The 288,358-nt window shown below is 40.2% G+C and overlaps 1 long non-coding RNA gene across 1 annotated transcript; it reads left to right on the plus strand.

The window, feature by feature from the left end:
- The first annotated feature begins 9,326 nt into the window (after positions 1 to 9,326).
- Positions 9,327 to 233,267, plus strand: LOC143649353 (uncharacterized). Its single transcript, XR_013158953.1, has 3 exons — positions 9,327 to 9,490; positions 172,927 to 173,081; positions 233,079 to 233,267. It is a non-coding gene; the product is annotated as an uncharacterized LOC143649353 (long non-coding RNA).
- Positions 233,268 to 288,358: the final 55,091 nt, after the last annotated feature.

Consider the following 288,358-nt stretch of genomic DNA (forward strand, 5'->3'; position numbering starts at 1 on the left):
GAAAGCCCTGAAGCAAATGGCTTGGAAGATATTTCTAATTCTTTTCATGACCCACCCCCACCACCCCTCATTTCTTCTAGACCTATAACTAGACTAAAGTCCCAACAGGCCCCTAAAGGTGAGGTACAAAGTATCACACATGAGGAGGTACGTTATACTCCAAAAGAACTGTGTGAGTTTTCCAATTTATACAGACAGAAATCAGGGGAATATGTGTGGCAATGGATTTTAAGAGTGTGGGATAATGGTGGGAGGAATATAAGGCTGGATCAGGCTGAATTTATTGATATGGGCCCACTAAACAGAGATTCTGCATTCAATGTTATAGCTAGAGCAGTTAGAAAAGGTGTTAACAGCTTGTTTGGGTGGTTGGTTGAAACATGGATCAAAAGGTGGCCAACATTACCTGAGGTTGAAATGCCAGAACTGCCCTGGTATAATGTAGATGAGGGGATCCAGAGGCTTAGAGAGATTGGGATGTTAGAGTGGATTTATCATGCAAAGCCTGCTCTTACACCCCAGGAATGTCCAGAGGATGCACCTTTTACCAGAACAGTGAGAAATAAGTTTGTGAGACTAGCACCATCATCCCTCAAGAGCTCTGTGGTTGCACTTCTCTGTAGGTCAGATATTACTGTAGGAACTGCTGTCACTGAGCTGGAATCCTTAAACACAATGGGGATGACAGGATCCCAAGTTGGCAGAAGCCAGGTGGCAGCACTTAATCACCAAAGACAGGGTAGACGTGGGTATTATAATAGACAACAAACTCAAAGGAGGCATCAAAATTATATGACACGCAGAGATTTGTGGCATTGGCTATTAAATCATGGGGTGCCTAGAAATACAATAGAAGGGCAGCCTACTAAATTCTTGTTGGAGCTGTATAAACAAAAGAGTTCTAGGTCAAGGGAACAGAAGTCTAACCTGAATTACAAAAACACAGAGTTCCGGCCCCTTAACCAATTTCCAGACTTGAAACAGTTTACAGACCCTGAGCCCCTTGAATGAAGGGGAGGCCAGGTCCTTATGGGGGAGAAACCTGTTACACTGCCACAGATTTATACTGTTAACCTTCCTCTAAGTCTTCCCCAAGGAGACCGACAGCCTTTTACCAGGGTAACTGTGCACTGGGGAAAAGGAAATGATCAGATATTTCAGGGATTATTAGACACTGGTTCAGAAGTGACATTAATTCCAGGGGACCCAAAACGTCACTCTGGACCACCAGTCAGAGTGGGGGCTTATGGAGGCCAGGTGATCAATGGAGTTTTAGCTCAGGTCCGTCTCACAGTGGGTCCAGTGGGCCCCCGGACCCATCCTGTAGTTATTTCCCCAGTTCCGGAATGTATAATTGGCATAGACATACTGAGCAACTGGCAGAATCCCCACATTGGTTCTCTAACTCGTGCAGTGAGGGCTATTATGGTGGGAAAGGCCAAGTGGAAGCCACTAGAACTGCCCCTACCAAGCAAAATAGTAAATCAAAAGCAATACCGTATTCCTGGAGGAATTGCAGAGATTACTGCCACTCTTAAGGACTTGAAAGATGCAGGGGTGGTGATTCCCACCACATCCCCATTCAACTCTCCTATTTGGCCTGTGCAGAAAACAGATGGGTCTTGGAGAATGACAGTGGATTATCGTAAACTCAACCAGGTGGTAACTCCAATTGCAGCTGCTGTTCCAGATGTAGTATCATTGCTTGAGCAAATCAATACATCCCCTGGTACCTGGTATGCAGCTATTGATCTGGCAAATGCTTTTTTCTCAATAGCTATTAGTAAGGACCACCAGAAACAGTTTGCTTTCAGCTGGCAAGGTCAGCAATATACTTTCACTGTCCTACCTCAGGGGTATATCAACTCTCCAGCCCTATGTCATAATCTTGTTCGCAGAGACCTTGATCGTTTCTCCCTCCCACAAGACATCACACTGGTCCATTATATTGATGATATCATGTTGATTGGACCTAGTGAGCAAGAAGTAGCAACTACTCTAGATTTACTGGTAAGGCATTTGCGTGTCAGAGGATGGGAGATAAATCCAACAAAAACACAGGGGCCTTCCACCTCAGTAAAATTTTTAGGTGTCCAGTGGTGTGGGGCATGTCGAGATATCCCTTCTAAGGTGAAGGATAAATTGCTGCATCTGGCCCCTCCCACATCCAAAAAAGAGGCACAACGCCTAGTTGGTCTTTTTGGATTTTGGCGACAACATATTCCTCATTTGGGTGTGCTACTCCGGCCCATTTATCGAGTGACCAGAAAAGCTGCTAATTTTGAGTGGGGACCTGAACAAGAGGAGGCTCTGCGACAGGTCCAGGCTGCTGTGCAAGCTGCTCTGCCACTTGGGCCATATGATCCAGCAGATCCAATGGTGCTGGAAGTGTCAGTGGCAAATAGAGATGCTGTCTGGAGCCTTTGGCAGGCCCCTATAGGAGAATCACAACGCAGACCCTTAGGATTTTGGAGCAAAGCCTTACCATCTGCTGCAGATAACTACTCTCCTTTTGAGAAACAGCTTTTGGCCTGCTACTGGGCCTTAGTAGAGACTGAACGCTTAACCATGGGCCACCAAGTTACCATGAGACCTGAGTTGCCTATCATGAATTGGGTGTTGTCTGACCCACCAAGCCATAAAGTTGGGTGTGCACAGCAGCACTCTATTGTAAAGTGGAAATGGTATATACGAGATAGAGCCAGAGCAGGTCCTGAAGGCACAAGTAAGTTACATGAAGAAGTGGCACAAATGCCCGTGGTTTCCACTCCTGCTGCCACATTACCTTCTCTTTCCCAGACCAGAGCTATGGCCTCTTGGGGTGTTCCTTACAGTGAATTGACTGAGGAAGAGAAAACTCGGGCCTGGTTTACAGATGGTTCAGCACGATATGCAGGTACCACCCGAAAGTGGACAGCTGCAGCATTACAACCCCTTTCTGGGGTGTCCTTGAAGGACAGTGGTGAGGGGAAATCCTCCCAGTGGGCAGAACTTCGAGCAGTGCACCTGGTTGTTCATTTTGCTTGGAAGGAAAACTGGCCAGAGGTGCGTTTGTATACTGACTCATGGGCTGTTGCTAATGGCTTGGCTGGATGGTCAGGGATTTGAAAAGACCATAATTGGAAAATTGGTGACAAAGAGGTCTGGGGAAGAAGTATGTGGATAGACCTTTCTGAGAGGGCTAAAAACATGAAGATATTTGTGTCCCATGTGAATGCACACCAGAGGGTGAATTCAGCAGAGGAAGATTTTAATAATCAAGTGGATAAGATGACCCATTCTATGGATACCAGTCAGCCTCTTTCCCCAGCAACTCCTGTTATTGCCCAATGGGCTCATGAACAAAGTGGTCATGGTGGTAGGGATGGAGGTTATGCATGGGCTCAGCAACATGGACTTCCACTCACCAAGGCTGACCTGGCTACAGCCACTGCTGAGTGCCCAATCTGCCAGCAGCATAGACTCAGCCCCCGATATGGCACCATTCCCCGAGGTGACCAGCCAGCTACATGGTGGCAGGTTGATTACATTGGACCACTCCCTTCATGGAAGGGGCAGTGATTTGTTCTAACTGGAATAGACACATACTCTGGATATGGGTTTGCTTTCCCTGCACGCAATGCTTCTGCCAAAACTACTATCCGTGGGCTTACAGAATGCCTTATCCATCGTCATGGTATTCCACATAGCATTGCTTCGGATCAAGGAACACACTTCACAGCAAATGAAGTGCGGGAATGGGCACATACTCATGGAATTCTCTGGTCTTACCATGTTCCCCATCATCCAGAAGCAGCTGGATTGATAGAACGGTGGGATGGCCTTTTGAAAACTCAATTATGGTGCCACCTAGGTGGCAAAAACTTGAAAGGCTGGGGTAATGTTCTCCAGGAAGCTGTGTATGCTCTGAATCAGCGTCCACTGTATGGTGCTGTTTCTCCCATAGCCAGGATCCATGGGTCCAGGAACCAAGGGGTGGAAATGGGTGTGGTGCCACTCACTATTACTCCTAGTGATCCACTAGGAAAATTTTTGCTTCCTGTCCCTGCTACCCTGAGTTCTGCTGGTCTACAGGTTTTAGTTCCAAAACAGGGTGTGCTTTCTCCAGGAGAAACAACAGTGATACCACTGAACTGGAAGTTAAGATTGCCACCTGGCCACTTTGGGCTACTTATGCCTCTGGATCAACACACCAAGAAGGGGATTACATTATTGTCTGGGGTAATTGACCCTGACTATCAGAAGGAAGTAGGACTGCAACTACATAATGGAGGTAAAGAAGAGTTTTCTTGGAATATAGGAGATCCCCTGGGGTGTCTATTAGTACTACCATGCCCTGTGATCAAAATCAATGGACAACTGCAACAGCACAATCCAGGCAGGAGCACTAATGGCTCTGAGACTTCAGGAATGAAGGTTTGGGTCACCCCACCAGGCAAAGAACCACGGCCAGCTGAAGTGCTTGCTGAGGGGAAAGGGAACATGGAATGGGTAGTGGAAGAAGGTAGTGATAAATATGAACTTCGACCACGCGATCAGTTACAGAAACGAGGACTGTAATGCTGTTTTGTTTGTGTTATACTATTTAAGTTGTAAGATTTCAAATTTAAGAATGAATGTTGCCCAAGGATTTGCACGCTATTCTGGAGAGATTTAATGTGTTTCCAGTTATATGCAGGACAGTTGAGTATTGTCAGGTAAAAGAAAAAATGTGTGCTTATTTGTTTTCATTTGGAAATTAAGTATGGTCTAAGGTGATATATATATATATATATAATATATATATATATATATATATATGTGCCAAGTTGACAAGGGGTCGACTGTCATGGTTAGGGACAGGTGTCAACTTGGCCAAGTTGTGGTACCTGTTCATCTGATTGGGCAAGTGCTGGCCTGTCTGTTGCAATGAGGACATTTCATAGGATAGGTCATGATCACGTCAGCTACATCCACAGCTGATTCCATTTGTAATCAGCCAAAGGGAAGTGTCTTCTGCAATTAGTGATGCTAAATCCAATCATGGGAAGCCTTTTAAGGAGGACTCAGAGAAGACAGATTCCATTCCTGCTTTGGCTGGTGAGCCTCTCCTATGGATTTCATCCAGGCCATCCATTGGAGTCATCAGCTTCGTAGCCTGCCCTGTGGATTTTGGACTCTGCATTCCTATGGTCACGTGAGACGCTTTCATAAATTTTATATTTGCAAGTGTTCCCTGTTGATTCTGTTTCTCTAGAGAACCCTAACTAATACACCATGTCTGTTTGTATATTCTGAATTAATTGTTTCAGCTCCTGTATGTCATTTGAATTGTTGGTTTGTTCCTTTGACTGGGCCATATCTTCAATTTTCCTAGTGTGAGTTGTTATTTTTTGCTGGCATCTAGGCATTTAATTACCTTTACTTAGTTTATTCTGGAGATTGCTTTCACTTCTTTTTTCTAGGGTTTTCTTGCTGGATGAATTTGTTGTCTATCTGTTCTTTGACATTCAGTTCAGCTTTATCTGGACCTCTAGCTTAGGTTTTCTTTAACAGAGGAGAATTTTTCAATTCTTGTTTTCTTGTTTCTTGCCCTGCTTGTATGGTGCCTTTTTTCCCCCACCCTTAGGAGGGTCTACTTAGGTATTATAGACCACAGCCGGATTTTCCCAGACCAAACTGGCCTCCTATCAGGAGGAAAGGGTCACCTGCATCAGTTTTCCCTGAGGGTAAGACTCAGCAGGTTGAAAGACTTTCCTGTGAAGTCTCTGGACTCTGTTTTTCTTATCCTGCCCAGTATGTGGCACTTGTCTGCCTGTGGGTCCCACCAGCGTAAGATGATGTGGTACCTTTAACTTTTGCAGACTCTCCCTGCTGGGGGCGTGGTGGAGACAGAGGAGAGGTTGTAGGCTGGTTTTAATGGCTTCAAATCACCAAGACCTGGTGTCTGAATTCCTTGATGGAGGGATTCCACCTGAGTTGGCCTTCACCTCTCCCCTGGGGAAGGCACACTCTCCAGACAAGCCCCCAAATGAGCTTGCTTCTGTCTAAGTCTGGGGCAGTTGCAGCATGAGAAGTCCTGCCACTATATCCAAAGGCAGTCAAGCCTTTGTAGAAACACAGCCACAAAAACCTCTGTTTCCTTTTTTTTTTCCTTCCCCCTTTTCCCATCAGCCCTTCCCCCTTGGCACTGGGGCAAAAATGAGCAACCTTCACTTTGACCAGGTTCACCTAAGCTGGGGGCCTATTTTTAGTAGTCAGAGTTTGTTAATGAAAACCACCATTAGCGTCTGATTGTGCTCAGTCCCTGCTGCTGGTAAAGTCTCTTTCTTTTCCCCTCTGGGAGGCAGCCTGTTGGGGAGGGACTCCGGCCACCACAGCTTGGGGAACTCACGGGTTCTGGGGGGGCTCGCAGCCGGTCCAGCTGGTCCAGACTGGGGTACGCTGTGTGTCCGGTCACTGACATGGCCCCAGGAGCTGTTCTGTACTGTTTCTGGTTATTTAGTAGCTGTTCTGGAGGACGAACTAAAATGTGCACATTTTTAAGCCACCGTCATGACCCCAAAAGTCCCCAGTTTTGATTATGCTTTAGATTTCAGTGACCCTGGTCATTATCTATTAAAATTTATTTTTACCCATATAAGGTTTTGGCATCAATTCAAGGCTTGTGCCAGAGGCCCTCTCCTTTCCCTGCCTCCGAGATCAGCTAAACTGTCTTGCAGCCCTTTGTTTAGTTTGTTCCATTTCTCTCATCTTGCACCACTTTCAGTGAAAGCTAAACTTAATTTTATTCTTAAAATACCTGACTCTGAAATCTCTTCTATAAGTAATCATTGTGGTGTGCTTTAGAATTTGCTGCTTTTTTGTGTATGTGTTATTCTTCACAATAAAAGAAAATGAAAAAAAAATCCTAAGGGGAAATAAATCAGAAAAGAATTAGGTTCAAGTCTTGATTCTATTACTAATTTGTGATGTGGTCTTGGGTATATCACTGAACCCCTCTGGGTCCCAGATCCTTCTAATTCACCTATGTGTCTGTCCTCTATACTCTAGTACAGCTCATCCTACAAAGCCAGACCATTATAGTGTTTTTTTTTAATTAAAGCAAAAGAATTATAAGGCCATTAAGTCATCCACATCAAGACCTCTCTCCACCTCCAGAGACCAGGACCCAGGCATTCTTCCTTCACTTAAAAGCCCAAAGATCATAAAACAAAAATAGGTCTTAGTCCATTTGATTCACTCTGATTGGGGCTGACTTGGGGCCGACTGGAATGCGCGGGCTCACTCACAGCACAGGTGTGAGAAAAGAAGTAGAGGCCTGCGCCAGACTGGATGCACTGTCGTAGTGTCCCAGTCCTGGCCTTTTTTATTTCCTGTCACCTCTTCTCTCACCACAGCACAATGGATACATTTCTGATGGCTGAGAAGCGCCAACAGGTGTGAAGAAACATCCCCATAGAAAGAAGTGAAATATAATGATTCTGAGTGCTGAAACAATCATTATTTTGATAAAATATGAAGAAATTTGTTTTTAGCTCTGGCAAGTTCAGAGAACCCAGCAGAAATGTGAACTCAGAGTATACTGTCAGGAATCTTCTTTGGGACTGTCTTTTGGAATAGCGTTGATAACCAAGCACTAATTTCAGCTACTAATCTTCATACTTATGCTGTCATTCAGAAACACAGCATTATTTTTTTGGCAAACATATTGACAATAAACTCTCTGAGCACAGAATTCATGTCTTACTTATCTTTGTATCACCCAAAATGCTTGCCACATAAGTGTTCAACAGATGTGTGTGGGACAAATGAATAAATGAATGGTGGATGGGTGAATGAATGCTCAGTGACCACTTTCATGTCTCTATGGGCAAGAGTTGAATGTCTCAGGGAAAAACATAAACAGACTCAACATCCCCCCCTTTAATAAACAGGGTTCTTTGCTGCATTAGCATGGGGGACGGTGTATGGCTAAGGCGTAGTGAGAGCCTGTGGTTGCAATTCTTGCAAAATTCAATTTGAGTAGGATTAAGAGCTTTATCTAGTGTCAGAGTACAGGGGGCAGAGCCATGCAGATATGATGCAAATGATAGGTCAAACTGATTATTATCATTGATCACTGTTGCTGTGATCGAAGTCTTGAGTAGTTTCTTTGTACAACAAAGCGCTATTCTCTTCACTTCAAAGCCTGGAATCAAGGCTTCTTGTCAGAATTGATTGACTGAAGCCTTGGGGATGTTCAGTTTAGCTCTTGTGAAAGTACTCTATGATGACGCAATCTACCCAAGATTCGGGATTGTTCTGATGCTTTGTATTCCTTTGGATTTAATTATCTGAAGGCCCTCACATTTTCTCTAACCTTGTATTGGCAACATTTTATCAAAATAATGATTGTTTCAGCACTCAGGATCATTCTATTTCATTTCCTTCTATAGGGATGTTTCTTCATGCCTGTTGGCGCTTCTCAGCCATCAGAAATGTATCCATTGTGCTGTGGTGAGAGAAGAGGTGACAGGAAATAGAAAAGGCCAGGACTGGGACACTACGACAGTGCATCCAGTCTGGCGCAGGCCTCTACTTCTTTTCTCACACCTGTGCTGTGAGTGAGCCCACGCATTCCAGTCGGCCCCAAGTCAGCCCCAATCAGAGTGAATCAAATGGACTAAGACCTATTTTTGTTTTATGATCTTTGGGCTTTTAAGTGAAGGAAGAATGCCTGGGTCCTGGTCTCTGGAGGTGGAGAGAGGTCTTGATGTGGATGACTTAATGGCCTTATAATTCTTTTGCTTTAATTAAAAAAAACACTATAATGGTCTGGCTTTGTAGGATGAGCTGTACTAGAGTATAGAGGACAGACACATAGGTGAATAAGACACAGGCTTTACCCTAGAAGAGTTGATAAAATATTTACTATATTGGTTTGTTAAATGCTGCCAGAATACAATATACCAGAAATGAAATGGCTTTTAAAAAGGGAATTTATAAAGTTACAGGTTTACAGTTCTAAGGCCATAAAAATGTCCATAAAATATCCATAAAAATGCCAGCACTCCAAGCATCTCCAAATGTCTGCATCTCTGTGAGCTCTGAAGGAGCTGTTCTCCAAGCATCTCTGTCAGCTGTCACAGCTCCAAAATGTTTCCCTTTTTAAAGGACTCCAATAAACTAATCAAGACCCACCATGAATGGGCAGAGTCACATCTCTGTTTTAATCAAAAGGTCACACCCACAACTGGGGGTGCCACATCTTCATGGAAGTAATCTAATTAAAAAGGTTACACCCACCATTGAGTGGGTCCATTTCCATGGGAACAATGGAATCAAAGGTTCTACCCTATAGCATTGTATCAGGATTAAAAACCTGGCTTTTCAACACTTTCAAACCAGCATAAGTACAGAAAACAGGTATGAAGATTTAACTTCAATATGAACCACTGTGGGCTGACACTAATTCAAGCCAAGACCAGCTGGGACCATCTACCCCAGGGACTGAGTACAGCATTGGTTGGTAAGTCAAATTCTTCTCCTGGTCCTCCTTTACTCATCTTCAACTTTCTTTTCCTCTGTCTTCTTTTGTTTGTTTGTGTGCTGTACGGTGGGGGTCACATTTCATTATTTTTCCATGAGACTATCCCATTATTGCAACACCATTTGTTGAATTTTTTTTTTTGAAAGCACGTGGCCAGGAATCAGACCTAAGTCTCCCGCATGGCTGGCAAAAATTCTACCACTGAACTACCCTTGCACCCCCCAACTCCTTCTTCTTTTAAAAAATGCTTTTGAAAAATGTTCTATGTAAAGCATATATTATTTATTATAAATAATTTAGAAACTAAAGAAATATATACAGAAGACAAATTAAAAAATCACACCCAGAGATGACAATTGTTGAAATGTAGTGTGTTTCCATCTCTTCTTCCTGCTTGTGTCATTTTATGTGCTTGTGTGTATGTGTGTGTGTGTGTGTGTGTCTGTATGTGTATTGCATTAGGAGCAATAAATAGTTAGGTCTAGTAGATATAGTTTTATATTCTTGGCACTTGGCCATATTTAAAAGCATTCTCCCATGTCATTAATATTCTTTGAAAACATTATGCTTATGTGCTATTCTATCATACAAATATACTATAAATCACTTAATTGTTTCCTCATCAGGGAGGATTTATGTGATTTCCTAATTTTTCACTACCATAAATAATCTTGAGCTCAGCCTCATAAGCGATCAAGAGAGAGCAAATAAAATCCAAAGTGATATCACTTCATGTCAATCTACTAGTTCTTGAACTCTAATGTTAAAAAGCAAGCAAGCTGGGGTAGGCCATGGTGGCTCAGCAGGCAGAGTTCTCACCTGCCATGCCAGAGACCTGGGTTCGATTCCCAGTACCTGCCCAAGTAAAGAAAAAATAAATAAATAAAGCAAGCAAGCTGGATTGCCATATCTGCCAGTTGACCGCCTTCTCTTCTTGAGGATTTCTCTTGAGTTACTTACAAATAATAACTAGCCCTTCACTGAACCTGATTTGAAAACCACAACTACCTTAGCAAATATTAGAATAACTAAAGTTACTAACTATTGGTGAAGATGTGTAAAGACAGGCATGCTATTTGTGGAAATGTAAATTAATGCAAATTTTCTGGTGAGCATTTGACAAATATCTGAATATTTTAAATCTTTACACATTTTTCCCAGCAATTCCACTTCTTGGAATTTATTTTAAGGAATGATTAGATAAGAGAAGAAAGTAAATGTATGGTGGCAGGGATGTATATCCTGGTTCTTTAATATTAAAGGTATATGTACGATAAATTCACAGTAGGTTCAGATGAAGTCTCAATTAAAATACTGTTATGTCCTGTAACCATTGAATGAATAATGCCTTATGGTTGGCGATGTTGATTACTAACGTTCAATTAAAGTCCAGCTATAATTCAATTGACTGCGATGGGGGCTCCTATAGACCATAGCTGAGTTGGTGCAAAATCCCCCACTTAAAAATTAAAAATTACGAAACGGATGTCATCATGTGTGATCAGGGGCTGATCAGACATTAGTCCATTGTGATGTTTTATTTAAAGGGACCATGTGTGTGATGCCAACTTAATGGTCCTGAAGAAAGAACCAAATGCCAGTTGTAGTTTCAGTATAGAAACCCTCACAGCTGATGGGCCCAGAGCAAGAGGAGGGACACAACCTGAGTGGGTTGCTAGTTTCTCCAAGTTTGGTGATTAAGGAAAGATATGGGTGGTGATACGCATGGTGATGAGATGAGTTATAAAGAGTGTGCTACCTACGATCAAGGACTAAATGTACTGTGCAATATTAATAATAATGGGTATTTAAAGAATATTCATGGGAAATATAAATGTATGCACGATAAAGTGTAGCATAAAATACTCTATTTATTAGTTGTGTATTGATTGGCTGCAATACTAATACTGGGTTGTTATGTGAGTTGCTAGTTTGATTGTAAACAGGAAATAGTTTAAGTTAGAACTTCAGCTTTGGGAGTTGATGGTGAAGTTATGTATTTCTTCCCTGAATGTCCCAGTGGGGAATTGCTTTATTTCTGGTTACAAGGCCAGTGTAATATTTATAATCAGTAAACACTTTTACTCCATTAGGGATAGCGATGATCATGGTTGCGGATGTAAAATATGCTCATGTATCTATACCTATATCAACTGTAAATGTATGATGCGCTCATACAATAAATCCTAGGAAGCCAATGGATATTACAGCTCATACCATGTCCATATATCCAAATGGTTCCTTTCTCCCTGAGTAGTATGCAGCGATGTGTGAGATTGTACCAACGCCAGGTAAAATTAAAATGTAGACTTCTAGGTGCCCCCAAAATCAGAATAAGTGTTGACACAGAATTGGATCACCTCTGCCAGCTGGGTGAAGGCGTTGTATTTAGACTACGGTCTGTGAGGAGTACAGTATTCTGGCTGCTAGGGCTGGAAGTGATAACAGAAGAGGTGTCCGATATTGGGTTATGGCTGGAGGTTTTATGTTAATAATGGTTGTACTAAAATTAATGGCACCTAAGATTGGTGATATACCTGCTAGATGTAAACAGAAGATGGTAAGATAGACAGAAGCTTCTGCATGGGCTAAATGTCCTGCTAGGGGTGGTAATGTAGTTTAAGCCTGTTCCTGCTTCTGCTTCAACCACGGATGATGTGAGCAGAAAGAGGAAGGATGGAGGTAGGAGTCAGAAACTTACTCATTTATTTGAGGAAAAGCCATCTCAGGGGCTCCAATTATTAGTGGTACAAGTCAGTTTCCAAATCCTCCAGTTATAATAGGTATAACCATGAAGAAAATGATAACAAATACATGTACAGTTACAATTATGTTGTAAGTCTGGTGATCTCCTGGTAAAGTGCCTGGCTGTCCAAGCTCTGCTCGAATGAGAAGACTTGGGGTGGAACCAGCTATTCCAGCTCAGGCACCAAATAATAAGTATAAAGTACCAATATCTTGGTGATATGTTGAGAATAATCAATGTGAAATGAACATAGGTAAAATGGCTGAGTAAGCATTAGACTGTAAATCTTAAGACAAGGGCAAGAGCCCTTTCTTACCACTGGATCTGTGGTGAATCATTCATACTGAATTGCAAATTCAGAGAAGCAGTTTTAGTTTTGTTGGGGCTTCTCCCGCCTTTTTCTTCTTCACAGCGGAAGAAGTAGATCGAAGCCAACCCTTTACATGGTGTTGGCTTTAGCAACCAGGAAACTAAAATACTTAATAATAAGCATCTTCAAATATACAAAATATTTATCTGTTAGACTAAGCCTCATAAAGACTATAAACTGCCTGTTTTTACCTGCCGTTTGAGGTGGATTGAATTGTGTTCCCCCAAAAGATATGTAGAATTCCTAATCCCTGGGAGTTGTGAGAGTGACCTTACTCAGAAATAAGGGTCTTTGCAGACGCAATGAAGTTACAGTGAGGTCACAGCAGATTAGAAAGCCCCTAAGTCTGTGGTCTCCACAAGGAGAGAGAGATTTGGAGACAGACACAGAGGGAAGAAGGTTGTGTGATGATGGATGTAGAGATTGAAGTGACGTAGCTACCAGCCGTGAAACACCAAAGATTGCTGGCAACCACCAGAAGCTAGGAAGAAGCAAGGAAGGACTCTTTCCTAGAGCCTTCAGAGGCGCATGTCTCTGCTGACACCTTGATTTTGGAGTCCTAATGCACAGAACTGTGAGACAATAAAATTCTATTGCTTTAAGCCACTTAGTTTGTGGTAATCTGTTACAATAGCCCTAGGAAAGTAACACACAGTTGTATCATCAGCATCTCGAGTATTGCTTGGCGCACAGCAGGCTCTCCATCAACAGTGGTTGAATAATTCAATGAACACAATGTTTTTATTTCTTAATGATAAATTCTCAGAAGTAGATTTATTGGGTAAACTAGAGTGTGAACACACACAGCGCACACACACACACACACACACACACACACACACACACACACTGCCGAACTACTTTCTAGAGAATTGTTTCCAGGTACACTACACCAATAGGGTATGGCCGTGCTGGTTTCATGATTAAATTCTGTTTATCATCATTTACCTCTGACAATTAGCAGCTGAAGAAAGAACCCCATCCTCGGATCTTGTTCAGCATCCCTCCTGTCTCCCTACACAAAAGTCTCTGTGCTAACTATGGCCTAGACCCCTAATCACCCACCACTGGGAAGAGGTTGGGTCAAGAGGTCTTATGGGACATCCCCTTGCACATAGGAAGCTCTGTGGTTGAATCCCAATGATTTTTACTATCAATTGAGGCATTCACAATTTGTCAAGTGCTTTATATATATCATTTATTTTTAACAATGGCAATCCAGGAAATTTGTATCATTATTTAATAGAGGAGGACAAAGATATTTTGAGTCTTGTCATAGACCTCGAGAACAGTGGAGCCAAACCTGAGTCAAGCAGCACGCCCCCAGCATGGGTCCCACGCGGACCCTGTGTGTCATAAGTTAGCATTTATCTTTTAGATACCTAGTGTTCTGTTTAACCACTGAAAACTTTCCAGTGGAGAAGATTTCTTTGCCTTCTTTAAGCATGCATTCCAATGTAGAACATTTTTAGGGTCAAGAAGTTCTCTCTGAGGTTTAATCTGAATCTCTTGAGGTCACTGTGGGATTTCTCTCTGCCCATACTTCTGTGGCAATGGAGAACGAGCCGTTTGCACTATCATTATAATATCCTTGATCATTTCCTTCAGAGTCTTGGGTCTAGCCCTCTGAGCCCAGAAGGAAAAGCAACTTATAAAATGACACACACATGTGTCCAAGAGCCAAAAAGAGCACAGTTATTGCCAAGATAGATGTATATAGGCAGAACTTATACTAAATTTCCTTATTAACAAAGTTAACTCCATTGCCTGCATAACAAATTGCTTAAATGCTGTATATTGTGATTTGTTTCACTCTTACCCCAAACAAATCTAGAATGACTCAACTAAATCTCCAGCAGGTTGGAAATTTCTGGCCTGAAGAAATAACCTGGCCATCATATTTACCTAGAAATGTGGGGGCAGTTTTACAGCATGTTCACCAGCCAGTAAGATAACCAGAGTATGAAAAAAATTCTGATTTATGAGATTACTGTAGGGTGGCTAGAAGGGTGCATGTTATCATTCCACTGTTTTCTCTTGTTTCAAACCTTATAGTCAAGGCTGGTTATTTGTGTTTTTATACCACAAAAGACAACTTGGCACTGAAATACTCTTATCTTAATTTCTAACTCTAAGAGACTGAGACCAAAGCTGACTGAAATGGGAGCAATGATGCAGACATTGTGCATTTGTAGAAGTCAGGCAGTGAGACAGTGTCCCAATAATATCCTGGTTTCTTTAATTTCAATTAACTGGGAATTTTTTAGAAATTATCTGGTTCAACACCCTCATGTTAGGAGATGGGAAACCAAGAGGCCTAAATCTGAAATGTGATATGCCCAGAGTCAAACAGTTCTTACTCCTAGTCATTACATGTCCTTTTCATCAAACAAGATTTATATAGTGCAGTGAGTCAACAGGTGCAAAATACTCACTGCTCATTAATGGCAACTCCAGTGGTATACTTTTTGCTTTAATCTGGAGATACAGCAATTGCTCTAATGAAATGTGTAAAAAAAAAAGGTAATAAATACGTAAATGGGTATGGGCAATAGGGGTGATGAAGTGGTTAATTTTGGGGTGTAATAAATTCTTTCAGAGCATGAGCATTCCTGGGGCACTTTGTTTCCCTAACTCTTTTCATTTAAAAGATAAGGACAGGGTGGGCCACGGTGGCTCAGCAGACAGAATTCTCACCTGCCATGCCAGAGACCTGGGTTTGATTCCCGGTGCCTGTCCATGCCAAAAAAAACCCAACCAAACAAACGAAATTCCAAAAAATGGTGCTGCAATAACAAGATACTCACAGGGAGAAAGAATGAAATGTGACCCCACCATACAGCATAAAAAAAAAATCAAAACAAAACAAAAAGCCAGCCCATAATGGATCCTAAATGGAAGAATTAAAAATTTTAAACTTCTAAAATATAGCATAGGAAAAATTCTTAGAGATCTTGGGTTTGGCAAAATTTTCCTACATAAGACCCCAAAAAGCATAAACTATAAAAGAAAAAAAAATGTGGTGCAACTGGCCCTCTCATCCACTGTTTATAGGCGCTATAGTAAAGAATTTGGCCTTGTTCAATAAGAAGTTCTAGCCTTTGCCCTTGGCTTCAGGGAGGTACTTTCTGATCCCTTAGAATGTTACCTCTAATAGGAGTGCCTCTGTTTTAGGGCAGTCTTGGGTGGAGACTGTGTATTCTAATTGTTAGTTAGCCTAAACTCTTCGTAGTGGGGTCAGAAGAAGTGGGATTCTCTAGAACTACCCTGACGTGCTGAAACAGGTGTACTGAGAAGGATGAGAGAGCGGGTGTGATGAACCACAGTGGCCCCAGGGTTTTCCCCTGGTATGGAATTGCGGCTGTACTCTGATTAGTGACTGGAGATAAAAGTTACCAGTGGAATTTAGAAATGGTCGATTTAATTTCCTGGGAGTTGGTTCACTGAATGCATACAGGAATGCAAAGTAACAAGAAAAAAAAGATAAATATGTGATTTCTTGGTTAATATTGTCTGTAATAGCTAAAATTAAAGTAAAAAAGTGTTGGGGCAGACCTAAGGCTGGACCGACCTTGGATTCTGTCCCATCAGAATTACAGATGCTAGCCTCGGGGTCACTTCCAATGAGAAAATTGTGCTGAAACAATAAATAGCAAAGAAAGTTAGGCTGATTCACACAAGAATGAGGAAAAACAAAGGGTCAAAATCTTAAAACAATTATTAAGAAATAGGATTAATATGGCAGACATGGATGGATTCAAAACAATGGCTTTGGAAGCTGGGTGGACCACTGGGACCCCCAGCTGGTCTCCAGACATTGAAGACCTTTAAGCAAGACTATTTTATTCACCCTACTTTGGAAGAATTAAAAAAAAAAACTGGAAGGCAAAGTTGACAATAAGAAACCTGACCTTGAATCACCTGAAGCAATGGCCTTGCAATCTCATCCACTTAAGGACTGACAAAGGGCCAGATCCCATGGCCCAGCCTTGGGCTGAGGACTCGGGGATGCATGCACATGTGTGGGCAAAGTGGTTGAGGTGGAGAATGGACTTTCTGGTACTCCGTGACATGTGAGCCCCACGCATCGTGTCCCAACCCTGTTGAGGAAATCCTAATTGGGCTACAGTTCCATTGAAAAGACACGGGAATTTAAGGGTTGATGGAATAAAGATGAACATTTGGATGAAAATTAGAATGTTTGAACAGGCATTATGCAAAATGGTTGTGTCTCCTACACCTGAATGTATTAAGGTACGGATATTATGCCTGACTGGAGAACATTTCCCCTACCTAGTAGGGGAGCATTTTCCTTCTTCCTCTCTAGAGGTCTCTGGCTGTGTGGGCTCTGGAGCTTTTTCTAGAATGGTTCCCTCTTAAAGGGCTCCAGTAAACAACCCCACCTTGAATGGGAGGAGACACAGCTCCATGGAAACCATCTAATCAAAAGTTACCACCCACAGTTGAGTGGGTCACATCTTCATGGAAGCAATAAAAAAGACCCCTCCCAGCAATACTGAATAAGGATTAAAGAACTTGGCTTTTCCGGGGTACACGACAGATTCAAACTGACCAGAAGGCCTCCATTCTGATTGAAGAATGTTATAAACAAATCAGCTTGGTGGGCTGAACTGCATGCTGTTTGCCTGGCCATGTGGTCAGGCAGATGGGCAATGGACACTGGTTTATTAAAGGTATGCATGTTTGGGGCACAGCCCTATGGAAATCATTATGGGAATTGAAGAGTTACATGAGAGTAGGACTGCCAGTGTCTCTTAGAAGAATCCCCTTCTGGGATTGGAATGTGGTCAGAACCAGCAAATGAGTATCCTGGAGTACTTACTGGAGGTGGCCACCTGAAGCAAATGAAATAAACGGACATGGAGGGGAGGGAGGATTGTTAAATCTAGAAAAATTCCTCTTGCACCTTCTAAGGCAGAAAATGCCAACAAGAACTGTTCCTTCTGCCAAACAGTGGCTATGGGGCCAACTCCATGAGAAGAAGGCCTTGCACATAGCTGGTGGCTGGACTGATGCTGTTAGTCCCAGAAGGGTAAAAACAGCTGGTAAAAATGGGTCCTGACGGGAATAGACACTTACTCTGGACGGGACCCCTCTTCCCTGATGCAAATGCTCCTGGCACTTTGAAAGGACCGAAACAGAAGATCTTGCACCAGTTTGGACCCCGTGCCACATTTCTTCAGACCAAGAAACACACTTTACAGCCCGTAATGTCCAACCATAGGCAAAAGCACGTCATCCTTAGAGTGATGGTTTGATAGAATTAGAATGGGCAATTGAAATAATTGTCTAAAAGTAGGGGGTGGGGGGAGAGAGATGAAGGCACGAAGGGCTGGCTTCCACACTTCCCTGTGTGTGTTTCACACCCCACAGGAGGGATGCTGAGCTGGTTTGAAGCTATCATGTACCCTGAAAAGCCATGTTTTAATCCTGATGCGATCTTGTAGGAGCAGCCGTTTCTTTTAGTCTTAACTTAATAATGTAGGTTGGAATCTTTTGATTAGATTATCTTCATGGAGATGTGACACACCCAATGGTGGATATTAATTTTGATTAGCTGGAGATGTGACTCCACCCATTCCAGGTGGGTCTTGATTAGCTTACTGGAATCCTTTAAAAGAGGAAAACATCTTGGAGAGAGCTCAGAGCAGACAGAGCTGACAGAAATGATGCCTAGAGAAACAACAGAAGCCTCAGAGCCAAAAGCAACTTCGTAGCAGAACTGACAGAGATGTGGGCACGTGGAAAACAGAGACACGGATGCTTGGAGATGTTTGGAGCCCAGCAGATGTTGTCATGAGATGTTAAGCAAGCCCAAACCTGGAGAGGCAGATGCCAGCCATGTGACTACCCAGCTGACAAGGGTGCTCCTAACCCAGAGACCTTCCTTGAATTAAGGTAACCGCTTGTTGGTGCCTTAATGTGGACATTTTCATGGCCTTAGAACTGTAAACTTGTAACTTATTAAATTCCCCTTTATAAAAGCCATTTCAGTTCTGGTGTATCAATTAGCAAACTAGGAACCTAACACAGAGGCCAAAAGAGTCTGTGGTAGATAGATTCCTTCACTTTTCTGGGGAATCCGGAGAAGGGGAGAGAATGCTGGTATGGTTAGACAATTCTTCCCACAGGGGAAGATACTTATAAGACTATATTCCCCCCCCCCAATACTCATCAGTTCAAATTTCTTTTTAACTACTTTTTACAGTGATCTCAAGACCAGGGCTGCAATTGTGGATACCAGTAGCAGAGATGATCCCTAAGCAAGAAATTGTAACTATGCCTTTTGTTTTAGTTTGCTAAAGCTGCAATGCAATATACCAAAAATGGACTGACTTTTAACAACAGTTATTTATTAATTTACAAACTACAGTTCTGAGGGTATAAAAAAGTCCCAATCTAGGGCATCATCAAGACAATACCGTCTTCTTGAAGACAGGCTGCCAGCGATCCCAGACTCTTCTGTCACGCGGCAATGGACACGACAGCCTCTGCTGGGCTCTCCCTTCTCTTCCTGGTTTCGTTGCTTCCGGCTTCTGGCTTCAGTGGCTTCCTCTGTTTCTATAGCGTCTGCAGTGTTGCTCTGTATTTCATCCTCTTATAAAAGACTCCAGGAAGAGGGTTAAGATCTACCTGGGCATGCCTCCACTGAAATAACCTGCCAAAAGGGTCCTCCTACAATAGTTATGAACCCACAGGGGGATTAACTTTAAGAACATGATCTTCTGAGGGTACTTTTGCATCAGAATTCCTAGGGGTCTGATGTGCCTGCGCCTCCTCTGGCACAGTAGGAGCTGCCTGTGACTGCTGCTGTATTGCTTAGTGATAGAGAGAGCTCGCCAGTCCTGTACTTATGAACCTCTACCCCACACGAGTGTGTGTGAACTGAGGGGGAGACACATAGAAGAGAGTAGACTAGCATTGCTGCCAGCAACTGAACCAGTGCCGTGGCTGAACCTAACGTCATTCATGAGGGTAGGAAAGGTTGGGTACACATGAAGAGAAGGAAGAATGGTAATTGAGGGTAAAGGAGCAAGTTTAATGGGTATGTAATGAGGGAAACCCAATATTGCATTGCTGTCTTGAAAGAGGCTCAGAGCGAGAGCTGATATGGTCCCTTAGCTCAATTATGCAAGGTGCCTTAAGGGTGTAACCTTATGTTGCTGAGATCATCTTTGCTTTTGGAACCTGACAAGATTGAATGGGAACCCTGGGAGATATTTTGGTCACACAATATGATGATGGACTAGACTAGCTTTTTTTCTTTTTTGCATTGGCAGGCACCAGGAATCGAACCCGGGTCTCCGGCATGGCTGGCGAGAACTCTGCCAGCAGAGCCACTGTGGCCCACCGTGGACTAGTTTTTATGACTGAGTGGGACTCTAGTAATGTGCCAGGATCTTTTTACTCTTCTTTTCCAGGTTTCGTCTACTGCCATACTGCAATACAGTGTAGCACTAGCATTGTTGGTAAGGCTATCATACTGCTGTTAGTGGTCAAATATATTGCGAAATTGAATCAGAGCTTCCTTAAGCTGTAGTAAAATAATTGACCTGAAGGGGAACTGGAATTAGTTTACACTAGCTAATCTCTATGCCGGGTACTCTTCACAAGTTTATCATAACATACAAATGGTGGTAGATCAAGGGGGAGGAGAATAATTAAGTTAGTACATAGATTTGAGTGTGTATATAATGCCTTTCTAGGCTACCCCTATCCCATACTGGCTCCTCAACATTTGGCATATGATCATTTTATTGTAAGAGAGCCTTGGCCAACAGCCAGGGAGTGGCCTGTTTAGGAAAGAACTTAAGGAGTTCTGACTTTTGCCTTGGCTTCTGGGAGATAATTTGAGTCCTTGGAATATTATTCCTAACAGGAGCATCTTGTTTGCCTGGAAGACTTGGGTCAGACTGGATAGCTTTAATATGTGACTTAGTGTGAAGTCTACCCATGCCGATTTAGACTTATTGCTGGGACTGGCCATATGAGAAGGACCTGCAACGTGATTTAGGGTGGGACTTAGGGTCATGCAGTGTCCATGGACCTAGAGGCTGAGATTAACCACTTGAGCAATCAATCAAGCAATCAACCAGTCAATCCTGCTTACATACTGTATACAATCATACATATGATTTCATCTATATAAAATTCTGCAAAATGAAAATTAATCTGTCGTGTCAGAAAGCAGTCAATAGTTGTTTGAGACAGTAAGAGTAGACTATGAGATCACCAAGGGACATAAAGAGACTTTTGGGGGTGATGGAATTATTATCTTGATTATGGTGCTAGCTTCACAGGTATATGCATTTGTCATAGCTCATCGAAACATGCATGTCTAAGCCTTTTTAATTTTGAAATAATTTCAATTAAATTTCACAAGAAGTTGCAAAAATAGTGCCAATCACTTAGCTTTTACCAAAGGTGACATCTTTCATAACTACAGAGCATTACCAGGCACAATATAGTACATTAATGGATATTGTAGTAAGTGCTAGGAGAGAAAAATAAAAGGGTACTGTGACAAAACAACTACATCTAGATAGGGTGCTCAGGGAAATGTCACCTTTTTGGGGAGGCAGCATTTAAGCTGAGATCTCAGTGTTAAGAAAGAGCCAGCTGTGGGAATAAGATAGGGAAGGGCATTTTTAAGTAGAAGTAAGGCAGGCTGGAACAGAAAAGATTCCTTAAAGGAGCAGGGATGGTTAATTAAAGACAGGCGGGCTTGTCCTGGACAGACAAGTTGCCTGGGGCTACTCACCTAAGCAAAAGACCCAGCGGCTGCCAACCTACCCAAATGCACTACTACTAGGCACCACCCCGGGGAGAAGGAAGGGTGAAAGGAAAAGCCCTGAGCAAGGAAGAGGGAGGGGGACTAAGTAAAGTTAAGCAATAAAAGCAGATAGCCCCAACATTGTGGGGCCTCTTGCCCCCTCACCTCACTTTTTTTGTGTGGGTGTCTGTATGTTCCTCTTACATAGTTCTTCATAAATTTTCTAGCTGCTTTCTCTATGCTGAGCTGTGCCCTTGAATTCTTTCTCATGACATGACCAAGAACTAATGGATCAATACTGGTTCATCAATTGTAATAAATATTCTGCATTACACTAATGCAAGATGTTAATAATAAGGGAACTATGAGCTGGGGAGACAGGGGGCATTCTGGAACTCTCTGTACTATCTGCTCAATTTGTTGTAAAGATAAAACTGCTCTAAACAAAATAAAGTCTGTTAATTTGAAGAAACTGCTTGGAAATAAAGAATTAGCTCCAACATCCATATCCATATACTATAGATTATGGTATGAAGTATTTTTTCTTTCTATCATGTATGTGAAGCTAGTATAATATTTAGTTCATTATTTTTATTAGAAGTTCAGTGTAAGGCTGACAGTTGAAGAGAAAGCTAACTTGTTCAAGCTTTTCATATGTGTATGAGGGAAGACTTGGCACCATATGTTTTCTTGTTTGTTTGGTGCATGGTCTGGTCACCATATGTTTTTGTATATTCAATTTAATTGATGTCAAATTTGAAGTTACCAGACATTAAAGTGTGGATTCAAATTTTCTAGTGGTTTTCTTGTGTTCCCCTTTTATTTCATTTCCACTCAGAAAATTTTCCTCCTCTGCCTCAACTACCTAAGAGGAAGAAAAAGAGGAGAAAAGAATAAAAGTTTCTGGTGGTACCAATACTGTTCTAGAAATTTAGCACATTTAATCTATTTAGACTTTTTGTTTTTAAGTGAAAAATGGTGATGCAAGATTAGGTACCAGTGACAAAGAAGCTAGCATCTGAAGCAACGACATTCCCCTGATGCCTGTTGCTAACAATGTGACATTCAAGCTCTTCCCTGCCTTGGGGAAGGTCGATGGACACGGACTGGAGCAGGCAGACATTTTGAGGCAGACCTCGCCTTCTTCAGTGCCGTAGTTTGAGCCTGTCCAGTTAGGCTGGGTAATAGACAATCTCCTTTTGAAGATTTCAGTGGGTTCCCATGACTCAAATCCATGGCACTTTATGAACTCTGAATTATCAGACTTTCTATTTGCATAACGACCTCCTAGGCATTCTGTAAGAAATCACAGGGCTGCGTCCACAGGGCAGGCCACTGCAGCCCAGCGGGAGGAACAAAGACTGCCTGTGCTGACACTCTCAAGGTGAATATGCTTGGTGTTGTCAGGAACTCATGCCAGGCTTCCCGAAGGATTGGTAGAGATAATATCAAGGCTACATGTGGGGGGCCCTGACTGAGAGATTAAAGTGCTCAAGGTTGGGTAAAAATGTTTGAATCACTGTATGCGGGAGTGGTGCTTGCCTAGCCTCAAGGACAGTGGCTGCAAAGGGGAATAGCCATCCCCATGCAACAGGCAGCGGAGAGCCTGCAGTTGAAGAGGCCTGGTGTTGGAGGGGCTCGTCAAAGAAGGGGCAGGGGTCTTGGGGCTGCAGGGCCCATACTGGAGTGAACGCGAGTGGAGACAGTAATATCAGGGCCAGGGAAGGCATGAGTCAATGAAATGGAAAATGCCCCCTGATTAATTTAAGACTGGTGGGCTCCCTAGGGAGTCCCAGAGGTGGGAGGAAAGGGCAGCAGAAAAGGATCTCGTTTGCATGGGAGTGAGAACATGGCGGGGGGGGGGAGGGTCCAGCATGGTCTGACAGGCAGCTCAGTTGGAGGATGCAAGAATTGATTCCTGGGTTCCATAAACCAGGATCGGTTCTGGCCTCTTGCCTAAGACCTCGCTCAGCATTGTGAATCGAGGTCTCAGGATTGCTTCCAGGCTACCAGGATCATTTTGGGGGGCTGTGTTGTTGAGTATAATGATAATCTCTATCTTCAGTCCACACCCTTCGACCACTCTCAGAAGCCTGTTTTCCTTCCCAGTAGATAAAATTCCCACTTGTGACATGTAAACATGTTTTACGATGCGGATCATGATGTTTGTAATGAAACATCCGGGCAGTAATGAAAGAAGAGTGACTCACATCTTTGTGTTGCTGTAGGAGCCTTGTCTTTTTTTTTTTCTTCTTCAAACTTTCTAAAATTTTGAAACACTGTGTAACCTCCTAGCAACAACTCCCCCTCCTCCCTCCCTGCAGCCCCTAGTATTCTCTAATTTACTTTCTCTATATATGAACTTGCTATTTCTAGATATTTCATTTAAGTGTAAACATACAGTATTTGTCCTTCTGTGCTTTGCTTATTTCACTCAGCATAATTTTTTCAAGGTTCATCCATCTTGTGGCATGAATTGAAGCTTCATTCCTTTTTACAGCGGAAAAGTTCTCCATTGCATGTATATGGAGTTGTGCTCAGTTCATGTGGTGCGAAATTAAATAATAAACCAGTTCGCCTGCCTCAGTGCCCAGTGTGCTTTATGGAATACTACGTGACTCTTGCAATTGCTTCTGGCAATGTAACCTAGAGTTAGCTTCTCTTTACTTGATGTCAACACACACCAAAAGTTTCCACAGGCTCAACTCATCTCCACTGGATCTCCTCATTCCAACTCCTCTTTGATTTCCACTGACCCTGGCTAAACAATGTTGCCCAAACCAGCTGCTCTTGAAGTCACAATTGGAGGAAGCATTGGAGATGCTTCCTCCAATCTGCGGGCAAGTGTTTACTCGAGACTGAGCCTGCTGCAGGGGTGGAGGCTGCTGCAGCCTCTGCTTTACCTGGGAATACAGGCAAGCCACGCCTCCCCCCTAGACCTCCGGTCCTTCATTTGGAAAACAAGGTGATTGGGCTGAAGTGGCTTCAGGTTCTCACATTTTGTGCTTTGCTTGCCCTTAAATAGTGAGGTCACATTGGCATGGCGGTTTAGCATCGACTTTGTGGCAGTAAAGTACAGAACAGGGACCCAGCCCTCACTTCAGTCTTAGCTCCTAACGCCAAGTAGCTGGGAACTCACAGCCTCGGCCACCACTTCCAACGCTCCCGGCCATCGACTTGTCAAGCCGTTCTGGCTCGATGGCGCCACCTATTGGGCTTCAGGGGAACTGTCTGAGCAGTGACAGGCGTGCAGGTTTTCTCACCGCTCTTTCACCCTCCTGGCAGACCAGCAATTCTGTTTTCTCTTTATGCGTGCTGTATAGAATCCTCTTCCTCCTGCCCTGATTTCTCCAAACTATTGGCTGGTTTTCTCAGGGAAAGCTTTCTTCTTCTTTCCTTTCCCCAATCTCTCCCACTTCCTTCCCTGTTCTATTTGCAAACCAAAGAAATAACTCTGTCATGGCAGATGAGATGAGTATTATAGAGTCCCTTGTGCCAAGAACAAAAAAGTCAGAAAGGTTTAAAGTCATAATAAATCTAGTAAAGGACCTCAGAGCCTTTGAAATTACTTCAGTGTGCTGGTTTGAAAAGAGGTAGGCCCCTAGAAAAGCCGTGTTTTAATCAAAATCCCATTTCATAAAGGTAGAATAATCCGTATTCAATACTGTATGTTTGAAACTGTAATCAGATCATCTCCCTGGAGATGGGATTTAGTCAAGAGTGGTGGTTAAACTGGATTAGGTGATGATGTGTCTCCACCCATTTGGGTGGGTCTTGATTAGTTTCTAAAGTCCTATAAAAGAGGAAACATTTTGGAGAATAGAAGAGCTTCAGAAAGAGCAGAGAATGCTGCAGCACCACAAAGCAGAGAGTCCATGAGCCAGCGACCTTTGGAGATGAAGAAGGAAAACGCCTCCCGGAGAGCTTCATGAAACCAGAAGCCAGGAGAGAAAGCTAGCAGATGACGTAGTGCTTACCGTGTGCCCTTCCAGCCAAGAGAGAAATCGTTACTGTGTTCACCATGTGCCTTCTCACTTGAGAGAGAAACCCTGAACTTCATCAGCCTTCTTGAACCAAGGTATCTTTCTCTGGATGCCTTTGATTGGACATTTCTATAGACTCATTGTAATTGGGACATTTTCTGGGCCTTAGAACTGTAAACTAGCAACTTATTAAATTCCCCTCTTTAAAAACCATTCCCTTCCTGGTATATTGCATTCTGGCAGCTGGCGAACTAGAACATTCAGTGTACCTTAAGATTCCACTAAACTCTCCTCTCTTGTTCTTAAACTTGCGTTTCCTCCTGTCAATATTCACAAGAAATAAAAGAAGCCATTTATTAGAGTTTTCTCAGTTTGGGGTGTTGATTCACGACTAGCAATATGATAGAACCAATCTATATTCATTTGCATTGCAAATACACACATTTTTTCTACTTTGTGGCTCAAGCAGTTATTTTTGGCCACTCTGGGAATTCAACCACTAGTTTAATCAAATTCTTTCCTTGGGAAACTATGGCGCACAACCAGATGGTAAGCTGGGCACCAACTACAGGGTGTTGAAGACACGTTAGGGCATCTTGGGGGGGAAGCACCGAGCCAAGTTCTCAGGTTGCATTTTGAAAGGTTAGTTATTTTTTAGTTCTACTAAGCAGTGGAATTACTTGATTATACAAAAAATCTTGGAGACTGGGTAATGGCTCCTTAATAATAAAAATAATACTGGAAATAACATTTCAACTATTAACTGAGTGCTTCATGATGTGCCATGCACTGTGTAAAATGTTTTATGCACATTAATGTGATCCTCGTTAGAATCCCAAAACATAAGTATTACTATCCCCATTTCACAGATGAGGAACTTGAACTTTAGTGAAGTTAAAAGACTTTGCTTGTGGTCACACGGCTACTCAGGTGTTCTGATTCCAATGACCTAACTGATAAACACTATAGAAAAATGAAGATGTGTGCAGCCGAGTGTGGTTTATATGATGACAGAACTGGCAAGGACCTCAGAGGTTTAAATGTCATGGGAATATACAGTCTTGTTCCGTAGCCTCAATGAAATCATAACTCAATTAGAAAGTAAAAAGTCTTCGTTATTTCGCTGCTTGTAAAAATAGCCTCTGACATTAAAATCAATTGTAAGTCTACAAAGCATTCTTCCTTACATTATTCCATTTGATGCTTATAATAACCCAGTGAGATAAAGGTGGTCAGAGAGTGGATACACAAAGTGCCATTTTATAGATGAATCCAAGTGAATTATCCAAGCTGACATGGCCAGAATGGCAAAGTCTGACCTGGGGTCCTTCTCACTTGCTTGTGATGTACTTGAATCTTCCGAAGTATTAGTGGCAACGGGGACATACGAATTCTGTATGCAGTCCTGATCCTACAGAATCAAGGGACCTAGGTCAATTCCCACATAATCCAAGCCATTAGAAGAGGCACCCTCTCTGCCGATCATTGCACCTGCCTCTTTATCTGCTAAAAAATTATGGAATGTGCAAAACAAAGGTCAGAAGCTGCACAAAGTTTTAGAACAGGCTGTGAACTCTATTCTTCTCACTACTGATTTTAGGTCTAGTAGGTGAAGCTGTATCTAATAGAGGTGGTAATAGGGGAGAGAGAAAGGACAGAACAATTGGGGTTGAAGGAAGCCAACTATTAAGTAGAGCTCTGTCTCTCTCTGCCTTCCTCCTAGCACCTCTCACTCTGGCAACTACTCCAATTGCATTCGAACTGTTAGCAATGGTTCATCAGGTAGCAATGGCTGAGGGAAAGAAGGGTGTAGAAAATAGACTGTCTCCTAAGCATGGGAAGCAAAACTGGGCTCAAATCCTAGCTCCGTTACTTGCTCACTGGTCTCATGAAAAATTTATTTATGAAAGAAGAATGTTAACATGATACCCCATAGAGCCTTTATGAAGACTAAACACTACAGCCCCTAAAAAGTTTCTAGAGCAGTGCCTTGAATAGATGAAGTGGTCAATAAATGGTAGATGCATTTTCATTATTCTTCCTGCTTCTGATACGAGCATTTCTAGCTAAGGCTCTGGAAGTTGAAAGCTTCTGCAAGATTAGAATAATTCTGTGATGCTATGATTTAGAGCCTTGTGTCAGATTTACCCATTACTTCATCTAACAAAGTTTATCAGGTACCTGCAGTCATCCAGGTTTGCAGAGGCATTTACTGCCCACCATGTGCTCCCTGGCATTTCCCAGTTCTTTAAAAATAGGCAGGATTATAGACTAGTTCTGGCCAGTGGGCTGATTTAGCAACTTAGAGGCAATCTGGAGGCTCCATACTGCAGAAGCTGTAGCTATGAGATCATGGGGCCTTGGATCCTTGAGTCACCATTTGCAAAGGAGTGGTCCTAGAGAGCAGCTGCTTCTCTATGAACAGGAAATAAACATTTGTTCGTTACAACACTAAGATTTAAGAGTGTATTCTTTATTACAGCACAGCCTAACCTACCCTAACTAATATAGTTAGGCGCTGCGGTAAACACTGGAGGTAAAAGACTTGCTCTCAAGAAGCAGAAGGTGGACTTCAACAGCTCGTTCTCTCTTAGTGCATATGACTTAAGGAGTAACAGAAGCTGATTTTCTGGGGAGAATTACTCAGAAATTTGTGACTATTCTCATCACTCTTCATATGGCATCCCAGAGATGATGTTCTATGCCATCTGTTATAGATAAGCCCCAATTCTCATCTATAAAATTAGGATATTACTATCTATGTCATAAGGGATCCTGTAAAACGCAGTGAAGCATGGTGATTAAAGGCTTTTGGAATTCTTGCCAAGGGAGTAGATCACTAATGCCATTTCTCCAGTAATAACAAGAATAAATCTGGGCCCATGCACTTCACAAAGTAAACAAACAAGCAAAGAAAGTAAGGAAAACAAACAAAAAATTCAACAAATGGTGCTGCAATAACGGGATATTCACATGGAAAAAGAATGAAATGTGACCCCCACCATAGCATACCAAAATAACCCACAAAAAATAAAATAGCAGATATATTAAAAATAAAATTTAAAGTAGTATTCCACTGTACATTCACCAGCTGAAAGCTATGTGGGTTGTATTCAATTTTTGGCTTTATAAATAAAACATTTCTGAATATTTACACACACACAAAATAAAAAAATTAAATTAAAAAGAATTAAAAATAAAATACGTTTTTAAAAGCTATCAAAGTACATGATTTCAAAGAGGTAAAACTATGTAAATTTCAAAGAGGGACAAGCCCTTCCAGGGTGAGGAGAACCTGAAGGCCACTTTCATCTCTAGGGTAATGTTTTGAGTCTGAGGGCAAATGAAGGTAGAGGAGTCAGTTTAATATAGGTTCATGGACTTTGCTGGAGAAAGGAGACAGCCAAACATAGGGGCTGGTGTAACAGATTAAAACTGGAAGATCCCTAAATGCAGAACATCCCTTTCTGTCCACCCATTTTCACCGACAGAACCTTTTCTGAGTGGAACCGAGGCTGGAAAGCAAGAAATCAGCCTCGTGATACTTATATCCCCGAGCCCAAAACTATTTGCAAACTAGAAGTTAACTGAAATGAACCAAACAACAACATCGCTCTAACCCAGCTCAACTACTGACAAGTCAAAGAAAAGAGTTCTTTGTCCTAGCAGCTGGCTGAGGAAGGGCATGCCTCCTTTGGGGAAAGCTATTGACTATTTCAGTTCCTACTACACAGAATGCCTAACGTACAATCCAAAGTTATAAAACATGGGAAGAAGCAGGAAAGGGTGACCTCTTACCAAGAGGGGAAAAATAATCAATAGAATTGGAACCAAAAATGACCAAGCTATTGGAAAAGACAGAAAAGGACTTTAAAATAAATGCTACAACTATGTTAAATAATTTAGAGGAAATATGGCAAAACATAGATAAAAAGATAATTTACTCAGAGAAATGAAAACTCTAAAAAGAGGTGAAGGGAAATTCAAGAACTGAAAACAATTAAGGAAATAAGAAATTCATTGAATGGGCTTAACGGAAGACTGGACACAAGGAGAGGAAAGAATCAGCTAACTCAAAGACTATAGCGACTGTTTTAATAGTATTCTAAATCTATGATAGCACTTAAAACACATTTATAATACATGGAGAAGTAAACCATCTGATAAGCATAGCACAAAGGACAAAGAGGTAAATGGATTAAATTGTTCATGAAATGATATGACATTAAAGGTATATCATCATAAGTTAGGGATGAATATCACGACCTCAAGAAAAACCACTAAAATATATAAAAATAAATAACATAACAATGTAATAATATGTAAAATAATAGAAATAATTTAAGAATTTAAAACTAAGAAGCAGAAAGTGGAGATAAAAAGGGATAATATATATCCTTGACTGATTCAAGAAGAGATAAGAAAAGAGCTATAAAGAAACAAATAATACAGGGGCCAATAGGAAATAAATAGCAATATGGTAGACTAAAACTCCAAAAGATCAGTAATTGCACTAAATGTAAACACATTAAACATTCACAAGATGGAATTTGTCACACATGGTTTAAACAAACGAAAAAGACCCAACTATATGCTCTCAACAAGAGAGACTGTCTAAGGAAACAAATAGGTTAAAAATAGAAGGGCTAAAAATGATATGCCAGAAAACGCTAATCTAAGAATGCGTTGGTGGCTAAAGTAATATCAGACTAGTTGAAGTTGAAGCAAGAATGTGACCAGAAAAACAATTACCATAAAAAGGTCAATTTCTGAGAAAGATATAACCATCTTAAATGTATGTACACCTAACAAGATATATGTAGGGGAAACTGGCAGAACAAAAAACAGTAACAGAAAAATCAACAATCACAGGTGGAGTTTTCAATATAACTCTCTCAGCAATTTGTTTTTTTATTTTGCATGGGCAGACACCAGGAAATGAACCCAGGTCTCCGGCAAGGCAGGTGAGAACTCTGCCTGCTGAGCCACCACAGCCAGCCCTCTCAGCAATTTTAAGGTTTTATTGAGGTGTAATTAGCATTCATGATCTGCCCGTATTTAAACTGTACAATTTCATAAGTTTTGTCTTATGTGTAAACCATGAAACTATCCCCAAGTCATGGGAGTGAATGTGTCCATTACTTCCCACAGTTATCTCCTGACCCTTTGTAATTCCTTCCTCCATTCCTCCTTGCATTCCCCTCTCTACTCAGGCAATCACTTAGCTGCTTTCTGTCAACATAGATTAGTTCGCATTTTCTAGAGATTTATATAAAATGCATAATAATATAATATGTACTTTCTTGGGTCTGGCTTCTTTCATTCAGCATAACTATTCTGAGATTCGCCCATGTTATTGTATGTTCGGGTAGTTTATCATTTTCTATTGAGGAGTAAAATTCCATTGTGTGAGTATGCCACTTTTGCTTGTTCATTCACCTTTTTGATGGACAGCTGGGTTTTTCAGGACCTGGATTTACAAATACAGCTGCTGTGAACATTCGTGTACAACTCTTTGTATAGAAATAAGCTTCCTTTTTTTCTTGGGTTGGAAATGGCTAGATGAAATGCTAGCTGTGTGTTTAACTTTTTAAAAAACAAACTGTTTTTCAATGTGTTTGTCCCATTTTACATCCCCACTAGTGGATATTAGAGTTCCAGTTTCTCCACATCTTCAAAAACACTTGGTATGGTCAGTCTTTTTAGTTTTAGCTGATCTGATGGATGTGTGGTGATATCTTATTATGCTTTTAATGTGCATTTCCGTAATAAGTAATGATGTTGAAGCATCTTTTAGCATACTTACTTGCCATCTGAGTATCTTCTTCAGTGAAAAGACTTTTCAAAGTGTTTGCCAGTTTTTAGATTGGGTTGCCTGTTTTATTATTGGATTGTGACAGTTCTTTATGTGTTCTTGGTACAGGGTCTAGATTTGCTTTGCAAATATTTTTTCCCAGTCTGTGGCTTGCCTTTACATTCTCTTATCAGTGTCTTTTGAAAAGCAAAATTTTAAAGTTTTGATAAAGTCCAGTTCATCAATTTGTTCTTTTATGGACAATGCTTTTGATATCATATTGAAGAAATCTGGACTAACTCAAGGCCACAAAAGCTCAAAATGTTTTTTAACTATGCTTTGTAGTTTTTATTTTTTATTTTTTGACTCATGGGGGTATTTAGAAGCGTTACTTAGTTCTCAAATATTTGGGGAGTTTTTAGAGATCTCTCATTGACTTCTAAACTAGAAATCCACTGTGGTCAGAGGACACATTTTGTAGGATTTGAATCTTTTAAATTTATGGAGATTTGTTTTACGGATGTGAATATCGTTGATCTTGGGAAATGTTCTGTCTGCGCTTGGAAAAAATGTGTATTCGGCTGTGTTCTATAATTGTAAATTAAGATTGTTGTGTTTGAGTCTATTATATCTTTCCTTATTTTCTGTGTTTCTGTTATGTCAGTTATTGAGGGCAGGATATTGTAATTCCTATAATTGTGCTTTTGTCTAATTCTGTTTTGCAGTTCTATTTTGGTTGCATGTATTTTGAAGCTCAGTTTTTAGGAGTACAGATATTTAGGATTGTAAAAGAAACAAGTAAGATTGCCTGTAGTTGACATGAAAGTGTATGTAGTATATCTAAAAAGGTCTTAAATACTACCAGAATAAGTGATTTTAGTAATGTGTAAGATTTAGTAATCCTATAGGATGCAAGGTCCATATATAAAAATTGTGTGTGTGCATAGCCAACAACATTTGAAAAATGAAATTTAATGCATACCTTTTATAATAGCATCAAAATATTAACTAAGTTAAAATTTAAAATTGAAGTTTAAATTCAAATTAAAAATTAAATTTAAATTAAAAATATTAAATTTACTGTCTAAACTATTTAAGTTAGCTATCTGTTTAAAATTATCTGTAATACATTTGAAAGAAATAATTAAATATTTGAAAATAAATTAATAAAAATTTCTTGAGAGAAATTAAGAAAGACTCGAATAAATGGAGATAAACCCCATGTTCATGGATTGGAAACCTCAGTATTTTAAAGGTGGCAGTTCTCCACAAACTGATCATAGGTCCAACTTTATCCCAGTCACAATCCCAGAAAGCTCTTCATTGGAGGGAATTCACACGTAATTCCAGACAAGCTTATTCCTTCAAAGTAACTACACTAATCTAATTTTTTTTTTTTTTTAGAAATATTGACTTGTTTCCTCTTTTAGAAGCAGTAGCCGCATCACTGTTTTCTTCTGCTTGTGGATCAGGAAAAGCAGTGGTCCAAGTACGTCTGGAAGGGCAGCCATCATACTTTTCAGATTTTTCTGGAGCCCTTCATGGTGAACACATCTTACCCATTTCCCTCACACGGACACATCTACATTCCACCTTGTAGTTCTCAGACATAACCATGCAAACTTAACCTTCTCTGCCTGTAGTCCCTCTGAAGCAAAGGCTTTCTTAGCCAGTCACTTATTGTCCTCTATTACTTGTCTCTACAGGACCCCTCTTTGCAAGGGGCAAGGAAATCACAGCTAGCTCCCGAGATGCGCCAGGCAGTCTCTAGCCTCTGCTCTTGCCCGGCAGCTACCTCCCCTCCACCCCCACATCTGAGCATACATAAGGCACTCAACAGGAAACCTGATTCTGGCATCTTCCAGTCCTCAAAAAGGGTGGCGTCTAGAGGTAGCTGTTCACAGCCTGGCTCACTGCTTGGTATTGTAGAAGACAGTTGGTCACTACCTACAGCTTCAAGGGTAAAGAAGGCAGAAAGGTGATAGTTTAACAGAGAATGGCAACTAGGTTGGAAGTAAATGAGCAGCCAGGCCTAAGGAAGGCTTGCTTCCTTCATTGCCTTGAAATGAACTTTGCTTTGCAAACCTGCCTCAAATTTCAGTAAAGTTTATGACATAATTAAATTTCAGAATAAACTAGCTGTTTATTTATTCCCAAATCATGGCTCGTTCCCTGTTTGTCAAAGATGGATAGAGAAAGAGAGAGAGAGTGATTTCAGGTGACAGAACGATGAGCGTCCCTGGGTGGGAACAGGAAGGGTTTGTTTGGGCAGATGGTGAGGGCTTGGGGGAAGGAGCAACCACAGCTTGGAGAGTCCACCCTGTCTCCTTCCTGAGGACAGGAGAGCTGCATGTACCAAACCAAGAGGCGTGCACTGGGCACAGTCTTCCATGTCCCACTAGGAAATCTACCTTACGGGAGGCAAGGAGAACCACTGATATTTTGGAATGGAGAAATGTAGATGGTAATGCAGGCCGAGGTTTGGAAAAAAAACATAAAAGATTGCTCCAAAAGGGAACAAAGGTCATGAATTAATTTCTAATTTGTCCACGTCCTTTTCTCTCTGCCCCTATCCCAGCTCTTGTCTTGCAACAGCTAACATTTGTTAAGTGCTTAGGATGTGGCAGACACATCACACGCCTTATTTCATTTAATCCTCGCAGCGACCGGATAGGTCAATATCATTTTCCCTATTTTTCAGACAAGGAAATGCGGACCCATGGCTTGCCCAAAGCCGTTCAACAGGAATGGGCCGAGTTGGGGTTTTATGGGCCCAGTTGGGGTTTGAATCCAGAGTGTAACCATGACACAGCATGTGGAAGTCAGAGGCTAGTCACCTTCCTGTTCCGACAATAATGGAGTGGGATTTGCCTATCCTTTAGGATCTGTAGCTCAAGCAAAAATCAAAAACGGTCCTGCTGATTTGTCCGAGCTGCTTCACTCAAGGCTCTTTCTACATCTGCTTGGAGGGTAGTTTCCACCTGTCGTCGTCCCGCTAGGTGGCAGCAGGACCTCAGAAATGTTTTCCAACCGCCCACACTCCAGGTCTGCAGACTCCGGTTTTTTCCTTGTGATTTTTACCCCTCTACAAACCACTCCCAGACCTACGCCCACAGTCAGCTCCCATGGCACTTGACTCCCATGCTCTCTGCCCCCTGCTCCAGAACTCTCGTTTTAATTTTCCAGTCCGAGACCACATTCCCTCCTCCATGAGGCGGTACAGGGTGAGGGACCCTGCAGCACAGTGTCTGAGTTCAAATCTCTAACTTCCACGTGTGGCTTAAGTACTCTGAGCTTCCATTTCCTCATCACCTCTACCGCAGAGTGTCATAACGTGAATTAAATGGGTTACTGCTTCTAAGGCGTATTGGACAGAACGGTGCCAGGCACCAGGAGAGTCTCAAAAGTCTGAACTATTACCACCCTGGGGCACCTTTTGAACCTGATGCCTGCACTGAGCTAAGCAATATCCTCCCTTCCAAAGTGGCCCACCTTGACCTTGGCTTTCAATACTTCGGACTAAGTGAATTAACTTGAAATGGAGACATATGGGGTTGCAGGAAGAGCTATTTGGAGTGGGGGCATTTTGGAGCGGCTCTTAAATTCCAGAGGAGGGTTCATGTGTCCGACAGTGAGTTCGACAGTGCAGCAACAGAAGACTCCAGGATGTGGAGAGATGTTTCTCTCGTTCAGGCACAAGTTATTGACCGATGCACCTGCTTGATTTGGATGACCAGTGGGAAATGACAGGACAGCCACTGAGCCTCTGATAGGCTTCACACCCCTCAGTGGTGGCTGCACTGTGGCTGGGGACCTGGTTCAGCCCTCTGAAGAGAGCAGAGGTCTTCTACGTGCAGAACGGAGCATGCCAGGTGCTGTGATGGAGGACAGGGAGGGCACTCTAGGACCTTCTGTTCCCTGCTGCCCAGCCCAGTGAGGCAACTCACCTGAGCTGTCTCCAGAAGTCAGGAGGAGCCCTGGACTATGAGTGTCTGTGCTCACGCCTCTCAGGGCGAAAGATGCACCTGACCCTCCTGAGCCGTGGTCAAGTTTCAAATTAACCTTGAGTTGTTGAAACCAAAAGCCCCTTCTTTCTGCACCACTGAGCCGCTGATAGGTTTCCGGTCCCTCAGTCGTGGCTGCACTGTGGCCGAGGCCTTCCACCGAACAGTGCTCCATAAATAGTAGATAGCATCATCCTCGTTAATTATACTTATTAACATTCATGGGCATTTACTATGCACCAGAGAGTGTTATAAGAGCTTTATGTATATTAACTCATGAGGCAGGGGTTATCGTTACCCCATTTTACTGATAAGGTAACTGAGGTACACAGAGAAAAAAGTAAGCCAGCAAGCCTAGCTAATAAGCATCAGAGGCAGAATTCAAAATCAGGCCATCTGGCCTCAGAGTGCACACTTTCACCTATTATGCTATTTGTTACTAATACACAGAGGGGCCTAGAGGAGAACAGAGAAGGGAGACATCACTTCAGGCTGGGGTGGCCAGTGAAGGCCGTCTGGATGAGAAGGCATTGCAGCTGGTCCTTTCACATAAATTGCACTTTATTTTCTCTTTCCCTCCCAACCCCAATCCTTGGGTTTAAAACAGCCCACAGACCTTCCTCCTACAGGAGCCAGAGAATGGTGCCCAGCTGAGGTCTCTGATATCCTGAACTCAGTGCCTTCTGGAGAATGGGGGACCAGCAGACGATCAGGGAGGAGCTTTCAGAGACTCAGTGGCTTCAGGAAAAGTCTAACAACTTACTGGCCGACATTCGCCTCTGCTTGCACCAAAGCACCTTGTTTTCACCTTGTGCTAGCACTGTTCCCTCGCTCTGAAATATCACCACTCCTACCTGTCCTTAAGATGCAGCAAATGTATGTCCCCTTCCATGAAGCCTCCCTGATATGCTTGGCTGAGGAGGTGTGTGTGTGTGAAGCTCACGACTCCATATTCAGAGGAGGTGTGTGTGTGTGAAGCTCACGACTCCATATTCAGAGGAGGTGTGTGTGTGTGAAGCTCACGACTCCATATTCAGAGGAGGTGTGTGTGTGTGAAGCTCACGACTCCATATTCAGAGGAGGTGTGTGTGTGTGAAGCTCACGACTCCATATTCAGAGGAGGTGTGTGTGTGTGAAGCTCACGACTCCATATTCAGAGGAGGTGTGTGTGTGTGAAGCTCACGACTCCATATTCAGAGGAGGTGTGTGTGTGTGAAGCTCACGACTCCATATTCAGAGGAGGTGTGTGTGTGTGAAGCTCACGACTCCATATTCAGAGGAGGTGTGTGTGTGTGAAGCTCACGACTCCATATTCAGAGGAGGTGTGTGTGTGTGAAGCTCACGACTCCATATTCAGAGGGGGTGTGTGTGTGTGAAGCTCACGACTCCATATTCAGAGGGGGTGTGTGTGTGTGAAGCTCACGACTCCATATTCAGAGGGGGTGTGTGTGTGTGAAGCTCACGACTCCATATTCAGAGGAGGTGTGTGTGTGTGAAGCTCACGACTCCATATTCAGAGGAGGTGTGTGTGTGTGAAGCTCACGACTCCATATTCAGAGGAGGTGTGTGTGTGTGAAGCTCACGACTCCATATTCAGAGGAGGTGTGTGTGTGTGAAGCTCACGACTCCATATTCAGAGGAGGTGTGTGTGTGTGAAGCTCACGACTCCATATTCAGAGGAGGTGTGTGTGTGTGAAGCTCACGACTCCATATTCAGAGGAGGTGTGTGTGTGTGAAGCTCGTGACTCCATATTCAGAGGAGGTGTGTGTGTGTGAAGCTCACGACTCCATATTCAGAGGAGGTGTGTGTGTGTGAAGCTCACGACTCCATATTCAGAGGAGGTGTGTGTGTGTGAAGCTCATGACTCCATATTCCAGTTGGTGCATGATGGCGGCAGCTTTTGCAGAGCTCCAGGTTCCTTGAGGCCAGGAGCCATGCTGTGTTCATTCTTGAATTGCACTGGCCTGAGCACACCTAGTAGGTGCAGGACAACTGTGTGGATTAGAGAACATATTAAAACCTGAGTTCTAAGAAAAAGGAGCAGGCATAGGCTGGCAGGCAGCATCATTCCTTCTCAGCCCTACTCAGCTTCTCCCTTTTCTTCCTCCTTTCCACCAGAGGTCTCACAGGAAGGCTGGGGAGGATTTAATGCCAAGGTCAGGATACTTTTTATTCCTGGGCTGTTGATTGATGTTGAAATTTCTGAACCTGAAAGGATGTCAGCAGATCCATGGGTCAAATTTCAGGTGAGCATACCAGCTTCATAGCTGTATGATATCCTCAACTTCTGGTCAGGTCCCCAGCCCCTTACCCGTAGATGACACCACTGACTCCCAGTTAGAGCCTCTGGCTCTGAATGCTGAATGACCAGCATTAGGTCCAAATGGACCAATGTATTAGTTAGGGTTCTCTAGAGAAACAGAATCAACAGGGAACACTTGCAAATATAAAATTTATGAAAGTGTCTCACGTGACCGCAGGAATGCAGAGTCCAAAATCCACAGGGCAGGCTGTGAAGCTGATGACTCCAATGGGTGGCCTGGATGAACTCCACAGGAGAGGCTCACCAGCCAAAGCAGGAATGGAACCTGTCTCCTCTGAGTCCTCCTTAAAAGGCTTCCCATGATTGGATTTAGCATCACTAATTGCAGAAGACACTCCCCTTTGGCTGATTACAAATGGAATCAGCTGTGGATGTAGCTGACGTGATCATGACCTAATCCTATGAAATGTCCTCATTGCAACAGACAGGCCAGCACTTGCCCAATCAGATGAACAGGTACCACAACTTGGCCAAGTTGACACCTGTCCCTAACCATGACAGTCCACTCCTTGTCAACTTGGCACATATATATATATATATATATCACCTTAGACCATACTTAATTTCCAAATGAAAACAAATAAGCACACATTTTTTCTTTTACCTGACAATACTCAACTGTCCTGCATATAACTGGAAACACATTAAATCTCTCCAGAATAGCGTGCAAATCCTTGGGCAACATTCATTCTTAAACTTGATATCTTACAACTTAAATAGTATAACACAAACAAAACAGCATTACAGTCCTCGTTTCTGTAACTAATCACGTGGTCGAAGTTCATATTTATCACTACCTTCTTCCACTACCCATTCCATGTTCCCTTTCCCCTCAGCAAGTACTTCAGCTGGCCGTGGTTCTTTGCCTGGTGGGGTGACCCAAACCTTCATTCCTGAAGTCTCAGAGCCATTAGTGGTCCTGCCTGGATTGTGTTGTTGCAGTTTTCCATTGATTTTAATCACAGGGCATGGTAGTACTAATAGACGCCCCAGGGGATCTTCTATATTCCAAGAAAACTCTTCTTTACCTCCATTATGTAGTTGCAGTCCTACTTCCTTCTGATAGTCAGGGTCAATTACCCCAGACAATAATGTAATCCCCTTCTTGGTGTGTTGATCCAGAGGCATAAGTAGCCCAAAGTGGCCAGGTGGCAATCTTAACTTCCAGTTCAGTGGTATCACTGTTGTTTCTCCTGGAGAAAGCACACCCCGTTTTGGAACTAAAACCTGTAGACCAGCAGAACTCAGGGTAGCAGGGACAGGAAGCAAAAATTTTCCTAGTGGATCACTAGGAGTAATAGTGAGTGGCACCACACCCATTTCCACCCCTTGGTTCCTGGACCCATGGATCCTGGCTATGGGAGAAACAGCACCATACAGTGGATGCTGATTCAGAGCATACACAGCTTCCTGGAGAACGTTACCCCATCCTTTCAAGTTTTTGCCACCTAGTTGGCACCGTAATTGAGTTTTCAAAAGGCCATTCCACCGTTCTATCAATCCAGCAGCTTCTGGATGATGGGGAACATGGTAAGACCAGAGAATTCCATGAGCATGTGCCCATTCCCGCACTTCATTTGCTGTGAAGTGTGTTCCTTGATCCGAAGCAATGCTATGTGGAATACCATGACGATGGATAAGGCATTCTGTAAGCCCACGGATAGTAGTTTTGGCAGAAGCATTGCGTGCAGGGAAAGCAAACCCATATCCAGAGTATGTGTCTATTCCAGTTAGAACAAATCGCTGCCCCTTCCATGAAGGGAGTGGTCCAATGTAATCAACCTGCCACCATGTAGCTGGCTGGTCACCTCGGGGAATGGTGCCATATTGGGGGCTAAGTGTGGGTCTCTGCTGCTGGCAGATTGGGCATTCAGCAGTGGCTGTAGCCAGGTCAGCCTTGGTGAGTGGAAGTCCATGTTGCTGAGCCCATGCATAACCTCCATCCCTACCACCATGACCACTTTGTTCATGAGCCCATTGGGCAATAACAGGAGTTGCTGGGGAAAGAGGCTGACTGGTATCCATAGAATGGGTCATCTTATCCACTTGATTATTAAAATCTTCCTCTGCTGAATTCACCCTCTGGTGTGCATTCACATGGGACACAAATATCTTCATGTTTTTAGCCCACTCAGAAAGGTCTATCCACATACTTCTTCCCCAGACCTGTTTGTCACCAATTTTCCAATTATGGTCTTTCCAAGTCCCTGACCATCCAGCCAAACCATTAGCAACAGCCCATGAGTCAGTATACAAATGCACCTCTGGCCAGTTTTCCTTCCAAGCAAAATGAACAACCAGGTGCACTGCTCGAAGTTCTGCCCACTGGGAGAATTTCCTCTCACCACTATCCTTCAAGGACACCCCAGAAAGGGGTTGTAATGCTGCAGCTCTCCACTTTCGGGTGGTACCTGCATATCGTGCTGAACCATCTGTAAACCAGGCCCGAGTTTTCTCTTCCTCAGTCAATTCACTGTAAGGAACACCCCAAGAGGCCATAGCTCTGGTCTGGGAAAGAGAAGGTAATGTGGCAGCAGGAGTGGAAACCATGGGCATTTGTGCCACTTCTTCATGTAACTTACTTGTGCCTTCAGGACCTGCTCTGGCTCTATCTCGTATATACCATTTCCACTTTACAATAGAGTGCTGCTGTGCACGCCCAACTTTATGGCTTGGTGGGTCAGACAACACCCAACTCATGATAGGCAACTCAGGTCTCATGGTAACTTGGTGGCCCATGGTTAAGCGTTCAGTCTCTACTAAGGCCCAGTAGCAGGCCAAAAGCTATTTCTCAAAAGGAGAGTAGTTATCTGCAGCAGATGGTAAGGCTTTGCTCCAAAATCCTAAGGGTCTGCATTGTGATTCTCCTATAGGGGCCTGCCAAAGGCTCCAGAGAGCATCTCTATTTGCCACTGACACTTCCAGCACCATTGGATCTGCTGGATCATATGGCCCAAGTGGCAGAGCAGCTTGCACAGCAGCCTGGACCTGTCGCAGAGCCTCCTCTTGTTCAGGTCCCCACTCAAAATTAGCAGCTTTTCTGGTCACTCGATAAATGGGCCGGAGTAGCACACCCAAATGAGGAATATGTTGTCACCAAAATCCAAAAAGACCCACTAGGCGTTGTGCCTCTTTTTTGGTTGTGGGTGGGGCCAGATGCAGCAACTTATCCTTTATCTTAGAAGGGATATCTCGACATGCCCCACACCACTGGACACCTAAAAATTTTACTGAGGTGGAAGGCCCCTGTGTTTTTGTTGGATTTATCTCCCATCCTCTGACATGCAAATGCCTTACCAGTAAATCTAGAGTAGTTGCTACTTCTTGCTCACTAGGTCCAATCAACATGATATCATCAATATAATGGACCAGTGTGATGTCTTGTGGGAGGGAGAAACGATCAAGGTCTCTGCGAACAAGATTATGACATAGGGCTGGAGAGTTGATATACCCCTGAGGTAGGACAGTGAAAGTATATTGCTGACCTTGCCAGCTGAAAGCAAACTGTTTCTGGTGGTCCTTACTAATAGCTATTGAGAAAAAAGCATTTGCCAGATCAATAGCTGCATACCAGGTACCAGGGGATGTATTGATTTGCTCAAGCAATGATACTACATCTGGAACAGCAGCTGCAATTGGAGTTACCACCTGGTTGAGTTTACGATAATCCACTGTCATTCTCCAAGACCCATCTGTTTTCTGTACAGGCCAAATAGGAGAGTTGAATGGGGATGTGGCGGGAATCACCACCCCTGCATCTTTCAAGTCCCTAAGAGTGGCAGTAATCTCTGCAATCCCTCCAGGAATACGATATTGCTTTTGATTTACTATTTTGCTTGGTAGGGGCAGTTCTAGTGGCTTCCACTTGGCCTTTCCCACCATAATAGCCCTCACTGCACGAGTTAGAGAACCAACGTGGGGATTCTGCCAGTTGCTCAGTATGTCTATGCCAATTATACATTCCGGAACTGGGGAAATATCTACAGGATGGGTCCGGGGACCCACTGGACCCACTGTGAGATGGACCTGAGCTAAAACTCCATTGATCACCTGGCCTCCATAAGCCCCCACTCTGACTGGTGGTCCAGAGTGACGTTTTGGGTCCCCTGGAATTAATGTCACTTCTGAACCAGTGTCTAATAATCCCCGAAATATCTGATCATTTCCTTTTCCCCAGTGCACAGTTACCCTGGTAAAAGGCCGTCAGTCTCCTTGGGGAAGACTTAGAGGAAGGTTAACAGTATAAATCTGTGGCAGTGTAACAGGTTTCTTCCCCATAGGGACCTGGCCTCCCCTTCATTCAAGGGGCTCAGGGTCTGTAAACTGTTTCAAGTCTGGAAATTGGTTAAGGGGCCGGGACTCTGTGTTTTTGTAATTCAGGTTAGACTTCTGTTCCCTTGACCTAGAACTCTTTTGTTTATACAGCTCCAACAAGAATTTAGTAGACTGCCCTTCTATTGTATTTCTAGGCACCCCATGATTTACTAGCCAATGCCACAAATCTCTGCGTGTCATATAATTTTGATGCCTCCTTTGAGTTTGTTGTCTATTATAATACCCACGTCTACCCTGTCTTTGGTGATTAAGTGCTGCCACCTGGCTTCTGCCAACTCGGGATCCTGTCATCCCCATTGTGTTTAAGGATTCCAGCTCAGTGACAGCAGTTCCTACAGTAATATCTGACCTACAGAGAAGTGCAACCACAGAGCTCTTGAGGGATGATGGTGCTAGTCTCACAAACTTATTTCTCACTGTTCTGGTAAAAGGTGCATCCTCTGGACATTCCTGGGGTGTAAGAGTAGGCTTTGCATGATAAATCCACTCTAACATTCAATCTCTCTAAGCCTCTGGATCCCCTCATCTACATTATACCAGGGCAGTTCTGGCATTTCAACCTCAGGTAATGTCGGCCACCTTTTGATCCATGTTTCAACCAACCACCCAAACAAGCTGTTAACACCTTTTCTAACTGCTCTAGGTATAACATTGAATGCAGAATCTCTGCTTAGTGGGCCCATATCAATAAATTCAGCCTGATCCAGCCTTATATTCCTCCCACCATTATCCCACACTCTTAAAATCCATTGCCACACATATTCCCCTGATTTCTGTCTATATAAATTGGAAAACTCACACAGTTCTTTTGGAGTATAACGTACCTCCTCATGTGTGATACTTTGTACCTCACCTTTAGGGGCCTGTTGGGACTTTAGTCTAGTTATAGGTCTAGAAGAAATGAGGGGTGGTGGGGGTGGGTCATGAAAAGAATTAGAAATATCTTCCAAGCCATTTGCTTCAGGGCTTTCATTTTCATTTCTCTAGAGAACCCTAACTAATACAGCACATGAAAAGATGCTCAACATTATTAGCCACGAGGGAAGTGCAGATCAAAACCAAAATGAGATCCATTTCACACCCAGGAGAATGGGTGCTATTAAAAAATGGAAAATAGCAGTTGTTGCAAAGGATGCAGAGAAATAGGAACACTCATTCATTGCTTATGGAGGTGTAAAATGGTGCATCTCTTGTGGAACACAGTTTGGCAATTCCTCAGAAAACTAAGTATAGAAGTACTGCATGACCAGACAATTCCACTACTTGGGATATACCCCACTCCCGGTACCAAGATGTACTAGTTAGGGTTCTCTAGAGAAACAGAATCAACAGGGAACACTTGCAAATATAAAATTTATGAAAGTGTCTCACGTGACCGCAGGAATGCGGAGTCCAAAATCCACAGGGCAGGCTGCGAAGCTGATGACTCCAATGGATGGCCTGGATGAACTCCACAGGAGAGGCTCACCAGCCAAAGCAGGAATGGAACCTGTCTCCTCTGAGTCCTCCTTAAAAGGCTTCCCATGATTGGATTTAGCATCACTAATTGCACAAGACACTCCCCTTTGGCTAATTACAAATGGAATCAGCTGTGGATGTAGCTGATGTGATCATGACCTAATCCTATGAAATGTCCTCATTGCAACAGACAGGCCAGTGCTTGCCCAATCAGATGAACAGGTACCACAACTTGGCCAAGTTGACACCTGTCCCTAACCATGACAACCAACAAACTTCTGCGCCCCTGTGGGTAAGGGGATCTTTCTAAGCCTCTGAAAAGTAGGTTAAGTGAGGTCTGAAACTGTCCATCTCCCCCTTACTATGCTGAATTTGCAAGTTTTCCTTCCCTGAAAGTCTTCTGTGAATGTTCTGAGTTCTTCCTCAAACCAGGGATATTCAGATTCCATGGAAATTCTACATAGCTTCTCTGCTTTAAGTTTGGTGGAGGGTGGCAGCAAGCATTTGATCCACACACTGCTTAATCTACCTTGTAGCATCATAGGTTGACAATTTTTAAAAACATTAAATGATGGTTGAAACAGATGCCTCAATCCCCCACCCGAATTACTTCTTCTGAAGGTTGACTGTGAGTTGCTTGTTCATTTTTTATTTGAAGCATGGAAAAAAGAAGTGGAAGAGAAGGTAGGAGAGGAAATAAGACACCTCACTGGGGCCTTAGACCCACTGTGCAAATTTAGGAAGTATGCTCAAGGAGCATAAAGGAGGAAGGCAATGCACCTCAGCCCACCATAACGGATCAAATCCAACAACCAATTTGGTGACAGATGTTCAAGCCAGATCACCCTTATAGTGAATTTGTAAAAAGTCACTATCTTATCCCTGAGAGTAGTCAGAGAATTTATTTGCAATCTCCCAGTAACAGAAACAGCCTCGTGTTTCATTTTTTTTAAAAATTGGGATAAAATTTATACACAAAAACACACCCATGGTAAGTGTACACTTTGATGAGTTTTGAAAAAACTGGTGTAACTACTGCTACATCCTGATATTGAACATTTTCATCACCACCAAAAATTTCCTTGACCCTTTTCAGCCAATGCCTTCCCATCTCCAGAGGTAATCACTGTTCAGATTTCTATCACCATAGCTTCATTTTGCCTGTTCTAGAACTTAAGATCAATGGAATCAATTAAATAATTATAGATGTGTGGCTGCTTTCACTCAGCTAAATGCTTTTAAAATTCATCTATGTTGATGGTTGTATGTGTAGTTGATTCTCTTTCTTATTGCTGAGTACTGTTTTGTCGCATGAACATAGTACAATTTGCTTATCCATTTGCCAGTTGGTGGGGATTTGGGTTGTTTCCAGTCTGAGGGGCAATTGTGAATAAAAATGCTATGAAAATTCTTATACAATTCTATTTGTGAGCCTGATTTCATTTCTCTTGGATAAACGCTTAGGAGTAAAGTTGCTGAGTAACACAGTTGGTGTATTTTGAACATTGGGAGGGACAGTTCTCCTGAGTGCCTAACCATTTACCGTTGCCGCCAACAGAGTGTGAGAGCTCCAGTTATGCCAATCCCTTTATGCGTCATTCTAACAGCTCATAGTCATGAATAAAAGAGAACAGCTTTAAAACCATAGCATTACTCCTCACAAACAGATTTCACAGAGCTCTGTCTGTGAGAGACACTTTTTACTTGGGCACCTTGGTGGGACCTGGCTTGGACCTTGGACCGACTGTGCAGATTTAGAGAGTACCCTCCAGGAGTAATGAGGGAGAAACTCAGGACACCTCAGCCCACCAGGAAGGATCAACTCCAACAACCAGTTTGGTGACAGACGTTCAAGCGAGATCACCCTCATATCTGAGAGGGGCTTTGTAAAAAGTCACTATCCCATCCCTGAGAATAATCAGATAATTTATGTGCAGTCTGCTCGCTAATTGCTCCCATACCTAGCCCAGATCTTAACTAAATGCAGTGACACTTATATTTCTGGTCTGTATTATGAAACAGTTGATAAATTACCGTACTCATATCCTGCCGGTAGAGTTTAATTTGATTTACTTACGACTGCAGTTGCTATCTGAGATGCCTAAGACCTACTCACAAGATGTGATGGGAATGCTGGAGGAGATATGGACTTTGCAGTCTGGAGAGGGAAGGCACACATCAGTTGCATAGCATCCAGCAAGTCACATGACTTCTCTTGGCGTCAGGTCACTCATAACCAAAGTGGGATCCATGGTTCCTGTTTACACCTGCCTATGAGGACGGGTGTGAGATTCAAATCTGATGCAGCTGCACTGGAATCCCGGCTTCGCCACATCCTACCCAGAGCTTGACCACGTGACTCATTTAACTTTCCACATCTACCTCTGGGTCTTCATCTCTGTGAAGTGAAGAAATACTATGTACCTGAGGGTTGTTATGAGAATTAGACAAGGTATAGAAAGCACCTATCGCAGTGGATGCTTAATAAATAAGAGCCTCAATACTGAGGGAGCTGTTTTTCTAAGGTATACAAGAGCTCCAATGAATGGGTTTACAACCAAATGGCAGATACACTCACTTGACAGCCAACCTTTGTTGAGAACCAGATGCAGAATCCTGCTGAGAAAGCTCACACAGCGACGGCCACATGCCCTGCACTGTGCACTATAACACAAATTTTATCCTTCGCGTGTCCCAGTCCTCTTCATATGAACTAACCAGCAGCTGACGAGTCCCCTCTCACAAACAGTGGCAGCTTCCCATGCCTCCCCCACCCTACCTCCACACCCTCAGAAGACCTTAATATTTTTTAGGTACTTCGTGAGTTCCTGCTTCTCCTGCGTTCCACATCTGCATTTGCGTCTTGCTTCTTGTAGCCATTTTCTTTTTTCCCATTTTCCATTGACCCAAATGCAGAAAACACCTTTTCTCTTCAATTAGTTATTTCCTTGTATCTCTTATCCACATACAAATGATACAGTTGGTCTCTTATTATAAACCTTGAATACAAGTTTTATTCTAGTGTCCTGTATTTCTGCTCTTTTATTTTCCTGCACTCCTGGTACAGAGTGACTTCTGATATTCTTTCTTCTCATAACAAACAACCGTTTTATGTAGGTTCAAATAGATGATGCAGTTGTGTTCTAGTCGGCTCATGTTTGAATATATATACATCAAAATACATTTTTATCATATATTACTATGTATTCACCTTTCTATTACAGTTAGGACATTGTATTGATTTTTTTAATTTGTTGTTTTTTTTTAATTTAAGAAAACAAACAATACACTTACAACCGCCAAAAATGTTTATCTTAGTTAGCTTAACCACAGGCATATTTAAATGAAGTATCCATAAAATCATTGTAAAGCTTGTGTTTGCACAGTAAGTTTCATAAACCAATTTAAAATGAAGGCAACAAGGAAAAAATCTACATATTCAGATAGCAAAGTTCTTAAATTCTAAGTATTAAAAACTAACAGAGGGTGGGTCACGGTGGCTCTGTGGCAGAGTTCTCACCTGCCACTCCTGAGTCCCAGGTTCGATTCTCTGTGCCTGCCCATGCAAAAAAAAAACACCAAAAAACAAAACCTAACAGATACCATTTGATCATGTATTTATTTTTATTTTTATTTTTTCATGGGCAGGCACCAGGAATCGAACCTGGGTCTCCGGCATGGCAGGCAAGAACTCTGCCACTGAGCCACCACCACGCTGCCCATGTATTGACTTTTATAATTATGTTCACAGGCAGGTTAGATTTTCTATGAGTCTAAGTTCAGTATGGCAATAGTGAAATAGTCATATAAAAAGAGGGCATTGGTTCTGATAGCCTTGAGAACCAGTGTTGCAGGCACTGAATGGATATATTGAGAAGCAGAGAAATCATTCCTTTGGTTTCTCTTTTTGCTGGGCTCCACTCTTGTCAGAACAGGGTGTCAAATCCAAACCCTGCCGCACAGAGGGAGGGCTCCTTCAGACCCTCTCTGGGAGCTTCCCCAACTCCCCGCTAGATGCCAGCAGTGCCCCAAGAGACTGCCAGCATGGGTCTTCTGCGCCTCTCCGGGGTTTTGAGAAACATCGGGAGGAAAACTGCTTGAGCTCTAAGAACACTGATATCTCCCGGAGGTAGGATGCTACTGATGGCCTCTTGACCTCCCAGTTCTCCATCTGCTGTGGCTTCAGAGCAGCAGGATGAAGTTTAGGCACACAGCAAACCCTCCGGTGAGAGCAGAGCCATGGAATTCCAGCTCCTGAAGCTGATGGCGTCGCTGACCCACCCACTCACCCACCCACCCACAGAGTACATCTGCTGGACACTGACCATAAATTTCACCTTTCATTAAACAAGTCATTGCTGTCATTCACTCAGCGTCTCCAGGGCACCTGCACAAAAGCCGGGGGCTGGAGCTTTGGCAGTAGAGAAGCAGCGGACCTGTGATTCCTTCCAACTGGAAATCAGTACTCTCCAATCCTGCCCCATCCAGAACCCAGGAGAAGGCTCTGTCTGTGTTGAGACAGAAAGAGGAAGAATGAGCACTTTCTGGAAGTAAAAAGTCACCTCTAGGCTTCCAACGTTCTGATAATATGGCGAGATGTAGAAAACCACTGACAAATGACCCAGAGCGGTGCCGTCCGATGGAACTTTAGTGATGTTCATATAGAATGCAGCAGCCACTAGCCACGTGTATTGAGCGCTTAAAGTGTGCATAGCTTGGCTGAGGAACTGAATATTGAATTTAATTTTCATTAATCAAAATTTAAATTAAAAAAAGCCACTTGTGGCTAGTGGCGACCTGTTTTGGACAGGGCAGATAAACAGTGTGACAGAGTTATTCATCGAAATCCTCCGGAGTTTGGCGCTGTGTGCTGCTCTCCGTCCTGTGAATGAGCAGCAGAGCCTCGGAGAGGGGCTGGAGTCGGATCTAGAACAGGAAGCTATGCTGTGAGGAGTGGACGGGTGGAGAGAAAGGGGAGGAGAATTTCCCATAAGAGATTAAAATGCATCAGCTGAGCAGGGCTAGGGGTTTTCCAAAACACAGGCGTCTCTTCTCACCAAAGAGAGAGACGTCAAGATGTAAGTGCCAGAGCAGGAAGAAAAGAAAGATGACAAAAGAGAAATGACCTCGGTTGTCAAGGCCTTTCTCCTACGTGAGGACAGTGGACTTCAGGGTAAAGGGGAGGGGCAAATGCAGGAAAAAGAGCTGGTGGCAGCCCAGGAAAGGATGGAGAAAGAGGCTCTACACCTTGGTGGAAAGGTGGATGAAGTGGGAGTACGTGGAGGGCTTGGCTGGCTGGACAGACAGCAGGGGACCGCAGATGCCCAGCCGTTTGGACCATGAGTGAGAGGATGGATTTCTAGAAGACTGACACATGGGTGTCAAGAGGAATTTTCAAAGACCATTACAATTGGGTGATTTAATGTTTATCACGTGTGATTTCTTTTAAATTATACTTAGTTTATAATTATTATTATTAAGAGAGTAAGTAAGGCAGTTGGACCATACCTACTCCAAATATTACAAGGTTCACTGGGAGAGAATCTATCGATGTGGACAGGGTTGAAGAGCCTCTTTCAAATGTCACATGCATGGTGGCATTCGAGCTCCAGAATTTTGGGGTAGGTATTATGGATGTTATAACTGTGACCAGAAAGGATAAGCAGCTTGAGCAAGGTGATGCAGCTAACAGGGGGCAGACCTAAGCTTTAAGAGGAGAGCTTAGCTCTGTATGACCAGTGTTCAAATTCAGTAGAATTAAGCACACATTGAAACTCTCATACTTGTGTTTATAATAACCCAATAGTCAAATAATTGGGACAGAATTCAAATCGAAGTCTTATACACATTGTTTTCTATAACCCCTTGAATACCATCACTTTTATATACCAAAGTTTTTTTTCACTCTAGGTAATGTTTGTAGCAAAGGATCATTTGGAAGCATCAATCTCTAAATTACAGGCCCAGCACCTTCCATATCCCATTCTGCAGGATGGTTACTTATCAAATGGTGATGATAATGATTGCAATAATAATCAATAACACTATAACAGTACCAGACGGTCCTGCATCTTAAGAAAAAAGAAGCAGCCATGGTTCCCACTTAGCTGGTACAGAATGGCTGTCCACATCACTGACCTTAAAAAGGAGGTTGCTTGTAGCCTTGCTGCTTAGGTAGAAACAAAGGAACACGGGTGTGTTTTTAAGCCGGGGTATGCATTCAATAGGCATTTATTTGGTACCTCTTGTATCCAGGCACTGTTGCAGGGATCATCTGAATTCTTTTCGTCCCAGTACTCAGTGATTCCTCAGTGCCTCTTGGGAATTTCAAGCTCACTAACTTGGCACTGGAGGGGCACCACGTTTGCCCCTCCCTGCGCGGTCTTGACTTGGCATTGCTGGCTGGACCTGGCCACCTCTTATTGCTTTGTAGGCATCCCTTCGGAAGCTGTGCTCTCAAACATCCCAGAAAGCAGGGGCCACTCACTTATTAAGGATATACAGAAAGCTCTCTCGTATGCAGTATTCTCCTATGATATTCTTCTCCGGGCCCATCTCTGGGCTCGCTGCCTGGGACAGGGCGTCAGTGTGGGCCCTGGGCCCATGTTCAGCCTGGACACAGCTGAAGCTCGGGCTTTAGTTCTCCTTGGTCACTACACTGTCAAATATTCATCATCACTGGCAACCACCATGCTGATGGTGTACCATATTTTTAAAGAGCGAACCCTTAATGCTGGTAAAGGAACACTGTTTGCAAAAGTTTTGTACATTCTGTTCCTATTTAACTATACGTTCCTGAGAGCAACCCCCATATCTATGTTTTTCAAGGTTGCATCTCCGGATCTGGTACCCAGGGGTCTAGTGGTTCAATTTGAAATAATGTAACCCTGAATTCAAAGCCAGCTAGATGAATGGCATTGGGTGATCCCCTCGACCTCTTGGGGGAGGGTACCTGAAGGGCTTTGAATAGAGCTTGGTGCACAGCCCTCAATAAATGCTAACTATTAGTGTTGAATGAATGAAGGAGAAAGTTGGTTTGATCTTCACAACAGACCTGCAAAGTCAGCATCATTATTCCCAGGTAACCCCTTCATCACTTGGGCCTCCCTAGCCTTTGGGGATTTAAAGAAAACATGACTCACACCTCAATTCCAGGACTGGAGAGACTTGATGACACCACAGGCCTTCCTTACCTTTTGTCCCTGTGCTCTACTACTGGGTTTTTCCCTTGAACCTCTTGGTTCCACTCCCATATCAGATTCAGATTTCCACAAGGAATCCAAACAGGAATTCATGATTTTAAGTTTTGTAGCTGAAAATTTTACATCAGGCCAATAGCAATGCCCCCTCTCCTTCGGGCTTCCCAGACTTTTGAAATGCCAATGTTTTTCATACTTGACTTTTCTCCCAATGCCATGACCGCTCGAAAGTGCAGTCCAGCTCTCCTCTTCGGATGAGTCATTTCTCATGGGGGGAAGCCCTGCCAGGTCGATCTGCTATTCCCCAGCACCCCCCGCCCCGAAAGTCTGGTGAAAAATATCCTTCATGTCAGTACATTTTGTTTTGAGAGAAATATTTTTAGCTTGTTCCAAATTTTGCTAGCAAATTTCTTGCCCAGCGTTTAGTGAGAAGAGGACAGACGTGTGTTTACGTGTGGCCCTTCACCCCCTCCCCCCAGAAGCTGGCCTGGTGGCTTGGCTAAAGCCCATTTCAGGGTCCTTGAGGCCTTGGTCCCTTACCTGGACACCCTTGGTTGGAAAACTGGATCAAACGTGGCGCCATTGAGGGTTAAAGGTGACCTGGAAGGCAGACTGCTCAGCTGGTGTCCTTCCTGCACCCTACCAGGAGAAGGCACAGCTGCGTGGGTGAGATGGTGGCTCTCCTCCTCCCGCTAGTGACTTGTAACAAGTAAAAGGAGAGAAAATGCAGATTTATCGAGCATATTTGCTCTCTGCACTGGGTCAGCTCCTTATTCTGCCTCCTTCCTTATTTTTCTATGATAATTTCTGAAAGGCTTGTGAACTCAGGCTTTCACACACATGCGAAATACCTTTCTCACTGGAACCAAAATGAAAGGGTAGGTATGGGCATCTCAGAGTTTGGGCAGTTTGTTATTTTCTGGAATCCACCTACCTATGCTGAGGCCTGCTAGGAAGGTAGGGTGGCGTCAGGTAGTCATCCTCTAGTGGTGTGGTCTCCACAGACATGCTGCGGGTCCTCTTGACAGAGTCAGGCAGCCTGATTCCCACAATGGGTCTCCTTGCCAAGGGCCCCGGGGACCCAGGGCCACCCTTGCATCCTTCCCTCAACAGCCTGGCCTTGCCTCAGGCCTCCTCTGCCTTTTCTCACTTTGCCTACCACCACCATTTCACCTTTTGACGAATCTCAGATGGCGGTAGCTATATGGTCTGGGATGTTTAATGAGAGAAATCAGACAGCGGAAGACCACTGTTGAGAGTTCATAAGAGTGCCAAGAACAGAGAGAATTGAGGTTTGGGGCTCTGCTGAGATTCCTAATTCCTCTGCCCCCCTATTACTGCAGTAACAAGACTTGAATGGTGTCCAACAGGAAAACCATTGGAGGAAAGAGCTACCAACTTTCAAAAGTTGGTACTACAAAAGAACCAGCTCATGGACAGGGTGACATATAGATGAGAACTTGGGCTACAGCACCCACTGAATTTGGGTTCTGCCTTCATCTCTTAATATCTATTTTATCTTGGCCAAATTACTGAGCATCTCTATATTTCAGTTTCCTCATCTGTAGGATGGGGTTAATAATAATAATTACTGTAAAGTGTTGTTATGAAGATTAAGTAAATGAAAAATTGCATGTAAAGTGTTTTCGAGAGTTTCCAGTACTAAAACAGAATTCGATCAACCGTAGCCATTATTGTTCTAGAAAACAGAAACCCTGCAAGGCTAGAGGAGATGGTCACTCTGGAGCACCAACATGATTAGGTATCTTGTGAGTTTAACATTTTATACACTCAAAATATTCCTTCAATTTTTTTCAAAAGAAATATTTAAAATCATTGTCTCCTCTTCTTCTGCTCTTTGGAACCCACTTCAATCAGGCATTTTTTCCCTGGGCTTGCAGGCCAAGGTCACCTGAAAACTCAACTCTGTTCTCATCTTGAGCTGTCAGCAGCAGCACTGTCTTCTTGAAACTGCTTTTCTGATCAGCCTTTAAGACATAATTTTCTCTTGGTTCTCCTTACCCCTCATTTACCGCTCTTTCTCCACCTCATTTTCCTGACTGCGAAACATTCTAGTGCCTCAGGCCTCATCCCTGCAAGCTTCCTCATTTCAGCAGATGGACAGTCTATGTTTCCAGTTGCTCAGACCACTTTCTTCAGGTCCATCCCCTGCGCCCAGCCTGGACAGGAGAGACAGGCCACTGACCTGGGCGTGCTCTAAAGGTGTATGTATGGGACCTTTTTATGGCTGTTCACCATAACTGTGTACCCGCGACATGGCTACGGTGCTAGCGGAAAAGTAATTTAGAATTGCTATGACATCTGAAGAAAGAGTTCGCTGCACAAATGAACAGTGAGATCATGTCCTAAGGGCATATTTAATCTCCTTTCCTCCTCATACCTGTCCTATACCATTTCTTTCTACTTCTCCTTTTTCAGTCCCGTACCTGTCCTATACCACTGTCCCTCATATATGACTGGAGGATTCATCTCAGAATCCCTAGAACAAGTATACTACTGTATCGAACAGAATAGTGCCTGTTGAATAAATAGAGAACTTATTTTTAGGTCCTCTTCTTACTTACAGAACCTTAGTCTGAAAGTTTTATTTTGGTTGAAATGTCAGAAAAGGGCTGGGTGAAATGGCTGAGCTGTATCGGTTTTCTTTCCAGAGGGTATAAATGTGAAAAGGAAAAGAGACTTTGAGGGGACGGACATATGTCTTCCTGTCATGTATCTCCTCTTCCACATTGGGGAAAATCACCCCAAAGTTTTCTGCCTTTATTTCTGTTTTTCATAAAAATTGAGACTGAGTTTGAGGTAGATGAAGACTTCACACATCAAATAAACAAAGACCACCTGAACTAGAAAGGTTGGTATTGGGGTGAGGATGGGGGGATGGGGGATCTAGTGCTTGCCTTTTTGGTTTTTCCTAATTACAGTATTAAAAAATCAAATAAAGAAGCCCTGCTCTGGTCATCTTCCTGAAGAAGATTTTTGAGATAATCCTAGTGGTTGCTTGCTAGAGCTCTGTGAAGCAAAATGTTGGTTTTGAAAACTGATAAGGTGTCCGTAATTCCATAAGAAAATGAATTTATGGGCCACCAAACTGGGATGGACCCCAAAGATCCATGGAGCCCTGATGAATGGATAGAACCACATTATGAGGTTCTCCAGAGATGGGGGCAAAAGGAACCAATTTCTTCTTGAAATATGTCAGCAAGAATGCAGGCCTTAATTAGTGAAGCCCAAGGTTGATTTTTCTTGCTGCCTTTTTCTCTGAAAGACAAATAATAAGAAATGAATGAGGTTGAAAGCAAATGAGAACCATATTGGGAAAGCAAAATATAGTCAAGCTTTTGGCTGAGCTGGTTGCAAAGAGCAAAAGTTCTTTAATCATCTCACTGAAGATATAGCCAAAAAAATGCAATTTGAAACACACACACTCACACACACATCTCCACACCCACACCCTCCCTCTTTTTCACTGTAGATGAATCAAGATGGTGGAGACAGGATATGATGAGAACCATCCCTGCTCTCCTCGCACTTTATAAAGAGCCTTGGCACCAGCGATCTTTGCTGCCTTGGCTTGGCGAATCCATCTATCACTGCTTTAAATGTTCAGAGTTGTATCGGCTGCAAGAAGCTAATAAACAGCTGGACTTGGTAATGGATTAAGAATATGCTGAGTTGGCGACTTATTTAAGATCCAGATTCTTCTAACAGAGGACTTTTCTAGAAGAAGATGAATCAATTTGGGCCTGAAAGAACTCTGCTCTATCTGAAGGTGGGGGTAGTAGGGTCGGGAATGACAACTTTATTAGAATTAAGATCGTCAGCTAACAAATCGATGAAATGGAGAGTTTTTCCTTGTGTCAGGGTCAACCAGGTCTGCCTCTTATTCAGAAGCAGAGCTGAGGGTTGGAGAAGGTGGTGTGATTTTGGGGGTCCTAGGATGGTTCCGTGTACCCCCCATCCCACTTCAGGTTATAGTAGTGTCTCTAAGTATGTTTAAGGTTTGAAAAATTGCTGTTGTCTTTGTTAACATGGAGAGAAAAGACTTATCTCTCTGGCTTTATGGAAGTGGAGTGGGTTAGATAGAGACTTTTCTAATGAATCCTAACTTTGATATTAAATAAATCTGATATATTATGGGAACATTTCTACCTTTTAGTATAACTTCTGGCCTCTTCTATGCCATTACTCACACTTCCCCAGGGGAGGATGGAGTATCTTAGCTGATTGATACATCTGGGCATGCTCAGCTTCTCTCTTCCTTTCTTCCCCTTGGCAATGAGTTTCCCACAGAGAGAAGACATATATTTACTCTTTTAGGAGAGGGCTTTTTTTCTTAATTGGAGAAAGAGATCCACTTGGCTAACAGACAGCCACATCCTCCAACCTGGCCTCTACTGCAAAAAAAAGGGAGATATTCTTGTTTCTTCATCTGCCGATCTTTTGTTTTATTTGTCAGTTTGTACAAAACATGAGCAGGAAAGAGGGATATTATTTATTGGGCTCACTCATAGACCCCAACATGATTTAAATGTCAAGAGAAGCTTAATGGAGATTCAAAAATCTTAGTTCTGAGCCTAGCTCTGTCTTCCCTTAGGTGTTTGAATTTGTGGTGACACATAGCATTGCTGTGCTTCAATTTTCTTGAATGCAAAATTATCTTGTAAGATCACTTCCCTAAAACTATATGTTGTAATAGGGTGCTACAGCAAGACTTAAATTTATATAATATAGTAAACATCAGAGACATTTCTCAAGCCAGAGAAGCTTCCAAGTCTCTGTGAAGGCAGATTTTGAGGAAACCCTGTTAGTTATGTAAAAGTTGGCTGATAGGACTATAATTTTCCAGGTGAAGGATTTACTTGGACTTTCTGTGCATTTTCAGAATTCATAAAGCTGCCTCTCTCCTTAAGAAAGGAAGTTTGTGTAAAGGGCTATGAGTTATTTGCTAAAGGATCCAAAGGGACTTATGGAAAAACAGAAACTGAGAGCTCAACTCTGTTTCCCAAGGATCAAACTGATCATGATGCATTGCAAGTGGGTCAGGAAAGCCCCTGACCAAGTCCAGGGATAAGGAAGAGCTATGAAGCCCCTGAAAATTAAATTATCTTCGGAAAAGGGGGGGGGGGGCTTCAGGTGATTACCTGAGTTCAAAACAGTTTATGGCTTTCCCAGAAACTTTGGGTACTTATGTGACACCTGCGACTCAGAGTTGGAGCTCTGAGGCTATGAAAGTCAGCAGTAGCTCATACAGGAACTGTTGAAAAAGTGATTAGACATCAACAGAGATATGAATGAAGCTGATCTGGATAGGACTAAGGTATATCAGAGACGAGGTAAAGGATGATATCATCCAAATTTTAAAACTTCAACTTCTATGTGAGACTAAATGGAGAAACTTTATTTGGTGCAAAATTTATATTTTGGGTAGTGCATTTCCTAATTTAACTTGAGTGGTTAGTTTAGTTGAATACCATAAGTACATGGAATCTTGAATAGGGCATGAGATTTTGTTGGTTGGTCCAGGTTACTGTGATGCTCCGATAAATCCCAGAGTGATTTGGACAGTGAATAAAGAAGTATTTGCAAGTGCCCTTGGGGGAATGGGGAGAAAGGGGAAATATTCAACTTGCCTATTGGAGAATTTCTGATATTTTCACAAGCAGTGGGGACAACCAAATCAATATGCGCAGCCCTTGACCTTGGGGTTCACCCTTATGAAACTTATTCCTGCAAAGGATAGGCTAAGCTTACTTAAAATTAGGCCCAAGGGTCACCCCCAGAGAACTTCTTTTTTTGCTCAGATGTAGCCTCTCTCTCAAGGCAATGCAGAAAATTCAACTCACTGCCCTCCCCTGCTATGTGGGACATGACTTCCAAGTGTGTAAACCACCCTGGTAACGTGGGACAGAAATCTTGGGATGAGTCCGGACCTGGCATCAAGGAATTGAGAAAAACTCCTTGACCAAAAGGGAGAAGAGAAAAATGAGAAAAAATAAAGTGTCAGTAGTTGAGAGATTTCAGAGTCCAGAGGTTATCTTAGAGGTTATTCTTACACATTATATAGAGATCCCTTTTTAGTTTATTGTGCATTGGAATGGCTAGAGGGAAGTACCTGAAACTGTAGAGCTGTGTTCCAGTAGCCTTGTTTCTAGAAGATGATTGTATAATGATATAGCTTTTACATGTCTGATGCTCCTTTTATCTATGGTATGGACAGATGAGTAAAATCTATGGATAAAAAAATAAATAATAGGGGGAGCAAAGGTTAAAATATATTAAGTACATGGACAAATTAGTGGTCAAGAGAGGGAAGGATAAGGGGTATGGTATATATGAATTTTTTCTTTTTTATTTCTTTTTCTGGAGTGATGCAGATGTTCAAAACAAAATGATCATGGTGATGAATACACAACTATGTGATGATATTGTGAGCCACTGATTATACACCAAGTATGGAATGTTTGTATGTTAAGAATGTTTGTATGGCTGTATGTTAAGTTTTATCAATAAAAATATTAAAAACACACAAAAAAACAGCTTGTGCTCCATGGGTGAGTGAACAATATCCATAATAAGGCTGTGTAACAACCCACCACAAAGTGTCAGTGATAAACAATAAGTTCTTAGCTCAGGATTTTGCTAGGTGACTGGTGGTTGGCTCTCTATGCTGTGCTTGGCTGTGTGGCTCTGGGACCCTCTCATAGGCCTGTTCAAGTATGTGGGTCTGCTGGAGTTCAACTGGTCTAAGCTGGCCTTGTTTGGAATGGCTCAGGTCAGTACCACATGCAAAACTGCATGCGACCTCTTAAGGCTTGGACCTGCACACTGTCTCTTACTCTTTGTTCTTTTCGCGAAGGCACGTCACATGGCCAAACCCAAAGTTAAGGAACATAGAAATGTACTCCTCCCCTTCAATGAGGGAATTGCAAAGATACACGGCAAATGGCTTAGATAGAAGGAGAGGTGAAGATTTGGGACCGTTGATGAAATCTGTCATATTGGGAGATGGTGGGTTTGAGCACATTGTAGTGAGTGAGTCTCATGCTGGCAGCTCTTCCAGATACAAGCAGTTAGACGTCAGTGTTTTTGCTCTGAAGAATGATGGTTGGGCAAGGAAACGTCGGCTCAGAAGAGCTGCAGTCTTTGCACAGAGGAACACAGTGACCTGGGCAAGGTCCGGGTCAGCCAGGCCACCATGACATCAGAGCCTCAGAAGGCAGCAGTGATTGCTACTGCAGGCACCGCCAGCGGGGACAGCGATGGGTGCTTGGTCCTCCCCTTTGAAGATAATTATAAGCCTCCCCGAGATTGCATAAGGCCTGGGACTCGACGACAATCTAAGGGTGTGGTGAGATGCTGGGGAGGAGGACTTAGAAATGAGATTGTGGACTCCCTGATAATAAAACATGAATGAGGCTAGGGATTAACTGGAAAACTAATAGATCCAAAGCCATATATGTACCCTAAATTGGTGACACAAATAATTTCACGTGTAAATGAAAGCTGCTCACAAATGAATCTGCTTCACCTATCTCTTCTACTCTCATATTCTTCCCTTCATTCTCCTTTGTCTTTTTCTTCTGACTTTTCCAGAGTCTATAGTTACAGATATTGAAGAAAGTATCATGATTCCTATTGGCGAAATGGGTGGTTGTGGATCAGAGAGATGAGAATTATCACTCTGTTTCCTCCCTTTCCTAAGATGAGCTTTTCTTTTCTTTTCTGTTTTTAATTCTGTTACATTTTCCTTAAAATCTGTTTTTGAATAATTTTTTCTCCTTCGCTTCCAGCCATTAGGTATGTGATGAAACTCTAACCCCCGAGGCTTCATGCAATCAGAGTAATGACTTTCTGTTTCCCGTTCTTTGTTCAGATGGAGGAATCCCTTCTTCCTGTAATGATTCGGCAATCTGATAGGAAAATTTGAGTGTCAGCTGTCCATATATCTAGACCAAATATCTGATAGCAAAGGATGCTCATCTCCATTCACTGCCTGCCCTTCTCCAGTTCCTGGGGTCTTCCAGGAAACCTCTCCGTGTCCCCACACTATCCAAATTCTAGGGTCACATAGATAATGAGCAAATATTTTTAATGAGCAAAGAAAGAAATGCACTGCAGGTCTTTCAGCTCCTTTTAAAGGGCCCGAACTTCTCAAATTTAATAGCCTTAATTGCTCACCAGGGCAGGAGGCCATCTCAGCCTATACTGCTTGCTCATCCCTATCAAAGGAAATGACAGCTGTTGTCCAGCTGAAGTCTGGTTCTCACTGGGGTCAATGCTCTGTGGACACCTGTAAAAAGGATATTGGAAAGGAATACAACTGTTTGTGAATATCAGTGTGTTTTGTATAGAGAGAACCACAAAGACTAGGGTGATGCTTTGTGAAAAAAACTTCTTTATTTTTAGTATTTTAATTATATTTACTGCTAGGTAGGTAAAAATATAGTCACACAGTTTAAAACTCAAATGTACAGATGGTCTACTGGGTAAAATTTTCCCTTCAGCCCCAAGAATATGTGTGTGTGATGGTTAAGCTCATGTGTCAATTTGGCCAGGTTATGGTGTCCAGTGGTTTCGTCAAGCAAGCACTGGCCTGATCGTTATTATGACGATATGTCAGACATTTAAATTATCAGTAAATTGATTGCATCTGTGACTGATTACATCTACAGTCAATGGAAGAGATCGCCTTCAACAATGAGCAGTCTCACCTAACCAGTTGAAGGCTTTAGAAGGAGAAGTGATGGTTTCAGCAGTCAGAATGGAGAATTTCCATCTCTACTTCAGCCAGCCAGTTTCTCCTGGGAAATTCATCAAAAATCTCCATTGGAGTTCCCACTCTCAGGCTGCCCTATACAATTTGGACTTGACCATCCCCACAGTTGCATGAGCCAATTCCTGTTAAAAAAACTCACAATATTTTATGTAATATATATATATATATATATACACACATATATATCTTCGGTCGGTTTGGTTTCCCTAAAGAACTCTTACTAATGCAGTGTGTTTTACAGCCATATAAATATAGATGCAGATTGAGACTTTACTGATGATTAGTTACTTTGAGCAGGTAATGATCTCTCTGGTCTTAGTGGGAAAGTAATACACACATAAATCATAAAACTGCTATGATTAAGTGAGATGACATGTATAAAACAATTGACATAAAGTTGGCATCTTATAAATAATAGCTAATGTAATAAGTATTAATTGTACACAAAAAAAGATGTAGCTGGGCAAGAAATAGTACCTTTTTAATTTTTCCTACTTCCAACTTGAGTCATTTGAATGAATGTAGAAAACTTAGTGAAGTTACTTTGGGATAACCCCAGTAAAATTCAGTGATTCCCAAGTTCTCTTGATGTATGATAGAGTCACTGTAAACATTTCCTTTTCCCTCTTTCTCTCTATCCCCAAGGACGACAGCAATGTCTAAATGTTCTCACACCTGCCGATATGGTGTTGAGGGCTGGGGGTTGGGGGTTGCCAGGAGGTGGGCACCTACTTCTCAGTCTTAATTTGCAATGGTGCTCTATTGACCTCCTGCTTCAGATATACTCCATCCTATACCCATCCAATGTACCCTGCCACTCACCAGCAATCCTCCGAGATGCAGCCGGGCCCTTCTGGGTAGCCTGTAGATCTCTCTGTGGGCTGCATCCTTCTGATGTGTAATTCCTCACACTGGTTACAAGGCCCCATGCACTTGCACTTCCCCAGGTATCTTTTGTTTTTCAGGAAACTTGGATGTTTTCAGGTCACCATCCATGGCCCTTCAGAGATACAGGAAATTCAGGATAGCCTCTGGCCCATATGTCATGCCACCTTTCTAATCCACTATTGATTCACAACAATGGATCATGCTTAGCATCTCTCTGGACTTCATCCAGGAAGCAAGACACAGGTCCTTCTCATTTCCAGATCCCTCAATTTAAATAGAGCTCCTTTATGTACCCATAAAGACACACCCAGACCTGAGATTTGGCTAGTGTGGGGGAGTGGAAGGATACACCATGTCCATATTGTATCCAATATTCTTATTTCTTCTCCAACTCTCTTCTCTCTTCCTAGCTTAGAGGGCTTCATCTGTTGGCTTTGAAGTGGATCTAGATGGATGGAGAGCAAGAAGAAATGGTTTCTACCTGCTCACACCTTTCACCTTTTTTTTGTCTCTTACCCTGATAATTAACAGCTTCTGAGGTCGAGGAGGCTGGTGTCTTTGCTCTCTGTGGTCTGTTGTGTTTGGATTTTAGGAAGCTGCTGCGGGAACACATGAATGATGTGTGTGAGGCTATATACATGGGAACATATCCATGACAGCACACATGCCACCCCATCCCCCAGCATGGCTCTTGCTGCCTGTGCATTTGGTCAGTTTTTGTCCCAGTAGGAGCACAGTGTACAGTATTGCTGAAGAGGGGTTTTGTTTGTCCTGAAAAGACATTTGTGGATTAAGGAGAAGAGCATCAGTCTTGATGGCCAATGACCTGGGTGGAATCCAGACACTTGATTAAAAATGACCTTGAAGGCTTAATCCTATGTACCTCAGTTTTCTCATCTTTAACTAGGGGTAAGGATATAATATTACCTTTCTCTCAAGGATGTTATGAAGATTAATAAGGTAATGTTTCTGAAAGCAGTTTAATGTCTGCAATGGGAGTTTAAGTCTCAAGTATCATTTTCCCAAATTCTCTACATCTCTCAAATATCTTACTTTTGAAGGTCATGTAAATAAAGTAAAAAGAGGAAAGTTAATTGTCTTCTGAGATATTGTGGCAAGGTTAATGGAGTGATTATAAATGGGAAACTTGTGAAGCAAAAGCTGGTAAAGATACCAACAAATAAACAGGTTACTTATAAGGGTAATAGTCCTATGGATTCTGAAATTTAAAGCCTTCTCAAATCGGATTTCAATAATAATAAACCTTTATGTAGTCCATACTATGGACCCACCATTGTTCTAAACAATTGACATGTCTTAGTTTATTTAATTCCAGGCTAATAAATACCATCTCAGAGCAACGTAGCCTTGATCTAATATTTGACAAAATAACTTTATATGTCCTTATAAATCTTCTATTTCTCTATGGTTGGTTCCCTCCCATCTCCCTCGGGTAAAATCTATTTATAAAAGTTTTCTGTCTTCTACATTAAAAAGACAATTAAATATTTACCAACTTCTGTAAGCATTTCACTCCATCCACCATGAAGCTAAAATCCATCAAATGTTATCACCTTTTTACCTTCTTTTACACCCACCTTTAAACAATGCAGTTAGTCAAAAAATATTTTTATTGAGAAATCTTCACACTCATATAGTCCATCTACCATATGCAATCAATGGCTCACAATGTCATCAAATAGTTGTGTATTCACACCATAATCATTTTTAGAACATTTGCCTCACTCCAGAAAAAAAGAAAAAGAAAAAAGAAAAAACTCATGTATCCCATATCCTTTACCCCTCCCTCTCATTGACCACTAGTATTTCAATTTACTCATCTTTTTTTTTTTACCCCTTATCCCCATATTATTTATTTATTTAACTTTCCTTACTTTTTTTTTTTTACTCATCTGTCTATACCTTGGATAAAAGGAGCATCAGAAACAAAATTTTCACAATCACCCAGTCACATTGTAAACTTATATATGACTTTATACAATCATCTTCAAGAATCAAGGTTACTGGAACACAGTTAAACAGTTTCAGGTACTTCCCTATAGCCACTCCAATGCACCATAAACTAAAAAGAGATACCTATATAATGCATAAGAATAACCTCCAGAATAGCCTCCCGACTGCTTGAAATCTCTCAGCCACTGAAATATTATTTTGTATCATTTCTCTCTTCCCCCCTTCTGGTCAAGTAGACTTTCTCAATCACATAATGCCAGATCCTGGCTCATCCTGGAGTCCTGTCCCACGTTGCTAGGGAGATTTACACCCCTGGGAGTCATGTCCTGCATAGGGAGTGGTCAGTGAATTCACCTGCTGAGTTGGCTTAGAGAGAGAGACCACATCTGAGCAACAAAAGAGGTTCTCTGGGGTGACTCTTAGGCATAATCATGAGTAGGCTTAATGCAGGTATTTGTAGATAGAATTTGGGCAAATTTCAGCCAATTTTCAAATACACTTAGGGATAAAATGATTTCCCTTCAGTGTTTCAGAGAAACTTAACTCGTTCTTCTCTCTTTCTATCTATCACTTTGCAAGGTCTTTGAAAACAGCTACAGGATCATTCTTATCTATGAATGATCTCTAAATCTTAGCAAAATTTTGTACTTGTTTGACACTCAACATACAGCTGTTGAACTGTAGTGACTTTTAAGAAAGGTGCTGGCGGGGGTAGCCTTAAGATCAGTGTAAGAATAGAAAGAATAGAGGAATTTTTTTCTTCACCCTACTTCCTAAGAACCCTTTCTGACCCAAAAATCCTGGTTTAAGAAGCATAAAGGACAAAGGTTTAACACTTCTGATGAAAAAATGCTAACACAGTAACAGTCAGACGGTTGTTGACTCTGGTTCCAGGTATATTGGGCCTAGGAACACCAATTTCAGTAATTTGTAATGTTTGCCTTTGAAAAATGCATTGTGGTATATATCACAAAAATGAAAGGATTTAGGTAACATATATGCATATAGAATTATCAGTATTGTTTTCTAATGTTGCAGTAGATAAACTTTATAATGACACCAACTATTTGCATTCATAGCTTATTTGACAGTTTTCATAAATGAATCTCATTTTAATTAATTAATTGTTTTAAACTGAGAAAGCTTCACACACATACATTCTGTAGATGGTGTACAATCACTGGTTACAATATCATCACACAGCTGCATATTCATCACCATGATCATTTTTTAGAACATTTGCATCAGTCCAGAAAAAAATAAAAAGAAAAAAGAAAAAACTCATACACACCATACACCTAACTCCTCCCTCTCATTGACCGCTAGTTTCCATCTACCCAACTTATTTCACCCTTTGTCCCCCTATCATTTATTTACTTTATCCATATGGAGGTTTTCATAAATGAATTTTTAAAAGAACAAAGCAACATTTTCTATTACGGGCATATATTGATTGCATTCTATCGCAAGTTTTAACAAAACAAACAAACAAAGCAATTCAGAAGTCTCTGTGAGATACCGATAACTGGCGGTCACTGACATACAAACTTCTATCCTGAGACCTGCAATTAGTATTCTGATACCCTGGACTCACCATGTGGGCAGTATTTCTAAGTCGAGTTTGTGCGCATTTCCCTAGACTGAGGGTCAGCAAACCACGGCCTGCAGCCCATTTAATGACCTACACACTAGGTGTGATTTGAACATTTTTAAAAATGATTAAAACAAAGAACACACATGTCAGAAGAATCTGAAACAGGGACTGCCTGTGCCCCACAAGGCCCGCCTGGTCCTTTACAGAGACGGTCTGCCAATCCTTGCAACAGAACAGGTTCTAGATAAGTGCTGCTCTTCTACTGATCTTTGCCAATATAGCATGGGCTCTGGAAACAGACGGATCTGAGTTGTTATTCTAGTCTTAAAGTTTTCATCAGGCTTTTAATAGCTGCAATGACTTGGGTTTTTTACAGAACCTCCCTGAGCTGCCCGTTTCTTTTTTCATCCATAAAATAGGGGATGTGCATACCCCACAGGGTAGGGGTATTAAAGAGAGTGCAGTAAAATACTTAGGGTATTGCAACCACATAAGGAAGGTATGTTATCCTAAATTTACCCAAAAGAAAGTCATGCCCTGAGAAACGCTCTGTCTCAGACTGTGGTTGGTGAAAGTGAGGAACTGGACTCTCTGGGTCTGGGAGGTCCAGAACCTGTGCAGACACAGATCTGGGTATGCCAGGATGACAGCCACTCCAAAGGGGAGCTCAAGGGATGCCTCAAGGACTAAAGACAGCTTTAGCCGTGGACATAACAAGGGGTTATGAGGGCATTGCATAGGTTACTAGGCTTTCTCAATTCAAGGTCCCACACTCTTGAGCTTGAGAGCTCCTTTCCTGGTGCGTACATGCCCTGTGCTCCAGTTCTGAGACCCAGACGAGTGACTCAGTGCTGGGGATCCGGTCATGAGGGAGGAAAATTAAGTAGGAAATCCTGGGGGTAGTGGGCCAGAGGGGTGAGTCCAGACCCAAAGCCTTGAGTGCAAAATGCAAGGGAAACCAAAGTGCAAACACCAAAGCCACAGCCCAGGGCAGAAGAAGCAGTTTGAAATGAGGAGGGGAGGGTGTGGCAGCAGCTCTGGAATGAAAAGAGGGTCCCCAGGCAGCTGCTGGAAGTAGCAGTGTCATTCTTAGACTTCCTTCTGGGTTGACTGGGGCATGGGGCACACGCCCAGGGCTGGTTCATACACAGGTTGAGAGAGCCAAGATGTCATCCCTGTACCCATCCTCATGCCTTTGCTTCAAGGCAAATTCCTTCTTCTCCTCTTGCTTCCTTTACAAAACTTCCACCGGAGCAGTGCACTGCACATTGCAGGGGCGAAATCATCACGGAAGTGAATCAAAAGTCATTGTCTGTGGGGCTGAGGGTGGGGGGTGAGATTAGTCTGGGGTCTCTGTGGGAAGATCTGCTTCACCTTAAATTACATTCGGAACAGTCAGTAATTCTTACAATATGTTTCTCAAGAGCAGGACACTCATTTTAGTGCCTTGGACATGTTCCAGGGGATTGTAGTCTAGATTCTCCATCTCGTATGCTCTTGACTCTGACATTACCAGAAGGGTCATTCCTGGGTTGCATGAAACCTGTCCTTGTTCCCAGCACCATCGCCTTCGGGCCAGTGAGCGGCCTGTCTCCTGCCTCTGTTCTCAGTCACTCCACCTGGGAAACGGGAATAACAACTCCCTCTTGAAAACAGGAAGATAAATTAAAGACCATAGTTTTAAAGTGATTTCCCAGCCAGCTGAGAGAATGCTGCATGTTTAATGGTTGCTCTCAGGGACTAAAGTCACACAGATGCAAAAGTCATCTTCATTCTTCTGGAAGTGAAAAGAAATATGAGAACTTAAAATGGGAAGCCCACGGTCCTAATGTTCGAGAGGGTGTGGTCGGTGGTTTAAAAGTGCAGCCATTCACAGCAGACACCAAGAGGGAAATAAACGGGAGGGAAATCCTCTGGCTTTAGATGGAGGCAGTAAACCCCCCATAAAACAGCTCACTAAACTCTAGCCTTGGCTCTGGCTCAAATCCCCACCTTAAGGTCTAAAATTCTGACGGGGAGCTTCTGCTCTTGTACCTGGCACCAGCTCCTCCGTGAGGTCCTGCTGGGCTTATGAAAGTCTGTCACCAGTGCACAAGGCTGCTCCTGCTCACCAGGGAGGGAGGAGTCCCAGTGTGTGCTTTTCCAGTCTCAGCCAAGCTGAACGTCCATATGCTGTCTCCTCCTCACAGCACAGCAAAGGGCCTGGTGCATTGTAGGCACTCAGTGATATCTGTTGGATGAATGAATGAACGAACATGCCTGTTCTGTGCACCCGAAGACCTGCGCAGATGTATTTGATCTCCCCTGAGAAAAGACCTTTGAAGAGGTCACGGGGAGGCATTTGAGCTTGGAAGGAGCCCTCAGTAATAACAGCTAGCACGTATTTAGCCCTTCATGAAAATGCCAGGCACAGTCAGAAGCATTTTATCCATTTTCACTAGTTGAATCGTCACAACAATCCTGTGAGGTATGTTCTGTGATTGTTATCCCATTTCACAGACAAGGAAAATGAAGCTCAGAGGAAGAATGTAACTTGCCTAACAGGAGGGAGGAGGAGGTGATTTGAAGGCAGAGTGATTCCAGATCCAGCCCACGCCCATGTGAGCACAGAATTACAGTTGAGGTCGACGACCTATGGCTCTTACAAGGGGAGCGGGTCCCCAGAGAACAGGCAGCTCCGTGCTCCGTGCCACTGCCCTCTTCAACCACCTGGCATCAGAGCAGAGCAGAATGCCATTGCCCGGTTTCATGACACCCCAGGAGTAGGTTGGGCGTGGAATTTCTGTTTTTTAACGGGGAAACTGAAGTGCAGAACACTTAAAGTTTTTAGGCTGATCGTGATAAGGCAGGCATAAGAAATCAGATCTGCTGACCCCTGCCCTGCTGCCTGGGTCTCCACAGTTCAGCCACCCACGCCAGAGGTCCTCACCGAAGGACTGAGCCTCACCACCACCCAGCCCCACTGCCCGAGACTGACCATTGTTACCAAACTAGCACCCGATTGGTAAAACACCTGGGATGTGTACGGGGTCTCAGGCATCATAATGAAAAGTCAGAAATGGAGGAGACTTCAAGGAATATTTATGCCAACCCCTCATCGTACATATGCATAAACTGAAACAGCTTGGACAAAATCCCAAGCTATTTGGAGGCCGGGTGGAGAGCAGACACCTCGTGTGCTTTTGTTACTCTGCCATGCTGTGCTGGACACTGGCAGCCGTGCTCAGAGCCCCTCCTTCCTGCCCACTCCCCTCGCAGCCTCACCCTGTGACCCAGCAATGGTTGTGGCTGTCAGGGCAGGGAAGGCAGGCTCAGCCATGTGGGGTAAAATAGGGACCCAGCCTTAGGGAGTCTCCCCAGCCCTGTGTATAAAAACGATCTTTAGTGAGGCTGGCCATCCCCTCCCATTCCCGGCCTGAAACTTAATTAATCATGTTTGCATCTGGATCCAGACAAGACAATAGCAGGGATGTGTTTTTAGTTAGGAACTGAAGCTGCATTCACAAAGGAATGTTGATTAGTTAGTGGTCGGTATCATTTTTCATGCCTTTTTAAGTTACAAAAAATTTTAATATCAAAGCATTTCTCCCTGCACCACGCGTATCTATTTCTCGTAAGTGCATTCTGCTGGCATAATTTTCTTTTCCTTCCTGCGGGCTCTGTTTATGAGATGATCCATCAGGTTGTCTCAGAGTCTCCGTCCAGCCCTTTGGCGACCGGAGGCGTTCCAGGTGAGGCCTGAGCTGCAGCCCACAGCTCTCCCCATGTGGAAAGGGAAGGAGTGAAGCAGTCTTGGGCCAGGGTCATGGACTGCAGAGACCGCAAGCTCATCCTCTGGCATATCCTGGACCAGATGAAGTTCCCATTTTAAAGACTGCTGTTCTGTAGAGCAGGGGCAGATCCTAAAGGGAAGGAAAGGCCCCAAACTTCCTCCAGACTCATGTACATTGAGGTTGATCTGAAAGCCTCAATTTACTCTTTCATTCTGAACCAGGAAAATGCCCTCAATCTGGGGAAATCTAACGCAGGAAGCATGTCTTAATGTGTACAACATGCCCATGTGTATAGAACATGTCAAGTCACAGATGATAAGTCACAGCAGATAAGTAATGTTGGAAATATGTGGCAGAGCCAGAAATCTGTCTGCTGCATTGGCCCTCAGGTTAGACTTCTCTTTCAGACAAAAGTGCTCCAGGAGCCGTAGAAGACGAGGAGGTGCCTCTTCCTTCTGTTCAGTTGCCCTCTCTGCTCAGTTCTGAACCTAACTTAGGCATTAAGGGTAGGGCTGCGCAGGACTGGCCAGTAGAGGCAAGAAGAACCAGAGGTTCTAAGATGCTGAGATGCCGGCTGACCTTTCAGACATCTTAGAAATCGTAAGCGGCACATGGCCACTGATTGCACCAAAGGTACAAGGTGGGGGCTGAGGGCTTGTTACGAGAATGGGCCACCGGGTGGCAAATCGGGGAATTCAGAACATGCTTAGGTCACTTTGGCCCTCCCCAGAACATTGAGACTTGCCAAGGCGATATTCGAGTCGATCAGAGGCACAGCCCTGGGCACCTGGGTCACTAAGGACAGTGGATGAAGGATGGCCAACCTGGCGGTTAGCCTGGGGAACAAGAGACAAAGAAGCAGCGAACTCGCATCCCCAGAAACCAATCAGTCAATCAAAGAGTTATTTATTTAAAAAATAAGGTACTGATTACATGCCCGGGGCTGTCTGGAGATGCACTACGTTGGCTGCATCTACCCCCGGACCCCGAGATGGGGGCTTGAGCTGACTTGTTCTCATTATACGCCCCCACCCCGCCCCAAGTCCCTTCCTTAGACATGACCTTGAGGTCAGGCAGGGACAAAGGTGGGCAGTTAGTTGTAGCCAGCCCCAGACTCATGGAAAACTTTTAGTATATCCATCTTTATACTCAGAGGCATAGATGGCGTGAAGCACGGGTGAGCAAACCATCACCCATGGATAAAAAACACCAGCCCTTTGCCTCTTCTTATAAATAAAGAGTGATTGGAAAAGTCACACCCGCTCATTTACATGTTGCCGGTAGCTGTTTTTATCTTCGATTGGCAGAATTGCAGAGTTGAGACAGGCTCACGGCCCACGGAGCCTAAAATACTTACTGTCTTGCTCTTTTCAGAAGCAGCTTGCCTTGGAATAAAAGATTTGCCCATTATCCCATAGAGAATCAATTACCAAATAAGAAGTAGACTCAGACTTCCTGGTTTCCCCTCCAAGATCCAAAATAGAGTAGCCTTCTCATTAGAAAGTTCTTCTGTTTGGCTTCAGTATTTTTAATCTTTGTGATTCCTGCCACCTGGTGGAAAATGGCTAAAATGTCAAATGGCCACGAGAGAAAGCTGAAGACATAATATCTTGAAAATTTTAGTCCTTGGCACTTTGTAAACCAGGGAAAGACTGCAGGCTCTCAATCTTCATGGGACCTGACCTGAATTCAGACCGTGACCCTCCTCAGTCATTAACTTAAGGCAAAGAGTCTGTCCTCTGCCTTAAATCCTCTGTGATAGGAACCTCTGTGATAGGTTCGTGCTGACTCTGAGTGGCTGGACCACACAGAAAAGCAGGCAACTTACACTCATTTATTTTTTAATTTAGAAGTATTTCTGTGTTTATTCATTTATTTTACCATAGTTATAGGTCTAGAAAGGATGCACAAATAAAACAAACCTTTAGGAAACTGTGATACTAGAAAAAGATTCTTTGGAGAAAATTAAACATTATGCAAATGTTCAGATTTATTATCATCTAGGTTAAAATAGATATTTTTGTGGGACTTTTAGGATTTTAAGGACGGATAAAGAATGAGGTTCAGAGATGTTAAATTCCTTGCAAAGGGTCACATCATCTTCAGTCTGCCTAACCCAGGTCTGCCACACACCAAAGCCCACAATTTAAATATTCTGCTTTGTGAACTTGCTTTTCAGGGGGGAGCTTGATGCCTCTGGAAATGGGCTCACAAGCTGGCCCTGTGATGCTCCCTGCAGTTAGTCCCATGAGACTCTCCCAGGCCAGCCTTCCCAAACGCCCATGTCCTCAAATCATATATGAAGCTTTTCTCTATTCTCTTTGACTCCCTCTCTGGGCCCCATATCTTTTTTTTTCTTTCCTGCTAGGATGCTGTGAAACGAGAATCTCAGACGGTCCGCGCATCCAAGAATTTGCCAGTGGCGAGGGTGCCTTGGCATCTTCCCTTGGATCAGTCTTCTCGGACTGCATGTGCCATGGTCCATGGCGACGGGTTGGACAGAGATGAGGAGGGTCACTGTGTTCTCACACTCATGATGGTCAAAGAAGAGTCGCTATCTAGTTCTTGTGGGAAGATTGCCGAATTGGCAGTGGGTCTACAATGAGGTGAAGGAGCCTTTACAATCCCCACAGCTCCATTTGGGCTCAGCCCAGCATGACAGACTTTACTGAAGTGGGCTTATTACTGAGCCCTGAGCTTGGTGTTAGAGTGTTAGGTCTAGAAGAACCAGGGAGGATCAGTCCTTTGGTCTGAACCTGCAGATCGGGGGCTTCCACACAGCCGTGAATGCAGCCTATGGCAGGACACCTGGGCACTACGGGGCTCTGCTGAGCACCTGCAGGGAAGTCCCGCTGTTGACAAGGTCTGAGGTCATAGTTCTGACCACCTGTTATCCAATCGTCCCTTACTCACTCTGAGGCTAGGAATGGACACAGTTACCTCTTTAAGTCCTCTCCAGCTCGAAGATTTAGGATGATCTCAATCTTATAAAACAGGATTGTCATTAGATATATGAAAGTGTTAGAATCTCTAGATTATTGCTCATCACCCTTACAAGCCTATGAAGGAAGAAACACTATCCCCATTTTACAAATAAAGAAAATAACTCAGAGAGGTTAATTGGTGAGCCCAAGATCACAACAGACTATAAGTGGGGGAGCTGGAAATTCCAAACTCTGGATCCCAAGGTGTCCACAACGAGCTCCAAGAGATGCCTGGAAGGGGAAAGAATCACAAGAGCAGCTGAAGGTTTGGGACTCCTGTATGGTTATGCCAGTTGACCACCTACAAGGACCCTGGCATAGGGAACCAGTGGGAGGTGAAAACCAGCCTCTTTTTCTCTTAAGTCATGTGCCTTGCAAGAAACTGGGCCTTCGGGAGGGGCACTTTCCAATATGCAAGGGCAATGGGGGCGAGTGCTGCCCCTTTGCCTGTGGATGGAGGTCAGGTGTGGGAAGGGACACAGATCCACCCCCTTCTTAGGGAGGGTCAAAAACTGATCTCATGAACACACACCTCAGTCGGTAGCCTTTGCTGTTGCAGCTTTGTGTGTTTTTCTTTTGCCTACTTCAGCCCGTCCTTCTTGATGAATACCTACGTGGAGTCCTTCCCAATGAATACCTATGTGGCGCCAACTAGCAGGACACTTACCCATAAGCTTTGTTTCCAGGACCATGGCAGGAGATGAAAATAAGGGAAGATAGGGGACAAGAGTAAAAAATATTCTTAGTTTAGACATTTAAAAATTGCTGCAAGAAAAGTTTAGAGTGATCCCATTTCCAAATAACCAACAAACATCTCCTGAGTACTGTGGGCCCAGTTTTAAGCTTGTATTCTAATCGAAGATGGAACAACCAGTGATAAAAACAATCAGTATTCATCAAGCTCATAAAGCCTGCTTCACCACCGTGGGGTACAGATACAGTTTCGTTTCTTTCATTTTCTAAGTCCTTCCCCTCCTGCCTTAAGAACAGTGGAATCCAGTGTTCTCTCCTTTGGCCCCAGCCTCACCTTGAAATAGCCTGAGAACCCTGAGGACGCACAGTGTAAAGGAATAAGCCTTGGAATCTGGCTGGGGTTGGGCCCTTGGTGATTTGGTTCTCCAAGGTGTCCTGGATGGAGGTTCAGATTCGCATTATTATAATTCGCATTATATATCATCGGATTCGCATTATTATAATTCGCATTATATATCATCGGATTCGCATTATCTTGCTCGTCACTTTCCCCCAAAACGCAACCAGGATGTGCAAGGACTGTGTCTGGAGGAGCTCCCAGCATCGGCCACCCCATGCCATGGCAAAGCCAGACCCCTCCGGGATTCTTCTGACTACTGTAGAGAACTGGGATTATGAGTCTCAGCTCCCCTTTCCCTTAAGTTAGTTTTGTTTATGTGGCCCAGCAGCCGCTCTCTGCTTCTGAACCTTGGCTGTAGGAACTCTGGCCCATCCTCTTGGTTATTCTGATTTTCAAATATTGGGAAGCAGCTATGGATACCCTTAGCCTCTTCTCTTCCCCAAGTCCTGGGATCCTTGTACAAATCCACACACCTTCTCCGCAAGGATGTGCTTTGCACGCCAGAGGAGTGAAGGACCTGTAATCTTGCTGCCTAAAGAGAGGGTCATCTTATCTCCCAAGGTCAGGACAAAGCAGGCTTCCACGTTTACATAACCAAGAATGACCTTCAAATTACTCTCCCCCTCAGCCCCCAGTCTCCACAGCAAATAAATTCTTCTAGGTCACCTGGAGTCTCTACTTTCAGATATAAGAAAATGTTCATGTGGCCTCTGCCTTGACAGAGGTCCTGCTGCGTATGCTAATATTGTACTGTGGCAAATGGAGTGATGGAGCAGTTAGGGGAAAGGACAGCATGTGATAAGGTGCTGATGAGACGGCCCAGAAATGACGGGCGTTGGATCCGGAGAAGCAGGCATCCCATCCGCAAAGCAGAAGTGATGGGGGAGGTGGTCCTGTTCCCTCTGGACCACTTTCCTCGGGAGACTCTTGAGAACTTTGCCAGTGCTTTGTAGAAAAAAGAAAATCCCTACTGCGGAGTGTGGGGCCGGCTTCCCAACCTCATCTGTAAGACCCCTACCCTCTCTCTCTGTGTCCAGCCACACTGGCCTTTCTGCCTTTTGCCTGGAGTCTAACTAGAAACTTCAGCTTGCAGAGCTCCAGTCAAGCATCATTTCCTGAATGAACCCAGGCCTCGGCCACCTTCCCTGGGAGCGTTATGGCCATACCCATTCCACGGTTGTGAAAGCAGACACAGAGGGATTAGGTAACCTGCTCGAGATGCCCGGTCCAGCAGGTAATAAGACCAGAATTTAAATCCAGGTCTGAGCTCTTCCTTCCCGCCCTGCACTGTCCCCAGAGCCCGAGGGACGCCAGAATGAAGTAAGGACAAGGGCGCCCGGTGCGGCAGCGCGGGGAGGCCGGCGCCCTCCAGGGACGGTGCCCAGGGCAGCCGGGGGAAGAAGGGCTGCAGCTGCGGGAGGGAAGCCGCTGGCCACCTCCGCCCGGAGAAGGCTCTGGCAAGCGCCCAGAGAGGATCCCCCACAGGAAATATATCGCGTGCTGACACTTTTATGACCCGGGCCCGCTTACAAAACACAGCCCGGTGCGCAGCGCGCCTTTCTCCTGCCCAGCTTGAGCTCACATGCTGGGCTCCGCGGCCGCCACTTGGAGTCAGGAAAGCCCATCGGTTTCCCTCCTCCGATCGGCCTCGTGGTTCTCGGCAGGTGCAGAAAGCCGATAAATCACCAGCCGAGGCTCTGCGCGTCCATCCGTCAGGAGGCCTGTCATCTGCCCGGCCTTGATCCACATGAAAGGGGGACGCGGGGCCCGGGCAGGCCTGGAGCGCCAGCGCCGCGGGCACCTGGAGGGGAGCTGGGCCGGGGTGGGGTGGGGGCTCTGCAAATGTTCACAGCTCCGAGGGGCCGCGGGGAAAACTTACACCTCCGCCCCCTCCCCGCACGCTTCCTGGTGCTTTGAAGTTCTCTAGGTCTGGGGCTGCCTCCTGCCTGGGGGTGGGGCGGGCGCTTCCTCCTTTGAACCTGCACCTCCAGTCTCTCCGAGGGGAGGGGAGAGAGCTGCGGAGCAAGCTCGGGGCGACCTCCCCGCGACGCTGGAGAAGCCGGGGAAGATTTCCCACCACACTGCCTTGCCCGCAGCGCCGGGCATGACCAAGGGTGGCTTGGCAGAAAACCCGTCCAAACAGGAGTGGGGGGTGAGGTGCCAGCCAAGGGGCCCCCTTCTTAGTTTGGGCCTCAGTTTCTTCCAGTTAGGAGCACTGGCTGTGGAAAGGAATGAGCCTTGCTCCAAGTCCCAGGAGTGCCCCTCTTCCCCTTGTGTGAATTTAGTGACGTTAGTTGCACTCTTAAGCTACTCACCTTATAAATGGGAATAAAGGTACCCACCTAATGGAGCTTGGAGTGGTAATTAAATGAAGAAATTGATATTGGTAATGAAATTAATTGTATGTGATTGATATGTGCATGGTACCCACATACTGTGAAGCCTTGAATAGATGATAGCTGCATTTTTATTATTTCCCTCACCTACAAAATGTTGGTTTGGGACTAGGTGCGCTTTAAGCCGCTTGCTTTGGCTGCTGACCCTCCCGACCCAGCCAGGATGATTGATCTGGTACCAGGACCCCAGGTGAAACCCCAGGTTCCGATGCTTTCACTTGCCACGACAGTCCCGAGGGCTATAGGTCTGGGAAGTCCAGCTCTGCCTTCGGTGAGTCCTTCCTTCAGAGGCATTTGGTGGGCTCCTTCCACGTGCTTCTCATGTCAGGAGGGGGCACGAGATGGGATGGGGGCCCTGAGTCTCCCACCGAGAACCTGCATCCTCCGGGTTAACGAAGGGTTCTTGATCTGGTAGTCAGCGATGCAGCAAGGATGGAACCCGGGGGCCTTTCCCCTCCCTCAGGGGCCGGGGGAACACGTTTACCACGTTGAGGGGGGAACGAGAAAGTTCCCTCAATAGGCCCCAAGACTCTATTTAATCTCTCCCTCAACAAACAGTTTTTGATCATTTTCCATCTGAAAGCAACTGAGAACCTGTCGTTTTACTTCTTTGGGTCTCCTCTTCCTCAACTGAGCCACCATGGGACTGGAATAGCCGTGTTTTTCAATGGGGAGCTGTTGGCGTGTGGAGCCAGGACTGTCCTGCAGATTGGAGAATTGTCGGGCACCCTTGGCTACAGACACGAAGTGCCAGCAGAACCCCCAGTTACTGTGGCAATCAGAAATGCCCGCACATTTCCACATGCCCAAGTCAGAACTACTGGATTATCTGTTCCGGAGACCTGGCTCAGGTGTTAAGCAAGAGGGGACTTTGGCAAGCTGGGTAATTTTATGAGAACAATCAAACTTGTTTCATCCTGCGTATGATAAATATGTGTATGATAAACATCATGCATATAACATAAAATGGATATAAAAGCCCTAAGGTAATCTCTAATGATAGAGAACTATCATTATTATAAGTAAATACTAATAATAGTACCTTATTACTTGTCTTGTCACTAGGCATTGCATATACATTGCATTCTGAAAGGATTCTCTGAGGTAGGTTTTACTGTTTTCTTTTTACATATGAAAAAACAGATTAAAAGGGTAAGTGGTTTGCCCAAGGCTATGCAGCTAGAATTTGTACCCAGACTGTTTAAACACAAAACGCATCCATCAAATAATTCCCTGTACTTTATGCAGGTCAGAAAGGGCTTGTACCTAGGTTAGTGCACTCTCTGTCGACAAGCAAAGTCACATAGGAAGCCACATTTTTAGACTGTTGCTTTGAAAGATGGCATCAGAACATGGCGAGGAAGTTTTCTCAAGCTGGTCTCTCTTATAAGTCACTCTGCTCCACTGCCTCCCTTTTTATGAAGCTCAGTTTTCATCAACTGTGCCTCTCTTGTCTCTATTTGAGTGAAAGTTCCTTAAGGTCATATTCATGTTTTGCATATCCCATTATTTCTCAATAACTGTTTGTTTCTGCTATTTGCTGTCTACATACACACACACTCACACCAGAACTTAGGTTGCCAGATTTAGGAAATAAAAATACAAGGTGCTCAGTTGAATTTGAATTTCCTATATACATGAATAATATTTACTATTAGTATGTTCCAAATTTGCATGACATATACTAAAATGTTAGTTGTTTGTTAGAAATTCAATTGAGTGTCCAACCCTAACAATACCTCATCATATTCTAATGCTTCAAGCCTATCAGAGAGCCAGAGAGAAAGAAGCAAGGCTCATTACCAGAGATAGGAAGAAACCTCCAAAAGTCAGAAGTCTTGTCCTACGGGCATTCTTACTCTAGTTGAGAGTATAGAAATCACAGAAGGCAGCTGTCAAAAAACTCTTCTGTTGAGTCTCAAACTGGCACCATTCTGGTGTCATCCTAGACCGTTTCTTCTTTCCACCTGACATCCACTCAATTTCCAACTTCTTTCATCTGTTCCATTTACATTATTTCAGTACCTTTGCTTCCTTTCAGCTTTCATCTCCAATCACTTTCTCAACAATTCAAGTCTAGGAGACCATTATAACCTCCTAACTTGGCTTCCTGCTTCCATTCCTGATCCTGGATGTCTGTCCTCCGTATTGACACGAGGATGATCCTGTTCTCTCTTGAAATAACATATTTCCTCTGATCATAGTAATCCACTTTCAGTGTAGAAATAGTAATGAATTCCCAAAGGAATAACGAAAAACTTCAGATCTTTCACTGGTATTTCTCTGCTCAAAATTTGTGCCAGGTTCCCATTTTTTACACAGTAAAATCTAAACTCTGATGTGGAGTTGTCTTTGTCTAGGCCTTTGCTATGACTTTTTCTTCTGCTTAGAAGTAGCTTTTTCCCAGTATGCATCTAAAGAACTCCTATTCATACTTCAGAACCTAGTTTTAATGCCACTTGCCCAACCTTCACTTGCCAAGGCAGACTTACAAATAATCTTCCTAGTCATATGTGCTTATAGAGTCCTTGCAAATATTTTTTTGTGGATTTTTTTTTAAAGTGTGTTGCAATTATTTATTTGACAATATGTCATCCCATCTAAACTGTGAGATCCTTCAGAGAAGAGATCTTCTCTGTGTGTCTGAAACCTACTAAATTGCCTGAGAGACTTAGGAGTTCAATAACATGCTTGATAATCTTTAGATTACTTTTCTTTCCCACGGGCTTCATGCATTCCACTGATGGCCAAAAACTAATTGTTCTAACAATTTGACCCTGAGTTAAATGCTGCTATTATTTAACTCTTTTTAATCTAGCTACATCATAAATATTTGTAATCCCCCACAGTGGATGTTTCAGGGCTACGCGTGGTCGAAATCTTTGTTGAACGACTGAATAGTTTTCTCACAGACCTGGTAGAAGATGTAGAAGCCGTGAATGGTGAAGGGTCCTGGAAAGGGACCAGGGGCCTGAGTCCCAGTCTCTGCTCAACCAAGCCCTATAATTTGCCATGGTTTATTGGGTCTTACTTTCCTTGCTTATAAAATGTGGAGGTGGACCCAGGTAATCTCTTAGGTATTCTTCATCTTTACAAGGCAATGAATTTGTAAGTAACCCATGACTTGCTGATAAGCTGTGCCTCCTCTCATCAAGGAGGATGAAAGGAAATAAGGCTGCCGAGGACCTGGTATGTGTCAGTCTGTCCCTACCCAGACCCTCTTCTGGGAGGTTTACAGGTTTCTCCATTCAGGTCCTGAGAAGAACATTACATGGCGAAGGTGACAATTCAGTTTATATTCTCTGTATCTTCGTTCACCTCCATGAATCGAACATTGACTATTAACTGAAAACAACTCCATGAGTCCGCTTGTAAAGTAATGCTCAGCCAGCCAGGGGTCAGGGACTCTTACCAAATGTAACTGCCTAAAAAAGAATCCAGGACTTCCGGAGAAGATGGCGGCTTAGTAAGACGCGCGGGTCTTAGTTCCTCCTCCAGAAAAGCAACTAAAGAAACAGAAACAATACGAAACAGCTCCCTGAGCCACAACAGAGACCAAAAAGACAGCGTACCCCATTCTGGAACGGCTGAACAGGCAGGGAGAATCCGCTGCGGTGAGATACCCGAGGGGCGCGCGTTTTCCCGGCCAGGGCGGCTGGCGACTGGGGTCCCCCCCACGCACGTGGCTCCCCGGTCTGACTGGGAACGTTGGATAGCGGGGCCCTCCCGCCACGCTTGGCGTGTCGGGCCAGCTGGGCAATTTGGACCGGTACTCCCCCAAGCCGCGGTGGCCAGCGACCCCCCTCCACACGCGGTTTCCCGGGCCGACTGCCGTGCAGACAGACGAGCGCCACGAGCGCCACCTACTAGGCAGGAAAAGAAAAACAGAGCCCAGAGATTTCACAGAAAAACCTTTCAACCAGCCGCGTCCCACACCCAGGGAAATCTGATCAAATGCCCAGACACCAGCAGAAAATAATGGATGACGCTCGGAAAATTGAAGATATGGCCCAGTCAATAGTTCAAATGAGATACAGGAGCTGAGACAACTAATGGTGAATATACGAACAGAAATGGAAAAACTCTTCAAAAACCAAATCAATAAATTGAGGGAGGACATGAAGAAGACATGGGCTGAACAAAAAGAAGAAATAGAAAATCTGAAAAAACAAATCACAGAACTTATGGGAGTGAAGGACAAAGAAGAAAAAATGGAAAAAACAATGAATACCTACAATGGTAGATCTAAAGAGACAGAAGCTACAATTAGTGAACTGGAGGATGGAACATCTGAATTCCAAAAAGAAACAGAAACTGTAGGGAAAAGAATGGAAAAATTTGAACAGGGTATCAGGAAACTCAAGGACAATATGAACCGCACAAATATACGTGTTGTGGGTGTCCCAGAAGGAGAAGAGAAGGGAAAAGGAGGAGAAAAACTAATGGAAGAAATTATCACTGAAAATTTCCCAACTCTTATGAAAGACCTAAAATTACAGATCCAAGAAGTGCAGCGCACCCCAAAGAGAATAGACCCAAATAGGCGTTCTCCAAGACACTTACTTGTTAGAATGTCAGAGGTCAAAGAGAAAGAGAGGATCTTGAAAGCAGCAAGAGAAAAACAATCTGTCACATACAAGGGAAACCCAATAAGACTATGTGTAGATTTCTCAGCAGAAACCATGGAAGCTAGAAGACAGTGGGATGATATATTTAAATCACTAAAAGAGAAAAACTGCCAACCAAGACTTCTATATCCAGCAAAATTGTCCTTCAAAAGTGAGGGAGAAATTAAAACATTTATAGACAAAAAGTCACTGAGAGAATTTGTGACCAAGAGACCAGCTCTGCAAGAAATACTAAAGGGAGCACTAGAGTCAGATACGAAAAGACAGAAGAGAGAGGTATGGAGTAAAGTGTAGAAAGAAGGAAAATCAGATATGATACATATAATACAAAAGCCAAAATGTTAGAGGAAAATATTATCCAAACAGTAATAACACTAAAAGTTAATGGACTGAATTTCCCAATCAAAAGACATAAAATGGCAGAATGGATTACGACCCAGCAATACCACTGCTAGGTATCTACTCAAAGGACTTAAGGGCAAAGACACAAACGGACATTTGCACACCAGTGTTTATAGCAGCATTATCTACAATTGCAAAGAGATGGAAACAGCCAAAATGTCCATCAACAGACGAGTGGCTAAACAAACTGTGGCATATACCTATGATGGAATATTATGCAGCTTTAAGACAGACTAAACTTATGAAGCATGTAATAACATGGATGGACCTAGAGAACATTATGCTGAGTGAGTCTAGCCAAAAACTAAAGGACAAATACTGTATGGTCCCACTGATGTGAACCGACATTCGAGAATCAGCTTGGAATATATCATTGGTAACAGAGTCCAGCAGGAGTTAGAAACAGGGTAAGATAATGGGTAATTGGAGCTGAAGGGATACAGACTGTGCAACAGGACTAGATACAAAAACTCAAAAATGGACAGCACAATAATACCTAAGTGTAATGTAACTATGTTGGAACACTGAATGAAGCTGCACCTGAAATATAGTTTTTTTTGTTTGTTAAAAAAAAAAGAATCCAAAGCCTTCCCTGGTCCCACGCCCCTACCCCCATCTGTGCAGGCAGGGCCAGACTTGGACAGCAGTTTGAACGCTCTTGCAGCCCCCCAGCTCCCCCACCCCCAATCTGCTTGCTGCAAATATTTTTTCCTTTGACTGCCAGTGCCTTTCCATTCTCATTTAGAAATTTCTTGCACTGAACAGCTCCACCTCGTGTTTCCTTACTATCAGAGGTCATAACAATTTTATAACAATGTTAGAGATATTCATTAACTAAGTACTCTGCAGGAATGATTATTCTTTACCCTTGTATGCAGGATGATCTCATTTGATCCCCACAGCCCTGTGAGAGAATCACTATTATTAGCCCTGCTTTAAGGTGATAAAACGTAAGCACATAGAAGGTAAACATCTTTCCTGAGATTAATTGGTAAGCGGCAGAGCTGGCTATGTATTCAGTGACTCAGATTCTCAGCCTGAGCTCTTGATCTAAAGATCTCTAACGTCTCTTTCCTCTTGGACATTCTCCAAGTCTCTCCACTCATTAATACAATAACTCATCAGCCTTCCCAACTCTGTCTTACGCACCTAAGCTATCTAAGTCTTGCGTGGCTGCTCGAAAGTGGCAGAGATGACATAAACTTGATGGAGTGGAAAGGGCTTGCGCTGAGGAGTCACACAACTTGAAGATGAGTTCCAGCTCTGTGGTGCGCTGCGGGACCCAGGGCCCTGGCAGTCGAGAGCATGCATGTTCTCCTCTCTGAAATGGTAATAGTCACCGCTGTGCCCCAGCTCCTCCTAAGCCACACGGCCGTTCTGACGATCACAAGAGCAAGAGTATGTGAGAGGGCTTTGTAAATTATAAGAGCCATACAAATATGAGTTATTATTATTTCCAGCTGGAGTTGTCTGGGACGACTTCAATGAAGGCATTATAAATGATTGATAAGACTTTATGTGGTATTTGCGCTCTAAGGACGAGCAAGTTTCAAGTCAAATGACTGAAACTCTGGAATGGAATGTTAGTTGCAGCACCCTGTATGGAGGGATTTGGGCATGTGAATAGGGCTTGGTCCCAAATCCAGAATACTGTTCTGATTAGCTTAGATTCCAGGGTTAGGAATTACTATTAGTTATTGTTTACTATCAAATGCAGATTACTATATAAATATTTATTGAGCATATCAAAGAAAGTTAAAAATAATATTAGTTATTATTAATTTGAGTGTTTATCTTGTATCAGGCATTGTTCTAAGTATTTTCTGTGTTAATAGTATTTAATCCTTACAATAATCCGGTAAAATGAGTATCATGACTATTTCCATTTCCAAATGAAGAAAATAAGGCTCAGAGAACTTAGGCAACTTTTCCAGGGTCACAAAGTTAATAATTGATGGAACATGTATTTGAAACCAATCATTCTGATCTCAGAGCCAGACAGAACAAGGAAGGAACAGAAGGAGGGAGAGAAAGGGAAAATAAGAAGGAAGGAGGAAAGGAAGAGAGGGAGTGAAAAGAGAGAAGAAGAAAGGAAAGATGACTACATACTGAGTACTTCCCATATAGACTGTTCTGAGACCTGAGAAAGGGAACTCAAGAACCAAATAATCCCTAAATCAGACATATCTTGAGTTGGTCAAAGAAAGTTCCTTAGGCATTTTTTATTTTTTGACCAGCAATTTTATTATTAGGGGTCAGGGGGATGAATTATGTATTGTGCTGGTTTGAAAGGAAGTATGTACCCTAGAAAAGCCATGTTTTAATCCTAATCCCACTTTGTAATTAGCCGTTTCTTCTAATCCCTATTCAGTACTGTATGTTGGAAACTTTAATTAGATTGTCTCCATGGAGATGTGACTCAATCAGTGTGGGTATTAAACCTGATTAGGTAGAGACATGTCTCCACCCATTTGGGTGGGTCTTGATTAGTTTACTGGAATCCTATACAAGAGAAAACATTTTGGAGAAAGTGGGAGATTCTGAGTGAGCAGAACGACATAGCCACAAGAAGCCGAGTCCACCAGCCAGCGACCTTTGGAGATGAAGAAGGAAAACGCCTCCCGGGGAGCTTCATGAATGGAAGCCAGGAGAGAAAGCTAGCAGATGACGCTGTGTTCACCACATGCTTTTCCAGTCTTATCAATCATTTATAATGCCTTCATTGAAGTCGTCCCAGACAACTCCAACTGGAAATAATAATAAGAAGAAGCCCTGACCGTGTGCCCTCTCACTTGAGAGAGAAACCCTGAACTTCTTTGGCCTTCTTGAACCGAGGTATCTTTCCCTGGGTGCCTTAGATTGGACATTCCTATAGACTTGCTTTAATCGGGACATTTTCTCAGCTTTAGAACTGTAAACTTGCAACTTATTAGATTCCCTTTTTTAAAAGCCATTCCATTTCAGGTATACTGCATTACGGCAGCTACCAAAGTAGAACAGGTATATTTTGTTTTCTAACAAAGATCATTAGAATCAACAAAGATATAAAAATCAGTGATTATGTTACAATATTAATATAGTCGGAGGATCAATACAGGGTAGTGTCTAAGTGCTCAGGCTTTGGAGCCAGTGTATTGGGTTCTTTCTAAAAAAAGAGCATGTTTATCTTCATACCTACAAGATATAATGTAGCTACTATCTGGGTGATGGAAATATAAACCTGGTGCCGTGGAACTGCAGAAGAAGGGTGAAGGGGAGGGTTATGGAAAATCTCCTGGCAGAAATGATGTCTGGGTGAGTCTTAGAGAATTAAGAGACGCCAGACAGGCACAGAGTCTGGGAAGGAGACATGAAACCAAATAATGTGGTTGGAACTACAGGTAATCAGTAGACACACTGAATGTAAGGGGCAGTGTGTAAGATGTATGAGGTGAAGCTGGAGGTGTGTGCAGAGCACCAGGAAGCCTTCATGACAAGCAAGAAGCTCAGGCTTTATTTTGTAAGTGGAGGAGAGCCATACATGATTTTAAGCATCGTCAGATTTATAATTTAGATGATTGACTCTGAAAGGGGCAGGAAGGATGGAGTTGGGATGGTAGGCAGAGAAGGAGATAAGGCAAATCATCAAGATTTGATTCTAGTACTCCAGGCAAAAGATCAAGATCTTATAACTGGGGCAGTCTATTTGACTGCTTTGGGTTGGAGAAGGTGGCACTGAGCAACGCCTAGGTTTATTCCTCTTTCTGGATTCAGTGACTGGAGAGATTACAGTGCTACTAACAAAGTTACATAATCCTGGAAGAACAATTCTGGGAAATGGATCTTTTCTAGTAGCAGATTAGAAAATTAAATATGAAATGATGGAAAGCAGTTAGAGCAAGAGATATTTATCTGGTTTATTAAAAAATAATTTATTAACCACTGTGTGCCAGATGTAAGGCTAGATTCCAGACTTGAAAGTCAAGATAGGACAGGCTATATACAGTAATAAATAATCCTCAAATCTCAGTGGCTTAGACCCCCCCCAAGTTTATTTCTCACTAGCATTACATGTCAAATATGTATTGTTCAGTGGTGGGGGGGGGGTGTTCACGGACCCAGCTGACAAGGTTCCATCATCTTGTGACTTCTGCATCTGGAATACAAGTCTAACAGACCTGACAAGGAGGAAGGTCACTGGGATAAGAGAAGAGAAAGACAAGAGTCACGCGTGGATCTTTTACTCCTTCAGCCTAGAAGTGATACACATCATGTCTTCTCACGTTGCATTGGCAGAATAGGTTTTGTGGTCCCACCTAACTGCAGGAACTGGGAAACGTAGGGGAGCAACTGTTATTTGTGGTATGCGTTACTGTCACTGTTGAAGAAGGCAGCAGACCATGGGAGGTAATTAAATCCAGGAAAGAATGGGATCAGCCAATGTGAAGCCCACAGCGTGAAAGGAGAGTGCTCAAGGAGAAAACCCAGAGGGGTACCTTCTTTAAGTGACAGGTGAATGAGGAGGAGGAGCCCAAGGATGGATTGAAAAGTGACATTAAAAGAGTTAAGAACTAAGAGCCAATGACATCACCCAAGCCAAGGAAATACTGGGCCTCTAAGGAAATCCCGTGGGGCAAATGCAGCTCAGAGGAGCAGTGGGTGAAGGGGGGAGATTTCCCTCGGATTTAGCAATTAGTAGTGCGTGGGGAACCTTTTCCTAGAAGTGCCTCCTTGGGGTGAATATTAACTAGATTTTTGTTTTAGGAAAAGAAAAAAGTTACTCTAGAGTTGGGTAGGGAAAGGCCATAGCTCCTAGAAGTTTTCTAAAAGTAATTGTAGCAATTCAGTTAGGGAGCTCTTCTCTATCTCATAACATTTGGGAAAAAAAATGCTTAAAAAATTATAATGATGAAAGGAACTCTGAACTGACCTGGGTTGCAGAATGGTTCCTGGCAAAGGAAGTACATGAGTACTTGGGGCACCTTGCACTCAGGAAATCGGATTTCAGGCATGTGCAGCTTGGAGAAGGAGCAGAGCTTACAGGAAAGAGGACGAGAAAAAGAAACCTAAGCTCTGACCAATCAGCTTCAGAGACATTTCCTCCTGCCTGCATGTTCTAGTAAGCTGCTAGGCAGAACTCTCTTGACAACAACACTTACCCTTTTTTTTTTCTTGAACTATAAATACCCAGTGCCCCACGATCACTTTGGAACAAACACATGTTTTTACTTGGTGTTATCCAATTTGCAAGTCATTATATTGTTAATTAAGCTCTCTTCTTTCCACTTGACAGAATTGATGATTAGCTCATTGGACAAAGTGAGATTTACATTCATTAATATCCTTGCAATGTGGTAGTATCACAACTTAGGAAGTTTATGCAAAATGCAGCTATTGCTAACTAATAATATTCCTTGGACTGAATTGGGTACTCACATTCACGGCCTCCTGGTGGTACCCCAGGAAAAGAGGAAGTCATTACTGCCATTTTCCTTTTCCCTTGAGAAAGCTGACGGGAGGAGTAAAGTGACAAGCTGATGAAGTTTTGACCATACAGCCTGTGAGCACATCCAGGAAAGAGGAACAGGGAGGGGACACTTGTTTAGCCCTATTACATATTAGGCAATTTCCATGCGTAATTGTACTGAATCTTCACAACCACTCAGTAAAAGAGATTTTTTTATTGCCTTTTTATAGAAGTGGCATAATTGAATAGAAGGCCCCTGTTTACGGATTCCAGGGGCTCCATTCTATCTGCTATCAGCTAAGCAGACTCTTTAAAGTTGGGCCCCCATTTCTGCTTTTCACAGAATTGCTATGAATTTCCCAGTTCCATCACGCAAAAGCTTTGAGAGCCCAGATGAAAGGTGTCACAGATCTGTGAACTACTGCTATGCCTTCAGAGAAATTGACTTTCAGCTTTTAGCCACATGCATGAAAGGGGCTGTTTCCATCTGTTGACCTGTCAGGCTGCCCCTCTTCTGGGTATCTTTGCTCCTTCCTTGGAGTTTCTTCAATAAAACATTTCACTCTCTTGAAAAGCATCTTCCCTGAACAGTATGGGGAGGGCCCAATATGGTTCCATTTAGCTCTCCGGGGAAGAGGAGAAGACATCCTCCCTTCACTTAACTTTTCCAACAAATGGTATCTCTGTTTCCTTTCCCTCAAAAACTATGACAAAATAAATTCTGGTTAGCCTAGTTCCCAAGGCATGTATCTCCTTAGTCCTATCCTCACTGTCTCTACTAGTGCGTGTTGCAGGGGCTGGCTTTCTCACTCCCCTGACTTCACTCTGAGTCTCCTGGATTCTAAGATACCTCACGTCCAGGAAGACATACTTTAGAAGAATGCAGGGAGAGACTGATTGCGGAGCCCTCTTATGGCGGCTCATTGAAACTTCACCTTTCTAAGTAGCTCACCTTTCTCTCAGGCAGGCTGTGGTCACCACTTCCCCAGGGAGAAGCATGCTCACGGTCATGCAATCAGCAAGACCAGTGTGGGGAGACGCAGATCAGACTTTGTCAAATTCCTCAGAAGAGAAGTTTGTCTTTGAATAAAGCTCTCCTTTCAGCATGCTCTGCCCCCCTGCAGGTTCTGAAGCTCTGTTCTCTTCCTGCACATCTTTTGCTATGCTGTGGCCGCTCATGAACCCCACTACAGTGTCAGAACAAAATCACCTGGAAAAGCTCGATAAAAACACAGATTACTGGTCCTCAAACCCCAGAGTTTCTGATTCAGTAAGTCTGGGAATTTGAATTCCTTACAAGTTTTTAGGTGATGCTGCTGGTCCCAGAACCACACTTCGAGAACCACTGCACTAGGTAACTGGATCCCAACCCTGGATGCAAATTTCATTCACTGTGTTTTAAGAACTTTGTAGGGGTAGTAGGGATTCCTCAGACTAATTAACACATTGATAGTTAAAAATAAAATAAAATAAAAAATAAAAATACCCTCCCAGATCTGAGTAGCAGATTTGAGAACCCTGCCCTCCTAAGTCTTTAAGACCCTAAGAAATACATTCATAGAGTTAAAATTTCAGGCACAAGGGCAGAGAGTGGGAAGGGGTGCATATATTATGGACCTTGATGCCTCTCAAGTAATCTGCCTGATTAAGGTGGCAGAATAACGGAGGAGACTCTGGAGACAGAGCAAAGACCTATCCCCACCCCTTACTACTGTGTGACCTGGGAAAGCTGACTTCTCCAAACCTCAACTTTCACATCTGTGAAATGGGGATAATCATTCTACCTATTATGCAAGGTTATCATGAAGAATAAGTGAAACCATTCAAGCTTTCATACATAGAATTCTATAAAAGGCAATATGGCATTTTTAAAATCGTGAACATCACAATGGGTGATGATCGCTATTGTTCTTCTATAACTCTTTGGATCAGCCACGGGAGAGCTTAGTGCGTTGTTATCCTGATTCCCAGTTTGGGGGACCCTCGTCTGTAAGTTGTAAAGGATAATGGAACTGGGGTGGCACAGCAGTGGCTCAGCGGCAGAGTTCTCGCCTGCCATACCAGAGGCCCGGGTTCGATTACCAGTGCCTGCCCATGCAAAAAATAAATAAAAGGACAATGGAACTGGTGCCTGCAAACCTCTCAAATCCAAATTCAGCCCTGCAATTTGTTACTGGGCCGTGATCCACCACGGCCACCTTCCCTGAAAGAATGCCCACCACCTACCTATCCAAACCTGAACACATTACCTTTTTGAAAAATTTTATTTTAATGCACTTTCATTGATATGTGTTCATATACCACGTAATCACCCAAAGTGTACAATCGACGGTCCGCAGTGTTGTCATATGGCTGTGCATTCATCACAATTGCCATTTTTTCTTTTTTGTGAAAAATAACATATACGAACAGCAATAAATTTCAAAGCACACTGCAACAATTAGCTGTAGAACAGATTTCAGAATTTGGTATGGGCTGCAATTCCACAATTTTAGGGTTTTACAATAGCTGCTCCAAGACCCTTGGAGACTAAAAGAAACACCAATATAACGATTCAGCAGTTGCACTCATTTATGATCATGTTATGTTGGTTCCTAACCTACCATCACACCCTGCTGGGCCTCTCTCTAGGAACGGCACCTCCATCCACTCAACTGCCAGAGCTGAAAAACTAGGGAGCCATTCTAGACTCCTCCCTCTTATTCCCTACCCTCCATTCTACCACCAGACAAAAGACAAAACAAAAGAAGAAACAAAAACATAGACAATCACATTTACCAGATACTGCCAGTTTTTCTAATACCAAATCAGTCTTGTGTCTCTCCCTTCTGTGGTTGCTCTCGTTCAAGCTCTACCATCTGGACTATTGTAGCAGCTTCCTACGTGTCTCTCTATCTCTACTCTTAGTTATTCTATCTCATGTACCACATTACCACTGGGGAGACACAGATAGGATCATTGAACCAAGGTTGCAAATGCAGACACTTGCAAGGACAGGCAGGCAACCCAAATGCATGACATAACTTGTAGGTAAGACAACATGCCCTCAGTTGTTTGCATTGTAACCGGCCTAGATATGTTGCTTTTTAGAACGCTATGCAGCCAGCCTGAAAAGTTTATGTAGTGTATGATCCCAATAATATTGCATTCTGGAAAATTATAAAAAGACAGTAAAAATTTAGGGGTAGGGATGAATGGGTGGGGTCAATGGGCATTTTTTAAGGTGGTGGAAACAGTGTAGGATACCATAATGGTGGATACATGGCCTTATCCGTTTGTCAAAACCCATAGAACTCTACAATACAGAGAATGTCAATTATGGGCTTTAGTTAATAACATCATATCAATGTTGGTTGATCAATGGCAGCAAATATACCACACTAAGGCAAGACGTTAACAAGAGGGGAGCCTTAGGATGGAAGATAGGGAGAGGGAGTAAGGAGAAGAGGTATATGGAAACTCTCTTTCTTTCCTGTGCAATTATCTCTGTAAACCTAAAACTGCTCTAAAACAAAGTTGTTATTAAAATAAAACCAAGAAACAACAAAAACTCTATGTAAACCAGATGAACTATCTCTTGGTCATGGAGCCCTCAGGCCGCTGGTCTGAGTCATCTCTGGTGTACCATATAAATTCATATTCCTTTGGTGTATTCTTCAAGACATTTCCTGATATGCATTTGCCAACCTAGCCTCATTCCAACCCCTTTCTCCTCGCACTTTATGCATCAGTAATGCTGAGTTACTTGTAGCTCCCTGCATAGGTCATGTGCTCCTGCAAACTCATGTTTTTGCCTATGCTGTGCCCTCTGCATAAAACGCCCTTCCTCTTCTTCATGCTTTCACCATATTTTGTTTATATTTGACAGTCAGTTCAACGGCTAGCTATACACGGTCCCCCCAGACAAAGGAGTCTCGCTCTCCTTTACGATCCTCTAAGTTAACAATAGCCATATTGCATGGAAATTGTTCATTTATAAATCTATATATCCTCCACTAGTTTCATAAACTCCTTAAACTCAGGGGCTGTCTTTGCATTTTTGTATCCTCAGCTCTTAGCATAGTGTCTGGCACAGTTTCTAATGAGTACATGAATGGAAGTTTGCATTAGCTAAACTTTAGAGTGACACAGGCTGTTTTCACTAGCCCCATGACTCTGCAAGAGTAGGGTTTCACCATCTGGGATGCTCCACAGTGACCCATGTCTTCCTCTATCCTACCAGAGATTTATTGGATTCTCAATAAGATAGTGGAGTCCTCGAGAGCATGGACTGTAGTTTTTGTTTCATCATTCTCAGCACCTGACATCTTGTTTGGCACACGGGTGTAAATGTGAGATAAATGAATGAATGGAAGTTCTGGTACATACCTTACTACACAAGTTTGAGGAGGTCTGAAATCCTCACTATAGATCTCTGGCAGGTCCTGACTTTTTTCTTCAGAAGTTTATTTTGTATCTTGAGATGCTATAAATGAGATAAAGGAAGAAAGAGAAAGTAAGATGAGGTGGAAGAAAGTAATCTAAAAAAAGAGCACAGAAAGTAATAAATAGAGGAATAAGGAAATATAAAACACTCGTGGCTATTACTCCGTGAGTTGAAGGGACAGATTCAATAGGTTTCATTTGCCACTCTGCAAAATATTCCTGCAATTAAGCTACCTGGCCACCATATGTCAGTGAAATAAGAAAATGTCAAATCAAGGTTCACCATAGTCTAGAGACCCGGATCATATATAGCTTTAGGCTGAATCTCTTACAGATTTACAGTCAAGAAGTTCCACTGCTACACTGATGAAAAACAAACTATTAAAACAGACGACATTAAGAAATAAGTAAGAATCAAAATATTCAATGAAAATTTAAAAGTATCCAAATTCTGCAAGTATCTAAATGTATTTCTTGATTATTGTTTAATACCTAAAATTCCGAGCCAAATTTCGCCACCACCCCTGCCATGGGCAGCACCAGGAATTGAGCCCGGGTCTCTAGCATGGCAGTCGAGAACTCTGCCTGTTGAGCCACGGTGGCCCACCCCCAAATTTTGTCCTTTTAACAGTGTTCACCTAAAATTAAATTAAATAGAAATACCAAATTTGGCTCACTCACATATTCAAACTATTGTCAATTCCTTCTTCTCCTCTAGCCAAGTTCCCACTCTCATCCCACATAATGAATTAATACTTACTTTCAAAGCTAATTCTCATGCAATTCACAGAGTACGTTTTTCTTTTTTGCATGGGCAGGCACCAGGAATCAAACCTGGGTCTGCAGCATGGCAGGCAAGAACTCTGCCACTGAGCTACCATCACACTGCCTTAAGTAAATATCTTTTAAGTTAAATTTCATCTTCTTTCCATGAGGAAAATAAGCTAACTGAGGTAAAGTATTGAAACATCCACACCCAGCCTTCTGGTCAATCTCATTAGGCTACTCCACCTTCCTACCTGCATTATGTTACACCAACATCTTCAGGTTTTAATTTTTTGAAGCTATCCAGTGCTGAATTTTGCTCATCAATCATAGTTTAAGAATTGGGCTTTAGAAATGACCTTGCAAACTGTTGGGAGGTAGTAGCCAAGCTTTGGCCTCTGAGCCAGACAGGTCTGAATATGAATCCTGATTCTATCTCTTATTTCTGCCTTTGGGGAAGGAAAGAGTATTATTCAGAATAAGAAAGTTTATGCAGCTCCCATAGCTCAGTAGCTTGAAACAAACACTTATTTCTCACTCACACTGAATGTCCAAATCAGACTAGCAAGAAGGCTTTGTTCATTGTACACACTCAAGGACCCCAGTTGATGGCGGCTTCTTCCTGAATGGAGAAAGGTGTCTCAAAGTAACCCTCAGTCATCACCTGGGTGATGGATGAGTAGAGTCAGAAAGCCAGGTACTGTCATTTAAACGTTCTGGCTTGCAGGACTTGTGCCAATAACCCATTGGCCAAAACTAATCACGTGACTATGTCCAGCTTCCACAGTGCAGGGAAGGACAGCCCTTTACGTTCCCCACGGGAGAGGGAAATAAGTACTGAACAGTAGAAGTACCTGCCACAGTCGGCCTTAGGTCTCCAAATAGTCTCCTCTTCTTAATACATGCAGAACATGCTAATTCCCTCCCCCAAGGAGGAAAAGCAAAATATCCCGTCTACTCAGGGGATTAAATTCAAAGTTTCCATTTTCTTACTACCTCACTACCTACCACCTGACCCACAGCATTGTCACATGTTTTTTTTTCTTTTCACATTGGGTATTTTGTTGCTGCTGTTACAATGCACCCTTCTTCCAGCTTCGGTATCTTATCAGTTAGAATAGTCTGGTTTTATGTTCTGATAAGCAATGACCTTAGAATTTTAGAGTTTAAAATAAAAATGAAAGTTGACAGTAAAGTTCTGCTCCGAATAATCATTTAGGAACCCAGTATGATCACCACACTCCCAACACAGCAGGAGAGGAACAGAACTGGGGGCTGTTACCCTAGTGATTAAACGCTCCAGCATAGGGTGACTCACGTTACTTCACTCCCAGTTCACTGGACGGAAGTGTTCATATGACCGTACTAAGCTCAAAAGGTTATTTCTGTTACCCATTCTTTGGTTTTGTTTCTCTCCTTTCTCGTCCTCATATATACAAAGCTGGCCACTGATAACGTATGGCATACTACATCATTTCTCTCTGCACTTCAATTTATCCATTTGTGAAAATAACAAGGTGACATGCTCATGTTTGTGTTTTAGAAATCCCTCTATTGCAGCAAGGAGGAGAGATCGGGGGCGTAATGCGGAGTGGGGCTAAAGGGTAAAGACAAGGAGATCAGCTAAGAAGCTGTGGCAGTAGCTGAGATGAGAGATGATAAAGGGTATGAACCTATGTATTTGAACATTTTAAAATTGAAATAGTGAAAAGCTCTAACTCTTAAAAAATCCAACTGTGTATTGACAGAGGAAGCTTATATTTTTTCCGCAATGGCAAGGATATCACACTTTTGAATTGAATGAGCAACCCAGAAAAAAACAGCTGAGACACCTCTAAGGTCAGATAATAAATATTACAATGTGAGGGAAAAGAACCAACAACTAAAGTCCTTTGCCAACTGTTCCCTTGTTATTTGAATTCTCACTTAAACAATAATTTGTAACCTTGGATCTCAGAACTCTGCAACTACTCAGGACTGTGATTTTTACCCTAATTTTACAGAAAGAAATGCTGAGATGTATTTTCCTTTCTGTTCTTTCACTTTTCTTCTCAAGCCTCCGCTTGGAATAATGAAAACCCTGTGTGTTGGGAAAGGAGGTCCTTTCCATTTTCCTACCCAAGTTCCTTCTCCATCAAATTCCTTCATCCCCTGTGAAAGAGTTATTGGTGTAGCGTCTTCAGACTTCATTATTGGTTTGGTTTTGGTTAAAGTCTGTAATGATCTGGAGAGAGGCGATAACCGCATATTAATGAGATTCACAATGGAGCCAAATTGAAATCTGTGGCAAGTTCCAGCGGTGACAGCACTGAACTAGAAGTCTGGAAAGAACTGACTAACAATCAGGAGAGTAGCAAAATGTTTCAGGGGAAAGAGTTAGAAGTTTAGGATCATATTTTAAAGGGAAGAAGAAATGTAGAGAGCTGCGGTCACTGTTAAGAGATCTTAAGAATGAAATGGTAAGCAACTGTTACATGCGGCTGCAAAACGTCGGCACCACAGGCTTTGCCTTCCACCTAAGTTTCTCCCACTCAAGGGCTGTCACATGACCTAGGTCTAGCCGATCAGTGGACCCCAATCTCACGAACACGGTATTTGTTTCTGGTATAGGCACGTAATATGGCTGAGTCCAGGGATACTCATTTCTAGGATAATTATTACTGGAACTAGTGTGAAAATAAAAGCTTTCTTTCTATTAGAATTGCAAGCTATACATGTAAGCCTGGGGCCTCAGAGTACACTGTCTGAAGAATCTCCAATTGTGATTGACACCTACAAGGAGTAAAGCAAAACAGACAGTGGAGGAGGGGAGGGAAACTGAGAGAAAGACAGAGACACAGAGATGATAGCGATAGAGACAGAGATAGATGAGAGAGAAGGAGAGGAAGAGAGAGAGAAAGAGAGAAAGGGAGAGAAAGAGAGAAAGGGAATGAACCCTTTGGAACCAGTCATTATTGAAACCATATACCCTTAGATTTTTCAGTTATTTGTATGCATATTTATGTAAGCCTATTTCAACTGGGTTTCTTCATTTGGAAGTGAAAATGTACTGATCCAACATGTGTTTTAAAACATATCACCCTCTTTTCAACGACACACTTTACTCTCCACCCATACCTGATGACTCCAGCTTCCAGAGTATTTTGGAAAAATTATTCTTCTGAGCCCTTGCTCAAGCAATTTCCTCTACCACAATGGATTAACACCCATCCTGCTATGTTTTTGTAAAAACCCTCCTATCCTTCAGGGTCCAATTCAGACCACCTCTTTTTAGAAATCCCTCCTGAACACTCAATGGAATGGGACCTCTCCTCTCTTTGATTTATTTGTATAGCATTTACACAAATGCTACATGTAGTTAGTTATTTCGTATCCTGCAATTAAATTATTTGAGAGTGAGGATTGTGTTTGTTTTTCCCTCCCCGTGTGTTGAATAAAAAGGCAGCATGAAGTAATACCAAAAGAATATTATCTCCTCGAAAAGCCAAGTGGAGATGCCAAATGAATCTGAAGCTTCATGCTAGGTACAAGAGACCACTGGCACTTTCAGTCTTCTTACTGCTTTTTGGGGCATTTAACAAGCCTCTGTCCTCCATCATGAAGGAGCTGCTAAGGCACAAGCAACTTTGAGTGAATTTGTTAAATGTGTTATCTTCTTTCGGTAGCTTCTGCATTTTAAAGTAACACCTACAAAGGGAAGAAACTCATGGCACGAATCCTAGCATGGGAGAAGTTATGTGGGAGAAAAATTTTGGATATAAGGAAGGGCATGGTTACCAATCTTTAATTCACATGAAATAAGCTAATTTCTGCCTCACCAACCTAAAGAACTTGGATTAAAAGTAAATGCAGAGGCTCCCCCACAGGCGGCTTCCCGGACTGGCTGCGAGTCTCCAGAACAGTGAGTTCCCCAAGCCGCGGTGGCTGGCGACCGGCGCCCCTCCCCCACAGGTGGCTTCCCGGAGGGAAAGGAAAGAGTCTCCAACAGTAGCAGGGACTGAGTCCAACCAAACACCAATAGTGGCATTAATAAACAAATTCTGACTACTAAAAATAGGCCCCCAGCTCAGGCGAAACTGATCAATGCAGAAGTCGCCTATTGGGCTAACTGAAAAAGAGGAAAGGGGGCGAAACAGAGCCTTCTGCAGCTGTTTCTATGGAGGCTTGGTGCCTCTGGGCTCAGCGCCAGGATTACACAGGTTGCAACTGCCCCAAACGCAGAAACAGGCTGCTTTCAGGACTGTCTCCCACCTGAACCTTCCCCACGGGAGGGGTGAAACACAACTCAGGTGGAATCCCTCTCTCAAGGAATTCAGACACCAGGGCTTCACAATTTGAAGCCATTAAAACCAGCCTACAACCTCTCCTCTGTCTCCACCATGCCCCCAGCAGGGAGAGCCTTCCAAAGTTAAAGGAGCCACAACATCTTTTGCTGGTGGGACCCACAGACAGACAAGCACCACATACTGGGCAAGATAAGAAAAACAGAGCCGAGAGACTTCACAGGAAAGTCTTTCAACCTGCTGGGTCTCACACTCAGGGAAAACTGATGCAGGTGATTCCTTCCCCCCGAAAGGAAGCCAGCTTAGTCTGGGAAAACCCAGCTAGAGTCTGTAATACCTATGTAGACCCTCCTAAGCGTAGGGAGGGAAAAGGCACCTTACAAACAGGACAAGGAACAAGAAAATAAGAACTGAAAATTTACCCTCTGTTAAACAAAACTTAAGCTAGAGGCCCAGAAAAAGCTGAACTGAAGGTCAATGAACAGATAGACAACAAACTCATCTAGCAAGAAAACCCTAGGTAAGATAAGTGAAAGTAATCTCCAGAATAAACTAATTAAGGTAATTAAATGTCCAGACACCAGCAAAAAATAACAAATCACACCAGGAAAATTGAAGATATGGCCCAGTCAAAGGAACAAACCAATAGTTCAAATGAGATACAGGAGCTGAGACAACTAATTCTGAATATACGAACAGAAATGGAAAACCTCTTCAAAAACCAAATCAATAAATTGAGGGAGGACATGGAGAAGGCAAGGAATGAACAAAAAGAGGAATGGAAAGTCTGAAAAAACAAATCACAGAATTTATGGGAATGAAAGATACAGTAGAAGAGATGAAAAAAACAATGGAAACCTACAATGGTAGCTTTCAAGAGACAGAGGTTAGAATTAGTGAACTAGAGGATGGAACATCTGAAATCCAAAAAGAAACAGAAACTATTGGGAAAAGAATGGAAAAATTTGAGCAGGGGCTCAGGGAATTGAATGATAATATGAAGCGCACAAATATACATGTTGTGGGTATCCCAGAAGGAGAAGAGAAGGGAAAAGGAGGAGAAAAACTAATGGAAGAAATTATCACTGAAAATTTCCCAACTCTTATGAAAGACCTAAAATTACAGATCCAAGAAGTGCAGCGCACCCCAAAGAGATTAGACCCAAATAGGCATTCTCCAAGACACTTACTAGTTAGAATGTCAGAGGCCAAAGAGAAAGAGACGATCTTGAAAGCAGCAAGAGAAAAACAATCCATCACATACAAGGGAAACCCAATAAGACTATGTGTAGATTTCTCAGCAGAAACCATGGAAGCTAGAAGACAGTGGGATGATATATTTAAATTACTAAAAGAGAAACACTGCCAACCAAGACTCCTATATCCAGCAAAATTATCCTTCAAAAATGAGGGAGAAATTAAAACATTCTCAGACAAAAAGTCACTGAGAGAATTTGTGACCAAGAGACCAGCTCTGCAAGAAATACTAAAGGGAGCACTAGAGTCAGATACAAAAAGACAGAAGAGAGAGGTATGGAGAAGAGTGTAGAAAGAAGGAAAATCAGATATGATATATATAATACAAAAGGCAAAATGTTAGAGGAAAATATTATCCAAACAGTAATAACACTAAATGTCAATGGACTGAATTCCCCAATCAAAAGACATAGATTGGCAGAATGGATTAAAAAACAGGATCCTTCTATATGCTGTCTACAGGAAACACATCTTAGACCCAAAGATAAACATAGGTTGAAAGTGAAAGGTTGGGAAAAGATATTTCATGCAAATAACAACCAGAAAAGAGCAGGAGTGGCTACAATAATATCCAACAAATTAGACTTCAAATGTAAAACAGTTAAAAGAGACAAAGAAGCACACTATATACTAATAAAAGGAACAATTAAACAAGAAGACATAACAATCATAAATATTTACGCACTGAACCAGAATGCCCCCAAAATACGTGAGGAATACACTGCAAACACTGAAAAGGGAAATAGACTCATATACCATAATAGTTGGAGACTTCAATTCACCACTCTCATCAATGGACAGAACATCTAGACAGAGGATCAATAAAGAAATAGAGAATCTGAATATTACTATAAATGAGCTAGACTTAACAGACATTTATAAGACATTACATCCCACAACAGGAGGATACACCTTTTTCTCAAGTGCTCATGGATCATTCTCAAAGATAGACCATATGCTGGGTCACAAAGCAAGTCTTAACAAATTTAAAAAGATTGAAATCATACACAACACTTTCTCGGATCATAAAGGAATGAAGTTGGAAATCAATAATAGGCAGAGTGCCAGAAAATTCACAAATACATGGAGGCTCAACAACACACTCTTAAACAACCAGTGGGTCTAGGAAGAAATTACAAGAGAAATTAGTAAATATCTTGAGGCAAATGAAAATGAAAACACAACATATCAAAACCTATGGGACGCAGTAAAGGCAGTGCTAAGAGGGAAATTTATTGCCCTAAATGCCTATATCAAAAAAGAAGAAAGGGCAAAAATTCGGGAATCAACTGTCCACTTGGAAGAACTGGAGAAAGAACAGCAAACTAACCCCAAAGCAAGCAAAAGGAAAGAAATAACAAAGATTAGAGCAGAAATAAATGAAATTGAGAATATGAAAACAATAGAGAAAATCAATAAGACCAGAAGTTGGTTCTATGAGAAAATCAACAAGATTGATGGGCCCTTAGCAAGAGTGACAAAAACAAGAAGAGAGAGGACACAAATAAATAAGATCAGAAATGGAAGAGGAGACATAATCACTGACTTCACAGAAATCAAGGAGGTAATAACAGGATACTATGAACAACTTTATGCTAATAAATACAACAATATAGATGAAATGGACAAGTTCCTAGAAAGGTATGAACAACCAACTTTGACTCAAGAAGAAATAGATGACCTCAACAAACCAATCACAAGTAAAGAAATTGAATCAGTCATTCAAAAGCTTCCTAAAAAGAAAAGTCCAGGACCAGATGGCTTCACATGTGAATTCTACCAAACATTCCAGAAAGAATTAGTACCAATCCTGCTCAAACTCTTCAAAAAAATTGAAATGGAGGGAAAACTACCTAATCCATTCTATGAAGCCAACATCACCTTCATACCAAAACCAGGCAAAGATATTACAAAAAAATAAAACTACAGACCAATCTCTCTAATGAATATAGATGCAAAAATCCTCAACAAAATTCTAGCAAATAGAATCCAGCAACACATTAAAAGAATTATACATCATGACCAAGTAGGATTCATCCCAGGTATGCAAGGATGGTTCAACATAAGAAAATCAATTAATGTAATACACCATATCAACAAATCAAAGCAGAAGAATCACATGATCATCTCAATTGATGCAGAGAAGGCATTTGACAAGATTCAACATCCTTTCCTGTTGAAAACACTTCAAAGGATAGGAATACAAGGGAACTTCCTTAAAATGATAGAGGGAATATATGAAAAACCCACAGCTAATATCATCTTCAATGGGGAAAAATTGAAAACTTTCCCCCTAAGATCAGGAACAAGACAAGGATGTCCACTATCACCACTGTTATTCAACATCGTGTTGGAAGTTCTAGCCAGAGCAATTAGCAATTAGACAAGAAAAAGAAATACAAGGCATCAAAATTGGAAAGGAAGAAGTAAAACTATCACTGTTTGCAGATGATATGATACTATATGTCGAAAACCCTGAAAAGTCCACAGCAAAACTACTAGAGCTAATAAATGAGTACAGCAAAGTAGCAGGTTACAAGGTCAGCATTCAAAAATCTGTAGCATTTCTATACACTAGCAATGAACAAGCGGAGGGGGAAATCAAGAAACAGATTCCATTTACAATTGCAACTAAAAGAATAAAATACTTAGGAATAAATTTAACTAAAGAGACAAAAGACCTATACAAAGAAAACTACAAGAAACTGTTAAAAAAAATCACAGAAGACCTAAATAGATGGAAGGGCATACCGTGTTCATGGATTGGAAGACTAAATACAGTTAAGATGTCAATTCTACCTAAATTGATTTACAGATTCAACGCAATACCAATCAAAATCCCAACAGCTTATTTTTCAGAAATAGAAAAACCAATAAGCAAATTTATCTGGAAGGGCAGGGTGCCCCGAATTGCTAAAAGTATCTTGGGGAAAGAAAATGAAGCTGGAGGTCTCACGCTGCCTGACTTTAAGGCATATTATGAAATCACAGTGGTCAAAACAGCATGGTACTGGCATAAAGATAGATATATTGACCAATGGAATCTAATAGAGTGCTCAGATATAGACCCTCTCATCTATGGACATTTGATCTTTGATAAGGCAGTCAAGCCAACTCACCTGGGACAGAACAGTCTCTTCAATAAATGGTGCCTAGAGAACTGGATATCCATATGCAAAAGAATGAAAGAGTATCTGTATCTCACAACCTATACAAAAGTTAACTCAAAATGGATCAAAGATCTAAACATTAGGTCTAAGACCATAAAACAGTTAGAGGAAAATGTAGGGAAATATCTTATGAATCTTATAATTGGAGGTGGTTTTATGGACCTTAAACCTAAAGCAAGGGCACTGAAGAAATAAATAAATAAATGGGAGCTCCTCAAAATTAAACACTTTTGTGCATCAAAGAACTTCATCAAGAAAGTAAAAAGACAGCCTACACAATGGGAGACAATATTTGGAAATGACGTATCATATAAAGGTCTAGTATCCAGAATTTTTAAAGAGATTGTTCAACTCAACAACAAAAAGACAGCCAATCCAATTACAAAATGGGAAAAAGACTTGAACAGACACTTCTCAGAAGAGGAAATACAAATAGCCAAAAGACACATGAAGAGATGCTCAATGTCCCTGGTCATTAGAGAAATGCAAATCAAAACCACAATGAGATATCATCTCACACCCACCAGAATGGCCATTATCAACAACACAGGAAATGACAAGTGCTGGAGAGGATGCGGAGAAAGAGGCACACTTATCCACTGTTGGTGGGAATGTCAAATGGTGCAACCACTGTGGAAGGCAGTTTGGCGGTTCCTCAAAAAGTTGAATATAGAATTGCCATACGACCCAGCAAAACCATTGCTAGGTATCTACTCAAAGGACTTAAGGGCAAAGACACAAATGGACATTTGCACACCAATGTTTATAGCAGCATTATTTACAATTGCAAAAGATGGAAAAAGCCAAAATGTCCATCAACAGACGCGTGGGTAAACAAACTGTGGTATATACATACAATGGAATATTATGCAGCTCTAAGACAGAATAAACTTATTAAGTATGTAATAACATGGATGGACCTAAATAACATTGTGCTGAGTGAGACTAGCCAAAAACTAAAGGACAAATACTGTATGGTCTCACTGATATGAACTGACATTAGTGAATAAACTTGGAATATGTCATTGGTTACAGAGACCATCAGGAGATAGAAATAGGGTAAGATAGTGGGTAATTGGAGCTGAAGGGATATGGACTGTGCAACAGGACTGGATACAAAAACTCAGAAATGGACAGCACAATACTACCTAATTGTTATGTAATTATGTTAAAACATTGAATGAATCTGAATGTGAGAATGATAGAGGGAGGAGGGCTGGGGACATAAATGTAATCAGAAAGAAAGATAGATGTTAAAGATTGAGATGGTATAATCTAGGAATGCCTAGAGTGTATAATAATAGTGAAATGTATAATGTACAAATTTTAAAAATGCTTTTGCATGAGGAAGAACAAAGGATTGTCATTATTGCAGGGTGCTGAAAATAGATGATATCTAATACTTTAAAATGCCACATGGTGTGTGAGTCTAAAGCAAAAAATGTTTATTTGTTACAAAATTTATATTTTGACTAGAGCATTTCCTAATATAACTCATGTAGATAGTTTGATTGAATGTCATAAGTACTTGGAATCTCAGGTAGCACATGAGATTTTGTTGGTTTGTCCTGAGTGATCCCCCGATGGACCCCAGAATGATTTGATCAATGACTGGAAAAGTATTTGCAAGCCCCCTTTGGGAAATGGTGAGAGTGGGGAGAATTTCAACTTCCCCAAGTTGAATTCTTGATATTCTCACAAGCAGTGTGGACAACCAAAGCTACAGGCTGAGCTCCCAGTCTTGGGGTTTGTTCACATGAAACTTAAACCCACAAAAGATAGGTCAAGTCTACTTAAAATTTAGGCCTAAGAGTCACCCCCAAGAGAGCCTCTTTTGTTGCTCAGATGTGGCCCCTCTCTCCAGCCAACAGGAGAGCAGTCTCACCACCCTCCCCCTCTCTGCGTGGGACATGACTCCCAGTGGTGTGGACCTTCCTGGCAACATGGGACAAAGATCCTGGAATGAGCTGAGACTCAGCATCAAAGGACTGAGAAAAACCCTAGAATGAGCTGAGAATTAACATCAAGAGACTGAGAGAACCTTCTCGACCAAAATGGGGAAGAGTAAAATAAGGCAAAGTGTCAATGGCTGAGAGATTCCAAACAGAGTCGAGAGGTTATCCTGGAGGTTATTCTTATGCATTAAGTAGATATCACCTTGTTGTTCAAGATGTAGTGGAGAGGCTGGAGGGAACTGCCTGAAAATGTAGAGCTGTGTTCCAGTAGCCATGTTTCCTGATGATGATTGAACAATGATATAGCTTTCACAATGAGACTCTGTGAATGTGAAAACCTTATGTCTGATGCTCCTTTTAGCTACTATATCAACAGAAGAGTAGAATATATGGAATAAAACTAAATAATAGGGGGAACAGATGTTAAAATAAATTCAGTTTGAAATAGTGGTAGGTGAAGGCGAGGGGTAAGGGGTATGGTACGTATAGTTTTTTTTTTCCTCTCTATTATTGTTTTATTTCTTTTTCTGTTGTCATTTTATTTCTTTTTCTAAATTGATGCAAATGTACTAAGAAATGATGAATATGCAACTATGTGATGATATTAAGAATTACTGATTGTATATGTAGAATGGAATGATTTCTAAATGTTTTGTTAGTTAATTTTTTTAATTAATAAAAAAAAGTAAATGCAGAGGAGTTTTGTTTCTAGTTAAGGTGGAGTAATAGGGACCAGATTTATCCTCCCACCTGAAATAATTCAGAATTGGACAAAACAGACAAAACAGTTTACAAGACACTGGATAGCAGGCAAAGAAAGACAGCGATTCCTGAGAGACGGAGAACAAATGAGATGAGACCTACAATTGCTCCAGCTTACTTCCTTGAATTACAGCACAGAGAGGAGGCAGTCAGGTAGAGCCCAGGGCACTCCCTGCATTCAGGATGTGGAGCTGAGAGTCTAGGAAGAACATGGCAGGTGGGTGTAATTCATCAGACAGCATACCGAGGAGGCGATTGCTGCATAGAGAGAGAACTCAGAAGATCTGTACTTTGATCTTTGAGTATTCAGCCGAGTACTGATCAATACATGTTTCCCTCCCACCTTCTCTCCCCCTTTCCAGCTCTGATCTTTGTTGCCACAACTCATGGCCCCCTTGAGGCCCTTTCCTCCAAGGGAGGCAGGCTTTTAAGGAATGTGAGCTATCTGGAGGCAGTACAATCCAGTAAGGCTTAAGCTCTAGAATCAATAAAGGCTGTGTTAGGCACAAAATGGCAGAATTTCATACATTCTAATGGGCAAAATCACAGACTCAATTTTCTATATCATCTCCTCTTGCTCTTTTTAAATGCAATTTTATTCAGTATATTCACACACCATAAAATCCATCTGAAGTATCTCACAGTATCATCACATAGTTGTGCATACATCCTTATAATCAATTTTAGAACATTTTCATTACTCCAGAAAAGAAATAAAATAAAAAAGAAAACCCATATCCTCCCATACTCCTAATCTCCCCAATATTGCCACATAGTATTGGTATAATACATTTGTTATTGTTGATGAAAGTATATTAAAACATTACTGCTAACCACAGTCTATAGTTCACAAAAGGTGCATTTCCCCCCATATGCCCTTGTACTGGTTTGAAGCTATTATGTACTCCAGAAAAGCCATGTTTTACTCCTGATCTAATTGTGGGGGCAGCCATTTATTTTAATTTTGATTTAATACTGTATGGTGGAAATGCTTGATTAGATTATCTCCACAAAGAAGTGACATGCCCAATTGTGGGTGTGATCACTTGATTAGATGGAGATGTGACTCCACCCATTCAAGGTGGTCTTGATTAGTTTACTGGAGTCCTTTAAAAGGGGAAACATTTTGAAGAAACCTCAGAGCCAATATAGACGTTTGAAGATAGAGACAGAAATAGCCTGGTGCTAAGCAAAGACTCATAGAAATAGTCAGAACCTGAAGAGAAGAAATCTCTGGCCCCAACAGATCCTAAGCTAAGAGATGAAACCCACAGTTTTATTCCAGAGCAGCTAAATGAATGTGCACAGATGCTTAGAGAGGAAACCACTGGCATATGAAGCTGGAAGCAATGGAACTGGGAACAATGACCAGCTGATATCAACCACATGCCTTTCTGCCTGGCAGAGGTGTTCCAGATAGCATCAGCCTTTCTTGAGTGAAGGTAACCTCTTGTGAGTGCCTTAGTTTGGACATTTTCTTAGTCTTAGAACTTTAAACTTGTAATGTATTAAATTCCATTTATAAAAGCCATTCCATTTCTGGCATATTGCATCCTGGCAACTTAAAAAATTAATACACCCCTCTATTATTAACTGCTTCTAATAGTGGCATACATTTATTCCAGTTCATGAAAAAATAGGCATTGTCTACCACAAGATACATTGTAACACATTTCCATGTTTTAACTTCTAACATACATGACTCAAAACTTCCCCTTTCTACCACATTCACACACCACTCAATACTGTTAATTATTCTCTGAACAACGTGCTACCATAATCTCTATTCATTTCCAAATGTTTGAGTTCAGCTTAGTTAGACCTTCTGCACATATTAAGCATCTGCACACCATTCCTTAGCCTCATTCTATATCCTTGTAACCTATATTCTCTCTTTTACATCTATGAGTTTACATATTATAACTAGTTTGTATAAGTGAGATCACGCAATATTTGTTCCTCTGTGTCTGACTTATTTGACTTAACATAACGTCTTCAAGGCTCATCCATATTGTCGTATGCTTTAGGACTTCATACCTTCTTACTGCTGAGTAATAGTTCATTGTATGTTTATATCACATTTTTTTATCATTCATCTGCTGATGGATACAATATATGTTTTTGAGGAATTACCAGAGACTGGGAAAGGACCAGTCAAAAGGATTAGAGGTAACTGATGTTAGTGATCACACAGGAAATAGTACCTGTCCCCACCACTAGACTGGAGAGCTTCAAGATTCTTGAATTATTGGGTGGAGTGCACAGAACTGTCATGTCTTGGAAGGGGGGAACATTTAGATCCTGATTGAGTGCTATTTCAGTCCTGCTACAAACTTTAAAAGCATAATCTGAAAGAATCAAACTGTTTCTCTAAGTTTTCCTCCTTAACTGCACCCTGAACAAAGCTCAAGATTATTTATAGTAGTACAAAAACATCCAGCATCCACAGGGTAAAATTCATAATGCCTGCCATCCAATAAAAACCTGCCATGCATGCAAGGAAACAGGAAAATACATATTGTAATAAGGAGAAAAATTATCCATTGAGACCAAACACATGGAGACTAAACAGAACTGACACATTTAGATTACCAGCAAGAACATTACAATACTTACTGCAACTATATTCCAGATGCTCCAAAAGTGGATAAGGACTTATAAGATATGACAAAGACCCAAATAAAATGTCTAGAGATGGAAACTAAGATGTGAGAGATGAAAAATATACTATATGGGAGTAATTGAAGATTAGACATTGCACAAGAAAAGATTAATGAATTGGAGGAAATAGCAATAGAAACTGTCCAAACTGAAATGCACAATGAAGAGAAAATGAAAAGAAATGAACAAAACACTAGTTATCTTGAGGACACCTATAAATTGCTATAAATATAAATAATTGGAATCCCCAAAGGAATTAGTAGGGCAGAAAAATTACTTGAGTATAATGGCTGGGCATTTCCAAATTTGATGAAAACTATAAACCCACAAATCCAAGAAGCTTGGCACAATAAAAGCAGGAAAAATGAAGAAGACTACTGTTCTAGTTTGTTAGCTGCCAGAATGCAATATACCAGAAACAGAACAGCTTTTAAAATGGGGAATTTAATAAGTTGCTAGTTTACAGTTCTAAGACCAAGAAAGCAAGTCTATAGAAATATCCAATCTAAGGCATCCAGGGAAAGATACCTTGGTTCAGGGAGGCCAATGAAGCTCAGGGTTTCTCCCTCAAGTGAGAAGGCACATAGTGAACACAGTCAGTGCTTCTCTCTTATCTGGAAGGGCACGTGGTGAACACAGCATCATGTGCTAGCTTTCTCTCCTGGCTTCCTATTTCATGATGCTCCCCAGAAGGCATTTTCTTTCTTCATCTCCAAAGGTTGCTAGTTGGTGGACTCGGTTTCTCATGGCTGCATTGTTCTGCTCTCTTAGAATCTCCTTCTTTCTCCAGAAGGTTTACTTTTTTAATAGGATTTGAGTAAAGTAATCAAGACCCACATGGAAAGGGTGGAGACACATCTCCACCTAATCCAATTTAACAACCACTCTTGAGTGAGCCACATCTCCAGGGAGAGGATTTAATTAAAGTTTCAGACATGCACTACCAAATAGGGATTAAAAGAAATGGCTGCCTTTACAAAATGTGATTAGGAATAAAACATGACTTTTCTAGGGTACAATATCCTTTCTAACCAGCACAATGATGTATAGGCATATCATAATCAAATGGTCCAAAATGAGTGATAAAGGAAAAATATTAAAAGCAGCTAGAAAACAAAGGCACATGATCTATAAGAGTGATGGCAGATTTCTTATCAGAAACAATACAGTGAGAAGTCAGTGGAGCAACATCTTTAAAGTGCTTAAAGAAAACACTCTCAAGCTAGTATTCTGTGCCAGTTTGCAACTGCTGTGTATCCCAGAAAAGCCATGTTCTGTTACCCTGATTTTAGTATTGTAGGGTGAAATATTTTTTATTGAATTATTTCCATGGAAATATGACACACCCAGTTGTGAGTTGGACCTCTGTTTGTATTGTTTTCATGGATATGTGATATACCTAATAATGGGCGTCACCTTTTGATCAGATGGAGATGTGGCTCTGCCCATTTAAGGTGTGTCTTAATTAGTTTACTGGAATCTATTAAAAGGGGAACCATTTTGGATGAATCTCAGAGCCATCAGAGATACAGACATTTGAAGATGCCTGGAGTGCTGATAGAGAGAGAGATGCCTAGACAGGGATGTTTGGAGATGCAGAGCCCATTCCATGTGTCTTTCTATGAGATGATAAGCAAGCCATAACCCAGAGTTGGGTACTGGAGGAGCTAACTGAAGGCCCACAGATGCTTCAAGAGGAAACCATTGGCATCAGAAGCTGGAAGCAGTGGAACTGGGAACAAGGATCAGCAGGCACCATTTGCTTTCCCATGTGACAGACATTGACCTTCTTGAGTCAAGGTATCTTTCTCTGGATGCCTTGGTTTGTGCACTTTTATGGCCTTGTAAGTGTAAACTTGTAATTTAATAAATACCCCCCCATTTTCTGTATGGGTAGGCACCAGGAATTGAACCTGGGTGTCCAGCATAGCAGGCAAGAACTGTGTCTACTGAGCCACCATGGCCTGCCCAATAAATTCCCTTTTTAAAAGCCATTCCATTTCTGGTAAATTGCATTCTGTAGCATTTAAAAAACTAAAACAATTCCATACCCAAAAAAATCTTTGCAAAACAAAGTTAAAATAAAGAGTATGTCAGGTTGAAAGAATTCATCATTAGAAAATCTGCAACTCAAAAACATTAAAGGAAGTTCTTTAGTAAGAAGGACAAGCTGGAAATACAAAACTGCACAGGGAATGGAGGGAACTGGAAATGATAATTACATGAATAAGTATATATATGTTTTTTAATTTAAATCATTTAAAAAGATAATTGGTAGTTTAAACAAAATATAAACAGTGATGTGTGGTGGTTATTACATAAAGACAAATAAAAAGTATGGGGTCAGCATATGGGCTAGAGAGATAGAGAAATGTGAAAATATACTATTATAAGGTTCTTATACTATAAGTGCAGTGATATAATGACCTCTTAAAGGTGGACTGTTGTAGGTTAAGGATGCATAATACAAACCCTAAATCAACCACAAAAATGATAACAAAGTGTTTTGGCAATAAGCCCATAAAAATTAAACAATTATCTCATAAAAATACTTAATTAATCAAAAATAAATTAGAAAAAGAGGAAATGGGGAACAAACATAGATGGAGCAAACATAAAACAAAGAACAAGGTAATAGACATAAACAAACAATATCAATAATCACACTAAATGTCAATGGTCTAAATAGTTCAGTTAAAAGACAGAGACTGCCTGATTAGATAAAAATCAGGACTAAATTACATACTGTTTACAGGAAATGCACTTCAAATAGGTTAGAAGTAAAAAGATAGAGTATCTGAGAATAAAACAAAAGAAATCATGTTATATTACTATGGTCTTTGGCCACAATGGAATTAAATAAGAAATTAATAATGGAAAAGTCCCTGAAAAAATTCCAAAATATTTGAAAACTTAATACTGCATTTCTTAATTCATGAGTCAAAGAAGAAACCAAAAGGAAAATTGAAAGTATTTTGAATTTAATGACAATGTAAACACGATATATCAGAATTTTGAAGTGCCCATAAGCAGAACTTAGAGGGGAAATTTATTGCACTTAAACCCTACAAAAAGAAGAAAGTTCTCAAATCAAAGACCTCAGTTTCCACCTTAAGAAATGAGAAAAAGTAAATTAAATACAAGTAAATAGAAGGAAAGAAACAACAAAAGCCAGAGTGGAAATTACTGAAAAAATAGAAAGAGGAAATTAGTGAAACAAAATTTGTTCTTTGAGATGATTAATAAAATGGTTAAACCTGCAGCCAGAATAATCAGGGAAAAAGAAAGAAGGTACTAATAATTAATATCATAAAAGGAGAAGTGAGTTCATTGACGATTTTACAGATATTAAAAGGATAAGGACTTCATAGATATAAAAGGATAATAAGGGAATATTGCAAACTATGATAATAAATTAGACAATTCAGATGTAAGAGACAAATTCCTTGAAAAGTACAAACAACAAAATAAATTATCTGCTTCACTCAAGAAGCAGATAACCTGAATAGGCCAGTATCTATTATAGAAATTGAATATATAATTTAAACTTTCCAATGGATGGCTTCAATGGGGAATTTTACCAAAATTTGAGAAAGAAATGATGCCAAATATACAGAAATTGAGCAGGTGAGAATACTTCCCAATTCATTCTATGAGGCTAATACTACCCTCAAACCAAAATGTGACAAAAAAATATTATAAGAAAAGAAAAATACAGCTCAATTTCCCTCATGAATCTCAATGCAAAAATTCTAACAGAAATTTTGCAAATCTCATTTATTAAAACACAAATACACCATAACCACATGGAATTTATACCAGGTTGGTTTGAATTTGAAAATAAACCACTGTAATTCACCCTATTAACCTTAAAAAGAAAAATGATATGGTTATCTCAGTAGACGTGGAAAAAAAGCATTTGACATAATCCAACATCCAATATTGGTAATCATCATAGCAAACTTGCAATGGAAGTGAACTTTCTCAATTGGATGAAGGATATCTCTGAAAAATCTTCAACTTTTATCATACTTGCCAATGAAAGATTGGATGTTTTCCCCCTAAACTTTGGAACATATGGATTCCCAGTCTCTTTACTTCTATTCAGCACTGCGCTGAAATAAAAGAAAGAAAAATTATCCAAAAGTAAGAAGTAAAACTATATTTATTTTCCAATAACAGAGTCATCAATGTAAAGAATCCACTAGAATATACAAAAAAGCTACTAGACTCAATAAGTAAGTTTGGCAAGTTGGCAAGATTTTTATTTTTAAAAAATCAATTGTATTTCCATTACTAGCAACAAACAATTGGAAATTAAAATTATATAATATCATCAGAATTATAATGACTTAGGGATAAATCTGAGAATAAATGTGAATGAAAAACTATATGGAAAACTACAAATTGGAGAAGACCTAAATAAATGTCAGGGTTTTTTTTTTTTTGTTTGTTTGTTTGTTTGTTTTGCAAATAGACCCTACGTAGTCAAAAGAATTTCAATGGAAATATCATAAAGTTTTTTCAGGACATTCATAAACTGTTCATAAATTTCATATAGAAATGGTAAAGGACCTAGGACAGACTAAAAACTTCAAAAAGAAAAATGAATTTGGAGGATGATCACTATTTGACTTGAGGATTTCCTATAAAACTACAATGACCAAGACAATGTGGTACTGGCATAAAACAGGAAACAGATGGATGCAATGGCGTAGAGTCTGGAAATAGAACTGCACACAGATAGACAAGTGATTTCAACGAAGGCACAATGGCAAGTAGTAGGACAAAACAGTCTTTTATGCAGTGGTTCAATTGCATATCTATGTGTAAAAACAAAACAGAACAGAATAAAAGTTCTACTCATCATTTTCACCACTTAAAAAAAAAGAACTCAAAATCAATCACTGACCTAAATGTAAATTCCAAAACTATAAAATTTCTGGAGGAATCATAGGAAAAAGCTGTTGTTATCTTGAGCTAGGCAAAGATTTCTTAGATAAAATGCCAACAAAAGTGCTATCCATAAAAGAACAAATTAATTGATAGGACTTCAAAATAAAAAAGAATAATAAAGACTTTGTTAAGAGCGGAAAAGACAAGCCACAGACTGAGTAAATATTTGTAAAGCAATACCTGATGTAAAACTTGTATTCAGTATCTATAAAGAACCCTCAGAACTTAACAATAAGGAAACAGACAACCAACTAACAAACAAACAAAAGATGTAAACTTACACTTTATCAAGGAAGATATATAGATAGAAAAGAAGCACATGAAAATATGTTAAACATCATTAGACATTAGAAAGTATAAATTAAAAACAGAGTGAGATATTACTACACAGCTGTTAGATTAGCTAATGTCAAGATTGACCACTCCAAGTGCTGACCAGGATGTGGAGGAATTGGGATACTGACATACTGCTGGTGAGTTTGTAAAATGGTGCAATTTCTTTGAAAAAGTGTGAGTTTCTTAAAATGCTAAATAAACACCTAACATATGAAACAGATATTCCACTTCTACAGGTTTTCCCAGGAATAATGAAGACATTTGTCCATACAAAGTGTATTAGTTAGAGTTCTCTAGAGAAACAATCAACAGGGAACACTCGCAAATATAAAATTTATAAAAGTGTCTCACGTAACCGTGGGAATGCAGAGTCCAAAATCCGCAGGGCGGCTGTGAAGCTGATGGTTCTGATGGAGGGTCTGGATGAACTCCACAGGAGAGGCTCACCAGCTGAAGCAGGAAGAGAGCCTGTCTCTTCTGAATCCTCCTTAAAAGGCTTCCAGTGACTAGATTGAGCATCACTCATTGCAGAAGACACTCCCCTTGGCTGATTACAAATGAAATCAGCTGTCGGATGCAGCTGACATGATCATGATTTAATTCTATGAAATGTCCCCATAGCAACAGACAGGCCAGCACTTGCCCAACCAAACAGGTACCACCACTTGGCCAAGTTGACACATGAACCTGACCATGACACAAAGACTTGTATGGGACAGTGAGACAGTGGCTAAGTGGCAGAATTCTCACCTGCCATTCCAGAGACCCTGGTTCAATTTCAGATGCCTGCCCATGCAAAAAACCAAACAAACAAACCAACAAAAAAACAAAAAGGAAACTTGTACAACTTTATTTATGTTAGCCAAAAATTGAAAAAAACTCTAATTTCCATCAACAGGTGAACGGATAAACAAAATGTAGAATGGAATGGAATGATATTCAACAATAAAAGGGAATTAACTGGAAGTAATATTAGAAGATGGCAGAATAGGATAGGCTGAGTTAACCTCTGCTCCAAAGAATAGCTAAAGAAGAGACAGAAAAATGACCACAACAGCAGTTCCTGGGTACAAATGACCTGCGAGGGTCTTCTACACTACATAGGGAGATCCTGGATGAAAAAGCTGAGGAATTGAGATGCAGAGAATTAGAGACCATTCAGCTACTGCAAAGAGCATAACATTCCCCCTTTGAAAGTGAAGCCCAGAGTCCTCAGGAGTGAACACAGTGAGGTGAGGACTAGGACCTAAGCCAACCTGAGCTCTTTGAACATGCCACACCAATGTGCACTGCCACCCCCTCATGACCTGTGCCCCCCAAAGTGCCCCATGCACCCAAACCCCACCCCACACTTGCCCTCCTGCTCATGCTTGTGCACACACATGCCCCTACCCCTACCTTGCACATGCACACACCCATACCCCAGCCCTCCCCACCATGCCCCATGCACTTGCACCCCAACCCCTGCCTTCCTCATGCACACACACACCCACTCCCCAACCCTGCACCCTGACTTCTGCACCTTGAACCCTGTGCTATGATCCTCATGACCCCTATGTTCTATGCATTCACCCACACCCTGCCCAAGCACCCCCCTCCATGCTATGCTCTCCCACTCCCTGTGTGCTCCCCTTGTACCTCATTCCTGTTTTCCGCATGTCTGCATAGCCTTGATGATTTGCTTCCTACCATGCCTTGCCTCTGTTTCTCTCATGCTGCACGTTGCCCCTGTGCTTAAGGCCTGCCCAAGCTGCCCCCTGCCCCTCTTAGACCCCTAACACAACTCTACTTCCTGCACCCCATGGTCTGGACACCAGTACAGCACCCCTGCCATGTGCCTAGCCTTGTGCAGCAACCCACTACCACACTCCTGTGCCCCACCTTACACACTGCATCCTGCTCCAGGTCCATCCCACAAATACACAACCTTAGACTACTGAGGGAAATCAACTTCCAAAGTAACCTTATCAAGATAATTAAATGCCTCACAGGCAACAGAATTCACAAAGCATATGAAGATGCAGACAGATAAAGCCCAGCCTAATGATCAAATTAAAACACTAGAGGAGACACAAACCTTGGAACATCAAAGATGTTCATGCAAATCTACTAAATAAGTTTAGTGTGTTTGCTAATTACATAATGGAGATCAAGAAGACAATAGAAGATCATAGGGAAGAATTTGAAAGAATAGAAAAATAGCAGATATCACATAGATGAATGATACTGTAGACCAAATAAAAAAATATTAAAGACACACAATAGCAAATTTGAAGAGGCAAAAGAAAGAATAAGTGAACTAGAGGACAGGACAATTGATTTTGAATGCACAAAAGAACAAATGGCAAAAAAAGATGGAAAATTTGGAATTGGATCTCAGGGAAATGGTGGACAACATGAAGCACACAAATATGAGAACAATTGGTATCCCAGAAGGAGAAGAGAAGCATAAAGGGATAGGAAGAGTAGTTGAAAAGATAGTGGGGGAAAACTTCCCAATCCTCATGTGACATAAATAAGCAAATCAATGAAAGCCCAATGAACTCTAAATAGAGTAAATTCAAATAGGCCTACTTCAAGACACATACTAATCAGTCTGTCAAATGTTGAAGAGAAGCAGAAAATCCTGAAAGTGGCAAAAGAAAAGTGATTTACTACAAGAAAAGGAAACCACATAAGACTGAGTTCAGACTATTCTACAGACACTATGGAAGCGAGACGGCAGTGGTACAATATATTTAAGATCCGGAAAGAGAAAGACTTCCAGTCAAGAATTCTATAGCCAGTCAAATTGTCCTTCATAAGTGAGGGAGAGATTGAAATTTTCATAGACAAACAAAGGCTGGGAGAATTTGCCAACAAGAAACTGGCCCTCAAGAAATAGTAAAGGGAGTTCTGTTAGCTGAAAAAAAAGTCAGGAGAAAGAGGTCTGGAGGATAATACAGAATTGAAGAATACCAGTAAGGGTAATTTAAAGGATTAAAAGAGAAAGAGGGAAAAAGAATACATAGATCTGATAAATAAAATCCAAAGGATAAGATAGATGGTAGATTCAAGAAATGCCTTTACAGTAATAACTTTGAATGCTAATGGACTAAACTCACCAATTAAAAGATACAGATTGGCAGAATGGATTAAGAAATATGATCCATCTATATGCTGCTTATGAGAGACTCACCTTAGACCCAAGGGCATTAATAGATTGAAAGTGAAAGGATGGAAAAAGATGGTCCATCCAAGCTGTAACAAAAGAAATAAGGAGTAGTTTTACTAATATTAAACAAAATAGACTTTAAATGTAAAGAAGTCACAGGACTTCTTAAGCCTACTTAAAATTAGATCTAAGAGTCACCCCCAAGAGAACCTCTTTTGTTCCTCAGATGTGGCCTCTGTCTCCAGTCAATACAACAAACAAACTCACCACTCTCCCCCTGTCTATGTGGGACACAACTTCCAGGGGTGTGGACCTTCTTGGCAATGTGGGACAGAAATCCTAGAGTGAGCTGAGACTCAGCATCAAGGGATTGAGAAAAATTCTTGAATGAGCTGAGACCCAGCATCGAGGGAGTGAGAAAACCTTCTCAACCAAAAGGGGAAAGAGTGAAATGAGAGAAAGTGTCAATGGCTGTGAGATTCCAAACAGAGTCGAGAGGTTATCCTGGAGGTTATTCTTATGCATTAAGTATATATATATATATATATATATATATATATACTTAATACATAGATAGATAGATAGATAGATAGATAGATAGATAGATAGATAGATAGATAGATAAATAGATAGATAGATAGATAGATGAAGTCATAGGAGACAAAGGACACTAAATATTAGTAAAAGGGACAATTCACCAAGAAGAAATAGCAATCATAAATGTTTATGCTCCCAATAAAGGAGTTCCAAAGTACATGAGGCAAACATTGGCAATACTGAAGGGAATGACAGATGTGTCAACAATAATAGTGGGAGATTTCAGTACACCACTCTGCCCCATAAATAAACAACCAGACATAGGATCATCAAGGAAATAGAGAACTCAAACAATTTGATACATGAATTAGACCTAAGATATATATTGTTACACCCCAAAACATCAGGATGTACATTCTTCTCTAGGGCTCATGGAACATTCTTCAGGATAGATCATATTCTGGGGCACAAAACAGGTCTTTATAAATTTAAATAGATTGAAATTACTCAAAACATTTTTTTCTGATCATAATGGAATGGAACTGAAAATCAATAAGTGCTTACTTTCACACAATCATGGAAATTAAATAATGTAGTCTTAAACAACCAGTGGGTTAAAGAAGAAATTGTTAGGGAAATCAGTAACTATCCAGAGACAAATGAAAATGAGAATATGTCATATCAGAACTCATGGGATGTGGCAAGGCAGTGCTGAGAAGGAGATTTATTGCCCTAAATGCCTATATTAGAAAAGAAGAGAGTTCTGGGAAGATGGCAGAATAGGATAGGTCGAGTTCACCCCTGCTCCAAGGAACAGCTAGAGAAGGGATGGGAGGGCAACTGAGATGGTGATTCCAGGGTGTAAAGGACCTGGCAGAGTCTTCTGCACCACATAAAGAGGCCCTGTTGCAAAAACTGAGGAACTGGAAACCACCCAGCTGGTGTAAACAGCCTAACACAGAAGACTGGGGCCCTCAGGCATGCAAGGATTGAGAGACTAGGAAGTAAGCCAAGCCGTATTCCTTGAATGCCTTACCCTCACCAGTGCAGTCCTGCAACCTGTGACTTGTCCCACACCCCACACACCCGAACCCCATCACTGGCCCCCTTCCCGTGCTGCAAAAGCCCCTGACCCACCAAGCCCCTGTGCTCATTCCCGCCCCACACCCGTACACCAAATGCATGCACACACACCTGCTCCAGGACAACCCACCTCTCCTGCACAAGTGCAGTCTTGACTGGCCCCTCCCAAACCCTACCTCCTCGTTCTTGCCCCCTGAAGACAGTTTGCAATGCATAAAGGCTGCGGTGCTACCTCCACACCCAGGCTACATCCACTCACAGTCTATACAGTCATGCAACCTCACCCTGCCACCCCTGAGCTCTGCAAGTGTGCATTAGTTTAGGCTCTCCCAGATCTGCGTATGTGCAAAGCCCCCAGTCATACCCACTCACCTCTGGGCAAAGTCTGACCTGCGCAGCCCGGCCACATTTGCCCCTAGACCACGTGGACACAGTGCCAACCTGCTGTCCGGAGCTCCGCACATGCATACAAAGGGTCCTGCACCCTAGACCAATGCATACCAGGGCCGCGCCACCCCCCCAAACTTGTGGGCACCTGCACAGCCACATCTTCTCCACCGCTGGGTGCCCATGTGCCAGTTTAGCATCCCCAATCTGCACCTATACCTGGGTTGCAATGCATCACCACACTATTGTGTCCTGCCATGTACCCTGCATCATGCTCCACATCAATCCCACAAATACAAAGCTTCATACTTCTGAAGGGAATCAGCTTCCAAATTAACCCATGAGAATATTTACATGCCACGAAGACAAAAGAAGATCACGAAGTATATGATGCAGATAGATATAGATCAGCCTAATGACCAAATTAAAAGACCAGAGGAGACACAGACTTTGGAGCAATGAATCAAAGATGTTCATATAACTCTATTAAATGAAATAAATGGGATAGCTAATGACATAAAGGAGACCCAAGAAGACAAAAGAAGAGCATAAACAGGAATTTGAAAGAATAAATAGAAAAGTAACAGCTGTCACAGAGAAAAAGATGCTGTAGACCAAATAAAAAACATACTAGAGATACACAACAGCAGATTTGAAGAAGCAGAAGAGAGAATAAGTGAATTGAGGACAGGACAACTGATTTAAAATACTCAAAACAGCAAATGGCAAAACAGATGAAAAAAATTGAACTGGATCTCAGGGAAATGATGGACAAAACAAAGCACACAAATATTAGAATCGCCGATGTCCTAGAAGGAGAAGAGAAGAGGAAAGGCCTGGGAAGGTCAGTTGAGGATATGGGGGGGGGGGCAGGGGGACTTCACAACCCGTATAAAGGACATAAATAGACAAATTAAAGAAGTGCAATGAACTCCAAATAAAATAAATTCAAATAACTTCCCCAAGACACATACTAATCAGTCGGTCAAATGTTGAAGAGAAGCAGAAAATCCTGAATGTGGCAAGAGACAATCTACTACATGCAAGGGGAATCCCATAAGACTGAGTTCAGACTACTCAACTGGCACCATGAAGGCGAGAAGGCATTGGTATGTTATATATATATATTTTTTATTAATTAAAAAAAATTAACTAACACAACATTTAGAAATCATTCCATTCTACATATGCAATCAGTAATTCTTAATATCATCACATAGGTGTATGGTCATCATTTCTTAGTACATATGCATCAATTTAGAGAAAGAAATAGCAAGACAACAGAAAAAGAAATAAAATGATAATATAGAGAGAAAATAAAAATAAAAAGTACAAAAATATATAAGAAAAAAAACTAGCTCAGATGCAGCTTCATTCAGTGTGGCAAATGAGAATGAAAACACAATACATAAAAATTCATGGGATAAAGCAAAGACAGTGCTAAGAGGGAAATTTACTGCCTTAAATGCCTATATCACAAAAGAGGAAAGAGCAAAAATCATGGAATTAACTGTTCACTTGAAAGAACTAGAAAAAGAACATCAAGGTAACCCCAAAGCAAAGCAAAGGAAGGAAATAATGAAGATTAGAGCAGAAATAAATGAAATCAAGAATATGAAAACAATAGAGAAAATCAACAAAACCAGAAGTTGGTTCTTTGAGAAAATCAATAAAATTGATAGATAGATAGCAAGGTTGACAAAAAGAAAAAGAGAAAGGATGCAAATAAATAAAATCAGAAATGGAAGAGGAGCTATAACCACTGACCCAGCAGAAATAAAGGAGGTAATGAGAGGATGCTATGAACAACTTTATGCTAATAACCTAGACAATGTAGATGAAATGGACAACTTCCTAGAAAGGCATGAACAACCAACATTGACTCAGGAAGAAATAGATGACCTCAACAACCCAATTACAAGTAAAGAAATTGAATCAGTCATTAAGAAGCTCCCCAAAAAGAAAAGTCCAGGACCAGATGGATTCACATGTGAATTATACCAAGCATTCAAGAAAGAATTAGTACTAATCATGCTCAAATTCTTCAAGAAATCTGAAGAGGAAGGAAAGCTACCTAATTCATTTTATGAAGCCAACATCACCCTCATACCAAAGCCAGACAAAGATACTACAAGAAAAGAAAATCATGGACCAATCTCACTAGTGAATATAGATGCAAAATCCTCAACAATATCCTTGCAAATCAAAACCAGCAGCACAGTAAAAGAATTATAAACCATGACCAAGTGGGATTTATTCCAGGTATGCCAGGATGGTTCAACATAAGAAAATCATTAATGTAATACACCATATCAACAAATCAAAGAAGAAAAACTATACGATCAGCTTTATTGATGCAGAAAAGGCATTTGACAAAATTCAACATCCTTTCTTGACAAAAACACTTTAAAGGATAGGAATAGAAGGGAACTTCCTCAACACGATAAAGGGAATATATGAAAAACCCACAGCTAACATCATCCTCAATGGGGAAAGACTGAAAGTTTTCCCCCTAAGATCAGGAACAAGACAAGGATATCCACTATCACCATTGTTATTCAACACTGTGTTGGAAGCTTTAGCCCAAGCAATTAGACAAGAAAAAGAAATGCAAACATCCAAATTGGAAAGGAAGAAATAAAACTCTTACTGTTTGCAGATGATATGATAATATAGGTTAAAAACCCCCAAAAATCCACAGCAAAACTACTAGAGCTAATAAATGAGTACAGAAAATTGGAAGTTTACAATATTAACACTCAAAAATCTGTAGTGTTTTTATACATTAATAATGAGCAATCTGAGGGGGAAATCAAGAAAAAAAATTCCATTTACAAATGCAACCAAAAGAAAAATATATTTAGGAATAAATTTAACTTAAGGATACAAAAGATCTACATTAAGAAAGCTATAGAAAATTGCAGAAAGAAATCACAGACCTAAATAAATGAAAGGGCATACCATGTTCATGGCTTGGAAGACTAAATATAGTTAAGATGTCAATTCTACCTCAACTACTTATAGATTCAATGCAATACCAATTAAGATCCCAAAAAGCTTACTTTGCAGAAATAGAAAAACCAATAACCAAATTTATTTGGAAGGGCAGGATGCACCAAATAGCTAAAAATATCTTGAGAAAAAAAAGGAAGTGGGAAGTCTCACACTAACTGACAGTAAGGTGTATTATGAAACTACAGTGGTCAAAACAGCATGGTACTGGCATAAAGATAGATATACTGACTGATGGAATTGAATAGAGTGTTCAGATATAGAACATCCATCTATGGACAATTGATCTTTGATAAGGCAGTCAAGCCAACTCACCTGGGACAGAACAGTCTCTTCAATAAATGGTGCTTAGAGAACTGGATATCTATACGCAAAAGAATGAAAAAAGGATCCATATCTCATACTTTATACAAAAATTAACTCAAAATGGATCAAAGACCTAAGCATTAGAGCTAAGATCATAAAGCTTTTAGAAGAAAATGTAGGGAAATATCTTATAAAATTTGTAATAGAAGGCAGTTTCCTAGATCTTACACCCAAAGCATGAGCATTGAAGAAAGGAATAGATAAATGGGAACTCCTCAAACTGAAACTACTTTTGTGCATCAAAGAACTTTGTCAAGAAAGTAAAAAAGCAGCCTACACAATGAGAGACAATATTTGGAAATGACATATCAGATAGAGGTCTAGTATCCAGAATATATAAAAAGATTGTTCAACTCAACAGCAAAAAGACAAGCAACCCAAATAAAAAATGGGCAAAAAACATGAACAGACATGTCTCAGAAGAGGAAATAATCATAGCTCCAAGGCACATGAAAAGATGCTCAACTTCCCTGGCTATTAGAGAAATGCAAATCAAAACCACAATGAGATATCATCTCACACCCACCTGAATGGCCATTATCATAAAAACAGAAAACGACAAATGCTGGAGAGGATATAGAGAAAGAGGCAGATTTATCCACTGTTGGTGAGAATGTGAAATGTTATGACCACGGTAGAAGACAGTTTGGTGGTTCCTCAGGAAGCTAAGTATAGAATTGCCATGTGATCCTATAATACCATTGCTACGACATGAGGGCAAGGACGCAAATGGACATTTGCACACCAATGTCTATAGCAGCATTATTTATGATTGCCAAGAGATGGAAGCAGCCCAAGTGTCCATCAACAGATGAGTGGCTAAACAAGCTGTGGTGTATACATACGATGGAATATTATGCAGCTGTAAGGCAGAATAAAGTCATTAAGCATGTACCAAGATGAGTGGACATGAGGATGTTATGCTAAATGAAATTAGCCATAAACAAAAGGACGAAACTACATGGTCTCACTGATATGATCTAACATTAATAAGTGAACTTGGATGTTTATTTGGTACAAATCTATACTTTGACTAGTGCATCTCCTAATATAACTTATGTAGATAGTTGATTGAACACCTTAAGTACATGGAACTTTGTATAAGACATGAGATTTTGTTGGTTTGTCCAGGTGATGCCCTGATGAATCCCAGAGTGATTTGATCGGTGAGTGGAAAAGTATTTGCAAAGTCCCCTTCAGGGAATGGTGAGAACGGGGGAAAACTCAACTTCCCCAAGTTGAATTCTTGATATTTTCACAAGCAGTGTGGACAACCAAAGCTATAGGCTGAGCCCCCAGCCTTGGGGGTTGTTCATATGAAACTTAACCCCACAGGGGATAGGTCAAGCCTACTTAAAATTAAGCCTAAGAGTCACCCCCAAGAGAACCTCTTTTGTTGCTCAGATGTGGCCTCTCTCTCCAGCCAACACAGCAAGCAAACTCACCACGCTCCCCATCTACGTGGGACATGACTCCCAGGGGTGTGGATCTTCCTGGCAGCGTGGGACAGAAATCCCAGGATGAGCTGAGATTCAGCATCAAGGGATTGAGAAAAACTCTAGAATGAGCCGAGACCCAGCATCAAGGGATTGAGAAAACCTTCTTGACTAAAAGGGGGAAGAGTGAATTGAGACAAAATGTCAATGGCTGAGAGATTCCAAACAGAGTCGAGAGGTTATCCTGGAGGTTATTCTTATGCATTAAGTAGATATCACCTTGTTATTCAAGATGTAATGGAGAGGCTGGAGGGAACTGCCTGAAAATGTAGACCTGTGTTCCAGTAGCCATGTTTCTTGATGATGATTGTATAATGATATAGCTTTCACAATGTGACTGTGTGATTGTGAAAACCTTGTGTCTGATGCTCCTTTTAACTACCTTATCAACAGATGAGAGGAACATATGGAATAAAAATAAATAATAGGGGGAACAAATGTTAAAATAGATTTAGTTTGAAATGCTAGTGATCAATGGAAGGGATCAGTAAGGGGTATGGCCTGTAAAATTTTTTTTTCTGTTGCCTTTTTTTTTTGACTTTTTCTTTATTAATTAAAAAGAATTAACTAACACAACATTTAGAAATCATTCCATTCTACATATGCAATCAGTAATTCTTAATATCATCACATAGATGTATGATCATCATTTCTTAGTACATATGCATCGATTTAGAAAAAGAAATAGCAAGACAACAGAAAAAGAAATAAAATGATAATATAGAGAAAAAATAAAAATAAAAAATACAAAAATATATAAGAAAAAAATAAACAACTATAGCTCAGATGCAGCTTCATTCAGTGTTTTAACATAATTACATTACAATTAGGTAGTATTGTGCTGTCCATTTTTTTTTTTTTTTAGAAATCATACCATTCTACATATGCAATCAGTAATTCTTAACATCATCACATAGATGCATGATCATCGTTTCTTAGTACATTTGCATCGGTTTAGAAAAACTAGCAATATAACCGAAAAAGATACAGAATGTTAATATAGAGAAAAAAAATAAAAGTAATAATAGTAAGAACAAAACAAAACAAAACAAAAACCTATAGCTTGGGTGCAGCTTCATTCAGTATTTTAACATGATTACTTTTACAATTAGGTATTATTGTGCTGTCCATTTTTGAGTTTTTGTATCTAGTCCTATTGCACAGTCTGTATCCCATCAGCTCCAATTACCCATTATCTTACCCTGTTTCTAACTCCTGCTGAACTCTGTTACCAATGACATATTCCAAGTTTATTCTCGAGTGTCGATTCACATCATTGGGACCATACAGTATTTGTCTTTTAGTTTTTGGCTAGACTCACTCAGCATAATGTTCTCTAGGTCCATCCATGTTATTACATGCTTCATAAGTTTATCCTGCCTTAAAGCTCCATCGTATGTATATACCACAGTTTGTTTAGCCACTCGTCTGTTGATGGACATTTTGGCTGTTTCCATCTCTTTGCAATTGTAGATAACGCTGCTATAAACATTGGTGTGCAAATGTCCGTTTGAGTTTTTGCCCTTAATTCCTTTGAGTAGATTCCAAGCAATGGTATTGCTGGGTCGTATGGCAATTCTATATTCAGCTTTTTGAGGAACCGCCAAACTGCCTTCCACAGTGGTTGCACCATTTGACATTCCCACCAACAGTGGATAAGTGTGCCTCTTTCACCGCATCCTCTCCAGCACTTGTCATTTTCTGTTTTGTTGATAATGGCCATTCTGGTGGGTGTGAGATGATATCTCATTGTGGTTTTGATTTGCATTTCTCTAATGGCCAGGGACACTGAGCATCTCTTCATGTGCCTTTTGGCCATTTGTATTTCCTCCTCTGAGAGGTGTCTATTCAAGTCTTTTTCCCATTTTGTAATTGGGTTGGCTGTCTTTTTGTTGTTGAGTTGAACAATCTCTTTATAAATTCTGGATACTAGACCTTTATCTGATATGTCGTTTCCAAATATTGATTCCCATTGTGTAGGCTGTCTTTCTACTTTCTTGATGAAGTTCTTTGATGCACAAAAGTGTTTAATTATGAGGAGTTCCCATTTATTTATTTCCTTCTTCAGTGCTCTTGCTTTAGGTTTAAGGTCCATAAAACCGCCTCCAATTGTAAGATTCATAAGATATCTCCCTACATTTTCCTCTAACTGTTTTATGGTCTTAGACCTAATGTTTAGATCTTTGATCCATTTTGAGTTAACTTTTGTGTAGGGTGTGAGATATGGGTCTTCTTTCATTCTTTTGCATATGGATATCCAGTTCTCTAGGCACCATTTGTTGAAGAGACTGTTCTGTCCCAGGTGAGTTGGCTTGACTGCCTTATCAAAGATCAAATGTCCATAGATGAGAGGGTCTATATCTGAGCACTCTATTCGATTCCATTGGTCGATATATCTATCTTTATGCCAATACCATGCTGTTTTGACCACTGTGGCTTCATAATATGCCTTAAAGTCAGGCAGTGCAAGACCCCCAGCTTTGTTTTTTTCCCTCAAGATGTTTTTAGCAATTCGGGGCACCCTGCCCTTCCAGATAAATTTGCTTATTGGTTTTTCTATTTCTGAAAAATAAGTTGTTGGGATTTTGATTGGTATTGCATTGAATCTGTAAATCAATTTAGGTAGGATTGACATCTTAACTATATTTAGTCTTCCAATCCATGAACACGGTATGCCCTTCCATCTATTTAGGTCTCCTGTGATTTCTTTTAGCAGTTTTTTGTAGTTTTCTTTATATAGGTTTTTTGTCTCTTTAGTTAAATTTATTCCTAGGTATTTTATTCTTTTAGTTGCAATTGTAAATGGGATTCGTTTCTTGATTTCCCCCTCCGCTTGTTCATTGCTAGTGTATAGAAATGCTACAGATTTTTGAATGCTGATCTTGTAACCTGCTACTTTGCTGTACTCATTTATTAGCTCTAGTAGTTTTGTTGTGGATTTTTCCGGGTTTTCGATGTATAGTATCATATCGTCTGCAAACAGTGATAGTTTTACTTCTTCCTTTCCAATTTTGATGCCTTGTATTTCTTTTTCTTGTCTAATTGCTCTGGCTAGAACCTCCAACACAATGTTGAATAATAGTGGTGATAGTGGACATCCTTGTCTTGTTCCTGATCTTAGGGGGAAAGTTTTCAATTTTTCCCCATTGAGGATGATATTAGCTGTGGGTTTTTCATATATTCCCTCTATCATTTTAAGGAAGTTTCCTTTTATTCCTATCCTTTGAAGTGTTTTCAACAGGAAAGGATGTTGAATCTTGTCAAATGCCTTCTCTGCATCAATTGAGATGATCATGTGATTTTTCTGCTTTGATTTGTTGATATGGTGTATTACATTAATTGATTTTCTTATGTTGAACCATCCTTGCATACCTGGGATGAATCCTACTTGGTCATGATGTATAATTCTTTTAATGTGTTGTTGGATACGAGTTGCTAGAATTTTATTGAGGATTTTTGCATCTATATTCATTAGAGAGATTGGTCTGTAGTTTTCTTTTTTTGTAATATCTTTGCCTGGTTTTGGTATGAGGGTGATGTTGGCTTCATAGAATGAATTAGGTAGTTTTCCCTCCGCTTCGGTTTTTTTGAAGAGTTTCAGGAGAGTTGGTACTAATTCTTTCTGGAATGTTTGATAGAATTCAGATGTGAAGCCGTCTGGTCCTGGACTTTTCTTTTTAGGAAGCTTTTGAATGACTGATTCAATTTCTTTACTTGTGATTGGTTTGTTGAGGTCATCTATGTCTTCTTGAGTCAAAGTTGGTTGTTCATGTCTTTCCAGGAACCCGTCCATTTCCTCTAAATTGTTGTATTTATCAGCGTAAAGTTGTTCATAGTATCCTGTTATTACCTCCTTTATTTCTGTGAGGTCAGTAGTTATGTCTTCTCTTCCATTTCTGATCTTATTTATTTGCATCCTCTCTCTTCTTCTTTTTGTCACTCTTGCTAAGGGCCCATCAATCTTGTTGATTTTCTCATAGAACCAACTTATTGATTTATTGATTTTCTCTATTGTTTTCATGTTTTCAATTTCATTTATTTGTGCTCTAATCTTTGTTATTTCTTTCCTTTTGCTTGCTTTGGGATTAGTTTGCTGTTCTTTCTCCAGTTCTTCCAAATGGATAGTTAATTCCTGCATTTTTGCCTTCTCTTCTTTTCTGATATAGGCACTTAGGGCAATAAATTTCCCTCTTAGCACTGCCTTTGCTGCGTCCCATAAGTTTTGATATGTTGTGTTTTCATTTTCATTCGCCTCGAGGTATTTGCTAATTTCTCTAGCAATTTCTTCTTTGACCCACTCGTTGTTTAGGAGTGTGTTGTTGAGCCTCCACGTATTTGTGAATTTTCTGGCACTCTGCCTATTATTGATTTCCAACTTCATTCCTTTATGATCCGAGAAAGTGTTGTGTATGATTTCAATCTTTTTAAATTTGTTAAGACTTGCTTTGTGACCCAGCATATGGTCTATCTTTGAGAATGATCCATGAGCACTTGAGAAAAAGGTGTATCCTCCTGTTGTGGGATGTAATGTCTTATAAATGTCTGTTAAGTCTAGCTCATTTATAGTAATATTCAGATTCTCTATTTCTTTATTGATCCTCTGTCTAGATGTTCTGTCCATTGATGAGAGTGGTGAATTGAAGTCTCCAACTATTATGGTATATGAGTCTATTTCCCTTTTCAGTGTTTGCAGTGTATTCCTCACGTATTTTTGGGGCATTCTGGTTCAGTGCGTAAATATTTATGATTGTTATGTCTTCTTGTTTAATTGTTCCTTTTATTAGTATATAGTGTGCTTCTTTGTCTCTTTTAACTGTTTTACATTTGAAGTCTAATTTGTTGGATATTATTGTAGCCACTCCTGCTCTTTTCTGGTTGTTATTTGCATGAAATATCTTTTCCCAACCTTTCACTTTCAACCTATGTTTATCTTTGGGTCTAAGATGTGTTTCCTGTAGACAGCATATAGAAGGATCCTGTTTTTTAATCCATTCTGCCAATCTATGTCTTTTGATTGGGGAATTCAGTCCATTGACATTTAGTGTTATTACTGTTTGGATAATATTTTCCTCTAACATTTTGCCTTTTGTATTATATATATCATATCTGATTTTCCTTCTTTCTACACTCTTCTCCATACCTCTCTCTTCTGTCTTTTTGTATCTGACTCTAGTGCTCCCTTTAGTATTTCTTGCAGAGCTGGTCTCTTGGTCACAAATTCTCTCAGTGACTTTTTGTCTGAGAATGTTTTAATTTCTCCCTCATTTTTGAAGGATAATTTTGCTGGATATAGGAGTCTTGGTTGGCAGTGTTTCTCTTTTAGTAATTTAAATATATCATCCCACTGTCTTCTAGCTTCCATGGTTTCTGCTGAGAAATCTACACATAGTCTTATTGGGTTTCCCTTGTATGTGATGGATTGTTTTTCTCTTGCTGCTTTCAAGATCGTCTCTTTCTCTTTGGCCTCTGACATTCTAACTAGTAAGTGTCTTGGAGAATGCCTATTTGGGTCTAATCTCTTTGGGGTGCGCTGCACTTCTTGGATCTGTAATTTTAGGTCTTTCATAAGAGTTGGGAAATTTTCAGTGATAATTTCTTCCATTAGTTTTTCTCCTCCTTTTCCCTTCTCTTCTCCTTCTGGGACACCCACAACACGTATATTTGTGCGGTTCATATTGTCCTTGAATTCCCTGATACCCTGTTCAAATTTTTCCATTCTTTTCCCTATAGTTTCTGTTTCTTTTTGGAATTCAGATGTTCCATCCTCCAAATCACTAATTCTATCTTCTGTCTCTTTAAATCTATCATTGTAGGTATCCATTATTTTTCCATCTTTTCTACTTTATCCTTCACTTCCATAAGTTCTGTGATTTGTTTTTTCAGTTTTTCTATTTCTTCTTTATGTTCAGCCCATGTCCTCTTCATGTCCTCCCTCAATTTATGGATTTCAATTTTGAAGAGGTTTTCCATTTCTGTTCATATATTCAGCATTAGTTGTCTCAGATCTTGTATCTCATTTGAACTATTGGTTTGTTCCTTTGACTGGGCCATATTCTCAATCTTTTCAGCATGGACAGTTATCTTCTGCTGCTGGCGTCTGGGCATTTATTCAGATTTCTCTGGGTGTCGGACCCAACAAGGTTGTAAGATTTTTCTGTGAAATCTCTTGGATCTATTTTTCTTATCTTGCCCAGTAGGTGGTGCACGTGGCACACGTTTGTCTCAAGTGTTTGGAATCAGTCCCCCCGGGTCACCGATTTCCGCGGCCTGGGGATTTCCGATCCAATTCTCTCCGTTGGTTCAGGGGCTGTGCGTGCTGGGGTCGTCAGCTGCCGCAGCTTGAGGGGACCCTGTGGCTGGTCACTGGCCACAGCGGGCCTGGGGAATTCCCCTCCAGACCAGGAAGCCCCCCATGGGGGTGGGGCACCACGGCTTGGATAGCCCTCTGATCCGAGACTCGTAGCCACGGACTCGAAGCCGAGACTCGAAGCCACCCGCAAAAGAGGGGCGCCAGCCGCCTTGGCTTGGGAAACTTGCCTCTCCGAGACTCTCAGCCGGCCTGGGAAGGAGGGAGGGAGTAGCTCCGACTGCCGCAGCTGCCGCTGCTCGGGAAATCACGCGCTGCTCAGGGATCTCACCGCAGCCGAGTCTCGCAGTCAGACTAGCCAGTCCAGCCTGGGTTACGCTGTGTGTCCATTCCCTGCCATAGCCCCGGGAGCTGTTCTGCACTGTTTCTGTTCACCTATTAGTTGATTTGAAGTCGGAGGAGCTAAGACGCACATACCTTACTAAGCCGCCATCTTGGAACCACGGTATGTTGTATTTAAGATCCTGAAAAAGAAAGACTTCCAGTCCAGAATTCTGTAGCCAGACAAATTGTCCTTTAAAACTAAGGGAGAGATTAAATTTTTCAGAAACAAATCCTGAAAGAATTTGTCAACAAGAGACCAGTCCTACAAGAAATACTAAAGGGAGTACTGCCAGTTGAACAAAAAAGTCAAGAGAGGGAGGTCTGGAGGAGGGCACAGAATTGAAGAGTATATAGATCTAACAAATAAAATCCAAAAAATAAGCTGGTGGATCCAAGAAATATCTTTTCAGTAATAACTTTGAATGTTAATGGACTAAACTTACCAATGAAAAGATACACATTGGCAGAATGGATTAAGAAATATAACCCAGCTATATGCTGCTTACAAGAGACTCATCTTGGACACAAGGATGCAAATAGATTGAAAGTGAAAGGATGGAGAAATATGTTCCATGCAAGTTGTAACCAAAGGAAAGCAGGAGTGGCTATACTAATATCAGATAAAAAATAACTTTAAATGTGAAGACATTATAAGAGACAAAGAAAAACACTATACATTAATAAAAGGGACAATTCACCAAGAAGAAATAACAATTATAAATGTTTGTGCTCCCAGTCAAGGATCTCCAAAGTACATGAGACAGACATTGGTAAAAGTGAAGGGAGTGATAGATGTTTCAACAATAATAGTAGTAGACTTCAATATACCACTCTCTATAGATAGAAGAATGAGACAGAATATCAAGAAAGAAATAGAGAAGTTAAACAACTTGATAAATGAATTAGTCCTAACAGACATATATAGGTCATGCATTTGGAAGGTGTTGGCAAAGCTGGTAAAATACAACACACCAGAGATGGACTGGTTTTTAATGGAATGGGATTTATTTAGTTAAAAACATATAGTTCTTCAGAGAAAAGGCAACTAACTTTCAACTGACTTTCTTTCTTACATGGTGTATTAGTTAGGGTTCTCTAGAGAGACAGAATCAATAGGGAACACTTGCAAATATAAAATTTATAAAAGTGTCTCACATGACTGCAGGAACGCAGAGTCCAAAATCCACAGGGCAGGTGGTGAAGCCAACGACTCTGATGGATGGTCTGGATGGACTCCACAGGAGAGGCTCACCAGCCAAAGCAGGAATGGGACCTGTCTCCCCTGAGTCAATAGAAAGAATCAATAAAATCAAAATCCCTGTCTCCCCTGAGAACAATAGAAAGAATCAATAAAATTATTATTATAATTTATACTTGGAAAATCCTGAGATATCTACAACAAAGTTACTTGACCTAATAAACAATTTCAGCAAGGTGGTGGACATAAAATTAATGTGCAAAAATCAGTAACATTTCTACACAAGTAATGACTGAACTGAGGAGTCAGTTAAGGAAACAATTCCATTCAAAATAGCAATTAAAAGAATCAAGTACCTAGGAATGAACTTAACTAGGGATGTAAAGGAGTTGCACACAGAAGCCTATAGAACACTGCTAAAACAAATCAAAGAAGATCTAAATGGTTGGAAAGACATTCCCTGGTCATGGATAGGAGGGTTAAATATAGTTCTCAATTCTACCCAAATTGATCCACAGATTCAATGCAGCACCAAGCAAAATTCCAAAAATTTGCTTTGAAGACTTGGAAAAGCTGATTTCCAAATTCGTCTGGAAAGGAAAGAGAACTGAATAGCTAAAAGCGTCTAAGTAAAGAAGAACTAAGTGGGAGGATTAATACTTCCTGACTTTAAAACTTATTATAAAGCCACAGTGGCCAAAACAGCATGATACTGGTACAAAGATAGAAGTATTGACCAATGGAGTGGAATTGAGAGTGCAGAGTAGACCAGCAAATCTATGACCAACTGATTTTTGACAAGGCCCCCAAATTCACTGCACTGGAACAAAATAGTCTTTTCAATAAATGGGCATCGGAGAACTGGATATCAATAGCCAAAAGAATGAAGAAAGAGCCTTACCTTACACCCTATACAAAAATTAACTCAAAGTGGATCAAACACCTAAATATAAGAACAAGCACTATAAACCTTCTAGAAGAAAATTTAGGGAAACATCTTCAAGACCTAGTAATAGGATGTAACTTCCTAAACTTTATACCTAAAGCACAAGCAACAAAAGAAAAAATAGATAAAAGGAAACCCCTGAAAATCAAATGCTTCTGCCCCTCAAAAGACTTTTTCAAAAAGGTGAAGAGGCAACCAACTCAATTGGGAGAAAATATTTGGAAATCACACATTGGACAAAGGTTTGATATCCTGTATACATAAGGAAGTCATACCACTCAAAAACAGAAGAACAAATAGCCCACTTATAAAATGGGCTAAAGATATGAGTAGACATTTCTAAAGAGCAATTACAGATGGCTAAAGCACATGAAAAGATGCTCATTTTCATTAGCTGTAAGGGAAATGTAAATCAAGAGTACAATGAGATACCACTTCACACCTATAAGAGTGGCTGCTATTAAACAAACAGGAAACTACAGATGTTGAAGAGGATGTGAGAAACTGGGACACTTATGCACTGCTGGTGGGAATGTAACAAATTGTACAGCTGGTGGGAATGTAATGAATTGGAGGCTTCTTAGGAAACTAAATTTCAAGTTGTTCTATGACCCAGCAATAGCACTACTTGGTACATACCAAGAAGAGCTGAAAGCAGTGACACAAACAGACATTTGCACACCAGTGTTCATAGCAGCATTATTCACAACTGCCAAAAATTGGGAACAAACCAAATGCCCATCAACAGATGAGTGGATTAACAAAATGTGGTATATACATACAATGGAATATTATGCAGCAGTAAGTTGAAATGACATTCTGTCAAATGACATTGAAATGACAAGATGGATGAGCCTTGAGGACAAACTACTGAGTGAAATAAGCCAGACACAAAAAAGGTAGATATTATGTGACTCCACTTTTATGACCACAGTAAAGGTAAAATCAGGGGCTTATAATAAAGAGTATAGCAGACTGAAAGATACATGGAAGCTAGAGATGGGTGATCAGTTAACTAATGAGCTTGAACCTAAATGTAAGGGAATAGATAGAAGTGAAGGTGATTCTCTAGTGGGTCTATAAGTAATATTACCATATTGAAGATGAACAAGATTGAAAGGGATTGTATGGGTCTATATGATCCACTGATTAACACTAGAAATATAAATAAGTTCTTGCAAGAACTACTTCATGTATAAAGAGTGTTTAAGAATAATGGTGTATATTCATGATCAAATGTTGTGCTGCTAACAAAAAGGAACAAATCCATGGGGCATGCAACGATGTGAATGAACTTGTGGGATACTTGGTAAGGCAAAATAAGCCAGAAATGAAAGAACAATTACTGCATGGTCAGCTTTAGAAAATGCTTTTAAGACAACAGGAGCCTAGATTGTAAGCTCTTATAGCAGACAAATTTAGTATGGAGTGGTAATTATTACTTCTGAAATTTGAGAGGCTGTCTTATATATGTATAACCTGCCACTTAGGGATAAAAACGAGGCTGATCAAGTCAGGATTAAGGTAATTCAAAACACGGGAGTAAAGAAGACATTTTCTATATTTTATATCTGCACCTACTCTTTCAGACCAAGAGCAGAATTGTTTATTTTGTCTGGAACCTGAGTTTTCTGTAACGCATAATCTAACTCAACCTGTCTGGATAGCTCATTTGAACAATTGAGACATAGGGAGCCCAGAATAAGAATGAGGGCCTTTGACGCAGTGTAGCTTAATGTAATACCTGGATACATCCTAGAATATATTAAGCAGATAAAACATATTGGCAAAGTCCCTTGAGGGATGGGAGAAACAAAATAGAACTATTACACTTTACCATCACTGGGGAAATCCCGTATACTGTGTCAAACATTAGGGACACCCATATCAATAGGACAAACCCAAACTCATGAAACTTATGTAGGTAGCAGAGAAGCTTAGCCTGCTTACCTATAGGTATGCTTAAGAGTTACTTCTGGAGGACCTCTTTTGTTGCTAAGATGTGGCCTCACTCTCTCTAAGTCTAACCCTGTAAATGAAATCATTGTCTTCCCCCTTACATGGGACATGACATCCAGGGGTAAAAGTCTCCCTGGAGACATGGAGATGACTCCCAAGGATAAGTTTGGCCCTGGCACCAAGGGATCAACAACTCCATCCTGACCAAAAGGGGGAAAAGAAATGTACTAATATAGTATCAGTGGCTGAGAGAGTATTTCAAATAGGGTCAAGAGGTCACTCTGAAGGTCACTCTTACGCAAGAACCAGTTAGACATTGCTACTATCACAACTTGCCAACCCCCAACCAAAACCATTCCAGCCAATCCTAAAGAATGCCTGGGGGAATATATAAGATTCTACAAAGGTTCCATGCACTAGGGTAACTTTCCAGAAACCTACACCCTCCAGATGGGTCCCTAGACCAGATAAGCCCTGAAACCTAAGGAGCCCAGCCATTCCAAGACATCAGCTAGTTCCATCTCCCTACCTCACATTACTGACAGCCCTTTCAACCATGAAAAAGTTAGAATGGCCAAGCCCAATGCCTCTAAAGGGTGGAAGAGAAAGATCAAAAGCGAGAATGGTGTTATTCAGAGAAGGTAGGGTTTAACAAATGAATATGAATATGAAATGAATATGATTGCTGAATCACTAAATTGATATTTCTTTTATTCTAGTACTTTCAGAGCGGCTAGAAGTAAAAGCCTAAAATTGTGGAATTGTAACCCATACCAAGCTCTGAAATCTGCTCTACAACTAATTGTTGGGCTATGCTTTGAAATTTATTGCTTTTTTGTTTATATGTTATTTTTTCCCAAAAAAGAAAAATGAAGTCAATTGAGATGATAAAAAAAATTTTATTCCTCTAGTCTCCTATATTCTGGAGCAGCTGGAAAGAAAAATCTGAGATGATGGTATGGTAGTCCATGACAAACTCTGAGATCTGTCCTGTAACTACTTGTTAAAGAGTGCTTTGAAAAGTATTGCTTTTTTCTTTCTTTGCTTTGTATGTATATTATATTATACAATAAAGCAAGTTTAAAAAATTAGCTAAGGGTCACCCCCAGAGAACCCCACTCTCTCTAAGTCAACTCAGCTGGTGAACTCACTGCCCTCTCTCCTACATGGGACATGACACTCAGGTATGTAAACTTCCCTGCCGATGTGGGACAGAAATCTTGGGATGAGCTGGGACTCAGCCTCAAGGGATTGAGAAAACCTTCTTGTCAAAAGGGGGAAGAGAGAGGTGAGATAAATAAAGTGTCAGTGGCTGAGAGATTTCAAACAGAGTTCAGAGGTTATCCTGGAAGTTATTCTTATGCATTACATAGATATCTCCTTTTTAGTTTATGGTGTGTTAGGATGGCTAGAGGGAAGTACCAGAAACTGTGGAGTTATGTTTAGTAGCTTTGTTTCTTGAAGATGATGATATAATGATAAAGTTTTATAAAGGGGGCTGTGTGATTGTGAAAACCATGTGTCTGATGGTCCTTTTGTCTAGAGTATGGACAGATGAGTAAAAAATGTGGATGAAAGTAAATAATAGGGGAACAAAAGTTAGAGTAGATTGAAATACTCATGGTCAATGAAAGGAAGAGATAAGGAGTATGGTATGCATGAGTTTTTTCTGTTTATTTCTTTTGATGGAGAGATGTAAATGTTAAAAAAAGTGATCATGGTGATGAATACACAACTATGTGATGATATTGTGAGCCATTGATTGTACACCATGAATAGGATATTAATATGTCAAGAATGTTTGTATGTTGGTTTGTTAAGGATTGTCAATAAAAATATTCGAAAAAAAAAAGAAGAAAGAGCAAAAATTCGGGAGTTAACTGCTCACCTGTAGGAACTAGAGAGAGAATGACAAACTAACCCTAGAGCAAATAGAAGAAGAAAAATAACAAAGATTAAAGCAGAATTATATGAATTGGAGAACAAAAGAACAATAAAAAGAATCAATAAAAGAAAAAGTTGATTATTTGAAAAAAATCAATAAAATTGATGAACCTCTAGCTAGGCTGATGAAGAAAAAAAAGAGAGAGGATACAAATAAACAAAATCAGAAATGAGAGGGGGGTTGTTACCAAAGACCCTGAAGAAATTTTAAAAATCATGAGAGGATACTTTGAACAACTATATGCCAAAAAACTAGAAAACTTAGATGAAATGGACAAAGTCCTAGAAACATATGAACAAGTTACACTGTCTCAAGAAGAATCAGAAGATCTCAACAAACCAAAATAAGCAGAGAGATTCAATCACTCATCTCAGTCATCAAAAACTTTTCTACAAAGAAAAGCCCAGGGTAAGATGGCTTTCCAGGCAAATTTTATCGAACATTCCAAAAAGAATTAACACCAATCCTCCTCAAACTGTTCCAAAATATTGAGGGAAAAGGAACATTCCTATTCTAGCTTGCTAGCTGCCAGAATGCAACATACCAGAAATGGAATGGCTTTTAAGAAGGGAAATTTAATGAGTTACAAGTTCAAAGTTCTAAGGCAATGAGAGTCTCCGATTGAAGCAAGCCTATAGAAATGTCCAATCTAAGGCATCCAGGGAAAGATACCTTGATTCAAGAAGGCTTAATTTCCTCCTCAGATTGCTCATTTCTGGTGTACAGACACACTATTGGTTTTGGGGGGTTGATTTTGTACCCTGTCACTTTTCTGTAGTAATTTATTAGCTCTTATAGCTTTGCTGTGGATTTTTCGGGATTTTCAACATATAGTACCATATGATCTGCAAACAGTGAGTTGTACTTCTTTCTTTCCAATTTGGATGCCTTGTATTTCTTTTTTTGTCTAATTGCTCTAGCTAGAACTTCCAGCACAATGTTGTATAACAGTGGTGACAATGGACATCCTTGTCTTGCTCCTGATCTTAGAGGGAAATCTTTCAGTCTTTCCCTTTTGAGGATGATGTTAACTGTGGGTTTTTCATATATTCCCTTTATCACGTTGAGGAAGTTCCTTTCTATTCTTATTCTTTGAAGTGTTTTCATGAAGAAATAATGTCAAATTTTGTTAAATGCCTTTTCTGCATCGATCAAGTGCTCATGTGGTTTTTAAAAAATATTTTTATTATAAACAATAAAACATACAAATGCTCTTGAAATACAAACATTCTTGATATACAAACATTCTTGACATGGTTATAATCAATCACTCACAATACTATCACATAGTTGTGTATTCATCACCATGATAATTTTTTTGAACATTTGCATCTCTCCAGCAAAAGAAATAAAAAAGAAAAAATTCACACAATCCATACACTTTACCACTCTCTTTCTTTGACCACTGGTATTTCAATCTATTCAATTTATTTTAACCTTTGTTCCCCCTATTATTTGTTTATTTCTTTTCCATATTTTTTGACTCATCTGTCCACATCATAGATAAAAGGAGCATCAGACACAAGGTTTTCACAATCACACAGTCACATTGCGAAAGCATATAATTACACATTCATCTTCAAGAAACATGGCTACTGGAACACAGCTCTACAGTTTCAGGTACTTCCCTCTAGCCACTTAAACACACCTTAAACCAAAAAGGAGATATCTATATAATGCATAAGAATAACCTCCAGGATAACCTCTTAACTCTGTTTGAAATCTCTCAGCCACTGACATTTTATTTTGTGTCATTTCTCTCTTCCCCCTTTCCATCAAGTAGGTTTTATCAATACTTTGATGCTGAGTCCCAGCTCATTCTAGGATTCCTGTCACATGTTGCCAGGGAGGTTTACACCCCTGGGAGTCATGTCCCACATAGAGAGGGGGAGGACAATGAGTTTGCTTGCCATGTTGGCTGAGAGAGCAAGAGGCCATATCTGAGCAACAAAAGAGGTTCTCTGGGGGTGACTCTTAGGCTTAATTTTAAGTAGGCTTAGCCTATCCTTTGCAGGGATAATTTTCATAGAGACAAACCCCAAGATTGAGAGCTTGACCAATTGATTTGGTTGTTCCCACTGCTTGCAAGAATATCAGGAATTCTCCAAATGAGGAAGTTGAATTTTTCCCCCTTTCTCCACATTCCCCCAAGGGACTTTGCAAATATTCTTTTATTCACTGTTCAATTCACTCTGGAATTTATCAGGACATCACACTAACCTGGACAAACCAACAAAATCTCATGCCCTACTTAAGACTCCAGGTACTTATGATGTTCAATTAAACTGTCCATACAAGTTAAATTAGGAAATGCTCTTGTCATTTTTTTGTACCAAATAAACATTTCTTGCTTTAGTCTCATACAAGAAGTTGAAGTTTTAAAATATGACCATCCATTTTCAACCATCCTGCAATTTTGACATTCCTTTGTTCTTCCTCCTGCAAAAGCATTCTTTAATTTGTACATTTAGTTACCATCATTGCACACTCAAGGCATTCTTAGATTATATCATCTCAGTCTTTATTATCTATCTTTCTTTCTGGTTTCATATGTGCCCCCAGCCCTCCTCCCTCTATCATTCTCACATTCAGCTTCATTCAGTGTACTCACATTATTGTGCAACAATCAGGTAGTATTGTGTTATCCATTTCTGAATTTTTACAATCAGCCTTGTTGCATAATCTGTATCCCTTCAGCTCCAATTACCCAATCTCTACCCTATTTCTATCTCCTGATGACCTCTGTTCTTAACTGAAATTCTCCAAGTTCACTTTTTTATTTTTTATTTTTTATTAATTAAAAAAAATTACAAGAAACATAAACATTCCCAACACATACACTCAGCAATTCACAATATCATCACATAGTTGCATATTCATCATCATGATCATTTCCCAGAACATTAGCATCAATTCAGAAAAAGAAATTAAAAGGCAACAGAAAAGGTTCCGGAGAAGATGGCGGCTTAGTAAGACGCACGGATCTTAGTTTCTCCTCCAGGACAGCTACTAGGGGAGTAGAAACAATACAGAACAGCTCCCAAAGCCATGACAGAGATAAAAAAGACAGCGTACCCCATCCTGGAACGGCTGGCTGGCTGAGAGTACCCGCTCTGGTGAGATCGCCGAGGGGCGCCGGCTTCACCGGGCGGGGCGGCAAGCGGCCGCAGTCACTCCCTTCCCCCTTCCCGGGCCGGCTGGGAGAATTGGACAGGCGGTCCCCTCAAACCATGGTGGCTGGTGCCAACACCACGCGCGGCCCCCCGGATCAACTGAGAGAATTGGATCGGAAATCCCCAGGCTGCGGAGAATGGCGATGGGGGGGCCCCCTTCCAAACCCGTGACTCCCCAGGAACGTGCACTCTCCTGTGTGGGCCGCTGCGGCTGGCGCCCTCCTGCCAAGCTTGACGCCCTGGGCCAACTAGGAAATTCGGACGGGCGCTTTCCCGGGCTGCGGCGGCCAGTGACCCTCCCTGCGTTCAGACCCTGGGCTGGCTGGCACTCTTCCAAGCCACTTCGGCTAGTGAACCTCCCAGACGGCGAGAGTTTTCCAAAGTTAAAGGACCCACAGCACCTTTTACTGGTGGGACCCACAGACAAACGTGTGCCACGAGCACCACCTACTGGGCAGTATAAGAAAAACAGAGCCCAGAGATTTCACAGAAAAATCTTACAACCTTATTGGGTCCGACACCCAGGGAAATTTGACTAAATGCCCAGACGCCAGCAGCAGAAGATAACCGTCCACGCTCAGAAGATTGAGAATATGGCCCAGTCAAAGGAACAAACCAATAGTTCAAATGAGATACAAGAGCTGAGACAACTAATGCTGAATATATGAACAGAAATGGAAAACCTCTTCAAAATTGAAATCCATAAATTGAGGGAGGACATGAAGAGGACATGGGCTGAACATAAAGAAGAAATAGAAAAACTGAAAAAACAAATCACAGAACTTATGGAAGTGAAGGATAAAGTAGAAAAGATGGAAAAAACAATGGATACCTACAATGATAGATTTAAAGAGACAGAAGATAGAATTAGTGATTTGGAGGATGGAACATCTGAATTCCAAAAAGAATCAGAAACTATCGGGAAAAGAATGGAAAAATTTGAACAGGGTATCAGGGAACTCAAGGACAATATGAACCACACAAATATACGTGTTGTGGGTGTCCCAGAAGGAGAAGAGAAGGGAAAAGGAGGAGAAAAACTAATGGAAGAAATTATCACTGAAAATTTCCCAACTCTTATGAAAGACCTAAAATTACAGATCCAAGAAGTGCAGCACACCCCAAAGAGATTAGACCCAAATAGGCATTCTCCAAGACACTTACTAGTTAGAATGTCAGAGGTCAAAGAGAAAGAGAGGATCTTGAAAGCAGCAAGAGAAAAATAATCCATCACATACAAGGAAACCCAATAAGACTATGTGTAGATTTCTCAGCAGAAACCATGGAAGCTAGAAGACAGTGGGATGATATATTTAAAATACTAAAAGAGAAACACTGCCAACCAAGACTCCTATATCCAGCAAAATTATCCTTCAAAAATGAGGGAGAAATTAAAACATTTTCAGACAAAAAATCACTGAGAGAATTTGTGACCAAGAGACCAGCTCTGCAAGAAATACTAAAGGGAGCACTAGAGTCAGATACAAAAAGACAGAAGAGAGAGGTATGGAGAAGAGTGTAGAAAGAAGGAAAATCAGATATGATATATATAATACAAAAGGCAAAATGTTAGAGGAAAATATTATCCAAACAGTAATAACACTAAATGTCAATGGACTGAATTCCCCAATCAAAAGACATAGATTGGCAGAATGGATTAAAAAACAGGATCCTTCTATATGCTGTCTACAGGAAACACATCTTAGACCCAAAGATAAACATAGGTTGAAAGTGAAAGGTTGGGAAAAGATATTTCATGCAAATAACAACCAGAAAAGAGCAGGAGTGGCTACAATAATATCCAACAAATTAGACTTCAAATGTAAAACAGTTAAAAGAGACAAAGAAGCACACTATATACTAATAAAAGGAACAATTAAACAAGAAGACATAACAATCATAAATATTTACGCACTGAACCAGAATGCCCCAAAAATACGTGAGGAATACACTGCAAACACTGAAAAGGGAAATAGACTCATATACCATAATAGTTGGAGACTTCAATTCACCACTCTCATCAATGGACAGAACATCTAGACAGAGGATCAATAAAGAAATAGAGAATCTGAATATTACTATAAATGAGCTAGACTTAACAGACATTTATAAGACATTACATCCCACAACAGGAGGATACACCTTTTTCTCAAGTGCTCATGGATCATTCTCAAAGATAGACCATATGCTGGGTCACAAAGCAAGTCTTAACAAATTTAAAAAGATTGAAATCATACACAACACTTTCTCGGATCATAAAGGAATGAAGTTGGAAATCAATAATAGGCAGAGTGCCAGAAAATTCACAAATACGTGGAGGCTCAACAACACACTCCTAAACAACGAGTGGGTCAAAGAAGAAATTGCTAGAGAAATTAGCAAATACCTCGAGGCGAATGAAAATGAAAACACAACATATCAAAACTTATGGGACGCAGCAAAGGCAGTGCTAAGAGGGAAATTTATTGCCCTAAGTGCCTATATCAGAAAAGAAGAAAAGGCAAAAATGCAGGAATTAACTATCCATTTGGAAGAACTGGAGAAAGAACAGCAAACTAATCCCAAAGCAAGCAAAAGGAAAGAAATAACAAAGATTAGAGCACAAATAAATGAAATTGAAAACATGAAAACAATAGAGAAAATCAATAAATCAATAAGTTGGTTCTATGAGAAAATCAACAAGATTGATGGGCCCTTAGCAAGAGTGACAAAAAGAAGAAGAGAGAGGATGCAAATAAATAAGATCAGAAATGGAAGAGGAGACATAACTACTGACCTCACAGAAATAAAGGAGGTAATAACAGGATACTATGAACAACTTTACGCTGATAAATACAACAATTTAGAGGAAATGGACGGGTTCCTGGAAAGACATGAACAACCAACTTTGACTCAAGAAGACATAGATGACCTCAACAAACCAATCACAAGTAAAGAAATTGAATCAGTCATTCAAAAGCTTCCTAAAAAGAAAAGTCCAGGACCAGACGGCTTCACATCTGAATTCTATCAAACATTCCAGAAAGAATTAGTACCAACTCTCCTGAAACTCTTCAAAAAAACCGAAGCGGAGGGAAAACTACCTAATTCATTCTATGAAGCCAACATCACCCTCATACCAAAACCAGGCAAAGATATTACAAAAAAAGAAAACTACAGACCAATCTCTCTAATGAATATAGATGCAAAAATCCTCAATAAAATTCTAGCAACTCGTATCCAACAACACATTAAAAGAATTATACATCATGACCAAGTAGGATTCATCCCAGGTATGCAAGGATGGTTCAACATAAGAAAATCAATTAATGTAATACACCATATCAACAAATCAAAGCAGAAAAATCACATGATCATCTCAATTGATGCAGAGAAGGCATTTGACAAGATTCAACATCCTTTCCTGTTGAAAACACTTCAAAGGATAGGAATAAAAGGAAACTTCCTTAAAATGATAGAGGGAATATATGAAAAACCCACAGCTAATATCATCCTCAATGGGGAAAAATTGAAAACTTTCCCCCTAAGATCAGGAACAAGACAAGGATGTCCACTATCACCACTATTATTCAACATTGTGTTGGAGGTTCTAGCCAGAGCAATTAGACAAGAAAAAGAAATACAAGGCATCAAAATTGGAAAGGAAGAAGTAAAACTATCACTGTTTGCAGACGATATGATACTATACATCGAAAACCCGGAAAAATCCACAACAAAACTACTAGAGCTAATAAATGAGTACAGCAAAGTAGCAGGTTACAAGATCAGCATTCAAAAATCTGTAGCATTTCTATACACTAGCAATGAACAAGCGGAGGGGGAAATCAAGAAACGAATCCCATTTACAATTGCAACTAAAAGAATAAAATACCTAGGAATAAATTTAACTAAAGAGACAAAAAACCTATATAAAGAAAACTACAAAAAACTGCTAAAAGAAATCACAGGAGACCTAAATAGATGGAAGGGCATACCGTGTTCATGGATTGGAAGACTAAATATAGTTAAGATGTCAATCCTACCTAAATTGATTTACAGATTCAATGCAATACCAATCAAAATCCCAACAACTTATTTTTCAGAAATAGAAAAACCAATAAGCAAATTTATCTGGAAGGGCAGGGTGCCCCGAATTGCTAAAAACATCTTGAGGGAAAAAAACAAAGCTGGGGGTCTTGCACTGCCTGACTTTAAGGCATATTATGAAGCCACAGTGGTCAAAACAGCATGGTATTGGCATAAAGATAGATATATCGACCAATGGAATCGAATAGAGTGCTCAGATATAGACCCTCTCATCTATGGACATTTGATCTTTGATAAGGCAGTCAAGCCAACTCACCTGGGACAGAACAGTCTCTTCAACAAATGGTGCCTAGAGAACTGGATATCCATATGCAAAAGAATGAAAGAAGACCCATATCTCACACCCTACACAAAAGTTAACTCAAAATGGATCAAAGATCTAAACATTAGGTCTAAGACCATAAAACAGTTAGAGGAAAATGTAGGGAGATATCTTATGAATCTTACAATTGGAGGCAGTTTTATGGACCTTAAACCTAAAGCAAGAGCACTGAAGAAGGAAATAAATAAATGGGAACTCCTCATAATTAAACACTTTTGTGCATCAAAGAACTTCATCAAGAAAGTAGAAAGACAGCCTACACAATGGGAATCAATATTTGGAAACGACATATCAGATAAAGGTCTAGTATCCAGAATTTATAAAGAGATTGTTCAACTCAACAACAAAAAGACAGCCAACCCAATTACAAAATGGGAAAAAGACTTGAATAGACACCTCTCAGAGGAGGAAATACAAATGGCCAAAAGGCACATGAAGAGATGCTCAGTGTCCCTGGCCATTAGAGAAATGCAAATCAAAACCACAATGAGATATCATCTCACACCCACCAGAATGGCCATTATCAACAAAACAGAAAATGACAAGTGCTGGAGAGGATGCGGTGAAAGAGGCACACTTATCCACTGTTGGTGGGAATGTCAAATGGTGCAACCACTGTGGAAGGCAGTTTGGCGGTTCCTCAAAAAGCTGAATATAGAATTGCCATACGACCCAGCAATACCATTGCTTGGAATCTACTCAAAGGAATTAAGGGCAAAAACTCAAACGGACATTTGCACACCAATGTTTATAGCAGCGTTATCTACAATTGCAAAGAGATGGAAACAGCCAAAATGTCCATCAACAGACGAGTGGCTAAACAAACTGTGGTATATACATACGATGGAGCTTTAAGGCAGGATAAACTTATGAAGCATGTAATAACATGGATGGACCTAGAGAACATTATGCTGAGTGAGTCTAGCCAAAAACTAAAAGACAAATACTGTATGGTCCCAATGATGTGAATCGACACTCGAGAATAAACTTGGAATATGTCATTGGTAACAGAGTTCAGCAGGAGTTAGAAACAGGGTAAGATAATGGGTAATTGGAGCTGATGGGATACAGACTGTGCAATAGGACTAGATACAAAAACTCAAAAATGGACAGCACAATAATACCTAATTGTAAAAGTAATCATGTTAAAATACTGAATGAAGCTGCACCCAAGCTATAGGTTTTTGTTTTGTTTTGTTTTGTTCTTACTATTATTACTTTTATTTTTTTTCTCTATATTAACATTCTGTATCTTTTTCGGTTATATTGCTAGTTTTTCTAAACCGATGCAAATGTACTAAGAAACGATGATCATGCATCTATGTGATGATGTTAAGAATTACTGATTGCATATGTAGAATGGTATGATTTCTAAAAAAAAAAAAAAATGGACAGCACAATACTACCTAATTGTAATGTAATTATGTTAAAACACTGAATGAAGCTGCATCTGAGCTATAGTTGTTTATTTTTTTCTTATATATTTTTGTATTTTTTATTTTTATTTTTTCTCTATATTATCATTTTATTTCTTTTTCTGTTGTCTTGCTATTTCTTTTTCTAAATCGATGCATATGTACTAAGAAATGATGATCATACATCTATGTGATGATATTAAGAATTACTGATTGCATATGTAGAATGGAATGATTTCTAAATGTTGTGTTAGTTAATTCTTTTTAATTAATAAAGAAAAAGTCAAAAAAAAAGGCAACAGAAAAAAAAATTTTACAGGCCATACCCCTTACTGATCCCTTCCATTGATCACTAGCATTTCAAACTAAATCTATTTTAACATTTGTTCCCCCTATTATTTATTTTTATTCCATATGTTCCTCTCATCTGTTGATAAGGTAGTTAAAAGGAGCATCAGACACAAGGTTTTCACAATCACACAGTCACATTGTGAAAGCTATATCATTATACAATCATCATCAAGAAACATGGCTACTGGAACACAGGTCTACATTTTCAGGCAGTTCCCTCCAGCCTCTCCATTACATCTTGAATAACAAGGTGATATCTACTTAATGCATAAGAATAACCTCCAGGATAACCTCTCGACTCTGTTTGGAATCTCTCAGCCATTGACATTTTGTCTCAATTCACTCTTCCCCCTTTTAGTCAAGAAGGTTTTCTCAATCCCTTGATGCTGGGTCTCGGCTCATTCTAGAGTTTTTCTCAATCCCTTGATGCTGAATCTCAGCTCATCCTGGGATTTCTGTCCCACGCTGCCAGGAAGATCCACACCCCTGGGAGTCATGTCCCACGTAGATGGGGGAGAGTGGTGAGTTTGCTTGCTGTGTTGGCTGGAGAGAGAGGCCACATCTGAGCAACAAAAGAGGTTCTCTTGGGGGTGACTCTTAGGCTTAATTTTAAGTAGGCTTGACCTATCCCCTGTGGGGTTAAGTTTCATATGAACAACCCCCAAGGCTGGGGGCTCAGCCTATAGCTTTGGTTGTCCACACTGCTTGTGAAAATATCAAGAATTCAACTTGGGGAAGTTGAGTTTTCCCCCGTTCTCACCATTCCCTGAAGGGGACTTTGCAAATACTTTTCCACTCACCGATCAAATCACTCTGGGATTCATCAGGGCATCACCTGGACAAACCAACAAAATCTCATGTCTTATACAAAGTTCCATGTACTTAAGGTGTTCAATCAACTATCTACATAAGTTATATTAGGAGATGCACTAGTCAAAGTATAGATTTGTACCAAATAAACATCCAAGTTCACTTATTAATGTTAGATCATATCAGTGAGACCATGTAGTTTCGTCCTTTTGTTTATGGCTAATTTCATTTAGCATAACATCCTCATGTCCACTCATCTTGGTACATGCTTAATGACTTTATTCTGCCTTACAGCTGCATAATATTCCATCGTATGTATACACCACAGCTTGTTTAGCCACTCATCTGTTGATGGACACTTGGGCTGCTTCCATCTCTTGGCAATCATAAATAATGCTGCTATAGACATTGGTGTGCAAATGTCCATTTGCGTCCTTGCCCTCATGTCGTAGCAATGGTATTATAGGATCACATGGCAATTCTATACTTAGCTTCCTGAGGAACCACCAAACTGTCTTCTACCGTGGTCATAACATTTCACATTCTCACCAACAGTGGATAAATCTGCCTCTTTCTCTATATCCTCTCCAGCATTTGTCGTTTTCTGTTTTTATGATAATGGCCATTCTGGTGGATGTGAGATGATATCTCATTGTGGTTTTGATTTGCATTTCTCTAATAGCCAGGGAAGTTGAGCATCTTTTCATGTGCCTTGGAGCTATGATTATTTCCTCTTCTGAGACATGTCTGTTCATGTTTTTTGCCCATTTTTTATTTGGGTTGCTTGTCTTTTTGCTGTTGAGTTGAACAATCTTTTTATATATTCTGGATACTAGACCTCTATCTGATATGTCATTTCCAAATATTGTCTCTCATTGTGTAGGCTGCTTTTTTACTTTCTTGACAAAGTTCTTTGATGCACAAAAGTAGTTTCAGTTTGAGGAGTTCCCATTTATCTATTCCTTTCTTCAATGCTCATGCTTTGGGTGTAAGATCTAGGAAACTGCCTTCTATTACAAATTTTATAAGATATTTCCCTACATTTTCTTCTAAAAGCTTTATGATCTTAGCTCTAATGCTTAGGTCTTTGATCCATTTTGAGTTAATTTTTGTATAAAGTATGAGATATGGATCCTTTTTTCATTCTTTTGCGTATAGATATCCAGTTCTCTAAGCACCATTTATTGAAGAGACTGTTCTGTCCCAGGTGAGTTGGCTTGACTGCCTTATCAAAGATCAATTGTCCATAGATGGATGTTCTATATCTGAACACTCTATTCAATTCCATCAGTCAGTATATCTATCTTTATGCCAGTACCATGCTGTTTTGACCACTGTAGTTTCATAATACACCTTACTGTCAGTTAGTGTGAGACTTCCCACTTCCTTTTTTTTCTCAAGATATTTTTAGCTATTTGGTGCATCCTGCCCTTCCAAATAAATTTGGTTATTGGTTTTTCTATTTCTGCAAAGTAAGCTTTTTGGGATCTTAATTGGTATTGCATTGAATCTATAAGTAGTTGAGGTAGAATTGACATCTTAACTATATTTAGTCTTCCAAGCCATGAACATGGTATGCCCTTTCATTTATTTAGGTCTGTGATTTCTTTCTGCAATTTTCTATAGCTTTCTTAATGTAGATCTTTTGTATCCTTAAGTTAAATTTATTCCTAAATATATTTTTCTTTTGGTTGCATTTGTAAATGGAATTTTTTTTCTTGATTTCCCCCTCAGATTGCTCATTATTAATGTATAAAAACACTACAGATTTTTGAGTGTTAATATTGTAAACTTCCAATTTTCTGTACTCATTTATTAGCTCTAGTAGTTTTGCTGTGGATTTTTGGGGGTTTTTAACCTATATTATCATATCATCTGCAAACAGTAAGAGTTTTATTTCTTCCTTTCCAATTTGGATGTTTGCATTTCTTTTTCTTGTCTAATTGCTTGGGCTAAAGCTTCCAACACAGTGTTGAATAACAATGGTGATAGTGGATATCCTTGTCTTGTTCCTGATCTTAGGGGGAAAACTTTCAGTCTTTCCCCATTGAGGATGATGTTAGCTGTGGGTTTTTCATATATTCCCTTTATCGTGTTGAGGAAGTTCCCTTCTATTCCTATCCTTTAAAGTGTTTTTGTCAAGAAAGGATGTTGAATTTTGTCAAATGCCTTTTCTGCATCAATAAAGCTGATCGTATAGTTTTTCTTCTTTGATTTGTTGATATGGTGTATTACATTAATGATTTTCTTATGTTGAACCATCCTGGCATACCTGGAATAAATCCCACTTGGTCATGGTTTATAATTCTTTTACTGTGCTGCTGGTTTTGATTTGCAAGGATATTGTTGAGGATTTTGCATCTATATTCACTAGTGAGATTGGTCCATGATTTTCTTTTCTTGTAGTATCTTTGTCTGGCTTTGGTATGAGGGTGATGTTGGCTTCATAAAATGAATTAGGTAGCTTTCCTTCCTCTTCAGATTTCTTGAAGAATTTGAGCATGATTAGTACTAATTCTTTCTTGAATGCTTGGTATAATTCACATGTGAATCCATCTGGTCCTGGACTTTTCTTTTTGGGGAGCTTCTTAATGACTGATTCAATTTCTTTACTTGTAATTGGGTTGTTGAGGTCATCTATTTCTTCCTGAGTCAATGTTGGTTGTTCATGCCTTTCTAGGAAGTTGTCCATTTCATCTACATTGTCTAGGTTATTAGCATAAAGTTGTTCATAGCATCCTCTCATTACCTCCTTTATTTCTGCTGGGTCAGTGGTTATAGCTCCTCTTCCATTTCTGATTTTATTTATTTGCATCCTTTCTCTTTTTCTTTTTGTCAACCTTGCTATCTATCTATCAATTTTATTGATTTTCTCAAAGAACCAACTTCTGGTTTTGTTGATTTTCTCTATTGTTTTCATATTCTTGATTTCATTTATTTCTGCTCTAATCTTCATTATTTCCTTCCTTTGCTTTGCTTTGGGGTTACCTTGATGTTCTTTTTCTAGTTCTTTCAAGTGAACAGTTAATTCCATGATTTTTGCTCTTTCCTCTTTTGTGATATAGGCATTTAAGGCAGTAAATTTCCCTCTTAGCACTGTCTTTGCTTTATCCCATGAATTTTGATGTATTGTGTTTTCATTCTCATTTGCCTCATGATATTTACTGATATCTCTTGTAATTCCTTCCTTGACCCACTGGTTTTTTAAGGGTGTGTTGTCTAGCCTCCACATATTTTTGAATTTTCTGGCCATCTGCCTGTTGATTTCCAACTTCATTCCATTATGATCTGAGAAAGTATCATGTACAATTTCAGTGTTTTGGAATTTATTGAGACTTGCTTTGTGACCCAGCATATGGTCTATCCTTGAGAATGATCCATGAGCACTTGAGAAAAATGTGTATCCTTATTTTGTGGGTGTAATGTTCCTGTGAGTGTCTGTTAAGTCTTGTTCTTTTATTGTATTCTTCAAATTCTCTGTTTCTTTATTGATCCTCTGTCTAGATGTTCTGTTCATTGATGGGGTGGGGAATTGAAGTCTCCAACTATTGTGGTAGAGGTGTCTTTTTCTCTCTTCAGTGTTGTCAGTATTTGCCTCATGTACTTTGTAGCACTCTGGCTTGGTGCATAAATATTTATGATTGTTATGTTCTTGTTGAATTGTTCCTTTTTTTAATACATAGTGTCCTTCTTTGTCTCTTTTAATTGTTTTACATTTGAAGTCTAATTTGTTGAATATTAGTATAGCTACTCCTGCTCTTTTCTGATAGTTGTTTGCATGAAATATCTTTTCCCAACCTTTCACTTTCAACTTACTTTTGTCCTTCAGTCTAAAGTGAGTCTCCTATAGACAGCATATAGATGAGTCCTGTTTTCTAATCTATTCTGCCAGTCTATCTCTTTTGATTGGGAAGTTTAATCCATTAGCATTTAATGTTATTACTGTAAAGGCAGTACTTTCTTCTACCATTTTGTCTTTTGGATTTTATATGTCATATCTATTCTTTCTTTTTTTTAATTTTCTGATAGTCTTTATTTCTCCACTCTTCTCAAGACCTCTCTCTCTCCTATCTTTTCCTATCTTCCTGTAGTGCACCCTTTAGATTTTGTTGCAGAGCCTGTCTCTTGGTCATAAATTCTCTCAGTGATTGTTTGCCTGGAAATATTTAAATCTCCCCCTCATCTTTGAAAGACAATCTATTGTGGTAGATTTCAATTTTTTTCATGTCTTCTACTGAGTCTTTCATTCCCATAAGTTCTGTGATTTGCTTTTTCAAACTTTTGACTTCTTCTTTTTGTTCACCCAATGTCTTATTTATATCCTCCTTCAGCTCATTGATTTGATTTTTACGAGATTTTCCATGTCTGTTCGAACATCCTGAATTAGTTGTTTCAACTCCTGTATCTCATTTAAATTGTTGGTTTGTTCCATTGACTGGGTGTTCTAGCTTGCTAGCTGCTGGAATGCAACACACCAGAAACGGATTGGCTTTTAATAAAAGAGGATTTATTTTGTCAGTTCTTCAGAGGAAAGACAGCTAACTTTCCACTGAGGTTCTTTCTTACGTGGGAAGGCACAGGATGGTCTCTGCTGGCCTTCTCTCCAGGCCCCTGGGTTCCAACAACTTTCCCAGGGGTGACTTCTTTCTTCACCTCCAAAGGCCTGGGCTCAGCTGTGAGTGCTGAGATGGGGAATGCTGAGCTGCTTAGCAGTGCTACGTTGCGCTCTCTCATTTAAGCACCAGCCAGTTAAGTCAAACGTCCTTCATTGTAGCAGACACGCCTCCTAGCCGACTGCAGATGTAAATCAGCAACAGATGAGGTTCACATACCATTGGCTCATGTCCATAGCAACAAAACTAGGTGCACTCACCTGGCCAAGTTGACACCTGAATCTAACCACCACACTGGGCTTCATCTTTGACTTTCTTAGTAGGACTCACTATTTTTGTTCATGTGTAAGCATTTGATATCCTTAATAGTTTATTCTGGAGGTTGTTTTCACTCTTTTACCTAGGACTTTTTTGCTGGATACCTTTGTTTTCTATTTGTTCTTTGGCATTCAGTTCAACTTACTGCAGACTTCTAGCATAGCTTCTGTTGAGTGATTAGAATTTTTTTATTCTTATTTATCTGTTTTTGGCTTTGCCTATATGAAGTCTTTTTTCCCAGTCAGATTTTCCCAGATCATATAGACCCTCGTCTCAGGAAGAAAGAGTCACCAGCATCTGTTTCCCCTGATAGTGAGACACTGCAGGTTGTCAGACTTTCCTATGAAGCCTTAGATTCTGTGCTTTTCCTATCCTGCCCAGCATGTGGCACTTGTCTGCCCATGGCTTCTCACCAGCATAATGTGGCACCTTTAATTTCAGCAGACTCTCCCTGCTGGGGGTGTGGTTGAGACAGAGGTGAGGTAGTAGGTTGGCATTAATTGCTTCAGCTTTCCAGTCCTTGGAGCCTGGATTCCATTTGAGCTGGGTCCCACTTTCCACTTGGGTAAGTACACCCTTTAGGGAATTAACTCCTTTCACCTGACTAGTTACTTTGTCTCTCAGAGAAGCTTAACCCTTGCCAGGGGCAGTGCTGGAGCCTGAGGGTCTTCCAGTTCTATCTAATAAGCTGTTAAGAAGTAGAAATAAAGCAAAAAGAAAAAAAAAGCCTTTTCAGAGCTAGACCCAGTCCTTGGGTTTGTCAATAAAGACCTTAAATCGGTATGTGGCTCTGTGTATCTTCAGGCTCTATGTGCCCCTTTTTCTTGGGGTCCAACCCTTTTCTAGTATTTTGTGCTGACTCAAAAAAACTCTGTTTTTATGTTCTTTCCATCAGTCTCGCCCCCTCTCTGCTGGGGCAAAAAGTCCTAGTGCCTTCACTGCTTATTCCAAGTTCATTTGTGCTGGGGGCCTATTTTCAGTAATCAAAATTTGTTAATTAATTCCACAATTGGAGCTTGATTGAGCTAAGCCCTTGATGCTAGTAAAGCCTGTATCCTTTCACCTGGGGGAACCAGCCTGCCATGCCATGGGGAAGGGGCGCCAGCTTCCATGGCTTGGTGTACTTACTTTCAGTTCTGTGTAGGGTCTCAACATTTCCACCAGGTCCAGACTGGTGTACGCTGCGTGTCTAGTCACTGATGTTCCCAGCAGTTGTTTTGTACTGTTCCTGGCTATTTACTAGCTGCTCTGGAGGATGAACTAAATTTCACACCTCACTAAGCTGCCATGTTTCCCCACTTCCTAAGTCCTTGATTTTGAGGCTTGCTCTTGTGAAGCTTATTTATGTAGCAGAGAAGCTAAGCCTACCTATAGTTATGCCTAAGAATTATTTCCAAAGAACCTCTTTTGTTGCTCAGATGTGGTCTCTCTCTCTCTCTCTCTGCCCACCTCTGGAAATAAAACCATTACCCTCCCCCTCCCCTGTGTGGAACATGACATCCAGTGATGAAACTCTCCTGGAAACTTGGGATATGACCCCATGCATGAACCTGGCCCTGGTACCATGGGATCGACAATGCTCTCCTGATAAAAAAAGAGGAAAATAATTATAACAAATAAAGTATCAGTGACTGAGAGAGTTCAAATAGAGTTGAGAGTCTACTCTGGAAGCTACTCTTATGCAAGCTTCAGCTAGATATATGCTATTTATCATGGTTAGCCAGAAACTAACCAAAACCTTTCCTGCCAACCCTAAAGAACACCTAGGGCTTTATCTGAACATTCTACAAATGTTCCATGCACTATCTTTACTTTCCAGAAACCTACAACCTCAAGATGGGTTCCTAGACCAGGTAGGTCCTGGAATCCAGGGGCCCAGCCCCTCCAGAACATCAACCAGTTCCATCCCCCATTCCACATTATTGACAGCCCCTTCCAACATGAAAAATTAGAATGGGCATAGCTCAAATACCCCTAAAGATTGGGAAAAAGATAAAAGGAGAAGGTGGGGTTATAACAGAGAAGATAGGGTTTAACAAATGGATATGACTGCTGAATCATTATGTTGAAATTTCTTTTAGTCTCCAGTGTCTTCAAGTAGCTAAAAGGAAAAACCTAAAACTGTAGGAACTGTAACCCATTCCAAACTCTGAAATTTGTTCTATAAGTAATTGTAGTGGTGTGCTTTGAAATTCAATACCTTTTCGTACATATGTTATTTTTCACAATAAAAAAGAAATTATAAGCAACTGCTGCAACACAAATAAATCTTATGCTAAGTGAAAGAAGTTATTTTTTTTTAAAGAAAGATGCATGATTCCATTTATATAGAAATTCTAAGGAATGCAAACTAATAGATAGTGGCAGAAAGCAGATCAGTGGTTGTCTTGAGATGGTAGAGGGAGTAAGATGGAGGACTTACATAGAAGCCCAAAGGAACTTTTTTGAGTGATGGATATCTTTGTTAGCTTAATTTTAGTGCTGATTTCATGGGTGTATACATATATCAAAACTTAGCAAATATATGCAGTTTATCAAATGCCAATTACACCTCAACAAAGATGTTATATAAAAAGTAAATGCAGGCTAATCTTAGAATGTCAAACAAGATAATTAAAGTACTTAAGGAGCTAATGTAGCATGTTTTTCAATCTGGGAGTTCTTTAGTGGAATTTGGACTATCAAGTTCTGTCTGTGCTACTTAAAGCCTCTCTGGATCCCATATTTCTCATTTGTAAAATGGAAATTATAATCTTTTTTTTTTTTAACTTTGTTACCTATGTCAAGGGGGTTATTGTAAGGACCAAAATCAATAATGCATGTGAAAGTACTTTGCAAACTACAGTATGCTGCACAAATGTTACCTATCAGTTTAGTTGTTACACACCATCTGTATAATATTCTTGACCAATAAATATGCTTCATGCCCGCTCAAGCCCTAATACCCTATATATAAAGCATAATTAATTGTACAAGTTACTAGAATAGCACTGAAATCCAGTATTTAAGGCATGACATATCCTAAATACATAACAGATTTTGGGATAAATCAGTTTCAGCCCAACCCAGAATGAGGGAAGCAGACAGATGCCTTCACACACATGCCAAGCAAGAGAGATCCGCCCAAGCAGGGACATATTCCAGGGCAAGAGAAGGCAGCCAGGATGCATCTTTCTGTGTCCTGCCTGGGGTTGTTACAGGGGGCAGTGACCCCCATAACATGGCCAGCCCGATATGCTGAGAGGCCCTCCACATTTACTGCCAAGCTTACTTGGAAATAAACTGCTTTATTCTTGGCCTCTCACGCTAGCCAGCCAGAGAAATGGGGCTGCAAATCACATTCATTTTAGCAAAAGTTAAAGATGACAAAAGTAGAAGTAGGTAAATATGTTCAGTGTCAACCTCCCTCCATTCTCTGCCTCTGGCGTGTTATTAATCTTATCCTAAATCACAACTGGTGCTTTTACTATAGCCTGGATTTATTTGCAATTATTGGAAAATTTTTTACTATACTCTCCAGGGACCTTAAACATCTAGGAAACATAGTGTGAGCCAGGCCTTCCAAGGCTGATCCAGGAAAGGGGAACTCTGTGGGTTTGGGCTATTCCCAGGCAAGTTTGTGTATTGTGCCTCACAGAGGCAGAGTTAGCATTCCCTGGAAGAGCTGTGTGTTGCAGGGGCATCTGGGAAACAAAACAGTAAGTTTGAGAGATGTCAGGGATAAGAGGAAGGAAGGGATGATGATAATGTGTGTGTGTATAGAGGAAGAGGGCAAAATTAGAGGAAAAAGTGGTAAGAACTCAGAGAACAAAGTGATCTGAAAAGCAGAGTGGCCAGAAGTGAGTCAAGGAAGAGACACGCAAGGTCTCTTATGAACAAATGTTTCATATGAGGTCAGACCTTCTTTCAACAGGACTCCAAGTGCCTTGCTGAGCTGGGACTGGTTTCCTAAGAGAAAATGCACTGGTCATCAAGGACCCCAGAGGTCCTTTGGCAGTGGCCTCTCTGATCAATAGATCTCCTCATGCAGTGCTTAGGCTGGAAGGAGTGGGCAAGCAGCTTGTAGAAATTCATGGATTTCTTTAAAAGTTCTAGGCAGAGACATTACAGCAATTATAATTAAAGGAATAGAACTGGCCCAAGGAATCCCCTCAAGGATTTGGAAGTCCATTTCTCCACCTCCCAAAATATTAATCCTGGCTCATCTGAGCAGATACTGGTAGGCTGGAGTGCTTCAGCATCATTCCAGGCAGATTCTGCTCTCAGGCACCCCTGGAGTCTAGTCAAGTCATTCCTGGTTGGATCTACCTTTTCCATAAGGAGAATGATGATTTGAGGGGTGCTGGAACAGTCAACTGTGAAACAAAATAAAAAGTTCTCTATAGATGCATGAGAGTTTATTACTACAGATTTATTTATTAGTGTTAAGTTTGTCATGTTTCCAAAGTCTTCTTTTGGGATATTTTTAAGAGAAATAAATTACCAAGTACCAGACACCTCAGTGCACATTCCTTGATCAAACCACAAACCTGAATCACCAGAGTCCTGTGTTTTAGAGGAGCGGGAGCTCCTATAGAGGACAAAGGACACAAAAACCAAGGGGACAGTGGAATAGGTAAAAAAAGGGTCAAAGACCAATCTCACTTATATTGCTTTTTTTGCTTGATGCCAGAGGTTTAGTGTCTGCCTTCATTAATTTGGAAGTTATGATTGTTTGGTAACAATGATATCATTACACTGTAAATAAAGGAACATGAGTGTGCTGGTCTGAAATGATGTCTGTACCATACAAAAGCCATGTTTTAATCCTAATCCCATTTTGTAAAGGCAGCTGCTTCTTCTAATTCCCCATTCAGCACTGTATGTTTGAAACCGTAATTAGATCATCTCCTTGGAGATGAGATTTAATCAAGAGTGGTTGTCAAACTGGATTAGCTGGAGGCATGTCTCCATCCATTTAGGTAGGTCTTGATTAGTTTCTGAAGTCCTATAAAAGAGGAAACGTTTTGGAGAATGAGAGATCTGAGAGAGAGCAGAGCAGAACAACATAGCCACAAGAAGCAGAGTCCATCAGCCAGTGACCTTTGGAGATGAAGGAGGAAAATGCCTCCTGGGAGCTTCATGAAACAAGAAGTCATGAGAGAAAGCTAGCAGATGATGCCGTGTTCACCATGTGCCCTTCCAGATGAGAGAGGAGCCCTGACCATGTTCACCAGGTGCCTTTCCAGATGAGAGAGAAACTCTGAACTTCATTGGCCTTCTTGAACCAAGGTATCTTTTCCCGAATGCCTTAGATTAGACATTTCTATAGACTTGCTTTAATTGGGAAGTTTTCTCGGCCTTAGAACTGTAAACTACCAACTTATTAAATTCCGCTTTTTAAAAGCCATTCTGTTTCTGGTACATTGCATTCCAGCAGCTAGCAAACTAGAATAGGAGCAAGAATACTAGGAGCCAAATAGGAGACTCATTTTGTGATCACTGTTACAGGGGCAGAATCCAGGTTTTGGCAATGCATGCTTCCTTAGCTACTAAAGGCATCACTTGAGAGCTCAGAAAGGGCATGGCCAAGCTCAGGTAGGCCCAGGTTGGTGATTGACTTCTGCAGTCAACAAACACTACTTCCCATGTTTTCACAGTGCCTCTAGGAAAGCCATCTTGGCCATACCAGGATGCTGGTTCTGCCAAATATCTGTGCATTTTTGGAGAACTGAATAAGAAGCACAGTGCTGCAGAATTGCAATTTGAAATATAAAAGCACAAAACTCTTCCAGATATTGGAAGTTCCATTTTGTTCCGTGCTGTGAAAAGGCCTCTCTAGAGCCAAGACTGCTCCTGCAACCCTATGCCAAATGAGTGAAAGCCAGGCTTCTCCACCTGGGGTATGGGCACCCCTGGGGGGCATGGGATGGTGAACTATATGGTACAGGGGACAAAAGGCAATCACCTTGCATCTTCCTAGAGAGCCAATTTGACTCAATAGGAAAGAATTGAAAACTTTTTTTTTTTTTGTATGGAATATAATCCAAGCTGTTTTTGAGATTTCAAAGAAAGTAATTTCAAGCTTTCTTCCCGCTGCTTTGGAAAATGCCTCTCAGATGTCCAACAGGAAACTTTAAACACATCCCTTATGGAAAGATACCCTGACCCTCAAGCCCACAATGGTTTAAAGGGACTTCTCAGAAATTCCACAGGTCCTTATTAGCCATTTGTGAAATCAATTCTACCATTAGAATGTAATTCTTTAGCTTCAAGGCTTTGATTCCTGTTGACATGAAAGTACCACTCACCACCCCAAGATACCTTTGGGCAATTATCAACCATATCTCCTTCAGTGTGAACAGAATCCATTATGATCTTAAACCAAAGCAGGATTTGATAACAGGAAGAGAGAAGAATATTAGGTGAGAGGCTCAGGAACAGAAAGACTTATCCTTCTTCCTTAATTTCGTGACTTTGCCTAAGACCAGTCTTGAAGTTGCAGGATGCATGATGAAGCTCTGCCTGCACATACCTTCTCTGTGAGTACCTACGGCCCCTACCCAGACAGATGCCCAATTTTAAGCCTAACTTTATTACCTATAGCCTAATGGGCTATTCCAACAGAGTTATACAAATTAGGAAGAGAGTTTCTTATTTAGCAGAGTGGCCACCGACACTGTTACTGATCTGTGACTGAACAGTTGAGCATGCCCAGTGTCAGATCCAGGTTTCTTTGGCATGAAACGTATAAGATTATTTTTTTGGGTGCATGGGGGGTCTTCTTTAAGGAAAAGAATGTAAAAAATACCTCACCTTTGCAAAGTTGCAAAAACATATAAGGAGTACATTGCTAGGCCCTTCTGGCCTTGGAAGAGTCTATTCAATAGAGAGGCATGAAGGTTCAGCCTCATGAACTTGACAACAATGTATTTCTGCTCCTACACTTGAATATATGTATACATTTGGTGGTGAGGATGTAGGGGTTGCTCGTGATATATAATTTTCTCTCTCAGATGCAGCAATATGTATTTTTCCAAGCTGCATCTCATTTTATAGCTTCCTGCCTAAACGTTCCAATCTCTTTGGGTACATATCTATGTCTTCTTTCTGGCTGGGCTTTAGAGCAGAGCCTCAGGAGATGTTTGGGGGGCACTCAAATAATAGGGATGGCCCAGAAGAATGGAATTTCCTGAACGACAGCAGGCATCTCTGGTGGGTTGTTGGGACAGACTGCTCAGCAATGTCTAAAAGTTGTGCCAGTCCATGACAAGAGTCTCCCTAAGGCACCTCATATGGAACTCATCAGTCCCAGTCCCACACATTTGCTCATTTGAAGTTAGCCAAGCCTGGGAATGAGACTTCCCATGGCCAAGAATAAGAGTACCTTAGGCCCCAAATTAGCCAAGAGAACTGATATGGGGTCTCACACCCCAAGAGAGTCTCCTCCCTATCTATTTCACTTTGAAAATGGATATAATAATAATTTGCTGGGTTTGTTAGGACTTACACATATTACATTGCATCAAGGTCACAACTTTATTACATATCAGTTCATGTTACTTTTAGGCTTATGAACCTTCAAAGGCCTCTCACTTCATGTCTGATAATTTCCAAATATTAAATACCACTTCCTGCTCTCATCTTACTCCTCCTCCTTCTACACCAGGATAAGATTGTGCTAAAGTTGTGTCAGTTCCTTAGACATGCCCTGCACTCTTTCTCTTCTTCACACATGCTCCTGTTACTCTCTGGCACACTCACTCATACCTTCCATCCAATCGTCTAACTCTTACTCATCTGTAAGATCTCAATTCAGAAACACACTCTCTATTTCCATAGTACCCTGGATACATCACATTTTGTTATTATGTCTTATGTAATGCTCATCATCACCACTAAACCAGGAGCTTTTAGGTTTCAATTATTGTCTCATTTATTTTACGGCTTAAAACAACAACTATTTTATAACAAGATTCTGTGGGATGACTAGATATGGCTGAGAATTCTGCTTTCCAGCCAGCTGGGGGCCGGACAGGGCTGGAGTGTCTAAGATGGCTTATCCGTGTAGAAGCTCATCTAGGCTTTTGACTGGAGTGTCTCAGTTTCCTCCATGTGCTTCTCCATGTGACCTGAACTTTTCACAACATCATTGGTGGATTCCACGAGGAAGAAAATAAAAATGGCAAGTTTCCTTAAAGTCTGGGCTCAAAACTTCCTGAATACCTCTTCTGTGATCTATTGGCCGAAGCAGTCTTATATTCAATGGAAGTAGAAATAAATTCTACTCATTGACGCACATATAAGGAGGAAAGAAATTGATGGTGGCCTCCTGGATATTATTTAGCACACTCTGAGAGCAGTGAACAGGTCTGCCTTGTTCTCCAGTCTCTTCTCAGCACCTGGTCTAATGTCTAACCACTAAGAGTTGATACTGTCCACTTTGATCAAAGTCCCTCTCCTAATTCTTTGCTACTTCTTTGGTTTTGTCTTTGTATTTGATGTATGTCCTATTCTCCAGACCAGCTGGGTTGACTTCACCTCGTTATGGTTTTCCATAAGTAAAAGTAAAAATCCCGATGGTCTTTTACTTAAATAAAAGATTACCTATAACCGAAAGGTTATTTCCTGCAAGAGGAACACCATATGCATTAGCTGAAGGTAAATTTCTGGCTGCTGTTTAGCAGATTATCAGAGCTTCTAGCAATACCCCCTTCTATTACCACCCCCAATTTCTGTCACTAGAGTGTTATCTAACCACCAGAGTGCAGCCAAGAACGGGGAATCAGAAAAGGGGAATCTGTCACCAGGTAGCATACACCTGGAGGTTGCTATCCCAGTCAGTTTATTTGGGCCCACTGGATGGTTTCTATAGAACTTGGGGAATATGATTAGAAATGTTCTCTGGCCACTGTCTCATTGCCTCTAATCACTAGGAAGGAAGGAGGGAAGAGTGAAGTCAACTATTGGCCAAACAATAGGCAGTACATTAAGTAAGAGGTTGGTTGCCACCGTCACAAACCTAGTTGGTACCACATAAGAAACAGGGAATTACTATGGCATGTATCATCTTAGGGACAGCATGTCTTAGAGGAACAAGATACCTCTTTTCCTCATATCTTCTACTGCAATACCTCCACAGGCTTACATTTTTCATGTTCTCTCACTCAACCTCAAGATACAGAAATGAATTGATCATACTCCTCAATCCATGGTACCCTCTGCAGCTCATGGAAAATAATAAAATTTCAGATTCAAATTTCCTTTCTGCAATTTGAAGGTATTAATTACTCATTTGTCTTTCGTATTCAGTTTTGGGAAGTATGGTATCAGTCAGATTCTTGTACTTTTGTAGTCAGCCTTCTTTTTCCTCTATGGAAGCTGTTTTCATATCTCAATTATTTTTTTTGCAACTGAATGGTACACTTTATTTTTCTACATTTTAAGTAAATCATGATAATTGCAAAGCCTGTGTTTGCACAATAAGTTTCATAAACCAGTTTAAAGGTTAGGTAGACAAAGAAAAAAATCTACAGATACAGATATCAGCATTTCCTGAATTCTAAATGTTAAATACTAACTTAAATAACATTTAATTAACTATCAAAACTGTATATTCTCCAAATATTGATAAGGAAATTTTAGTAACATCAACTTAGCTATAGTAATCACCTATGTTACTCAATATTTTCCAGGTTTTGGTTTCAAGGGAATATAAAGATACACATGTTTTTTTTTTTTTTTTTTTTTTTTTTTTTTTTTTTTTTAAAGGAAAGACAGAGAGAAGGAAGGAAGGATAGAAGGAAGGAAGGAAGGAAGAAAGGGAAACATTTTTAAACATTTTCTTGTTTTATTGTATTCTGTTTCTCCGTTTTTGTTACATGGGCTGGGGCCGGGAATCGAACCGAGGTCCTCCGGCATAGCAGGCAAGCACTTTGCCCGCTGAGCCACCGCGGCCCGCCCGATACACATGTTTTTATAATTAACATATGAAAATCTTATCTCTTAAGATATCATAACATTTAAAATCTATTTTTTATCTAATATTACTGTAACTACTTGTTCTTTCTCTTGGTTACAGCTTACATAAAACATCTATTTCCATCTTTTCACTTTCAATTTGTTTGTATCCTTGGGTCTAAAATAAGTCTCTTGTGAGCAGTATGTGGACAGATCATATTGGTTAATCTGCTTTGTCAATCTGTCTTTTAATTAGTGGACTTAGTCCATTAACATTCAAAATTATTACTGTAAAATCAATTCTTGGGTCTAGCATCTTATATCTATAAATACAGACATCAAGGTTTCTTAAATTCTGAATATTAAATGCTAACAATGCTAATTTAAATACCATTTGATTAACTTTCAATACTGTAAACATTCTCAAAACATCAAGTAAAAAGTTATTACAAATACCACCCTTACTATAGTAATGACCTATGTTACTGAACATTTCAAGTTTTGGATTTCAGGAAAATATAAAGATACAAATGTTTTTACCATTAATATATGAACATCTTAACCACCAAAAATGGATATCTTGATTAGCTTATCCATAGGCATATTTAATAAAATGTAATCATTATGAAGTCTGTTGTTTTTACAGTTAAGCTTTATAAACCAATTTAAAATGAAGGCAAACCAGGAAAAACTCTAGAAATAGAGATATCAGAGTTTCTTGAATTCTAAATGTTAAACCCTAACTTAAATACCATTTGATTAATGATCAAAACTATATACATTCTCAAAATATCAAGTAGAAAGTTATTAGAAACATCAACTTTGCTATAGTAAAGACTTGTTACTGAACATTCTCAAGTTTTTGGTTTCAAGAGAATATAACAATACAAATGTTTTTACAATTAACATGAGAATCTTACCTCTTATGATATTATAATCTTTAAAATCTATTTAATATGCTATTACTATAGCTACTTGTGCTTTCTTTTGGTTACAACTTACATGGAACATCAATTCCCAACCTTTCACTTTCAATATGTTTGTACCTTTGGATCTTATAAGTCTCTTATAAGCAGTGTATAGATAAATCATATTATTTAATCTGTTTTGTCAAGGTGTCTTTTAATTACGTTAATAATTAAACTCAATTTAATTATTTAGCTAATCTGCTAGACAGAAGCTAGAAATTTAATTTAAAAAGCAATTCTTGGGCCTAGCATCTTATCCTATAGTTTTTATTTATCAGATCTAAATATTCATTTCCCTCTCTCACTTTTAATCTTTTAAATTACCTTCACTAATACTCTTCAACTCTACCATCCTCCAGACCTCCCTTTCTAGTCTTTTTTCAGTCAACAGGTTCTCTTTAATATTTGTCATAGGGCAAGTCTCTTGTTGGCAAATTCTTGCAGCTGTTGTTTATCTGTGAAGATTTTAATCTCTCTTTCAATTTTGCAGGACACTTAGCAGGACACAGACTTCTTGGCTGGAAGTCTCTCTTGTCCAGAGCCTTAAGCATATCATCCCATTGCCTTCTCACCTCCATGGTGCCTGTTGAGTAGTCTGAGCTCAGTCTCATATAGTCCCCCTCGTGTGTAATAAATCTCTTTTCTCTTGCTGCTTTCATGACTTTTTGCTTCTCTTCAAGATTTGACATTCTGATAAGTACATGCCTTGGATTTATTCTATTTGGGATTTGTTGGGCTTCTTTGGTTTGGATATTTATGTCTGTTATAAGGGTTGGGAAGTTTTCTCCTGTGACATCTTCAACTCCTCTTCCCATCCCATTACCCTTGTCTTCTCCCTCTGGGACACCAATAATTCTTTTATTTGTGTGCTTCATGTTGTCTATCATTTCCCTGAAATCAAGTTACATTTTTTCCATCTTTCTTGCCATTTGTTCTTTTGAACATTCAAGTTCATTGATCCTGTTTTCTAATTTGCTTATTCTTTCTTCTGTCTCTAAATCTACTGCTGTGAGTCTCTAATATGTTTTTTGAGGGGCATGGGCAAGCTCTGGGAACTGAACCTGGGTTTCCGGCATAGCAGGCGAGAATTCTGCTACTGAGCCACTGTTGCACTGCCCTTTGATGTTTTTAATTTGGTCTATTTTCATCTTTCATCTCCATGACATCAGCTATTTTTCTATTTACTCTTTCAAATTCTTCTTTATGTTCCTCTAGTAACTTCTCGATATCCTTTGTATTGCTATGAACAATGGTAATTAGTTGTTCTGGATTCTGAGCCCCCTCGGATAGTTTAATTTGGTCATTTGGCTGAGCCATGTCTGCCTGCTCCTTCATGTGCTTTATAAACTGCTGTGGACGGGGCATTTTAATGTCTTAATTTGCAGATTTATTTCCTCTCCATGTCTAAGACTTAGAATCGGTACTCCAGCCAGTGCCGCTAACCCTGTATGCACCAAAATCCAGTGATAACATGTACCCCAAAGGGAACTCCTCCCATATGGCCAATGTTTCTAGTGACCTCCGGGCTCCCCAGACTCTGGGACACGGTATTTCAGCTTCACATACCTGTGGTCTTCGGTCCCTGCGGCAGGAGAGGAGAGACACCAACCAAGACCCTAACAAATCTCTTATATCCGTTGGATGTCAGACCAGCACCCTCCACATCGCCCCCTCCTCCCCAGGGATGGGCCCTGGGTTAGTCTGTAAGCTGCCGGAATGGGATATGCCAAAGCTGGAATGGCTTTTAAACAGGGGAATTTAATATGATACAAGTTTACAGTTCTAAGGAAATGGAAGTATCCAAATTAAGGCACCAACCAGAGGTTACCCTCACTCAAGAAAGGCTAATGGGCCAGGAACACCTCTGTCAGCTGGGAAGTCACGTGGCTGGCATCTGCTGGCCCCCGGCTCCTGGGCTCCATTGCTTTCAGACTCCCTTCCTGTGGGGGCTCCTCACTTTACTTCTCCAGGGCTGGCTTTCATCTCTTGGCTTCCCTTAGCTCTCTCCAGGTTCTGGCTTGCTTTACATCTCATGGTGATATCTCTTGGTCTCCAAGCATCTCCAAATATTCGTGCCTCTGCTCTCCAGGTATCTGCATCTGTGTCAGCTCTGCTGCGAAGCTTCTATTAGCTCTGAGGCTTCTGTTGTTTCTGTCATATCTGACCCTTTCCAAAATGTTTCCTCTTTTAAAGAATTCCAGTAAACTAATCAGGACTCATCTCCCTCTAATCAAAAGTCACAACCACAATTACAACCTCTCCATCTCCACGGAGATCATCTAATCAAAAGCTTCTATATACAGTTTTGAATCAGGATTAAAAGAAATGGTTGCTCCTACAAGGTTGGGTCAGGATTAAAACATGGCTTTTCTAGGGTATGTAATACTTTCAAACTGGCACTGGCCCTCCAGTCCTTATTTTACAAAAAAGAAAAAAACAAACAAAAAAACAGCATCAGGTGCCCACAGTGGCACATCACAAGGACTTTACCTTGACTAAATGGACTCTGTGCACAAGATACTCACGTCTATCATCTTCCAAGTTCGCCATGGGCACTTCTAGCTACAAAGGCAAAAGGAAAAATCTTCCCATGCCAGCTGTGGCTGCAGGCGGAGTCCTGACCAGGAACATTCACCCCCTTCTCCCTATCTCAGTTCCTTGGATTTCGCCCAGGGCCTCCCGTGGGAGGCCAGAAGACCCTCCCCTGTCACCACACCGCAGACCCGCCGTCTGGGTCATTTTTCTGTTGTGTCTTTTCTTACAGAGACAGGGCGACCTCGGCCTCTTCTAGTCCAGCAAGTTCCTTCCTGATATTCTTGATTTTCCTTATAATGTGTCTTGAAGAGCTTTCCCCTCCCTCTCTTATCAATCCTGTTCAGCATTCAGGGCGGAGTACAAAGGCACTTCCCAATTTACAAAGGTCCACTAGTGCAGAGGGCAGAGTGGAAAGGAGCATCCTGCACCGCCTAAATTACAGATGCTGAGCTCTTCTGGTTGTATGTATAAATACACCTGTTAAGCACTTAAAATAGTGCTTAACACTATTTTATGGATAGCTGTAGGTACTCTGTAAACAATTGTGAGTAAGGGAATGAATGAATGAATAAATAAATAAATAGCACATTGCCTAGCACATAATAAATTCAAGGTAGCTGATATTTCTAACAGAAGCTCCACATGACGATAGGAAGATGTAAAAGACTTGATCCCTGCCTTCAGGAGCCTTTGGTCTGGTTGTAACAGGTGGATAAACTTACAGTATTTATTACATCGTAATGTAAGTTCAAAATACTAGAGCCTCACAAAAGAGGGAGTACTTACTCAGAGAAGCCCTCCTAGGGAAAATGGAACTGAGTTTTAAGGATGGAATAAGAATTTGCCAAGCAGGGAAGGGAAGGAGGGGCATTCCAATAAAAAAAATAAACGGAACACACCCTCTTCAGTTTAATAAAGCTAAATTATAGACTGGATGGGGAGAGAGGAAGAAGAGGGAAGAATGGTGAGAGATAATAAGTTAAGTGAAGGCTACCGTGGTTTGTTTAATCCTCACACAGAGCTCTGAGTAGGTTTTATATATGAGGGGATGGAAACAGTTGAGAACAACTAAGAGAGTCAAGAGAGTCACAGAGACAGACTTAAGCTAAGCGCAGGACCTCAGTTTCCACCTTGCCCCTTGGGGCATCCGCTGAGCATCCAGCACAAAGACTGCAGTAACATTTTAAGTCCCTGCACTTGGTGTTTCCTCTTAGCCCCTGTGTCCAAAAGATTAGTGGGAAATAACATCTACAGGAGAAATGACTCCTGTAATTGTTTTTCAGGGCCACGACAGAAAGCAGACTTCAGAGGCTCGAGGGGCTGAAGCAGAGCAGAGAGGAAGGCAAAAGGCTCAGCCCTATGGGGCCCACAGAGAAAAGAAAGGGGCTCTTGGGAGAAGGTCCACGAGATCCACCCTCATTCAGGCCAGATGAAGACATTTAAAAGTCCTAAGCAATTGAAAGGGGGACAATCCTCTTCTCAAATTAAAAAAGAAAAAGAATTATGAAACTGGAAAGCAATTATGAGGGAGACCGCGAAGCTCCTGCTTCTTATTTGTGTGATGCCCTAAGGATGTGTTTGGGTAACTATCCTTCTGATGCCCTCAGACTGTTAAGAAGTACTTTCCTCCATCCAGCAGACAGGGTGAGTTCAGTCACAAGGGAAAGATAAGTCCAGGGATTTTGCCCAGGCCCTCAGTTTTATCTGGACCTCACTCAGACTAAAGTCTCAGTTTTTCCATGAAGGGTGCTTTCCTATAGCAAACTCTGGACACCGCCTGACATCAATATGCGCTAAGAAACGTGCTCCTTTGGGGCACAAGTGTGGCTGAAACAACTTGTCTTAGAACAGGAGAGAATTTATGATTAACACTTTTCTCCAGAGAGAGGCTGATTGGAGCTTGTACCCTGGTTCTAATACCACGGCTAAAGCGTGCGCTGACACCTGGAGCTCACCCTCACGGGCCAGAGGGAAAAAGCAGCGTTTGCGGTCGGCTGAGATTCCAGAAGTTGTTTAGGAGAGTAAAGGGTCCCTCAGCCGAACATGATGTGCTTGAAACCCAAACTGGTCCCTTTCCAATGCTTGAAGCTCCAAAATTTGACATGGGGAAGGCATAGGAATTCTGAATTCAGCATCGGACTGTGCTGGTAGAAAAGCAAGCTTGAAGAGAGGTCAATAATATAAAGCAGTAGAGAGCAAGAAAAGATATTTACAGTCCAATTTCTTTACCTGTATAGGGTACCTCTGATATTTCCAGCAAGGTCATCATGCTTGTAGCTAGGTTAAAACTGTCTGTGATGGTTGCACTGACCTGTAGGAAGCTTAAAATCAGGTCTAATGAAATGCAACATGCCGCTGACATCAGAGCCTGTCTCCCACCACACATCAAAGGGAAGGAAGTGGACGCTTTGACCCTCATTGCTCTCCACACAAAGTCTCAGCAAAAGGAGGAGGGTCTGGGGTGGAGGTAGGGTTCAGGGGCTTTGTTCTTTACTTTCGGCCGCTAAGGTTTTGCCTTCAAGTTATAGAGGTGCAGGGAATGTGGAAGTCGAGTGATTGTTCTGATGTGATTTAGTTGACTGAGAAAGCCTCCTCTCTTCCCCAAATCCCCCCACTCCCACCCCACACCTAGACTCTGATTCCTGAATTCTAATATTAGACGTTTCATTTGCTTAGCTTAGGTCTTATCTCTTTATAGAATATAGACCCCTCCTGGGAAAGGCAATAACTTAAGCCATATTACCCCACTCTGCAGTAAAAGTGCCATTCTTAGAATGCATTTCAGTTCTTTTAAGAGGACTAGTTAAAAGTATTTTGGTCCGTGATGACCACAGGTAAAATCTGGATGGCTTGGTGTGGGGTGCATGCTCTCTCCACAACCTGGCCCCTGTCTAGAACTCCGTGCACGTGTGTGCCTTCCCCTGTGTAGCGCATTCGGCTGCGCGGTTACCACCTGTGGCTTTTCACCCATGACTGCACTGTGGCTGGGTCCAGCCTTAGGACACGCTCTTCACCGGTATGGAGTGCCAGCCCAGGGCCAAGGATGAAATCACACTCAATTTTTATTCAGATGCCTGGCAAAGAGTAAGCCATGAAAATGCTTATTGTCTAAATGAATGAATAAAAAGATTGACATCGTTCATATCTGCTTTCATTCTGTCCTGCAAGTTTTCAGCAAAAAGAGGTATGTGAGGCACTGCAGAGCTTGAGGGAAAAAAGAGAGGGGCTGGGGGCTTCCAAGTGGGGACGGGCAGTTAGAAGAAGGAGGTCCTCATTTGTTCAGTGCTTAGATTGGTGTTGGCCTAACTCTGGGTAATGCCGAATCTGGGGTAATAGGACGTGGTTCAGAGCTGAGGTTCAGAGTGATATGGGACAAAAGCAGAGTTTTTCTACCCAATGCACTCAAAGGACCAATTCCTGAGACACAGGGGTTTCAAAGAGAGAAAGAGTTTATTGCTAGGTACAAAGCAGGAGATCAGATGGCCTGTCAGTCTGAAAATCCGTCTCCCTGAAACTGCAGTAATTCTGATAGTTTATAGTATCAAAAGATGAACAGGCTTTAGGATAATGAGCACAGTGGCTCCATATGATGTAATTAGGGGATCTAATTACTGAGCTTGCGCAGATTGATTACGTGCTTAGTCACAGAATATAAGAAAATGGGGCTTTCCCATGATGATGGGTGTGACTTTTAGAGTTATAGTGAGATATGGGTGATTTACAGGTTAGAGTCTAAGCTACTGCACATGTCAGGTGAGCCCATTTGGGTTAGATCCGGTTTTGGTTGTCAAGATAACTTTGGAATTTGGATGGGTTAGTTCTTCACTAATAAACAATAGGGGCTGACTTTAGTGACCATGAGACTAAATTAAAACACGGATAGAATGGGCACAAGTGAAGGCCAGTGGCCAGGCTTTTACAATCACAAAGGCACAAGAAAGGATATACAATCATTATCAGAGACCAGCACAACTGGATTGCAGTTCAGAGCTTCCAGGTATTTCCCTCTGTCTACTGCAATATATCGGAAAGTAAAAAAAAAAAGAGGAATATCTATATAATGATTCAGTAATTATAATCATCCCCTTACATCCTAACTTACAGTCACAAGAAGGAAAAGAACAGGCCCTGGCACCCACTGTTAGTGGGTGGGGAAGCGAGAAAGAAGTGGCAGGAGCCAGAGGTGGGGGATAGGGCTAAAGGAGGGAGGGCGAAGCTTAGGAACCCGGCAGGGAGGCAGAAGGGAGCGGGAAGTATGCTGCCCACACACTGCAAAGGATCAAAGGTGAGAACAGCATCTTGGAGCCCACAATACTGAGCAATTTACAAAAGACTAAATGAAATGTGTGGGAGTAATTTGCTGGAAGCCAGTTGAAACATAAGGAAGTGGAAGGTTAAATTCCAGTTGCAGGTCTGTGGGATGGGAGGATGAGACATTAGATAAGGAGTATGAGGAGAAACAACTAGTGTCCATGTCCAGGAGGGAAGGAACTGTGTCCCACCGCGCCTGCCCCCAGACGCCTCCTTCCCACCAGTTTGTGAGGGAGAATGTGCCAGAGGCCAGCATTTTATCCAGGCCCTAGATTCTGAACATTTGCCCCAGGGGGGATGTAGACATGCAATGTGACCATCTGCCATTTTCACCACTCTTAACACCCTGGAGGCACCCGAGTAGCTGTCACTTCCCCACCCACAAACTGGGAGTCACAGCCACCTGCCACTCTGAATGAGACACCTGGGTAGGGGGGCAGCTCCATGTAGGGGTGAAGAGCAAAGGCCTTGTAATCAGATGAACTTGGCTTTTGTTCTTTCATATGTCTTGTCACTGTGGACATGACCTGAGCTCTCGGAGCCTCGGTTTCTCATCTAGAAAGTGAACATGACAATAACACCTACCTCTTGACTCATTGCACAGGGCAATTACACAAAGTACGTAAAGCACATATAAGAGTGCCTGATACAAAGATTGCATAAAGGAGGAAGCTGGAATATATTGCAAGACTTTGAAGAGCTTTGTGTGGACACCTTGAATTTTAGCTTCTTTTTATTGCTCACAGTAATAAAGACTGAATGAATGTTTTCATCATTAAAAAGTGTGCAGAGAAATATTTCAAAAGTACCAAAAAGCCCATTCTGAAAAATACAGTGTCCCAATCCATCTTTCTCTGTGGTTTTCTTAATTCAGCATCGCAGTATCCATGGAAAAGAGGATCTGAACTGTGGTTCAGATTGAACCCTATTGAAGCCCTAACCATTCTTGTTGAAATTTATGCGTTCAAAGATCCCACAGACAGGGAAATATTAATACCATTGAAAATGCATGTGTGTCTACCCTTTAAAATAACATCTCTAGAGAGGGAAATAATTCATCAGCAGAAGGAAGGAAGGAAGGAAGGAAGGAAGGAAGGAAGAATGGATGGAAGGACAGAAGGAAGGATGGAAGAGAGGGAAAGAAGGAAGGGAGGAAGGATTAATCCCCTAAAAAATAGGGCTCAAGACAAGACTCTAGTCCTAGTGCTTCATTGGGAGGTACAATCCCAGAGCTGCACAAGAGGGGAGGGAAAAGGGGAATGGCAGGGCAGATTGGCAAGCATATTCAAGGTGTTGCATTATTGAACTAGCCACTCCATCATGGATAATCATAGCCGGTTGCATAGGGCTAGCAGAAAGCTATGCCTTAGAACAGGAGAACCAAAGAGGGAAATGCAGAGGGAATTTGTCTTCCGGCTTCCCTAGATTCCATGACTGGTGATGTGATGCTTCATCCTAATTCAGAAGTGATAGGAGGTGCTAGAGACTGGCTAGCGCCTGGGCAGCAAGTAAGCAGCCAAGGGCCTAGGAGATAGGAGAGACTGAGAATCTGAGGAGATAAATTAAAATATGCCTAATACAAAAGGTTCATTTTTTTCCTTACATGGACAGGCACCGGGAATTGAACCCATGCGTCTTACATGGCAAGTGAGACCTCTGCTGAGCCACTGTGGCTCACCCTATAAAATATTAATTTTTTAAGATGGAAATTGCTCCATTCTGAGCAATCATTTCATTAGTACTGAATGTTTTTCTCTTGTATCTAGAGATTCTGACATTGAAGAAAGCTTAGTCATGTATAAATGACCAAACCTGAGCAGATTCTGTCCTACCAGCTGCTTAACAGTTTATTTGGAGGAACATGTAAAATGATATTTGGAATCCAACTCTTAATTAGAACCCTGGGGTTTCTTTAAAAACTTTAAGATTTCAGTAATTCTTCTATGTGTTTTAGTTTCATGTATGTTGTTTGTGCTTTAAATGGGAGGCCTCTGTGTGCTTGGCTTTAGTGGTATGAACTTTAATAGAGGTTTTGGGGTCATGTAATCACCTTGTCTCTCCCACATCTGCTGCCATTTCTCTAAGATCAAAACCCTCTGCTACATCACATCAGTCCATTTCTAGGAAGAAAATCCTAGTGCCAAACTGAGAAAATAACAGTGTGTTTCAGGGAATAAGCGATAAGAGACATTGCTTTGGAAAACGGAAGCCATACAAGTAACCTGTTAGCCCTTTTCAAATCCTTGAAGAATTATCATGAAGATGATTTGACTTTAGAAATCAGAGCTGGAGACAAAAATGGGAACTAATTTTCCATTTACATTTCAATATGAAGAAAGAATTTTTACAATAACTACATATGGCAGACAAGGAAACAGGATACCTTGATGGTTTGTGAGCTCCCTCCGCTCGAGGTGTGTGAGCCAAGGTTAGAAGGCCATTTCGAGATGGCCGGATCTGAAGACCTCTCCGGCTGCCTGCCCCTTCGGACTTTCTTCCTGCAGGGCAATGTTTATAGTTGCTCTGTGTCTGAATGGGACACTCCAACAATTCTACGGGTGGTCGTCAGGACCAACCAGTAGCTGAAACACTGAAATCTTTGACCCAATCTTATCACGGGTTTGGGTGGAGTTCAAAAGTCATCTCTGGGCAGCAGAGCATGAATACAATGGGCACATGATCTCCTGGTATGTCTTGTTTTTTTTCTTTTCCAGCCGATCTGGGAGCGCAATTCCCATCCCAATCTCTGGGGTCTGCTGCCCTCCCCTCCACTGCAAAGGTTTTGGCTTCACCTAGTGGCATGTTTGGATGTTCTGTGCACAATGGGGCTGGGTGTGGGCAGGTTTCCATGCTCCTGGACTTGAGACTTCTCCCCACTCTTCTCTGTTGCCTGATAGCCAGCTGTCTTGAGTTGGTGAAAGTACCATCATCTACTTTAGAGCTCTAAGAGGCCTTGTATCCTGGTGCCTGAATGAATGCAGACGATATAAGAAATGAAGGGGCCAACTTTCATTTTATTGGAGTAAAACAACTATGGACTGTTGGAAGCTAGCATATCCAATATGCTGTGTGTGGTTTTACTTCTCAGCAACAGAGGGCATCTTAGAACAGAACCATGGAAGACATAAATGGATGACAGGAAAAAAGTAAGTAGTTGTTTCAGACCAGTATTCTACAATTGCTTCTGTTGACCCCAATAAGGGGATGTTTTCCTATTTAATAATAGATGGTTGGCAATTCTCTTTGGTCCTACTACACTGGTTGCTCCTAGTCAAAGTACATTTAACCAAATATAACCCAGATGGCTTGAACCAGATATTGAAATCTTTGTTCAATTTGTCACTAGTCATAGACAGAAAAGTTTACAGAAGATGATAACAGTTATTAAAGTGATTAATGTAGTGGTAAATGTGAATTTGCATTGTTCAATTATTAAATAATAATTGTGAATCGGTAACTGAAAGAAGGTATGGAAGGAACATAAAGTTCCTGGCCAATAAGTAGAATTCCATGATAATTCTTGCTCCACAAGAAATAGATTTCAAGGTTCTCTTGGGAGATTGAGCACACATAGTTTGGGGAAACCATATACAAACATCTTCTGGTAATAAAAATAATTCCTTCAAAGGAGAATTGGGATTTCTGCACCACGATCATATGAAGTTAGGTATTAGATACATCTCAAAAAAAATCAAGTCCACTGTTTTACAGGAGGATTTCAGACAAATAGATTCTCAACTCCAATTTCTACCATTACTTGGATAAATGCAGCATCATAGAGACTGCACGTAACCCTCAAACATGGTTCAACTTGGCCCATGTAAATAAAGCCTAGTTCACCATTTATGCTGCTGGATAAAACGCACAAATAAATACTTTTTAATATACATTTTTATGAGGATAATAATGTCTTGACAACTGTAATCCCTGGATTTTTATTTGGTTTTGTGGTTGAACACCAGAAAAAGTATATTGATAACCTAAGGCAGTAGTCACCAAAATTAGATGTACTTTTTAGGAGTTGATGCCTGTGGTAGTTAGCTTCAGGTGTCAACTTGGCCAGGTGAAGCTGCCTTGGACATGAGCCAATGGCATGTGAACCTCATCTGCTGTTGATTAACATCTGCAGTTGGCTAGGAGGGTGCCTGCTGCAATGAATGATGTTTGATTTAATTGGCTGGTGCTTAAATGAGAGCACTCAACGTAGCACAGCCTAAGCAGCTCAGCATACCTCATCTCAGTACTCGCAGTTCAGTCCAAGCCTTTGGAGACGCAGAAAGGAATCACCCCGGGAAAGTTGTTGGAACACAGAGGCCTGGAGAGAAGGCCAGCAGAGATCACCCTGTGCCTTCCTGCATAAAAACCTCAGTTGAAAGTTAGCTGCCTTTCCTCTGAACTATACGTTAACTAAATGAATTCCCTCTTATTGAAAGCCAATCCATCTCTGGTGTGTTGCATTCTGGCAGTTAGCAAGCTGGAACAATGCCTTTTCAAAATTAGCCATAATGAAGAGAGTTCCTCCAACACTCCTGTCAATTCCGGGAGTGATACATTTCAAAGTAAGACTTGTGCCAACTTTATTCTCCTAGTAACTGGTCTTAGTCATGCTCTCATGGATACTGTGGAATTTGGAGCTTCTTAAATCCTGTCTTATTCTGTAAAACACATAGAGGAAGGGCCACATGTGAACTTGTAATATTCACGTGTGAACCAGAGGGAAGGAAATATCAGTCACTGCCAAGGGGCTGCTGCAAGTGAAAATGAGGCTTTTGGCTAATTTCACACTGGTCATTGGAACTGATTCCTCTTTGGAGACCTGGAGACAAATTGGTCTGATTGCTCACTTGGCATCTGGATCCTTCCAAATAAAAGTCCCAAAGATACAGGCCTCTTTTGGATGTGAATTGTTGCCTTGAGACAGGCTGAATTCTCCTCCTGAGATAGTGCTGAGTGCTGCTTACTTGGGTTGGACAAAGGTTCTAAGTTCTACCCTGGTATTGGGAGGCCTTGTTTTGTGCTATAATCTGGAGACATAAACAGCCTTGTGGAAAGAAGAAAAAGAAGAAAGAGGTATAATGTCTAAATGAAAAGACAAAAAAAAAAAAAAAAAAGAAAAGAACGTGTGTGTGCACCTGTGATTTTCAAACTCAGAGTAAAATATTGGGAAGAAAGAATGAAGAAGTGGTTCATCTAAGAAACTCTGCCGTGTGAGTCCTAGTACAGGTACTCTCTCTATAATCAAATCATTATGGCTTTAAGACCAGAGAACTAACTAGTTGTAATCAGTAGCCTACTTTATGTAACAACCAAGTCTCAGTGTCATTACCCATGAAAGTGGAATTATAATATCTTCCTTGCAGGTATGCTAGATGGATCAAACTGTACAATGTATGTGAGCTGTGACTTACTCTACCAGTATAAAATATTATGGTAACCTAAAATATGTCTTCAAAAATAGTCTGTTTCTATGAAGATCTAAATCAGGGATGACAAATATCTTTCAACTTGAATGCAAATTCAGCAGCCTGGTACTGAAAAAGCCCAGAAGTCTTTTGGTGCTAAATCTTAGTAAAACAGGGATAAACTCTGTGATCAATTAGCAATGTCTTAAATGGGCATGGGAGGGTGGCAACATGTATTTCCTATTCACAATCTAAATAGATGACTAAATGTCTACGGTGATACCACTGCAGCTGATATCTTCATTTTATACTAAATATGTCTATAATATTATAATATGTAGATCTCAAAATTCCTTTTTGCCAACAAGGCCAAAATCTATTAATAATGACTATTGCAGATATCTTTCCATAGGGCTCCTGGAATAAGTATTTCTACAGATCTGTATATAATAAATTGCCAATACCTTCCCTTCATGGTGTTTTCCTGTTAATATCTACCACGATTTGATCATAGCCCAAGAGTCCATTTAATGAGGTGATCTCAACGTTTATATAATTAAAGTGTTAGCCAATGTTCATGAAGGAAAATTTGTTAGATGTAAATTTATTGTCTTTGCCACATTGTAATCCTATATAATATTCCCAATCAACTACTGTTTCCTTCCCCACATCTATGATGTTCCTGCCTCTTGGGAATAAAGTCCCATGAGCTAAGGTCCCATGTGACTACTCATGTCAGAGTGACAATAGGTTCTAAGGACAGGGAATTCTAACACTCAGTGTAGATGGACAAGAGAGGGATTTTCTTGACTCACAAGGACTGGGTAGACCTTGCTCTCCACCGTGAGATGGCCGTGGGTCCAGGAAGGCATTTCACTTTTAGGTGACCTTGCACATCTCTTCTACCCATGAAGACAGAATTAGATTTCCTTCTCTACATTTTACATTTTGTACATTTAACATTTTAACCTTCTGTCCGTGCTATCTCATCATCAGTATCATTATCAAGATTTCTGAAAATCCTCCCCAATATCACCCTACATATTTATTATGCCTCTATTTCTATTCTTCCAGGCTTGCCACAGAGTGGGCTGGGGCTAACAGTTTTCCCTACTACCTGGCCTTCTCCCACACAGCAAAGCCAGTGAGCACCCATTAGAAATGGGTATAGTTTAGTAACTGGCAGATTTAGATAAACAAAAACTGGAGTCTAGAGGATGAGCTCTATAATTCGAAGGTGAGTCAAGGGAGTGAGTGTTCAAAGTGAGTATAGTGCCAAATTCTACCCATCTTATAAAGCCTTAATCAAGTGCACCCTCCTCTGTGAACCTGACCTTAGTACTTACTTCACCGAAAGCACATTTTCTTTCGTACTTTTCATGTATATATTTTTTCCTACTTCATTATTTCCTATTCTCTGAGGAAATAATTCTCTGAGGAATGCATGGAGCATTCAGTAAACATTTGCTAAATGAGAAAGCAAATAAAAAACATCTGTCAACAAAAACATGCTGAGTGCATATTAAGCGCAAAGCTCTGTGCAAAGCATGGGAGTGGAGCAATGAACAACACAGCTGAGGTCCCTGACCACAGCAGGTCCACAGTCTAATGGGGAAGGAAGCCCAATAACTCAACAGGCAATTGCTATAACATGGTCTATATTTTTATATGATCTAATGACTGTGGGGTGGAGGAAAACTCATGCAGAAAGCTCTGCCAAGTCTCTCAGGATTTGATATTAAATTTCCCCTTTGTCATGTGGAGCAAGAATGACGCACTCAAATATTTGCAGGAACCGAGCAGGTAACATGAAGTAAGGCAGCAGGGAGGAGGGAGGCTGTAGTGACCTAGGTGACATGCTCTCCACTTCTGTGGCCCAGGAGCTCCTCAGCTCATCACACAGGCCTGAAGGCTGGCCCCGGCTTGCGAGATCTAATTTTTCCTAGTGAAGCAGGCAATTTAGGTTTTTAAGTGTTGGTGATTTATTTTCGATTTCAGTGGCTCAGATTTTACTTTTGAGCCCAGTCTGCTGCCTCTGATTTAGGGCTTCCATTTCTTACGAGTTGCCCATGTGCCACGCCCCCTCTTCTTGAACCCCAGAACCCAGGCTGTCCTCTCTCTCTCTCCCTCTCGACCATTTCTCCTTTTTCTCTATCACCCTTTCACATGCTCTACCAGTAAGTGTCAAAGGCTCTTCATTGAAATTGGTTGGGGAAGAGTTGATGCCTACAGCTTGTGAGAAAATGGGTTCACCTTTGAGAAAATTCAGGGGTACAGGGCCTCCGGCGGGTAGAGGAATGAATGGGGTGAAAGAGACTGGTGAGACACTCTCTTGAATTTTGCTTGGTGGGCATTGCTCTCTTTTAAAAAGCATTCACCAATGTCGGATTCTCAAGTCAATGCTGAAACTGTATCCAAACAGGCCTCTCTAACTGTGGGGAGAAAGCAGAGATGGGTCCAGAGGACAAGACTGACTTCCAAAGCCTTCCCCACCTCATCCACTGGTAGGCTCGGGGCGTATTGGATAAGGTGAAGGGAAATTGCAAAATTAGAACTGGCAACTTATACAGAGAGGCCCGACGCAAGGCCGTGGGCCTGAGGCAGGTTGAGAAAGTTGAGGAATTGTGGGGGAAAGCGGATTTGGCAACCCGACTTCCTGTGGCTGTATCCAAGGCTAATTAGTTTGCAGTGTTCTGTGTGTGCCTGCCTGGAAATGATCCCAGTCCTGAGAGGCACAGGGATGAGGAAATCAAAAACACATGCACAAAGAAAGAAGGGTAAGCGATCGGTGGGGGAGGAAAGAAAGGGGAGAAACCTGTCCTTTCAGCTACATTTTCTTTTTTCAGGAGAGGGATCTCATCATTTTGTTTCATGACCAGTAAATCACCACCACTGCCCTGTCTGTCTCATCTCACATCTGCTGCAGAACTCATTAAACATCAAAAGACGGGCCTATCAGTTCTGCTTAGTTAGAAGTCTGAGTTACGAGAAGTCTAACCAGGTAGGAGTTTGCATGTTTTTAATAATAGCTTAAGGAACTTCTTAGCACCCCATAAATTACTTAATGCAACAAACTCTTCCTGTAGTCCAGCTGGCATTTGAAAGTTGTTGAACCCACCCCAGACCTACCCCCGTGGCAATGGCTTTTTGGTGGTCACGTTCCAGAAGACCACAGGGCAGTGGTTAAGGCTTTAACTCATAATTCTGGGCCAGTTATTAAAAACGAGTTGCCTTGCCATGGATATCCTAATTGGAATCTGTAACTCAGAATTCCTTTGTCTTTGTATTTCTGAGTCACTGTCTAAAGGGATATACACACGGTGGAACACAGGTAACCAGGCACCTCGTAGCAATAAGCAACGGTCCAGCTGAGAGATGAGTTAATAACTAGCAGCAACGAAAGCAAAGCCTTGCCCCAACCTTGACAGCACATGCTCAACAAATATTTAAATCAAAGCATATTTATTAAGTGCCTACTTTGTGCTAGATCCAAGAGACACAGGAACAAATTCAGACATTTTAATGCTCTTTAAAGAGTTCACAATCTTTTGTACACACACGAAGAGTTTGAGAATGAAAACAAAAATGGGAGGATGAAATTTCCTCTATCAGCATCCTTTAGAAGTTCCTTAGGTGTTGCATACGTCCTGGCCTTATTTCATTTGTACACTGAAGCAACATTTTGCTGTCAGTGTTTGAGCCACCTAATTTATTACATGAGGGAGACAGCCAGGGTAGAAGGCTGTCTGCTCAAGAGAAACTTCAGAGACAAAACTCTTGGGATCACACCTTCTCTAAGAAAATACAGGGTCAAGAAATCATAATTCCTGATTCCATTTTCTTTTCTACCCAAGAGACAAAGCTATAGAAGAAATATCTAAGCATGTGTCTAAACATTATTCCTCTAAAGAACAGTCTACCTGGCCTGAGGCAACATTGAGATAAAATCAATAGGGATAAATATTGTGCTATTAATTCATTGTTTATGGCATGCCAACCTGATGCCAGGAACTTTGTCCTGACAAGGATTATTAAAACACAATCCCTCACTTCATAGACCTCTCCTTCATACTGGAAGTCAAAGTCCGTTAGAGTAAGAAAAAAGGCTGAAGAATGAAGAGGATTTTTGGTAACAAGGAAGACACTCATTTTAGACATGAGAAGCAGCAGGGAAGACTTTCTTAGCAAAAATGATGTTAACTGGGTTTCAAAGAACCAATTAGCCAGAGGTAAGGGGCGGGAAACTTCCAGGCATTTTAGAAGATACCTTTCTTAATCTAAAAGCTCTTTTATTCAAAAACAGACTAATATCTAAAACACCATTTGTGTTGGTCTTTTTGATGTGCCAATGTGGGTAGGGGGCAGTCTACAATTATTCAAGCTCCAATCTAGGGGTTGCTGTGAAGGTATTTCATAGGTGTGATTAAATTCCATAATCAATAAGGATAACCTCTCCTAGGTGATCTGGGTGGGACTGATCCAATTAATTGAAAGGACTTAAAGGCAGAACTGAGGCTTCTCTGAAGAGTAAGAAGTTCCTCCTGTGGACAGCAGCTTCTGCTCCCGTTTGCGGGTTCCTGCCTACCGTTCCTAATGACCAGCCCTGTGGATTTCAGGGTGGCCTAGCCTGCCACAACAATCACACAGCCAATTACTTACAATAAATCCCTTAATATATACCTCTTACTGATTCTACTTTTCTGGTTAACTCCTGACTGATATGCTTTATTAACCTATTTGTTTGCAAATTCAAAATGTCTGAGAGAGCTTAAGCTTGCAATTCCCAAACACTTTTACATTGAAGAAGAAGGGCTCAGACTTTCACAGCTCTTCTTGCTGAGATAGTCTACCAGTTGTCTTTTTCTAACATGGGCCAGTTTGAGCTATGTTAAATTCATTGATTTAACCAGTCTTCCTCAGTCATTTCTGCAGGTGTGGTGGAGGAGTAGATTGCTCAGCTGTTGCAGTAAGCAACAGATTGGGCTGCCTTGCCATCTTGAAGTAGTTCATGTTTGAACTGGCTCTAAAACTATGGTGCTGTTCATAACTTATTCCCAGAAGTTTAAGTAGCAGAACTTTTACCATGCTTAGTTCCAAATTCTAGAACAAAGTCCCAGATTTTTCCAGAATTGAAAACAGTCTATTTGACCTGGTTTGGTTTGGGCTGGTTAGTTGATGATGAAAGAAAATAAAGCACTTTTATGATTGGTGACAAAGATGAAGCATGCACCAGGTATTGTAATCTTCTAGCCACACAGTATAAAGTTTTCCATTTCATTTGTGTTTGCATCTCTTTTTGTCAGTCTCTTGTTTCTTTTTGTTAGTTGCATAGGCACAGCACTTCTCTCAAGCTGCATGGTTTCCTCTGCCTTTGAAATTGCTTCTTTTGTCTAAAAATTAATTTCACATACCTGTGCAACCCTCCATTTGTTTTCTCAACCACTTACTATTTTCAAAAATTCTCTCTACTTTCATTTTGTCATAATTGTCCTTTTTTCTCACTAGAATTTTAAAAAATTCTCACTGTTTTTTTATTCTTACTTGCATGGAGTAAAAAAATGATTATAATTTTTATTTCAATGCAATTTTATTGATATATATTGTATATTCACATTCCATATAATCAGCCAAAGTATCCAATCAGTGGCAGTGTCATCATATAGCTGTGTATTTATCATCACAATGGACACTTTTTCTTTTTTTGTGAAAAATAACATATATACAAAAAAGCAATACATTTCAAACACACTGCAACAATTAGTAGTAGAACAGATTTCAGAGTTTGATATTGGTTACAATTCCAAAATTTTAGGTTTTTACTCCTAGCTGCTCCAAGACACTGGAAATGAAAAGAAATATCAATGGAATCATTCAGCAATCATGCTCATTTGTTAAACTCTACCCTCTCTGTATAATTCCACCACCTCCTTTGGTCTCTTTGCCACTCTTTAGGGGTATTTGGTCTATACCCATTCTAACTTTTTCATGGTGGAGGGGCTGTAGATGATATGGCGTAGGGGGATGGAACTAGGTGATGCTCTGGAGAGGCTGACCCTTCTGCATTTCAGTACTTATCTGGAGGAAGAACCCAGCTGGAGGTTGCAGGTTTCCGGAAAGCAATCCCAATGCATGGAACCTTTGTGGAATCTCATATAACACCTGAAGTGTTCTTCAGGGTTGGCGGGGTTTTGGTTGGGGTTTGGCAAACACCTTGGCTTTTCATTGTTGGGATGCTTTTGATGACTGTTTTCAATTGTTTGTAATCGGTCTGTTGAGATCTTGTATTTTTCTAGAGTCAGTGTAGATTGTTCATGTGTTTGTAGGAATATATCAATTTCATCTAAGTTGTCTTATTTATTGGTATACAATTGAACAAAGCATCCTTTTATGACCCTTTTTATTTTTGTGGGTTGACAGTTATGTCCCCCCTCTCTCATTTCTGAATTTATTTATTTGCATCTTCTCTTCTTTTTTTTTCTTTTTTTTGTCATTCTAGTGAAGAGTTGGTCAACGTTATTGAGCTTCTTAAAGAACCAACTTTTCATTTGGTTAGCTCTCTCTAATGAGTTTTTTATTCTCAATTTCATTTATTTCTGCTCTAATCTTTGTTATTTCTTTCCTTCTGCCTGCTTTGGGATTAGTTTTTTGTTTTTGCTTTTTTTTCTAGTTTCTCTAGGTGTGTAGTTAGATCTTTGATTTTAACCCTTTCTTCTTTTCTAATGCAAGCCTTTTAGAGCTATAAATTTCCCTCTGGACATTACCTTCACTGCATCCCATAAGTTTTGATACAATGTGTTCTTGTTTCCATTCATCTGAAGATATTTACTGATTTGTCTTGCTATTTCTTCTTTAACCCACTGATTGTTTAAAAGTGTGTCTAACTTTCACATATTTGTGAATTTTCCAGTTCTCCACCCATCATTGATTTCAAGCTTCGTTCCATTGTGGTCAAAGAATGCACTTTGTGTAATTTCAGTCTTTTAAAATTTACTGAGATTTGTTTTGTGACTCAATGTGTAGTCTCTCCTGGAGAATGCTCCATGCCCATGTTTTGGGGTGCAGTGTTCTGTATATGTCTGTTAGGTCTAGTTCATTTATCGCATTATTCAAGTTCTCCATTTCCTTATCGATTCTCTGTATAGTTGTTCTATTTATTGATGACAATGGTGTATTGACATCTCTAATTATTATTTTGGGTGGCAGTTTTTCTTTTCAGTATTTATGACTGATTACATCGGTGGTCAGCTAAGGGGAGTGACTTCCACCATGAGTGACATTTCATTTGATTAGCCAGAGGCTTAAAATGAAATCAGAAAAGAGAGAAGTAGCTCAACAGCCCAGCCCAGCTCATCTCAGAGGTCAGACCCAGACTTTTGGAGAGGCAGAAGGGAAATGCCCTGGAGAAAGCTATTTGAATGAGCAGCTGGGGGAGAAGGCCAGCAGACCTTGCTGTGTGCCTTCCCATATCACAGAGAAAGCCAGAGGAGAGCCAGCTGCCTTTCCTCTGAAGAACAGTAAATTTATAACCAAATAAATCCCCTTTATAAAAGTCAGTTAATTTCTGGTGTATTGCATTCCAGCGTCATTGGCAAACTAAAACACCTACATTTGCTGATATGCTCTCTCCTGACAGAGTCCTTCTTCTAGTTTGCTAGCTGCTGGAATGCAATATACTAGAAACAGGATGGCTTTTAGAAAGGGGAATTTAATAAGTTGCTAGTTTACAGTTCTAAGGCTAAGAATATGTCCCAGTTAAAGCAAGTCTATAGAGATGTCCAATCTAAGGCATCCAGGGAAAGGTACCTTGGTTCAAGAAGGCCAATGAAGTTCAGAGTTTCTCTCTCAAGTGAGAAGGCACATGGCAGACACAGTCACAGTTTCTCTCTTGGCTGGAAGGACACATGGCGAGCAAGGCATCATCTGCTAGCTTCCTCTCCTGGCTTCCTGTTTGATGAATCTCTCTGAGAGGCATTTTCTTTCTTCATCTCCAAAGGTCGCTGGCTAGTGGGCTCTCTGCTTCTTGTGGCTATGTTGTTCTTCTCTGCTCTCTCTGAATCTCCTTCATTCTCCAAAATGTTTTCTCTTTTATAGGACTCCAGAAACTTATCAAGACCCACCCAAATGGGTGGAGACATGTTGTCACCTAATTCAGCTTAACAACCACTCTTGATTAAATCACACCTCCAGGGAGATGCTCTGATTACAGTTTCAAACATACAGTATTGAATAGGGATTATTCTGCCTTTATGAAATGGGATTCTGATTAAAACATGGCTTTTCTAGGGGACATACATCCTTTCAAACCAGCGCAGTCTTTGAGACCTTTGTTACCGTTAGATTCATGGGTAGAATGGACCTAGTCCAGCTCAGAATTCCTTGGAGAAGGAAAACAGCCCCAACTGTTAAATGCTTCTGATCAAATGAATTAATTTTTCCAAACCTGTGTGTTTTTTTCCTCCAAGAAATGGAGTTGTGATAATCAAATGAGAAGGAGTATGTGAAAGAGCTTTGGAAAGGATAGGATATAACGTAGAAGATACATAAAGGTGAGGTAATGTTATGAGCTCTGCTGTTCCCTCACTCCACAGAGAATTTTTTTCCTCTAACCATGACCCCTCTTTGTCAATCAAAGCAAGCAGAATATGCCCACACCAACTCCAACCCTTGCTCAGACTTCCTGTCTCCCTACTTGGAACATCTTGCATGCCCCTCCCTCTTCCTGTCCAAAGCCAACTACTATTCAACACCCAAATCGATTCCCACAAGTCTAAGAAAACACTTTCTGCCAAGCTTAGTGGTCACTGCTTTCTCTCTTCTCTGAACTTCTCTAGTGCTTATAATTGTTGTCAAAGAATATGTCAACTCTGACAATTTGCCTTGTTTCCTAGTTTTATGCCTTTCCATACATTTTTTATTGAAGTAAAACTTTCGTGCAGAAAAGGGCTCATGTAGCAAAAGCTACCCATGCAACCACCATTCAAATTACTCAGGGTACCACCAAAGAGATTAATAAACACAACCTTAGGAGCACTTGAGAACTTGGCACTGGGTACCCTCCTGTCACTATGCCCACTCTTCTGAATTCAGACATCATAGATTAGTTCTATCTGTTTTAAATTTTCAAATTTATATTTTACTCAATGTTATGTTTGTGATAATCATCCATACTGCTATCTGTGATACTAGTTTCTTCATTGCATTCTTTACCATTTCCATTTACCACAATTTATTTGTCCATTCTACTGTTTGAGATTTGAGTTATTTCCTGATTTGCTATTTTAAATAGTGCTGCCATGGACATTCTTGTACTTGTCTTTTGGTACACCCTTGTGCATTTCCTAAGGGCATATATCTGGGAAGGGGACTATATAGGGGATCTTCAGCCTTAGTGTATATTGACAGTTTTTCAATGTAGTTCCACCAATTTACATTCCCAATTGCAATATGTGTAGGCTTTAAAGCCTCATCAATACTTGGCAATATCAGTCTTTTAAATTTTAGCTGTGTTGTTGGTATATTGTATATTTAATTGTGACTTAATTAGAATTTTTCTGATAGCAAATAAGATTGAGTACATTTTCATATGTTTCTTTACTATGTGGATATTGTCTTTTGTGAGGAAAATAATGACCAATCTTTACTTTTTTCTTATTAAATCATAGGAAATTTTTGTGATATATTGCAAATGTTTTCTCCCACTTTGTAGCTTTCTTTTTCATTCTCAAATGATGTCTTTTGATGAATATAAATTACCAATATTTTAATCTCCTTTATACAGAGAGCATTTTGTGTTTAAGAAATTCTTGCCTACTCCAGGATCAAGAAAATAATTTTCAGTGTTATTTTCTAGAAGCTTTATTGTTTTAGTTTCACATTTAGACCTAAAATCACCTGGAATTGGTTTTTTACACAATGTGTAAGGTAGGGGTCACGGTTCATTTTTTTTTTTCTATATGAATATCCAGTGGACTGCCCACAATTGACTTAAATGAGCATCCTTTTCTGGTTGTTTTGCAGGGCCAGTGGTATCCACGTACATGCAGTTCTGTTTCTAGACTGTTCTGTTCCGTTGATGTGTTCTTGTGTCGCCATTCATGCTGTATTAAAGTAGCTTTATCATAGTTTTTACACATGGTAGAATAAGTGGTCCCACTATTTCCTCTTAATAAAGATTTTCTTAGCTATTCCTATCTCTCTACAATGCCACATAAATTTCCATATAAATTTTGTCTACTACAAAAAGAAAATCTGTTGGAATTTCCATTGAGATTGCATTGAATCTATAGGTCAATTTGAGGAGAATTTCTATCTTTACAATATTGAGTCTCCAACTCCATGAATCTGCGTATTTTAGCACTTCTATAATTTCTCCAATGTTTCATAGTTTTCTGTGTACAATCTTACACAATCTTCTTTATATTTATTCCTAGGTATTTGATATTTAAAAAATTCTATTGTAAATTTTTTCTTTAAATTTTGTTTTCTGTTTGTTGCTACCATAAGTACACTTAATTTTTGTTTACTGACCTTGAAACCAGTAAACTTGCTAAATTAACAAAGTGATTCTAAAAATTTATATACAGATTCCTTTGGATTTTCTAGGTGCACAATATTTTGTACGCAAATAAAAATTTTACTTCTCTTTTTCCAATCCTTGTATATTTTATTTCTTTTCCTTTGCTGTTTGCTCCATTGCAACATTGGATCTCCAGCACCATGTCAATCAGAAATGATGAGAGTAGGCATCCTTGTCTCATGTATAATCTTTGGAGGAAAATTGCAGTATTTCAACATTAAGCATGATAGCTGCTGTTGATTTTTGGTAGGTGTCCCTTGTCTGGTTAAGGACATTTCTGTTACTTTCTATTACTGGAATACAAAGACCTATTTTGCTTTCCTTTTTGTTTTGTTTTTTAATCAGAAATGGGTTCTAACTTTTACTAAAGGTTTTTTATACATCTATAGAATACATACACTATTACTTATATTACTTTACGCAAACAAAGTAAATTCAATTTTTAATTATTTTTAATATGTGTCAGTCTGGACTGGAATTAATGAAATATTTCTGTCATGTTTTAGTATAAGGGTTATACTCCTCTCAAAAAAATGAGTTGGCAAGTGTTCCTACTGATTCCATTGGTATAATGCCTTTCTTAAATGTTTGATAGAATTCACCAGAGAAATCATCTAGGCCTGGACGTAAATAAAAAATTCAATTTCTTTAGGACACATAGGGTGATTCAGATTTTCCATTTTATCTTGTGTCAGTATTGGTAAATCATATTTTTTGAGGAATTTTTCCATTTTATCTTTGTCGTCAAACTTATTTGCATAGAGTTGTTCATTATAATCTCCTTAATGACTGAAGTATCTGAAGTAATATGCTCTCATTCCTGATATTGGTGGTTTTTACACACTTTTTTCCCCTTCAGTGTTACCAGGGGCTTATCAATTTTATTTTTCCTTTCAAAGAGTATTGTTTGTTTTCTAGTTCATGAATTTCAGCTCTTCTGTTTTTGTTTTTTCCTTATTTCCACTTATTTGCAGTTAGTTCAGACAATTTTTTCTAGCTTCTTAGGGTGGAAACTTTTCTTTGTCTCTAATATAAGTATTTAACGCTATAAAATCCACTCTATGTTCTGCTAAGTTCAGCTACATCTCCCTGATTTTGATATGTTGTATTTTCATTACCATTCAGATCAACATACATTTTAGTTATTCTTGTGATTACTTCTTTGACTCTTGGGCTATTTAGAGGTGTGTTTTATTTTTTATTATGAGAATATTTTACTGCCTGATGAATTTTGATGCTCTCTGCTGAGGTATATACCTACTTATGATTGCTATGTCTTCCTCAAGAATTGGCACTTTCATCATTATGAAATACTCTTTATTTATAGAAACCTTCCTGGTCTTGAGGTATATTTTATTGGATATTAGTATGATCAATCCAACTTTCTTAAGTATAGTATTTGAATGAATATCTTTTTCTAATTTTTTACCTTGAATCTGTCCTGTGTCTTAAAGTTAAAATGTACCCCTTGTAAATAATACGTAGTTGAATCTTACCTTTCTATCCAGGCTAAAAGTCTGTTCCTTTATGAGTAATGTTTAGTTCATTTATGTTTTATTCATAGTGGTGGAAGGGGTTTAGGTCTATTGATTTGTTACTGTTTTCTTATTTTCATGTGTTTTTGTTCCTCTTTTCTTCCTTTTCTGATTTTTTGGGGAGATAAGGAAATGTTAATCCGATATTATTATCACTCCTTTATAATTCCTCTTTTAGCTATAATCCCTCTATAATTTTTTAAAATTATTGCTCTAGGAATTACAATTTTTGCTTTAATCTTAGTGTGGATCTTTGTAGCTAATATTGTACCATTTCATGTAAAATGTAGGAAATTTGAAACTATACGTCCATTCCCACCACCCTTTAGTGCCATTTTGTACACACAGACACATACAATGCACAAGCACATTTACTTATGTTACAAACTCCGTAATGTCATTTTATACTTTTTGCTTCAAACAGCTTTATGTCTTCTAGAAAAATTTGAGAGAAAAAAATGTTTATATATATATATACACACACACATACACACACACACACACACACACATACACACACACACACACACACACACACACACCATTTCTGTTGCTCATCAGTCTTACCTACTGGTTCAAATTTCTGTTTGGTGTCTTTCCCTTCAGCCTGAAGGATTCCTTTTGGCATTTATTTCTTGTGGTTTTATACTGTTGGTGATAAATTTCCTTAGTTTTTGTTTATCTGAAATGTTTAAATTTTATCTTCATTGAAGAATATTTTCACTAGCTATAGAATTCTCTGTTTACAGTTATTTTGGTTTTTTTCTTTTCAACACCTTAAAGATATTGTTTCATTGTCTTCTTTCCTCCATTCTTTCTTTTTTTAAAAATCTTTTTATTTTATTTTTTTAAATACCAAAAACACAAAGAAAATGCAAACATTCTTATTTTGATCATTCAGTTCTACACATATAATCAGGAATTCACAATATCATCATATAGTTGCATATTCATCATCAAAATCATTTCTTGGAACATTTATCTCTATTCATCAAAAGAAGTAAAGTGAAAACAGAAAAAAAATTTATACATACCATACCCCTTACCTCTCCCTTTCATTGATCACTAGCATTTCAAACAAATTTATTTTAACATTTGTTCCCCCTATTATTTATTTTTATTCCTCTGCTGGAGGTAGATAAAAGGAGCATCAGACACAAGGTTTTCACAATCACACAGTCACATTGTGAAAGCTGTATCATTATACAATCATCTTCAAGAAACATGGCTACTGGAACACAGCTCTACATTTTCAGGCAGTTCCCTCCAGCCTCTCCATTACATCTTGAATAACAAGGTGATATCTATTTAATGCATAAGAATAACCGCCAGGATAACCTCTCGACTCTGTTTGGAGTCTCTCAGCCATTGACACTTTGACTCATTTCACTCTTCCCCTTTTTAGTTGAGAAGGTTTTCTCAATCCCTCGATGCTGAGTCTCAGCTCATTCTAGGGTTTTCCTCAATCCCTTGATGCTGAGTCTCAGCTCACTCTAGGATCTCTGTCCCATGTTGCCAGGAAGGTCCACACCCCTGGGAGTCATGTTCCACATAGACAGGGGGAGGGTGGTGAGTTTGCTTGTTGTGTTGGCTGGAGAGAGAGGCCACATCTGAGCAACAAAAGAGGTTCTCTTAGGGATGGCTCTTAGGCCTAATTTTAAGTAGGCTTGACCTATCCTTTGTGGGGTTAAGTTTCATGTGAACAAACCCCGAGACTGGGGGCTCAGCCTACAGCTTTGGTTGTCCACATTGCTTGTGAGAATATCAAGAATTCAACTTGGTGAAGTTGAAATTTTCCCCGTTCTCACCATTCTCCAAAGGGGACTTTGCAAATATTTTTCCACTCACTGATCAAATCACTCTGGAATTCATCGGGGCATCACTCTAGACAAACCAACAAAATCTCATGTCCTATCCAAGGTTCCAAGTACTTACGGTGTTCAATCAAGCTATCTACATAAATTATATTACGAAATGAGATGCCAGCCATCCCTCCAATTGTGATTTCCCAATTATGATGTTTCTTTTTTCTCTGGCTAACTCTGATTTTATATGTTTGGGTTTCAGAGTTTAACTATGATATACCTAGTTTTGCCATTGTATTTATCCTCTTTGGGATTGAGTTTATTCAAATATTTTTTTCTGCTTCATTTTCTTTCTTTTTCTCTCTCGAGACTCCGATTACTGTTTTGTTAGGCCACTTGCTATTGCTCTACAGGTCACTGAAGATTTGGTTATATGTTGTCCTTACCTTTTTCCCAATTGTTTAGATTGGATCATTTCTGTTTACTTATTTTTTCTGACTTTTTTTTTTTTGCCTTCTAAAATCTACTGTTAAACCCAAGTAGTTATTTTTATTTCAAACATTTTTTCTTTTCAGTTTAGAATTTTCATTTGTTACTTTTTAATAGTTCAATTTCTCTGCTGGGATTCCATGTCTCTTCATTAATCATAATGAAGTATTCCTTTAAGTATTTGAGAATATTTATATAACTACTTTAAAGTCTTTGTTAACTCCAATAGCCTGGGTCATTTCAGGTTAAGTTTCTATTGACTTGTATTTCTCTTGACTACATATTCTTGTTTCCATGCATGCCAAGAAGTATTTATTGCATACTGGACATTTTGGATGACACAGTGTAGAGTTTGGGTATTGCTATTTTCCTCTGAAGAGTGTTGACGCCTTTTTTTTTTTTTTTTGCAGTCAATTAACTTGGCTGGACTCAAATTCAAACTTTTTTTCCATATGATGGGCCTTGGCTGAAATCTGAACCAAAATCTTTTAGTCTTTCAACTATTGGTTTTCTATGGGCTCCTTAGAGTTGTTTTCACTCATGTATAGTTCACGGGTCATCCAGAGATTTTTGCAGTTTCTATGCACATTTTGGGGCTTCCCGAATCTGTCTGAAATTTCCTCCCTCACTCTATATCTGCTCTGGCAACTGTAAATTCTGTTTAATGAATCCTCAAATTTGTAAGACTGATATTCCCCTCTTGAATTCTCATTATCCTATGTCATAGGGTCTGAAGTATCCTCAAATGGAAGGTATATAAAGGTAAATCTTTCTCAGGACAATTCCTGGAATTATCTTCTAAAGATTGGTATACCCTCCAGTCTCTGCCTGCTTTGGTAGCTATCCAGTGCTTTCAAGTAATGTCTGAATTTGCTAAAGTGGCCAAAATTCTATATACCAGAAATGGGCTGGTTTTTGACAATGAGGATTTATTAAGTTACAAGTCACAATTCTAAGGCCATGGAAATGTACAGATTAAGGCAGTGACAAGAGGATACTTTCACTGAAGAAAGGTGATGGCGTCTGGGGTTCCGCTGTCACAATGGAAGGCATGTGGCTATGTCTGCTGGTCCTTCCCTCTAAAAATGTCTCTGCACTTCTGTGTGTCCCTGCTTGTTTCTCCCTGGGCACTTCTGTCTAATTTCTCTCTCCACGTGCTCTTCTAAAGAACTCCAGTAAAGGATTAAGACCCACCTTGAATTAGGTGGGCCACATTTCCATGGAAGCAACCTAAGCAAAGATCCTACCCACAGCAGGTCTGCTCCCACAAGAATGGATTAAAAAATGGTCTTTTCTAGGGTACATAAGAGATTCAAAAGTAGTATTTCTTTTCCTCCAAAATAGTTTTTTACAAGACGGTTTCTCAAATACAAGTTACTACAAAACTACTGGAAGTGGAAACTATGTGAAGGTTTCAAATTATTCATAATTTGAATTCATTATTTAAGTGTAGGACTATTCAGAGTTCCTTTTCTTATGCCAGATTTGGTTAATCATGTTAATTAAGTAATTTTTTTTTTCTTTTCCATGGGAAGGCACTGGGAATCCAACCCAAATCTCCAGCGTGGCAGGTGAGAACTCTGCCACTGAGCTACCATCGCACCACCTTGTTATTTAAGTAATTTTATCATATCATCTAAAATTTCAAATTTACTGACTTAAAGCTGTTTATAATATCTCTTATATGCTTTTCTACATTCTATATTTTGAATTTGTATGAAATTGAATAGGAAGCTAGACAAAACTGCAGAGCGTTGTCCAAATCTAAATCCAAAGGTTCTTCTAAAATAGTATTTATGATATTTATTTATATTTTCTTATATTATCCCTTAGACTTCAACTTTATAAAACTGAAATAGCAAGAAGTTTTTAAACTAAAATCTTTTCCAAATTACAAAATTTTTACCAGTTTAAAATTTTCTAATTTTTAGAAAATATATCTATACTTGAAATATGGTTGAATTGACCCTCTTCATTGATTTATATTTCTTGAAAATTGCATAAACCTTTTAATTTTTCCTTTAGTAATAAAAAATTAGTCCTGAAAGTTACACTATAATTCAGTTATAAATGAACTGGTGTAAATTGCCTAAGAGGTAGATTTCTTATGAAATCTGGATTCAGGTTTTCTAGCCAAAAGGAAAAACAACAAAAAGATGTTGAGTTTTTAAAAAGCTAGTAGTGGGAATTTTAATTCTTAAATTACAATCCATGGTAACCTCATCTGGGAAGTAAACTTTACTTGATACTCAATAAGAGAAAGTTTTCATACACTTCTCAAGTGTCCTTTGCTCATTTCCCTTGTCATAACCCATAATTCAGTTATTTCAATGCACCCTTATTTCATTATTTGAAACTTATACTTAATTTTCTACACTTAAAAAGCCTGCATGTTTTCTTTTCCATTCAGCAAATATCAATTTCACTATCTTCTGTTTTCTATCAAGAGGTGAGGTCAAATAGGAAAAATGAGGTTAGGTCAGTGTCTTCTTCAGCCTAAAAATAAAATTGCTTTCTTTGTCACAAAGGGCATTAACACTGTTTTCTTTTTTTTAAGTCAGGTTGATTGAAAAACAATTTGCATTCAGTAACTTTTAGGTGTACAATTCAATAAAATTTCACAAATGTATAGAGTCCAGTAGCCACCATCACAATCAAAGCATAGAACATTTTCCTCAACTCAAACAGTCCCTATCAAACCTCTCCTTAACTCCAAGTTCCCCAGAAAAACTCACTCATCTGTTTTTGTCCCTAGAACTTTGCCTTTTTCAGTATATCATATAGATGTAATCATGTAAAATGTAGCTTTTGAGCTTGGCTTTTTTTACCTATCATAATGCATTAGAGATTGATTCACATTGTTGCATGTATCAGTTATTCATTCTATTTTATTATTGAGTATTATTCCATTGTATGGATGTACCACATGCTGTCTGTCCATTCACCCACTGATGGACCTTTAAATTATTTCCAGTTTTGGGAAATTATTAATAAAGTCACTCTGAACATTTGTGCAAATGGCTCTGTGTGGACCTGTTTTCATATCTAGGAGTGGAATTTCTGATCATAAGTAGCTGCATAACTTTATAAAAAGCTGCCAAACTGTTTTTCAAAGTGGCTGGACTATCTAACATTCCATGCAGCAATGTATGATCGTTTTGGTTCCTCTGAATTCTCGTCAGCACTTGACTTGGTGCTGTCAGTATTTTTTAAGCTTTTTGATAGGTGATAGCTCATTGTTGTTTTAGTTTGCATTTCCCAAGTTACTAATCATATTAAATATCTTTTCATGTGTTTCTTTGCCATCCATGTTTTATCTCTGGTGAAGTATTTGTTCAAATGTTTTTCCCATTAAAAAAAATGCTTGTTTTTTACTATTGAGGTAAGTGTTCGTCATCTCTGCTGGATATTAGTCTTTCTCCACCTATGTGCTATGAACATATCTTCTCCTATTCTGCATCTTGCATTTACATTTTCTTTAAAAGCATCATTCAAACATGAGTGGTTTTTAATTTTGATGAATTCTAGTTTAACAGTTTTTCCATTTATGGGTTGTGCTTTTAGTGTACTATATAAAAAATCTTACCTAACGCAAGGTTACAGAGATTTTTTTCTCTCATGTTTTCTTCTAGAAGCTTTAAAGTTTCAGATTTAAAAAATAGTTCCATGACCCATTTCCAGTTAATTTTCGTGTAAGGTTCGGTGTATAGGCCAGGGATTCATTTTGTGGCTTCTGGAGGTTCCACTGTCCCAGCACTGCTTTTGAAAAGACTATCCTTTCATCATGGAATTGCTTTGACCTATTACCGGACTCTCGTTCTGTTCCACTGATCTTTATGCCTGCCATTTTGACAAGATCCCATTGTCTTGATATGGTGGTTTGAAGCTGTATATACCGCAGAAAAACATGTTCTAAAACTCAATCCATTCCTGCAGGTGTAAACCCATTGTAAGTAGACTTTTTGATGAAGTTCCTCAGTAAAAGTGTCACCCATCTCAATCAGGAATGGATCTTAATCTTATCACTGGAATCCTTTATGAACAGAGTGAAATTCAGACAGAGAGAAAGCTATAAAGGGAGCAGCCAGAAATTGAACATCAATGGAAACCGGAAGAAAAGAGAAAGACCAAGAGATGCTTTCATAGGCCTTGCCACGTGCTGAACTGAGGTCCTGAATGACCAGCAGCCTGCCCAAGATTGCCGCAGTCTTCAGGGAGAAAGCAGAGCCTTGACGATGCCTTGATTGGGACTTTTTCCCAGCCTCAAACCATTAGTGAATGAATTTCCACTTTTTAACCTGACTTATTCCATGGTATTTGCTTGAGCAGCCTAGGAAATGAAAACACTCCATTAATTTAGTTTCATAGCAAGATTTGAAATCATGTATATGAATATTCCAATTTCCTTCTTTTTTAAAAATGGTTTTGACTATTGTTCCTTTGCTAGAATTATCTTGTGGAATTCTGCAAAAAAAAGTGTGCTGGGATTTTCATCAGAATTGCGTTGAATCTATAGAGTAATCTGGAGAAAACTGCCATTTTCATAATATCCTGTACAAAGTATAACTTTTAATTTATTTTGTCTTTTAATTCTTTCATAATATTTTTAGAGTTTCAGTATACAAATCTTGTGCATTTTATTAGATTTATCCCAAAATGTTTAATGATTTTTTGCTGTCTTAAAAGGTCCTTCTTTTAAAGTTTTTAATTTCCAATTGTTTTTTGCTACTATATGGAAATTTATTTCATATAACAACCTTATTGTATCCTGCAACATTATTAAATTCACTTATTAGCTCTAGTAAATTTATTATTATCAATATAGATTTTACATAGACAAGCATGGCATCTATGAATAAAGATAACTTTATTTATTCCTTTCCAATCTTTATGCCTTTTAATAATTTTTCTTATCCCATTATACTGAAGAGGACTTCTAATATAATATTGAGCTGGACTGGTGAGAATGGATGTATTTGCCTTGTTTCTGCGATTAGGAGTGAAGTATCCAACCTTTCACTATTAAGTGTATTAGTTGTAGTTTTTCATAGTTGCCCTTTATCAGGTTGAACTAATTTAATTCCTGGTTTATTTAGAGTTTTCACCATGAGCAATTGTTGAGTTTTGTCAAATGCTTTTTCTGTATGCTGTGAAATGACCACATGGTTTTTCTCTTTTAATCTGTTGATATGGGAACTTACATTGATGGCTTTCCAAATGATGAACGATATTGCATTCCAGCATAAACTCCACTTATTCATAATGTGTTATTTCAATGTATTGCTACATTTGATTTGCAAATCTTTGTAGACCATTTTTTACATCTGTGTTCATGAGGAATATTGGCTTATTTTCTTATAATGTCTTTGTCTGATTTTAGTATAAGGGTAATGCTGGCTTCATAAAATGAGTTGGGAAGATTGCTTTCCCTTCTGGTTTTTGTAGAATATCTTCCTTAAATGCATTATAGAATTTAACAATGAAGTATGTGGGCCTGAGGTTGTCTTTTGGGAAGGTTTTTAACAATGAATTTGTTTTTAAAAATAGATATAGGATTGTGCAGTTAGTTTGAGAAAACTTTGGTAATTTGCATCTTTCAAAACTTTTTCCATTACATGTAAGTTATCAGATTTATTGGTATAAAGTTGCTTGTTTTACTTCCTAATTATCTTTTTAAAAAGTTTTCCCTGTTGTCATGGTCACGTTCGTGTGTCAGCTTGGCCAAGTGGTGGTGCCTGTTTGTCTGACTGGGCAAGTGCTGGCCTGTCTGTTGTAATGAGGACATTTTATAGAATTAGATCATGATCAGTCAGCTGTATCCACAGCTGATTCCGTTTGTAATCAGCCAGGGGGAGTGTCTTCTGCAAGGAGTGATGCTCAGTCTAATCACTGGAAGCCTTTTAAGGAGGATTCAGAAGAGACAGGCTCTCTTCCTGCTTCAGCTGGTGAGCCTCTCCTGTGGAGTTCGTCCAGACCCTCCATCGGAATCATCAACTTCACAGCCTGCCCCTACAGATTTTGGACTCTACATTCCCACGGTTACGTGAGACACTTTTATAAATTTTGTATTTATGAATATTTCCTGTTGATTCTGTTTCTCTGGAGAACCCTAACTAATGCACCTGCTGAAGGCCACAGCTCAAATCTCAGCTCAGCTCTTTTAACATTAGCCATTCTACTTGGTGTCTGCCCTGTGTAAGCACGCTTCAGGAGTCAGTGAGAGATTTGGACTGTTGGGGTTCCCCCTCTTTGCCTCTCTGTTTTATGGATTCCTCTTTAATTTTTTAGCTTCTATGGTTGCCCCATACTCTAGTTCTTGCAGTCAATAAGATCATAGGTTGTAGTTTTGAGGTTCGTCCACTCTGCATGGTGCAGACTGGAGCTTGTCCTCAGTCTAAAAGGTATACAATCCGAACACTCACCTAGTGCTATTTCCTTGTAACTCTCTCCCATATCTTCCTGCTTTTAATCACTCTCCAGTGTCTTTAAATAGTGTATGTACACACAAAGATATAGAGATTGAGAGAAAAGGATAGAGATAGAGATAAAGACAGAGATCGTTGTGTGTGTGTGTGTGTGTGTGTGTGTGTGTGTGTATGTGTGAAGTCTGGTATGATAAGAGATGCTTAGATATTACTTGTTTCTTTCTAACCACTACCACTAGGGCCCCCAAATTTTAAGTCTATTCTATGTGAAATGGAATCCTTTCTAAAGGACAAGATTATGAGGGAACACCTCCATAGTCTGAGATAAACCACCTCAGCAATTTCGGATCCTGCAGCATTTTCTTGTGTGAGCCTGAAACTGTGGGCATCAAGTAATGATCCAGAAATCTCCCTTCCTGGCTTTAAAGGGAGAAGAAAGTTTAATGTGGCATGGGAAATGCTCCAGTCAAATGGGATCTTATTACTAAAAACGGGCTTTTGCCCTGAACCCTGACTCCTTTCCTGCTACTCAGCTAAGATGGGAAACCTGAAATGGATACCTGAGTATCTCTTCAGTCACTTCCTCTCAAGCCTAGAGGAAATGCTAGTCTTGCTTTGTCTCCTCCAGGTCCACCTGGGCCCTGTTAGCTGCCAGGCCACCAAAATGTGCTAGAAGCTTTACCACACTTAGATTTCTAGATGTCTCCTAGATATGTCAGGGAGATAAATACACATCTCCCAGACAGGAGTAGAGGGTGCTAGGTGAGGGATAAGTTGACGATAATAACCCTTTCCTGGGTTGGAACATCGCTGTACCTCTATAATAGTCTTTTCTGCCTTACTTCATAATTAATAAACTGCTGATTCAAGTACCAGGCACTTTATAGGCAGAGAAGATTTGATGACGAGGACACTGTCTTTGCTTCCAGGTGCCTTTTATCCACCATGTGAAGTGCAGCAATATGTTATAAGCTTTATGTAGGAGGAGTGGACAGTATTGGGCATCACAAAGGAAAGAGAGGTCGTTTCTACCCAGGAGGTTAAAGGGTGAGACTTTGTAGATGAGTACGTGTTGGCACAGTGGACAGAGATGAGATCATTTAGGCCTGGAGAGCACAGGCTTGCACCTACCTGGTGTTTTAAGGAAACATCAAGAACAGTGATGTGATTGAAGGAGGACTTTATTTTGGACTTGAAAGAGTTTGGACTTTGTTTTGCAGAGCATTCACCATGTTTTAGTTTTCTTGGCTGCTTAAGAAAATACCATGAAACAGATTGGATTAAACTATGGGGATGTATTTGCTCACCGATCCGAGGCTATGAGAAAGTGAAAACCAAGGCATGATCGAGGGTGTGCTTTCCCCCTGAAGACGAGGCACGGGGCCGTCATCTGGGGGTCCTTGGCCTTTAGCTTGTCATGTGGCAGCCCCTCTCTCCTCGTCTCTCTTCTCTTCTGCGGTCCACTGTTGTTCAGCCTCTGGCTGCTTACTCTGTGGTTCTCTGCCTGTCTGAATTTCATTCTGCTTAAAAAGGGCTCCAGTAAGAGGATTAAGACCCTTCCTGACTGAGGTGGCTGCACCTTAACTGAGGAAACTGTAACCGACTTACAGTGGGTTCATACTCACGGGAATGGATTAGCTTCAAGAACGTGTTTTCCTGGAGCACACACAACTTCAAACCACCACACACCACCAGGTGCTCTAATCAATGAGGATGGCAGGATCACACATGTGTTTTAGGAAAATCCTTGTGTTTATTCCTTCAGGTCCTTGATGCCTGTCAGGGACCCTCCCTGAGGAACTGGTCTGTTCGGGGTAGGAGGTGGGGCCAACAGAGAAGAGACACGTTCTTCAAAACCATCTGGTCTAAAATTAGACTACAGTCACCTATTGTGCGCTACACTGAGCCGTTTTCATGCCAGATATGGTCTGTGGACCAGGCCTGTCAGGACATGTCTTGGGTGAGAGACTGGTTGCCTTTTCCAAAAACAATTTGGATTCAAGAGGAAAATCACAGCATAACAGATCCAAGCAAAGGAGCACTGTAGGCCAGTCAGATGGTGCAATATTTAACGCTGCAAGAGTAACCAGAATTAAGACTGTCTGGGACCAATCCTGGGAGGGAAGTTGATGCCGTAGGTAGCTGGGAATAGAATTGGACAATGTTAGCACATACTGTTACTCTCTGAAAATCAGAAAGAAAGAAATGAAGATGAATTCAATTTTCTTTTTAGAAGTGGAACTCAGAGGTTTAACCTCTGAAGTAAGCAAAATAATGGAAAGCAGAGAGCTGCATGTAAACGGCTCAGGAAAAGTGTGTCTCTCCGCAAACTAGGTTTTTCTTCTCAGTATCAGAAAGTGCCCAGCTAGAGTTGAAACAGCTGCTAAAACACCGGACATAAGAAAGTCGAGTGAAAAAAAAGACAAATCATTCTTGGCTCTGGCTCCCCTTCACCTGTAGGTAACTTTCAATGTCTTATTGTGACATAAAGGAAACTCATAGGCTGCCCCCTGTCTACTTGTTAGAATTTTATTTCCCACCTATTTCCAGCACGCTTTTTATCATTCACACATAGTGGATTGCATATAATTTTTCACACACTGGGTGTTTTCTGTGACTTGCTACTGTGACTTTGCACTGGCTGTTCCCTTAGCCTCCTGTGGTTTAGTCAAACACTGTATCACTATCTCTATTCCATGTCTAAATCCAAATACTCAAGTAGGTTTGTTAAGCAAAACAAGCACCTGTTGCTTGGATTGTTTCCTCAAAGGATGTCCCTGAATCCACTTTTGCCCACTTCGTGAACCACATTGCAGCAAAAGTTGTTTGCTTTTTAAAATTCATTTAGCATGTAGTTATTATGTCTCCAAGTTAAAAGCTAATTTAATTTAAATAATGACAAAACAAGTTCTCTTCTAAAGAGATTTAAGTTTAGATACCTCATAGAAACTTTTTTATACTAAAAGCTGTTTTTGCTCTAAAAGTAATGCTGGCTTGCTGCAGCACGTTTGGAAAATATGATGGCATAGAGAGTAGAAAAGCCACTGTAATCTCATCACTCTGTGTTAATTTGAGATGTTTCCTTCTGGTCTTTTACCTTTTTATTTATTTTTTAATTTCTATTTTTTTCTTATGTATACTCTCTTGTGATCCTTGGTTTGTTTTTTGATTATTGAATTAAAGTGAAAAACAAATTTGAGAGGTAGACATTTTCCTGCATAAAACTATTTTTTTCCAATCAGCTTAAATGTCTGATAAACCAATACATGCAACCCTACTGAGCGGCGGAAGTCATTCAGCCTTCATATAGGAATAGTGTTGGAAGACAGTGGGTCTGTTGGCTGTTTGGAAGTGTTCAAATTGTTTTGTTCTGTTTTTTAATGCGGATCTCATCATGTCACACTCTGCCTTAGCATCCTTCATGGGCATGGGCCATGCTTATTTCTTCAACCTTCAATTACTAGCATCTAACATGAATATTTAACATACACACATAATCGATTCTTGACTAAGTAACTTGTATTTTAAGACCTCATTAAATTACTTTCACTACCTATTATCAAAATAACCTGTTGTTTGATGATTTTATTTCCCCTTTTTCCAAACTGAAAACTATGATTTTTCTGATATGGTCATGTTTAGATAGGTATAACTAAAGACCCTTTCAGTAATAGAGCCAAATTAACTGAGGAAGAAAGGAAGGAAGGAAGTCAATAGTGGCTCTCAAACTGAAATCTGTGGATCACTGAGCCCTGGGTCAGTCTCATGTAATAGTGATATTTATAATGTGGCAATGTCTGCCCAAACCATTTGGCCTAAATTAACTATATTATGACAGTTAATTGAAACTGAGTCACCTCATTGGAGTCTTTTCAGAAGCAATCCCCTCTGTTCTATATTCTGCTGAGCCTTCCTACAGAGAGGACATCATGTGGTAGGGAAATATGGGACTCAGAGCACCTTGTTTCAAGCCCCAGATCTATCACCTACCAGCTTATAACTGAACCTCAGGTTCTTCATTTGAAAAGTGGAAATAACGGCACTTTTCAACATGATTGCTAATGAGTTAATGAAAGTGAGGATTCAACTTTGTGAAGAGTTATTCAGAGCCTAATATTAGCCAATGAGAGTGAATAGACTCTAGAGTGGACTAATTCATGAGCCACACTGTAGCTTTTTGAAATGTGACAAACCCTGATTGATATGACTTGCTAAGATTTGTACAAAGAATAGCTTATTAATAATTTGTATATAACTTACAGATAAAATGATAATATTTTACATATATTGGGTCAAATAAATATATTACTAAAATTGATTTCATCTGTTTCCTTTTTCTTCTTTTAACATGGTTACTAGGAAATTTAAAATCACCTGTGTGGCTTGCATTTGGGGGTTGTATTCTATTTGAATTCGTGCAGGTCTGTCACTTGATACGCGTGACAAGGAATGTCAAGATTTTTGAGAACCACTTTTTAAAGTCAAGCCAAGATATATGGGAAATTTATTTATCTTGTTGTATATTTTTTAATTTATCACATCAAAGTGTCTCGAGCATCTACTCTCCGCCATACACTTAATAGGGCACAGTCCGTGCCCTTTGGGAGCTCATGCTGTCACTGTGAGTGAGCCTGGAACGGTGTTCTGTGGCCCACAGCATGCCATGGCATGCAACCTGTTAGACGGTTCTGACTCAGTATTACCAGACTATTTATCCCAAATGTATCTTCAAAGTAAAAGGAAACACTACCATGCCAAGAAATCTGGCTTGGTCGGAACACTCTCGTTCCTGCTGCAGTTGGGCAGCCTCTAGACGTTTCAGCTTTACATTTGGACCAGAATCAGGCCCTGGCTTTCAGGGGCCTCTATTAGTGGAGCCTGTAAGGACAGCGGGTTTAGGAGGCCAAGGTCATAGGTTTTCTCCCTGGATCACTTCACTTTGCTATGATCCATGCCTCAGACTTGCCCCTGCGAGTCCCAGCCAGCTGCCTAGTCAATACGCTTTGACTCACTTGGGGGACTGGGTGAGACATTGTGGAGGAGACAGGCAAGTCCATTACTACGGCTGGAGAAACAAATAAAGGTACAATCTTGACCATCAGTGAGGCATCTTGCAAAGAGAGCCCATGTAGTTAGTGTGTCACTTTATACAGTGGACCCCACTATAACTAGTTCTCTACCCGAAGTCATTGCCCAGGGTGGAGCTGTTGAGGCAAGGCTTACACCAGAGCCACTGAACAGAACAGAACATACACAGCATTCACTGGGAATCCAGACTTTTTCTCAAGATGGTATTGCCAACAAGCACACAGGGCCTCCCCATCTGTCCTACAGAGATTGTTTAGACTTGGAAATATGGACACCTATCTCTTGAGTGACCCGTCTGCTAGTAATATTTACATCCACATTCACACAGAAAGCTGGTATGTTTTAATTCCAGGCTCAGACTCAGTCCCGTGCTCCTCACTGAAGCATCGCTGACAGAAAGACTGGTCTGGGATCTCCAGCTACACAAATAAATACTGGAGCAGGGCTTAACAGGAAGAGCCTCACTACCCAATCTCTTCCAGATGGCAGTGATGGATGGCTGTATGTTTATGTTTACTTGGTTTCCCAGGTGACTGGTGTCCTGGTTTCCACTGACTATGGCTTGATGAGTGTTTCTCCCAAATGTGGGCTGCCTACCCCAACAGCCCAGCCCTTGGCCTGCAGGTCTGCACCACACTCAACATTGTCCAGAGGTCGTTATGCTTTTTGGATGGCTGGTTAACGCTTTGCTCACCACTGCTTCCTTGATCCCCTTCTTATGAATTTCCAGAGTTAACAAGACAAGATTCAAATACAAAATATCAAATTTTTTTAGAATAATGCAAGAATAATGGCCTCCAAAGATTTCGAGGTCCGAGTTCTCAGAATCTGTAAATATTTTACATTATATGGCAAAGGGAAATTAAGGTTTCAGATGGAATTAAAATTGCTAATCAGCTGACCTTAAAGTAGGGAGACTATCCTGGATTTTCTGAGTGTGTCCCATGTAATCACTCTTAAGAGTCCTTAGAAGTGAAAGAGGAGGTAGAAGAGAAGGTCAGAGAGATGCCACGTAAGAAGAACTCAAACTGCTGGAGGAAGGAGTCCACAAACCAAGACAAGGAAAAAGTCATCTCCTAAAAAAAAGGCATGCAAATCTATCAACACCTTGATCTTAGCCCAATGAGACCTTTATTAAATTTCTATCCTAGAGAATGATATGATAATAAATTTGTATTGTTTTAAGCCACTAAGTTTATGGTAATTTGTTTCACTGTCAATAAGAAAAACTAATTCAGACTTCAATGTGGTAAACTCTGGCTTGGCCACCAAATTCTGCTCAATAAAAGAAAAACTCCCTCACTCGGCATAGTGCCCATACATTCTCCCCCAAGTTGGTAAGTCCACACATTGGCTCCCACTAAGTTTATGTAAAGTGAGGAAAGATGGTTCCCTAATTGGAGGAAATATTGAATCATTCACCAGGTCCTTTTGAATCTATCTAAGTAGGGAGAACAGTGTATTACAAAGAGCAAGAGCTTTGGTATCCATGAAACACTGCTTTGCAACCTGGCCCTGCCAGGTAATATCTGCATGATCTTGAGTGAGTTGGCCTTGCCGACATCAGTTCCTTAAGCTGTAGGAAAAGGGGGTCATTACACATATCCCTTCAGGGTCACTGTAAAAAGCAAACAAAATAAAGTTTATAAAGCACCTGTCTCAGGGTCCAGGGGCGCAATAGAAATTCACTAAATCATTTCCTCTTCTACCTTCTTTGCAATTATTTCTTAGATCTCACCTCTTCTTTCCAATCCCATGGCACTAGGCCAAGTTTGGTTTCTTAATATCTCTTGCCAGGGCTGTTTCAAGAGGTTCCTAAAGAGCCAATTTCTTACTTGCTTTCTTTCCATCCTCTTCCACACAACTTTTATAATACAGATTCCCTCATGACACCCCCTCTGTTTTAAAACCTATAGCAGCTTCCAATCATCTGTAGGATTTAAAAAAATGCCTGAGCATGTAACAGCCTATACTCACTATAGAATACAATCACTTGTTGATATGGATATGAATGAATTAATGAAGGAAAAAATGATACGCAAACACCCATATCTTTAATGGTGTTCCCAAAGAATTTCATCATTCTTTTCAGATCCTGGGTCAGAGCACCCAGGATGGCCCTTCTGTGATGCTCACACAGGGAGTCTTCTAATATGGGTGAATTGTTGAGAAACTCTTTATTTATTCTATTCCCTTTTCTTTTTGGCTCTCCAAAGAGTATTACCCTTAAATTCATATGAAATATGTTCTTGAGTGCTCTGCAGAATAATGAAATAATAAGGCAGTAATTCTAATGTAATGATTGTGCCAGTTTGAATTTATTGTATATCCCTGAAAAGTCAAGTTCTTTAATCCTCATTCAGTATTGCTGGGTGGGAGTTTTTTGATTGTTTCTAGAAGATGTGATCCACCCAGTTGTGGGTGGTAACTTTTGATTAGACAATTTCCATGAAGATGTGTCACCATCCATTCAAGGTGGGATTGCTTACTAGAGCCCTTTAAGAGGGAACCATTTTGGAAAAAACTTTGGAGGCACCAGAACCGACAGAGTTAACTGAATGGACAGAGCCCTGGGGAAGCTATTGAAGAAGCCTGGAGAGAAAGCAGCTGAGAGAAAAACACTGAATGTCATAGGCCTTCTAGAACTAAGGTATCTTTCCCTTGAAAAGTTGGGCATTTATAGCCTTGCCTTAATTTGGACATTTTTACAGCCTTAGTTTGGGTGTTTTCACAGCTTAGAACTGTAAACTTTCAACTTATTACTTGCCCCTGCTTAAAAGCTGTTCCAGTTCTGGTATATCGCTTTTCAGCAGCTTACAAACTAGAACTGATTTTGGAACCAGAAGTCAGATGGTGCTGTGGTTTGCAAATACCAAACATGTTGGAATGGCTTTTTAAATGGATAAAGGGGATATTCTGGAAGAATTGTAAGGAGCTTGATAGAGAAGGCCTAAAATGTTTTGAAGAGACTGTCGGTAGAAATGTGGACTCTAAACATATTTCTGATAAGACCTTAGACAGAAATGAAGCATATGTTATTGCAAACTGGAGGGAACCCTTGCCTTAAACTGGCACAGGACCTTGCAAATCATGTACTGTTGTTGGATGGAGGTTAGAATTTAAAGGCGACAACCCAGGATACTTAGCTGAGGAGATTTCCAAATAAAATGTGGAAAATGCAGCTTGGTTTCTCCTTGCAGCTTATAGTAAAATGTGACAGGAGAGTGATAAGCTGAGAACTGAACTCTTGGGTATAAAGAAACCAGAAGAAATTGATGGTCTGGAAAATTCTGGGCTTCTGGAAAAGGAGACCCCAGAGAATAGCGCCGCCACGTGAGGATTTAACCAAATGTGGAAACTGTCAGTCATTTCAGAAAAAGCCAGGATTGGAGATGGAGTTATCTGGAAAGGATCTGTGGAAACTCTGTTTGTCTGATGGGCATGATCCAAGGCTACTTCATAGAAAGCCAACAAGAGGGCTGTGGAATCTGTATACATGGAACCTCTGCCAGTCTGAACTAAGGGCCAGAACAGGGACACACTAGAGAAAAAATAACTTCAGAGGCAGAACCATGGAAGCTAACATCTGAAGTCAAGAAACCACAGAACAGGAGAGCAGACCCACCCAAGTACTTGGAGAGGGTGAGTTTGCCCCAAAGGCAGAGGGTGGGCCTTCCACCTCATTGTAGTGGAAAAGTTGTGCTGCCTCAGGCCTTGGAGAGGGTGGAGAACATTCCTTGGGGACTGGGGAGAGCCTGGCTGCCACCACATTGTTCTAGAGGGGTTGAGCATATTCCCCAGAGATGGCAGAGAGCCCAGATGTTTCCCCAATGCTTGGAGAAGGTTGAGCTGAGAAACAGGTGGTTTCACCAAAATCCCCTAAGGTTACATTCGGAGAGAGGCAGGCCACTGCAACAGCCCTTGGAAAGGGTGGCACAGCCGCTTTCTAAAGCCCCAAGGATAAATGACTCTCAGACTTTGAAATCTAATGGAGTTTGCCCTGCAGCTTTTCAGAAGTGTTTGGGTTAGGTGACCCCTGTGTTCCTTCCAATTTCTCCCAATGGAAATGGAAATATGCACTCCATGACTGTCCCTCCTTCATATGTTTGGCAGCTAATATCTTGTTCTGAATTTTACAGGTCCAGAGCCAGAGGAGAGTTTTGTTTTAGGACAGACCATGCCTATAACTGACTTTGATGAGATTTTGTACTGTTTCTGACTTTGTATTTATTTGTTTTGTTATTGAAGTGGTTTAAGGTTTTCTGATATTGTTATGGAATGAATGTATTTTGTATTTGGAAAGAACATGTCTTTTGGGGGTCCAAAGGATGGAATGTGCCAATTTGAATCGTTGTATACCCCAGAAAATCCAAGGTCTTTGATCCTCATTCAATATTGCTGTGTGGGAGCTTTTTAATGTTTCCATGGAGATGTGACTCACCCAATTGTGGGTGATAACTTTTGATTAGATGGTTTTCATGGAGATGTGTCTCCATCCACTCAAGGTGGGATTTCTTACTGGAGCCTTTTGGGAGGGAACCATTTGGAAAAAGCTTTAGAGCCACCAGAACTGACAAAGCCAACAGATTGGACAGAGCCCCGGGAAAGCTGTTGAAGAAACCTGGAGAGAAAGGTAACAGATGTCACCTTGTGCCTTTGCAGCTGACAGAGAAACCCTGAACATCATCGGCCTTCTAGAACCAAGGTATCTTTCCCTTGATGCCTTAGTCAAACATTTATAGTCTTCCCTTAATTTGGACATTTTCACAGCCTTAGAACTATAGCTTGCAACTTATTAAGCCCCCCTGTTTAAAAGCCGTTCCAGTTCTAGTGAATCACATTCCTGCAGCTTACAAGCTAGAGCACTGATCATGAATGATATAAGATGCTTTGTTTACCTAGAAAATTTCCATTTTCTAAGAAATGTGCCTTCTTTCTCTGAGGATCTGCTTTTCTATCCCCATCAATGACAATCATGTATCCTGAGCCAAGGCTGCTTGCCAAAGGGGAGGGGTGTGCACATAACCAAAGCCATCCAATGAGAATCCTATGATTAAAAAAAAAATTAGAGCTGGAAGACTGCTCTTCCTCTTCCAAACAACATTATAATACAGCAATAATTACATATTATATATTGTGCATTGCCTGTTTCCCATAGTATAAAAGTAGAGACCTTGTGTTGATTTTACCTTCAGCATCGAGAGCTGTGAAAGGCATTTGTAAGCCCTGGACAAATATTTATTGAATGAATGAATGAATATATTCTGAAAGATATGAGCTAAGAACTTCCAGTAACTATGAAACCTGCCATGTAAAAGAAATCAGAGAATGCACAGAGGGAAGCATAGAAGTGTGACAGAGCTTTAGGACAGATTCAATGTCCTAGTTCTGATCCCTGGCATTCCTTGGCCTCTTTGGCTTATACTGGTATAACTTCGGATTCTGCCACTTGCAACCCAGAGAGCTCTGACTGATATAAATTTTTTTTGGTAATAAATTGAACTGGAAGATCCTACGAAAGTGATCAATAGAGGATATGATAGCCATAGCAGTGTAATTCTTGGTTGTTTCAGTAGCAGAGTCTTGAGGAGGATTCATGCAGCCTTGCAAGAAAAAAAATTACACTCAATGAAAATTTATGGGGTAAGACCACATTTTTGTTTGCTTTTCCCTACTTATTTTATTTCCCCCATTCTGTGATACCCTGTATCAGTCAGGATTCAATCAGAGGAACACAGCCAGTAGAAAATCTCTATTAAGAGATTTATTACAGAGAATTGGCTTATATGACTGTGGGGACTGCTGTGCAAGTCTGACATCCACGGGTCAGGCCATTGGGAAGGGCAGGCTGGAGCTCTCAGACTGGAGCTGAACTTGCTGTCCACAGGCAGAATTTCTTCTTTCTTCAGGGACACCTCAGCAATGTTCTTAAGGTTTTACTAGATTGAATCAGGTCTACTCAGATAATCTGAAAGTCAATTGATTATGGCCTTTTTGATTCTGGCCCTTAATTGCACCAACAAAAAACTTTCACAGCTGCACCTAGATTAGCGATTGAATAACTAGAGACTGCAACTTGGGCAAGTTGGCACATAAAACTGACCATTGCACATTTCGAGAGCCAAAGTATGCCAGTTGGTTTTAGGGTTTGACACTGTCCTGTAGCTAGTGCCCATTTACTTGGCTTCTGCCACGTGCCCCGTAACTGATTAGCACCCTTCCCCATGTTCCTTGGCCCTGTTGTCTTCAGCTCTGATTTTTTTTAATCCCAGTTCCTGTTATCCCATTTGAAGTTAAATGACTGGCCCTGTTATTACTAAATTTTAATCAGTTCGCTCCCTCACTTGAAATTTTTTAGTGTCTTCTCATTGCTTTAAGAGAAAGTCCAAACTCCTTAGGAAGGCATTCAAGACCCCATGCGGAAAAAAAAAAAGACTCTATGTGATCTTGTCTATTTATACAGCTTTTTTTTAAAAAAAAAATCACTCTACTTAAACAGCTTTTCTTTTTAACTCCTCAAACATATCTTGCCTTCTCTCTTACTTACCTCAATGTCTTTTTGCAAATACCATTTCATTTACCTGGAGAACCCTAATGCCGAGCTTCATCTAACAGCTTCTTATCCTTAAAAATTAACCCAGTCATCACCTGTCCGGATAGCTCATTTGAATAATTGAAACACAGGGAGCCCAGAATAAGAATGAGGGCCTTCAATCCTATATAGCTTAATGTAATGCCTGGATAGTCCTAGAATATATTAAGCAGATAAAAAGTATTGGGAAAGTCCCTTGAGGGATGGGAAAAAAAATATGGAACTATTAAACTTTACTTTCAGGAAACCCCCTGATACTGTGTCAAACATTAGGGACACCAAGATCAATAGGCCAAGCCCTCGATCGTGAGGCTTATGTAGGTAGCAGAGAAGCTTAGCCTACCTATAGGCATGCGTAAGAGTTACTTCTGGAGGACCTCTTTCGTTGCTCAGATGTGGCCTGACTTTCTCTAAGCCCAACTCTGTAAGTGAAATCATTGCCCTTCCCCCATGTGGGACATGACATCCAGGGATGAAAGTCTCCCTGGTGGCGTGGGAGATGACTCCCAGGGATGAGTCTGACTCTGGCACCAAGGGATTAACAATGCTATGCTGACCAAAACGGTGAAAAGAAGTGTAACTAATAAAGTATCAGTGGCTGAGAGAGTTCAAAGTAGTTCGAGAACCTACTTTGGATATCACTCTTAGGTAAGCTTCATTCAGTTAGACATTGTTACCTAGTATAACTTGCCAAAACCATTCCAGACAATCCTAAAGAATATCTAGGGCTATATATAAGATTCCACAAAGATTTCAGGCACTAGGGTAACTTTCCAGAAAACTACAACCTCCAGATGGGTCCCTGGAACAGATCAGTCCTGAAACTTAAAGGGCCCAGCTGCTCCAGAATATCAGCTAGTTCCATCTCCCTACCCCATATTATTGACAGACCTTCCAACATGAAAAAGTTAGAATGGCCATAGCCCACACTATTTCTATTCTAAATAGTGGGATAGAAAGATGAAAGGTGATGATGGAGTTTTACAGAGAAAGTAGGGTTTAACAAATGAATATGATTGCTGAATTATTAAATTGATATTTCTTTTAGTCTCTAACATCTTAGAGCAGCTAGAAATAAAACCTTAAATTGTGGAGTTGTAACCCATACCAAACTGAAACCTGTTCTACAACTAATTGTTGTGCTCTGCTTTTAAATTTATTGCTTTTTTGTATACATGTTAATTTCTACAGAAAAGGGGGGGAAAGTTGATTGTCATGATAAAAAAGTATTTATTCCTTCTAGTCTCCTACATTCTGGAGCAGCAAGAAGGAAAAATTTGAAAGGATCGTACTTTAACCCATGACAAACTCTGGTATCTGTCCTGTAACTACTTGTTGAAGAGTGCTTTGAAAACTATTGTTTTTTTATTTCTTTACTTTGTATATATGCTATACTGTACAATAAAACGGTTAAACACCAATTAACCCAGTCATCTTTTGATCCAGAATGTTTTCCCTGGCCCTCCTCTTGCTTCCATCCTGGTTAAGGCACATGCCCTCGGGTCGCCACGGCAAACACCACCTCTGGTTATCAGAGAACACACAGTGGTTTTAGTTTTTAACTTTATTTTACTTAAATAAAACTAATGTTTTCACATATAAAAAAGAGATAGAGAAATGTATAAATAAAAAAGCAAAACAGCTTGCTTCTAGTCCCTAGCAGATCTTTTTGACCCATTTTTAAAACTTTCTTGTGTAAACATTCAGAAAAATTGTTTATGCATATATCGTTATACATGTATATTTAATATCTTTTTTATGTACAAATGATATAGTAAAAATTTTGTTCTGCATCTTGCTTTATTCACTTATAAATATTTCCATCCCAACAAATATGTATCTACTTTAATATTTACGGTGGCCAAATAGTATTCCACTGTATCAATATAGGAAACTTATTTTAAAAGTCTCACATTGGTAAATATTTGTGTTATTTCAGGGTTTTTTTTTAATGATTCATCTATCTTAGGGTACTTTTTAAGTGTACTTTTATTTAGATAGATTTAAATGCCAGAGAAATCATCTGAAATGCACAATCACTGGCTCACTGTTTCATTGCATAGCTGTGCATACATCCTCATGATCAATTTTAGAACATTTTTCATTACTCCAGAAAAGAAATAAAAAGAAAACCCAAATCTCCCCATATCTCTTATCCCCCCTATTATTGACCCATAGCATTGCTGTAGTACATTTGTCACTGGATGAAAGAGTATTAAAATATTACTGCTAACTACAGACCATAGTTTGCAATAGGTACATTTTCCTCATATACCCTTCTGTTATTAATTCCTCAAAATAGTGCAATAAATTTGCTCTAATTCATGAAATAACATTTTTATCTTGTTCACCACCAGATCCATTGTGTTATACATCCCCATGTTTTAACCCCCACTTTCCTTCCAGTCACATACATGACTCTAAACTTCTCCTGTTCACACATACACACCGGTCATCACTGTTAATTCTTATCACAATTATGTGAGAATACTGGTACCTCTGTCCATTTCCAAATGTTTAAGTTCAATCTGGTTAAGCATTTTGCACATGTTAAGCAACCACTCCCCATTCTTAAGCCTCATTCTATATCCTAATAACCTGTATTCTCTGTTTTATGTCTATGAGTTTACATATTATAAGTAGTTCATATAAATGAGATGATACAGTATTCGTCCTTTTGTGTCTAGCTTATTTCACCTAACATAATGCTCTCAAGCATCATCCAGTTTGCTGTGTGCTTCAGGACTTCATTCCTTCTTACTGTGCATAGTATTTCATCATATGTTTATACAATGTTTGGTTTATCCACTCATTTGCTGATGGACACTGGGGTTGTTTTCATCTTTTGACAATTGTGAATAATGCTATTATGAACATTGGTTTGCAAACGTCTCTTTATGTCCCTGTTTTCAGTCTTCTGGGTATATCCCAAGTAGAGGGATTGTCAGGTGTGCTGGTTTGAAAGGAAGTATGCCCCTAGAAAAGCCATGTTTGAATCAAAACCCCATTTCATAAAGGTAGAATAATCCCTATTCAATACTGTATGTTTGAAACTGTAATCAGATCATCTCCCTGGATGATATGATTTAGTCAAGAGTGATTGTTAAACCGGACATGTCTCCACCCATTTGGGTGGGTCTTGATTGGTTTACTGGAGTCCTATAAAAGAGGAAACATTTTGGAGAATGAGAGATTTGGAGACAGCAGAGAATGCTGCAGCACCATGAAGCAGAGAGTCCATGAGCCAGAGACCTTTGGAGATGAAGAAGGAAAACGCCTCCCAGGAAGCTTCATGAAACCAGAAGCCAGGAGAGAAAGTAGCAGATGATGCCTTGCTCACCATGTGCCCTTCCAAGCTGAGAGAGAAACCATGACTGTGTTCACCATGTGCCTTCTCACTTGAGAGAGAAACCCTGAACTTCATCGGCCTTCTTGAACCAAGGTATCTTTCCCTGGATGCCTTTGATTGGACATTTCTATAGACTCGTTTCAACTGGGACATTTTCTCAGCCTTAGAACTGTAAACAAGTTTACAGTTTGTTAAATTATTAAAAACTTATTAAATTCCCCTTTTAAAAAGCCATTCCACTTCTGGGATATTGCATTCTGGCAGCTAGCAAACTAGCTGTTCACCAGGGGTGAACATCAGGTGATAAGGTAACTTTACACTTAGCTTCTCGAGGAACCCTCAAACTGTCCTCACAGTTTACATTCCTACCGGCAGTGAAGACGTGTTTCAATTTCTCCACATCCTCTCCAACACTTGTAGTTTCTTGTTTGTTTAATAGAGACCGTTCTAGTAGATGTGAGATGATATCTCATTGTGACTTTGATTTGCATTTCCCTGATGGTTAGTGAAGCTAAGCGTCTTTCCTTGTGCTTTTTGGCCATTTGTATTTCCTCTTTAGAAAAATGGCTATTCATGTCTTTTACCCATTTTTAAATTGGGTTGTCTTTATTGTTGAGTTGCAGAATTTCTTTATGTATTCTGTATATCTAATCCTTACCTGACATATGGTTTCCAAATATTTTCTTCCATTGAGTTGGTTGTCTTTTCACCCTTTTGAATATCTTTGGAAGAACAGAATATTAGATTTTAAAGAATTCTCTTAGGGTACTTTTGAAAGTATAAATATCTAGTGTGGCTCAAAGGACGTTCAAAAATTGGAAACATAGTGTCAAAATGCACCAATTTAAATTCTCACCAACAGTATATGAATTCACTTATTTTAATGTTTACTTTCCAACACAAAATAGATCAAAAGTTTGCCTATCTGTTGACTTTATGATTTTGGTTTGCATTTTAAAAATTTTCATGGAGGTTGAACATATTTTCAACATTTCAGGTCATTTGTATTTTATCCTTTTTAAAGAACTACCTGTTTACGCTGTTTACCTCTTTCAATTTATCTCTTTTGGTTTGGAAAAGCCCTTTGAAAATTAAGCAAATTAATCTTTTGTCTGTCATATCCATTTTGAATATTTTTACCAATTGTCTTTTGTCCTTGGGCTTTGGCCATGGGCTTTTTGGTTTTTTGGGTTGTTGGTTTTTTTTTGCCTTTTAGATATTTTAAATTTTAAAATCTTGAATGTAACATACTAGTTTCCTTTATGGCTTCTGGGGTGATGTGCGCTAGGTGTCTGTTTTCTTGGTTCTTTTGTCCAGCTGTTGAAGAAAAGGGCGTCTTTTCAGTCATCTTTACATTCCCAGAACATAATGATTCGATAGATGAGTAAGTGTGAGCAGGCACATGCCTCTCTGATATATGACTGACATGTTGTAGAGGAAGTAACTGGGCTGAAAAAGATGTGGAAATGTCTCTGGGACATGGGCCGATGAGCGGCAGCTAACATGGTTTTAAGTCCCACAAGCCTGCCAGGGTGAATGACTGCCTGCCTGCCACCCACCCCCAAACCTTACCCTTTTTCCGTGGCCACCATGTTCACCTCCCTCGACCCGTGTTTAGGGATCCAAATTCACTGATCTCAGCCAAGCAGCCAAGCATCAGGGTGAGGGTCTGTCCAGCTGACAATCCCAAATCGCCTCTGGCAAAAGCAGATCCTCCATCTTTTCAGTAAGGCATTTCTCTCCCTTTCTCCCTTTCTCTGGATCTTTATCTGTCTGCCTCCCTATCTGTACACGCGCATGCAGACACAAATATAAAAGGAATTGCTTTCTCTACTGCATAGCAAACTTATCTAACAATTTCCATTTGGGTAAGGAATCTTTTATTCATGTTCAAAGAGAAAAGCAATCCTTCCTTTCATAAGTTTAAAGAATAATTTGGTGATTAAAAAAGTAAGCAAACATTTTTATAGCTCTACTGGAAATTTACAGTAAGGTTACATACTAGACTTTGTTTATTTAAAACATTTTCTCCTACTTATGGTATTCTCGCAGACAGTGGGGACAACCGAATCAATAGGCCGAGCCCTCAGACTTGGGGTTTATTCATACAAAACTTATCCCCACAAAGGACAGGCTAAGCCTACTTAAAATTGGGCCTGAGAGTCACCCCCAGAGAACCTCTTGTTGCTCAGATGTGGCCTCTCTCTTTCTCAGCCAACACAACAAGCAAACTCACTGCCCTCCCCCTCTCTACATGGGACATGACTCCCAGGGTGTGGACCTTCTTGGCAACGTGGGACAGAAATTCTAGAATGAGCTGAGACTCAGCATCAAGGGATTCAGAAAACCTTCTTGACCAAAAGGGGGAAGAGAGAAATGGTACAAAATAAAGTGTCAGTGCTGAGAAATTCCAAAGAGTCTTAAGGTTAGCCTGGAGGTTATTCTTACACATTGTATAGATATCCCCTTTTTAGTTTAAGGTGTATTAGACAGGCTGGAGGGAACTGCCTGAAAATGGAGAGCTGTGTTCCAGTAGCCATGTTTCTTGAAGATGATTGTATCATGATATAGCTTTCACAATGTGACTGTGTGATTGTGAAAACCTGGTGTCTGATGCTCCGTTTATCTACGGCATGGACAGATAAGTCAAAAAATATGGATTGAAAATAAATAATAGGGGGAACAAATGTCAAAACAAATTGAGTAGATTGAAATACTAGTAATCAACGAGAGGGAGGCATAAGAGGTATGGCATGTATGAGCTTTCTCTTTTTTCCTTATTTCTTTTTCTGGAGTGATGCAAATGTTCTACAGCATGATCATGGTGATGAATACACAACTAAGTGATGACATTGTGAGCCACCGGTTGTACAACATGTATGGACTGTTTGCATGTTAAGAATGTTTGTGTTTGTACGTCGTTTTTTATTTGTCAATTAAAATAAATATATAAGTATTCTCCTACTTAAAAAACATATCTTAAAGGCACAAAACGTGTTACTATTATTTCACTCATGCCACATAATAACAAAGAAGGTTGGAAGGATAACAGAGAAGATAGGATTTAACAAATGAACACAATTTCTGAATCCTTATATTGATATTCCTTTTAGTCTCCAGTGTCTTGGAGCAGCTAGAAGCCTAAAATTATGGAATAGTAACCCATACCAACCTCTGAAATCTGTTCTACAGCTAATTCCTGTGCTGTGCTTTGAAATTTATTGCTTTTTTTTTGTATATAAGATTATTTTGCACAATAAAGAAAATAAAACTAAAAAAATTCTCAAGGACAGCTGGAGGGCCTCTTGTAGAGACCCGGGCTTTGCCTCACGCATGTGATTTGAAACAAGGGTTGCAACCATCAATTTCAGAACAACTAGCAGCACCACATCTTCCACCGCTCTCCGCTGCCACTCCCAACAGCGGCCACAGGAACAGCGACCATGCCAGCAGCGACGGGCGAAGTACAGGACGACAAGCTTGGCACCCAGCATGCGGGCGCTCAAGCCTGGAGGGAGAAGCGCTGTGCACACACCCCGGTGTGTGACTCTCCTCTGTGCCCAGGCCTTATCCCGAGGTATGACTCCTCCCAGAGGATACAGCTTTTTAATTACGTTTAATTTTTACTCGTTCAGATATTGGTTCTCTTCTCCTTTTTGATTTTTAGTTGCATTTTAAAAATTACAGTTCCGGAGAAGATGGCGGCTTAGTAAGACGCGCGGGTCTTAGTTCCTCCTCCAGAAAAGCAACTAAAGAAACAGAAACAATACGAAACAGCTCCCGGAGTCACGACAGAGACCAAAAAGACAGCGTACCCCATTCTGGAACAGCTGAACGGGCAGGGAGAATCTGCTGCGGTGAGCTACCTGAGGGGCGCGCATTTTCCCGGCCGGGGCGGCTGGCGACTGGGGTCCCCTCCACGCACGTGGCTCCCCGGTCTGACTGGGAACGTTGGATAGCGGGGCCCTCCCGTCACGCTTGGCGTTTCGGGCCAGCTGGGCAATTAGGACCGGCACTCTCCCAAGCCGCGGCGGCCAGCGACCCCCACCTCCACGCGCAGTTTCCCGGGCCGACTGCGGTGCAGACAGACGAGCGCCACGAGCGCCACCTACTGGGCAGGAAAAGAAAAACAGAGCCCAGAGATTTCACAGAAAAAGCTTTCAACCAGCTGGGTCCCACACCCAGGGAAATCTGATCAAATGCCCAGACACCAGCAGAAAATAATGGATGACGCTCGGAAAATTGAAGATATGGCCCAGTCAAAGGAACAAACCAATAGTTCAAATGAGATACAGGAGCTGAGACAACTAATGCTGAATATACGAACAGAAATGGAAAAATTCTTCAAAAACCAAATCAATAAATTGAGGGAGGACATGAAGAAGACATGGGCTGAACAAAAAGAAGAAATAGAAAAACTGAAAAAACAAATCACAGAACTTATGGGAGTGAAGGACAAAGAAGAAAAAATGGAAAAAACAATGGATACCTACAATGGTAGATCTAAAGAGGCAGAAGCTACAATTAGTGAACTGGAGGATGGAACATCTGAATTCCAAAAAGAAACAGAAACTATAGGGAAAAGAATGGAAAAACTTGAGCAGGGGATCAGGGAACTGAATGACAATATGAAGCGCACAAATATACGTGTTGTGGGTGTCCCAGAAGGAGAAGAGAAGGGAAAAGGAGGAGAAAAACTAATGGAAGAAATTATCACTGAAAATTTCCCAACTCTTATGAAAGACCTAAATTTACAGATCCAAGAAGTGCAGCGCACCCCAAAGAGAATAGACCCAAATAGGCGTTCTCCAAGACACTTACTAGTTAGAATGTCAGAGGTCAAAGAGAAAGAGAGGATCTTGAAAGCAGCAAGAGAAAAACAATCCGTCACATACAAGGGAAACCCAATAAGACTATGTGTAGATTTCTCAGCAGAAACCATGGAAGCTAGAAGACAGTGGGATGATATATTTAAATTACTAAAAGAGAAAAACTGCCAACCAAGACTCCTATATCCAGCAAAATTGTCCTTCAAAAATGAAGGAGAAATTAAAACATTTATAGACAAAAAGTCACTGGGAGAATTTGTGACCAAGAGACCAGCTCTGCAAGAAATACTAAAGGGAGCACTAGAGTCAGATACGAAAAGACAGAAGAGAGAGGTATGGAGTAAAGTGTAGAAAGAAGGAAAATCAGATATGATATATATAATACAAAAGCCAAAATGGTAGAGGAAAATATTATCCAAACAGTAATAATACTAAAAGTTAATGGACTGAATTCCCCAATCAAAAGACATAGAATGGCAGAATGGATTACGACCCAGCAATACCACTGCTAGGTATCTACTCAAGGGACTTAAGGGCAAAGACACAGATGGACATTTGCACACCAGTGTTTATAGCAGCATTATCTACAATTGCAAAGAGATGGAAACAGCCAAAATGTTCATCAACAGACGAGTGGCTAAACAAACTGTGGCATATACCTACGATGGAATATTATGCAGCTTTAAGACAGACTAAACTTATGAAGCATGTAATAACATGGATGGACCTAGAGAACATTATGCGGAGTGAGTCTAGCCAAAAACTAAAGGACAAATACTGTAAGGTCCCACTGATGTGAACCGACATTTGAGAATCAGCTTGGAATATATCATTGGTAACAGAGACCAGCAGGAGTTAGAAACAGGGTAAGATAATGGGTAATTGGAGCTGAAGGGATACAGATTGTACAACAGGACTAGATACAAAAACTCAAAAATGGACAGCACAATAATACCTAAGTGTAATGTAACTATGTTGGAACACTGAATGAAGCTGCACCTGAAATATGGTTTTTTGTTTGTTTGTTTGTGTGTTTGTATCTTTTGTTTTTGTTTTTGTTTTTTTCCTTTATATATATATATATATATATTATTAGTATTATTATTTTAATTCTCTTCTCTATATTAACATTCTATATTTTTTTCTGCTGTTTTGCTAGTTCTTTTCCTAAATCGATGCAAATGTACTAAGAAATGATGATCATACATCTATGTGATGATACTAAGAATTACTGAGTGCATTTGTAGAATGGAATGATTTCTAAATGTTGTGTTAATTTCTTTTCTTTTTTTGATTAATAAAAAAATTTAAAAAAAAAAAATTACAAAAGGAATGCATGATCCTTGTAAATAATATTAAAAGAAGTAATATAACAATACCAAACAAAAAATGAGAGTCCTTTTCTTGCGTTCTGCTCTAGCCCTCAGCATAAGCCACTGTTAAAAATTAGGTCTGTATATGCTTCAAAATTATCTATGTACATGTGTATGCATAGTTTTTAGCAAAAGAAATACGGTCGCACTGTATATGTTTTTCACTCCTTCACACATTACAGACACCAGTCCATTTCAGTACATATGTACCTACATCATTCTTTCAAATAGTAATGATATTACTATCATTTCCATTGATTTGGGGAGAAGGGAGTCCCCTTCCCCAGTCACCTGACTAGGAACCATATGAGAAGTTGAGGACAACTTCATAGATGGCAAGCATCACAGGTGCCCCAACTGTGGGGACTCATGGCTTATGTGGCCTCTTGGCTGGGTATATCAAGGCTGAGACAGAAGTGGCAGAGTTAAAAGTGGGGTTGGGGAGCAGGCCACGGTGGCTCAGCAGGCAGAGCTCTTACCGGCCATGCTGGAATAGTAATGAAAGTAAGAACATTACATAGCAATGAAAGTAAGAACATGCAAAGTTTGTTAACCATTCCCTGTTCATTTATACTATAAATAATGTTGTCTTGAACATCCTCAAACAGGGTTTCTTGCCCACTTGTGCAAGTGTTTCTATAGGATAATTTCCTAGAAGAGAATTGCTGAGTCAACACGTACATACATTTAAAATTTCAATAGGTCCTGACAATCTTCCCCTTTTTGTTGTCGTTTATAGTAGGACCTCATTTTACAGGAGCTCAACACGTGCAAATTCAGATATATGTGATTGACAAAAACAAAAGGGGGGGAGAGAAAATTAAAAATTTTAAAATTATTCCTATGATTAATTTTATTAACTAATTTTACTAGAGTATTTATTTGCCTTATTTATAACATATGTGTGATAGGTATATTTATAAAGAAAATACTTATTAAATTATGGGGTTTGCTTTTTATCCATGATTTTCATCTTACCTGAAGGGTCGTGGAATGGACCTGTCACGTAAAATGAGGTCCTACGCCTACTAACAGTGTCATCGCTGGATGATATTGTTTATTTCACAAACCAGAGTCTGGTTTGATTTATGCTCTGGGCTTTGGTGGTTATGGACTGTTCCAAGCCTGGCACTCATCTCTGGAATGTAAGCAGTACCCTGGCAGCTAGAAACTCGAGGTGTGGACTTCTCCTTGGATCCTTTCTCTTTTTACCTCTGCTTTTGCATTCGCTGGGGCTTATGAAAGCTTTGACACTAACAATTCCATACATTTTACAATTTGTATAGTGTCTCATTTGATCCTCACGAAGGTTTTATTAGCTATACAGGGCAGGAATTACTATCTTGGAGGCTCAGGACAGTTAATGACTTTCATAATTTCATGTGGCTAACAAAGAAAGAACTAGGATTTGAACACAAGGCACACACATTCAAATTCTGTTTCATACACTATTCACCCTGCTGCCTAAGACAGATAAGCATTACAGAGTTTAAGATTCTGATCAACAGCTTTCGTTTTGGGATGTACACTCTCTCCAGAGAAACTAAAGCTTGTTTGTTTGTCTCTTAGAGGTATCAATTTTGCTTTTAAAAATGTTTTTGAAATTTGAATATTCTGGTATGTGGTTCAAGGTGATTCAGGCTGACAACTCCAGGAGAAGGTAACTGGCAGGGTGCTAAGAGGCCTCAGAGTAACTTTATCTAGCAAGAGTCAATGCCAATGTTGGAAAGAGACTCATCTGACTCCAAAGCCTAAGTCCTTTACATCTCCTCTCTGCCACTTTCTTATGGAGACCAACATGCTCAGGGCAGGCATGCATTCTTTCTCTATAGGCACATTACATGGGAAGCTGAACACTCAGAAACTTGCATGCTGAGCATGGAATCAGAAGAAGAGGGTTTTGGTTCTCAGAAGCTAATTTTAACTCAAGTAGCTGAAGGCATGCTTACCCACTAAAGGTCAGTCACAACTCAAAAGTCAACAGGGCTGTGCTGGTTTGAAAGGATGTATGTCCCCTAAGAAAGCCATGTTTTAATCTGAATCCCATTTCATAAAGGCAGAATAATCCCTATTCAGTAGTGTATGCTTGAAACTATAATCAGATCATCTCCCTGGAGGTGTGATTTAATCATGAGTGGTTGTTAAGGTAGATTAGGTGACGACATGTCTGCACCCATTTGGGTGGGTCTTGATAAGTTTCTGGTGTCCTATAAAAGAGGAAACATTTTGGAGAATGAAGGAGATTCAGAGAGAGCAGAGAATGCTGCAGCATCATGAAGCAGAAAGTCCATCAGCCAGCTCTTTGAGGATGAAGAAGGAAAACACCTCCCATGGAGCTTCATGAAACAGGAAGCCAGGAGAGAAAGCTAGCAGATGATGCTGTGCTCACCATGTGCCCTCCAACCAGGGGAGAAACTGTGATTGTGTGCCTTCTCAGATGAGAGAGAGATCCTGAACTCCATTGGCCTTCTTAAACTAAGGTATCTTTCCCTGGATGCCTTTGATTGAACATTTCTGCAGACTTGTTTTAATTAGGACATTTTCTCAGCCTTAGAACTGTAAACTAGCAACTCATTAAATTCCCCTTTTTAGAGGCCATTCCATTTCCGTTATATTGCATTCTGGCAGCTAGCAAACTACAACAAGGGCCTTAAAGGAATATAACATAACCAAGTGAGGCAGACCAGAGAGTGGACAATGAAAGGTAATAGTGGAGCATGTGGCAACCTGGAGAACACATGCCCTTCTAAAGGGGGAGCAGCCGCTCCTTTAATTGACATACACAGTCAATTTTTTTATATTATTATTACTGCTGTTATCATTTTCAGAGTAGTTTTTATTCTTTTAATAGATGGCTAATCACTGCCAACAAGTACAGCCCATTGTTGCCGGGCAGAATGCCAGCATGGCTAATCCAGGTCGTCCCAATTTTTCAAGAAAAGCTGGAAACCCGGATTTTTCTACATGACATTAGTTGACAATTAATTCAATTAAAAAAAACTACTATGCATTAGTATTCTGTGAGCCAAGCAAAACTTGTCTGTGGGCCAGGGTTGGCCTACCAACTGTGGGCTGTGACCTCTCCATACAGGAAAATCTTGCCAACAAAACTACGATGCTCCAAGACATTTAGAAATATATAAGCACTCATCAGATGTTCCTTTGTTGTCTTTCAGTGCCGGTCCCTATTTACAGCCATTCTCCAGATAGATTTGAATATATTTGTTTCTGTTTCCTCCTTCCAAATTATGCTTATGTTTCGGCCATGTCTCCTTTGGCGCATATCCTGCTCAGTGATTGATTGGATTCATACATACATAAGCAATTTCTTAACATTATTACTACTGTTACCATTTTTGAAGTCGTTGTTATTCTTATAACAGATGACTGATCACTGGCAATGAGGGTGAATTTTATTAACTCAAGTCTTAGAGGACGACATAGTCTCCAAGTTCTTGGGGCCCTTCACTGCGACCACAAAGAGACAACAAAACTGTCTTGTTTTTACAGACCTTAAAAAAAATGTTCTCAATTACATAAATGTAACTTCATTGACTTAAAATATTGCTTCTCAGTGGGCAATTTATTCCTCTAAGAGGATTTGGGGAAGGAAATGAACAGTTTATAGAAGAAGGAGGAAATATGGAAGCTCTTCTAGATGCCAAAAATGACAAGAAGTGTAAGACTGGATTTTCATTCACATTTGGAACTGGAACTTCCTGTTAGATCTCAGTGATTCCATAATTGGGCTTCCTCCATTCCAAATGGGGAGCCAGCTACCTCTACCTCATGGCCCACAGCCAGCTTCAGGACCTAGCAGTTAAATTCTCATTGGAAAGGGGAGGAGGAGGAGGGAACGTTGCCATAGATAAGAAGGTAGTTCTGCCCTTAATTAGGCACATGATGCTTATCTGGGCATGACAACATTATCCAGTATATTTCCAGAAGAAATGATTTCGTGGATTTAATAGTATTTGGGTATGGGAACTTCATCGATACCTGAAAATAATCATCAATATCTTGAAATAATCATATCTGTGATCAACTTAAAACTTTAACTTCTGTTAGCAAGTGTTGGTCTTTCATAAAAGAGCTATTAACGAGACTCTAAATTTACTAATCAGACTTCTCTGCTAAAAACTTCCTTGATATGACACATGTGAATCACAAAATAAACTATATTCATCCAGAATCTAAGCAGCTAAAACTCTAAGACAATCAGATCATGTCTCTCATCCCCCTAGTCAGTCTTGTACAATAACGATCATGCCAACCCAAACAAGCCTGACATCTTATAAGGTTCTGAAGTATCTAAGAGTCACCATAAACAGATTTATTTATGCTCTGTAAAATGTGTGTCCATTAAAAAAATTGTAAGCCAATTCTTCTAAAGCTGGTCTCTGAAATACAAGACTTCACAATTCAGCCTTAGTGAGAAAATTCTCCATGCTTGCTTCTCAACCACTACGAGACTACTAAGCATTTCATGGGATCTCTATTTCTTACAAGAAATAGATGGTGGGGAGCACAAGCTTTGATTAAATAGACTGTGCCAGTTTGAAGCTATTATGTACTCCAGAAAAGCCATGTCCTTTAATCCTCATTCAATATTGCTGAGTGGGATCTTTCTGATTGTCCCCATGGAGATGTGACCCACCCAATTGTGGGTGGTAAGTTTTAATTAGATGGTTTCCAAGGAGATGCATCTCCACCCATTCAAGGTGGTGTGGCTTACTGGAGCCCTCTCAGAGGAAACCATTTTGGAAAAAGCTTCAAAACCAACAGAGCCCACACAGCCAGAGATCTTTGGAGATGCAGAAGGAAAACACCCCTGGGGATCCTTGTGAAATGAACCAGGAGAGAAAGCTAATAGATGTTGCCAGGTGCCATTCCAGCTGAGAGAGTAACCCTGAACATCATTAGCATTCTTGAGCCAAAGTATCTTTCCCTGGATGCCTTAGTTTGCACATTTTTATAGCCTTGCCTTAATTTGGACATTTTCACAGCCTTAGAACTGTTTACAACTTAATAAATTCCCTTTTGAAAAGCCGTTTCATTTCTGGTATATGGCATTCTGGCAGTTTTTACAAACTAAAACACAGACATAGGTCCAAATCCTATTCACTTAAGCCTATACTAATGGGCAAGTTCATTAACTCTCTAAACTCAGTTTCCTCAACTGAAAAACAGTAATAACAATACCTATCTCATAGTGTCATTGGTATGGGGAGTAAATGAAACAATATATAGTAAAGATCCACCACACTGTAATCCTTTAATAAATGGGGACTTCTGGTGGCTTTTGCAACACTTAATCACTTATTTAGCGGACAAATCAATGACAATGAAGACAAATCAATAAAAACGAGGCATACAAAAACTTACACAGTTCTGAGGGAGCTAAATGGCCAGCATAAAATATCAGTGTTCTAGAAATTGAGAGAAGTTGTGAACACAAGTGGCAGGCCACTCTTACTTCTCCAGTCTCACCTGGTCCCAGCAGCAAGGAGCAAGGGCTGGACAGAGAGGGACCAAAATTCCAGCTGAACATGCTTTACAGTCTGCAAGCTGCATCACAGCCGGGACCAGATGTAGTGGATACAATTATCTCCTCGCCCTTTGAAGCTTCAGCCAGGAATATTTGTTGTCACTATCACATATGATTACTTCAGTAACGTCCTCCTGCAGAAGACAGAACCCTTTGTAAGCCACCCTCCCTGTGCCACTGCCAGTGAGCAGGAAGTGGGGAGAGGGGCCGCCTCGCTTCTCTTGGTCCAATTTCACACATGGGCTTCTCGGCATTAATAAATTGGTTACATTTGCCCCACATTTGGCAGGCGAGGTTTCTAATAACATTCTGATCCCTTCAGAGAACATGAATCACTGGCATGCGGGGGCTCTGGTTACCTCCTCCCCCACTCTCTGCCTGCGAGAGGTCCTGCCCATTAGCAGGGGGCAGGCACTCGCCTGGGCTGGGGCAGAGTCGAGGACAAGGGCCATGGCTTGGAGGCACTGTCACAGAGCTCAAAGATTTTCTCTCTCAGGGAGAACAGAAAACTTTAAGCCCAGGCACTATGCAGCTTTCTTCAGCTGTCAATCCTACCTGGTTTGCATATAGATTGAGAAAATGTGTGAGATTTTACCACAAGACTTGGTGGAGAGAATTCAAGGGGGGGGGGGGGGTGGCGATGGGTGGAGAGGGGATGGGAGAGAAAAAAAATGTGTGAAGCAGATGTGTGCTACCCCGAAGCTGGCTTCTTTTGTGAGGCCAGGAATCTCTGGGGATAGATCGCCCAAATACAGAAAGCGTATGATGCCTTTGCTTTTCTCGGATGCAGCCTTTCTTCTTACTATGGAATTAGGTGCACGAAAGATCCAACAAGCAAGGGGAGAATCGATCCAAAGTCAGGGGCCAGTCACAACTCCAGCCTTGGAGAGCTAACCAGAGGGAGAGAAGGGGAAGGAAATAAGCTAAAGAGAACACTGGCAAGCCTGGGGCACACACAGGGAACAAAAGAAGAGAAAGGGAAGAAGAGGGAAAATGAGAAAAGTAAATAACTGGAAGGAGAGCAAGAAGAAGGAAATGCAATAGGCTCCGACAAGTACAGCCACTGTTAGGGAGAAAGGAGTGATTTTACAGAGCAAGAAAATATTTAATCCAGCTCTTGCCCCCTGTGAATTTATAGATTGGTTAGAAAAATCAGGCTTAGCCACACAACTCAATCCTTGAACACTGTAGTTGCAGGCACCCTGCACCATGAGGGTTGAAGAAGGGGTGAGGTTGGTTATTGTAGGGAGGTTTTGTGATGCAGGTGGGTCTTGAGATTTTCTTAGAAGGAGGAGTTGGATTGAGGTAGGCAGAGGCATGGGGAGACAATTCCCGAATGGAATTGGTAGTACAGAGAGGAGGAAAGGGAGTGGAGGAACAGGGAATAAGTGACAGAAGGGCAAATAGAAGGAAAGAGAGAATTGGAAAAATGAAGGGGGCCCCAGACTGTCATCACAACTGCCTTTTTACTACACAAGATACAGACCACCTTCCCTTACGTTAGAACTTTTCATGCAGAGAAATTAGAATTAGACGTTTCCTGTAGGATTCTGCCGGCTGGGCAATCCCTCGGCACCGCAGCCCAGCTCCAGGCCCAGAGGGAAAGAAGAAAAGAGGGCTGGTGCTCACTGAGCACCAGTGAGAAGGAAGGGTTGCTCTCCAGCTGATCCCAGCCTGCCCCACCACAGACTTCTCACTGGGCAGAGCAGAGGTCAACGGCACATCTCTCAGCCGCCCTCCGTAGATTCCCAAACTGGTTGCTGTCTTGTGGCCCTTCTCTCTGCCATATCCTTTCCTTGTGCTTTTCAGGATTCCTAGGAAGAAAGGGCTTTTGTATAACCTCTATTTTTCTCAACTTTCTAATATTGAAAATGTTCAAATCTTCGCAAGAGTTGAAACAACACCGATTGTTAACATGTCACTCTATATGCAGTGGTATGCCCACAAACTGGGTCTCTGGAGTGGGGAAGTAGGGAAAGGGGGATCTGATTTAAGTACTCCTACCATGGCTAATTTCAGGCTCCCAATGATTTAACAATGGTTCACCAAGATGGCTTGCAAAATTACTGAAAATTTTACCCCCACTCTCATGAGTTGCTGAGAGTCAGTTCCTACACACCGTATTTTTTTCTTTAAATAATATGCAAATATCATGGCACTGAACCAAATACTTAAGCACAAAACTCCTAAGAACAAGGGCATTCTCTAACATAATCACAGCGTCATCACCCAAGAAAAAATTAAAAATAGATTTCATAATGTTATCTAACACAATTTCATGTTAAAATTGCTCCATGTGCTGTCAACTATCTGTCATAGCATCTTTTAAAATCCATAGTCCAATTAAGCTTGCATATAGCATTTAGTTTTCTTTAGTTTCTTTTAACCTAACACAGTTCCCCTGACCTTTTTCAGTTGTTGGTTGTTATGACATTGGCTTTTTTGAAGAGTCCAGCTCAGTTCTCTGAAGAATGTGCCACATTCTAAATTTGTATTGTTGATTCAGCATGGCTAGATTAAAGGTAAATATTTTTTGGCAAAAATATCCTGTAGGTATACCCATACCAGGGGTACCCAATATTGGGAGGCAAACACAATGTCAGTTTGCTCCGATACTGGTGATGCTAAATTTGATCATTTAGTTAAGGTAGTCGTCATCAATTCTCTCCATTAGAAAAGGACTTATACTCCTTTGTATTATGAAATAATTTTGTTGAGTAATATATTGAGGCTGTGGGAATATCCTATTACCCAAAAATATTTCATCCAGTAGTTTTAGCATCCATTGATGACTCTGAATCAATTACTACTTTAAGGGCTGTTCAGTGATGTTTTTCTAATTCTATCATTCCTTCTGCATTTATTAGATAACATTCTTCTTTTTTTTTATTCAAGTTCTTTTTTTTTTTTAGTATCATTACGGACTAATGGATTTTTTTTTTTTTTTTTTTTTAGTTCAATGGGCTATAACCCATTACTGTTATTTTCTTTTTGATGTTCAAGTGATCTTAATCTTGGCCAGGGGGAACTCCTTCAAGCAGGATCCTGTGTCCTTCTGACATGACCCCATTAATCTTTAAGTATTTCCTTTATTTCTGGCACAAGATTCCTCAGTCTCACTTGTATTTGCCCTGCCCCAGAGCCAGAAGCCGTCACTTCTTCAAGGAGTGCTGATTTATTTTAGCGGGAAATGCTATTTAGAAATCAAGATTTGGGTGCTAGATGTGTTCAGTGCCGCAGAGGCCTTATAGCTTTGGGGACCTTTCAGTTAGCATGGTTAAGGGGGAGAATACACATACACACATACATGCATACATATCTGTGCTGGCTTGAAACTCTTATGTACCCCAGAATAGCCATGTTCTTTTAATTCTAATCCAATTTCATGGGGGGCAGACCTATTGTTCGGGTAGGATCTTTTTGATTAAGTGGTTGCCACAGATATGCGACCCACCCAGTTGTGGATGGGACCTTTTGATTACGTGGTCTCCATGGAGATGTGTCCCTGCCCACTCAAGGTGGCTCTTAAGCCCCCTACTGGAGTCCTTTAAGAGGGAACCATTTTGGAAAAAGCTCAAAGCAAACACAGAGAGTTTGGAGATGCAGAAAGAAAATGCCCCCAGGAAGCCATTTGAAACCAGAAGCCGGGAGAGAAAACCAGCAGACACTACCATGTGTCTTCACGTGTGACAGAGAAACCCTGAATACCGTCAGCCTTTTCTTCAAGGTATCTTTCTCTGGATCCTTAGTTTGGACATTTTTATGGCCTTAGGGCTGTAAACTTGTAATTTAATAAATCCCCATTATAAAAGCCAACCCATTTCTGGTATATTGCATTCTGGCAGCTGTAGCAAACTAAAACAATATCTATATATCTATGTGTATATATTTTAAGCTATCTTCAATTAAAATTTAATATTTCATATCTTTTTTTCTCCTACAGTGAAAATCTTGGTTCCTAGTATACGTTAACTTTCTATTGCTGCCATACTAAATTATACACTAAATTATACAAATTTAGTGGCTTGAAACAACACACATTTATTATCTTACATTTCTACAGGTAAGAATTACTGTGTGGCCTCATTAGGTCAAACTCAGGATGTCAGTAGGACCTCATTCCTTTCTGGAAGCACTAGGGGAGAATCCATTTCTTTTCTTATTCAGCTCCTGTGGGTGTTGGACCAAGGTCTCCGTTTCCATGCTGGCAGTCAGAGGAGGACTGTCCCCAGCTTCTGGAGTTTGCTCTGATGCCTTGGCTCAAGGATGCTTTCTTCATCTGCAAAGCCAGTAAATGCAGGTTGAGTCCCTCTCACATTTTGAATCGCTCCCGCCTCTTATTCTGTCATCACATGCCTCTGAACTTCTCCCCTCCCATTTCACATTTAAGGAATCATGTGAATACACTGGGCCCACTTGAATAATTCAGAAGAACCTCCCAATTTTAAGGTAATCTGAAGTCCATCTCCAAAGGTTTTTTTCCCATGTAATATAACTTATTCACAGGCTCCAAGTGTGGACATCTTTGATAGGGGGTGAGTGAGGAATTATTCTGTCTGTCCCATAGTGACAGTAGCATATGTATTTGCTTTATACAACAATAGACATAGAATAGTTTCAGAATTATAATGGCTTTATAATTATTAACAAATAACCAATTAAGTAAAATAAAAATTTTGCTGAAGTGTCTTTTATCACTATAATATTTCCCACTGAGAAAGTGCACATAGATTGCTGTACTCAGAATTTTACAAGAATTCATTCTTTTTCTGCATGGTTAGGTTCTTAATTTAATACACAGATTAATTTGCTTCTGTTTATATTCTGTTTATACTCTGTTAATATTTCATTCTAAGGTTTACTTTTCATCTTTTTGCTTTTAATTTTTATTTTATGAATGAATAAAAATATTTACATAACTCCAAAGTATGAAACTACCTGAAAAGGTATTCTTAGAGACATGCCATTCCCATCCCTGACCCAATCCCTGACTTCCAAGGACTTGTCCGCTGGGGACTTGCTCCTCTGATGCTGTCACATCTGCTGCATAAGTCAAATCTTCGACTTATCAATACAAATATATGTTAGTACAAACCTAAGATCATTTTCATGAACTACAGCCATTTATAGTATATTAACCACTGAAAACAAGAGTGAACAGAGCAGCCCGTGCCCAGAAGGTGTGGGGAAGGAGAAGTCTCACTGGGGAAATTGACTGGAAGTGCTAAGAGCGGCAGAGCAGTATGGGTGATGGAGACTCAGTGCCCGATGAAAGAAAGGATTTACCTACAAGGTGGAGAGGCTCTGCTGTGACTGGGTCTCCTGACAAGGCTATATGGAGGACTTAAGACTTGATTCAGAGCACTTTGAGAAAAGAAAATGTCATGAGCAAAGGCAAGGCGGGGGGATTGTTCCCGAGTGTGGACAATCAGCAAACAAACCACTGTGGAAGCGTAGAATGAACACTAGGGTTGCAACACAGGGACCTGGGCCAGGCTCGCTCAGATGGCACCTCATCATCCACGTGAACGTTGGCAGGCAGTCACTCAACTTTTACATTTCTCTTTCTTCAGCTACAGAATGGGAATAAGGTGAGTAGAAATGAAATAGGATATGCAAAGCTGTTAATTATTATATCAACATAAGTCATCCTCAGAATAGTTTTATAGAAGCAACGCTACTTCATGGACATGTTGGGGGGAGTGTGGAATTAGAGAATCTGGTTTGAGGCACACATGAGGAAACTTCACTGCCAGGCTCAGGAGTTTGGATTCTGCCTTATAGACAATAGGAATGAATGAAAGGAATTTTCTTTTTATATAAGTAATACATACATATATGTTTTATTGTTTAAAAAATCAAAACCTGAGTATATAAAGTACAATTTGACTGTTGTTCGTAATATTATAGCTATATATCTCTGCAAATTTTTTTTTTAACTAAGACATATACACTAAAGAGCTTTCTATACCGGTACTATTGCTCTTTGACCAATGCTAAGTATTTCACAGGATAATTAGTATAAATTACTCAGATATTATCCTATTGAATATATGGATTGTAATTTTACACTGCAAATAAGGTAGTATTATTTAATCATTGTACAGTTCCCCTTTCTTCTTTAGGAAGGGTAAGGCAGTGGTTCTCAGACTTTAGTGCATATCAGAATCATCAGAGGACTTCTAAAACCATAGATTCCTCGATCCCTCCTCAAGTGTCTGATTCAGCACATCAGGGTGGGACTGAAGAATTTACATTTCTAACAAGGTCTCAGGTGATGCTGATAATGTTGGTGTAGATTACACTTCGAGAAAGATTTTTCTAGAGAATGGATTGCTGAAATTAGAATTATGCAAAGTTTTCCCTTTGATGGACCCTAATAATTATCTTCCACAGAGAGTCAGTTTCCACTCTAACACACAGATGATGAGTATGCCCTTTCTTTCACCCTTGCCAATACTGGCTATTATAATTCTTTTATATTTTTGCCAATCAAATAGTAAAAGCAATAATCTTATTATTGTTCTACTTTACCTAAATTCTACGTTACCCTAAGTGCCTTTACATTGTTTTTATAGTAACTCCTACTTTTTAAAAACTCTTATTATGAGAATAATATGTATTGCAAAAATTTAGGAACTATAGATAAGCAAAAAGAAGATAAAATCATCCATAATTCCACCATGCACAGATCACCAATATTAACATTTTGGTGTATTTTGTAATCTGTGTTTTTTTTTCATTTAATAACATACTCTGACATTTTTTCCGTATCATGTCATTAAATGTTCTTCTCTGATATCAGCCTAAATGGCTGCTTCATATCAATGGAATGTTTCTGGATGAGAGTTGAACTAAAAAAAATGATGTTTTGGGAAGATTGATCTAACAGCAGGATTTAGGGTGGGGAAAAGACTGGAGGTAAGGAAAAGTTCAGAGGCAATTCAAATACTAAAGAAAAGTGGTGACAGTGGGATTGGAGATAGGAAGGAATAATCAACAATCTTGAGGGAAGGTGAGGCTAAGCCCCACAGAACTCCCCAGGGTCTCAAGAACATAAACTTGGGAGATGACTTGGAAGGGAGAGGTCACCTTTCCTGCCTCAAACTCATGAATTCATTTTGGGGGCGAAGGGTTGGGAGTGGAAGCTAACTTTCTAGAAGAAGAATTTCATTTACGAAAGCAGCAGATTTCAAATACCAGAGCCCAGGCTTTATGCCCTAATTTTAATGCCAGGATTAATTATTTGAATGACCCTGTGTAAAACAGGAAAACCACGTGCTTGAGTATTAAAAGGAGGGCATTGCACATCCCTGCTGCTGTCAGAAAGGGACATAAAAGTCTCTTTCCCAGAGAACAAAGGTGGGCATGGCTGAGCAGCAATCATGGTTTTGATCAGCAGATTCAGATTGCTAGATCCACTCTGAGCTAATGTTTCACTATGCCTTAGACCAAGGACAGCAACAATGGTTTTACACCCCTTGACAGGGGCAGAGGCAGTGGGGATTTAAAGGCACAGTGGCTCCTTAGGGCTGTAAGGACGAGTTTGATAAAGGAACTGCTGGGAAGGCCAGGAAGGCAACCTTTGGGAAGCAATTGAAGACACTTTGGAGGCAGTCTGTATGTTCTTTGGGGGATCACTGGCCCTGTTCTGGCTGGGAGATACTGACCTTCAGAGTAAATTCATCAAGATAATCAGATACCTAGACACCAGCAAAAATTACATACACTGGAAGATATGGTCCAGTTAAGGGAAAAAAAATTAAATTTTCAGAGGAGACACAGAAGTTGGAACAACTAATCAAAGATGCTCAAACAAGTCTCCTAAATCAATTTGAGATGAAGGGAAATATGGCTAAAGAGATAAAGGATATTAAAAAGGCATTGTGCCAGAATAAAGAAGAGTTTGAAAGTATAAAAAGAAACACAGTAGAAATTATGGAGAGGGAATGCATAATACAAGAGATTAAAAATACATTAGAGACATACCATTGCAAGTTTGAACAGGCAGAAGAAAGAATTTGTGAACTAGAAGACAGGACATCCAAAATCTTACATATCGAAGAATAGATAGAGAAAGGAATAGAAAAAAAAATTGAGCAGTGTCCCAGGAATCTAAACAGCATAAAGTGTACAACATACATATCATTGGTGTCCCAGAAGGAGAAGAGAAGTTAAAAGCAACAGAAACACTATTTGAGGAAAAGATGGGTGAAAATTTTCCAAATTTTATGAAACACAAAATATACATGTCCAGGAAGCACAATGTACTCCAAACAGAATAAATCTTAACAGACTTACCACAAGACACATATTCATCAGAATGTCAAATGCCAAAGATAAAAAGAGAATTCTGAAAGCAGTAAGAGAAAAGTGATTCATCACATATAAAGGCTCTTCAATAAGACTGTCAATTTCTTATCAGAACCTATGGAGGTGATAAGGCAGCAGTGTGATATACTTAAGGTACTGAAAGAGAAATCTTCCAGCCAAAAACTCTTTATCCAGCAAAACTGAACTTCAAAAATGAGGGAGAGTTGGGTGGTGCAACGGTGGCTCAGTGGCGGAATTCTCGCCTGCCATGCCAGAGACCTAGGTTCACTTCCCAATGCCTGCCCATGCCAAAAAAAAAAATGAGGGAAAGTTAAATAGTCACAGAAAAACAGGAACTGAGACAGTTTGTCAACATGAGACCTGCCCTACAAGATTTATTAAAAGGAGTTCTGCAGGGTAAAAGGAAGGACAGGAGAGAAAGGCTTACAGTAGAGTGAAGAAATGAAAATTATCAGCAAGGGTAACTAAAGCCTAAAAACAGAGGCAAAAGAATTCTTGCCTGCCATGCCAGAGACCCGGGTTTGATTCCTGGTGCCTGCCCATGTAAATGAACAATAGAGGCAAAAAGTAAAGATATGTCTTATAAAAACCAAAGGATAAAATGGCTGAAGTAAGTACTCCCTTTACAGTAATAACATTGAATGTTCATGGTTTAAACTGCACAATCAAAAGACACAGACTGACGGAATGGATTAAAAAGTATGATCCACATATTTTCTCTTAATAAACTTACCTTAGACACAAAGACACAAGTAGGTGGGGAGTGAAAGGTTGTACAAAGTTATTCCATGCAAACAGCAAAAAAGAGCTGAAGACAAAATATACCTTAAATGTAAAGCTGCTATAAGAGACAAATAAGGACATTTTATATTAATAATAGTGATAATCCACCAAGAAAAAATAACAACCATAAATACTTATGCATCTAATCATGGCAATGGCATGTGGTTAACACTGGCAAAACTGAAGGAAGAAATAAATACCTGTACAATAATATTTGGAAACTCCAATACACCACTCTCATCAATAGCTAAAACTTCTAGACAGAGGATCAATAAGGAAGCAGAACACTTGAACAGTATGATAAATGAAGTGTACCTAACAGACATATACAGAACATTGACCCCCCCAAACAGCCGGGGGTACATTCTTCTTCAGTGCACGTGGATCATTCTCGACAACAGACCACATGTTGGGTCAGAAAACAAGTCTCAATAAATTTTAAAATATTGAAATTATACAAAGCACTTTCTTTGACCATAATGGAATTAAGTTGAAAATCAATAAGCAGAGAACTGGAAAGTCACAATTATATGGAAGTTAAACAACACACTCTTAAACAACCAGTGGTTCAAAGAGGAAATTACCAGAGAAATCGGTAAATATCTTGAGACATGTGGAAATGAGAACACAACTGTGCTGGTTTGAAAGGATGCATGTCCCCTAGAAAAGCCATGTTTTAATCCTAATCCCATTCTGTAAAGGCAGCCGTTTCTTCTAATCCTTACTCAGTACTGCATGTTGGAAACTTTCATTAAATTATCTCCACGGAGATGTGAGTCACTCAAGAGTGGGGGCTAAACTGGATTAGGTGGAGAGATATCTCCACCCATTCTATATGGGTCTCAATTACTTTACTGGAATCCTATAAATGAGGAAACATTTTGTAGAAAGTGCAAGATTCTGAGAGATCAAAGAATGACATAGCCACAAAAAGCAGCCAGCCAGTGAACTTTGGAAATGAAGAAGGAAATGCCTCCTGGGGAGCGTCATGAAACTGGAAGCCAAGAGAGAAAGCTAGCAGATGACACCATGTTCACCATGTGCCTTTCCAGATGAGAGAGAAACCCTGACCATGTTTGCCATGTGCCTTCTCACTTGAGAGAGGAATCCTGAACTTCATCAGCCTTCTTGAATCAAGGTATTTTTTTCCTGGATGTCTTAAATTGGACATTTCTATAGACTTGTTTTAATTGGACATTTTCTCAGTCTCAGAACTGTAAACTAGCAACTTACTAAATTCCCCTCTTTAAAAGACATTCCATTTTAGGTATATTGCATTCCTGCAGCTGGCAAACTAGAACAACATACCAAAACTTGTGGGATACAGCAAAGGCAATGCTGAGAGGGAAATTTATAGCCCTAAATGCTTACATTAAAAAAAGAAGAAAGGGCTAAAACCAAAGACCTAACTTCACATCTGGAGAAACAAAAAAATACAGCAAGCTAATCCAAAAATGAGCAGAAGGAAAGAAATAACAAAGAGAACAAAGAAATAACATTAGAGAGAACTAACAAAACCAAAAGTTGATTCTTTGAGAAAACTAATAAAACTGACAGATCCTTATCTAGATTGAAAAAGAGTAAAAGAGAGATGATGCAAACAAATAAAATCAGAAATGAGTGGGGAACATTATTACTGACTCCATAAAGATAAAATGGATCACAAAAGGATACTATAAATGATTGTATGCCAGAAAATTTGATAACTTAGATAAAATGGATGAAATCCTAGAAAAGCATGAACAATCTTTCTTCTAACTCAGAAGAAAGAGAAGAACTTGACAGAACAAGTATAAGGAAAAAGATTGGATCAGTCATCAAAACCTCCCAACAAAGAATAGCTCAGTATCAGATGGTTTCACAGGTGAAGTCTACCAATCATTCCAAGAAGAATCAATACCAAATATGTTCAAACTCTTCCAAAACATTGACGAGGAGGGAACACTACCTAACTCATTCTATGAAAACAACATCACCCTATTACAAAAGCCAGCTAAAGATACTGCAAGAAAATAAAATTACAAACCAATTTCTCTAATGAATATGCATGCAAAAATCCTCAACAAAATACTGGCAAATTGAATCCAACAGAACATTAGAAGAATTATATACCACAATCAAGTGGGATTTATCCCAGGAATGCAAGGGTGGTTCAACAACCATAAATACATGGGACCTTGAATAGGGCATGAAGTTTTGTAGGTTTGTGCAGGTTAGTGTGATGCCCCAATAAATCCCGGAGTGATTTGTACAGTGTATAAAGAAGTATTTGCAAAATCCCCTTGGGGGAATGTGGAGAAAGGGGGAAAAATTCAACTTCTGCATTTGGAGAATTCCTGATATTTTCACAAGCAGTGGGAACAACCGAATGCTGAGCTCTCAGTCTTGGGGTTTGTTCCTATGAAGCTTATCCCCAGAAAGGATAGACTAAGCCTGCTTAAAATTAGGTCTAAAAGTCACTCCAAGAGAACCTCTTTTGCTGCTCAGATGTGACCTTCCTCTCTCAGCCAATGCAACAAGCAAACTCACTGCCCTCCCCTTCTCTACATGGGACATGACTCCCAGGGATGTAAACCTCCCTGGCAATAAGGGACAGAAATCTTAGAATGAACTGGGGCTCAGCATCAAGGGATTGAGAAAACCTTTTTGACGGAAAGGGGGAAGAGAGAATTGAGACAAAATAAAGTGTCAGTGGCTGAGAGATTTCAAACAGAGTTGAGAGGTTATCCTGGAGGTTATTCTTACGCATTATATGGATATCCCCTTTTTCGTCTAAGGTATATTCGAGTGGCTAGAGGGAACTGCCTGAAACTGTAGAACTGTGTTCCAGTAGCCATGTTTCTTGAAGATGATTGTATAATGATACAGATTTGCAGTGTGACTGTGTGATTGTGAAAACCTTGTGTCTGATGCTCCTTTTATCTATGGAATGGACAGATGAGTAAAAAATATGGATTGAAAATAAATAATAGGGGGAACAAATGTTAAAACAAATTGAGTAGATTGAAATACTAGTGATCAATGAAAGGGAGTGGTAAGGGGTAAAGAAAAAAATAGGAGAAAAAAAGGTTAAAATATATTGGGTAGATGGAGATACTAGTGGTCAATGAGAGGGTGGGGTGAGGGGCATGTTATGTATGAGTTTTCTCTTTTTTCTTTTTATCTCTTTTTCTGGAGTGATGCAAATGTTCAAAGAAATGATCACGGTGGTCAATATACAACTATGTGATGATATTGTGAGCCACTGATTGTACATCAAGTATGGAATGTTCTTATGTTAAGAAGGTTTGTGTTTGTATGTTGTTTTGTCAATAAAAATATTTAAAAAAATAATGAGAGAGAAATAAAGCATAATTACTTCAAAGGAAGAAAAGAAAAAAGTGGTTCAACATAAGAAAATCAATTAATGTCATAGATTATATTAACAAATCAAAGGTGAAAAACCATGTGGTCATCTCAATTAATGCAGAAAGGGCATTTGAGAATATCTAGCATAACTTCTTGCTAAAAACACTTCATAAGATAGGAATTGAAGAAAACTTCCTAAACATGATAAAGGGCATAAATGAAAAACTCAAACCTAATATCATACTCAGTGGTGAAGGACTAAAAGCTTTCCCTCTAAGATCTGGAACCACACAAGAATTTCCACTGTCACTATTTTTGTTCAATGTGTGAGAAGTTCCAGATGGAGCAGTTAAGCAAGAAAAAGAAAGAAAAGGCATCCAAATTGGAAAAAGAAGTAAAACTTTCTCTCTTTGCAGATGACATTTTCCTGTATATAGAAAGACCTGAAAAATCTGCATCAAAGCTACTAGAGCTAATAAACAAGTTGAGCAAAGTGGTGAGAATATAAAAGCAACATGAAAAATAAGTAATTTTTCTATGCCATAGTAATGAGCAAACTGAGGAAGAAATCAAGAAAAAATTCCATTTACAATAACAACTAAAAGAATCAAATATCCTGGAATAAATTCAACCAAAGATGTAAAGGACTTATGCAGAAGACTACAAAACATTGCGAAAAGAAATAAAAGAAGACAAATAAATCAAATTGCTAAAAGAAAATAAAGAAGATTTAAATAAATGTTATGGATCAGAAGACTAAATATTATTAAGATGTGAATTCTACCCAAATTTATTTACAGATTCAAAGCAATCCCTATAAAAATTCCCATAGCCTACTTTGCAGAAATGGAAAAACCAAATATCATATTTATTTAAAAGGGTAAAGGACCTGGAATACTGAGAAAAAAAGTTTGAAAAAAGAAGCATGATGTTGGAGGACTCACACTTCCTGTCTTTAAAGCATATTACAAAGCTACAATGGTCAAAACAGCATGGTATTGGCATAAAGATAAAATACCGACCAATGGAATTGAATTGAGAGTTCAGAAATAGATCCTCACATCTATAAGCAATTGATTTTTGACAAGGCTGCCAAGTACACTCAACTGGGAAAGAATAGTGGTAGGCAACGGTTTCTTAGATTTTGCCCCCAAATACAAACAATGAAAGAAAAAATAGAAAAATGGGACCTCCTCAAAATTAAAAAAAAAAAAAATCGTGCTTCACAGGACTTCATCATGAAAATGAAACGGCAACCTGCTCAGTGGGAGAAAATATTTGAAAATCACATATCTGGTAAGCGTTTAATATCTAGTATATATAAAGAAATTCTACAACTCAACAATAAGCCAATCTTAAATGTAGACTGGAGAAAGGGGAGCAGCACCGCACAGTTCAGAACATATGTCCTGAGCAGAGGATGAATTTGTTCAAACAGGATTGGACGTAAGGGGTCCTGTGGCCCAGTAAGAACAAGGTGGGGAAAAAAGCTGTCCCAACCCCTTGTGGCCTCCCAGTCTCCACCTCCAGTTCACATGAGAACTTGGCATCTTTAGGACAAAGTCCTTCTGGATTTAAATTAGCTGGCCCTGCAATCAAATAGTCTTTACCAAAGTAGCACATCGTAAATACTTTCTGAATGATTGGTAGATCTCTTATCTCACCCGTAGGTCATTATCCTGAGGAGTTTACTCTACTGATTTCACTGTAATTCTTTGGTGCTGAGACCATTGTTCTCCACAGATGGATAAATAATGTTTCAGAATCAACCACTCATTCAAGATGGCTGGCAAGGTACTGGGACAAAGTATTAGAGAAGCTTTCATGGGAGTTTTAGGCTATTTTAGATGTCTGAATAACTGTGAATAAATTATCTAACATCTCCAAAAACAACAACATGCTTTATTTCAATGTATTTTAAAAAAAATAAGTTTTGTTAGAGCCTAAGATTTCTGGTTTCATCTTCAATAATAATAGAAAAGCAAAGTTTTTGACATAAGCAGAAAAAAAGATGCACATAAAAGCAGAGAACATTTTCTTGGGATTAGCAAAAAAGAAATGAAAAACCATGACAGATATTTCCTTAGAGGAAAAATCCTGTAAGTGGATTTTAAGTGTCAGAAAGAGGAATATTTTATCTTCTTAACACCATCAGAGAAAAAAAGAACAGTTAAGTTTTGCTTTTCAAAGCAGTGCAGGGAAAAGGGGGAAAGGCTTAGGTTTAAGAGGTTAACAGATCTCTATTTTTTAAAACTCATAATTCAAATTTTATCAGCCATCTAAATGCAAATGGAACCTATGCAAATGGAAATACATCTCTTGTGTTGATGTTTAATGAAAGTTCTGTTTTTTGTGTGAAAGGAAAGGTATATCTGCAGAATGCATGTGCTGTATTCTACATGACTCAGCTACCTAGGCCTAAGGGGGTCCCCAGAGCATTCGAATCCTGTGGCTGCAATCCAGGCGCAGCTTTCATGGTGAGTGAGCAGAAAGGAAGCATCGCCTTTGGAATCGAATACTAGTCACATTGAACCATGAGACATCCTAAAACCACTTTCTGACACACTGAATTTATTTCTAGTGTGAATTTTGAGTATGTGAAACACTTGCCAGCTGTGGAGAAAATGGAACGTGCATTGAACTTGGCATCAGAAGCCTGGGTTGCCATTTGTCACTGCCACTTACTCGCTCTGTGATCTTGGGCAAATCATTTAACTTCTCTGAACCTGTTTTCTCTTTGGTAAAATAGCGATGACAGGAGAGAGGGCTTAGAAGTCTTCATTTTCTAGGAGCGTGGGGTTGAACGTTCTAGAGAGGTTGTGAACAGGATTAGCAAAATCACATATTTCAACATAACCACTATAGTGCCCGGAGCAAAATGAGCCCTGCAAAACCCTCATTCTTTCTTTTATTTATTCACCCAGGCCGGAACGCTGACGGGCTACAGTGTGGCAGACCCTGCCACCAAGATCCTCCTCTCTGCCCTGGCTCACCCACCACCTTTCTGCTGCTTGGTGAGTGGAATGGATGCCACCTGAGCAGGTAGAAATCACGTCTCTCGAGACTTCACGTCCTTGGGGATCCACTGACTCTTTTCTTGGCATACCTGGTTTTCAAAATAAAATCGCTAAACTGAACGAAGCTCTGATTTAGAGAAAATGTATTGGAATGTCAATTGGTTCAAATGACCGGTGCCTGAGAAACAAAATGATCAGCTTCACCAGAAAGGGGGGGCACTGAGCTGAGGGTGGGCTTGCTTTGCAGAGTGCCAGTATGAGGATGGTGCCTGGAGGTGTCAGGGGCAGGAAGTAGAGAAGGCTGCCCCAATTCCTTTATCAACTGCAAATTGCTTTGTAAGGCAGGGGTGGGGGTGCAGGTGTGAATTCCCCATTATGATCAATAAGTAGTTCTCAAGTAATACTGTCTTTTTTTTTCCTTTTTATCAAACATTTTTTGTTTTCTCTAATAATGTCCTATTTTTGGTCCAGTCAACTATAGGGTTTTTCAGGCAAGTAACCTGAAGGCTGGTAGGGGATTATTGGAAGGAGGAAATGCTCCTCCCAGAAATCTAACCCTTGTAGTTCTCTGTTTTCATAATAGCAGCCATTCTAGTAGGTGTAAAATGATATCTCATTATGGTTTTGATTTGCATTTCCCTAATAGCTACTGATGTTGAGCTTCTTTTTCTGTGTTTTATTGCCATTTGGATTTCCTCTTTGAAGAAATATCTATTCAAGTTTTTTGCCCATTTTTTGATTGGTTTGTTTGTCTTTTTATTGTCGATTTGTAATATTTCTTTATATATATAAAGTAGTATTATATATAATAGTACTAATAAAATATGTAGTATTTCTTTATATATATATGTATACACTGGATATTTAATTCATCAGATATGTGGTTTCCAAATACTGTCTCCCATTGACTAGGCTGATGTTTTACTTTTGTGACAAAGTCCTTTGAAAAAGTTTTTAGGAGAGTAAATTTGGTTTCCAGGTCAAGATGGTGGCTTAACAACGTGCACATTTTAGTTCGTCCTCCAGAACAACTATTAAATAACCAGAAACAGTACAGAACAGCTCCTGGGGCCACGTCAGTGACCAGACACACTGGACCAGCTGGACCCGCTGCGAGCACCCCCCAGAACCATGAGTTCCCAAAGCTGCAGCAGCCAGCACCCCTCCCCCACAGGCCACTTCCCAGAGGGGAAAGGAAAGGAGTTTACCAGCAGCATGGACTGGGCACAATCAAATGCCAATTGTGGAACTAATTAACAAATTCTGACTACTAAAAATAGGCGCCCAGCTTAGGTGAACCTGATCAAAGCAGAGGTTGCTCATTTTTGCCCCTGTGCCAAGGGGGCAGGACTGACAGAAAAAGGGGTGGAAAAAAAGAAGGAAACAGAGGTTTTTGTGGCTGTGTTTCTACAAAGGCTTGGCTGCCTCTGGATACAGTGGCAGGACTTTTCAGGCTGCAACTGCCCCAGGCATAGGCAGAAGTGAGCTCTTTGGGGGGCTTATCAGGAGCTTGTGCCTTCCCCAGGGGAGGAGTGAAGCCCCACCCAGGTGGAATCCCTCCATCAAGGAATTCAGACACCAGGGCTTGGTAATTTGAAGCCATTAAAACCAGCCTACAACCTCTCCTCTGTCTCCACCATACCCCCAGCAGGGAGAGTCTGCCAAAGTTAAAGCTACCACATCATCTTATGCTGGTGGGACCTGCAGTCAGACAAGCGCCACATACTGGGCAGGATAAGAAAAACAGAGTCCAGAGACTTCACAGGAAAGTCTTTCAACCTGCTGGGTCTCACCCTCAGGGAAAACCGATGCAGGTGACTCTTTCCTCCTGATAGGAGGCCAGTTTGGTCTGGGAAAATCTGGCTGGGGTCTATAATATCTAAGTAGACCCTCCTACGTGTGTGGGGCGGGAGGGAAGGCACCATACAAGCAGGGCAAGAAACAAGAAAACAAGAACTGAAAAATTCTCCTCTGTTAAACAAAACTTAAGCTAAAGGTCCAGATAAAGCTGAACTGAATGTCAAAGAACAGATAGACAACAAATTCATCCAGCAAGAAAACCCTAGATAAAAGAAGTGAAAGCAATCTCCAGAATAAACTAATTAAGGTAATTAAATGCCTAGACGCCAGCAAAAAAGAACAAATCACACTAGGAAGACTGAAGATATGGCCCAGTCAAAGGAATAAACCAACAATTCAGATGGCATACAGGAGCTGAAACAATTAATTCAGAATGTACGAACAGACATGGAAAACCTCATCAAAAACCAGATCAATGAATTGAGGGAGGATATAAAGAAGGCAAGGAAAGAACAAAAAGAAGAAACTGAAAGTCTGAAAAAACAAATCACAGAACTTATGGGAATGAAAGACATGGTAGAACAGATGAAAAAAACAGTGGAAACCTACAATGGTAGATTTCGAGAGACAGAACATAGGATTTCTGAACTGGAGGACGGAACATCTGAAATCCGACAAGAAACAGAAACTATAGGAAAAAAAATGGAAAAATATGAGCAGGGACTCAGGGAATTGAAAGACAATATGAAGCACATGAATATACGTGTTGTGGGTGTCCCATAAGGAGAAGAGAAGGGAAAAGGAGGAGAAAAACTAATCGAGGAAATTATCACTGAAAATTTCCCAACTCTTATGAAAGACTTAAAATTACAGATCTAAGAAGTACAGTGTACCCCAAAGAGAATAGGTTCAAATAGACATACTCCAAGACATTTAATAATCAGAATGTCAGAAGTCAAAGAGAAAGAGAGGATCTTGAAAGCAGCAGGAGAATCATCACATACACGGGAAGCCCAATAAGACTATGTGCAGATCTCTCAGCAGAAACCATGGAGACAAGAAGACAGTGGGATAATATATTTAAATTACTAAAAGAGAAAAACTGCCTACCAAGAATTCTATATCCAGCAAAATTGTCCTTCAAAAATGAGGGAGAAATTAAAACATTTTCAGACAAAAAATCACTGAGAGAATTTGTGACCAAGAGACCAGCTCTGCAAGAAATACTAAAGGGAACACTAGAGACAGATACAAAGACAGAAGAGAGAGGTGTGGAGAAGAGGGTAGAAAGGAAGACTATGAGTAAAGGTAAAAAGAAGGAAAATTAGATATGACATCTAAAATCCAGAAGGCAAAATAGTAGAAGAAAGTACTACCCATGCAGTAATAACACTGAATGTTAATGGATTAAACTCTCTGATCAAAAGACATAGTCTGGCAGAATGGATTAAAAAACAGGACCCATCTATATGCTGTCTCTATTCAAAGGACACGAGGCCAAGGAAACAAACGGACATTTACACACCAATGTTTATAACAGCATTATTAACAATTACCAAGAGATGGAAACAGCCAAAATGTCCATCAACAGACAGTTGGCTAAACAAACTGTGACATTTACATAAGATGGAATATTAGGCAGCTGTAAGACAGAATAAAGTTATGAAGTATGTAACAACATGAATGGACCTTAAGGACATTATGCTGAGTATGATTAGCCAGAAACAAAAGGACAAATACTGTATGGTCTCACTGATATGAACTGACATTAGTGAATAAACTTGTAATATTTCTTTGGTAACAGAGAACATCAGGAGATAGAAATAGGGTGAGATATTGGGTAATTGGAGCTGAAGGGATACAGATTATGCAACAGGACTGAATATATAAACTCAGAAATGGACAGCACAATACTACCTAACTGTAATGTAATTATGTTAAAACACTGAATGAAGCTGCCTGTGAGAATGATAGAGGGAGGAGGGTTGGTATAATCTAGGAATGCCTAGAGTGTATAATGATAGTGACTAAATGTACAAATTTAAAAAATGTTTTTGCATGAGGAAGAACAAAAGAATGTCATTACTGCAGGGTGCTGAAAATAGATGGTACTCAATATTTTAAAATTTCAACTAATGTGTGAGACTAAAGCAAAAAATGTTTATTTGGTACAAATCTATACTTTGACTAGGGCATCTCCTAATATAACCTATGTAGATAGTTGATTGAATACCTTAAGTACATGGAACTTTGTATAGGATATGAGATTTTGTTGGTTTGTCCAGGTGATGCCCTGATGAATCCCAGAGTGATTTGATCAGTGAGTGGAAAAGTATTTGCAAAGTCCCCTTCGGGGAATGGTGAGAATGGAGGAAGACTCAACTTCCCCAAGTTGAATTCTCGATATTCTCACAAGCAGTGTGGACAACCAAAGCTATAGGCTGAGCCCCCAATCTTGGGGTTTGTTCATATGAAAGTTAACCCCACAGGGGATAGGTCAAGTCTACTTAAAATTAAGCCTAAGAGTCACCCCCAAGAGAACCTCTTTCGTTGCTCAGATGTGGCCTCTCTCTCCAGCCAAAACAGCAAGCAAACTCACCACCCTCCCCCTGTCTACGTGGGACATGACTCCCAGGGGTGTAGGCCTTCCTGGCAGCGTGGGACAGAAATCCCAGGATGAGAAAAACTCTAGAATGAGCTGAGACCCAGCATCAAGGGATTGAGAAAACCTTCTTGACCAAAAGGGGGAAAAGTGAAATGAGACAAAGTGTCAATGGCTGAGAGATTCCAAACAGAGTCGAGAGGTTATCCTGGAGGTTATTCTTATGCATTAAGTAGATATCACCTTGTTATCCAAGATGTAGTGGAGAGGCTGGAGGGAACTGCCTGAAAATGAAGAGCTGTGTTCCAGTGCCATGTTTCTTGAGGATGATTGTATAATGATATAGCTTTCACAATGTGACTGTGTGATTATGAAAACCTTGTGTCTGATGCTCCTTTTATCTACTTTGTCAACAGATGAGAGGAACATATGGAATAAAAATAAATAATAGGGGGAACAAATGTTAAAATAGATTTAGTTTGAAATGCTAGTGATCAATGAAAGGGATCAGTAAGGGGTATGGCCTGTAAAATTTTTGTTTGTTTGTTTGTTATATTTTTCTGTTGTCTTTTTATTTCTTTTTCTGAATTGATGCTAATGTTCTGGGAAATGATCAATCATGATGATGAATATGCAACTATGTGATGATATTGTGAATTTCTGAGTGTATGTGTTGGGAATGTTTGTTTCTTGTAATTTTTTTTAATTAATAAAAAATTTTTTTTAAGTTTTTAATTTTGAGGAGGTCCCGTTTATCTTGTTTTCTTTCGTTGCTTATGTTTTGAGTATAAACTCCAAGAAACTGTTGCCTGCCATTATTCTTTCCCAGTTGCATAGACTTGGCAGCCGTGTCCAAAATCAATTGACCATAGATGTGGGTATCTATTTCTGACTCTCAATTTAATTCCATTGGTCAGTGTGACTTTCCTTATGCCAGTGCCATGCTGTTTCGACCACTGTAGCTTTGTAATAGGCTTTGTAACAGGAGGAACTGAAATGAAAACTCAAATTTGGGTTGCAAATCACTCATTTTCTCTATAAGCTATAAGAGAGGGGTGCAATACCCCTCTGTGGGCAGGCTCTACCACCTACTAAGACAGAGATAATAATACCTGCCTATGCTGTTTTGTGATGAGTAAATAAAATAATATATCCAAAGGACACAGTAAACATTAGTGTAATAATCCTCGCTATGCTTGGCCTTAGTCCTCCTGAAGAAATTTCTACTCCATCAGTCTTGTTCTACTCACTGGCAAATGTGAGGTCTTTCTGTTTTATTTCTAAAATCGCTCTTTCAGAACAATTTGAAACCTTGACCAGCTTTGAACAGGCAGGGTGGAATGGTGCAAGGCCTGCAAAACCACTCACCGATGGGCAGGTCTCTGTAAGAGCAGGTTAATAGCCAGTTTGGCTGCACCCACTGCTTTCTCCGGGGAGGCTTTCTTTTCTCCCCTCAAGTGGTATCAGGTGTTTTTTCCTCTGGGCTCCAGAGCACACCGGCTTCTCTTTTGGGAAGCACCGAACACATTATTTTGAAATTGCCTGTTTGTCTGTTTTGCAACCATAAATGCAGTAAGATTAGGAACAGTATCTTATCCGGCTCAGTGCCTGGAACATAGCAGATGCTCAATATTTACTGCATGAAAAAAGATGAATGAATAAATGCTTATAAAAGTAAATCTAGATGCTCCCCTTCCATGCAGGAGACCTGGGTTCGATTCCCAGACCGTGCACAGCACCCCCCACAACCACAACCACAAAAGTAGACCTGGAGAGGGGTAGATGTCTGTGTGAACATGTTTCTGATTCTGTTTGGAGGGTTGGATAAAATTAAAGGAAGAAAATAATTCGGAGCCATCTTTGGGAGCTCATTTTTCCCATGAAAGAGCAGGCATCCTTCAAATCTTTGCAGTACTTTGAATGTGCCCAGGCTAATACCTGGATGTGGACATATAGTGGGTCAACATGGGTGTATATTTTTTGTGATTGATTACACACTCAGTCCATCATTCATAAACCAAGTTATTCCATTCTGTTTCACTCCAGCTCCCTACCTTTTCTTCCTAAAGCTTTCCTTTAGTTCTCCATGTAAGGGTGATTTTGACCACGAGGCTCCATATTTCAAAAGAAAGTGGAAAATAAATAGAATAGAGTCAAATAGGAGGTGTATATCGTTATAAATTAACAGCATTGAATTCTATATGTGACTGTAGTTAGAAGGGGAAACTTTAGTTTTTAAATGTTCTTAGAATAAAAATTAAATGTAAAACATAAGCCTGTACAAACACAGTGAGTCCTATTTTAGACAATGCACTATGGTTAATAGTACAAGTATAAAATGTTCTTTAATGAATTATTACAAATATATGACACTAGTATAAGGTATTAATAATAGGGTTGTATATGGGAAAAAGACATCTCACATAAACTCTGGATAATAATGATAGTACTATTTTAGTAATCTTTCATCAATTGTAAAAAAGGTAACTATTGTTTAAACGATTAGTATAATTACAAAAAGTGCTATCATCAATTGTAACAAATGTCCCACACCAACGCAAGGTGTCGATGGTGGGGTGGTGTATGGAATTCATATTTTATGCATGATTGTTCTGTAAACACACAATTTCTCTAATAAGAAATTTTTTAATATGAGTGTATCATTGCAATCAAAGTGAATAAATACTTCCACTCGTTTCCATTTTGCTACCTTAACACATGATATTTTTTAGAGCATTGATCATATTTGAAATGTGGTAGTCAATGTTTATATAGCACTTCTCAGCATTTCCACAGTGCACCTATTAAAATATCTAATCATCATGAAAAGATGAACTTTTATCCTTTCTGTTGTACAAATTAACAAGTTAAGCTCAGAGTGGTTAGGTTATTGCCCAAAATCACACAGACTGTAAGTCTTATGGGTAAGAGAGATCAAGAGCAAGCCCGACTCTTCCAGCTCCAAAACTCTGCTGGTTGGGTTTGTGTTTCCCGGATTTGCTTCTGTCTGCCTGCCTCAGGAGCACGCCAGATAAGGACAGGCTCCTTTTTTATTTCTTGTTTTATCTCAGACAGTACCTAACTATGTTTTGCTCAAAGTAAACACAATAAAATGCAAGAAACTGAAATTCCTTATGAAGATAGGATACAATTATCTGAATACATGAAACGCATGAGGATAATTATAAAGGATTGCAGCTGAAGGTTTATAGTCTCTGAAAAAGACCAGGTGTGCTTTGACCACTCACCTTGAAGAGGATGCCTGGCCTGTAGCATCTGCATATCAACATCAATTATGAAATGCAAAATCTAGGGTGGGAAGATTCGCAGGTCTTACCACTTGAGACCTCCAACTATGCCAAGAGGGAAGCAATGCACTACCAAGGCACCAAGGTGGCTTGAGGAACCATTAAGAAACAAGTGATGATAATAATTAAAAACAAAACTCTGCCAAGCTGGGCCAAGGCATCCAGATCTGGTCATTGCAATAGCCAGTGGTCACCCTACTGGTAACTTATGACAATTAAGGGCAGGAACTCTGGAATCAGCCCACTGAAGTTCAGATTTCTTTACCTCTGAGTGCCCTAGATTGTCATCTATAAAAAGGAAATGATGCTTGTTCCTACTTCGTCAGGTGGTTGGGTGGATTAAATGAGGTAATATACTGGAAGCACTTAAGCAGTACCTGGCACCTAGAGCAAGAGTTTGCTTATTATTGTCATTATTGCGATTATTTTAATAATAGAGCAACAGGGAACCTTCAGGGGATAAATGCAAAACATTTGCATTTATTCTAGGCCAAAGCCACCTTGTTCCTCTGGCCTGTGTTTTTTTCGCCAGATCTGCACACTGAAATCATTCTTAATTCTTGACTTTGCCCTTGAGTGCATCTGAAGCCTCAAAAATGGTTTGAGAGCTTTCCAGGTCTCCGGTGGGTTTTCTGGGCTGGAAAGAGTGAAAGATAAAAGATGTAAACTCTCGGCTTTCTTTTCTCTCTATCCACAACTCGCTCTTCCTCCTGCTGCCGGCCTCTCACCAGTGCCTGGTGAGTACTCAGGGCCTCTCTGATTTTGGTTGTCCTCTTTCTCTCCCCACCAATCATATCCTGCTCAACCTTTAGTCCTTTATGCCTCTACTGATGATCATTCACCTCATTTATCACTCATTTCTCTGAATCCCCATAGTACTTACCATCCGATCCACAAAATGTATCATTTTGGCTTATATGTGGGTCTCTGTCACTTCATGCATGTTAACCTTATTTCACAGAGAGCAATGAGCTCAGTGAAGCTGGCCCAGACACCTGACACACAAGGTTAAACTGTGCTACCATTACATAAGGACATGCAGGATTTTACTCTGAGGTTTCTCTGTCTCGAGGAAAAGTTTTCATCACATGGAATGAATCAAGAGAATCAGGTCATTCATTAGAAAAAAAAATTCAAAGAAAATGTAAAATAAAGCATGCTAGGAATTATTCAAACATGTATTTTTATTGTGAAAAATAACATGCATGCAAAAGAGTAACACATTTCAAAATACACAACAATTAGTTACAGAACAGATTTTAGAGTTTGGTATGGGTTATAGTTAGTTCCACAATTCTAGGTTTTTCCTTCTAGCTGCTCCAAGACACTGGAGACTAAAATAAATATCAAACTAATGATTCAAAAGTCATACTCATTTTTTAAATCCTATCGTCTCTGTTATAACTCCTCCTTCTCCTTTGATTTTTCTTGCAATCTTTATGGGTGTTTGCGTTATGCCCGTTCTGACATTTTAATGGTGGAAAGGGCTGTCGATAATGTGGGATAAGGAATGGAGCTAGTTGATGTTCTGGAGAGGTTGGCCTTCTGGGTTTCAGGACTCATCTGGCTAGAAGCCCAACTGGGGGGTGTAGGTATTCAAACAGGTATTTTTTAAAAAATTATATCCTACATGCTAATTTAAAACCAGCGGTTGGTTTTGGGCAGCCCATGGTGGCTCAGCAAGCAGAGTTCTTGGCTGCTATGCCAGAGATCCAAGTTCAATTTCCGGTGCCTGCCCATGCCAAAAACAAAAACCCAACTATTGTTTTAACAGAGGTAGATGTTCTTCTGACATATGTCCTTGAAAGGGAGAACTCCTTCCCAGGAACATGCTAAGGTAAGCCCCACCTAGTTCTAAACCCAAAGGTGATGTCTTACTGGAGACTCAGCTCTGATCAGAGGTCTGGAAATTACTTGTTGCTCCGGGTACCAGGTCATGTGTACCTGGTGTTGAGCTTAACAAGATATAGGTACCTCACCCTGTCTCCCAAGAGATGCCCAAATAGATGTGATGGGCTTCTGTTTCAGTTTCCTGTTGAGTACTTTCCTATAGGGATGGCGCTGTGCCCCAAGCCCCAGCCCACTTAGCCGGGGACCTGGGAGCCTGCCTGGCTCACGTCAGTCCCCACTGTGGTCCAGGAGTAGGGAGAGGCTGGCCTTTGTCCCAGGCATTGCCAGCCGAAAGGCTTCAGCTTTCAGTGCTCTTATGAGCCAAGCTTAGGTGTGCTGAAGACTAAGGCTGAGACCAAAGTTAATTCACTGCAGGAAATGTTTACAATGGAATAGGAACCCAGGACCACAACCTAGTCACCAGGTCTGATGTTAGGTTACCGTCCTATACCAATTACTCCCATATAGGCTTGTTATTTCAAACTTTCCTGGATAGCAGTGGCTTTTATCAAGTCTGAGCTCTCTGGCCCCTGTGGATTCTGGACCCTGGGAACCTGAGCATCTGTCTAGAAGGTGGGCTTCCAAGCCAGACCCCATTTCAGGTTCCCACTGTTGGTCTCCAGGCCTGACCACATGTGTCTCTGCACAGCATGGTGTCACTTCCTCTGAGATTGGAACTTTCTGGAGTTTTTCATCATGGGGACCAGTGCTAGAAAATAAATGTGAGGCTGGGAGAACCCACTGATCTTTGTAGTATTACATAGAGGCTCCTGCCTTAATACAACCCAAATTTAGAGTTCCCTGACCGTGTTCTGGGAGCTGCCACTGACTCATTGAAGCAGCCTGGAATTGTTCCCCAAGCCCTCACTCCCCTGACGCTGTCATTTCCAACTAAGAAGGTTTTTATTTGGTGTGCCTGTTGGCCAAAACGCATATAAATCAGAGTGTACCCTTTGCGATCCTTAGTTTTGATTAATTCTTAAAAACTGAGAAGCTGCGTGAGTGGGGTTTGAGATGAACTGTGCAAAGATGTTTAGGAGCCCCCTCCCCACCAGCCTTCAGATTGAGATGGATGAGGAGTAATATGGGGCTTGAGCTATCCATAATTGAAAAAGTGTGTGCCCCAAATATCACATTTATCCTGCATTTCTACAGGAGCTGTAACTCTAAGGCCTCCCTCCTGAAGCTCGAGGAATGAGTGTCTTCAATTAATATCCGTTAATACAGGTCCCAGATACTCGCAGCTTTCGCTATGCCCTTGGAGCACGGTCAGGATCGATGAGAATGAAGCATGTCACTGAGGAGGAGTAGGGTCTGTTCCCTAAAGGGAAATGGTCCCTAGGCTTCCCTGAGAAAACAGCGTAAAACTGTAGGGAAAAACAGTGTTTGCGAGTGAGCAAACGGGAGGGCAATCTGCTAAGCCCGGGAGCCTGGGCCCCGGTGGCTCCGGAGAACCTGGTCAGAGGTGCCAAGTGCATGGCTCTGGAGTTTGCAGTTCCTGTTCTGTGTAAGGAGTCCCTGAAATTGTGCAACCTGGTGGTTGCAAGCAGCAGAAGCCATAGGAGGGGCCAAAACACGCACTCGTAGGGCAGGCTCACAGGCCTTGAACCCTGAAATTATGTCAATGTCGCCTTCAGAAGCAAACAGAGAGATGGCATTCATAGGAAGATTCAGCAAAGCTGAGCACTGCTCAGTGCAAAGGCTCGTGCACGGAGTTACGGAGAATGCAAACGTGTATGAGAAACCTTTGCTGACCTGAAGGTGCATGGGGAGTGGGCTGCAATGTCTTGCTTGGGCATGACTCTCTGCTGCTTGACAGCGATTTCAGTGTGCCCACATCTACTCTGCTGCACATGTCCTGACTGCCAATGCCTGGCCTTCTCCATTTCGCCCGGCCCTCTGCCCTAATGCTCTTCGTGACCCAATGCAGACTGCAAAATACAAACAACTATAGATTCCTATGGTAGACTCTCTCCAAAAATTTAAACTGTGTTCTTTGCTCCTTCCAGAATACTTAAATATTGACACTTAAAAGTTCTGCTAGTGGTATATGTTAGTGCATGTCTGTGTGTGTGTGAGTTCACACCCATCACCCACACGGATATAAATTCACAGAGGATGTTTTTAGTTAAGCACAGGCCCGGGACTATAAAACAACTTTAAATGTGAATCATAAATTAAACTTAAGTATCAAAAAGTTGGCAAGAAGCTGAACATGGGATTTTGTGGGTTTTTGCAGATCTATTGAGTCGGAATAAGGTTCAAGCATAGTAGCTAAATCAAAGAGTCCTATTTTGGAAAAAGAAAGGGAGCTGATTATCTTTGTTAATTTTTGAGGTGTAAAGCATGACCTGAAGAGAGGGTGCCCATTAGCCGGCTGCTCTTATGACTCGTTGAGAGCTTGTGAAGTTGGAAACACAAAGAACCAAGGAGCTAATGAGTAGACACTGGGCCCAGCGTGCTGCTGCTTGTAAGAGGGCGGTGGGTCACTGGGCTAGCACATAAAGAGCACCTGGGGAATTGTTCAAAGTGCAGTGTCCAGGCTGCCTGAGGTCCTGAGTGGAGTGAAGGGGGCTGAGGGGTGGACATGATGTAGATTGCCAACCACACCGAGTATCCTGCCAACGATGCTTAGTTAAAACCTGCCGACCAATCGTGAATCTACAGCGAAGGGCACACGGGAGCTCATTAGACTATTCGTACAACTTAATTGTAGGCTTACTTTTTAAAAAAAAAAACAAAGCATAGGGAAAAACCAAAACAGAATACATCCTTCCCCTATGGTCTTAATTCTCCAAACAGCCCATCTCAGAAACATAAGCAAATAAGACAGAAGAGGTGGGGAGCAGCGTTCTGCTCTGTCCCCCAATTCTTGGCTACGCTAGCATTAAGAGGCCTCTCTACTTGCCGAAAAGCCACATCGGGGGTGATTAGTCGTAAGTCTGGCCACTTCAGAGCAGTGACAGACGGAAAGCAAAGGGGTCCTTTTGTCCCGAACACCCCAGAGGACGGGAGAGAGACAGAGCCTGGTGGGTCCACAGGTACAGAGGCTCCTGCCCGTTGCTGGGGAGGCATTTCTCCTGGTTGCAAGGAGCTGCTGTCAGAAATTCTTTTCCCAGGGGCTAAGATTCCAAACATGTGTGATTGATTAGAGGTAACATCTCATTTCTAATTCCAGTGATTCCTTGAAAAGAGCAAGTTCCCAAAACCATGGCTATTCTTGGTTATTTCAATTCCCCCCCACCTCTGCCACTGCAATCACACCCTGTGAGGGGGAGAGGGCACCAGCAGAGAATCTTGTCAGACTTGGGCAAAGTGAGGTTGGGTAGAGAAACCCCTGCCCCTGCGGGAGGGTCAGAGGGACACAGTCTGTACAGCAGATGTTGTGGTCAGAGCAGTGCAAACCCGCACAGGGGTCTCTCTTGCCTCTGGCCACCTTTCCCGTGTCCAGGCTATCTCTGTGGCACAGCCACCATTAATGATGAAAAGACTGCTCTCTGGCCCAACCGTGCTCTGACTTCTATATTCTAAGGGTGTCCCTGCTTCCCTAGTCCCCTGCTCTTCCTGTGGTTTGGTAGGAAAGCCTTCCATGACCTTCCTTTTTGTTACAACAGGAAAGAAGGGGAAATAAGAGCTCTACTCAACCAAATCAAGGCTTTGAGTCCTCAGGGCAGATTTTTCAGCGCAGGGGTAGCGACATCCCAGGATTTCTGATCCTTGAGCCCTTCACAACAGAACTAAAGAAGGAATGGAGCTTGCTTGACTTGTCCCATCAGCCCTTGTGAGTCACGTGGGATTCCACGCAGTGCCTGGCTGGGCTCTCCCCATGGTCGTCTTGATGAGTGTTTGCTAATCTGAATTAAGTGAATCATACGAAATCCTGCTCAGTGTCTCTCAGGTGTAGCCAGCCCTTGTCAGGAGAAGCCCTGTGGTTTCAGAGACTGTGCCTCAGACCTGGAGCAAACGGTTTAGCCCTAATACTGCCACCAAGTAGCTGTGCGGCTCAGGCGAGTCTCCGGACCTCTCTGAGTCTCATTTCCTGCATCTGTAAAAACGAGAGCCTTGACCTACAGGTACTCAATGTTCTCTAAGACCTCTGCCAGCTCTAAGGAGGTAAGAATAGAGATCTGAATCTTTCCTGGTTTTCCTTTAAGTAAGAATTGCCACTTAGTTGCCAAAGCCCACCATATATTTCTCCATTCTTCTGGCTTTGAAAAAAAAAACAAACATATTGAATACAACCTCAGGGTTCATTTTCGTACAACGAAAAATCAGAGCCCCCAAAGCCAACCCCAGGGATAAAATGATGATAAATGGAAACTAACTTTATCATCCCCAAATACCCCCTGAAACGCTGAAGAAATATTGATAATAGCTCTCCATCTGCTGACTAAATCAGAACAAGACTAGAGAGCCTACCCAACATTGCTTGAGCATGGAGGGAAGCCAGTAAAATACTAGAGTTTCGTGAAAACTGATCTCTGGAGAACTGACATAAATAAAATATGTCAAGGTTTTAAAGAGGAGAATAAAAATAAAAGGGACAGCAGAGTGTTTTCTGTTTATTATTATCCTCATTGTGACGAATTCTCCTAGAAAGGGCACGGGACGGAGCACACGGCGCGTGCTTCTAATCCAGTCTCTACCGTTGGCATGACACCTACGTTTAGTAAAGTCATTTCACCTCTCCTGTGGACATCCAATTCTAAAGCAAAATAAGATACATAAAATCATCATTTGTGTGTGTGTGGAGGGGGAGGAGCCGAAAGCTTAAACCACCATGTGAATAAACTTCCTGGTCAGTTATAAATGATCAGAGTGGAACGACCCCTCCACGCACTGGACTTCTGAAAGGACTCTGGGGGGCAGCTGCTTCAGGGCACCCCCTCCAAGATGTCCAAGAGGTTGGCACCTGGCTGGAGCCCCGGATGGCCGGGGGGCTGCGCTGAGCAGGGAGGACGGGGTGGGGGGGTGGAGAGGAATTGAGGAAGCCCAGTTTAGTCCTCGCTGCCGAGAGTCCTACCCCACTGTTATTAAGACCCACCAAAGTCCCCTCCCAGCCGACCAGCCCCAGATCTGTTGGATAGGGCCCAGATTTTTTAAAGTGAGGCTGTTCGTTCTCTGACTTCTCTCCCGCCTCTGCATGAATACACTGAGGAAGAGCGCAGCTCCTCCCACAGCCATCTCAGAGTGCAGGGGTGGCCCTGGGTGACTGATGGTCAGCTTGTACTTGGGGTGTAAGCGCTCAGGTGTGGGAACTTCCACCACTTTGCAGAGCTCTTGGCTTATGCATAGATTCTTGGTGTCTCCAGTGAGTATCTGTTGTCCCCAAACAATGTTATAAATGTAGTCTACAATCTAAATGACTAATCAGCCATATAAATGAACCGAAATATCTTCTGAGGCTAAAGTAAGAACAGCTGCAATGATTATAGTACATGGATGGAAAATCCAAACTGGGATAAGCTCAATAATTTATAGGTATCTCTGCATGTTTACATAAATGTGGTCAAATGCCAGGACTGCTAGCATGTACCATATGGAAAATAAAAATCATTCTCATTTTATTATTTTTTGCCGGGGTGGGAAGAGTGGGGGGGCTCTCTTAGATATTCTATCTGGAAAAGAACTTGAAAATACATGGTATAGAAAGTAGGGCATGCAATCCAAGCTATATATAATAATCTTTGGGAGTCCAACAACCACAAAAAAATTCTTCCTTTTTGAAAACTGTGTATTTCAACTTTCTTTTCTTCTTTATCCCTCTTCTGCAGATGGGGAACTCTGAGGCTGATGATATTTCTGAAGCTGCTGCTGCAGTGACTTAACACTGTTATTCATAGGCTTGGGGGACTGGGAAGCAGGAAGGAAGTATCAACAATTGTGTTAAATTTCCAATATTGATGCAGGGCGAAGGTGTCCTCAAAGAGAAAGGAAAAGAGATTGAGCTATCATTTGGCTTGTCAGCCATAACATGGATACTTTCCACAGATTCTAAGGGGTTAAGAAGAAGGTTTGGTTATTTGAACAAAAGAGGTATTTCAAAGAATCAGAGAATTATAGCACTAGAGGGAAATTTAAAAATCCTTACATTTTGCAGATGAAGAATTGTGCCCCAAAGAGGTATAGTAGCTTGTTTAAAGTATGTTAGTTTTACAGCCATGCCTTCTGTTTGCAAAATGTATATAGGGAGGCAAAACAAGTGAAAGGAGAAGAGGCAAAGGAGGAGAGATACTGATTCAGCAGAGAAAGTAGAGAGACAAAGAGAGAGGGAGAAAAAAGAAAACACGAAGGGAATTGTGAAAGAGAAGAGGGCAGTCTTATAAAAGGGCAGAAGACAGAGTGGTTGATGCACAAATATGAGGAACTACCATAATATATATTTAATAATATGCCATGCTTCCTTTTCTTGACATCATCTGAATAATGAACCAACCCTCCAACTTACCAAATGGGACACTGTTGAGGAATCTAGATTTCTGGGCAATCCCAAGCATTGAAAAAAAACTACCCCCTACTTTAATTAATAAATCCTACTGAATTTTGATAGTGCAGCTTAATACAAGTGACTGGAAGAGATAATCTCATTTATTTCTTTTCCCCAACAACACCTAAACCATTCCAGAGAGATGAAATTCTCTAGTGATTCTATTCCCAAAAGGAAGTTGACTGCCTTGAAGCATCTGCCCTGGTGCCCCCATGTTGTCACAGCTCATAGCTCATCTTTCTCTGTGCCCTGTGCTGCTGATCTGAATATAGAGTTTGCACGAACTTCAAAGGAAGTTGGCAGGATGGAATTGGGGCCTCACTGCTTTAATCAAGATGGATTTGAAAACTTTGCTTATCAAGTAGAAAACTAAAACCAGCAATGGAGAACTAATGGACACTGACTAAAAAGGAAATGGCAATCAAGAAGGTGCAGGGAGTTTTATAAGATTATTTTATCAAGTCGCAGTTCCTTCCTAGCAGTTGATGATAAACTAGGTCTACTTGTTGACTCCATAAATATCATTAGCATATGGAATAAAATGGCCTTCTTGCATGGTATGAGCTGAAAAGTTCTGGAACATGTGCAACAGCTCAAAAACATCGTTTCCACCTGCATATCTAGGTAAATATATTTCTCCCTCCCTGTGCTCATGGGTGTCTGCTCAAGCTTCTTTGGCCAATGGTGGGAAGCCGACTTCAGAAGAAATGAGTTCAACACTCTATTCGCTTTTTCTCCTCCGGGGCTCTACTTTATATGGGGGCCATCAGATGGTCACTTGAGTTCTGAATTATTTTTTCCCTACGTTGTTCTCCTTCAGGGAAGCAGTAAGTCAGCACATAGTAGGTGCTCAAAAATGTCTTTTAAATAAATGGGGTGGGAGGTGAAAGTAATCTCTTATTACATCCAGCGCAGTGCTAAGCACGTGAATAATTTGTGAGCCTCTTTCATAACATATATTGCCCCAGAAAACACGATAGGGTCCCTAAGGCTCAAAACTAAGAAGTCCATTATGTCCTTTGCTGAGAGGAGACTTGAGAGCTACTCAGAGCCTCACTGTGCCAGAGCAGGAAGAAGAGCTGGGGAGAAAGGAATGCGGTCAGGGGAAACGGGTGCCTGGAGCTAGGCTATCAATGCCTCATCAACCTTTTTTATAGGCCACTTCTCTTAGTTCTGTCCTTCATCTAAGGAAAACAAGCATGTTTTTCAGGACTCCCACTTCCCTCTCATCAATTTATAGATATCAAAGAATGAAATGATAAAAAACATGACCCAGAGAAAAAGTGAGGCACTAACAGACCAGGGCAATGTTTCCACTGGGTGTTTCTCATTCCCACTTAATCAAGAAAACATTCCCTTTTTCCCTACCCACTCTCATCCCTCGTCTGTTTCTGCTTCTGCTGTATAATCCTCTCCAGGTAAAGATGAGATGGAGGATATAAGTATGCATATTCCAGAACCATCTCCTGATATTCTCAGGGACATGGGAGAGAGCTAAAGAAGAAAATGATAGAGAACTAGAAACAAAACGCAAAGTTCTCCAGGAATATGTTCAGTATTTTAAAAAGAAAAAGAGTATTCTCCAAAGAATATATTCAAGTATCTGATAAGCATGTGAAAAAAATGCTCAACATCATTAATCATTAGGAAAATGCAAATAAAAACCACATCGAGGGTGGTGCAACGGTGGCTCAGTGGCAGAATTCTTGCCTGCCATGCCGGAGACCCAGGTTCATTTCCCAGAGCCTGCCCATGACAAAAAACAAAACAAAACACATTGAGATGCCAATTTATACTCACTGAAATGACCATTAAAACGACAGATGAAAGATGGTGAGGATGTGGAGAAATTGAAATCATCCTACGTTTTTGGTGCGATCACTTTGGGAAATAGTTTGACACTCCCTCAAACGTTAAACATAGAGTTTGATATGACACAGAAATTCTACGTGTGGAATTCACGTAAAATTAATGTCCTTAAATTCCTTCTCTCACCTAGGATGTGTGAGATAGAGGAAGACATGACAAGGTGTATTACATGAGTAGTTGCTCATTTAACTACTTACAAAGTCAGCTCCAGAAAATGAAATTGATATCTTAGAAGATGCTAGTAAACCAACTATTTACTTTGAAAATTAGTAAACAAAGATAACAGCATTAAGCTTTTTATCCTGCCTTTTATACAAATTGTACCACTGAAAAAAACAAAAAGTACATAGGTATTTTGGTAGAGTGTTTTAACAAATTCATGAAGAAAAAAGTAATCGAATTAAAATATTACTGTAATCTTCATGATTACACTAATAGATAGGAACTTGGGACATTAGTAACAACCATCGTCACAAAAAGAGACTGAGGCATATATACCTCCTGACGAGGCATACATCACCCATGGGGTCGTTATGTCAAAAACAAAACAAAACGAAAAGATAGATTCTCTACTGAGCCTTCAGACAGGACCAACTGTTTACTCTGGTAAACATAAAGACTAAACATAAAGACTAGGAAAACAGATTAAACTTACTACGGAGATGCTTTCAGCAAAATCCAGATAGTGGAAAATCCAGATAGTAAAATTTCTTTGCTAAATACATTATAAAGAAAAATAAAGAGATGGAAAGAGGACCTACAGATTAAAAGATACCAAAAACAAAAGCAAAAACAAAACAAAACAACAACAACAAAGAAAAGATACCTAAAAATATATACCCCCAAAATAGGCAAATCTAAGCTATAGTATGTAGGCAATAAAACTCTAAAGAAAAAAAAAAGGAAGTGGTTAAAACAGAAGCAAGGATGGCAGTTACTCTTGCATGGAGAAAGGGGTTGTGTTTGAGGGGGGCTGTACAGGGGACTCTGGGGAAGCTGGCAAAATTCTCTTAAGGTATGTAACACTCACAAGAATGTTAGACTTAACTCAATTTTTTTAACCTGCACATTTGCTTTATTTGGTTTTCTGCACTTATATTTATCAATGAGAAAGATTTAAAAATAAAAATTAAGTTAATTAAATACATAAAGTCAGCTTCAATGGGAGAGATGGGGAAAAGAATTCAAGAAAATGGGGGAAAAATCATCAGAAATGAGAGAAAAAGTTCACAGTTGTGACCATCCAATTATTATTATTTTTTAATTTTTATTTTAATTTATTTATTTTTACATTTTTGCACGGGCAGGCACCGGGAATTCCAGTATGGCAGGCGAGAACTCTGCCACAGAGCCAACGTGGCCAGCACCCCAACTATTTTTTATTTCAGAAGCAGAACTCAATTCTTTACCCCCAAGATAATTCTTAATATGACCCAGGACTTCGCCCTTCAAAATGTGTAATTAATTTGGCCACCTGTAACTCTTGCAATGGAATCAGGGTGGATGTGAAAGATGGAATGAAGTAAAGGCTGCTTAGCTGATGGTGTGGGTGAGGGTTGGGAGAATGGGGAAACCAACACCTTGAGATCACTGTATGGGGCCTTCAGCAAAGCAGCTGGCCACAGTGTCTGCAGAGACACTGTCAGTGAGACACCAGCGTTCCCAAGAGCAGCTGGAGAAGTCAGGACCTGTGTGAGAAAATGTCAGTAGCATCAGAAACTTGGGAGTAGAGAAGGGAGGCTGCTCAGAAACCTTTGTCTGCCCGTCCATATGTCTGTCAGCATGACATTTAGGGTCAATAAATACTAATCGGGATGCACCCTTTTAGCTGACCTATGCTACCCCCTTGGCTGGAGGAGAAAATAAACAAGGCTGTGGGTGCAGGGATGCCTGCCTGTTTCAGAGCTGCTACTGTGCTGTGTGTGAGCCAAGAGCACACCAACTTCTGCCTCCCTGAGTCCCTTGGGACTTGTGCATCTAGAACATGGCATGGGGCCAACTTCTTCTGTGTGTGTTAAACGGCACAACATTGTGCCATGTGAAGGGAGGCAGAGATGCAAGGCAAGGAAGTGTAGAGACTGCAGCAGGTCAGCTGCAGGGGAAAGCATGGCGCTGTGGACACCTTAATTTTGGACCTCTTGCCTCCAAAACTGAGACAATAAACTCTTGTCACTTAAGCCAACCCATTGTATGGTGTTTGTAATAGCAGCTCTGGCAAACTAAACAAGGAAGTGATGATGGAGATATAGACTAGAGTGAAAGTTATGATGGAGAAAAGTCAGCAGATCCGAGATACATCTGGAAGGCAGATTTGATGGGATGCTCAGATGGATATGAAAGGTGAGGGTTCATTCCACAACTTCTGAGTAAACAGCTGGGTAGGCGAAGGGGCGTTACTAGCATAACCCAATACGAAAGCCCAACAAGGCTGGTGCATGCACACACATGCCAAAGCATGATCGAAGCTCATTTATGAATATCAATATAAAAACTCAGTAAAAATAATTAGCAAATCTAATCCAGCAGTATAAGAGTAGCAACTAATATTTATTAAATTAGCATTCACCACAGGCCAAGCACTGTTCTAAATGCCTCATTTGCATTAACTCATTATCTCTATGTGAGATAAGAACTATCATTGTTCCCGTTTTCCTGATGGGTGAGTAGAGGCCAGAGAAGTGAGCACTGAACCTGCACAGTGTGGGTGAGTGTCATAATAGTGAGTGGGAGAAGCCAGAGACAGCCTTCTATGGATGATTTCATTTATGTGAAATTCAAGAACAGGAAATACCAATCTATACTGTCAGAATTTCTGTGAGGAAAAGAACAAGAGAGAGCTTTCTGGGGTGCTGGAAACATTCTTTTTCTAGATCTGGGGGCATATTATGTGATGTGCACATTTCAAGCTGTACACTTAATATTTGTTCACTTTATTATATGTATATTTTGCCTCAAAATCAAAAAAAGACACTGGCAACCTTGGAAAGGGTGTCGTAGGGTGTATGAAAGAGCACTAGAGACCAACAAAAAATAAGCACCAATCTACTAAAGGACAAAGAACAAATGTACAGTTTATAAATAGAGTAGAAAATAAATGTATATGAAATATGTTCTTTTTACTATTTCATGTATATTACAATTATAAATATATATGAAATATTTAAAAGAATATTTTTAATTACATATGCTTTGAAACAACAATTCTATTTCTATAAATTCATCATAAGAAATTTCTTAAAGTACATATTTGGCTATATGTATATTCACCATAAGTCTCTTGATAAAGACAAAACTTTGGAAACTACCCAGAACTAGGAGATTATTAATTGTACATTAATACAGCCATATATGCAGCTATTAAAAATTATGATATTGGTCAATATTTATTAGTATGGAGAGATGTCTGCAGCATATATTTTTAAATTAGTTATAAAGTCATTATAATTATTATGTATGTAGACATTTAAAAATTGTATGTACATATATATATTATACAAATGTAGAGAATGAACATACTATATATACTACATTGTATGTATGGAGGGGTATAAACCAAAAATTTTAATAGTAGTTATCAGCTGCTTGGATTATGGCTAATATTTATTTCTTCCCTATAATTTTTCTGAATTTTTTATAATGAGAATATATTTTACAATACTACATATATTTGTATTTGTATACACTTATGTGTGTGTGTGTTTTTACTCAAAAGAAAAATGGAAGCACATTTGGCTAGATTTCCTGGCTATTTTCATTTATGAACTTCATCATCCTTGTCTTTCTTTGAACAGTAAAATAAGCTTTAAAGGTGGTAATTACTATTCACATAATGCAGGGGTTCTTACCCAGGGCATGAGTTCTCACCTGGAAGGAATAGTTTGCTCAGCATCTTCTGAACATCTTTCCTGATCTGGAGAGGCTCCCATCTGGTGACTCCCTAAGGCAGAAGCCAGATCTCAGCCAGTGTTCCAGGCTCCCTTGCTGCCCCAGTCAGACAGGCGAACTAGGCTTTGCCAATCAGATGCCCCCATGTGACTCCACAGTCTGGATGGTAGCGACCTAAGGAGGTAGATACGTGTGGCATCTCTCTTAGCCTGCCAGGCTGCGATGACAAATGCTACGCAATGAACTGGCTTAAATAGCAAATATTTAATGGCTCATGGTCTTAGGGACTAGAAATTTCAATTCAAGGCACAGACAGGACCAGGCTTTCTCCCCAAAGTCCTTAGTGCTCTGGTGCTGACTTGCCTCGACCCTTAGGGCTCTTTAACTGGCATCTCTGCCCTGACTGAAGGGTGATCTCTCTTTCCTGTGTCTGCCCTTCTGCTTTCCACTAACTTCCAGTATCTTGCTCCATCCTGTGACTTTTTCTGACTTCGGATTTGCTCTTTATGAGGCCTCTAGTAGCTTGGATTGAGACCCTTGCTGATTCAGTTGGCCACACCATAACTAAAAATTACATCTGCAAAAGTTTCTATTAACAAACAGGTGTGCACCCACAAAAATGCAAACTAAGATTAAAAATATGTCTTCTCAACCTATCGGTATAGCATTTGAACAATTGGAACACAGGGACCCCAGAATAAGAAAGAGATCCTTTAATCCTGTATAAATTACTTTAATGCCTGGATACATCCTAGAGTACCTTAAGCAAATAATCAAAAAGTATTTGCAAAGTCCAATGAGAGAGGGGAGAAAGAATATGGAACTATTAAAGTTTACCATCAGGGAATCCCCTGATGCTGTGTCAAACTTTAGGGACACCCAAATCAATAGGCCATGCCCTCGATCCTGAGGCTTACTCTTGTGAAGCTTATGTAGGTAGTGGAGAAGCTTAGCCTACCTATAGGCATGCCTAAGAGTTACTTCTGGAGGATCTCTGTTGTTCCTCAGATGTGGCCTTGGTCTCTCTGAGCCCAGCTCTGCAAGTGAAATCATTGCCTTCCCTATACCTGAGACATGACATCCAGGGGTGAAAGTCTCCCTGGTGACGTGGGAGAGGTCTCCCAGGGATGAATCTGGCCCTGGCACTGTGGGATCAACAATTCTATCCTGACCAAAAGGGGGGAAAGAAGTGTAATTAATAAATTATCAGTGGCAGAGAGTTCAAATAGAGTAAAAAGGCTACTCTGGAGGTTTCTCTTCAGTTAGACTTTGCTACCTGTCATAACCTGCCAACCCCCAACCAGGACCATTCCAGCCAAACCTAAACAACACCTAGGGCAACAGATAAGATTCCACAAGGGTTCCATGCAGTAGAGTACTTTGCACAAACCTACGACTTCCAGATGGGTCCCTGGTCCAGATAAGTCCTGAAGCTTTGCCCAGCCTCTTCAGAACATCAGATAGTTCCATCTCCCTACCCCATATTAGTGACAGACCCTTCCAATATGAAAAATTTAGAATTGCCATAGCCCAAACACCCCTAAAGAGAAAGACGGAAAGATCAAAGGTGACAGTGGAGTTATACAGAGAAGATAGGACTTAACAATGAATATGAATGCTGAATCATTAAATTGATATCTCTTAATTCTCCAGTATTTTAGAGCAGCTAGAAGTAAAAACCTAAAATTGTGGAATTGTAACCCATGTCAAACTCTGAAATATGTTCTACAACTAATTGTGGTGCTGTGCTTTGAAATTTATTGCTTTTTTGTATATATGTTATTTTTCACCAAAAAAGAAGGGAAAAATGTCGATTGTGATGATAAAAAAAATATTTATTCCTTCTAGCCTCCTATATTCTGGTGCTGCTAGAAGGGAAAATCTGAATGGATCGCATGGTAACCCATGACAAACTCTGGGATCTGTCCTGTAACTACTTGTTGAAGGTGCTTTGAAAACTGTTGCTTTTTTATTTCTTTGCTTTGTATATATGTTATACTATGCAATAAAAAAAAATTTTTTTAATCAAAAATATGTCTTTTGTTGGGATAAGTAACTCACTCCAGCAGAGCGTCCATCCCGCGTGAGCATGACTGTAGCAGGTCAGTGGTCACATTCCTCTATCCAGGACCAAACATTATCAGTGCAAGCCACAGCATCTCTGCAAGAAGCGAAGTCATTGCCAAGAATTGGCAGCGACTGTGTTTTCACTGGAGCAGGTTCTGCAGTGTGATTTGGTGTCGTTTCTGGACTTGTCGTTTCTAAGTCTGGTTCTCTGGCCCTGGAAGGGATCCTGCCAGTTGCTTAATGCTTTTAACGAAAATCTTTTTCTGCCTAAACTAGCCAGTATAGGTTCTATTGTTTACAACAAAGAAGTGTGCTGGATAGTATGACTTTCATCCCCATTTTACAGAGGAAGAAATTGAGTCTTTTTAAAAATTGAGAAAATTTTCCAAGATTATTCAGCTAATATGTAGTGAGGCAGGACACAAATTCAAAACTTGTGACTCAAACTGCAGATACGTGTATATATTTTTACAAAGATAGGTTTCAGTGTTAAATATTTCAGAGGAATCTAAAATGAAGATTTTCTAATATTCACCATGAAGCAAGCTCATCAGGAAAAATAAATACTACCAATTATCAGAGCAATTACTGTCTGCCAACACTATGCATCAGCAGTGGAAGGGTTCCTAGAGCTCATCTAACCGCCCTCATTTGCATCTGTAATAGTACCCTTATTGCAGATGAGAAGGCTGGGATCCAGAAATAGGATGGCATTTACTCAGGGAGATAATGGCAGAGTCAGGAGAGAAAGTCGGGTTTCTTGATTCCCATTTCCTTTCCATCAGTGGACGGTAAAGCCATTCTTTAACACACTTGGAAATTCTTAAATCACACAAGTCCAATAACTGGATAGAAATCCTGTCTTAAATAAAAGCAGAAATAAATATTAAATGCATGAGGAATAAGTGTATTTAAAATATTGGAGAACAGGGCAGTGCGATGGTGGCTCAGTGGCAGAACTCTCGCCTGCCATGCCAGAGACCCGGATTCGATTCCCAGAGCCTGCCCATGAAAAAGAAAATAATAATAACATTAGCGAACAAGTAACAAGTACAGGGACACTCTGGACTGTACCATCATCACCCCTTTAGGGTGTAAAACTGAGAAGCTTAAAATGGTTTTTAGGAGAATATTATGAAAACCTCCTCTGGGAAACTGAGGTCACACTTCCATTCAGCTCTTAAACACAGAATTTAATCAACCAGGTTTGATGCAAGAAAATGGTCCCTTCCACAGAAATCAGGAAAGCTGTTAAATTGTTTGTTAATCCACAGAGAAATGAAAGATAGTCTCTGTTTTATAAATAAAAATATTTTAGGGCGGGACATGGTGGCTCAGCAGGCAGAGTTCTCATCTGCCATGCCAGAGACCCTGGTTCATTTCCTGGTGCTTGCCCATGCTAAAAAAAAATAAAAAAATAAAAAAAAATTTAGAATAGACATTAAATATGTCCTAATGCATAGAAAATATTCTTTGTTTCAATAAAATCCCACATGTGTTTTACTCTAAGAACCATTTATATTGACTTGGAGGGAAAAAAGATATGTGTCAAACAAGGAAAACTGACTCTTTAAATTTCTGATTCATTTCCCTTCAAATCATCCAAATAATTGCTTTTTATGGGCTATGCAATAGGCAAACAGTCTCAAAAGGGGTGTTAAAGTATTTCAAGCCTTGCTTTCCTTAAAATAAAATAACGTAAAGTAAATTTGGAAAGGAGGAAGCAGGCGTCAAGTGAATCTACATGGCCTGCAAAAGTTCTCATCAATCCAAGATCTAAAAAGTCTAAGTGAGTTCTGAATTTTCTAAATTCTCCTTTTCCTGTGCAATAGTGACTTGCACGCGGCAACTGCCTTGGATGCTTAAAATCTATCTTGCTATAAAAAGTAACACAAGCCTGGTTTCTGCACCAGAGTTCCCTTGTTTTATCTCCGTTAGAAATACTTTGAAGATGGTTCAGGGTGAAGGTATTTCATCAATCTAAACCACAGGCATTTTTACATCTAATTAAAGAAACAATTATTGGAAAACTACACTTAACCAAGAGAGGCCACATGTTCAAAACCACTGAGTAGTTCAAATAGTGGAATGCAGAGTTCATCAATGGCCCAATTAAGTAGAATCACATTTTAATTCAATGTGGAAAATTCCCCTTCTTTATCACTGTTATTGAGGTGGTTGAAAGAAATAGGTCACTTTAATCTTAAATTCTCCTTTATTTTATTTCTTCCATGGGCCTGCTTATATGAATAAGTTGGGTAGTTTGGAAAGGAAGTTTAAGAACGTGAAGTGTAAATGAAGCTTTTTCTCAAGTAAGTTTGTGTAGCAGCGGAAAACCACTGTAAGTTCTTGATCTCCAGGCAATCAGAGAACTGAACATATGGACAGTTTGCCCGTATGAAGACTGCCATGAAGCTGCAGAAAGACTGGCAGAGATTACAACATAGCATAGTAAGCAGAAGTCAGAGGAAGTCACTCAGAAATTAATTAACCAATTCCACCAATATCTATTCAGTGCCAACTATAAACAGGCAAGATGTTTGGAACTGAAGATACAACAGTGAAACAGAGACACATGTATTTTCAAAGAAATTGGATGTTTAGAAATGTGTTTAAGAGGGTCAGAGTTTGGCAATAATAAATGAGGGTCTGGGTTTCATTTGTGGCATGTTTTGTTTTTTTTTTTTTCTTTACATGGCAGGCACTGGGAATCGAACCCCGGTCTCCAGCATGGCAGGCGAGAATTCTGCCTGCTGAGCTACCATTGCACTACCCTCGTGGCATGTTTTATATTTTTGGAAAAATGAAACATGGAAGCACAAATGCATGCATAACTCTTCATTTTTTTATCCTGTAATATTCAGTCAGCATTTTGCATAACCACAAGAGCCCTCCCTGTCTGGAATCCGTTTACCTCACTCATTACAGCACCTATGATTCACCAGAACATTCAGCATCTCCCCTTATGTGTATCTCACCCTGCCCTACTCACCCACAGCTTACGTCTTTGCTCCTTGTTTACCAAGAAAATTGAGGCCTTTGCACTTGAACTCTACCAACTCTCCACTTTTCCATCTTGGTCTTACATGTTTAAAGTAATTCCAATAAATTGTATCAGCAACTGTTTGAGGAGACCTTGAAAATTATATTAAATTTCATGCAGAAAAAAAAGTGAGGCCACTCAAGGAAATTTTGAAAATACAAAGAAGTGAGAAAGAATTACTCCTTCTAAATATATTTTGCAATGTATTTTGAAACTTCATTAAGTAAAAAGGCTTGGTATTAAACAAAAAATATAAAAAGACCAATGGAACAGAAAAAAGAGTTTAGAAACAGACTCAAATACCTGTGAAAGTTTGTTCTATGATACCAACATTTCAAATCTGGTGAGAGAGTTAAGTAAGAATCCAAAATATGATGGGCAAATGGCAAAAGATTGGGAATAAAAGTAAATCTTTTTCTCACCAAAAATAAATTCCAGACGGATTAAGATATAAATGTAAAAAGTAAGAGATTTAGATGAAAGTGTGAGAGCTGGAAATAGCTCCACCAACGAGAGTGAGAAACCAAATAATTCACAGGGCATCAGGGAGAGTACAAAGAAGGGTTTTGCATCATTAGTGATGGAGAACTGGCCCAAGACAAGATACTGCTATTGTCCCACTTAACAAAGCTTAAAAAGAAGATCCAAATATATCAAACCGTTTTCAAGTTACTTAACAGTGTTCCAAAACAAAGCACAAGAATATTTCCAGGAATACAAAACTAGCCAGCAAACAGGAAGGTAAATTGCCAATGTCTGACATCAAATAAAAATACAATTACCAGGCAGAAAAAAGAGCAAGAAAAATGCAAGCAAGATGAAATATAAATATCGTCTAAAAATGTTCAAAACAACAGAGTGAAATTATTGCACAAAATCCTAGAAGAAGATAAGAATCAAAAGAGATAAGTCTAGTACTCAAAATCACTTTAGCCTTATAGACATCTGTCAATCTAGAGAGAAATGAAAAACGATATAACTAAAAATTAAGAATTTAAAGGAAGGTGAAAGAGCAACTTGCGTGCAGCTGACAGCTCAATAGGAACAAGAACTAAAACTGCTACACCAATGTTCATTGCTGTATTGTTACTCTCAAAAGCCAAAAGGTGGACATAATCCAGTGTCCCACAACAGATGAATGGATAAACAAAATGCAGCACACCCGTTCACTGGAATACTCCACCATAGAAAGGAATGACATTCGACTCCATGCTGTAATGTGGATGAATCTTGAAAACATTATGCTGAATGAAATAAGCCAGACACTAAAATACAAATATTCTAAGATTCCACTTATATGAAAATATCTAGAAAAAGCAAATTCATAGAAACAGAAAGTAGATTGGAGGTTACCAGGGGCTGGGAAGTGGGAAATGGGGAGTAATTGCTTGTGGTTAAAAGGTTTCTGTTTGGGGTGATGAAAAAGTTTTAGTAATGGAAGGTGTTGATAGTAGTGGAGTGTTGTAAAAGTAAATAATGCCACTGGATTTTACACGTAGAAGTGATTAAAATGTCAAATTTAATGCTATATATATGTAATCACAATTAAAAAAAAAGAAGTAAAACTGCTTACATTAACATGACTTTACCATTCCGGAAAGACTAACCCAGGAAGATAAAACTGCAAATACTTTTATTGTTTCTTTTAGCTTTATTGTTCCATGAATTTTGTGAAGATCATTTATTTAAAGTGCAGATGACTCCCCATTCTCAGAAGCATAGGTTGCTCATTGGATAAACAGTCCTTTCTTAGGACAATAGATCATTCAACTGAGCAAATCAGTTTGCCTATCAAGGGACTATTTTATTTACTGAGATTCTTTAGACCTTCTCCTTCCTGTGTGCACCAATCCTAAATTATTATACCATGAGATTTGCCTAATTTCAGTCAAGTGCTACCTCATTGAAGACTCACCTTAAGTCAGATCTCGAAATCTTATAAATATACACTTCATGATCTCTCACCCATGTGACACTCTAAGACTTTGCCAAGGTAACACAGCCCTGACTTACTGTGGTCAGCAATAAACGTGGCTTTGCTTGATCCCCAAATTACTTTGGTGGTCTTTCAAGGGAGCCCACAACTGACAAAGGTCTAATAATAGATTATACCCAACTAAAGGGGGTATTAAAACAAAATAGAAGAGGGGATCAGCAAACTTTTAAAATGAAAGAACAGACAGGAAACATGTTAGGATTTGAGGGCCACATCTTCTCTAGTGTAATTACTCATTATAGCATGAAAGCAACCATAGACAATAAGAAAGGAAATGAGTATCACTGTGTTCTAAGAAAAATGTGTTATGGACATTGAAGTGTCAATTTTATATCATTTTCACACATCATGAAATATTCCTTAAAATTTTTTTTCCAATCATTTAAAAGTGTAAAATCTTTCTTGTTTTGTGGGTCCTGGAAGATGAGCCCCAGCTGAGAACTGGTTCGTGGACTGTGGTGCACTGGCCTCTGCACTTGGAGATGGGTCATTTATACAAAATGATGAAAATCATCAAAGAGACATAGAGAATATAATGAAAACTATACAAGAGACATAGAGAATGCAGTGGGAAGTTCTGAAGACGCGAATTGGGAGTCCCATGAGTCAAGGAAAGAGATGGCTGAGATGTTTCTAGAGCTGATAGAAGCCTCATCTGCAAGAGCAAGAAGCTCAGAAATTCCCAGCAGAAAGAGTTAAGAAATACAGAGAGGTGGGTGATAGATGTTCAGATAAATAAATAGGCAGATGATAGATAGATAAGTAGATAGAAGAATATAGACACAGATTAATGGAACTGCAGAGCACCAAAAAACAATAAGAGATTCATAAAACACCCAGATGAAAAAAGATAGATTCTCTTTAAATGAGCTAGTTAGACAAACAGTTGAGTTTTCAAATCAACAGAAAACAGTGAAATGAAAGAGATTTAAATGATAAATCAAAGAAATGAAATAAAAGAACTGCCCACCTCGAACTATTTATCCAACAGAGATATCCTTTGAGAATGAAGAAAAAAAAAATAAGTTCTTAGACAGAATCAGAATTTATCACCAGTCAACAAGTATTAAAGGAAATTCTAAAGGCTGTGTTTCAGGAAGAGGGAAAATGTCTCCAGATAGAAGATTGAGAATCAAAATGGACTGATGAACAAGGAAAATGGGATTTATGGGCAAATCCAAATGATTAATGACTCTATGACAATCTAATATTAATAATGACTTCTTGGTTTTGAACACTAGAATAAGCAAAAATGATAGCCCATTAGTAAAAAATTTTCAAATGACATTAATTTAAATTATTCTAATAACTTTGAATTTTTCAGGTGAGATGAAAAGGTATTTGTTAACATTAGCATTTGACTTATTAAGGGTGATGTTTTCATTGCTAGGGTAATGTTGGTGATTGAGTCATGTTCCCTACAAAAGGTATATTCAGGTCCCAACCCCTGGCCCTTTAGGTGTGAACTCATTTGTAAATAGGGTCTTTGATGTACACAAGCTGAAGGAGGGTGGACCTTAATCTATTATGACTGAAATCCTGATAAGCAAAAGAAATCAGGCGTGGAAAAGGCAGCTATGGAAAGAGCAAGAAACTGGAAGTCGACGGAATCAGAAGGGAAAGAAGAAGATGCTGCCATGTGCATTGTCACGTGACAGAAAAGCCAAGCTCTAAGGATTGCCAGCTGCCAGCTGAGAATACTTATGGTATTTGGGAAGAAAGCATTGCCTCGTTGATGCCTCGATTTTGGACTTCTCCTAACGTCCAAACCATGACCCAATAAATTCCTATTTTTTAAGCCAACACATCATTCGTTATTTGTTTTAGTAGCTGGAAAACCAAAACATGCAATAACCAAAAGAATCACAATTAAAATAGTATGTATACTTTCAAAACTCTAAGCAAAATGATAAAACTTCAATCCAAAAGAAATCAAAATAGAAAAGAAAAATAAAACAGAAAAAGTGAGACTAAAGAAAAGTGTAAGATATACATTTAAATCAGTGATTACATTAACTCCCAAAGACTAAATAGTCTAGTTAAAAGCCAAGATTGTCACAGTGAATTCACCAAGATTGTTCACAGTGAATTAAATAATAGCAACAACTAAATCCTGTTTGTAAGAGATACATCTAAAATATAAAAACACAGAAAAATTGAAAGAAAAAGAATGGGAAAAGATTACCAGGCAAACGCAAGCCAAAATGAAAGCTTCTAGATAAATTAATGGCAACAAGATTTCAGGCCTGGGCGGGCCACGGTGGCTCAGCAGGTAAGAGTGCTTGCCTGCCAAGCCCGAGGACCTGAGTTCGATTCCCGGTGCCTGCCCATGTAAAAAAAAAAAAAAAAAGATTTCAGGCCAAAAAAACTTATTAAAAGGGAGTCAGGGGCAGGCAATGGTGGCTCAGTGGCAGAGTTCCCGGCTGCCATACTGGAGACCCAGGTTCGATTCCCGATGCCTGCCCAGGTTAAAAAGAAAAAAGAGAGAGTCACTTGATAGTAATAAAAGTTACTTCATGAGAAGGATAAAATATTCCCAAATGTCTATGTACCTATTCACATCCTCAAGTTCTAAAATATGAGAAGAAAACTTGACAGAACTACACAGAGAAATAGATAAATCCATAGTAAGAGTGGGAGAATGTAATACACTTTTTAGCAGACTCCAATAAATCAAACTGACCAAATACAAACAAACAAATATCAGTAAGGGATTCATTAATTTAAACACACAATGAAAAAACTTGGCATGGTTGACCTTGATAGAACACTATATCTAACAGCTATAGAAGAGACATTCTTTTTAAACAGATACAGAACTTTTTCAAAATTTGACCATAAATTGGGGCCAATCTCAAAAAATTCCACAGATGGAAACCATGCAATATATGTTCTCTGATAATTATTCTAGCCATCAACAAGAGGAAAGATAACTATAGTCCCACTTGTTTGGAGAGTAAAAATGAGAAAACATGTTAAAATGAACAATAACAAAAATCCTACATAATAAAACTTGTGAGATGCAACTAAAGCACTATGTACTAAGAAATGGACAAACTAAAGTGTACTATTATAAAGGAAGAAAACTGAAAATTAATGATTAATCCATCGTAAGAAGTTAAAAGAAGAACATTAAAATAAATTAAAATGGAAGAAGGTAATAAAGATAATAAAAATCAACGAAATATACAAACATGTAATGACCCAAAAGTGATTTTATGAAAGGAATAATAAAATTGATATTCTTCTGGGGAGACTGGTTAAGAAAAAGAGATGAGGCAAAAAATAACCAATATTAGGAATGAAAAAGGGAACGTCATTACAGGTCCTGTCAAAATTCGAGGGGATAAGGCATTTATGAGTGACTTTATTCCATTTGTGTGTGTGTGCGCGTGTGCTGTAGGGCGGGGTCACATTCCATTCTTTTCCCATGTGATTGCAGCACCATTTATTGAATTTTTGTTCATTTGTTTTTGTTTGTTTGTTTTGCTTGTTTGTTTGTTTTGGGGGAAGTGCATGGACCAGGAATTGAAGCTGGGTCTCCCGCATGGCAGGCGAGAATTCTACCACTGAACTACCCTTGCATCCCTTGACTTTATTCCATTTTATTGGAAAATTTAGATGAAATGGACATGTATCTAGAAAAATATAATTTATCAAAACCAACAGAATTGGAAACTAGAACAGCACAATAACCATTTAAAAAATTGACTAAATCAATATTTTTTTAAAAAGTCTCATAGAAAATTCCAGCATAGTGGGTTTCAGTAGTGGCCTCCATCAAACATACTTGGAAGCAGTGATTCTCCTCCTGCACAGACTCAGCCAGAAAATAGAAAGTTAACCTAGAAAAGCACTGACATCAAATGCTAAGTCAATTCCAAATGGAAAATACAGGCCAGTCTCATACCAGGGACAGGGAAATCCTAAGCCAATATTAGCAAAGGAAAGTGAGCAATACAGAGGTTTATTCCTGAAATGCAAACATAATTTGGCATTTAAAAAATAATCCATTGATATAATTTGCCTCATATACAGAATAAAGGAGAAAATCATGTGATAATCTCAACAGAAGCAGAAACATTCATCATCCATTCATGATAAAAAGAAAACTTTTAAATGTGATAACCTACAGGTGAAATATTAAAAACTTTTCCTTTGCAGTAATGGACAAGCAAGGATGTCCACTGTCTTCTAGTTGTATCGTCTACTTCCTTTCAACATTGCAGTAGAGGTCTTAGTACAATCAGAAAAGAGAAAGGAATAATAAGTGAAAGGATTGGAAAAAAGAAACCAATCTTATAAATAGCTGATGGCGTATTGTATATGCAGAAAATCCAAAATAAGTTACAGGTAACTAAATAGATTCAATAAGAATTTAGCAAAGTTGCTTAAAACAAAATCAATACACACAAAAAAAGTCACTTTTACTTCTATGTACCAGACATAAACAGTTAAAAACATAAAAAGGACACCATTTGTAATGGCACTTTAGGAATTAAATACTTAGACATATACCTAGCAGGGCAGGCCACGGTGGCTCAGAGTTTTCGCTGGCATACCGGAGACCCGGGCTCGATTCCTGATGTCTGCCCATTCAAGAAAGAAAGAAATACACCTAGCAAAAGATGGCAAGAACTCCAAAGCGGACATTGCTACAATTTATTGAGAGATGCTTAAAGAAAGCCTAAATAAATGGAGACAGACATGATGTTCCTTTGGAGAATTCAATATTATAAAGATGTTAGATGTCCCCAAATTGCTTTACAGATTTAATAAACTTCCAAACAGATCTTGCCTACCTATGTGCTTACACACACAGAACCTTGTATAAGTGTGTGTGTGTTGAGTGTGAGTGATTTGACAAACTGTTCTACAATAAGTAACAAATTGCAAAGAGTCATAAAACTAAGGCACTCTTGAAGAACGGAGGAAAGAAATATCTACCAGATTAACAAAGTTTATTAGAAAGCTATAGTAATTTAAAGATGCTCCTGGAGCAGGATTAGATAAATACCCAATGAAACAGAACAGGAGAGAAACAGTTCTAGAGAAACATTCATATACAGGCACTTGACTTATGATGGACGGGGAACTTCAAGGCAATGGGTAAAGTAGTGTCTTTTCATAAATAGTGCTGCCATAATTTGATAAGCATAAGGCAGGGGAGAGGAGAGGAGAATGAAATTGGATCAGTACCTCACACTATATCCCAAAATCAATTTTAAAACCTGTATGTAAAAGGCAAAATTTTAAAGCTTTCAGAAAATAATATGGGAGAATATAACTTAACCTTATAAAGATATTTTTTAATTAAATGCACACAATTGATTAGAAGAGATAATGGAAGATCCCAATTTATAACAGCAACACAAAAGACATAAAATGACCAAGAAATGGGCATTTGAGAATAAAACTTTAAAATGCTCCTGAGAAACACAGAAACACATAAACAAATGAAAAAAACATAATTCTTCTTAAGGGAGAGCAAGCCATATCATAAACATGCCAACGTTCCCTGAATTAAGATACAAATGTAACACGACTTTGCTTTTAAAAGATGCTAAAATGACTTTAAGAAAAAGAAAAACTAAACATCCTGATTCTAAAACTCAGATGGAAAACCCAAGAAAGAAAATAGTCAGGAAAATTATGAAAAATAAGAGTAATGAAATGGAACTAGAATTTCTCTATTAGATAATAAAACAAACTGCAAAGCTACAGATAATGTTATTCTGGATGATAGATTAATGGAACAAACTAGGACCCAAAAGAGTCAAAATTACCTATGGGACTATATGTAATATAAAGATAACATTTAAAATCTAAGGAGAAAAGAAAGATATTTAATAAATGGGATTGGAACAACCAGATAGCCATCTGGGAAAAAAAAAAGTTTGAGCTGTCATTTCTATGACTACTAGAAGAAACCATGGTTTTGTTTATTTGTTTTTAAATAATCTTTAAGTGTTAAAACTTTTCTAAGTATGCCAAAAAACCCAAACCCAGAAACCGTGAAAGAAAGGATGAATAAATTCATCTGCACAGATAGAGATGAATGACAGAAGGAAAATATATTTGCAGCTTATATCACAAGGAGCTACTCTCCATAACATATAAAGAGCTCCTCTAAATCAATAGAAGGCAACAACTCAATAGAAATGTAAGAAAACTAAATGGATTGTCCACTGAGAAGAGAATTCAAATAGCTCTTAAATTTGTGAAAATAAACCTAACTTCACTCACAATGAAAGATATACAAAATATGATAAAAACGAATTACTTCTCCTCTGCCATCAGGAAAATTTCTAAAAATTTTATCAGTGTGAATGTGGGGAAACAGGTATTCTCATAGCTACTGGTGGGCATATAAACTGAAATAATAAATCAGTAGTTATCGAATTACTGATGCACACGTTTGACCCAAGAGTTTTGTCGTACATAACTGGCCACACATATGCAAAATGTATAAAGGTAATTTACTGTGTCATTGTCTGTAATAAAAATTAGTAAGATCCTATGTATTTATTAATAGTGATTCTAAAAAATGGAAAGAATCTAAATAGTGCTAAGAGTGTGCTACTATAAAATTATAGCCCGTTGTCACTATAGATTCAATGTACCCATAAAAAAGAATGATGAAGGTATTTATGTGTAGTTATGCACCAATCTGCAAGATATATTGTTAAGAGAAAAAGCAAGAAGGAAAGCGATGCATATAATATGTCACCATTTGTATAAGAATGGAGGTGAGGAGATACACACATACATGCATACACACATTTACTTGTATAGCATAAAATATCTCTGGCTGGGTAAAAAGAATACAAGCAAGACTTTCTGTTCATTGTATATGTTCTTAAATGCAATTTTATTGAGACATATTATATAGCCACTGTGGTAGTTAGGTTCAGTTGTCAACTTGGCCAGGGGAAGTTGCCTAGTTTTGTTGCTGTGGACATGAGCCAATGTTACGTCAACCTCATCTGTTTCTGATTACATCTGTGGTCGGCTAGGAGGCGTGCCTGCTGCAATGAGTGACGTTTGACTTAATTGGCTGGTGCTTAAATGAGAGAGCTCAACATAGGACAGCCCAAGCAGCTCAGCATACCTCATCTCAGCACTCACAGCTCAGCCCAGGCTTTTGGAGATGCAGAAAGAAATCACCCTGGGGAAAGTTGTTGGAACCCAGAGGCCTGGAGAGAAGGCCCCAGAGATAATCCTGTGCCTTCAGTGGAAAATTAGCTGCCTTTCCTCTGAAGAACTAATGAAATAAATCCCCTTTTACCGAAAGCCAATCGGTCTCTGGTGTGTTGCATTCCGGCAACTAGCAAACTAGAACAGTCACATACCATGAAATCACCCAAAGTGTACAATCGATGGTTCACAGTATTATCATATGGCTGGGCATTCATCATCACAATTTATTTTTGAACATTTTCATTACTCCAAAAAATAAATAAATAAGAATAAAAGTAGAAGAGAAGGTGGGCTACAGTGGCTCAGCATGCAGGGTTCTTGCCTGCCATGCTGGAGACCCGGGTTCGATTCCCAATGCCTGCCCGTGCGAAAAAAAAAGAAGTAAAAGAGAACACTTAAAACATCCCATACCCCTTATCACCCCTATTATTTATTTATTTTTTGTCTTTCTTTTTTCCCTACTCATCCATCCATGGCCTGGATAAAGGGAGCGTCAGTCACAAGGTTTTCACAACCACATTAAAAGCTATCTAGTTATTTAATCATCTTCAAGAATCAAGGCTATTGGATTACAGTTCGACAGTTTCAGGCACTTCCCTCCAGCTTCTCCAATACGGCAAAAACAGAAAAGGGATATCTATATACTGCACAAGAACAATCTCCAGAATAACCTCTCAACTCTACTTTAAATCTCTCAGTCACTGAAATTTTATTTTGTTTCATTTCTCTTCCCCCTTTAGGTTAATAAGACTTTCTCAATCCCATGACACCAGGGCCAGGCTCATCCCCAGGAGTCTTGTCCCATGTTGTAAGGGACATTTACACCCCTGGGAGTCACGTCCCTTGTAAGGGGGAGGGCAGAGAGTTCACCTGCTGAGTTGGTTTAGAGAGAGAGGCCACATCTGGGCAACGAAAGAGGTTCTCTGGGGGTGACTCAGGCATAATCACAAGTCGCTCAGCCTCTCCTTTGCAGGAGTAAGTTTTATAAGGGCAAACCCCAAATCGAAGGCCTGGCCCATCAAGCTGCAGTCCGCAGTGACTGCAAGAATAGCAGGAGTTCTCCAGGTGGGGAGGAAAGTTTAATATTTTCACCTTTTTCCCCAGTCTCTTGAGGGGACTTTGCAAATACTTTTTGATCTTCTGCCCCGAATACTCTAGGATGTATCAGGGCATCACACCAACCTGTAGAAAACAAGAAAATCTCACCCTATTCATGGTTCCATGTGGTTATGGTGCTCAAATAAACGGACCACACAACTTAATTTAGATAGTGTACTACTGAAAATATAAATTTTGCACCAAATAAACATTTCTTCCTTTGGTTTCAAACAGAAGTTGAAATTTTTGTTTTGTTTTGTACAATTGACTTTTTTTTCTTTTTTTGTGAAAAAATAACATACATACAAAAAAGCAATAAACTTCAAAGCACAGCATAGCAATTAGTTGCAGAACAGATTTCAGAGTTTGGTATGGGTTACAATTCCACCATTTTAGGTTTTTACCTCTAGCTGCTCTAAGATACTGGAGACTAAAAGAAATATCAATTTAATGATTCAGCATTCATATTTATTTGTTAAATCCTACCTTCTCTTTCTAACTTCATCATCATCTTTGACATTTCTATCCCTCTCTTTAGGGGTGTTTGGCCTATGGCCATTCTAACTTTTTCATGTTGGAAGGGGCCAGAAGTTGAAGTTTTAGAATACAGTCAATAATATCCTTTACCCTTTAGTTTGTTTACCTTCATCCTACCCAGATCAGCTTCATTCATATCTCTAATTGAAGTCTGATCACTTTTTCAGTATTTTTAACCATTGCTGTATGGGGGTAAACCTGACCTTAATAGCTGCAGAACTCTAGCTCTGAGTCTCAGGTGTTACACAAATACCCGAAATTCCAGGAAGCGACCAGGTTATACACAAAGATCTCAGCATCTCAGAATTTAGAAATAACAGTTACAACTCCAGAATAGATGAGACTGTTGTAGGAGTTTACGATCGAGGACCCTTCATAACCTCTGCTCTCTGATTCAATTCTCAGTTTGCACACTATAGTTAGTTCTTATTAGTGAAGCATTATAATACTTGTCTTTTCATTTCTGGCTTATTTTTTTTTCCAGCATACTCTCCTCAAAGTTCATTCCCCTAGTTGCATGCCTCTATATATGCTTTTGTACTTTTTGAATTCTGAACCAGGTATGAATGAATGAATAAATGCAAAAAATAAAGGTACCAAACACCACAACACGATGTCTAGCTGTGAACAGCCAAGTCTTGCTTTTCTCCCTCCTCTTCTAACCTTTTACAGGCTGTTACTCCTTAGGAAAACTGTGAGTAGAGAGTTTAAAATCACAGGGATATTTTCCTCTAAATGCATAAAACCAAGGTTGGAGTACTGTACAAGTCTGCAATAGCCTGCTTTTAAATCCATGGGGGTAGACAATTTGGCTTATTTTAAAATTGGGTGGAATTCAAAAAAGAACTGCCAAAGTGATTAAATTGACTGGAGAGGCTGGTTTATAAAGAAAGATGAAAAGACCCAAATGTGTGTAATTTGGATAAATGACAGCAAGGCTTGGCTGTGGTTAGGACATAGAAGTATTTGACAAATTCAAACACCAGAAAAGGAAAAGAACAACTGATGGCATAAACAGGAGAGAATATGAAAAGGAAAACAAAACAAATGGGTACCCAAACAAAAATCTCAGTCTGTCTGTCTCTATCTTCAGAGCAGCTCCTCCAGGGAAGTAATGGATGTCTTGTTCCTTGGATAACATTCTTAGAAAATCTTTACCTTCACAGAGTTTTAAGCTCACAGTGGCTCCCTGGCTAGGAGGATGAGATGGAAGATGAGATGTCACCATGAGGTTTTTTATTTTACTTTAGTCACTCTTTCCCCACTTCCCATCTTCTGTGACCTTCACTCTCCTGGATCTGAGTGGTCATGCTGCCTGCTTTTTCTCACTTGCTCATGCATGCTCAGTGAGGATTACACAGCCTTTGGAGGGTTCTGTACAGAGCGTACTAATCATTCATTCATATTGCGAAATCTTGTTGGGTGCCTTTACAAGGCTGGTGTCTGAGCCAAAACAAAGTACCACAAACTTGGATGGCTTGGGACATCAGAAATTTATTGTGTTGCAGTTCTGAAGGCTAGACGTCCAAAATCAAGGCTTGGGCATGCTTCCTCTGAAGTTGGTAGGGATCTGTCGGTGGCTTGCTGGCAATCCATGCCACCATCACATGACCTTCTTTCCCCATCTGTCTCTCATTCTGTCCAAATTTCCTCTGCTTAAAAGGACTCTAGGCACACTGGGTTAGGGCCCACCCTAGTCCAGTTGAGCCTCATCTTAATAACATCTTCAAAGATCCTATTTACATATGAGTTCACATTCAGAGAACGTGTCCTTTAGGGTAACACAACCCAATCTGTAACAACTGAGAAAGAAGACTGCAGTTCCCTATTCTTATTAAGGCATAATAGCTCATTGTAGTTCTACTATCAAGAAATGATCAGTAAGAGAGCCAGGTTGGCATGGCCAGTTTAGCAGCAGTGCTGGGTTCAGCAAGGGGCAAATCAGCCTCTCATTGAGACTAGCCTGAAGCATATAGAAAGTTTATATTATTGCAAAGCAGCTGAAAATGAGGACCATGAGCATTACCTTATTCTTTTGTACTCTATCTGCCTATTTTTTTTAGCTACTATACTGTCCCATTCCTTGTATTTCCTTTTCACTAAATCTCAATTCATATTCCTATTAGCTTGCATATCATGTGTGAGAGTACACACCTAAGGGTGTGCATGTTTAATTGAGCGCATATTGTGTAATTATGCACTAGTCTTCTGTGCATCTCTGTCTTTGAATTCATGTCTTACTGTGATAACTAGATATTGTGATATCTTGATACTGTACATCTGAAAAGATACACATATGAATAATAGGCAAAAATAAAATGTAAAAAGCATTCCAGTATGGATTCCAAAACTAATACATAAGAATATCTTTTTAAACAACCTGAGATTTATGTTTGTTTGAAACTTGACCTCACCCCATTGGCACCATAGGGTGAGGTCACACTCTTGTGGGCAGGGAATAGGGTCAATATAATTGTCATTTATCCTGAAAAGAGGTAGCTTCTGAGTCAGGAGATGAGGAATTGGCAGTTGAGCCTTAGTTGTTCTAGTCTGCCAAAGCTGCCAGAATGCAACACACCAGAGATGAATTGGCTTTTAATAAAAGAGGATTTATTTAGTTAAAAATGTGTAGTTCTTCAGAGGAAAGCTACCTTTCAACTCTGGTTCTTTCTTACACAGGAAGGCACAGGGATGGGGTCTCTGCTGGCCTTCTCTCCAGGCCTCTGGGTTCCAACAACTTTCCCTGGGGTGATTCCTTTCTGCATCTCCAAAGGCCTGGACTGAGCTGCCAGTGCTGAGATGAGGTATGCTGAGCTGCTTGGGCTGTGCTACATTGTGCTCTCTCATTTAAGCTTCCAGCCAATTAAGTCAAACATCATTCATTACAGCAGGCACCCCTCCTAGCCGACTGCTGGTGTAATGAGCAACAGATGAGGTTCACATGCCATTGGCTCATGTCCACAGCAACAGAACTAGGTACCTTCACCTGGCCAAATTGACACCTGAACCTAACTACAACCACTGTGGATAAGCAGGGATTTCCTCTTGTCCTTGGCTCTCTTGGGAGGAGACTTTGAGTATCTAGACATGTGAAGGTTTTCTTACATGATGGAGACAAGCTCGGCTCTATCGTTTGAAACAAGGTCAGGAACTAAGCAGCCCCACAGTAAGGGAGAGAGGCAGGCGCATTGGGGATGTACCAGGATTAAGCTTGTCTGAAGATTACATAAAGGCCAAAATAACGGTGTCCTGAACACACAAAGATGTCCAAAAGATACAGCAGTAGCTTCACCAAGCCATCAAAACTCTGTCTCCTTTTATCTCTCTGCTCTACCATCCTAACATCTGGCTCTCCCAGCCCTCAAATCACCCCATGTTCCAAGCTGGCTACTGTGAATCCTGATATCACATCTTCATTTCAAGCAGGAGGAAATTTAAAAGGGGCATCCCCCAGTCGAATCAGAAAACTTAGAGGAGGCTTCCCAAAAGCCCACTTAGGTTGCATTAGCCAGAGCTTAGTCTTATGATCGTAGCTAGCTGCAAGAGAGGCTGAAAAAGATTACCACCTCAATTAAAATTGTTTCTGTAATTTTTTTAAATTTAAATTAAAGAAGAGAGAAGAACAGATTTAGATGGGCATTAGTTTTTGCAACAGCTAGAGGGAAATGTGGCCTATAGCAGATACTCCATAAGGATGGATAGCTGTTCACTGAAGGATAGTTTTGGTGTAGGCTTCCGTTTGTTTATTTCTGCACCTGTACAAAAGCATATTAAATGTTAAACATGTTCTTGGCTGTGCTGCGGGTTATTAAAGAAAAGTGTGTGTCCACTCTTGGGCAAAGGAGAGAGCAACACCCAGAGGCTAGTGTGGAGGTAGCAGTGCTAGCCTTGTGCAGCACCGGCCTGCATGTAACCACAAGGAGATTTCTGGAGCACCAGTGCCACTTCCCGCTCATAAGCAATGTGTAGGGATTTTGTCTAAGTTGTCACTACGAATGGGGGATGCCAGAAAGACCCCTCTAAGAGACTGTCTGAGAAATGCCAGAGGGTAAGAACACTCAGAAGTGGGGCTTGTGTCTTGCAGGCCAGTAAAGTTTGTATTGTGACTTCGTTTGCAACCATGAACAAATGAAACCTGGAAAACATTTGAGTGATGCAAAATAAAGGCCACGTTTCAAAATTACTTATTTTGTAAAAAAAAAAAAAAGAGTTGCTTAAGAAAGTGTGGATGCCCATATTTTAGACTAAGTAAATTCCAGCTTTCAAAAGCTAGCCCTGGTTGCTCGCTGTCTCAGTTTGCTAAAGCTGCTGGAATGTAGTAAATCAGAAACAGATTGGATTTTACATAGGTGATTTATTAGGTTATAGATTTACAGTTCTAAAGTTACAAATTTACAGTTGTAAAGCCATGAAAATGTCCAAATTAAGGCATCCAGAGAAATATACGTTGACTCTTAAGAAAGGCTGATGGCATTCAGGGTTCCTCTGTCTCATGGGGAAAGCACATGATCACATTTGCTGACCCTTCTCTCCAAAATGTCTGTGGGCTTTGTGTGCCCTTGCCTTTTCCTCCAGGGCATTCCTTTTCTTTCTTTTTCTTTTTTTCATATTTTTTTTAGATATCTTCCTGCAACCTACATGATGTCCAAAGCATGCAATCAATGACTCACAATATCATCACATAGTTGTGTATTCATCAGCATGATCAATTTCAAGAACATTTGCAACACTCCAGAAAAAGAAACGAAAAGAAAAAGGCATAACCCCATATATTCCTTATCCTTCACCCCCTCCCTTTCATTAGCCACTAGTATTGCAATCTACCAACATTTTTTAACCCCTTACACCCCCTAATATTTATTTTATTTTGGGTCCTTATTTTTTCACTCACCTGTCCATACTTTAGATAAAGGGAGCATCAGCCCAGGTTTTCACAACCACACAGTCACACTGTAAATGCTATATAGTTATACAATCATCTTCAAGAATCAAGGTTACTGAAATATACAGTTCAACAGTTTCCGGTATTTCCTCCTAGCTATTCTAATACACTAAAAACAGAAAAGGGAATCTATATAATGCATAAGAATAACCTCCAGGATAACCTCTTCACTCTGTATGAAATCTCTAGCCGCTGACACTTTATTTTGTCTCATTTCTCTCTTCCCCATTTTGGTCAAGAAGGCTTTCTCAGTCCCAGGATGCCAGGTCCTGGCTCATTACTCCTGAGGCACTCTTGTCTCTCTTTGCTTTTCTCAGCTCTGAGCTCACTCCAAAATGTCTCTCCCTTAAAAGGCTCCAACAAGCTGATTAAGACCCACCTTGGACCGACAGGTTCACATGTCCATGGAAACAATTTAATTAAAAGTTCCTGCACAACAATAGGTCTGCCTCCGAAAGATTGGATTAAAAGAACACAGGCTTTTCTGAGGTATATAATGGATTCAAACCAGCACACTTAGCTTGGCGATTTTCAGAGCATATTTCATAGAACTCTCTAGTTTTGTGGAGTACCTCAGAGTGCCTCAGAGACCAAAGAGAGGCCAAAAGGACTACGTTTTGGTCCCCAACACCTGCTGCATACATTGTATTCATGCTTTTGGATTCCAGGTAACTTTTCATTTGAAAAATTATTTCCACTGCTGAAATAACTAAAATTACTGATTTAGGTAATAGACTTACTAATAGTGATCATTTAATAATGTGGGTCTTACTTTCCTAAACTCAGATATCTTGCAGAAATTGTGCATAGAGGGGTGTGGCTGTGCAGTGTGTGCACTTTTAGAAATCCAAGCCCATATGAGCAAGAACTGAGATACACTGGTCACCACACCCTTCTCACTAAGAAGAATTCCAGACATGACCAACTAAAACATTTAGAAGGCGAGGGATTCCATCTGAAGACAGGCTTTGAAAATTACTATTTAGTCATCTGGAAAGATGGAGTGGTGGTGGAGGAAGTGGGAGCAGGTGGGTGGAACGTGCAGTGAAAATCTGATTAAAGTTTATCAAGTCTTGAAGGATACAGAAAGGGTGAATCGTAGACTCTTTAACCAAATCCTGGGGTACTAGAACTTGATGAAATTCTGTGAGTTTGAAAGAAGGGGGTACACAACAAATAAGGGGAGATATGCTTCTATAAAGCAGGTGGTGAACTAATTAAACTTATTTCAAGTATGCATTCAAGTTGAAAATATAAATTAGGTAGAAGAAAGATTTAGATACATTTATGGACCACATGAGTTCTTCAGATCTTGACTTCAATGAATGAATGTTTTTGTGAATTTGTAGTAAAAAACTGAGACAAGCTAGAAAAACCTTGGGGTATATTCTAACCATTTGTTGGCCAGCAATTTTTAGGGTAGTCATTCTTTTCCACATGCAATCCCCCAATTCTACTTTCAGACTCACTAGACCAGGGACTGATATGAATGCATATTTTTTGGTGTTTATATTATGGCTAGCACTAGCATTTCCTCTAAAGCAAGGTTTTCCTAAAACAATGAGATATAATGCCAGTTCAAAACAATTTATGATGCACACACTACCCTTGCTGGCAATGTAGGCGCACACACACCTGCTTTGCTTCGTTAACTTTATACTTTATCATATCATGGGTGATCATTGTGATAAGAAATTACTTATGTCACATTATGCTCATAAGAGTGATTTTAGTGATTAGTGAAATACAGGACATTTCTCCTGATCAAAAGTGAAATGTCTTTGCATGCTAACATTGCTCAGTGAATTAAGGTTTTATAGCTGTACACTTAGAGCTTTTTATTTTTTTAAGCCATCCTTATCGCTGAAGTTCTTGAGTGAAAAATCTGTTTTTTTGCGCAAATCCAAGCCTCCACCTTCTGGGTCTTCGTTGCCTTCTGAAACAAGAGATTTGGGTGTCTCAAGAGGTTTTTTAAGAAGATAAATATTGCACTACAACAAAACTACCTGTAATTGAGAGATCTGAGTAGGCAACATATCATAATCAGTAGGAGAAGAAGATGTGGTTTATTAAATGGAAATGGTGGCCAGGATTTGAGCTACTTCTGGAGAGATGTGAGGACTCAATCCCCCAAGAGAAAGTCTGCTCCAACAGTGTGCAACCGACACCTTCACAGAAAAAGAAGGGGCTGCCACTGATTTGAAAAGCTGCAAGTGACCTTCCAAGGTCATTTAGTTCATACCCTTCAGGCAGAAACCCATAGAACCCATAGTAATTCGATGATAAAGCAGCCTGTTTTAAAAACCCTGAGAGTGAGTCCATACATTCCAGAATTGCTAGCTCCAGTATTAAGAACAGTCACTGCCAAGAAATTCTTCTCAGGTTTAAATATAATCCTCATGCTGTGGCTAATTTGCTTTTGTTTTGTTTCTGTTTTCTTCTCCTAAAACACAAATAAGTGGGTCAACTAAAACTAAAGAGCCAAGGCAGCACAATGCGCCCAGCGCCAATGCATAAAAAACTAAGAACTTGTTATTATGAATCCAGTCTTTTACCCAGGTCAGAAGAGTAGCTGCAGGCAGAGGGCAGTGGCAGGAGGCAGCTCGTCAGTCTACCTTAGGCTCACGGCACAACTCATACATATATTTCATAAGGGGAAGGGAAGCAGCAATTTAAGTCTATAAACGTGAGGGTCTGAGGCTGGAGCTTCAGCATGAGGGCGAGCAGGACATCTCCTCCTCACCCAGGTACTGACTGCATGAGCCCCATAAGGAGATGGTTAAATCAAACACTGAGATGACTGCTCTTAACAGGGGAAAATATGTCAATCACACTTTGCCTTTGACACAAGGAAATTCCTTGAAACTGAGAATGGAGAGTGGAAGGGAGGGAGGATGTCTCCTGATGTGGGTGGCCAGGAAACCGGGGGCCAGAAAAGCACAAGAGGAGAGAGGGAGAAAGAGACAGAGGGGGAAGAAAACACAAGATTGAATTCTAATCAAAATGCTCTGAGGCGTTCACACCAGGCCTTGAGAGAATATTAACAAGGTTACCCGAGGGGGGGCCTTTAGCCCCAGGAATTATTAGTGAATATGGAATTATATTTGCACAAACACTACCAGATGCAAGGAGCTAAATGCTCTGCAGATGTGGAAGGAGCCAGCGTTATGTTCCAAGTAGGCGGCAGCTTTATTTGCTTTACCCTACTTCCAGAAGCCTGGGCAGCACGTTTCTGAAATGACCACCATACCACCAGGGCCCCTTGTTTCCCAGCAGCTGCTGCACCAGCCTTGAAGGCATCTTTGCCCAGTACTATGCAGTTTAACCCAGAGACCAACTTTGCAGCCACCTCTTACTAGCTCCATTTTGCAGGTAGGGGCTCATAATCCTCCAAGAAAGGATTTTTGGAAGATGCTAGAATTCAAAGCAAGGTACATCACAACAATTTCAAATTGGGTTTTTGAATTTAAACATAACTGGCCAGTGTGGCTGGAAGAAAAAGGTAAAATACAAAAGGAGCATTTTCCTTCTGTTATGCCACCCTCAGATTCTCAACATGCAATTTAATCTAGATTATGAACACCACTGCTGAAGGAAATGTACCTCATTTCTGTGGGTGGACATGACCCTGTTCTTCAGGGAATCTCATGGATGCATGAGCCCAAATCTCTATCATCACGCTGCTCATTTTAAGCAAGGATTGCCAGTGTGGTGAGGAAGAAGTGGAAGATCTGTTCAGCACATTGATAGGACACAGGAGACCCCGGTAGGGGCCCTGTCAATTTGTAGGCAGAGTCATAGCTTTCGTAAAGTTTGCAAAATCAAGACAGTTCAGTCGCAGTTAGTTAACACTGCCCTAACTTCCCCTCTGTCTTAGTAGCCTTTGTCTAGGCCAGCACTGGGATTGGGTTGGGGATACAGTTACCTTGAGGGGAGTGAGGTACAATTCTGTGGTTCACTCTCACTTCACGTATAACTCAGTGCCAGTCACCCCATTGTAAGAATGCATTCCAGGAAGACTCCTGACATGGATTTCTCGCCCAGGGAACTAGGGTTCAAACGGTTATCATGCTGGAATGTGCACGAATCCTATGATGACCAGCCCTGAAATCAGAAAGACTGAGGAGGCAAAACCAGACTTGAAATATATGAAGATAGAAGCTGGGTCAAGAAAAGTTACCCAAATCTTACAGCTTTTACATTTGAAAAAATGTGATGAATGTTTTCCAAAATTTGACAGCAGTCTTAAAGTTTTGCATGACATTATGAGCAAGAAGTTGTGGTACGGAAAGAATTTTTCCAAAACTATTAATAATAAAAAACAAATCTTGGTAAACCAGGCCAGAAGAAAACTGGAATGTTTCCATTCTCTATGGAATATGATGTTGTAAAATTGTTGTCATACGAAGAAGCCATCAGAATATGCAACCAAAAAATATATACTGTGTGTGTGTGTGTGTGTGTGTATAAGCGGAGGTATGTCGGACATTTATTAAATAAAAACATCATGTTATTTTTCTGTATTTTGTGGCGTTTGTAGTATTTTCCAGGTTTCTTTTTCAAAATTAGTAATTTGCTGTGATTTCTTTTCCCATTCCGAAATCTACTTTATATTCAGAATTGTGTGTTATTTTCCTTAAAGGAGGCTTTCAAAATGGTATAAACTTCAGACCCGGTATAACCCAGATCTATTCTTGTTACCATGAGACCTGCAGAGCAACTTTCAGATGTTCTCTGATTTCATTCTTCAACTTATAAGGTGGGCATTGTCCATGCAGCTTTATCAATGAGAAATTGGAGACTTTTTGTTACATAGTTACAAAATGGATTTGAACCCAAGGCCTATTTTATGCTAAAGAAAGTGAGTTGGTCTTTGTGCGAACAGTGTTGTCTCATGCATCCAGAAGGCTGGCTGATTTGCAGCTTGATCTCTGTCAGCTTTATCTAGTCCAGTTTAAATGGCCTTCCAGCCCATTCCACCACATCAACTCTCATTGTGAATAGATCTGAAAGACTGCCAGGAAACTTTTCTTCATTTCCTCTCCACAATTCTGAAATGTGCCCTTTTGGACCCCTCAGGCAATTCCTCCCTCTTGTGCTATTTACCAAAAATTTGTGTGATGTTTACACTTCATAGAAAGAAGCAGGAAAGACATTTCAAAGCATCTGGGCTGACAGATGCAGGGTCTTTGAAATCTTTTTTTTCTTAATGAAATTCAAAACACACCCCCTCCAGGAAGCCCACCAGATTATTTCCAGACAGCAAAATTCCACACCATCCTCTCAAGATACCTTTGTAACTCGCTATTGGCTATTCACAGCCACACTGGGTGTGTTCGCTTAGATTCTATTTCTTATAAGAGAACTCAAGTTGAGCAATGTCTTACAATATTTACTACTTAAACTTAAATGCACATTTTGATTTTTTTTTAAAGCCTTGTTGAAATTCAGTAAAATTTTCAGACTATATAATGCAAGGAGATGAAGTCTGTTTTTAAATTCAGTATGCCTCAATATCTATCATGTCGCTTTCAAAATGAAAAATAAGCAAGTTCGTTTTATGGAAAAACAGAAAACTTCACTTCTGTGGTGGAACAAAGACTCATCCAAACTTTTGGCATGGTTTCCCCAATTCTAATGTATGGCTTTTGCTTTTTCAATGTGTAACAGTGGCAAACAAAAATGTTTCCATTTCTCTATCTGTAAAATAAGAATTGTGTTATTTCTTTCCCATTTACTTCACAAAAGTCTCCTGGGGACAAGGGTTAGATGATTAACGACTGAAAGCTCTTGGACAAACACAAAATGCTTAATAAAAATAAGCCTTCGTTGCCTCAGTGATATTGACCAATGACCTAACGCTAAGCCTTGACTGAGGTTGGAGGCGATTCAGATAACGTTAGGCCGTGTGCATGAGTCCAGCCTTCTTTCCCTGCTGGGGGGACCATCTGGGCTCCTGTGCCTTGACTTTCTCCACTGACAGACCCAGGATTGCAGCCCTCCCAGGTTTAAACCCAACCCACAAGTAATATGATTTCTGCGTTTCTGGTTGTGGAGAAGCAACAGATGGGAAATTGTACAAGGTGTCATTGTGAGGTCAGTATAATTTTATTCTCACTTTCTTTCAGGGCACATGCCTGCTTAGTCCACACTGCAACATTATTTGGAAACCTCTTTGAGATCAAAACCCAGTTTTCCATCTAGTTTAGGTCCTTCCTAAAAGCAGCCCCTGCATAGCTCTGGGAAATGTCTCCAAGTGACATTTATTTCCCACCATAACAGGAAGAATGGGGGTGTGCTTGATAGATGAATATATCTCTGTTGGTAGAAAACTTTAAAGGTTATTTTACAGGAATATGAAATCCTGACATTTTTATTTACTGTGGGTTTGTTTTTTTTTTAATCATGTTCATTGAACATAATCTATTTCTGGTTGTCAGGTATAATACAGCATATGAAATCACCCTGAGTAAATTCAGAAAACTCAAGATGTATACTATGCAAACAGCTCTTCTGCATGTTAGACTGGCTTATCCTAAAACTACTTTCTTTTTTATTCCTAAAAAAGAAAAGAACCACTAAGCATCGTTAAATTTCATGACAAATGAAGATAATAGGAGGAGTCTGGGTTTCGATCAGACAACCCTGGCTTTGGAACCCCAATTGTACTAGATACTGTAGCTGTGGGATTCTTAAAAAACATTTTTTATTATGAAATACAACACATATACAAAAAAGAAACAAATTTCAAAGTACACTGTAACAAGTAGTTATGGAACAAATTTCAGAGTTTCGTATGGGAAGACTGTACTACAATTTTAGGTATCTCCTTCTAGTTGCTCCAAGACGCTGGAGACTAAAAGAAATCTCAGTCTAATGATTCAGCAGTCATATTCATTAGTTAAGTCTTTTCTTCTCTGTGATAACTCTTCCTTCTCCTTTGATCCTTCTTCCAATCTTTAGGGGTATTTGGGCTCTTCCCTTTCTAACTTTTTCATGTTGGAAAGGGGCGTCAATAATATGGGACGGGGATGGAACTAGTCGATGTTCCGGAGAGGCTGGGCCCTCTGGGATTCGGGGCTTATCTGGCCTAGAAACCCATCTGAAGGTTGTAGATTCCTGAAAAAAGAATGTTAGTACATAAAGCTTTTGTAGAATCTCAGATAGAGCCCTAGGTGTTCTTCAGGGTTAGTGAGAAATGGTTTTGGTTGGGGATTGGTAAACTGTGGTAATTAGCAATATTTAGCTAAAACTTGCATAAGAGTAGCTTTCAGAATAGCTTCTCGTTCTATCTGAACTCTCTCAGCCACTGATACTTATTTTGTTACATTTCTTTTCCCCCTTTTGATCAGGGAGGTGTTGTTGATCCTGCGGTGCTAGGGCCAGGCTCGTCCCTGGGAGTCATGTCCCACGTCACCAGGGAGACTTTCACCTTGGGTGCCATGCTCCATGTATTGGGGAGGGTAATGATTTTACTTGCAGAGTTGGGCTTAGAGAGAGAGAGGCCACTGCTGATAAACAAAAGAGGTTTTCTGGAAGTAACTCTTAGGCATTACTACAGGTCGCCTTAGGTTCTCTGCTACGGAAATAAGCTTCACAAAAGCAAGCCTCAAGATCAAGAGTTGGCCTATTGATTCAGGAGTTCCTAATATTTAGACAGTAGCAAAGGTTTCCCTAGTGGTAAAGCTTAATAGTTATATATATTTTCTCCCATTCCTTATGGGACTTTGCCAGCACTTTTTAATTTACTGTCCAATATAATTTGGGCATTACCTTAAACTATGCAAAATTACAAACCTTCATTCCCATTCTGGGCTCCATGTATTTAGGTTGTTTAAATGAGCTAACCAGACAGATTAAGTTAGATTATGTGCTACAGAAAATTTAGGTTTGGGACAAAATAAATCTCTTTTCCTTTGGTCTCATACAGCAGGTGTATAGACAATTTCATCCTTACCCCTGTATTATAATTTACCTTAGTCCCGATGCAATCTGCTTCATTCTTACCTCTAACTGAAGCTTGATCTCTTTTATGGTTTCCTTAACAGTTGTTTTATGTAGCAATGCCGACTTTCAGAGCTGCTGTCTCCAACTCAGAGTCCTGGTGTCACACAGGTAACCAAAGTTCCAGAGAAATACCAGGTTGCTATGGAATTCTGAGGAAGTTACTTTTTATATAATTTTGCTGAATTTGTTTTCTTGTCAATAAAGAGGGCCTTTAAGCTTAAGAGTCACTCCCAGAGAATCTTTGGTTGCCCAGTTGTGGCCTTTCTCTTGCTCTCAGCCAACACGGCAAGCAATGCCCTCCCCCTCTCTGCATGGGACGTGACTCCCAGGGTGTAAACCTCCCTGGCAACATGGGAACGAAATCCTAGGATGAGCTGGGACTCAGCATCAAGGACTGAGAAAACCTTCTCGACTGGAAAGGGGAAGAGCAAAATGAGACAAAATAAAGTGTCAGTGGCTGAGAGATTTCAAACAAAAGTAGAGAGGTTATCCTGAAGGTTATTTTTCTGCATTCTATAAAGATATCTCCTTTTTAGCTTAAGGTATTTTAGAGTGTCTAGAAGGAAGTGCTGAAACTGTAGAGCTTAGGTAGCCTTGATTCTTGAAGTTGACTGTATAACGCTACAGCTTTCGCAGTGTGACTGTGTAATTGTGGAAACCTTGTGTCTGATGCTCCTTTTATCTATGGTATGGACAGATGAGTAAAACATATGGATAAAAAATAAGCAAATAATAGGATGAACAAAGTTAAAATAAATTGATTAGATTGAAATACTAGTTATCAATGAAACGGAGTGGTAAGGGGTATAGAAAAAAAGGGGGATCAAAGTTAAAACATATTGGGTAGATGGAAATACTAGTGGTCAATGAGAGGGAGGGGTAAGGGGTATGGTATATATGAGTTTTTTCTTTTATCTTTTTATTTCTTTTTCTGGAGTGATGCAAATGTTCTAAGCATGATCGTGGTGATGAATACACAACTATGTGATGACATTGTGAACCACTGATTGTGCACCAAGTACGGAATGTTCATATGTTAAGAATGTTTGTGTTTGTATGTTATTTTGTCAATAAAAATATTTTTAATAAAATAAATAAAGATGGCCTAAAACTATCCCTCTCAGAGGGCCAGAATGAAGATTGAATTAGATGTTTGTATACAGTGCCTAACAGAGTGCCTAACATAAGCAGACAATCACTAAGTAGCTAGTAATAATAGTAAAAATAACAATATATTGCTAGACTACCAACAAAGCTATTATTGCAAAATAGCAAATAATTTTTAAGGATCTAAGTTCTGGGCACTACTGGAAATAAAATGACATACAAAATGGTGCCTATATAGTCTCATTTTTTAAAATGTTAGTAAAAGTTGTCTTTATGTTCTCTCTGTTTTTGCCTAAAGTATTGCCAATCACAGGAGAGGTTCTTAAATTGTACAAGCTTTAACTGCTGTACCACAACATCTGCATTTCTCAAAAGCATTGCACTCTGTAAAAAATTCACATTAAAATAAAAAGCAATGGGGGAAAACATAGTCAATTTTGTAACCATAGCACTAACAAAAACAGCAATTATTACCTGGGACATAACTTGGACAGTCAAGGAAAGCAGCTCATTTGGAGATTGCCTTGGGGGGTAGTAAAAAAAATGCATAAAAATAATAATGTCAGACTTTTGCTTCTGGCCAAGATGGAGTAACAGGAGCTGGATTTAACTTCCTATGTAAAACAACTAAAAAGCTGGATGAAATTGCTGAAAAACAGTTCATAAGATATTCTCAAATAAGGAACAAGGGACAGTGATCTCTGCGGGATGGAAAGCAAACAAAGTGAGCCCTAGGATTCCCCAGTTTACTGCCTAGGGAGAGTTTCCAGGTCATGATACAGAGAACCCGAGCAAAAGCCAGTGACTTCCATGAGTTGGTGAGATGCAGCTGGGAGTCCATGTAAACCCAAGTTGGCTGGGGTTCTTAGGGTGGAATATCAGACAGGAGAGAGCTGTGCAGAGAGGAAACGCCCAAGATTTACAGAGGTTCCCCTTGAGGATTCAGTTGAGAACTGATTAAGCATGTGAGAGAGGAAATTACCTGAATCCAGAGAAAAAAAACACACAAACATATGAGCGCAAACAATCTCCAGGGCTCTCACAGGGCCAGAAATACTGGCTATTCTCACTACCCAGAGTGGAAGATCTCCTAATTCATGGGGCTTACATTAGTAGCGATGAAGTTTGGAAGTGGTGAAAAATTAATCCTAGGTTAAATGTTGCTCTGGTTCCACCGAGCAAAGCCCAAAAGCATGACAAAAGGATCAAACTGTTTCCCAGAGCAAAGCACACTTATAGTTTTGAAATTACAAAAATACCCAGCATCCCACAAGATAAAATTCATAATGTCACGTATCTAATTACAAATGACCAGGCATGCAAAGAATCAAAAAATAAAACCCACAGTAAGGAAAAACTCAATCAATAAAAAATTACCCAAAGAAGATACATATAATAGAATTAGTAAATAAAAATATTAAAATAGTTGTGGTAACTACATTCCATATGTTAAAAAAAACTGGAAGAAAAATGAAACATATTAGGTAGAAACATGAAAGACATTTTTTAAGAATCAAACTTATTCAAATGAAAATTGAAATGTCTGAGATAAAGAAACACACTGGATGAGATTAATAGTAACGATAAATGAAAGATAGATGAACTTGGACACATGGCGATAGAAACTATCCAAAATGAAATATGGTAAAAAAAAGAAAAAGAAAAGAAAGACTAAGAAAAAAATAAAGTATCATTATCAGTGGGGCAACTTCTTGGGGCCAAATACATGTGTAATGGGAATCTCTGAAGTAGAGAAAGCAAGGGGGAGACATAAAACACTTAAAGAAACAATGGCTGAAATTTTTCTGAATTGGATGAATAGGCGCAGATCCAAGACGGTCGAGAGACTCATAGCACAAGAGACACTCCCCAAAAATACACCAGACACATCACGGTCAAATTGCTTAAAACTAGTGAGAAAGAAAAGTGACACATTGTACACAGGAGAATAACAAAAAGGATGGCATAGGTTTTTGTCAGACACTATGTAGGTGAGAAGACACTGTGGTGACATGTTTAAAGCATGCAAAGACAAAAAACCTATTAAATAGAAGTCCTTAACCCATGAAAATATCTTTCAAAATGAATGTGAAATAAATATTTTTCAAACATAAAAAAAGGCTGAAAGAATTCAGCATTAGAAGATTACAAGAAATGTTATAGGAAATTATTCAGCACGAAAGGAAAAGGATACGAAACAAAACTTGGATTTGTACAAAGGGATAAAGAATACTGGAAATGTTAACTACATGGCAATATATAAATATTCTTTTATTATTTTAAATTCTTTAAAAGGTCAACCTTTTAAAGCAAAAATAACAACAATGTATTCTGGAATTTATGACATGTACAAAAATAAGATATATGATAACAACCAGCACAAAAGCTAGGAGGAAAGAAGTGGAAATATTCCAGTAAAGGGTTCTTATAGTATATGTTAAGTTCCATAATATAACTTTAAGATGAACTGCAATAAATTAAAGATGTATATCATACAGCGAAAGAAACCACTAAAATAACAAAACAAAGATGAATACTAATAAGTGAAGAAAGGAGATAAAAATGAAAACATAAAATTATTCAGTCAAAACAGTCCAGAGAGAGAGAGAGAGAAAGAGAGAGAGAGAGATGTCCTTGTGTCAGTGCCACGTTGTTTTGGTCACCATAGTTTGTAATAAGTTTTAAGGTTGGGAAGTGTGAGTCCCCCAATTTCATCTTCTTTTTCAAGATAGGTTTAGTTATTCAGGACACTTACCCTTCCATGTAAATTTGTTGATTGGCTTTTCCATTTCTGCAAAGAAAGTTCTTGGAATTTTGACTGAAGTTGTGTTGAGTCTATAAATTGCTTTACACCTAAAGCACAAGCAACAAAATAAAAAATAGAAAAATGGCACCTGCTCAAAATTAAAAACTTTTACGCCTCAAAGGACGTTATCATGAAAGTAAAAGAACAACCTACACAATGGCGGAAAATATTTGGAAATCACATATCCTATAAAGATTTAATATCCAGAACATATAAAGAAATCCTTCAATGCAACAGCAAAAAAACAAACAACCCATTTTAAAAATGGGCAAAAGACTTGCATAGATATCTCTCCAAGATACAAAAATGGCCAGAAAGCACATGAAAAGATGCTCAACATCATTAGCCATTGAGAAATGCAAATCAAAACCACAATGAGATACCATTTCACACCATTAGAATGGCTGCTATTTAAAAAAACAAAAACAGGAAATAAGTGTTGGAGAGGACTCAGAGAAACAGGGACACTCACTCATTGCTGGTGGCAATGTAAAATGGTGCAGCCATGGTGGAAGAGAGCTTGGCAGTTCCTCAGAAAGCTAG

The sequence above is a fragment of the Tamandua tetradactyla genome, chromosome 11 (assembly GCF_023851605.1).
Source record: "Tamandua tetradactyla isolate mTamTet1 chromosome 11, mTamTet1.pri, whole genome shotgun sequence".
In the NCBI taxonomy this organism is placed as follows: Eukaryota; Metazoa; Chordata; class Mammalia; order Pilosa; family Myrmecophagidae; genus Tamandua; species Tamandua tetradactyla.